Source organism: Simochromis diagramma, unplaced genomic scaffold (genome assembly GCF_900408965.1).
Source record: "Simochromis diagramma unplaced genomic scaffold, fSimDia1.1 OVJJ01000753.1, whole genome shotgun sequence".
NCBI classification, from domain to species: domain Eukaryota; kingdom Metazoa; phylum Chordata; class Actinopteri; order Cichliformes; family Cichlidae; genus Simochromis; species Simochromis diagramma.
In genome coordinates, this window is record NW_024387523.1 from 9,234,933 (window position 1) to 9,454,432 (window position 219,500).

Sequence of the window (219,500 nt, forward strand, 5' to 3'; positions counted from 1 at the left end):
GAGCATTTAGGTTGTCCTACTCTACTTCTAAGATAAAAGACAATGGCTGGTTGTCTTAGAAGCAGTCAGATTGAAACTGTTGCTGCAGTTACATTGACAGCCTTGTTTCTCCTCTAACACGTGGAATATAATGGTGGCCATTCATTTTGCACCTCTTTTTTATTTTCAAAGGAGAGCACATAGTTGGTTGAACAAGTAAGTAATACCAATACCGGTCTTACTACAAGGACAGTAAAGCACTGCCTTAACACTACCATTCAGCTTTTATTTCAGTATAGCAATACTGAAGGGTGAAGCTAAGCCCGCTTTCGGGACTACCGTGCTCTAAATCTTGAACACCGGCCTTTTTTGAAAGGAGGGGTAAAAAGAAAATTCCCAAGAGCTTGCAAGAAGGAGTTTAATTTCTATTCCCAGGCGCTGATTTATGTGATTTTTGAGGAAGTTTTGCTAAGCAGGCTAATGAGAAGCACAGTGCTGTTGAATGATTTAGTAGGGAGATGGAGCACATACTGAGAGAAAGTCTAGAGACGAATTCTCTTTTTATTCCCTAATTGGTGAGAGGAGGAAGGAGGTAGTTTTGCAATAAGAAAATGACAATTAATAGTGTGTTGCTCACTGTACTGGTGCTGCATGCTTCACAATTAGACACAAAACTGCAGCAGGGAATCATAACATGTCTTTTTAATGGTCTCAAGGATAAAATGTTTATTTTTAAAGAGATAAGAAACCTTTATTGTCCTCTTCTGACAGGGGTGTTCTAAATGGGTACAAGAATTTCATGTTTTGAATAAGACTAAATGCACTATAATACTGTTGTTTTGTATCATATCAGCACCAATAAGTGGATGTGCTGCTATCAGTAACGTGGAGCTGAAGACATCTACAGCACTGGAGGGCTGTTGCACTTTACATTTGGTAAAACCTCATATTTACCACTTATAAATTAATATTTAAGGAGAGCTTGTGGATTTTTACGAGTCTATTTGAACATTTTTTGCCATGGTCATCTCGATGAATGTCAGTAAGGCATAGAGGACACTGGTGTTTAATTTAAAAAATGGGATTTTATTGACCCAAAAATATGAAAGATAATTAACAAAGCCAAAAACTTAAATAGGCAGACCATTAAAAGACGTCAACTCAAGTATCAACTAACAAAACCTCAAACAAACAGAAGACAAACTGACCTGCTGAAATGACACATGAGGAAACGTAAATACTGGTTTAGCTAAACCATATGACACACTAGGGGAAAACATAACGGCTGCCATATAAGCAACTAACACAAAACAGTTAACTCCAAACACCCACCCAGGCAATGAAGCATGTGGTTCAGTCCAATGAGGCTGTCAGCAGTACTTCAGATCCACAAGCCCTTTGCCAACCAGGAAGTAGAAGTCAAACCCCAGGTAACTCAAACAAAGAAAGATGTATTTATATAACATAAAACAGGATTTTGGCCTTGCAATGTTGATATGTGTGCACTCCATATAAACACTCTAAAGTGTGATTAGACAATAGGTAAAATATATTTAAAGTAGTGAAGCAAACTAGTGGTGAGGTGTGGAGCTTAGCATGTGTGGCTTGCCATCTCAGTGAAATAGAAACATCATTGCTCTATCAAGAACTAGCTGGTTTGAAAGTAAATGGATTGCAGCTGGTTGAGGATGGATGCACACCGTCACATTTGGCTTTTACCTGTGTTTCAGTTCTTTGTAACGCAGGTTTTTGACTGTGAATAAAAGGGAAGTTTACTTTTTAACCCTGTTGTCTTTAGCCCAGTTGTAACAACCCATATGGAAAAGATATATATAAATCTTATTAAGTTTGTATCTGTCTTCTGTGAAACTTGTATGAAAAGCATATAAGAGTGAAAACAGATATAAGATCCCTTGAAAAATTATATAATGAAACTTGTATGTTTTGGATACTTACTAAAACAATGTATGAAAGTAATGAGAAAGTGGCCACTTTCATGAGTAAATCATGTAAGCCTTATATGATTTACTCATGAAAGTGGCCACTTTCATGAGTAATCACATAAGTTTTTACTATTTCTTTTCCTTATGGGAACTCCTAAAGCTAGATTGTGCTTTTTGAGATGACTCTGTGTTAGTCTCAAAGGGAACAAAGTGATGGTTTTGTGGGAAACTCGCAGTAACACAACAGTTAAAGAAATACTCAGACCAGCCTGTCTGGAACCAAAAGCCATGACACATTTAAAGTAATTTAAATCACCTCTCTGCCCTGTTCTGATGCTTGGCTTAACTTTAGTAGGTCATCTTGACCATGTCTACATACCTAAGTGCACCGAGTTGCTGCCATGTGACTGGTTAAACATTTTAACAAGCATCTGAACAAGTATACCTAATTAAGTGGCCATATTTAGTGTTCTGCTTGTCTTTAATCACTACCGCTGATAGTCTGTTTTTTAGTGGAAATTGGGGAAATTATTTCCCAAATATTACCGAGTAGGGTTTTTTGGGCTTCTTTTCATTTTAAATAAATGTTATTTAAATGTCAACCACAACTAATCAGCAAATGTTAAATCCTAGATCTTAAAGTTTTGTGCGCTCAACTTCTGCATAAAAAATTGATTAGTTACCATCTCAACACGAACAGTTACAAATTCTATTTAGATAAGTCAGTGGGGGTTTTTTGGGGGGGGGTTGATGATGCTAACCAAAAAAGCCACTCATTTGTTACACTGAAGTGCACATTTTAAAACAAACTGAAAATCAGACCACAAACAGTTACGCGTTTGTTTTCCAATGAAACAAGTATTTGTTCAAATATCCAGAGTCCATGAACTCTGAACAGTTTCTTTTTGTTCAGTTTTGTTACTTCTACTCAGTAGATGGGGGGGAAAGTGTGTTTTAGAACACAGCATGACAGAGAACAGGAAATGAAAATATTCTCTGATGGAAAATATTTGATATACATTTTGACAAGCGCACTCAAAGATTAAAGAAATAAAAGGTCCGGTTATTCTGAGGAAAAAATAATAATGAGAAAAAAATGGCAACTGAGGTCTTAATGGAAAAATACTGATTAGTGGGGGGGGATAAGCAGATAACCTGATTTCTGCCATGTGATGCATACATGGGGAAATCTGACTTGTAGGTGCGTAAGAAGGGATACTCCCAAAACAGGTTTTGATTGTAAGTGGATTTGCTGTTCTTGTAAATACGAACTTTGACCCCTTACAAGTGTAGCGGAAGGAGGATTAGCCTCATGTTTATTCAGCAGGTGTAACAGCCTCTGGGACAAATCACGCTCAAGAACGGCTGTCGCCCCTGGAGACTGAGCGAAACACCTAAGGGTGTGGAGCTAAATATGGAAATTGCAAGACATGCTACAATATGCATATTCACTATTGTACAGTTCTTCATAATAAAAGGAGCTCTTTGTCCACATTGCAAACTGTACTGTCCGCTATTTACAAATACAGCTGTGCAGATTTGAAGCTATTGATATCTGAGGAATGAGTATAAAAGAATCTCCAACTCGTGTCTTTGTTAAATTTCATGCTTTTCTGTTTTGCCCATATACCCGCAGAGTGACTGAGAGCCGTGTCTGTGTTTTGTGCCTGCCTACCACAATGCTCTGTTTGCTCAGGTTTGCTTAACTGCGGCTGAAGTTGTCACTGTTAATGTGGGTTTGTATTCAATCATCCTGTCAGCTTCTGAGAGGTGCGTGAGTGACAGATTTAAGAGGAAGACGAACTGGGGGCTAAATTCAAGGAGAGCGATTTCTTTCCAGTCAACGTAAGATCTCAGACAGATGGGTGTTAGCTGCCGAAAGTTAGACAACACCGTCTGGTCCAGTAAACGCATTGACAGTGATCAACAAAGAAGTGTTGTCTTACCTTTTTCTTTTTCTGTTTTTAAAAATCGTCTTCGGTCTCAAAGATCAACTGCTCGCCTCTCTTTTTTTTTACTTGCGTTCGTCAAATGTTCACTGTCTTTTTTGTGTGTGTCTGTGTAAAGCTGCTGAAGTAAATGAGATTTCCCAAAGAGCTATGTTCGCAGAGAAGCACTCAAAGTGATATTGACATGTTGTCAAGCCAGAGCCTCTCTCTAAGGACATCTTGGGTTGTTGACGGCCCTGAGCTGCGATCATGATTTTTTTCCCCTTCTGCTGTTGAGTAATTTCAGCTTGTCTCCTAGAAATGATTTGATTCTCCTATTTTTAGTCCAAACTCCTATCTTCCTCAGTCAACTCAGTCAGAAGTTGTCTAGAAACACCTGCTATGAGCATCCTTGGAGATCACCTGTCTGCAATCTGGTCAATCGAGGGTTTCTTTATTGAGCTAGAAATGAGAATTATGATATTGGGGTAAAGAGGAAAGTAAGGTGAGACTTGTTGTTGTTTTAAAATCTGACTGGAAGATTGTTGAAAGATTTTGTGCTGTTCAGTGATCTATAAGTGGAGTCCTTGTCTTTCTCCTGTAGGTGGATATCAAGTATCCTCCGTGGATCTGTCTTGGAGAATAGCAAAGCAGACTGAACATGTCCGACAAGGCTTTGAAATGCTAGGCCCAGAAATTAGGTTATCAGTCAAAATACAGGCAGCAGTTCCTCGAGGAACTCAAGCTGCTATTTAGAATACCTTTGTCATTCAGTCATTCAATGATGTTCTGGAACATCAGTGGTTGGGATTGCACATTTAATACTACATCTGTCTACTTCTAGTTCTGCTTTTTTCCTTGATGCCTCATGTCAAACACTGGCTGTACCAATATCTAGATGGCATATACTGTACTTCTGTTAATTATTATATTCTATTGATCTTTCAACTCGATTGGAGCTGTTGGGCACATTTTGGCTTGTTGTTCAAGCAAGGTTAAGTTTTTACACACAGTATCTCAATAATTTCACATTTAAACCTGTGCTACGTGGCAGTATTACAGATTAAATCCTTTCCTATGTATTTATCAAGATTGTTCAACCTGAAGGGAAACATGTCTCGTTACAAGCTGTCAGCTTCTCAGCTCGTGTAAGTGATTCAACCTAACTTTGTCACCGAAAGTTAGGCTGGCAAGGTTGGTAGGACTGATCTGAACCAAAACAATGGACTGACAGATGCTAACGTGCACCACAGAGCCAAAGGAACAAGTCAGAGTTAAGTGATATCTCCCAGAGGTTTCACCACCACGATAGTCATTTAACAAATTTCCTTTCTTTGTTCATGTAAGGATATGACTAGTGGTGATTTTAATCTAAAAGTGATTGTATGTGAAAAAGAGAACATGTTGTTAATTCGTTTTAAATGTATTTTTACGTTATCTCATCTACAAAAATCTACAACCCTTTCGATAGAAGAACGTGGCTTCATGGTGTGTCAATCGTCTGATAATGAAATGGGACATTTGTGCAGTATGAAAAAGACATATTGCCATCATGTCGCAGTTACCCTCAGGATGAAGATGCACAGTCAGAGCCCTGCAAGGTTGAATGGTCGAGGTCATCAGGCAGCTGGGTGACATATTGGTCTGATATTTGGCTCTTTGGGCACCTCGTGGGCCTTCACCCCTACATCTACTCATCCCTTCCGGAAGCACATGAGGCCAGACAAGCTCAGATGAGGAGCTCATGGCTGTTGACCATAAAAAGAACATCAGGGCAATGAGGCACAAAGAAAAGAAGGGAAAGTGTAGAATACAGAGGTGGATGAAGGTGGGGGAAAAGAGAGGGAATCAAGGGTAAATTGGCTACACCTAAAGATGAAAATGCGAGAGCCTGATGAGAGCAAAGGATAGAATAAGAAGAAGGAAGATAAGTATATGGCACAGGGAGACAGGAGGAGAGAAAGAGAGATTGTGCACTTGGGCCAAATGGGAGCTGCACTGCTCCAGCTGTGACCATAAAACAGCAGGTGGATGCCATCATTAGGTGTCGCAGATAAAGCTGTGTGGCTCTGTTGTTGCCAGGCACTCATCCACTCTAGAATCAAGCGTTTGTGCCATGACATAAAACATGACATTGGAAAGAAGAAGAAAAGCCAATTACACAACTTAAAAACAAAAAGTGCAGTGGAGTACAGGCTATGTATATGCCTTTAGAGCTGAAGACTTTGAGAAATAATTGACTTATTTTTGGCCGCTGTGTCAAAACGGAGCTTGATCTTGCTTCTTCATTGGAAATTACGTTTTATATTAAAGTAGACTGAACATTTTGGGAGTTTTGTTATAAAACTACATGAATTAAACGGTGTATGTTGACACCCTGTATCAGTTGCATTGTTTGTGCTTTAATCAAATGGATGAAATTATATTATTTCTTGAAACACCCTTCAGTCGTGTTCCAACTTATCAGCATTTTACAAAACCACTTGATCCTATTTTAATTAGGACTGCTGTAATCTAATTATGTGAAATGTTTGCAAGATGGTGCACCCCACCCACCTTCGTCTGCTCTTGTTTTTTCTTCCATGTAAGATGGTGCAAGAGATTGGAATTTCGCTGGAAGTGTACCTAAGAGCTGTCATCTGGGATGATAGTTTGATGGCAGATGAGAGGTGCCATTGCAGCACCCTCCAGGTGCCCTCAGGGCTAAATGGATGGCTGCAACATGGCACTTTCAGAGGGTGCTTCTTCACTCTGATTTGTCTTCACTAGCTGTGTTTTCCCCGGCATTAGCAGACATGTCTATTTGGAATGCATCATTCTTTTAAACTTTGTGTGTCCCCGCTTTGCACTAACCTCAAAGATACGGCATAGTATTCATAGTCTAACTACAGCAAACTGACATTAAGGGTAATCATTGACCGTAGTTACTGTGTTCAGTATTAGCGGTTTGAAAGTTAGTACAATAGCTCCTCATTCTTATTTAGATCGATAACTGACATGCTTGAAATCACTGAACTCTTAAATCCTTAACGAGAGATGGTTCCCAACTCAGCTTCTTTGCTCTTGTTTTTGTTTTTGCTCGCTTTTATGAATACAATATATTCATTCAATTAACTGTTGTAGACAGAAGAAACTTGTTAAATTGAAATATAGTCAATCAGTGCTAACAACCACTCACTGAGAATCGCTGTGATGTGGATGATCTTCCTGATTCTGTTGTTTTGACTGCAGCAGCTCACGATGCATCTTTTGAGTTTTTGATTGGTCTTTCACTGGAGTTCAGTCTTTTTCCCTCAGTGGCCTCAGCGGGGAGCGAAGTGGTGTGTGGAAGCATGTCATCCCCTGATTTCCTTTTAAAAAGCCGACCCTGATGCTTTTAAATACATCATCAAGGCAATGGGCTGTCCAAGTCGGTTACAAGTTAACCAAATAAACACTGACAATGAAATTAATAATGCATATTGTTTGCGAATGCCTCAGCTGGATGATTTGACTGATGTATGCAAAGATGGTAATTTATTGAAAGTAAATTCATGTAATTGTGCAGCGGAACTTGATGAAGCAAAAGAAGGTGTCAGCACGGCTTCCATCATCATCAGAAGAAAGAAATCATTAAAGAGCAAAAACAAATCCAACTTCAAAGGACGGTGCAGAACAAACACTTATTTTATGGATGTGTTTCATTTAGACCAAAGTTCAGAACGGCTGTTATGGTAAATATGTCAGATTTGTTGTTAGTTGTTTGTGGATGTGATAGTTTTGGTTTATTTATTTTTCTCACAGTCCACAGGGATATAAATGCTCACTCTGCACATATCAAAGAAGTCAGTGTAAATTTGATTTGAAGATCAGGGGAAACAAGAGCTAAAATGTAGTTGTCATTGTCGAGACACATTTCCACAACGAGAAGCTCCAGTGGCAAGACAATCACAGCGCCCGACTTGGTTAAGATAGTTTACATCTTCGCTAGTCTCTTTAATAATCATCATGTCAGCAAAATGTGTAAGAATTATGCATTTTGCTTGCTACATTTAAGTAGAACAACTGCCAAACAAATTTTCCTACTGTTATGAGTTATTTAAAAGAATAGTTGTAGTGCATTTTAGTGGAGCTTTGGTAATATAATCTGGACCAGATTTGTTGACCCGAGTGACCCGTGCTTGCTAGATTTCATAAGACCGTCTTGATTCCATGAAGATATCCTCAGTATGTGAGCCCGCAGCAGGAGAACAGGCAGACAGTCATGAGTTTACCGGATCCGTATTCTCTTCTAAAGCTTTGGAGCTGTGTTGCAATATGAGAAGGAAAATACATTTAAGTTGTGTCTAGGTCCTGTAATTTAATACACTACCTTTCAAGACAGAATCAGTATGATGGATGAGTTATAACAAGTAGAAGACCAACATTTTTCTCTTCAAAACTGAAACACTGAACTGGGTCCCAAATGGCCAAGCCCAGAGCTTTTGTACATCTAATCCATCCCACTGCCATGTTCTTAGGATTTCCTGCTTTATGTACACTATTTTTCAGAATGCTGCAAGCACTATAACAAAATATAGTAAACCGAACATTTTAAAGCCTCAGTCACAGAAACCTAGTTGGTGACAACCTGGCAGGCTCCAGTCACTAGGGAAAAATGCAGATTCACTGACTGGTTGCCGAGCGGTTGCTGGACCCCAACCGGTCTCCACTCCTTGAGCCTGGTTCTGCCGGCAGTTTCTTCCTGTTTAAAGTGAGTTTTTCCTTCCAATATAAATAAATAATAATAATAAATAATAAATATAAAGCACCTTATGGCGGCTGTTGTTGTGATTTGGCGCTGTATAAATAAAACTGAATTGAATTGGACGTTTTTTCACTGTTGCTAGGTGAAATTAGTCATTAAGAGGGTGTTGCACTAAAAGATTTGCATGGAAGATGGCAATTTGTCTGCAAATATTTGCCAACTACTTGCTGAGTGGTAAACGTGCCAGCATGAGTAATGTTTGGCTTCATTGTAAAGGTTTTGCTACTGCAACTATTTCTGTGATGGTGATTGCTTAATTTCCGGTTTGTCACAACTCCTCAGTGACAAGTGTGTAGACAAGTCAGCATTTTGCATGCCAATTAATGAAATTGTAGCAATCTCACACCAGTTTTACAACTGCCAGCAACCTCTTGGCAGCAAGTGTAACAGTCTTTCCCTTGGTAGTAGCCACAGACGTTTCAATGTTAGTCAGTTAGCAAAATAACCTCAAATTATGAAAATACAGAGTCTTTAGGTTCGGGACAAGATTTTTGGTTATAGAAAGCAACCAGTGTAAATAGCAAAAGAGGACACATTCGATGTGTTTCGATGAAACAGGAATTTTTATCTGGCAACAGGTAACTGGACAAGTATATTCTTCATGCTATGCTATTTAATTATTTTGTAGTTTTTATTAATATAAGTACAGAAAAGCCATCTATAACCTGACTCGCATCCGCCTGTGGTAATAGGCCTTTCTGAGAGCACGTGTTATTCCCTTGAAAGTTATAAATGAGTCTTTAAATATTTGACAGAAATTCAAAAAGAACTTTGTTCGTCTTTGCTTCTACATCAGAATGGCCTACTTCTGCAAGGGTCTGTCAGACAGAATTTGACAATTTATGTTGAATATGAATAAAGTATCCCATATGTTCTGGACACATATTATCCGTGCATTATTAAAAGCGATTTTCTGTCAGCCATTAATTAAAGCTTGTTAAAACACAATAAAACAATGAGATGTTGGACATGATTAAAGAAACTGTAGTTTGCTGAAATCATATAAAGAGTAATGAGATAAGAGAATAAATTATTGTCAGTCAGTGTCTTTTACATTCTTTGTTGGCACTGGCGAGCGAGCTACTTCTGATTGAAGGAGTCTTTGTTGTAACTAATTTGAATATTTGAATAGTTTGTATATTAAACCTTCTGGCATGTAAAAGCTCATGATGGTGCTGTATGACTATGATGTCTGTGTCTGAATGTTGAGGGCACCCTTAACAGACGTATGCTGACGTCTCTCTTTGTTATGCACTATCTCATCATATTCTCCAAGTTACCGTGTTGCAGAATGAAGGGGAACAGGATCAAGGGCCCAAATGCAGAAACACACCTAGCAGGCAGTAGCCGTTGACTGATTTTAATTATGACCAAATGCAGCTTATAAGTAGACATGCACAGGATAGGTGGAATACAAAGACAGGAAGAGAGAAAGGTGGGAAACTGAGTTCATTAATAAGTGACCTGAGAAGGCATTAAAATCTGAGGGCGTCTGGTGGGCAGAAAGGGAAAATTACTCACTATGTTTATAGTGCAGCGTAATTTACTAATTAGAACAAAAATAAAGGTTCGGGAGACCACGACATCATAGATTTTGCACCAATACCGGTAAAGTTACACAATTTACAATAACAATTTAATGCCATGATAAAAATAATTTTAAAAAAAATAGCAACAAAAACAACCCACTCATATACAAAATTATTAACCTATATACATTTAAACTCCATTATTACAAGCATCTAATTACATTTAATGTTGAATCATTGGTGGTAAAAGTCTGTTTCATGTAAAATATTAACACAGGACAAACTTAAGTGGCCTACAAAACTTACTATGAGGTATGACATCTGTTACATTATGCTAGCTTAAGCATTGTCGCAATGTTAGCCAATTTTAAAGTATGGACCTGGCTCTCTCACAAAAAAATCAAAAGGTCATGTGTATTAATGGATAACAGCGCAAAGCACTTCCATACTACCTTTCTTATCTAGAAGTTACTGCAGAGCTAACACACCTGCTGCACTAGTCACCATCTTCCAAGTGTAGTTTCTCCTTTGCTTGTGGGTTTTCTTCTTTTTCTTTAGCGTCTAAGGACAGAGTAGAACACTTGTAGCCATATGGATACATATATGCATATTCCCTACTGTATGGTACTTTAAAAAAACAAGGTTTTCCCCTTACATGTATCTTCTCCACAGATGTCAACACGTAGTGCATGTAGGAACACAACTTTTGAATTTAACTGTGCATTTTCTTACTCCAAAAGATTTAAACTGCTCCACTTGCTCCTCTAAACTTGAGCTGATATAGCTTTAAAAAAAAACTGCTTTTTGAGCAGTTTGTTTTACAGCTACAAAACAACAAAACAAAAAAAGCACTGACAAAAATTTTGAGTGTACCTAATAACACACTGTGGAATTACTTGGTTGGATGCGTGGAATTTTCTTGCTTGGAATTTGGATGAATGAATGGTGATGAAGAATTGGAAAAGGTAGAGTGAAATCTCTCATCAGTTATTCTTCTCTGTCTTTTGGCATATTAATTTGATTTCAAACCGCCAAACATGGTGTCATGGTTTTCTGACAGGGCCTTGGGAGAGAGTTTATCTCATCATTAATTAAGTATCATATTTCCCTACATGCTGCCTGTGCTTAATTAGGAAGAGGGGGTCATTTGGGAGGGCTTATTAACTGGAACAAATTTGTTAAAGGAAGGAGACCGAGACAGATAAAGAGAGGGAGAGAGAGTGAGGGGAGAGGGGCGCCTCTGGGTTCAGTCGTCGCTGACAAGGCTTGGCTTCCGTGATTGATAACTGCACCAGTCACCGCTCGAGTCAAACTGGGAGAGATGAAGGAGTAACTGGGGAAGAAACGGAGGGGAAGAGAGGAAATCTAGGGGGAAGGCAGAGGCAAAGGGGTGGGGGGCTGGGAGGAAATGATTGGAGACATATGCTAGCTCTCAAGCAAGATAGAGTTAGACAGAGAGGAGGGAGATGTAGGACGAAGAGGGAGGGACACTGAGATATGAAAACAAAGAGAGAAACGGAGAGAAGGGGATGCTGGGAGATGAGATTGATTGCAGCGCTGGGCCACGTCACAGAAGCTTTATTTATCGTATCCCAACCTCCCCGCTATTCACCTGGTATTTTTAGAATGCTAGTTGTGATGGAAATTGGAAAAAATGTTAAGTGCACTGTTTGAGCGTGTCGTATTCTCAACTCCAATCGAGTCTATTCTGCATGCGTGCTAAAAGCCAATACGGCAATGGTGTCAGATTCATGGGTGACACTGTTTCCCATTTCCCTAATTCGCTCCGACAGAATGGGTTTGGCCAGGCCAGTAAAACAACAGATGTTTTGCTCAAATGTGACAAGCGGATTGCCAGAAATTCCCAGTGGCGGTGCATGTGTTTGGAGCTGACCTAGCACAAGTTTTAGCAAACTGGGAACAGCGGGGGATGATGAGACTTTTGGGCACAACAGTGGCAGGACATCAAAAATTTAAGCCAAACCAAAAATAGCCGAAGCTTTATTTTATATGGTGTCTTATTGTTGAGTTTCAACAACATACACCTAATTCATGACTCATCCCAGAGTATTCTGTCTCTTAGCTGCTTAATTAGAAACTGTAGGTGGTGCAGTCTACCAGTCTTGGTTTGACGGGAGATGTACGTCGTGCTGAGGGATTGATGCATGGAATATATAAAAGACACAGTAGTTAATGACTGAGCCATGATGATGATGATGGAGTAAAAAAATATTAGTAAGAACGAATCATTGCAATCATTAAAGTGAAACATCTTTGCATTGCACTTTCAGAGACTGGTAGGGCCTTTTTTTTTTTTTTTTCTCGCCGACCTATCGTCCCACAGTTGAGTTGTGGTTGAGCCCGTTTTTACTGTGATCCCACCTTCTTGCATATCTGTGGAGAGTGGTGTGTATGTTTAGCATCACGGTGTCTCATTTGATTCATATTCTATACATGCATAGGAAAATACAACACAGACACCAGAAAATTGTTAGTTGCTCAAATCATGACAAAATGTTTCATATGTAATTCATTATTAGAAGAGAGCAAGCATCCAGTTTCATGTAATTATTCCACGTAGCCCACTTGAATGTCTCTGTTAAATGTTTACAGCATAATTCTTTTTTTTTGTGACAAAAATTTCACTTTAATCCAGTTTGTAGTTAAAAATGCTACCTTGTGAAAAAGGTCTATTTAGTCCTGTGAAAAACAAAGTACAAGTAAGAAGGTAAGTAACAGCCAAGTGCTGGGTATCAAATGCACTTGATTAACTGAACCACCTCTATAAACGCCAAAGTTTATCCACCTTTTCTTGTGTACAATATTACGTTTGTTAACATAATGTCCACACGATTGAAAGGCTAGAACGTCCTCATACGAAGGTGAGACTAATGCTCAGAGTCTTTTTGTAACAGTTACCATAAGAAACTCTTATCTCTAAAAAACATGGCAGCAAATATGCATCTGAAAAAGACACAAGACAAGTGGAGTCGTTTTGCCAGAATGTGCAGTGCCATGTTTGGTGAAAACCAAACGTAGCATATCAGCACGGTCACAGTAATGATGGGATGATGCTTTAGGCTTGCCACAGGGCACTTTTCAGTCCGTAAGTTCAGTTGAAACTATTCAAAAGTCACATGTGAGGCGATCTGCCCGACAGCTAAAGCTTGGCTTAAACTGAAATTTAACAGGACTTTGATCCCCAGCGAATAAAAACCAGGATGGCTGAAAAAGAAAAGAATAACTTTGCTACAAGGTCTAGACCTCAACGTCACTGAAAGCTCTTATAAGAGCGGTGCATAAAGAAGTGCCCAGAATTCCCCCACAGTGCTGTGGAAACTTGGTAAAGTCATACATAGCAATTACTATTGATCATTAATTGCTATTGTTATTGATTTTTAATGTTATGGTTGCTAAAGATGGTTCTATAAGCGAATGAATCATGGGACGCACTTTGTTTTTCACAGGACAAAGAAACCTATGTAAACTGTCATTTTCACATGACTGTTAATGTTTGCGTTCTTAGTGTACATTATGTGGCAAAGGGGTTTTTTTCCACAAAGGGCTTTTTTTCATTTCATTCATAGGCATGTGTATGAATAGAAACCAGTTGTTCAATGCACTTTTGTCTCCTTTTCAAAAGAAAATAAAGCAAGAAAATCTATGCCAATAACCAGAGCAACACATTCTGGCCTGTTGGAGAAAAACAAACTTTATTGGTCTGAGCAACATTTTCATGTAGCTGCACTGCAAACTTCTGAGAGCCATTAAATGTTGAGTGGACTGTCTTTGAAGGCAGGGGCAAATGCTGCTTCATTGATTGACAGGGTTGGCCTTGCCTTAATAGAACATAATTGGGCAATTTTGAAGGGTCTCTGAGAAATGACCAAATAATAACACATGACTTGTCTTGAGACTTGTTTTCTCAGATAATTGTGCAAAAAGCATCTGGCACACCATTAGTTCCATTTTCACATTAGAATAATAATCCTTTTGAACTAATAAACTCACTCAAATGTCTGTACTTGGGTGGCGAGGGCTGCAAAAAAAAGTAAATACTGTATGCTCCACAAAGAAAGTGGGGAGAAAAGGGATTTTAGGGAGGTAGAAGCAAGATAACAAGATGTAGACTTCTTCATTGTGACAAAAATTACATTTTCACCCTTCACACTTCACAAGCGTTTTACCCATCAATTCAAACACGGTTTTTCAAATCACAATAGCAGAATATGCACAAAAAACCTCGTTGAAAACACTTGTCATCGTGACTCCTCTCCTTTGGTGTTTCTAAATGTCACAGCATTAATGAAAGTCAATTCTAAGAGATTACACTAAATTAAAATATAGCGCGAGACCTAAAAAATCCATCATCATGATGAAACAGTCTTTTCCAGTGTTTTTTCAATTACCAATGCTAATTGAGCTGCAGATGAATTTTCCTGCAAGTGCTGAAGAATGTTCGCTTAAAAAAAAAAAAAAAAAGTAAAAGGGGAAAAAAAAGGGTCTTGTGCTTTGCCCTGCCTTCATACCTTTAATGTGTAGAACAATAATGTTTCCCCTGGGGGTTGTTATTGTTTTGGTCTTTGTAGCAATGAGAAATTGCACCAATATCATGTCTCAAATTAAAGGATAATTAAAAAAATGTTCTTTCAAAGTTATTGCCGTCCATAAAACTTTGATTAGGCAAACATTAGCCACATTAGGGCTTAATGGCCATTGCCCCTGTGATTACCATCAACAATTTTATGTACTGCACAAAGCATATGAGCAAATGAATAATTAAGGATGGAGGGTGGGGGGGGGAGAGTTTGAAAGAAGCAATAACACAGATAATATTGGGTTGTTTTTTAAGAACAGTGTGTGTGGTAGGTAAAGTGAAGCGGTGTACTTCAGACAGCCTTGTTCCCAGTAACCGCATGACGGTATCTTATATATATATATGACTCAAGAAATTGGAAATTTTTCAGCTGTGATCACACACCTAACATTTAACTTAAACATATAACTGCTGTATAATCATATGGGTTATATTTAAAATCACTCAATTTTTTTTAAAGTGTAATTTTGCTCCTTTTATTGGCGAGGCGAATCCTAGATTTAAAAAGGAAAACTTATTAGAGCTGAAACGTTACTGTTGCACAAGCTAGAATCCAGTCTGGATTTGTTCAAACAGTAGTGCAGAATTCTAGGATATTCATTCAACGGCACTATCAGCAAGCATTCAGTCCCACTTTTGTCCTATAGTTAACTTAAATTATGTTTTTGAAATATTGTCCAGGTGCACTCTAACGCTGCAGACAGGTTTTCCTTCCACATCCCATTGACTTCAAGTCAATTTAAGTCGAGGTGCTGAGGGACAAATCCACAGTCCTTCTCTCCAAAGTGTTTGTCTTGCAGAGTTCTAGTAATCTGTTGGCAAATTTCCCTTTTTTCACTCCGGAAAGGTAATGAACTGCTAACTGGGGAAACAAATTAGCTGAATTTCAATAAAACATTGTTCCTCTGTAGGAGGTACGTATGACTTAAATATTCGGTATTAACATAATTTTTAGGCTTTATATTAGTTAAAGGATTTTCTGCAGTTGAACTGATCTATTAACGCTTTCAGAAATAAATGCTACTTGAATCTCTTGAATGTCATTGAATCTCAACATATATCCACCGACCTCTACCAAGGTTTCACTGTTCAAAACAGGTAGAGGCTTAAGTTATCCTGTGTGCCATGCTGTTTATGTTTCCAGAAGTATTTATGAGCATTTTCATGGATACAGTGTTCATGCTGACAGTAGATCTGAGTGAGATGAAGATCAATTACATTTGCTAATTGATCAGTTCTTTTTTTTTTTTTAACCTTTTTTTTTTAACCTGTCCATAAGAAAAGAAAAATCTTTTTCTTTAAATTTGTCTTATTTGACGCAACGCTTTAGTCCCTACAATGCTCAGTTTCCACACGATATTAAATCCAAACTGGAGGGAGATAATCGAGATTTTCTTTGTGCCCACTTCGGAATCCATAAATGATTATGCTTTCATGTTTCTTCGTGATCCTAATAAAGCAACAATGGCCTTCCATATCACCTGAAAAATAAGTCCAAGGACAATGGGCATTGCTTAGGAAAGGCGTGGCTGTCCACTTTGAGAAACGACGGGACCGAACAACCAAGATTAATGGAACTCAGATGGCTTTTAATTAGAGCAGCTGTGGTCATTAATTATCTGCCCACAGCACAAATATTTTTATATTTGGGCAAAGTGTTGATTTATTTGATTTTGTTTGCTGCTGGATCTAGATGAATGACTCTTCATTTCAAATTTTGCTAGCGCTAATAGAAAAGGAGAGGGGAAGATGTGTTCCCTAGTTGGTCAGTCTATTTCAAACATAATGTTGATGATGATATGACAGCAGACATGACATAAAGCACAGTAGTCTGAAATTCAGTTAATAAATCGTGTGACACGTTGTGAAGTACGCTTCATGTAAATACTGCATCATGGTTTCCACTGTGTCTACTACTTTAGAAGTACTGGTTTGTTAGAATGTTTATATAATTAACAAGGACACTTTTATTAACAGAGATCATAGGTAGAAATTCCTGATCCAACTTACTTACATTATCCAACAAATGTAAGCCAACTGTAGTGGCAAAGACAAGATTTAACACAACACTTGAATATCTACATTAGTCATCTGGTTAGACGAGGAGGTGTTGATGACAGATCCCATCTGTAATAAAATGAAGCCTAACAACTAATGAAAATATGATTGATGAAAGAAATGTCATTTTCACCATCATGTGGAAAGGTTTATATTTACTCAGTGAGTCCAAGTTTTTTCTTTGTAAAAATCCAAACGTTGCTTTACTATAGATAATAACAATGTGAAAATTCATACGGTGCATCATGGTACTGTTTAAAGTATTGTAACGCTGAAAGAATTTCACCAGGGTTTATGTTAAATCATAAAACACCTTAAATTTAGCCTTAGCGCTTGGCAACCCAACGCTTTAACTTTGCAGGGTGGCTGTAGCTCAGGAGGTAGAGCAGGTCACCGACTGAATGGAAGGTTGGTGGTTTGATTCCTGGCTCCTCCAGTCTGCATGCCAAGTGTCTTTTGGCAAGATACTAACGCCAAGTTGCTTTCCTCTCCATCAGAGTATGAATGTGTGTGTGAATGTGGTTAGATAGTGCTAAGTTTAGAGAAAGTGCTTGTGAGAATGGGTGTGACTGGGTGAATGTGGCATGTTGTATAGTGCGCCTTGAGTACTCTGGGAGAGTAGCGCTATATAAGAATCAGTCCATTTAACTTTATGTGGTCGACCACTTTGTAGCTGAGATACTGTTATTGTCATTCGCAGTTAACCATGGAGTGTCCAGTAGGGAAGATTTCGCAACGTTTCACAAACTGTCTTGTTGCAAAAGTGAAATCCTGTTACAATAACAAGCTTGAATTCAGTCAGCTCTTAAAGACGGCCCATTCTTTCACAAATATTTGTAAAGGCAGACTGCATGGCTAGGTGCTTGATGTTATACACCTGTGGCACTGGGACTGAAAACACCTCAATTCAAAGAGTTGTGGCCACAATACATAGAGTGAGGTTGATTCAGATCCACAGAGCGTGTGTCTGTTACTTCATTTTATATTATTGCCAAGCTGTTAACAAGACAAATGAACACATCTGATGAGCCAGTTGATGAATTAGGTACAAGTTAAGGTCCATTCATAATAAAGCGTTCAGTAGTGGTCGTAAAATGATTTTCTCTCTGCTTGTACTGGAGACAGGGTGCACATCTTTGATACAGGCTCTCTTACAAAAAGCAAAATGCATCCACATTTCAAACTTCAAATGTCAAGCTATCATAAAAAAGACACATCTGAAACCTCATATTAAACCTGAACAAAATAACAAATGACATTTAACGACAGCTATCGTATGCATTCATAAAACTGCCTCGGTGCATACGACAGGTTTCATAACCTGGTAATGATAGTCCACGTCACTCCTGTGCACACATCATTAAATATGGGTAACACGAGAGGTCGCAGTTTATGGATTTATGTAAAATTAGTAAATTTTATGTATCTGTTTCATTTGGTGACATGATTTGAGATCTTGCTCGGAGGTATTTGTGACGATGACAGATCTGGTTTGCACCTTCAACATAATTGCAAACCTCTGAGACAATAAGTGATTATAATGAACAAATAATCCAAATATTCACCTGAACACGAGCTAGGGAAATACAATGGCGAGAGCAGAAATTAAAATTTAATTATTTACTGCACTCGAGCTTGGGAAGGCAATTAAGTATCTGAACTATGTGGCCGAGGGATATTTACTATTTCTTCATTTTAGTGTTTTTTTTTAAGTGTGGCAAGCTTTGATGCTATCACCTCCTTATTACCACTAGCAGTTTCCCACACAGCCTTTCCTGAAGTTAAACATGTGCATTTGTGTGAACACAGAAATGATACATCGTGCAGTGACTGCACTTAATGACAGACCGAAAGGCTGTCATTTTCACTCCTGAATTGTGATTTTTAAATAATGGTATAACCTTTTTGGAAACATATATTTTTATGGTCAATAGGCAAAAGTTGTTTATGAGCAAAATTTGAGGGGATCTGTTATAAAAGATTACAAAAGGAAATCTCCCGTTCCACCACATCCCAAAGGCGTTCTGTTGGGTTGAGATCTGGTGACTGTGGAGGCCACCCTTTGTCATTTGTGACATGGTGTGTGCGTAGCCGGAATCAGCCTGAACCATGGAGCCGTGCTTTCATATTGTTCACAGCAATTGAATATTGCAGGGGCAGCACAGCGGTGAGGTTCTACCTCACTCTGAGAAGCTCGTGAGTTGGACTCCACCATCTGGCTGGGTCCTTTCCATGTTTGCATGATATGCAGTTAGTGGGGTTAGGTTAATTCAAAATCAAATTACATTTTATTTATATAGCACCAAATCACAACAACAGTCAACTCAAGGCACTTTAAGGTGGTATGATAAAGACCCTACAATAATAACTTGCCCACAGGTGTGAATGTGAGTGTGTCTGTCTCTCTGTGTTAGACCTGCATCAGATTGGTGATTGACCTGGTGCCCCTAATAAAGTGGCTGTGAATGTACGTTCCAGTTCATCGCCGTGAATAAATTCTGATCTGTGTGCAGAGTTGCTGGTAACGCTGAACTAGAACAGACACACAAGACTGGAGACATGTAGTTCTGTTGGTGTGGTAAATGGACTGGTTCTTATATAGTACTTTTGTACTCTGTCTGAGCACTCAAAGCACTCGGCTTATTCACACAAGCACTAACATATAGTCACATTTGTGGGGTTGCTCAAAGATATATGGAATGCAAACTGGAGCAGACAGGAATTGAACCACCAACCTTCCAATTAGTAGTTGACCTGCTCTACCACCTGAGCTACAGTCACCCCGATGCATCATTAGGAGTTGATTTTTGGGGGGGGCTGTGGTAACATTTGTTAGTCGCTACAGTATGCAGCACATATCCTGGGATACTGATTTCTGTACTGGATTGTATTGGGATTAATGGCTTAAATGAGCCGTTTCATGTGGTTTAAAGAGCTTTTTTGAATATGCTATTAGGACCTTGAGCTGTAGTATGTGTACTAGGACTCGTAGTATAATTCACATTAGGTTCAGGTTAGACATCCCTAGTTTAATGGATACACACAAAGCCATTATCAGTGCTGTGGATCTGTGTGTTTTAATTGTATCTTGCAAAATGTGAACAATGCTGTTCATCAAATAATTCAATTAAACGTAGTCATTGATCTTTTGTTTATAAAGTTTCCTTGTGAAGTATGAGTGCTGGTCAGGTTTTAATGTCCTATTATACACTGAATACCCAAAATTATTAAATACAGGAACTAAGTGGTTTTGTTGTTGTTGTTTTGTTTTATTTTTTACTTCTTTTTTGATGAAACACCAGCAGCAAACAAAACAAAATAAAACCTTATTTACATACAACATTCCCTAAGCCACTGCTTTTCTCATATGTGCAATTAAGGACAAAGCTGCAAGTGTTAATTTGCTTGATGTGCACTTCTCACAAGCAGCAGTGCCAGCTAAAACAAAACACCAGCACCAACCAACAACAACAATAACACCTGGAGGTTTTTATATTAATTCTGGTTAACAAACACATCCTTGAAGAGGGACAGTGTTGTTTTTCCTATCACATATTTCTTCTCCATTCCCCGTGTTCCTAGATGTAATATGCATATGAACACTGGAGCCTGTCGGATATAGGAGATCAGACGAATCGTGGCGGGGATCAAAGGGAGCTATCTGATCTCATAAAATCATATTAAAACCGGTTGCCTCATTCCAAGACACCACGTATTGATCACAAAGGAGACAAGTCGGGAGTATTTTTTGGTTCTAAATAAAAATCGGGGGCCGATGAGAAGTGAATCAGGAAATATCCGCGCGCTGGGGGTCATTAAAATTGCATGGCAGTCTATGTATTCCACAAACAATTGGGTGCTTAACTCGAGGGCAGAGAAATAAAAACACAAGGAACGCATGTTCATAATTGCTTCTTGTATCCCTCCTTCCCAGCGACACCCGCCTGGACGCATTCATCCTTCATTGTATTTATTTCCTTTTGTTGACGGCGCCATTTTCAATACATGCACAAGACAATAGGCAGGCAACATATCAGTAAAAATAACCCTCCTGTCAAGGTTGCAGAGCCGGTTGCATCTCAGATGCTATGTTGGAACTAGGTGTATAGACTGATTTGATTATACTTTGCAGGCGGCGGCGTTACCCAGTTTGACTAATAAGTACTTTTCAAATCTGCCCCTCTCCTTCCCATTCAGCGGGAGCGCTTCGGTTTCTCTTGGAGTTAACCTTCACACACTATCATTACTGTCACTCTCTGCTGAAACTTCACAGAGCAGCTGATGTGTGCGTGCGGGCCTACACGAGAGTTAAAACTCACTGTTTGTCTTTAATTCCTCTCAATTACAGGTTCCCGTGATGTTGAAGCTGCCTGTTTCCACTAACGCAAAAACGAATGCAGGACTTTTTATGAGTTTTTGTTATAAATGTGAAACTATGCCGACAGGTACATTTTGAAAAGCCTGAATGAGTCAAAGGAATTTGTTTCAATTCAAGCGGCGATCCCAATGATAGCACGTACTTTGCATCACGATTCAATTTTGAGGAAAACATGATAGCTTTTCATATAACAAAACGTAATGTTTTAAAGCTGTTATCACTTCCTCCTGCCTCAGCATGTTCTTCCTGGTGTAATATTTAGCTTCCTTCTTCTTTTGTTGGTTTATTCTTCAGTTTTGTGCAGATAACAGTACAGATGTAGCAGCAATTGGAGAGCAGAGGTATACGGTGCTGTCCGACATCAAAACAAGTTAATCAATCGGACAATGGTGAAAGGAGAGAGTTACAACAAAATCAATTCACTCTTGTCAATAGTACTTTATCAAGCTTAAATCCTAATTGAAAATATACTGCATTGCAACCTGCTAATATGAGTCAAAGGCCAGGAATATTGGCATAACACATGACAGATGTCCTCTCACACAAAACGCATAAACGTGAACTGAGAGAACAACGAAAACAATCAGGAATGCAAGACCTGTATATATTGTACCCAACATGTATCCATTTATCCATATAAGACAGTCTGATGTATTTAGTCAAAATAACCCCATGAAACTGAGGTCAATCCATGTATTTGACTGTGTTAGTCATTTTTGGAAAATAAAATCTGTATTAAATCACTTAACATCTAAAGTTACAAAGTAAGTGACCTTTTTCCTAAATGTAGCAAACTCAGTGTCCTGGATTTTTGCTCTTTCTTGACTTCTGCAGAACTGCCAGCTATACAAAAGTACTTTCATTTTTCTTATGTGGCTCCCTTACTGCTATGCACTGCCTAACAAGTTTGCACCACAATTCCCACATGCACTCCAAGTTGGAAAAAAGGCAGAACACATAAAATAAATTCAGCGTCCCAGCTCGTGTAAGTTGGACTCTCTGAGCAGGTGGTAAATCAAAAGGTGGATGAAATAAATGTGTTAAGTCAACGCGGTTTCTTTCAATGAATGTAGAGGACTGGGTTGTAATGTTTGGGGGATGTATGCAATCAGGGTATGATGCTGTATCTAGGGCTGCAGTTTTTCAAAGTGAATTGGACTGGGTAGTAAAAACTCAAAAAAACATTGTGAAATTCATCTATAGCCCAATGAATGTCAACATTCCAGTAAGTTACAAAAAGAAACTAACAAAGACGTCTTCTTTATTGTTGAATATCACCCCTAAAAAGAAAATAAAAGTCAGCACTAATAACAACCTTTACATTGAGAGATGATTGTTTTTTTTGTGAGCTGCAGCTATAAATAGAACTGAATTGGTCTGGATAGTAGAGAAAGAGCCAGAAGCAAGTATTACCATACTATACAAATGAAACAATATATTTAATAATGAGATAGAATAATTAAAAAACAATATTATGAAAACTGAATCTTTTCTTTCCATGTTTATTTCTCGCCTCTCGACTGATGACAGCACAGACTGGACTGGCCTTGACTTCTGACCGTGACTTGAGTTTGTGCAGTTTGTCGCCGAGGGCTGGAGCTCCTGGTTAGCTAAAGTCTAAGATGGAGCTACTAATTGTGCTGACTTGGATAACAAGCGTCTTATTCCCTCACTGAAGTATTATTGAGAACTGCACCCTGCAGGATAGAGATGGCTTTTATTTATCATGTTACGTGGAAAATTTGATGTAAAATCATGTTTGTCCTTTGTAAATATCTTCACTTATTTATCCTTTTCTTTCTCTTCTTCTATAAAAACACCTTTTCCTCTTTCTTCGTCTTCAGCAGTATCAATCACGTCCTTCTTTCTGCTTTCTTTTTGCCTTTCATTCTCGCTGTCTCTCTGCAGCATTATCCACCCAGTGTGACTTCACCCATCCTGCCCTCTGGTGACACAAGCTGCCCTTGTTAAGTGGCTCCAGTCCCTCTCCTCGTTTACAGGTGAAATCTATTCTCACACACAGGCCTCAAGGGCCCAACTGGACTGTAACAGAATTTCTCCACCCCCGCTGGGCCCCAGCCACAAAGCTGAGAATAAATGGCTAAGGTGCCAGGGCTGGACAGAAAAATCAATGCCTGTTTATACAGACATGACAGTCCCGGCGCCCAAGCAATTCTCATGCTTGCTCCTCTAGACGCTGTGTTATACTGTTTTTTTTTTTTTTTTACCTTCTCCTCTCTCTCTCATGTGTCGTGCTCTTTCCTCTGCTGAGGACAAAATGTGTGCACTCCTGAGAGGACGGAACAGTAGGTGATGCCGCTCTGCTCATTTTGTCCTCAAATTGTTCTCTCCGCATGCTGATGTATTGAATGAGATCAGCTGAATGTTTTTGATAGACTGACTGTCACAAAAACAGTTTCATTGATGTTTCGCTGATTAAATACAGAGCACACCGTGGGGCCACGTGCTACAGCAGGATACTGTTTCTCAACTGGAGGGTCACAACCCCAAAAGCGTTTTACAGACATGTGGAGACAGGGTTGCACAGCGGACTCGAAAATGTTTAAATGCTTCAGATATTCTTCTTTATTCCTTTTATTTACCCTAATGAGCAAAGGTTTCATGACCTTGATCTACCTTAAAAATATTCCTTACTACCTGCTTTTATGCTCTTTTCTCTTTTAGGACAAAGCACAGAGCTGAGGCATTAGGAATGGTGTGCATGTGACTCTCTGTATTCAGATGATGGACACATGAACCACGTGCTTTCACCATTTGTCTTAATTAATGAAGAAAATAAGAATTAATTGTAGCCTAGACCGAGTGCCAATAATGCATCTGTTTTCAAAGAAGAATAATTGTGGCAGGGTTGTCCATTGATCCAAACATATTGATCTTAGAGTATTTGAAACTTTTTAACTTGCATCATTACTGTGACAAGCCGTGCTTTCTGTCAAGTTGACTCGAACAACGCACTGCCCAGAGAGTCCGGCCTCCTCTCATTCAGTGGGTCACTCACGCAGTGTGCCTGCTTCTCATCACATGTCATGTTACAGCACTGTCTTTATCTTATATCGAGGACAATTCATACCCCCGGGTGTTGTGGCAATTCTTTTTTTTCTTTTTTTTTAACCCAATGGCATCAATATTTTTTTAAGTTAAAAATTCCAGAGTGGCGACAACGCTAATAGCAGCCATTCTTTATTCTTCATTCCAAAATGTTCCCTAATACACATTTTTTCATCCTTCACTAGTATTTGTTTTTGCTGCTGTTGATCTATTCAGCATTCTTTGCCTTATTCTTTCTTATTGATTTTTTTTCTGTTGTTTTTTGTGGATGTCTTTGATTTTATCTTTGTTCGCTCTCGTGTCGGTGTCTGCGTCTCAACTTTCTATGTGCTGCATGTGCTTTGTGCAGCGGGTTGTGCGATTCTCAGGGGGAGGTAGCACATACTTGTAACTCATTCTGATTTATGCCCCCTGTCTAAATAAAAACATAAATCACCGCACCTGCCACAGAAGTCACTCTCACAGTGGTCTAGCTGGTCCAGCTCTGCTCTGGGTTGTGCTGTTTTACCCCGATGACAGAAACACAATTGATTCCCTCATTGCATCAATTTGTCGCCTAATCTGGTGATATGTTGATAAATTTTACTGCTTCGTCAATTAATTTTCCTGAAAAATGGCTCCGGCCGCGGTGGACACATCAGTACTAAGGCGGTGGAAATAACGGTGACAAAATTAAGTGATAAAATTAATTGCCCCCTATCCCGTCTTGTGAAAACATAACTAATGAGGGAGGCAATTATAGTTGCATGTGGTCTCCTTCGGGAAAGATGGAGGGGGTGTTTGAAAAAATACTTCTATGGTAATTAGACAAGTGGGAGCAGAAGGATCTGGGGAAATGGTCATCTGAAATAGAGGGTGACTACAGAAACAGCGCAGTGGATAGATGTTTGTTTCAGCTCTCTGTCACTGTTGCGAAGGACAAACAAGTGGAAGAATCCTTTCAAATAGGAACATTAGTCAAATCAAGTGATAGTATTAGTAATCCCCCTCCTCTGTGACTAATGACTGTAGAGGCATGCTGGCTTCTCATTGCTTACTATATAAAGCAGAGACTAAAATTATCTCCAGTGTTTCCTCGTCTAATGATTTCTGCTACTGTATGACTTTGATGCGTATAGTTTCTGGTTACTTGACTCTCGTAGAAGTGGCATAAATTAGAGATAGATGTTGTTGTGATTGTTGTCTACAGGAGAAAGGGAGGTTTATTAGGAGGTTACTTCCTCGCTGTTATTCCCAGAAGCTGGAGAGATGTGTTCCATGAAAGGTTCGACATTCACGTCAAGCCTTGTTATTGTACCATCAACGTTGTGCTTGTTATCAGCAACAGACGCTGTATATGACTGAGATAGGCGGTATATTTACACTGGGTTTACATTTAAATGTTCTCTTTCTCTCTCTTTTTATTTTTAAAGTTTAGATTTAATATATTTCATTGTCCCAAAGAGAATGCAAATCGTAATCTCTGGGGCCCCTCGGTCAGTGAAGAAGATCCTGTAGAGTATAAATAACTGGGCACCTGCAATTATCATGAGCCAGTTTTGTACTCTGAAAACTGTTTCCACGTATGATAACCTTTTCTATGGGCTTTATGCAAAGTAAGCAGGGTAGTGCATAATACTAAAAGCACTACTACATATATAGCATTATTGCACAGTTTAGGGGGGACATTCTTCTGCAACTTTACAGTTCAAAAAAGTCATATTTATCTAGCACTAGTCATTGATGTATCTCCTCAGTTCAAGACTGAAACGTGAACAAACCCCCAGTCAATCCCCGGGAAAAACCCCATCCATGTCGTTGTTTTGGTTGCTAGCAGGTTGCTATGGTGTCCAACAGTTTGCATGGTAGATACTGACATGCCTGCAAACATTTGCGTACTGCTCACCAAGCAGTGGTCGAATTGTGAAAAGTGTGGTACAAACAGAAAAATGCACTGGACTGCATTGCATTAAGGAACAGCTTTTACTTTGCAAGCAAATATTCTTCAGTTTCAGTTTGATCCACACTGTACTCAAGTACAATGGCTGCTGTTTGCAGAGCAGTTGGCATCTATCATGCAAACTACAAAGAACTATGAGAATCTGGAAGTTTCCAAAGGTGTTTTTTTTTTTTTTTTTTTTTTTTTTTTTTTTTTTTGGTGCAGCGCTCTCTTTACCCAGTTTTACCCAAGTTTGCCCAGCATTATCCAGCAACTACTAGCCAACCAGTCTGCCAATACACTTTATTCCCTAATGACCAGAGGTTGCCAGGGGGTCTCCAGCCAGTCTCTAGGCTTGTGTGACCGAGGCCTTAGCTCCGTTCCCCTCCCTTTAGCCAACACTCTTATTGGCTATTCCTCTTTAATAAATTAGTTAGGATATCCTTACAAAAATGATATTTTAAAAAATTGTAAAAGACCCTTGTGTCCAGACGAGACAAAAACTGAAACTCTTCAGGGATCCTAAAGCCACATACACATGACTTCAATATTAATGTCTGATCTGATGGGCGATCGTGGCTCAAGAGTTGGCAGTTCGTCTTGTAATCGGAAGGTTGCCGGTTCGAGCCTCGGCTCCGACAGTCTCGGTCGTTGTGTCCTTGGGCAAGTCACTTCACCCGTTGCCTACTGGTTGTGGTCAGAGGTGGCGCCAGTGTCCAGCAGCCTCGCCTCTGTCGGTGCGCCCCAGGGTAGCTGTGGCTACAATGTAGCTTGCCATCACCAGTGTGTGAATGTGTGGATGACTGAATGTAGTGTAAAGCGCTTTGGGGTCCTTAGGAACGAAGTAAAAGCGCTATACAAATACAGGCCATTTACCATCTCATTGTTAAAGTGCTGCTAAGAAGCTTTTTGTCGCCAGGTTAGATTAACCAGCTTCTTCAGAGTTTGGTTCTCCTTCATTATTGATACCATTGATATGGTAACGCCCACATTTTGAGGAAGAGACACTGACAAGTGATGCAGTATTTTAAAGTTGATTATTTTCAGTTTTCAGATTGTTGGGGGACCACTAAGCAAAAAAACCAAAAATGCTCTACACTCAGGGTTAGGGTGTTTTTGTGCAAAGGATCGTGATCACTGATATTTATTGGACATGTAAGAAAAATACAGGCTGAGAGCAATAAAACAACAGTAACCCCATTAATAAAAATGACTTTATTAATCATGTAATTGTGATCATCAGCTGTAATACATTAGTTTGCATGCCTAATTTAGATGTGTAATTTAGATGTGACTAGAGCTTTTTCGAAAACCTAAATATATTAAGTAGGCTGATCATAAAAGTCTGAGCATTTATATTACCATTAGATTCTTAAACTTAAAGCCTGACCTTTAAATGTCGCACTTCCTGTGAAAGTTCTGCTACATTACTTGTAGCAATTTGAGAGGCTTTAAAGAAGTTATCACAGCACACAGGAGAGGCATTAACAAAAGTATATTAGAATGGAGAATTCATTTTAAAACACTCTTGTGTCTGCAAACAACCTGGAAAGTCACTCTCAAGAGCACAAACATCATTAATACATTCATTAGGACGAGGTTAAGCTATTGAATTTTGAATGCCAGGGATACGCAACCAGGGAGACGCATTAACGTCTAATAATCACTATTTCTAGGTTGCTGGGCTTTTTTCTATCTTTTAAAAAGGTAATGAGATACCTCCATCAAACGAATTCCCCGTGCAAAGGCGCTATTTCTCAAAGGAGCTCGACATAAGGGTGATTTCCTTAACAGTTGTATCAGCACTTGGGCCACTTAATATCTCAGAGAGGTGATATTCTGATGGGGTTGTTTTTAGCAGCGAAACATGCACAAACAAGACAAGTGTGTCTTGTGTTTGTATGTAAGCTGTATGCATCTTTGCGCTTCGGAGAAGTTAAGAAAAAGGAAGCTGTAATTCAACCAAGTAGTAAGTACCTATAGGATGTACACGGTTGCTCCTTATTTGAGCTTAAACACAACTTTGCATGCTTTATTTTATAATATTTACATATTTATATAACATTTTATATGTTTTTTATGAACATGTTGGGTGAAGATTGAACATTATTAAAATAGAAATTGTTAGAAATGGATGAAAAGTATGTTCACCTGTCCAGATTCATCACCAGCAACTCATGTATTTATAGTCCTTTCTTTCTCCAGTGTCAGTTGTCAGTCACTCTGTCATCCTACCTGTTCACCAACACTTGCTCCATCTTCCTTCACAGCTTGCCTCCTCATGTGTCTGTATTTGTTTGTATATTTTTGCTACCTTTTGGGGTTTTTTGCTTTGTTTGCTTGTTGGATTTTCTTCTGTTGGTTTACCAGCTAGTGTTCAATTGTTCTTTATCTCACTAGCTTGTTTTCTGTGTCTTGCTTTTGGGTCTGAAATCCGAAACATAACATTTTTCCCTGTTTGCTTTTAAAATTCTGACACTGGACTTACAATTACATGAAAACATGAAGCCTTACCAGACGCATGCACTCAGTGATTGCTTTATTCGTACACTTTTCTGTTAAGAGATTGGAGCCCCTTTTTACCTCCAGAACGGTCTTAATTCTTCATGGCACAGATAAAGCATGATTGATATGTGTTGATATGTTAGCATCACACAGTTGCTGCAGATTTTTTTGGCTGTGAATCACCTGTTAAAACATCCCAAATCCCCTTAACTGAGTATATTAAACTCATGGTCATGTTCAAGAAACCAGCTCAGGAAGATTTGAGCGACATGATGCACTAGGCTGTTGGTTGTATTGAGTGGTTTTTTGAGTTACTGTTGCCTTCCCATTAGCCCGTACCACATCCATACCACGTTCAGAGTCGCTTAAATTAACTTTATTCCCCATTCTGATGCTCCATTTGGTCTCAAATTAAACAGGTGTACCTAGCAACATAGCCAGTGAGTATAGGTTTACCCTACTTTGCACGAAACACTCTTTCTCTAAATGACAATGACTCACTTGGTGTGGACAAGTTCTGTCCTTTGATTTGCTACAATATGTGTAAATAAATAGGAAACCTTTTTAAAAAGGCTTTGTATATTTGACCTCGATGAGTAGCTGTGTGTGTGTCTTCTGACTAAATGGCAAATGGTTCGCTCTCTGAGAGAGAGAAAAAATGTGCATGTCGAGAGAGACAAAATTGCAGCAAGTCAACTCTACTAAAGGATTAAACAGAAGCTGCCATTAAGAATAGGTGTCTGTTTAAAATATAAATCACCCGCTTCTAGTTCAAGTTGTTAACTAAATAATTTAGCAAGAGGGATGCATTATCGACTTGATGTAAATGTGATATGAGTGGAAATCGGGATGTGTGACTGAGATGATAATTGATATGATAATGGAGTTAGGAGAAGACGGGACAATGGCAACAAATAATAATGAAAAGCTAAATAAAAGATGGGGTTAAAATTGTTAGTGGAGCCGACTGACACGCTAGAGAAACTTTACTGAGCCAGCCGTGGGGGTGCAAGAAGTAAAACGCAGGAGAAACAGACTGCCCGAGACACTCGGAGTACCAGTGCAATTCACAAGTTGCACAATGGTGAGCAAATGAGAGAATATGTTGAAATACTCCCTCTTGTTGAAGGCCTTCATCTCTCAAATGGAATGAAAGAGACGCCCTTTTACCCTCAGCATCTTAAACATCAGTAATTTTTTGATTTGCGTGCGATTAGGTTCAGAATGGAGGCCAGTATCATTAATGAGATCAAAAACTTGTGCTATCAAACACAGCTGATGTGGCCTTCAACTCTGCCTCAGACATTAGCTCCTCTTTCACTTCCTTTTTTTTTCCCCCATTCCTTCGGCATGGGAATAAAAGGATGAAAAAGACGATGGCGTGAGCGAGTGTGTGTGGGACTGTGTGTCTGTGTGTGTGAGTGGGGTGCATTAAAACTGCTGAAGTGCAGAGAGCAGCCCCATCTGGAAGATATCGGACCTAAATGAAGTTGTACAAAACCATTCCATTGATAATAAAGCTAATTTTTATGGCTCTGACAAGTATGTAATTATGTGCAGTGGTGCTTTTCAGATTTTATCACAGTCAATAAACTACCACGCTAATTTCATTCCTGTTTTGACATATTTACATGGAAATATTCGATTTGGGGGAATTAGGGGCCTTGAAAGCCGCTGATAGATGGCTTTTAATGATCTGTGACCCTCGGCCTGTGGGCTCATCTGTTTGTCGGCCCGTCGATCTCGCGGGAGATGTGCTTGGTGTTCTGATCTCCTTAGACGGAGTGCCATCTAGACAGTGCCGGCCAATAAGCCCTCAGTGCTGGCCCCCTTTTCTTGTTGGCTGATTTGTCAAGCTTGCTGATCTGGAAAGATTAAGAGGAAATAGTCGTTTAAGTGCTCCTTTTTATCTGTTATTTATACATCATAGATATTATCAGTGGACTTTCTTTTTCTGTTTTTTTACTGACCAGCCGTACAGTTTGGAACACTTTAACATTTAGTTCACATAAGACTGCTGTGTGAGTTCCCAAACTTAGCCCTTGCACTGAAAAACGCACAGCAACACACAACAACGCATGCACACCGAGGTCAACCCGGTCGACCCCGTGCTCAGCCTAGTGGTGCAGATAAAGTGCAGCTGGCATCACTGGCCAGATTCATTCTGCTGCTACAGGGGTCATCAGGGGTGACGAGGTCCACTTATGGGAGGTGGAAATTGGTGTCAAAAGTGGGAAATTTCTCCCCCCCTCTTCCTGTTGCGGCTGAGCACGTACAGCGTCTCGCAGGAGGGGAGCCGGTGTCATAAAAAGTCCATCAAAAGCACCAGTAATTACCCAGGAAATTGACAGTGAAATTGAAAAAGTTTGTGACCACGAAGGCAACCCATTCCCCACCACCTCCACCCCAAGATTCCTGTGGTGTGACAGCGGCGCTTTCGGTATGGTGATGTGTTGTTTCCGGTACCGACACTGTTCACTACGATAACCTTTATTGTCGCACATCTGATTCATCAGTCACTTCATTCAAAGTTCAAGTGCGGATCCAGCTGTTTGTGAACAGCTGTAACATGGCAAAGAGTTTAAATGACGTCTTTGGAGCGACGCTGAATGTCTTTTTTACAAACAACAATTAAAGCACCTAGGAAATGCACCAATCTGAAGAAGGAGACGATAACTTAGATGGTTGTTTCTAAGACCTTAGTCACACAGTCACAGTAGATACAGAGTGCTATATAGCCTATATAGTTTTCATCTTTTTTTTACCGAGCAACCCAAGCAACAGTGTTGGTTCTCCCTATAGAAGACCTCAAAGAACCTGACGAATCCGGACCTGAAGAACTGTCATATTCATATTAATTCTCTGTTACTGTTCTCACTTTTCATCCACATTCAAGGGTATAAATGGTGGCATTATAAAAAAAAAAAAAAAAAAAAAAAAAAAAGGAAAATCATATTTTAAATTGTTCCTCCAAGGGTTAAATTAATACATTTTTTTATTATCTTTGTCTATTGCCAGTTATTTTTGCATGTTTTTGAAAGCCACTGAAGAATCTTCAGCATTCATGATAAGGTGACATATGAGAAGACTCAAAGTGCCTCGAGCATTTGACTCAAACCCGATAAAGATGCACAAGACACATAAGTACATTATAATGCAGCTTGTCAATAGTAATGAAATTGTGACATGTTCAAGAACGGCCATGCGCGAGGAGGCCGCATTGTTCCTCTGATTTTAATGCCAATCTCCATAATCAAGATGAAACCACACACTGCCAAAACTGGCATAATACGGGCGCTCGCCGATGAGTGATTGATTGAATATGAAATAATGAGGGTTTTCTGGTGCTCTACTGGTCATCTAAAATTCTGAATACAAATCAAATGGAAATTTTATGCAATGAGATGTATTAATGGGATTCTGGAAGTGTTTTAAGGTCCTAATGTACAGCAATAAGCCGCATAGGTTGTCTCCGGGAGATGAACAGTTGTTGCTGTTGATAGGCCATTTTAGTGCATTACTGTCAAAATAATGCATGTCTGTCTGCATATATTCCAAGGCTCTATTACCCTTAACTTTGGATAATTACAAGAAGACTGTTTTTTGTGTGCATGGATTTTCCTTTTAAACTAATAAATAATGATTATTGAGTGTACCATTAATGTCACTTAAGCGACTGTGAAAAGCTGTAGGTTTCCCAAACATTGGTTTGATTTGTCTGGGTTTTCTTTAGTGTATTTGCAATCAGGTTAAAACAGTTTGTATGTTTTTTAGAAGTTAAATACATGTAGTTATTATAGTTGCATTGTGAATATTATTTATTGGTTTAGGAAAAAACTGTTTTTATGATTTGATAATAACAGAAGTTTTTATTCCTTTTTTTAGCAAATGTGCACAAGGAGCAACCAGTACTATGTCTATTAAGGACAACTGGGGCAGAGAGGTTGTAGATGTCATTCTGCTTGATTTATTTATTTCACTGATGTTAAGCGATATTTACAGATTATGGCCTGCAAAATTGCACATTAGAAGCCCAATTAACATTTTTGTAGCCCAGGGCACTGTGGAGTAGATCGCAGCTGGTACCAGAGAGTACTGTCAGTTTCCCATGTTGCAACTGTGCATCGTGCTTCCCATGCAAGGAAAAATTTAACATGGGTAGAAAGGACAAAAGCCCTCATCACATCATTAGCGTCCTTGTTAATCTGTCTGCGTTTATTTAAATCTCGTTTAAGTACCCGTCCAGCAATTAAACTGAGTTTAAGTGGAATGACGCTGTTGTGATTTTTAAATGTAGCGTCATCTTTTAGCCGACATATACCTTTTAGAGGTGTGGCCACTGCTTGGTCTGTAACCTGGGATTAAGATGCAACCTTGGCAACACACAAAGGATTGGCAATAGATGATGCATTGCATTGTAGAGAAGAATAAAAGAATATAAAGAAATGACTGAAATAAAAATGACAAATTGTTACAAGATGTCCTTGCTGAAGAGCTAAACAGCTGTTCTGAATTAGCTAATGTAGTGCTACCATGGGTAGTTTAGAACGAAAAAAGTCCAGGAAGATTTATAATTATTTCAATGTAATGTTCCATAGCAAGTCCTGTTTGCTTTATTATTTTTTTTCTCTTTTAAATCAATGTTAATCTACTGAATTTTTAATGTAAATAGATGAGCGTGAAAAATGCATCCATGAGTTTGGACACTGCTTCTGTGAAGTAAAGACTGTGTATACTGCAAAGACAGGCAGACAGGTATTGTGATTTCTTAAAAGGTAGAAATTCTGTAAACAGTACGTTGTTCAGCCTTACAGGTTGTGTGCAGGGTGTGATTTCTGAAAAGAATAGCAGGGATATTATATGATAATTATGAACTATTATTGAAAAATTAGGAATATTATTAACTAACCGCAGCTTTTACAAGACTACTATAGCATATTTTTAATTAAATTAATATGCTTAATATTTCCAATCAGAAGTCTGCAGGGGAGCTAATCAAACATAAGAATACAAAAGGTTTAACGGACACGGTTTAACTCTTTCTTCTACTCAGTGCTATTTGACTAACTGTGTCGTGCCTTCAATATTTAATATGAAAATGAGCTCAAAATATTTTTCCTCTACTCTTTTGTGAAGCTGGTTTAGATATAAAACAAAGTCTGTCTACAAGCCTGAGTCATGCTGCTTCACTTGACTGCGACATATGTCAAGGAACATTTAAGGGGAAAGACAGTCTCTTGTTTGTTCATGCGACAGACGTTAGTGAACGTTCACTGGTATAGACTTAACAATCTAATCCGAATAATTAATTTGAGCCATACATCATTCCCAATCATGCAGGCGCCTGTTAGTTCATATGAGAGCTCTAAATGTGCTCGAGCATTGTAGTATACAATAATTACAAGTACAATTTGCTCATCCTTTCTCTGTACATATATTATGCTCTGCAAGTGAAAAACTTTTCCTGTGCAAATACTGGATTTAAAACTGTCTTTTTTGGGGGGGGGGGGGATCGCAATTTGTGCTCAAATGATTTCCTATCCTCTTCTTGGTTGTAGATGTAGTGCACTTACTTGACCAAAGTAATATTTCAAAGTGGATTTGCTCTTTATGATACTGACGTAGGCTGACTCTTAAATACTCTTTAATGCATGTTTTATGTGGATGACGATTATGGCAATTCCATTTCTGAGGCAGTTGTGTGCTAGTGATCTCAAAGGATGTGTACTTCTTCCCATCTTTTCAGACTTGACCTCAGCATGACACTTAAGTACAGATGAACATTTAAAATATTTGACTGTTTTCGATGTGGGTTTTTTTCACCACTACAGATGAGCTATGTAGATTCAGAGCAGGGTGAATATTTTTATTTTACATTTATAATGACATATAGCAGTTACTTGAGTTTTCATTTGACTTATATGGCCTCACATGACCCATTTCCCTGAAGTGGGTAAATGGTTAAGAAAATGGAAGAATGGACGGATGTCACAGGATGACTTGTAAAGACAAACGATCCTAACAACAGGGTTTGAAGACTGGCTTTTAAGACAAATTTAAAGTCATTTTTATTTTAAAATGCCAGGACTGGAAAAAAAAATCAAGTACATTGTATTTGTATCATGAAACCAAATTTAATATTTGACCCTTGGAGAACTGTGGAAACGATATCATGCTAGAAACACAATGAAGTAAAAGTCACTTTCTCTAGCTCAGCCCCCAGAGCCTGTCCTTAGTGGTGTGTCCAATATTGAGTGTGTCAAGGTGGCATGCTTTGGGATAAGACAAGCTTGAATAACACGGCTGCATACCTATAAGCCAGGCATAAAGTGGGATTTGGCAGGGTTCTGGTATTTGGCAGGTGGGGGAACCCAAGATCTGGTGTAACGGTGGAGTGTGAGGTGATGAATCACTTAAAATGAAGTCACATAAAAACCAGTATGAGCTCCAGTAGATTTTTCTTTGTGTACAAGCTGTGATCAGCTGACCTGTAATGCTGCTGCTCTAATGTTCACTGCTCTTTGTGAATTTAGCCAATTGAATTCAAGCTGATATTACAGCAGCTGGTCTACAATCCCTTGACAATATAGTGCTAGTATAAAAGCTAGATTTACTTTTCTACAATCACCTTGAATATACATTGATATCCACTACTCCTGATATACCCTAACAGCACCAACGTTTTGTAAACTTTAGGACAGTATTGCAAACTCACCAGTTTTACCTGTATTAAATTGAACCCTTTGAACAACACAAAATGATTACACTTCAGTTTATTTTTGCAAGATGTTTCACTACTTGGAAAGAAGCTTAAGCAGTCATTACGCTTAAATATAATCTCTCATCTTCCTTGTCTGTCCTGTCTTTCTTTCAATTATATTATATATAATTGAAAGAACATTTTTTTCTTCTCCTGAAAACTGCAACAGTAGATTTAGCGACCAACACACAACAAAATACTTTGTCTTTGTTGATACTTTAGATACTTGAATAGTTGTATTTGAAATTGTTTTCCATTTTAATAACAATTTCAGGCAAGTTGTTTATGTAAAAAAAAATTTCAGTAGCTAGCTAGCTAGCTAGCTAGCAAGATGCTAGCAAGATGCTAGCAAGATGCTAACTAGCTAGCACTCCAGCCTGAGCTTTACATTCGTTCAAAAGGATTTGAATGGGAAAAAAGGGATGTGTTGAGGATGTAAGAGGGTCCAGGATGTCATTTACTTTTCGCTGACCAAGTATCTCCATGCAGTGAGCTAGAAGCAGAGCCAGTCTGTAGCACATGAAAAATTAGCTGATTTTAAAGTATTAATCTGCCTGTTGGATTTAATTACTCCTTTTTTGAAAGTGCTGAAACATCATTCTGGTTTGCTTTAACCTATGCCTATAAGTGTATCTTCAATGCATTTAGGCTGATTGAATGAATATAAAACTGCTATAACTTTAATTATGTCGCACATTTAAGTTTGGCTACTACTAGAGTCTTAAACTTCTCTCATTTAAGCAAAAACTTAAAGCTCTTTAACAAGTTTTGATTGAAAAAAATCTGAAATCAAAAATGAGTTATAATGGTAAAAAGATTAACAAGATAGATGCTGCATTAAGCCAAGTATGATTGTGTCCTGTCAAGATAGCACTCGAACGTCCCGCTGAGAAGCAAATGATTTCTGATGGCTATCCGGGCTTTTTCCTCTCTTTAAAGCCCAGATCAAATAGGCTCACTCTTGTCAGCGCCTAAGCGAAAGAGCTTCCCATATGAAATAACGATTGATTGACAGGCAGACATAAGCTGGCTTTTTAATTTCCATGCCTCACTTCAAATTAAACCTCCACCTGGGATAAAAGCATAGGCTATCCTACATCAAGAACTCCCAAATGATAGGAAATGGAAATTCTGATTAGCAAAGGACTCAGGATTTTCACTCTGCTTGCTTTCCCAATAGTGCTGATGTTTGACATTTTTTTTCCAGGCAGATAAAATAGTGATGACAATTGTCTTTTTAGGGATTTTGTGAGCATTAGTTGAACTGATAAAACACATATGGATTTGAGTGAGGTATTCTATTTGGCGAAGCTGCGATCCTACAATTATGTATCAAAGTATTTCAACTAAAACTAAAGAACGGCAAAACAAAAAAATGCATGCAGTTTTCTAAAATTGCTCAGGTTGTTGTAAGTCCTTCTTTATTTTGATTTCAAAGCGCACAAAATTGTACAAAAACCCCATTTGCATCGCTCTGGTGCAGTGAAGAATAAATTCACATATCACCGCTAAACACACATTGCCTTAATATAAACAGCTCTTTGTTGTGTGGGCTTCTGTATGTGTGACAAGACTGAGTAGTCACCAGAGAGTAATAGTAAATGTGCTGCTACTTTTATTGTGTGTTTTTTATGAGACAACATACATTAAACCCGCTGTAGCTGCAGTAAATAAAGTGTGTTGTAAAACTGTGTTCGTGAAAAAGCTTGTAAACATAAACAGCTGCAATGAGGTCAACATCAAAGTAATTGTAATGCTGTATGAGCAATGAAATACAGCTTAATGCTTCAGGACAAAATAGCTTTGCATTGCACCTGCTGCTGTACAGTACCACTTAAAGATGTGTGGTGGCAGTACAACAGAGGAATTACACAGAACCTTAGCAGGCCTTTGGTATTCAGTTCATTACTTAAATCCCTGTTTTCATGATTTAATAGTTACGCAAACATTTACTGTTGAAAGTGGCCCACAAGTTGTGCCTGATGCTTCATATTACTGCAAAGATCACTCACAAAGCAGCACAGAAGAGTGGAGTAAGCAATGAATCATTGTTTCCTCAAACAGTTGAACACTAAAGAAAAGCCAGACAAAATATTAATGTCATTGCTTGGCCCTCCAAAAACAGCCCAGTAATGGCACGATCAGGAGCGACCACTTTCCAATGTTTCCAGTGTTTGTTATCTTAACTTCACTCTATGTAAGTATCTCTCAAAACCTTGTCAGAAAAATGTATTGAACAGTTTTTGACCTCTCAGCTATGAGGGCAAAGCAGCAGCCACACACAGGGATGTGACCTGGTTAGTCTTGGTGATGCTGGCAACTTATCTGCTTTTAACCTGTGGCGATAACTTACAGAGGTTTACTCATTTACAAATGCGCTACAAGTGAGTATTTATCATTAATAAACAACAGTAATTCAAGCAATGGCAACAGTTTGACACATTTAAGTACAATTTATTGGAAAATACATTTTTAATAGATACAATCTCAACAGAAAATTAAAATGTTGGACATTTCTACTTGCTGCGAGAGATGCTTGTTTTTATTTTGCCGATCAAGTCTACAGTGGAGAGTTTCCACATATATTCGGTGTCATCGTAAGAAGTAGTGGCCAAAGCAAAAAAATGTAAATAAAAAGTACATTTGCATTTTTTGTACAGTGTACAGCATGATCAAACTGCAGGTGACCCTGCATTTCCATTTGTCCTCATAGTGTAAAGTTGATCATATAGATAAAGATGTACAATTTTAAAAAAAAAAAAAGTAACATATCTGTGTGGCTATTAAGACGTCTGTCTCACTATTATGTCTTTTTTTTACAATATATATCAATTTCCCCTCCTTAAATGGCTCGAACGCATCACTTTAACTGGCTGTATTTTTGGTGTTGATTTATGCGCAACAACACGAGGAGAGAAACTTATCGGAAGAGGCTTTATTTACCAAGCTGTTACCCGACAGTCTGCCCTCTGCAAAGTAGCAGATACTGTAATGTTCAGCTGATGCTAATTGAAGTTTATTGATTAATGTTTTAAAGCTAGATTCCACTTAGCCGTTTGGAAATTTGCCTCAGAAAAAGTTACACATTTGCAGTAAGATCAAGGAATTTAAGCATCTGATTTCCTGCAACTTCCTTAAATTTATTTACAGAGACAGAAACGACAGCCAACTTTGAGGTTCTTTTTACTGATCACGTTTCATTATGTTTGGCAAAGGGGCCTGCGCCATTACCAAGAGTAATATCATAAGTTATAAATGAAGCAAACGGCAAATGGCATAACACATCAACACTCAAGGCTTCACTGCTCATTTAAAGCTGTTTGAGTGTCACTGCACACTACATAGGCCCAGACAGCATTAGACGGAGAGCAAAATGAGCTTGACGTGCACTTCTCTTCCTTCAGCATGACTTCATTTTATACTGTGACTCCAGCTTCGCTGCAACCCAGCTCGTGTCAAGCTGTTACAGACCAACTCCGCACACATCCTTGCCCGGATAATCAGTGGAAAAGTTGACTCGGCCCCATCATCAGATGTTTTGTTTCTTTCAAGCATGTTTTAAGGATTAGCACATAAAAGCAAGTGAAGGCCGTGGTCTGTCACGATCACTGTGGGGGGATTTGTGGATCATTATACGAGCTGCTTGCTAACATGAGGTTTCAGGGAAAAAGCTGAGCCCCCCTACCAGGGAACTTCATCAGGGGGCTGAAAAAGTTTTGTCATCTGATGTTTAACATTTTATCGTTAGCAGCCGTCTTTTATCATTAACAGTGTGACTCTTTGATTCACCCCATTTTGCCTGCCTTGTTTAACTCTTTAGCCTCCCTGCATTGGGGCACACTACTTAACAGTCCCACTTAACTGTTAAGTGGGACAGTTATTTAAACTTATTTAAAGTGAAAATGCAGCAAAAAGGAGGACAGAACAGCAATGTTGTTTTGTTTTTTAAATTCTTTGCAAAATTTTTTATTTCTATATAAAATTGCCCATGAGCCTGCTGATGTCTATAATAGGAATGTTTGGAAAATATTTGATTTCTAGTCCAAATCTGTACCCACATTAAAATAGACAGTGCATGTGATGCCACAGCATCTCTGCAGGGTTAAGGTTAGGACTCTTCAATTCCAAAAGATGAATTTTCTTCTTTTTCAGCCATCCATTTGTTGAATTAGTGAGTTTTGGGTCATCATCTCTCTGCCTCACCCAGCCCTTCCTATGCTTCAAGTCACGAACTGCAGCCCTGACATCATCCTCTAAAATTCCTTGATACAAGTTTGAATTCATTTTTCATTGCCATGCGTCCTGGAGACCAGATCATGACACTCCCTCCTGCACGTTTCACAGTTTAGATGAGGTTTCAGTGTTGGTACGAGGTGCCTTTTATTCCTAGAAACGTAATGTTCTGGATTTCTGCCAGAGTTCAAATTTTGTGTCATTTATCTGTAAAACATATCTCGAAACATGGATAACACATTTCATTAGTCGCAGATATTTTTGCATGGCCATGCATTTTCCTATATTTGAAGAAGTTTTACTTCCTGTGGACTGATAAATTCCCAGGTCTTTTGCAGTATATCTGATACCTCAAAAGCTGTGTGACCTTTTCTTTCAAATGTGTACCTCAAGCAGCTCACTTTAGTTACTTGTGTCTAGCCTGAAAAGATAGGTTTGTGTTTAGAAACACTACTATTATGAAAGCAATGTTTTAATTGGGTAATCTACAATATTTCTGCTCTGCAGTGAGGCTGGGTTTTAGGTTGTAATAACATAACTTTAATTACGTCACATATTTTTCATCATAGAGACACAGAAGCATGGAACCACATTCAGAAACATACCTAGTATCTCTGCACTCCTATTAGATATCCTTCGGCACGTCCTACAAGTTGTTAGGGATCAAAGTGCAGAAAGAAATTAGTCCGGGCAGTTTAAAGAAGTATGTTTAAGCAGTATGTACAAAGAGATCTACATTTAACTCCCAGTGATCTAATTAATATGCCATGTAAGCCACTCGGATGTTATTACAGAGAGAAAGCGTCACGAAGGCCATAGCTCATTCACACTTCTGTAAGGTGTAAGAATTGAACTTCAGGTGAGCTTTTAATTTGGAAACTAATGTTATCTTCTTTTGACTAGCAGTTCAACATTTTCACAGTGGATTATGTTGGCTCACTGCCCATAGGGCTAACTCCTTAGTTCCCTTCACATCTTAAGTGCTTTTATCTACATAGTTTTTTTTAGAGTGAAGACGCAGTGGTTGCATTAATTAAGGTGATTATGCACGTGATTTTATTCATGACCACAGTAGGGTCCGCAAATTTAAATTTTGACTGCTGCACATCTTAAACTTTTAACTGAAAATGAGTCATTAAAAAAATCAGAAGAGAAAACCAGTTGCTTTTTCTTTCTCAGGAATTATGATCTGAAGCAGACATTCCTTTTGCTGGCTGGCAAGGAGTCACCTGTAAAGCTTGCCAATCACTGTGACTGACAGTTCTCAAGTTGAAGAGTCTAATTTCTGTATGTTTTTGATTGGTTTGTCAGCTTTTATCTGGGGACCCTATTTGGTATTTTTTTTTCCCACAATGAAAGGACATGTCTGTCAAGATGACTGACAGGCCTCAGGCCCTGTGTGGAAAAGCAGTCATTCCCAGAAGCTCACTCCGCAACTTTCCACTAGAATAGAGTGAAAATCAAACCCAACCGTATGTCAAATGATGCACAGTTGTTTGGCAAAAGGGGCTGTATGTGAATTTAGGAAAATATTTCCATAAAGTGTGTGCTCTGAGTAAATCAGAAGGAACAACAGTTGCATTTTGTTTTTGCTTATACTGTGTTAACATATAGCATCCCGGTATTTTGTAGTTTTATATTTTTTTAAAGAAGAATTTTTCTGCAGCAACAAAGCAGAGCAACATGTAACATGTAAAAGCTTAGAGAATGAGTCACATGCCTCTTATTCCTTGATCATCTTCTTTAGGGACCCATAACAGTGTTACATTAATTAAATAATATTTCAGGACAATGTTAAAATCATTTAATCATCTCTAAATTCATTACTCCATAGCACCATATGAGAAAATGTGTCCTGCTTAATACAAGAAGAGACACCTGCGAATGTGCTGCACATAATATCGGTATGATTTCCCTCACTGTGTATCCAATATTGAAGATGGGGAAAAAATTAATGTGGCAGCACATCGTTTAGCTTCCTACATGGTCAATATGAATTACATTGTCGATGGATTTCCCCACCGTTTTGACTTTTCAGAAAAAGAGTAAATGAGAGATCTAATTAACTGCATTGACATGTTAATAATATTGAATTAATTAATGAATTAACACACACACACGTACACACACTCGCTGACACCAAAGTGCAATAAACAAATATATAATGCCTGCTTTATTGCCTTTCTTGGTTAATGTTACCTCAGTTATAAAGATGTGATGGTTCATTATGTTGAAAGAATCACAGCATTGTGATGTAGTTGTTACCGAGGGCAACATATTGTGATATTGCAGCATCACCAGTTAACTCTGTGATTTCTACACCGATTTATTATTCCTGCTAACGTTTTGGCGGTAAACAAAAACATTTGGATCTCCCACCGTTTCCTGTTTTACTCCCTTAAGCCTGTTCCCTGTTCTACCAAGCTCAGCAAAGCTGTTCATTAGTGATCTAGTAGTATCATTAACATAGTGACACTATTGGACCTTGCTGTTAACATAAAGCGTCCAAGGTGAAATGGTACACAGTGTTCGATTTCAATTAATACGCTGCTCAACTTGAATTGGGAATGCAATTGGAGCGTGCATTAGCGGGTGAATTTACTTGGACACCTTGAGACAGATGAGGTTGTCAATGCATTGAATTCCATTGTGTTCTTGGCAAATGTGGCTCTTTGCAGCTCTGCCAGCTGCCATTATTTGTGTAACTTTTGAACTAAGGCTAATATTCTTGCACACGCTGGATCTAAATAGTTAGTTTTACCTTGTTAAGATTAGTCCACATGTGATTAATTATTATGGTTGTTATAAGCCCTGTGGTCACATTTACAAGGGATAGGGAAGGATTTATCTTTGCGATTGCAGGAAATGCTATGACTACACCCGACTGTATGAAAAGTAAAAGATGCTCCAAAGTTTAAATTATTGTCTGTTGTCAGTAAATAAAAATAAAAAAACATTTTATTCAGAGCATACTGACAGAGAGTTAAACAAAGTTTTAAAATGCTGCAGTGATGTTAGTTTAGTCTGCACCATGGTTGTTATAGTTAACTAAAACTAAACTAACAACTAAAACTAGATATTAAAAAAAAAAAAACGCCAACTAAAGTAAAAATGAAAACTAAAAACTTATTAGATTTAGTATTTGTTAGACTGGTAAAATCTTCATTACAACTGTTTTGATGAGGCATTGATGAGCATATTTATTGAGACTCTGAATGTCTACAGGACTGTGAGTAAACTGCTTTTAAAATGTTCTGTGTTTTTTTGCAATAGCTGTACTGATTTTACTTATTCTTTCATATGCCCTCCATACAATATTAATAAAAAAGGACTAAAACTAACAGTGAAAGTAGTAAAAATTAAACTAAAACTAAATGTTTTCAAATGATAAATGCTAAAGTGAAACAAGAAATTCTACAGAAAGGTATTAGAAAATACAAAACTACAATAAAATGTTCTTTAAATTAATTAAAAACATATTTTTATATAACTTCTAGATGAAGTAATGTAGTGTAAGCAATATAATTATGTTGAGTTTTTTTTTTTTTTTTTTGCTTTTCTATACGTACACATTACATCATTAATGATAAATCTCGCTTTCGAAGTTTATAATCTACCTGTTTTAAATCCTTGGTCCAGTCTGCTGTCAAATCCAAAGTCTGGAGAATTATTGCTCTCATTTGTGATTCAAACCTGCTCACTAATCGTGTTTAGCGTGCTGACTTTAACCTTTAATCCATTAATTACACCGAATCAGATTATCTCACTTTTATAGTTTTTTGGTTTCAGTTGGTAACATCATAGCAGTCAGTGTGTGCAGTTCACATGCTCTGTATGAGTGAATTTAGCACGTTCAAAGAAATCTGCCATCTTCGTGCGACTTTGCCACAACACGTGCATGTGTGTGTTCCTTAAGCAGCAGGGGAGGATGTTCTTCCATCTGACCCGCAGCTCCATGGGGCTTTATCTCTGCCGGTGTTCCACATTATTGATAGCTGCAGTGATATTGACAGGCGTTGTGGTGGTAGGAAAGGGAAAATAGGAGTTTGATATGACATATTGTGCCTCTCAGCAGGTCCCATAAATAACTTTGACACATTTTTGTATGCATGGGAAGGCCTCTGATTCAGCCTCCCATAAAAAATAAACTTCTATTATGGAATGTATTTGTCAAGTGGTGCAGTGATGGATGGACTAGTGTTTAGCCCTTGGCAGGTGGATGGGACCCACTACAGCAAGCAACAGCAGAGGTTTGTGGGGAGGATTTGCTGAGGAACTAGTGGTGGGAGGTGGATGGGTGTTGGTGTAATTATTCAGCATGAAAGGGGATCATTTCAACACCTGCTTTCTCTTTCCCATCAGGTTTTATTGTGACAGGATCTTGTCCTCTTGTACAGTGAGAGGCGAGCGAGAGCAGAAATAGAACTAAGACGACATGTGCAAGATAGTCTTTGGCCCGGAAGAAGTCAGTCTGCGTTATTCAAAATTTAAATCTGTGTTTTTGGACACCGAGTAAGGACTACATAAAGGTCACAGAAATAATTTGAGGTCACGGGACAACTGATAGGAGATGGTAATCATTCACAGTTATTGCAAAAGCCCTAATCGCAATAATACAGTTATATAACATGATTACTCGTTAACTTCGGAGACATCATGTATTCGTTGGATGTATGTGAATTACTGAACTCTTCAATATGGTGGGAAATAAAGGGTCAAGCCACAGAACGGGTTTATTTCACTATGAATTCACCATCTTACAAGGATAAGCAACAGCCCCAAACACGGAAGGTCTGTGGGTGCAGACAGGGGTGGCAAGAGGTGTTGTAGATGGCAGTGAAGTGAAGTGCCTCGGATAAACCATCATGAAAGCCATGGGGAGAACGACGGAGGGCAAACTCCCTGTAGGTACATCTAAAGAAGCCTTTTTAGAACTTTTACTTCCTCTAACTGGATCTTTTTGACCACAGGCTCTCTTTTAATTATTGACATAAATATGGAGTGAGTTTGAGCTCGAAAGGGATGAAAATCCACTGCAGTAAAGAAAACAGGAGCATTATGAAAAAATACTAAACTAAATATATATATATATATATATATATATATATATATATATATATATATGTCCTATAACATTAATCAGAAATTTAACAGTTGATTAATATAAATCATATTAATCTAATGACTAATGTTTAATACTAGATACCGCTTTGTTTTTAAGATACACGAAGCAGAAAAGTTATGACCCAATGTTGTTAATAAATAAAAATGTCACCTACCTACCAAAAATGTTACTCCCAAAATAAAAGCATGTTTTCTTTTTTTCCTAATTTCACAATGTTAAATTATTATATCAAACTCCCCATATTTTTTGCGTATTACTGCAATTAAACTATGCGAATGCATATTATGCGAATCTGCTCGTGTTTTTGCTGCACATTGTAGCAATGTGTTCTTGTTGTCTTCAACAAGACAGTGAAAGGAGAACAACATCCCACATGCCCCCTTAAGCGTTGTTGCTTAGCGTCATTGATTCATTTTTCTGCCTCAGGGCCCCACTGGGCATGTTGGATTTCATTTCATGTCTTCATCTTCCATGGTCGTAAAGACGTCTTGACACAAATGGAAAAAACAGACACGCAGGCACATACACACAAAAATGGGTGTAGCAAATAGGAATCTAATCTCACCAACTAAGAGTTTATTCAAGGCTCCGCAGCCGAGCATTCGTGTAGGGTAGCTCTGCTATTCCTGCTGAAAGTATTTATGCATTAACACCTCTAAATAAGGGGGAGTAACCCTTTTTTAATTGCCATCCATCCATCCGCTTGTGCAACTCAGGGTTTGCGGGCGCTGGAGCCTATCTCAGCTATCATAGGGCGAGACTGTCGAGGGACAGATTGTTGATATATCACATGGCTAACAGAAAGAGACAGACGACCATTCACATCTATGGCCATAAATCACCAATTTTAACCTAATCTTTGAACTGCTGGAGGAAACAGGAGTACTTTGAAAGCACACCCACATGGGGAGAACATGCAAACTCCATACAGAGAAGCCCCAGCTGGACTGGTGCTTTCAAACCCAGGACATTCTTGCTGGGATGCCACAGTGCTAACCACCTATGATTGCATAGTACCCTAAAATAGCATCAGGATGCTACTGATTATACAAAACATTAGCAAGGTTATTCTTGCTAATTGCGTTCTCTGTTTTCCAGAAACAATAAAAGAAATAAGATGAGTCATTTGCATATTTTAAGGTGATTTTATTGCTTCAAAGGTGCACAGAGTCAATTGTAGCTGATAAGGTATGTGGGGATGTGGGAGAGTAGCCTACGACAAGCTTGTGAAAATGAGAGCCTTAATGTCTAGTCTAGCGCTACAATAATAGACTGTTTTATTGTCTCTGTATTGATGACATTTGACTTCAGTGCCTACAGCATTACTCGCGTACATCAGGGCAAACTGTCTTTTGAAAGCCTTTATTAAGCAAAGGACTCGTTGCTGCTACCTCCACTTACATGCTGAATCAGATCATAAAAAAATCAAAAAGGAAAAAAAAAATCAGGTAAATCTGTGCAGTGGGACTCCTTTTTAAGCAGTCGCCTGTGAACTCGCTGAACCAGAAAGCATGTGATGGAGAACACTTAGACCCTCTCATCCATTTCACATTTGTTCCAATCAATTATTGAAGTAGACAGCCAATTACAAATGAGAGGATTTGAGTGCCCGGCTTTCGTTTCTCCAAAGGCTTGCATTAAATGTCTCCTCGTGGTGAATAATTAGTGCGATTAATTTACTGTTGGGCGCAAGAGGTGTTTTCATCCGTCCGTCGGCAAACGACCGTCCCTTATATGATTTAAAGTATTAAGATGAGCAAAGGGGGGGGGGGTGCTCGTCAGCGTGCTATAACAGGTTGAGATGAAGTTTTAATTGTGTTTTGATCCATGTGATTACATATAGCATTCTAGTTTTTAATCTGCAATTACTCCCTTTTTTGTCCCTCTAATTGGGATGGTTGAGTACCATTGCATGCAAATGAGGGCAGTTATAAAGGAGCTGAGTGTTAAAAAAAAATGCATCAAACATCTGATGTTCTCAGACCCTGGCAAAAAAAAATCAAAGACTTTTTATTATTTTTATTTATTTATTTATTTACCATCTTCCGGTTTGCGATTGATTAAACTTACAGTTTGTTTAATTTGATGGCCAGATTGACAGCAAAGTAATTTATCTGTCTGCACTGAGTGACAGGCCATAATGGACTGACATTTCATGGTGATGCTCCGACTCTGGATAATTTCCAGTTTGCAACTCATCAAGAACACCCACACTATAATGAAAGCTTGAAAAAGGATGTGATGAAACACTAGATTTATTCGCAGTCACAATGAAGCTTAAGAAAGACGCGTCAGCTTTTTAACGTGCCTGGATTTGCATCCCCCCTGGAAAGCCCCCTCTCTTCATTTCTAAATGTGGAGCGAGCTCTCTATAAAAAACGCTTTGTCCTTGCTCTCAATTACAATCTGAATTAAAAGAAACAAGTAGAGGACAGAAACTGCAAACTCCTGGGTTAGTGAGCCTCCCACAGGATCGAGGAAAGCACAGGTGCACAAGGTCAGCACCCATTTTCTCTGGAGACTCCCTTAAGGTCAAAAGTGCCTATGATGGAATAGAGTGGCAACAGAACAGACAGGACAACTGCTGTAGGCCCGCGGCACTCAATCATTCTCCCGGTCCAACAATAGAGCTCCATATCACGAGCTCCCAACAGACTGCGAGCCACAATACGTCCACCTGGTAACTTTGGGTTTTAGATTCACTTCTACTCCTTCTGTATGTCTCCAGAGATTGAAGTTGTGTACCCACTCAATGCTTAGTGTAAACAACCTCACTATTTTAGTTGTATCATCAGCAAGTCATAGGATTTAAAAATAAGATGCCTTAAAGCTACATTCCTCACTATATCCCCATCAAAAATCTGTAAAACTCAGTGAAGCTCGAATATGATCTCATTGGGATACAACACACAACATAAACTTCATCCCAATGCAATTGTGTACTTATGCTAATCAACATTAAAACCACCTGCCCAATATTGTGCAGGTTGCCCTTGTGCTGCCAAAGCAGCTCACCCTTCAGGCTTGGAAAGAGCAGGCGAACTTTTGGGCTCTCCGGTGATGGTTGGCACCAGACTCCTTTGGATCCTGTGGGTAAAGGCTCTCCTGTGTTTTGCTTATTATAGGGAGAGAATGTGTGTTCGCTCAGTGAGACACAAGATACAGAGTTTAGCTTAGCCATTTACCTCAAAAGCGTTTAAACAAAGGGTGTAATCCTGCAGATTTAAACTTACTGTATCTAAAGCAGCTTGTGGGACTTTATTAAATCAATGGCCCTTAAAAATAATTTATGTATAAATGGTACAATTTGTTTTCCCACCCTTAGGTTGTACCTGGATTTATCACAAAAGTTCGATAAGCCTGCATCCGTTATAAAAGTCAGAACACAGAGCTGATAACTAATAGGAATTTATCTTTTTAAATAATTAGATAAACCTCCTAAATCCTTATTTTTCATTTTAATCCTTTACGATGAGATTTGCTGAATAATAGGAATTCAAAGTGTTTACTCACTGTGAATGCAAACGCCGTAGACGTTACCATTTAGTTACCCTCATGTTTATGCTCACAGGTTAAAGGGATGTGATGTGTGCAGCATATGCAAGGCTTTGCATGCAGATGTGACACCATATGTCTTTATTTGACAGAGGGTTGACACTCTGTCAGAACCATATCATGCTAATTTGAAAATCTGGTCCCTACATATGCACATAAGCCACGAGCAGAATCAGACATCTCTTTGTATTGTGTGTGTGTGTGTAGTAAGATCTATTGTTTGACCCGCACCGCTATCAAGAGAAACAGGCACACACTCTACATCGACCCTCGACTACTTGTTTTATTCACATCCCTGAATCCACCCCACTAGTATTCCATCATTTTGATTAAAAGACTGATTCTGTACTAAAACTATGTAGAAGTTGGGAGCTCTAGCAGCCAGTGACATTTGAGGATTCATATATTTTCATAAACTTTTAACAATGTCAGTGGGACATGTCTTCAATCTTAGCCTCACAATGGCAAAGGCACTCAATCTTTCTTTAGGTCTCGACAGAACATTTGAATACGAGTGCAGGGTTATTAATGTAACAGTTCACAAGGAAGCATCGGAAGAGTTTTCTCATAGGTACGACTTGAAAGACTTCCACACCTGCCAACACTTGGCTTTCAAAATCAGTTTTTTTAAAAAGAATTAATAACTTATTTGTTAATCTATTTACTGGGGGGCGGGATGGGATGTGAGGTGCTTTTTCCCAGTCTAATTATTGTATATTCATCACAATGCTGATGTGTGAAATAAGTTTGATGACAGTAAAGTTATTTTCTTAACTAACCAACATGAAAGCAGTAAAATGTGAAATGATTTTAGTGACACTGCTTTGTGTTTTTACTAGGTTAGTTTTTACATTCTTGCACTCTGTAGATGGTGCATGCACATTTGTTCTCCAGCACCTCTTTCCAATCACAGACCATTTGAAACAACTATCATGTCCACCAAAGACAACAACTCTCCATTATTCACAACTGAAGAGTTTGCGATCTGTTATTTCATCTTGTGTGTTTTTAAGGTTTTGCTCTTTATAGTGTCTTTGCAGAAAGCTGAAGTTAGATCAGCTAATTCAGCATCGAACTAGTGTGTCTGCGCAGAGATTAGCTGCCCACACTGCTTCGGTTTGGCAACTTACATGATATAAACGAGCATACAGCTTAATCATCATCATTTACAGTGCTGCATGGCCAAAATTCAATCAGTATCGAGATCAAAATTTTTTGTCACGATTATTTTTTTCGTTGTACTGATAAAATGTTGTCGGCCCACTTTTACGTATACGTAACACTGGATTCATATCTGTGTTGTGAACCATTCCCACTAATGCACAAATATTTGTAGAGAAATAAAATAGGTGCTCCTTAATAAATTAATTTAGGAAAATCTGAAAAGATTTTTAATTGAAAAGTTGCACCAAAATGTGACACAAAATTTAATTCACAGGGGACTGCTTTCACCTTTGCAATGTGCTTCATTTCTGTTAATTAAAATTCACTTGCAGAAAAATATGTTTTTTCAGCTAAATATAAAGTCTTTCACATTATTCATTGTACCTGCATGATGGATGTGATGAAAACTTTAGCCAAGTACTGAATCACCCCCTACCTTTCCCCTGCAATGTCTTGTGTACAGCTCAGGTTTTGTCACTTTAGATAAAAAGGGTAGACCAGATCTTTTGTCCAGTGTGTTTCTTCAGGCCTTCATTACTCAATGTGTTTATTTTATATTTATCTTTGGCCAAGTGGAATACAATTGTGTTGGCGACTTCAGTGCGTCTTTGTGAACTGCATGCATACAGTGAGCAGCTGTACAGGCTTGTTTTTATGGATATCTAAGTTGTTGTTGGATGATTCAGCTTAGCAACCACTGCACTGTTTTTCCTGGCCTTCATGCAATCATTGTATTGCAGTTTGTGATGTGTTTTCAGATGTCTGTATAAGTACATGTGTTTCCTTCTTAGTGAACATGTATTAAATCCAAAGTCTAAACAGTGAATGATGAGCCACTTCAAGGGCCAAGTTTTTTACTTTCTGCCATGGCAGCCCTTTAATATTTTGTTGTATATCTGTCTTTTAATGTAAGATTACTCATCCAGACTAGTCCAGGAAACTTCAAGCTGCGCAATCCAAAACCCACCCTGAGAGTTTACATCTACTTTAAGTACAACTGAAAATTTGATGCTCTATTTTTTGTTTTGTTTTAACTTTATTCAGACAAAGTGAATGTTTCCCCAACTATTTAATGGTTTTAAAATATGTCCGCTGCCTGTGGTGTAAAACAACGTATTCAGAAACATTCAAATTCTTGAGAGCTTATGTCTTGATGCATGCTCAATTGTCCAGGTAAGTAAATCCTAAGAGGTTGATTCTGTTCATCTGGTCACAGCATTTTCAATGGGAGAAATGTTTCGTCACTCATCCAAGTCACTTCTACAGCCTCAGCGGACTGCAGGTTTCCCCAACCTTATAAACAATACAGTTGCACAATAACTGAAACCAGCCCACTGAATGAACAATAGCTGTGAGGGGACTTGGATGAGTGACAAAACGTTTCTCCCATTGAAAACGCTACGTCCGGATGAACAGATTCGACTTTTTGAGGTATTGAGAGCTTAGTTAGCAGTTGGCAGAGCTAGCTAGTGCTAGCTACAGATATAAACATTACTTTGAAAGCAACTGCTGCCTTTTGAGGCAAGATTGTAGACAAAAGCAATAACAAGAAATTAATCTCGTGAAAATATTTAAGTTTGTAGTAGAAACTATTCAATTAGATTAGAAAAGGTTCTATATAAGTATCACATTTAACAATTGTCAGGGCAAATTTAGATTTCTGTGCTTTGAAGTCAGTCGTAGCAGTAAAGTCTATGCTCGATTGCTAGAAATTGCGGGAGAGGTTGACAATCAAGTTTAATCTAAATGGTGGTATTGATTGTTGAAAGTTTAAATCAGAAAGGCAGAAAAAAAGCAGATGCACCATTTTTTCACATCACATCTCACAAGTACAACTGCTCAACTATTGTGCTCTACTTTGTTTTGCTGGAAATATTTGTGTTTTTCCCCATTTTCTTTTTTTTGTTTCCACCTGGACAGTCACATCTTCCTACCTTTACCCCCCTTCCTTCTCTTTATCCTTGTGTATCACAACGTTCTTGTCATAAGAATGAATTGAATTTGTCCCCTTCACTACAAACAACAATAGACAGAGTAGGGACCTTCAGGAAAACAAATCACCACCTCCTCTTCCCGTTGGGGATTGAATGTTTGTGAGTCTACTGTCTATGCACGTGCGCATGTGTATCGCTGATGAGGCTGAAGGGGCAGGTGAGGAACAGACCTATGCCAAAGAGGTACCCAGGGTCATTTATTAACATGTCATCCTCACAGTGTCTGTTGAACCAGCAAGAGATCGAGACAAATGATGTTAATAATAATAAGTAGCCCTGTGGTGAAACTAGGAGGTCTGCACTGCTGTCCACGTAGGGCACCTGATGCTTATTATTAAAATTAAAAGGTGATAAGTTAGCGTCTGCACTGCTCTATCTAGAAATGCAAAAGGCATCAAAAGCTTAACAATGGGACTCGGGTTCCTGCATAAGATGAATGCTCTTTTTTTTAATGTTTCTACTTCATTTCAAGGCATTATGCTATTACTGTTATAACTAAGTACCACTGTAGGTTATATGAGTTGTGTCAGATGTTTAAATTAAAGATGGGTACAATTTCAAAAGACAGACTTTGTGACAAAAGCCAAAAATATCACCGATCCATCAGTAGATGCTCTGGCTCATTGGGCGGGATGACTAACTCAGCCCTTAGTGTGACACATCCACATTCAAGGACACTTCTTATATCCTCAATCATGAAAAATGCATTACTCGGGTATCCTGAAATCTCATGTGGGCTTGCCATTAGTTAAACCCATGTCATAGTGTTAAACAATGAGCTATACTAAATAGGTGGCACCTAAAAAGTTCAGAGTTTCCATCTAGTTTTGTTGTAGATCCCAAATATTGGATTTACACACGCACACAGTACCACTTAATTGTGCATCTTTAGGAGTTTTTGATAAGATTGCTCACATTCAGAGTAGTTTAAGTGATATATCACAATAATACTTTACAGGGCTATGTTCTGTCATGTAGTTTATAACAAAGCTCATCCTATTTTATTGGCACATTCAGAATATTGTAATGTAGTTTCAGCGTAAATAATCTAGAAATAATGGTATTAGTTAAATGCTGTTATTTGACGTGGGAGATAAATTTTTGTATTTTAACCTCCTTTTCTTGTGGCAATTAAAAAAGTAAACTATAATATGCTATCCCACATTACCTGCACAGTCCAGTAACAACAAAATACAACAGAATAAAAGAACAAAAAGTTAAACAGAAATATGTGATTAATGAATGAGACGGAGAAAAAAGGCACATCTCTGTTAGAATGTGAAGCAAGATCCGATTATTAAAATGGGAAAACACTGAAAAGGTTTCAGTACTATTCATATCCACATCTTGTAACATTCACTGGAGTCAGTCATTTTCATGCAGCATTCATAATTTTATCGCACAAAGACATTTGCAAAAGGGAACAAGCTCAAACCTTATTCTCACATAATAGGCCCATTGACAACATAGTAATTCAACCTTAGTGCATGACCACTGGAGGCCTGTTTCAGCTATTCAGACCACGAGAATATTCCTTTTATGACCATGTTTAATTAATTGTGGAGGAAGGGAAGACACAAAGACAAAATGGCTTGGCTTTAATTGGCTTGACCGAACATTTTCATTACAGAGAGGGTATATCTATCTCAGACAGTTTCAAAGACAAAACTTGGTCTTTTCAGGAAATATTGTGCTTTATGGGAGTATGGCAGCGTGGGTGATTTGTAGCTACTTTATGCATAAAAAACAGAAAGATATGAATGGATAAATGCAATATCTTTCATTACCAAGATTTGCAGTAATGGAGGCGATTCTAGTCAGTTAATTTAGCTGTCTGATGTCATATAGTAAAAAAAAAAAAGTTTTAATTTCAATGTAATCTAGCCTGACAACACAGACACACACATATGGAGAGAGAGCACCTTCTCCTCATGTTTGTCACCATCTTGGCCGTAGACTGTTGTGGGATGGAATCCTATTCTTCAAACAGTATTCGTCACAACCCATATGGAAAAGATATATATAAATCTTATAAAATTTGTATCTGTCTTGTGTGAAACTTGTATGAAAAGCATATAAGAGTGAAAACAGATATAAGATCCCTTGAAAAATTATATAATGAAACTTGTATGTTTTGGATACTTACTAAAACAATGTATGAAAGTAATGAGAAAGTGGCCACTTTCATGAGTAAATCATGTAAGCCTTATATGATTTACTCATGAAAGTGGCCACTTTCATGAGTAATCACATATAAGTTTTTACTATTTCTTTTCCATATGGGAAGTCAGCCAATGTGGATGTGTGGGTCATCTGGCAAACTGATCCCACAATGTTCAGCGATGTTGAAGTTTTGCAGATAGTCTCTGTGAAACCAGACTCTGTGTGGCGAGCATTGTCATCTTGGACGATAGTTTTCAGTTCCAGACCAGATTTGTCAAGGTTTTCATTGCTCCAGCCCATATACAAGGAGTGCAGAATTATTAGGCAAATGAGTATTTTGTCCACATCATCCTCTTCATGCATGTTGTCTTACTCCAAGCTGTATAGGCTCGAAAGCCTACTACCAATTAAGCATATTAGGTGATGTGCATCTCTGTAATGAGAAGGGGTGTGGTCTAATGACATCAACACCCTATATCAGGTGTGCATAATTATTAGGCAACTTCCTTTCCTTTGGCAAAATGGGTCAAAAGAAGGACTTGACAGGCTCAGAAAAGTCAAAAACAGTGAGATATCTTGCAGAGGGATGCCAGCAGTCTCAAAATTGCAAAGCTTCTGAAGCGTGATCATCGAACAATCAAGCGTTTCATTCAAAATAGTCAACAGGGTCGCAAGAAGCGTGTGGAAAAACCAAGGCGCAAAATAACTGCCCATGAACTGAGAAAAGTCAAGCGTGCAGCTGCCATGATGCCACTTGCCACCAGTTTGGCCATATTTCAGAGCTGCAACATCACTGGAGTGCCCAACAGCACAAGGTGTGCAATACTCAGAGACATGGCCAAGGTAAGAAAGGCTGAAAGACGACCACCACTGAACAAGACACACAAGCTGAAACGTCAAGACTGGGCCAAGAAATATCTCAAGACTGGTTTTTCTAAGGTTTTATGGACTGATGAAATGAGAGTGAGTCTTGATGGGCCAGATGGATGGGCCCGTGGCTGGATTGGTAAAGGGCAGAGAGCTCCAGTCCGACTCAGACGCCAGCAAGGTGGAGGTGGAGTACTGGTTTGGGCTGGTATCATCAAAGATGAGCTTGTGGGGCCTTTTCGGGTTGAGGATGGAGTCAAGCTCAACTCCCAGTCCTACTGCCAGTTTCTGGAAGACACCTTCTTCAAGCAGTGGTACAGGAAGAAGTCTGCATCCTTCAAGAAAAACATGATTTTCATGCAGGACAATGCTCCATCACACGCGTCCAAGTACTCCACAGCGTGGCTGGCAAGAAAGGGTATAAAAGAAGAAAAACTAATGACATGGCCACCTTGTTCACCTGATCTGAACCCCATTGAGAACCTGTGGTCCATCATCAAATGTGAGATTTACAAGGAGGGAAAACAGTACACCTCTCTGAACAGTGTCTGGGAGGCTGTGGTTGCTGCTGCACGCAATGTTGATGGTGAACAGATCAAAACACTGACAGAATCCATGGATGGCAGGCTTTTGAGTGTCCTTGCAAAGAAAGGTGGCTATATTGGTCGTTGATTTGTTTTTGTTTTGTTTTTGTATGTCAGAAATGTATATTTGTGAATGTGGAGATGTTATATTGGTTTCACTGGTAAAAATAAATAATTGAAATGGGTATATATTGTTTTTGTTAAGTTGCCTCAAATTTGCACAGTACTGTCCCTGCAACACTATCCCCAAATACCTAAAACTAAAACAATAAAACCTCCAAAACATTCAGCTTTGATATTTTTCTGTGTTCATTGAGAACCATGGTGGGTTCAAAATAAAGTAGTCCTCAAAAACAAGCCGCTTCTGCCACGCCCTTATTCAACTCTGACTGCCTACTCAACCTACAAATGCGTTTTCCTTTCTAATGTGGAACCATTTAGGGGGAAATAAACAGGCTTTCCAACAGTTTAAGATTTATTACAAGAGGCACTGTTACAACTTCTCACTTTTTCTACGAAGTTTATATACACAGAAACTGCTTTAATTTTTTATCACACATTCATAAATGAGCTGAGGTTTTGGTAGCATCACAGCTGCAGATTGGCTGAGCAGGACTGAACATAAAGGTGCACTAAAGGTCTCCTCTTAATGAGCTTTGTGACATAGTGTGTTATTCTGCTGGGATCAACCATCATAAGATGGGCACACTGTGGTCATGAGCAGGATGGACATGGTCAGCAACTAGAGGTAGGAACAACAGCCACACCATTACACCACCAGCAGCAACTTGAGCCATTGATGCAAGTCATGATGGAGTTAGTTTTCATGTTGTTTATGCCAAATTCTGTTTCCAACTCCTGAATGTTCCAGTAGGAACTTTACACAGCAACCTCTGTAAATCCTTGAGATGGTTATGAGAGAAAATCCCAGTAGATCAGCAGTTTGGGAAATACTCAGACCACTCTGTCTGTCCCAAACAGCCACGTCACAATCAAAATCACTTAAATAACCTTTCTTCTCCATTTCTGTAGGTTATCTTGAGTATGTCCATCCATCCATTTTCATCTGCTTATCCAATTCAGGGTCTCAAGTTCTCCACCCTGTACAGGCCAACAGTCTATCACAGGACTGTGTGTGTATGTAAATGTAGTACATCCATATTAGCGATCACCTTGTTCCATTATGGTCCATATGAATGTAGGTGCTTTAATGTTGTTTTTTGTGCATGTGCTCTAAGCCTTATCAGATATCCGTTTAATTTATTAACTAAAGAAGCTTGGTGAATCTGCATTTCCTGAGGCATTGTGAGTGAATTTAGCATTCCATTAACTGCTACATTTTACAGCTGTCATTCAGATTTACCTGTGGTTATGAACAAATATGCTGCTGCTATTGTAAGCCTTATCCCAAAGCAATAAACTGTATGTTCATGCAAATTCAGAGGCGTTCAGTGGTGATTATGATAAGTGCAGTAATCTCCTTATCTCATCACAGTCTCTTTGGTTACTGAAATGTGCTATGAAATGCATCAATACACACAGAAATTGAGCAAAACTGCAACTAATGCCACAGTCTTTCTTCCTTATGTTCTCCTTACAGCGTTATGCTGATGGTGTGGAACTACACCAACTACATCAATCACAAAGTTGGAAATCTGCTAAAAGTGCAGTTACCGGTGCAGTTATTTTTCGCAGATGCAAAAGAAATGTGGAAGCCTTGTTTCACACTTGTTTTACCAGCTGGCTGCCGTACCTTTCCATACGGCATCAGATTTGACAAAGACTTGCAGGTCACGTTTCACCAACCGAAGGAGCCCTTTGTTCAGAGTCGGTCATTCCCGGTATTGCGTGATGAAGACAACAACAGCAGATCTGCCCGGCAACAAACAGGTCAACATCAATATTTCACAGCATTTCAGTCACAAACTTCATATTTAATAGCCTGTCAGTCAGTGCTAATTACATGGTGAAGTAACTCTGCCCTGTTGTTCCAACAAAAGGTTGTGATACATTCTGTTGTTTGCTAGTAAAGCACAGCAGTGACCCTGATGACCTTGCAATAAATTACACCTTTACTTCAATATGAGCAGATATCTGTTATATCATCTGCGCAAGGACACGGGCTACAATAGCAGCAGAGTGACAGACACAATAAATAACATTTAAGGACTCAACATGTCACCTGTAAATACCCATAAATGCCATTACCTCACTTCATAGCATGTAGCCATAAACGGGTGATGAATAGAGTCTTCCAGTGCATCAGTACAACAGGTTTCTAAGAGCCCATTGATTTTGGATTTGAAAGTGAGCGTTAACGCTGAGCACTTACACCAACTTGCTGACAGTACAGCAAACACTCCCACAAAAGCTATTAGCACCTTGTTAATGCTTTCAGCGCCTTTTCACATAAGCCAAGGTCACATAGCCTTTTCAGTTTTGTCACGCGTCACAAACAGTCTGAGATTATATAAATAAAAGCATATGGAGATGGGTGGGGGAAAAAAAAGAAAAGTTTTGTGGTTAATTATGCCACATAATTCAATTTTGATTAATAATTAATGTCTCCTTTCCTAACTAAATATCTATAATTAATCAACAAGTCATAGCAAGAGAGTAGGCTAATTGGTTTGAAAACACAAACCTGAATACTTAATTCATAGAGGAGGCTGACATCGCTAATTGCTGAAGTAATCAAAGCTCCACCCTTTGGGATTTGACGAAGAGATTGGTAAATGGGGGTTAGCGTGATCCTTCATAGCATTATCATGACAGCTCCATTTATAACCAGATGAATATCATAGATGACAAATACAGTAAATGGCGAAAGGCTTGCTGCATTAGGCTGTCTGAATGATAAACTCGACTGATTGAACCATTCGAGGGGTTTCACTTAAGACTGACTTGTAGCTGTTTCACACACGCCTCCTAAGTAGCTCGCGGTGTAATAACTCAGTCAACGCGAGAGGACCTGTGTCTCGCTGTTAGTAAAAGGGCAAAAAGATGGCTTTGGAGTTCAAAGCGACACCGGGACGAGACAAACATGTTTGCTGGAAACTCATCTGCACATAAGGTAAAAATGTAAAGGCATCATTTCAAACGTATAAAAATCAATTCCATGAAAAGCCTGAAATAAGAACTTCACTATCAGATCGTTATCAGAAACTATAAACGAGACAACATAACATGTCAGTTGAAGATCAATTAAAAGAAGCCAAAGGACTGAGATAACATGTTGGCCTTGAATAAGTTCAGAATTTCCTCCACATGTATATAAATGTGTCATACAATCTGGCAACTCAACTGTTAGGACCACTGAGGTATAATCATAAATAATAAATAAATCAATAAAGGAGCGGTTTCCTTCCAGGATTTCCTTTTAACGGACAAATTGTTTATATTAAGTTTTATATTTGTACCAGCTGTAAAAATTTGGGATTGGGCTCAGACCACAGATGGCAAAAATTACAGATGATACAGAATAAAATACAGTATAATGAGTGAATGATGAATAGTTGCAAGTCCAGTAGAAATGGTAAGAGGTAAGAAGAAAGCCCAACAAGGAGTCTTTGATGATGAAACAAACTAGGAATATCTGCTAAACACATTTTTTTTTATCCAAGTGAAACGTGGTGTAAAACAAGAACTAGATTTGTCTTGAAAACTTAGAGTTGAAATAACACATCACTCCTGCTAAAGGCTCATTTGCATGGAGTGTTTCTCGCAAAGTTTGAAGATGGGACTGTCAGACTCCATTTATGTATTGTTATCACACTAAAACGCTGCTATCCGTTGCACATGACCTCCAATAAGGATACACATGAATGATAACAAAGCTTCAAACAAAGAAATGTTGCAGAGTTGAGACTTTTGGTGTGATCTCAGTTTGAGGTGAAAGCTGATTTAGAGCTGCGGCGTGACCTGCTGGATCGCAGATTACCGGTTTGGAAAGTAATGTGTCAAACTTTGCCGACAATCTCAGGACCGTTACTTCACAGGAGACCGCTCGTGCCTCGGTTTATTTTTATTGAGCCTGATTTTCTAAGGGCATTGGCGCAGAGACTTTGTGCAAATTCCTGCCACCTCCAACCACCTCTGGCACTGTTAAAATCATCAAACCTAAAAGGCACTATTGCCTCCTTAACGACTTGTGGCACACCTTTTCTTGTGATCCTGATTTGCTTAATTCTAATTTTCAACATCTCACACTATTCTTTTTTAGAAAAGGTATTCTTTCTTCATCTGCTGATTTTGTTTAATGTCAATTTCTACTTAAAATGGGCATCTATTTTTGTCACCAGACAAGATTTATTACCACCACACAGGTGACAGCGAACTTGGCTGAAATTAGAATACGTTTTGTCCATGACATGGGCACATCCATGGAGGGGCTGCAACCTTGTAGGCTGTTTCCTGCTCAAGGGAAAGGCAGTGTGTGAGTGTGTGTGCGTGCTCTGAAGGATACTGTATGCAGACATATATAGTATATAGAAGAAGCGAAAACCCGTAAGAGAAAAAGTCAGAATGTGGAAATGCAGGTGAGCTGGGGAATTAGGGATATTCTTGGGCAGAGTTTAGGGGACACTTCACTGATGTATCTCCACTGGCCTGAATTCACAGTTGGGGTGTTTTATCTGCTTAACGGTGTCACCTTCAGAACCTGGCAAACTAAATTTCCAGTGCAATGTAGCAGTAACATTAATACGCTAGCCTTGCTTGATTTAATGTTCCTGGGTTAGACATACAAATCAGTCCAAAGCAATCTTAAGAATTTCACTACTAAAGTGTCTTTTTGTCCTTTGATTAGTAAGTGCTGAAAGGGCTAAAGTGGTAGCATTGCTGAGCTACTAATGCACAAAAACTGGCTGAGAGTTGTCCATCATTGGTCATGATGCCCATAGGTTGCACTTAACATATCATACTAATAGAAGACAAAGTAGAGTTGCTGCAAATTGTTTACGAGGTAGTAAAATCTTTCCCTTGAGAAGTGATCTGTAAGAGATAACGGCGATATATTTTGAGGTGACATGCTTTGCGTACCTACTCTTTTGCAGCCGAGCCAGGAAATCTTTTCACACTCTTTCACGTTTCCACTCTTTTTACTCCCTCGCAGGTTTCTACAAAATAAAAGCGACAATCTTTGGAGATGTTTCCTCTCTCACCTCCTCCGCAGGGGTCAGATTGCTTTCCTTCACACTGCTCGCGGAGCGCTTCCTGGGGGTCAAGAGGCTTATTTTGTTAATTGATTGTAAGCGTTGTATGACAGCTCCCTTGATACTGGTGAACAAGTCTGACAAAGAGCCTGGTCACCAGCAGCAGTGATTGATCTGTGGGATCGATAGCTAGCGGTTAGTGCAAATACAGAAAAGGTTCACGTTGGCTGCTAATGGTGATGTTTGCGGGTTTCCACCTGGTCTAATTATTTTTCGAAGGCACTGACAGCTGGTAATCCTTCGCTGTTTGTCTTTTTTTGTCGCTTATGGGTAAAAAATGGCACTTGGACTCATCAGAGAGATAAAATTTCCCCTAAATTACATAAAAAAAAGGTTGTTTGTTCTGGGGAATTGGTTTTGTTAATGCAACTTTTGTCCCCTTCGCAAACCGGTCTGTTTTCAGCTATGCTGTTTACAACCTGTAACCTTCCATCAGGGCTGTGAGAGGAAGTTGATAAAAGGACAATGAAGGAGGATGGTATTACGATGGAATGTAACAACGCCATAGAGTAACCATTAATCCGCTCCCCTTTTTCCCCCTTCACACTCTACTCATTTGACCATTTCCCCATCACTGCCAACTTCAGGAGCATCAAATTACAAACAAAAAAATCAGCCTTCGTCACAGCTGAGGCTCACACGCGCCAAGTTGGCAGGCTTTGGCGGCGGGCATCATTCGAATGTGTCTGCTCTGATATTTCCCCTTTATCTCCCATGACCTGATAATGTGAACCCTCTAATGAAGCTATTGTGTGCCTGTCCAAAGCCATTGTCTTCCAGAGGGAACTTTCTTTTCTCTATTCGACATGTGCTACCCTCACTGATGAGCACACCTGTAATGGCCACATCTCTCGCTTCTGACTTTGTATGCCTTATCATTGTTCTCAGTTTTGGTCAGTCTCCTACTATCTGCACAGGCAATTTATTCTTCTCTTCCGCCGCATTTTCTCAGTTTATCTTTGTAATTGTGGTTGTTTGATGCCCAAACCTGCTAGGACAAAAAGGTTACAAATGCTGATTGAAGTGTTAATAGTCAATGTTTACCTAAAAACAGGAAGTTTATGCATCTATTAACACCTTCATTGTGCAGTAGTTTTGTTGTGTACACACTTGGGATAAGAAATTATCACGAGATAGAGCTCACTCTGAAAAATCGTACATACAGTACAGCATATTTACAAGGTGATCAATTCTAGCATGTTGGTTAGAATTAATTGAAATAGATGTCCTGCCTCTTGCATGCTCTGCACATATCTACACAAAACTGATTATTTTCAGCAGTATGACTGAACCAGACTACTCCCTATGGTTTGCAGTATGTTACAAAGGTTAATTTCAGACAATGGCTGATTGTTCTGACATTATCCAGAGTGTGAAAATGGTGAAACAAAGCTTGCATATAATATATTTGGTTGAGATGTCTGTTGTGCTTTAGCCACTCAAAATGCAGGCTGACTGTGACATACTTTAAACTGGACAGTGTTTTGATCATTGTGATGAAACCAGCTGATTTATTTTTGTCTCCAGAATGTAAAAGAATGTACTTTACCTCCACCGGCGCTCATCTGAGGTGGTGTCTGCGATGTTGTTATCGCACTGCGTACTTTTTGTTACCCTGTTATTGCATGCACAAGGAAAACGTATGTGAAGGTGATTTACATTCATGTCTAACACACTTGTCAGAGACTGAACTGACTGCTCACGTTCATGTTTAAATGTCATATTCCACTGCATTCCCCCTGACAAAGTCAGAGATATTTCTTCTTTATCCATAAGAAAAATAAAACACAGGAGCGTGGATGAGTATGTGACTGCCTTCTTTCATTTTTCATTTCCTTATGTAAACATTGTTGTGTTAGAGGAATATCATTTTTCTAAGATGCAAGAGTAAATTTTTCTTTCATGCCAAGATTTCCTGAAACTCATACCAAGAGTGACACACTCAGTGTGCTCGCAGACAGTGAGAGCCAAGCAACGAAGACACCTTTGATGAAGCAAGCAGAAAAGCCTTTGATGTAGTGTGAGTTTATGAGGCTGATTCCAGCTGCTTTGTGCTCCTCAAGGCCGTCCTCCTACGACTTCTCCCACCAAATTAGAAATGGCACCTGTACACCTCCCTTATTCTTAAACAATCAGCGTTCGCTGTTTTCCTCTTGTTTGTCTGCTGCATTGCCACATAACATATTTGTTCTATTATGTACTGCTCACCGTGGAGGTTGTACAGAATTAAGCAGTGGCAAAAAGAGAACCACGTTAAAAGCAAGTATGGGACAAACATTCGTCTGTCTCTTTTCTTCTCTTTTCTTTTCATATTTAGCTTCTGGCTAAATATAAATAATAGTGGGAAATATTCTGGGTCAAATTTGACCTTTATCTTAGCTCAGGAATTCTAGCCCCCCAAAAATCCCTTATAATAAGTTTCACTATCAAATTTGGTACCACTGATCTATTCAGAATGCATAAACAGCCTGTCTGACTTTGATAACGGGATGATTAATCCTCAAGTAATGCTTCAGAGATCTATAGTGATCAATATTCATTAATATTAGCTGGCACTCAGAACACAAAACATAAAAATGGGTTATTGCTAAACACTCTGTCTATTAAAAGCAGTGGTGGGCAACCTTGCAACATAGGGCAGCGTCAATATTTTTATTTATGTGTGTTTTGGGTCGCTTTAAGGAAACATTCTAAGTATATAAGAGTCAACCACTTACCCACCTCTGGGTGCTGGGTGGATGTGTCGATGACCAGCTGTCACAGTGTGAGAGGCGGGCACACTGTAGACAGACCACTGTCCATCACACGGCCAGTTTAATTATGATATAATTGACCAAGTGGATACATTTAAATGACAGTGATGATACCAAAGTTTAACTAATATGTGTCAACTTAAGCCCTTTTCAGTATTTCATATAGATATGAACTATAATGTTTAGCCATTATGGAATGAGAAACTTTAATTTTTTCATAACATGACATAATTATCATATTTATATTCAGTGAAATGCATATGATAGTCTTTTTTTGTATTCTAAGTCTTGTCAAAACAATATTAAACAATAAAAGGTTTAATATTGGCCCCTAGATATATAAGACTAAATGCATATAGAACATAAATTTGGCATTCAGTACTTACATAAATGTAGTTTGCATTTGCCACTGATTATATTTTACATCCTAATTAAATGACAGAACTCTGTGTATTTAATACTGTAATTTTCAAGCATGACAGTGCTGGTAAATGTTTCTTAAAAGTATAATTGATATTTCAAAAATGTTCCGTCTTACTTAGTCTATGCTGCTGTTTGTTTGCACAGCAGAACAACATAGTGCATACAGCGTTGGAGCATTTTATATTTTTCAGGTGTGCCTGCTTATGATGAAGCCACTACAGAAGTCTCATACTATCAGGAAACAGCTGTCCAGCTCTAATCTTTTTATGAGCGATATGCTGTTTTTAATGAAAGCCCTCGCAGCTCTCCACAATCAGCTGGCCATATCAGAGCTTATATTTCATCCTGCTATTGTGATGTCATCACCAGGCGCAGGCATAATACATAATTCCCTGTGTTATGACAAACTGTGGCCTCAGGCCAGAGAGGTATATGAACGCTTTTGGGCCCATGTCAAGTCCATGCCATTTGTGCTGGAACAATCGCTCTCGGCTTGTTGGTTGATCATATGAAATAAGGGCTGGCATCAAACAACAAATAGGTCAGGGCCATTTGAATAAAAAAGTGAGGAAGTCAAACGAATGGCTTTGCAGCTTGAGATGCCAGTGGTTCTCTGTCTCACTCCTTTCCTGCGTAAATGCAGTAGGCTTCATTCTCAAAATAGTAAAAAGCAGTGGCATAGTTTTTCTTTCACAGATACCCTGAACAGCTTCAGTCAAAATATAAATATATATTGATATATTACTGGTATATGTAAGTTATATTTTAATTAAACATTATTTGTGTCCTTTAATTGGTCAACATATAAACTGCTACCATTTTTTGTATTTCTATATTCAAGCCTTTCAGAAACCTTGCATCAAAGCATCAGTGGAGCTTTGTCTGGAACAGCAATATGCTTTTTATTCAGCAGTTATAGTATTTATTTTACTGTATATATCTTTGTTACTGTCAAGGCTTAAGAGACTGGAGGGAAAGTACTTAATTTTGACAATATGTACAAAAAAACCAAAGTGAAAATGTGATTAATGCTTTCACTGTAATTACTGAAGTCATTTGGGGAACATAAATGTACCGAATGGGGTTCATTCCTTGGGCACCGTGAATGCCCAGGGAAACCATCAAATAGAAATACGGTTGTTATTTTTTTTGTACTTGTGAAGAACGACTGATCCACTAGCTAAAACAAGTGGCTAACTCGTTTCTCTATCTTATCTCAGGTTCTTCCCGTGGATAGAACTCAGCTTCCCCATCTCAGGCTACAGCTGGAGGATCCCCGTACAGCACCTACAACCAGAACCTGCACACAGACAGCTGGGTTGTGTACCACTGCTGAGCTCACAGAGACTACAGAGCTGAAGAAAACAGTGAAGCTGGAGTCCATCCATGAGAGGAGAGACAGGTGAATGATACCCAGGACCTCAACAAGTCTTGGACATATGTCCATACACTACTTTCATATGAAGCACTTTAAATAGATATTTCAGTTTGGTCCAGGATAGCCAAGTGACTGCAAGGCAAACACTGGATTTAAATAGAGCTATAGTGCTACCATGTCTAAAATAAAATATAATATTATATCATATCGTTTTAAAAAAGGCTGATTAAATTATAGAACATGATTTGACTGCAATCCTAATGCAGAAGATTTGGGGTTCCGCCTTGTTTGCTAAAGCTCTTTTCACAAGCGGGCGAGTTAATGCTGCATATGAGATTCTCACAATTGTGATAAAATAACAAAAATTCCTATTTTAAAAAATGAAATCTATCAAACTCTCAAATTACTGTTTGGAAACCTGAGCATAAACACAGGCTGGTAGTGAATTCAGGGAAGCAGAGTGTTTGCTGTTGTTTGCAGTGAGCCGGCCCCACCCTCCACTGGCTCGCTCTCAGCCCCCAAAATCTTTATCTGCTACATGATGCATGAAAGCGCAGTGCCTTCTCAAACAACTTTACATGACCCCTGACCCCATCTGCACAGATGCAATATGGCCTCGCTGCCACCATCCATTTCGGCCTGTGGAGTAGATTCAATGAATTTTTATTATGCCGCACGTGTATGTCACTCGGTTCGACTCTTTCTTTTGATCCTCATCGCCACCAATGTGTCTTGGAAATACATCACTTGAAGATGTTAGATGTTTGTGGCTTTTGTGGAAAAAAAAAAAAAAAGAAGAAGAAGAAAAAAAGAGCTCCAGTTTCACGTTCCATCTTTTCATTTGCTGAAATCTAAAGTAAAATCTGCACAGTAGGTAGTACATATTGGTTTTTTTATTTGTTTTCTTACTTCAGATGACAATTCCAGCAGGATTGTGACAGGCAGATTTCCAACCAGGCTTTCTGGCAAACACCAAACTGAAGATAGATTTGAAATTCTGTCCTTTATAAATTTTGGCTATCTCCGTTGAAAATCTGGCATTGTCATTTATTAAAAGCTTACATGTGTTCAAATTGGTCCTGTCCAACAATTTTTGCCTGTTCTGCTGCTTTTGGGTGCCCGGCGTTGGTTTTTGAGTTGGACCGATATTTCTCTGTGTTGAGAAACTTTTTTTTTTTTCCATGTGAATATTTGCGAATTTAATATATTTCAGGACTGCAACAGTTTGCTTTCTGCATCAGCAGCCTGCAAACTGAAAATGGTGATTTTATGGGATCGTGTTTAAATGATGGTTTTTAGGGCTGTCACTCAGTCTGCACAGAGAAAAGCCTGTATGTTCATCTACCTTATTCAGTGTCTTTTTTTGTTTCCTTCTGAAGCCTCTCAAATTGTCAGTGCCAGGCAACAACTCTATGTTCCCCAGAGGGAGCCCAAATATCCAGGGAATCAGGCGTCATTTAGCCTGTAAGAGCCTTTTTCTTTCCCTGACACTCTGTATTGCCTTTTATTTCCCCCCCTCTCTTCTACTCTCGCTATCCTCTCTGCCTCCCAGCTGTACAAACATTCAATCTCATTAGGTGGTCTCATTCATTCTTCCCTCAGCCTCCTCACTTTCCAGCCCACTGTTTTTGATGAGTTTTTAATCTTTTGCGCTTTACTGGACGCTGATGTACAGTATACAGCTCTGTCTGTGTTTATTTTCACTGTTTTTTTTAATTTTATAAAATCGGCTCGCAATGCATCTATTTTATGAGAAGGCAGAAATCTGAATATAATCTCTGTCCGCTTCTTCACGCCGCGTCTTTAATCGTCTTCCCTCTAATTGCACCATATAACACTTCCTACCTTCCTGACTGTCCTCATCCTCTTCAGCCTTCTCACTAAACTCATGTCCATCTCTCTTACTACACTGTCCTCATTTACAGGGATCGAAATCAAAAAAAGACCAACTTTAAGTGTCACCCTGCTTTCTAGCCAGATTTCATAATAAGATTTCAGATTAAGTGCTATAGTAATGGAACACTAGCCCATTTATTTTACAGTGATACTATTTTTTAAGAATTAGAAGTGATGGAGTTGTTGAGTTCGATTTTAGCGGTGTAATGAAACGCTTCTGAGTGAGTGCACTTTCATTTCGAGATCATATTGGACCATTTGCTCCCTTTACAATTCACAGCCCTGTGTTTTGGGAATGAAACCATTTATATCCTTGCTGGTGGGCCCCAAGCAGATACATTGTTTAACTGTCACAGATGACAGGGATAAAGCAGGGATAAGGACATAGTACTGTAACATGGTGCCGCTGTGCGTATGTGTGTCATTGTAAGCGTTTATACGCCTCTACTTATGAGAGTGACTGCATAGAGTACCGCAGATAAGACTGTCTTTTTACTGCACAGTCCCAGAGTTGTACAATAATGCGCACAGGGACAATAAAGATTTAAACAAGCACACTTGCTGTTTGTGCTTCTGTACTCACAGAACACTATGTGCACAAAGACTGAGTGAATTGAATTGGGGGATTTTTCTTTTAATATATGAACAATAATCTTTCTCAACTGTCCAATACATTGTTTTTTACAAGAAAAAGGGAGAAAAAAGGATTATTATTGTCTGGTAAGTTAAGAGTGAGCAGAGCACAAATAAATGCCATTGCATTGATGTGTGGCGGTAGTTTGAAGAGGATTTAGAGACATTTTAATCGAGAATTCACATCAAATTTACCTTAACTTTCAACGTTTGAAGGGCATAAATGATAGAGTGAGTCATAAGCTACTTGTTTAATTTTCAGGGGGAACTTTGTGGGCTCTTCTGAGCAGATGCCTATGTCTTCATTAGACTTTGTGTCTAATGATGTGCTTTGTCTCTGGGTCTGTGTTTCTACAACACTGTTCCATTATCACTAAAAATAAACTGCTAACATCCAGAAAGGACTATTTGTTTATCATACTATAAAAATGGCGTACTTTATGTCCCTGTACATCTTGTTTTATATCAGTGCTTATGTAATACATTCATACATGTCCTTTGTATAAGCGAGTGTGCGAGAGGAAAGCAGCAGCTGCCAGGATGTGATGACTCAATTTCTTGACAACCCTGGCACTGAGCAGCTATTTGGAAAAACTGAAGGAGATACTGGCTGATGAGGAACTGCAACTGCCTATTAATTTGAGCGAGGGGAGGGCGTGTGGGAAGAAGAGGTCGCACAAAAAAAGTCTTTGCTAGCTTGAATGTAGAAATCTAACAGAGATAATATTCTATTGCTCCATTGTTTCTTTGTTTTGCTATGGTGTTTTTTGGGGTAATTAAATAAAAGCACCATTTGTTTGTCAGTTTTCCCACAGCAGTATTTTCACCTACAGCCTTCCTTGATTATCTTAAACTTTGGGCGGCGGAACAAATTCTGTTAGCTAAAATGTGACGTGTAAAACAAATGACTAGCTCCTTAGATTGTTCTTCTCCAGAAATGGTGTACCCACTGTCATGTATATCACTGTCTTTCAGCTGTTTGTTAACACAGATATCTACTTAGCCAATCACATGGCAGCACCTCAATGCATTTAGTTATGTAAACACGGTCAAGGCAACCTGCTTAGAATAAGGAAATAAGTACTCTGAGCATGGCATGATTGAGAATGGTCTGGGTGGAAATTCTTTGTTTGAGGTCAGAGGAGAATGGTCTGACTGCTTTCAGCTGATAGGAAGACAACAGTATCTCAAATAACTACCTGTTACAACCACAGTATGCAGAAAAGCGTCTATGAATGTACAACACTTCGATCCATATGGGCTTCAGCAGCAGACTCACATCTGCCAAGAATTGGAAACAATTTGCATGGGTTCACCGAAACTGGACAACAGAAGATTTGAAAAATATCGCCTGGTTCAATGAGTCTGTTTCCGCTGTGACTTTCAGCGTCAGAACTTGGTGTAAAGAACGAGCAAGCATGGAGCTGCTGCTTTTGTGACATGTGGGGGTGTTTTCATGGCACTCTTTGGGCTTCTTTGAAACAACCAAGCATTGTTTAAATGCCATGGCCTGGTTGAATATTGTTGCTGACCATGACCATGCTTTTTTATACCGATCTTCTGATGGCTGGATAACACATCACTGGCACAAATGATCTCAAACTGGTTCCATAAACATGTCAATGAGTTCCCGGTACTCAAATGGTCTCCACGGTTACCAGACCTCAATCCAATGGAGCACCTTTGCGATGTGGTGAAACGGGGGATTCATATCATGGATTTTCATCCAAGGAATCTGTATCAACTGGGTGATGCTATCATGTCAACATGGACCAAAATCTCTGAGGAATATTTCAGGTACCTTGTCGAATCTATGCCACAAAGAATCAAAGCACTTCTGAAGGCAGAGTCCAACCCAGCACCTGCTAAATATAACTGATAAGGTGAGTGTATGTACATCTACATTATTGACTCCAAGCAAAAAACACTAAAGTATGTAAACCTATCATAGACTCCACTGAGAACTGTTTCAAGGTCATTCAGTGGACATAACAGCTTCCTCCATATGTAGCTTATCTTCATCCAATCCCTTTATCACATCTGACAGAGAGAAAATAGCCACGTTCTATGTACAGTACAACACACACTCGGTAATCTAGTCGCTATGAGATATAGATAACCCCAGAAACCACAGGTAACACACAAACAAATCACGAGAAGTTCACTTTATCAGCAGCCGAAGGAGACCTGGCAACCTGTCTCCGTGCTATTGTTAATCGTTCTTTCTCTCTCTCTCCAGCCTCCATCTGTCTTTCCCCCTTTTCTTCCTCCCATGATCTCTCTCGCTCTCCTCCTTCTCCTTCCCACTTACTCCTTCCCTCTCTCACTCCTTCGTTGAAGCCCACAATTTAATAACCTCAAGTGCTGTCAGAGGAGGCATTGAAAAATGGCTTCTATAAAACATAACGGCCTTAATCAGAGTGCGCCGAGGATTCTCCCTGCTGCTGCTGATTCCACCCCCTCCTCCCTCCCTCCCCCCCAATCCCCGCCTCTAATGAATTAATGTTGAAATATGCAGGGGCTCAGTAGTCATTAGATGTGCGCCGTGAGACGTGATTTAAGATGGCTGCCTTTATGTGTCTGCCAGGCAAGATGGAGCGGGACGGGCCCGGCTGGACAGTGATTGTCTTGACTGACTGAGCCAAAAATGCTTAAGATCACCCTTTGTTGAGGGTGATAAGTTACCGCGTATGTTTTTCTCCCAGCCTTTTGTGGGCCCAAATTGTAGGCCCAAATTATGTGATCAAGAAAAAAAAATGCCGTGTTCTTTTTGTGTGAATATGACCGTATATCAAGTGGGAAACAGCGATGTGGGCTGATATGTTGAGGAGATTCATTTTCTTTATCCAGCAGCCAGCCAGATAAAGTATCCTTTATCCAGTTAGTCAGGTCTCTCTTGAAGGAGAGACTTTTAATCTCGGTGAGATTTCTTTTTCTTTTTTTTTTTTACTTGGATAAATAAAGTAGCACAGTGTGACATGCTTTAGCTATAGCATACAATCCAGTAATTATATGGATTTCCACTCCTCCCTCAAAGCATAGATTAACCCCTTGGATCTGCAATCTTATGGTCTGGTAGTAGCCAGACTGTGATGTTCCTGCTCATAGCTGGGCTAGGTCAACACATTGATTAGCTCAGTTTGTGAGGTCATGCAGGCATTACATTCACTGCCATTTCTCTTAGCAGAAAAAGCAGGGATGCTACTAAAACAGCTCATCTGTTGACGTGTCCCCAAAAGTCGCAGCCGAATGGAAATCTCGTGACCCTGAAACTGAGAAGGCGACGTGGAATTTCAGCCATCATTAAGGTTTTAAGCTACATCTGTGATTTTCCTTCAGTCAAAATCTTTTCCGCGTTTGCAAACTACTTTCAACTTGAAGCTCATGTGTATCAAACTGTAAAGTGAGTGATTTTGTGCTGTTTTGCTTACAAAATCTTAATCAGTGTCATCTGATGCTGTAGGATGAGCTATTTTGGTTGAACACTTGATGCATCAACTTAACAGCTGTCAACTGTGTAGAAAAAACGACGTTTTGAAGGAGGATCAGTAATAAAATCCAGAAGCAATACCAAAGGAAATTGCTGCCACAGGAAACTGATTTGATGAAGAGAGAAAACCAAAATAAAACACTTTTGCCACGTTGCCGTTGAAGATTCGGGTCATGAGTGACCACAAGTGACAACTTATGATGATTTTTTTTTTTTTTCAATAAAATAATCTAAACATAGCAACAGAACACCAAACCTTGTGAGGGAGAAACATTTCCAGGAGCCACCTCATAATCCCAACACTGATTCAGCAGGTTAAGGCTCAGTGTCGCTCACTGATGTGGACTGAATGTTTTGTCCTTCTCACCAGTTAACCAGCTACAAAGCCAACCCCGGGCCTCGGACCGGTACCGGTCCGTGAGTCGTTTGGTACCGGGCCGCGAGAATTGAGGCTCAGGTGTGAAATGTATGGTTTTCAGGGGTTTTATCGGTTTTCAGCGTTATTTTGTTATCGTTTTGATCGTTAACTCGGTTTTCCTGGGTCTTTTCACGTGTGTTATGAATAAATCTTCTTTTTTTTTCAGTACCGGTACTAGTTTTATTTTGTTGTATTTATCCGCGACACATTAAAGGCCGATCCGTGAAAATATTGTCGGGCATAAACCGGTCCGTGGCGCAAAAAAGGTTGGAGACTGCTGCTCTACAACCATCAGAGAGTAGTGAGAAAAGAGAAAATGTGAGTGACCTGCAGTTCTGTGAGTAAAAATGCCTCGTTAATGTCGGAGGGTAAGAGGAGAATACCCAGACTGCTTCAAGCTTATAGGAAGACAACAGTAAGTCAAAAAAACCACTTATTACAACGAAAATATGCAGAAGAGCATCTCTGAATGCCCAACACGTCTAACCAGAAGGCCTACAGCAGCAGAGGACCACACTGGGTGCCACTCAGCTGTCAGCTATGAACAGGAAACTGAGGCTACAACTCACCAAAGTTGGACAACAGACAAATCTTACCTGGTGTGATGCGTCAAGATTTCTACTGCGACATTCAGTTGATTTATTTCAGGCAGAAAGGGCGTAGGCAGCTTATACACCCCTACCTCTCATACTAATAATATATTTTTAGCCAACCACAAATTGACAATACAACAGAACATAGTATTTCATAATTACTTTCATTTCAAATAAGTGAAATATCAATAAACTTCTTAATTAACATTTGAACATGATGAAAGTTCCATTTAACTTCAAAACATTACTGTTGTTATTCCATAAATTTACTCGCGTAACAGGAAGCAATGCCAAAGTCTACCTGAGTATAGTTGCTGACTGTGTCCATCCTCTTATGACCACAGTGTACCCATCTTCTGATGATTGCTTCCAGCAAATCTGCAGCAACTGCGTTATGCCATCATGACATTGTTTTCAGCACCCTGTTGAATCTGTGCCACATAAAATTAAAGCAGTTCTGAAGGTTAAATGGTGTCTGACTAGCAAGGTGTGTCTAACAGAATATCAGTGGAATGTATTTGCACTTAATGCAGTTTTAGGATTCATTTCTGTTCTGTTGACCCTTAAGAGTCACTGCACCACAGGCTGCCTGGACCTTGATTTGAGAATAAAAGTAGAAATACTTTGTGATGTGATTAATTTGATTAATGTAATTAGCATTCTTTTGCAAGTCTTATGCACTTTGCACACCGTGAAAGCATGTGTAATTTTACGACTACGTCGCCTAACGAGGTAATGGTAACATACTGATACCGTAACATGTTCTCGAGGAGAAAACTAAAGATGTTATAGCTGTTAGTCATACACCTCACCGCTGTGCTCCACAGAATTCATGAGAGCCACGATACGTCAAGACAAGCCTTACCATCAAACGCTCTTCAGACAGATATTAAAAAAGGAACATCAAAGTGAAGATGCTGTAACTTTTCTGAGCATTTTTTTTGACAATGTTTCATTACTGCTGGGCAGGTCTATAATCTATTTCCTTTGAGACTTCCTTCTTAAGTCAAGATCACACAATTATGAGAGCTCTCATTCTGACGGCGGGGCGGAAATTAATTAATAAATAAACACTGCATTTTTACATTCATCAACATGCGGTAAGAATAGCTCTAATTATCACAGGTGAATTAACACTTTCATATTTGTGTCAAAAAATTAATTGTATCCCTTAACAGCAGTTCCCAGGGGAAGTTAAAGAAGAGAATGGGTAAGGTAAGAAGGGGAAAAAAGAAAAACAGTGCGGACCACCAAGAGTGCTAATTGCTGCTTTCAAAGCCTTGCATCAGTGTTACCGTCTTTCTACGAGAGTGTACAGTGTCCCACAGAGAGATGATGTAGGTAGAACCTTGTTACAAATACATAGATGTCAAGTCTTGATCTGCAGTACCTGGCAGGGAAGTTCTCTTCATCTTCACTTAACCAGGCAAGCTGACCGAGAGCGAGCTGTATTTAGAGCAGCAGCAGCGACAGGTAACTGTTAAATGGCAGAACTTACGACTGAGTCGTCTGCATGTGTGGCAGGCTTCCCCTAATTTTGGGCAAGTTATAAATCTTAGCTTTGAATGTGATTTTGAGTGTGTGTTTATTCACGGGTATATGTATCAGTTATAGCAGAGGCTTCCTGTCCCTGCTCCTTTCACTCGTAATGTAGGGCTAACAAGCATGACAGGGAATACAGAGTCTCTCAGTAACGAGCTTCCTATGGGGAAGCAGAGAACAGATAAGGGTCAGAGACATTGTAAGGGAAAGATTCATCATTTGAATTCTGCAACACCAAAGATAGTGGCTATATAACACGTGCCCCACCTCTGTCCACCAAAAACCAGTTATCTCCAATGTAATAGCCAAACCAGGAAACCTGTTCAGTCAGTTGTGCTGTTGCACTGCCATAACAACAGGGTACGATTTGACCTTACTCTTCTGTGTCCAAAGAGTTACACAGAAGAGTCTGGGAGATTTTGTGTATATTAATTCCTCCACTGAACTAGTTGAAGTTCACTAACATTACAGTGGCAGCAGGACTAAAAGACAGATTTCAGACCATCTGCTTTAGGATCACTCTGGTTCCTGAATTGTTTTTGTTGGGAGGGGAAAAAAAGCTGTATGTAAACTTAAACCTTAATCTTTAACACGACGCTAAAATGATGTGTCACACATTTAGAAAAGTTCATTGTAAACAATACTTCAGTAACTACAGTCCCAATCATTTGTTTCCTCATTAGTCTTTTGATTTTTGCTTTCATGTTTTCTGAAAATCAGTTTCCAAATCAAAGTGAGATCTGAGTAAGCGTGTAAACAGCAGGTACACAGCTCCAGCTTCACATACTGTAAGTGGGCAGCTCCTCTCTCTCTCTCCTTTAAATCTTTCAGAACATAAAAGACGACTACAGAAGAAGCCTGAATAACTATTTGACAAAATGCTGCAGACTCACTCACCTCTTAATGTCCCACCTTATACTGTTTTTTGTGAGTGACAGAATTGCTGAGAGGACATGCCCTATGTGGGTGCTTTTGACCGTTTTCCTTTTTGAGTGTTAATGTCTGAGTGAATATCCGTGTACCTGCGCTTTGACTGAATGACAGAAGGGGTGAGAGTGAGTGAGGGATCACTTCATGCATATAGTCTGCTTGTGTATATGCATGAAGTGTGTACGTGGTCAACCCGCTGGTGAATACCACTGCATTAGCTAGGCCATTAGCGCATTTAGCTGTCTGTAATGCCCGAGTGTTAGTGACACGTTTGGGTCCCCCTTCCACTTAGGCACTACTTTTGACAGACAGGACTGACATGCCAGATGACAGTAATACTACTGTGTGGTAGCGAGCATTTTTCTTGTTGACATAAAATCCCATGAAAAGACCAAAGCCTGTGTAGTGTATTTATACTGACCGAGAACTGTTAAAAATGAACAAATGAGCCACACAGATTACAAAGCACATTGGTTCTAGAGCATATTTTAAGCTAATTCCTTATACACCGTTCTGTTGCTATAAAAATATTCACTAAAGTGCAACGTTAGCCACTAAAAATAGTTCCTAAAAAAACACTACTGGCTGCTGTTTAGTAAAAAATCTTTTAAGTAAAAAACATATTTGTGAGTTATGTTTCCAACAAGAGCAAATGGGAAGTTAAAATGCATTCATACAGTATAGCACTGAGAAACGTAAGTAGGCACGATGTGTGAGAAATTACATGCACAAGACTATTAAAAAGTAATAGCTGTCTTCCTGATTTTATATCTTTTGCATATTTGTCACATTCACGTGTTTCAGATTTTCACTAATATTATAATTACACAAAGATAACCCGAGCATGTACAAAATTCAGTTTTTCATTCAGTTAGTCTATCCAAACCTGCCTGGCCCTGTGTGAAAAAGTAATTGTCCTTAAACCAAACTGGTTGTGCCACCTTTGGCAACAAGAGGCGCAATCAAGCTTTTGTGATATTTGGCCCACTCTTCTTTGCAAAATTGTCCACACTAACATTTTCAGTCGTTTTCACAGAGTTGCGCGTCCACGTTGAAACAGCCGAAACGCTTTCGTTCCAGTCCTGTGAATGTGTGAAACGCAAGAAGATTTGACCTGCCTCATTTCTGTTTGCCGCTTATTTACTTTCCGGCTCTTTGAAACATTGCGGCAAAATGTTGAGGAAAAGGACCGAGTTTTATAAATGGACTAACAATGAGGTGGAGTTGTTGTTGCGAGTAACACAAAAGTACAAAGTTGCAAAAGCGAGTGAGAATTAAAGAATTTGAAGAAAAGCTATCTGGAGCATGTACTGATATTAATCTTTAATATGGCTGTCAAAATTCAAAGCAAACAAAACAACTGCTGTATAATGCCCTCTGCTATCTTAGTTTAATTGGTCACATGACTGCATCATATGACTAAACACGTATCATCTTTTTAGAAAGTCTCCGTTTTCGCTGTCCACACTGCGACGCGAAAGCACCGTTTTGAAATGTAGCCGTTTTCGAGAGCGTTTCCAAAACGCTGCGTTTTCCCTCAGCGAAAACTCCGTCTCAGTGTGGGTGGGAGGCCAAAACGGAGAGAAAACAATGCATTTTTAAATACCGGTAAAAACGCACTAGTGTGCACGTAGTCTGAGTCTAAACTTTAACTGTATCCTGCTGCTGTAATGAATCAGTAAATGCCCAAATGTTAGACATCTGTGTGAAGTACCATACATTGACCTGTGAACAAACAATTTCTTCCTTTTTTTGTTTATTAAGCTACCAACTCCAAGGACACACTTTATTTAAGCACGTGTTAAGTTAAACTGTAGCTAGATTTAATGCTGCAATCTGATATTCTTAAAGGAAACAGTGGAAACGCACACAACATGGTATAATTAAATGCAGAGGACGTCACCATTAAATGTAATGTTGATAATGGTCATGATAAATGCATGTAGGCCATTTGTGCATATAAGTATGATAAATTAATTCCCTGGCAAGAGCCAAAGCCTGTGCCACACCACGACACCGACAGATCTTGCAACGTCCCCCTTCCCAAGCTGCTCGATTGTTGTTATAACTTCGGGTATAAGGTAAAAAGAAATCTACACCAATGCCTTACTTCATAACACAGAATAGTGAAAAAATGAAAAAGAAAACTTAATGGAATTAAAAAAAGAAGAGGGGACAGAAGACACTGGGCCCAAACTGCAGTCTGCTGTCTAGCCTTTGAGCAGCAATGGTGACGTGCATGTACATCCCATCCCGGAAACCCAGCTGGATGTTTCTGGGATCTCTGACGTCAAGTTTAGTCAAATCTTGGGCAATGCGGTTAAAAGAAATATCCACACCAAAAGAAGAAAAAGGTGCCTTACTTCACAACAGAATACTTTTTTTTAAAGAGAGATAAAAGAGAAAGTGAGGGCAGGTGTGCACAAGTCTACACAAAGGGGATGCAAGCAAATACTAAAAGTTGAGAAAACAGAGGAAGCTCTAAGCAATCGAGGAGGACACAAACAATAGATTCCTGCAAAAGAACATAAGGAACCCCGCTTTGAAGTAACATCTGAAATCTATCCCATAAACCCATCCACTCCAAAACAATGATATTCAGCTCTTGTTGACACAGAAAGGTGCAATAAACTGAGAGCAGTTAAAGTTTTAGATAAATAATTAAATTACATAATATAATCTTACAATCACACTGCTGGTCGTCTCATGGCTTGAGTGACTCTGCAGGAACAAAACTAAATTAATGAATGAAATTAAATATTCGAACTAGTACAGAATACTTAATAGAGAAAGCAATGTGTAAATGGATAATTGAGATGTTCACTATTAACATGTGACAAAGCCTTAAACAGTAGCTAAAGATGTCATTTAAAATCGGTTATCTGCTGAATTGTCTTTTATCTGTAGACACAACACTGGTTCATCCGATGAGTTCTGTTTTTTTTATGCTTGAATAATGTCTGTGGTTTAACAAAAATGAATAAATTCTTTGTTAATGGTCAGGTATAAGAATAGGACTAAAAAAATCCAAAGAAAAACATTTTTTAAGACCTTCAGAAAGCTTGGAGAACTTTTGCTCAAGCGTTCTCTGGACTCCTTTCTCTGGACCAATTGCTGCCATTGCTACACCTCAGCATCTAGATGTATCTAGGGGATAAATTTGAAAATCCCTACTTCCTTCTTAAGTTATTAAAGTCACAAGATGTTTATAGACAGGGGTGCACATAAGTGGTCCGCAGGTGCGCATTCGCTGTCAAAATAAAAGACGCGCACCAGATAAGAAGTTGCAACACGCGTTTGCGTATATATAAAAGGCACTGGTTTTGTCCGCTAAAGTGGGATTTTCATGGCATATTCTGCACCACATCTCTGTGCGTTCATCATTTGTTTGAAGCCAGCTCACCTCCTGCAACCACTTTTCCGAGAATACGCGCTTCTTTTGCGGTTCGGACTCCTCTGACAATTCTTTGGAGGTGGAGGAACACCTAAGTAATTGCTTAAAGGAGCTTGCTTCTTCGACATCTTTAAGAGTTCTAAACAAATGTCTGTCCTCCTGAAAATCTTATGTACGCAAACGTGCGTTGCAACTTCTTATCTGGTGCGCGTCTTTTATTTTGACAGCGAATGCGCTCCTGCAGACCACTTATGTGCACCCCTTTTCATAGAGCTTCACATCAAGAGTTCTCCAGTTATCATGTTCATAAAATCAGGTGTCCACACCACTCACCCAGCCAGGCTTCCAACTCCTTGGAAGCACAATATAAAGAAATCTGGGGTGACTAGATTTTTGCACAGTACTATTTAGTACTGGACTGTTTTTGTTTACTTGCACTCAGAAATGAAGTGATGAGAATATAGGGGTTAAAGACTTCGTAAAGCAGCTGTTTGTGGCCATTACTCAAGACAAAATTTACACAGGTCTGATGGCATTTTAAGTCTAGACCCGGCTGCGTTTGGGCCATCATTTTATTTGGTCTATTTTAGCGACTTTCACACAGCTGCAAGCTTCATTTGGCCCATTCCAAACAGGCACATTTTGATCAGGCACTGCAGCAGTTTGTTCCCCTCTAATGAGGGAGTCTGAACATCAAACAGGCAATATGTGAAGGTTTCATCTGATCACAACCTGATGATCCATCACTCAAAACAGGATTCATCCCAAGAATCGTGCAGAGAGTAGTGAGAGTGCTGCACGAGAAAACCAGAGCAGATCAGGAGCAAAAAACCTCAAATCACCCTCAGTGGGAACTAAACAGTACACTTGGCACATAAACCATGGAAACTGTTTTCTGTGCTTATTGTTATTATTAGCACAGGTTATAGGCATAATAAATTAAATGCTAAATCTAGTTATTTTTAACACATTCATGGCAAGAAGTGGAAAAGTCAGAAGATGCCAAATATGAATACCAGCAACAGATAACAACATGCTAGGAGAGTATATACAGTATCTGTGATGTAAAAAATTAAGTCTAAGTTCAGGTGTTACACAAAAATATATGATCCTTGTAATTCTCCAGCATCTGACTGCATGTTCGCAGTGTCACTGTCAGATTAATTCTAAAGTGTAAAGTAAAACCATGTGTAGATGATGTCAAGTGCTCCTCAGTCTTGGTTCAATATACTGCACACTGTCAGTTCACCATAAATGAGGCCATTTGATGAGCTAAGTTTGGACACAAGGGCGTAATGGCTGCATTAAAGAGGAGACTTGGGAGAATGGATGGCCAGACATCAGTCACTTTAATCACCTTTTTCATTATTCAGTGGATGGGTGCCACCTGGTCATACATGAAGGGTGTCAATGGGATCTGGAGTCTGAAGAAGGGTGAGACATACCTAACAGGGAGCCGTGGAGAGTTTGGTACACTGAAACCTTTTTATTTTCAGCAGAAGCAGGAATACGTTTGTTTTGCTGGGCGACTATGTGTGCCTTTTTTTTTTTTTTTTTTTTTTTTTTTTTAAAGATAATAAATACAAGAAAAGCATTGGATCTGTGTCAGTGTAACATCATTATGATCAAAATCCAAAGAACCTGAAGTAGAAATCTGTACCTTCAGTTTCTTTGCTTTGTGTTTTGTTGACCTGGGTCAACCGTACAAATTTAAGCCCTAGTTTCTGCAGAAGACATCTAAATACCCTGGATTTTGTTAAAAATGACCAGCTATGATGTTAAGAGATCATCTGCTTTGTTTTTTTGAAAGGCGGCGCAAGTAAAACTCACTTACGCCCCAGTTTAAACATTTGAATTCTGGCTAAATGTCAGTATGCAAGAAAGGTAACTCATGCCTACAGGATGATCCACACCCTCACATTTCAATGCAGTCCTACCGTCCACTTTTCACAGACACACACCGCAGAGGAGATAAGAGAGAGAATAAGCTGTCAGCAGGCCGAGTTCACCAGTCCCCTCTATATTCTTCACATTACTACAGAGGGAACAATGTGTCTGCGGTGGCAGGTGGCCATAGTTCATAATGTGCTGATGCTGACCAAGTGTCAGTTTGATCCATGGGATCGGTGAGTGGGACGGGGCTGTGGCTCCTGAATCCTTAAGCAAGCAACTGTGTGGTACTCCTATGGGGACGGTCGGAGACATGATACAGATGAGACCGGCAACTATCTGCCTAATGGCAGACAGATACAAGGCGGAGAGAGAGGGAAGGAGGGATGAAGAAGGAGGAAGACAGCATGCAGGACAGATGAAAGGTTGAGTATCACATTTGAAAAAGGCACAAAGGCAGATACTGCACTTGTCGTTCTGTGTTATTTGTCTTCATAGGCTAGTAACCCTTAAACTAATGTACTGTATCCGTCCCACAAACAGCAAATGTCTGCAGACCATTCTGTTTAAGAACAGCCGTAGCAGTTGATGTTGTATGTTCGAGTGCACGGTTGAGGCTGATGCTTTACCTCAATTACCTGCAAGTAATTTTTTGCAAAATCCGGCACACCAACATAAGCTAGCAATGGATGGCTAATTTTTCTTAGAGCACTTTACGTCATGTCAACTTTGAGGATGTTACTACACACAGGTTGCTAGTTTCCAAAAAGGAAAATAAATGAATTTTTTTAGTGATTCTGAATGGTCTAGTGGTTTAAAATGTTGACCATTCACCCCACGCCTGTCATATAGCAAACAACCACAGATCGTTGCTAAGTCCGCTACTTAGTAGCTACCTATGCTATCAGACTAATAATACTTGAATTTCTTTCACAAAAACTGAAGCACAAACCTCGTGGGTTGTCTGTACCACACAACAAATCACATTATTTGTCAGATAATTCAATTAAAAGACTCCAAAAGGAACCAGCAAGCACAGTCGAGAGATTCATTTTAGTTGCTTGAATTTCAGGAGGCGGGGCCTGGCAGACAGCTATCAGCTACAACTCCTTGGTTCAGCATATCAGGCCTGAACATTACCCAAATATATGAGTCATAATACATCTACACATATACCAGTTCTGAGAGGGAGGGGTGTGGACTTATCCCTAGAGAGACAAAGAAACATTTTGTTGCTGTTAAATTCAAAATGTGAATATGTGTGAAGTGGTTTGCTTTTAATGTGAGTTTCAAGTTGAAACTCTAGCATAGAGCATTTTTGCTGGCTTAATTTTTTGCCCCAGAGGTTGCTGCTAGGTTAAAGCATTGTGTCCAATCTTAAACCATTAAAAGTGATGCAAACAGCTCACACTAGTGCTGAGCAGTGAAAATGAGATCGCTGTTCCCTGGCGGCAAAATATTAATGCCACAAGATTTACACAGTTCATACCAATGAGATAAATGATCGCTTTGTTTGTTTGTTTTTTGTATGCAATTCTTAATGGTCATGTCTAAAGAGCTATAATTTGGATAATAACAATTTATCAACTGGCAATTTGAAGGCAACAAATGACAGTATTGCCACCAGAATATGTGGTTCCCCCGTGACTCACTGACAGAAATGTACTCAGTTTCAACTCATTGCTTAGCTGTCCATCCTGCACCTTTAGTGTTTTCTGAAGACTTAACATAGACAACAAAAATTGGCTAAAATATATTTAATATCTATAAATAAGTAAATTAACTATAAAGTCATCAGTCAGTCATCAGCTTTATTTGCCACGTGCAGGTTGCCCTGCAGTGGAATGGACCCGCTACTGCTAACTGCTTGTTTCCCATACCAGCCATAGCCAAGATCCGAATGAATGGTTGCGTCAGGAAGGGAATCCTGTGTTCTTTGCCAAATATAATATTATCAACAAAGAGATTTCCATACCAGACCAATCGGGGCCCAGGTTGACAATGACTAACATGTCATTGTCAACCTGGGCCTCGATTGATCCGGTTTGAGTGGAAACTGAAGCAGCAGAAAAAGAAGCTATAACAACATGAATTAAAATCATTTATTTTAATTAAGGTCTGTTGACTGGGCAGTTTGACTGATTAGTGTCTGCAAAAATGACATCCATCATAATACATTTTTTTAATACGTTTGTATTCTTTTGAATCTATGTGCACAAATCAAATGATATACATGAACACTGTCACAGTCTTGTAGAGACCGCAGCAGGTTAGGTAGGGAGATGTACTTTTTAGCGCTGACACAAATAAGCTGAACTTGGAAAGGGGGAGAGGACGTAGTTAGGACACAGTTGTTTACACAAACACACACACCTTAAGGCAACGTCTGCTGTGAGCAATGAGCTGAGTGAGCATGATCAAAGCAACAAAGTACAGCAGAAGAGACACACACATCCACATATCTTGAGCAAAAAAAAAAAAAAGTGTAACTCACACACACATTGACAGAGCTACTTTATCAGTCCCAGGATCTGACTCAACAGCATTTACATATTCAACAAACTGTCACATCCACAAATGCACACAGGAGCCCTGGGCATTTATTTGAAATAGATTAATATATTAAGTGATGCATGAAGTATGTGCAGAGTGACAATAAATTCATCGTTGAGATGATTCATTGTCATCTAAACAACGCACGTGATAAGCTGTTACTGTGTTTGACTGTGGATCTTATAAAATATGCATGTAAAGCTTGCTTGTGTGATTTATTTATTTATTTTTTCATTCCAATCTCAATTGCTGGTCAATGAACCAGTAATGAACATCAGTGTCTTTAGTTAGTCAGCGCCGGGAAGGTCAGACGATGACGTTGATGGCGATAGATAACGGGAAAGGAGGAGGAAAATCCCACAAACATTTAATTTTTAAAGAATGTCTCTGTACTGTTGCCGTTTACCCTCCGCAACATCCCTGACCCAGCTCATCGCCTCTCATTGTCGCCACCCTCCACACCCCTCCCGCGCTCTTCTTTCATTTCCAAATGCGCTCTCCCTCGCTCTCCCTCTTTTGGTCCCGCCATGCGATTTATTGCGCAGGGCAGGCAGACAGCAGAGAAACCTCCCTGTATGGAACGATCTGTCATCTCAACATTATCAGCCAAACACACCGCCTTCCATATTGTGCTACAAGGGCTTGGGCAAATTGCTATTTTTATGGGACATGATAAAGGAAATGCTACCTTATGTTCACATTTTTTACTGCCCCGATGTTAGAGCAGGACATGCAATGATTCACTATATTGGAAAGTAGTTTGTGTACTTTGTAAGCTGTGTGTGTGTCGCTGCGTTGGTGGATTGGTGGGTGGGTAGAAAGAGAGAAAATGAGCATTAATATGGCTGTAAAATTGTCAGCCATTAGGCAGTTCTATAGTTTGATTGTCGTGTCAGTCATAACAGCAAAGAGGCGCACGAGTCTTGCACGGCTGGTTTTAATTAAAGGAAAAATCAAGAGTGATAGATTAATCTCATTTACAAATGGCAGCACTACTGTATTCGGATTGTTTAATCTCAGTTTCAAATAGATCACACGTTTGTATGTGTTTCTTTTTTTGTCTCATCTATTTTGGTCAAGTTCTGGTTGTCATATATCAGCAAGTCCAAAAGTCAGGATAGGCAAGATAAAGAGAGGGGGAAAAAGCAAATCTGAAGGCAACAAGCAAACCTATTACCATGTTCTGTGGGCAAGATGAGTGCATGTTGACTTCATCTGTCTGCTCTTTTTCTCCTCTCTCTTCTCCTTCCCTGTCTTTTCCTCTCCTTCAATCCTTCTCTCCCCGAGCCCTCGGCATGCCTGACAGCCAGCGCTGCACCAAACTGACAGGCCCTCAAACCGTGGCCAAGAAAGCGAGCGTTAATTAAGTCATTGCCGGACTGTAATTTCCTTGAGAAGTAAAAAAATTTCTTCACACGCGAAAAGGTTACCAAGACCTTTTCTGTGTCAAAATTACCATGCGTCATGAATATTAATGTGCTTAATGAAGACAACCTTTGGTTCATCAAGAATGTTCCAGTAGCAGGTGCCAAGCTGATAAACTCACTTGGTGAAGGCTGCCCCCCCCCCCATCTTTTTCACTTTTTTTCCCCATTGCTTTCTTCTTTTTGCAGTTTTATGTCAGATCCTTAGAGAGTCAGTTATTTAAATCAACATCTTCCTATCAGAATTTTCTGGCTCACATGAAAACACATACACATTAACACACATATCTTTCTTTTTATTCACTTTCAGGTGTCCTTGGGCTCGTCTCTCTGGCCTGCTGACTTTGGTTGTCAGATTTCCAATACAAAGATCGGTCTCAAAATGTTTATTTCTCAGTCTCAGTTGATTTCACACATCCTCTTCTTTAGTCAAATGTCTGAGAGTTCAAATAAATTTGATGTTTTCTTTAGCTGCTCAAGTTCAGTCGGGCCTTGTAGCAAGATAATTATACTCCGTCCTTGACATGTTTCAGACTGGCTTTTGCTTTCATCACTAAAGAATGTTAAAATAGTTTAAAACACAAATGAAAATTATTATGAACCCAAATTTCAGTGTAATAAAGGTTCTGTTTTTAGTTTTGCTGATTTTTTAAGATTGAGTCAGACAAGCTCATGGACGCTTTTTGTCATTAGTATTTTGCTGATGTTCAGTTGTGATCTTACTAAATATTAGATACAAAAAGTATTTAATACTCAAAACTGATGGGACTATAACACACTTGCTTTGGTAAAAAAAAGAAAAGAAATAGATGTACACACTGAGCTAAGCCAAAACGCTAAAAAAAAACATTAAAAACCTATTATTACTTAGCAACTTAGCATTAACTTAGCATATGCTAATGGACCAAGTTACAGACTGGCCAAACAAATATTTCTTTTGCGTTTTTAAGGAGTTATATAAAACTGTTAAACATGTTACTTGCTGAAATGTGCGCTACTTTGTATCATGCGTAACACTGCAAACATGCTGACGTCACATTAGCTTTCATTCTGGCTAACCTTAGCAGTGCTAGCAACAGCAGCCATTGTAGAACGTGATTTCATCTAGCTTTGGTATAAAAATTCAGTTTATTCTGACACTATATACAAAAATGTTACCATACACTTTCATAAGACCAGGAGTTTTTTTTTTTTTTTTCCAACCACAGCTATTGCCATCTGGCGGCCTTTACAGAAAGACTGCAGGTTTAAGGCTCTTCTGCATTGACTTTATTCTTTCTGACCTACTAAAAGATGTCGATGTTTTATTTGTCTGTGGTCCAGACCTTAACCCCTCTGAGCATCTTTAGGATGTGCTGGAGAAGCAGTCCAAAATGAACACTGGGAGATTTTGGCGAAACTTAAAGTTTGTGACGCTGCATAAGCTTATCAAAATGATGCCACAGCAAATGCATGGCATCACCACAGCTAAATTGACTCTAATGAAATATTACCTGTGTGTGATGTTTTTCCCCATCCAGATATATACACATATGAAAAAAGAAACAGTTTATGTGTTATTTTACTCTTGTGTGCTACGAATGAAACTTAAAGGCTATTTGCCAACCAAATTTAAAGTTTAAAAAGAAAAAAACTTCTAAAAGGTAAAACAAGCTATTGCAAGCAGCTTTCGAGAGTAGTTTGTGGGCTGTGATCAAATAGTCTACACTGAGTGTAAAACTGCATTTTTGCTATACTTACCATTACCGCCTCATGTTCTGATTTAAAATGGTTATTTGACTCAAATACAGTGATTTGCATCGGTTGTTGATTTTTAATCAAGATACATTCAAGATACATCTTAACACATAACCAGACACATGCACTAGCTCGTGGACAGTGACTTATCACTGGCTTTCAGCATCTGTCATTGCCCACTTTATCACTGAGTTGTGCCTAGTCGCTGTATCAACACACATTTATTCTCTGTGATTTTAAAAATACCAGTGATTTATAAATAGTAATGGCCATGTTGCATCTTGCTAAGCAAGAGGAAGTCACCAAGTGTCATCAAGAGAGCGTTTGATCTCTCAGCTCTGTGGATGAGCTGCCCCTGCACTCCTCCTCCTCCTTAGCCACGCCGCTGCCTATTATTTCAGTTGTGTAATTGAGATGCAGAAACATTGACAGAACTCATTTACTGCGATGGAGAACTGTGTAATGTGGAAAGGAACACAGATTATTACATCAACCCGCACACACACAACAGCAGACAGATACACATGGTTGTAAAAGTGAATGTAATTTGGCACCACGTTTGAAGAGCTTCTTAAATTGTTCTGCGAGGATGTGAACTTGTAGTCGTACGTGTAGCCGTGGAGGCAGAAGTGACCAAAGGTGCCAACGTGCTGGGCCACTCCTTCCATGCACAGTTTGAACTTGTACACAGGTGTTTATTGTGAGACTCCCGCATCAGTATGTGTGTTAGCGAGCGGCTATTGAAACGGGATTACATGTTTATCCATCTGGAAATATCAACAGCATCTTTTGAATCTTCTTTTTGTCTCTCTTGAACATCCTCTCTCCCCTCTTTCTCTATCAGGATGACAAAGACGGTGGTTCATCCTCTTGAGACAAAGGACCTCAGTCACACACATGTGGACAGACACACACATACACCAGAGCACCGAGGTCTGCTGTCATACACCTCTCATTAATTCCTACCTGTCAGCCGGCTCCCCCTACCGTATCGGCCCCCCGAAAGGTGACAGCTTTCCAATGACTGACAAAGGCTCTTTAGGTGATACAGAAGATCCCTAGCAACCGCTGGCTTCTGTAAAGTGCCCCTCAAATGTCACTTTTGCTGCTCAGAGACGTGCACACTCACACACCCACACACAGTATTTTTAAAAAAGAGGCCTGCTCTCAAGTCTTCAACCATCTTTGACATCCCGAGGCTATGGATGTCACAGAGGCCTCAGCTCTTAAAGCTTTTAACATCCGAGAGAGATGGCGTTGTTTGACAGCGCTATTGGTGGATGCCATTGTTGCGTGTCGTTTTCTCCCCAAGTGCATGGGATTTGCTTGTTTTTTCTGTTGTAAGAGGCAGATAAGGAAGAGCGAGAAACAGAACCAAACTTTCCCTCTGTGTCCATTCAGCTGTCATGAGTTGAGTGGCAACAGCGAGCAATATTGGTGTCGGCTCACACTAGCTGGTAAGGGGTCAAGTACAGAGAAATGCTGGCTTCTCGTATTGACGTCATTCAGCTGTCGAGGCTGATTCCATAGAGCAGCAGTGCCTGTTTCCAGCATTGTCTGTATTGCAGAGCTGATGATAGTAGGCTGAGGCATTTGAAATATACGACTATTGTAAAACTTCACACCTGAGACACTCGGAGGTGGGTGAGAATAACTAGGTTTCTCAATGCCCAGCGAGTGAAAACGTGTCATTGTAACAAACAGGGATTACTTATTTGTCCAACATAATATTAAAAACAGTTTTTGCCTGTTATAGTGATTGTAGTTGAATGGAGATTAATGTACAATACACATGAATGGCTTGTTATGGCTTTCAGAGCGGACAGTGTGTGCAGACTTTCTCTGTGGTCGAGCTTTCTGAAATAAATGTTCTTCTGTAAGACGCTCGAGTAAACCTGGACCCATAAGATTTCCATTATGATTACAGTCTTGTCCACACAGTCATATCTGATATTTGATACCTTAGACAGTTTTAGGTGATCAGTAGCCGGTGTGCTTGCAGTTCTTCCATGGAAGCATCAAATGCTGCCATTTTCTCTGTCATCACAGAGCTGCACACAGGGTGTCCTTTGGAAAAGGTGTCTTCATGAACTAGCTGCTGCAATATTTAGTGATGAGAGGCACCAGTTCTCTTTTAAAGAGCGACTAAGTCTGTGAAGAACATGGAATTCTGAAAGGAAATGGCATTAATGGCAAGAAACCGTTCTTCTTTTTCCAGTTTGTCCCAACCATTCAGTCCTAAGTCCATTTTGGATGGTGCTTTTGATGTTGAGAAACAGAATTGTATAAGTAACATAAAAGCTCTTTTTGTGAATAAAATATTTCCTTTACTATAAAATAAAGGGAATTTGCCACAGTCACATTTTTCCCCTGATTTTTCCAGGTTAGTAGCTTTGTTAAAACTAATGGGTAAAATAACATAGTAAAAATAGCATTTTTGCATTCAGCAAACAATTGCAAATAGTTGCCCTGAGGTTGATCATGCAACACTCTCTTTGTGAGCACACAGGTTGCCTGGTGGGAGGCAACCCGTCTCCAAACAAACAGATTCAACGAATCATCCCATATGGAAAAGATATATATAAATCTTATAAAGTTTGTATCTGTCTTGTGTGAAACTTGTATGAAAAGCATACAAGAGTAAAAACAGATATAAGATCCTTGAAAAGTTATATAAATGAAACTTGTATGTTTTGGATACTTTACTAAAACAATAAATGAAAGTAATGAGAAAGTGGCCACTTTCATGAGTAAATCATATAAGCCTTATATGATTCACTATATGAAGTAGGCCACATCTTATGCAAGTCTTTGATAAGTTTTTACTATTTCTTTTCCATATGGGATGATCCAATTAAGACTGACTGCAGTCATGTTGTCTTTCTCCATTGCCAACATTTTGCAATCACTTTGAGTCAGCATGCGCCAATAAGCTGAACTTGTCTAGGACACCTCTTTCCAAAAGGGGACTGAACTCAACTGGTTGTATTGTGGTTATTTTCCTATATAAATGTAAGGTTGCTGAGCTCTTATTGCGGTTTACTGTCCTGTAGCAACTGTGTCATTCTTTTAGAAGAATTTTGTAGACCTGTTCTCCATCTTTAAAGCAGTGAGAATTCAATGCACAGGGTCACAATAATTTCGGTTAGGCCGATGTCTCCAACCACTTCTCTAGTGTGACTTTAGCACAACACACCCTCCTTTAAAATTTACCTGAAGAGTCACCTTTCTTTACAAAGTATGTTTCATGCTAAGCCTTTGAGAATCTCCTTAATCTCCTTTTTTTTAATAATCAGTTACTTAGTAAGCAGAATCAATCTGTTTCTAAAATCTACTCAGGAAAGGGATTTGGAAATGACCGTTGCAACAAAGCAATGGAAAGAATCTCTGGAAGCTTCTCACGTTTTCCAACAGTAAAGTCTCTAAAAGGTGAAGATCCAGTGTGTGATACATAGAAACTGACTCCAGCCTCATTCTTTCTGACATTGCCCTGATTTGCCAGTTTTACTGGGATTCAGTATAACCGTCAACTGACTTCTTACAACACCTACCTCATGATAAGGATCACCGTGTATGTATGCATGTATATCTATAGGTATGTTTTCTCCTCCAGGCGGGTCAGTCTGCATGAAACTGTGCAGGAACGTCATCATCCATCCAGCAATTATTAGCATCTTTTTAAAAAAGAATTTAAATCCTAGTTCTTTTGATTTTTTTAAAACGTTTTTTTACGGTTTCCATTTCCATTGTATCACACTTAATGTATGTCACCCATACATCACTTAACAGTCACTGCAGCAGAATTTTGTTTGACTCCTCACTAAATACAGAAAGAATAATTTGGAAAAATAAACAAAATTATAATATCACTGGAATTAAGCTGAAAATAACACATTTTTAGCGCAGGGATTGAGTCTCCTAAATTGGCAGATCTCACCATGTTGGACTCGAGTGGTCGAGGGAGTTGGTGAGACATCTTAAATTTAAGAAATGAAGATTCACTGTATGTGGATCCTCTGATAAATTTGAGAAATCCTGACTATATAAAAATCAAACTTTAATGACAACTATCCTGTTTATATGTAAAAGCAAGCTTTTTCGTGACAACACTTTAAGCCTGCCTCTTTGCAAAATCAAAAGTTGCTGTGTTTGTGCAACCTGACTGTATAGAAGGCAGCCTGCAACAGTTCTCCTGTGGACTGATGGTTACTTAAAGATGGTTTTTTGGAGCTTGTGCAGGTGGTTTGTTCCCAGGACCAATGACAGAGTGTATGAATTTGCTTTGATTTGCTACTATGACAGGTGTCTCGGGCATATAGAAGTGCCTGCAGAGGCTCATGGGTATAGCAGTATGTAGAACAGTTTGTCACAACAGCTGGCAATAAAAAGTATGAGAAATTAAAAAAAAGAAAAAAGAAATAAGGGTGCAATAATTAAAAGCAATGACCTGGAGATGAACCTACAGTGCTGTTACATGATCAAGTGGACCAGGAGTTTAGAGAAAGTATTTTGGAACCAGTGGTTAAGAGTCAAAGAGTGAAAGGCCTGAAAAATACCTGCGTCTCATTTTAGCAATATGGTTCAATAAAGCAAACAACCGAAAACATCTGAACTTTACTTTTAAATAAATAATAAATTGCACTTTTGAATTATACTGATCAATTTATAAACGGCAAGATTAAAAAAGTCGAACACAAGCAGTCACAAAACAGCTGGATCTAAAAGAATTTACTAATGATGTAGATAAGACAAGCATCAGTGTGGCATTCATTGATGAAGTTTAAAACGGGAAATATATGCGAGAGAGTGATTGAGGGAGCGAGCGTGAGCTTATCAAATTAACCAATCTGCCACACTGTGACTCAAATGAAAATCACAACAGGATGCCGGTGCTTAGAGCACCAAAGCCTCGGCTCTGTACGCTGTTCAGTGAAACTAAACTGGACGCTTTTGTGTGATTCAGTGTGGAAACCATGATGGTTACGAACTGTGAGAATGGTATTGTTTGAAATATGCAAGTAACAAGTATACTGGACCAAAGCGTTGACTTATTATTGTGATTTTTTTCAGGTTGAAGTTCTTGAATAAATTACTTTGCTCTCATAAAAGTCTTTACTGGTCTAAAGCAGTTTCTCATCTGCTGCGAACCTCAAATTGAACCGATATAAAACTGATTACTTAGGCTTTCCTAGTTCAGTGAAATTTAGCCAATAAAAGGTCGTATTTATGGCCTTTGTTGCACTGTGCGTTTGGCCACATCATCAAAGGCTTTTTCTGAGTGTATATATTATAGTAGCACCAAACTAATCTAGAACGATAGTCATATTCAGCATTTCATATGTTAACTGATATTTAGAGTTTGTTAAACACCTCGCATGGCTCTTAAAGCCTGACATTGTCATTCCTCAAGTGGAAATCTTAGCGAAGAATAAATGAGTAAAAGCAGGTGCTGCTAATAAGAAAAAGTGCACCACAAAGCAATTATCACGAGAAATGAAGCAAAATGATTTCAGCGGATGTCACGAAGGTGGAAATTTACCCCATCAGTAAACCAGATGATTGCATTAGTACAACCGCACAACCACAAAGTGACAAGCGCTCAGAGCCAACAATCACCTTCTGCACCGACTGAGGTGGATTCATCATGTGGTTGTACGGTTTACAACTGAGTACAAATAGTGTGTGCAGGTGCGCATTTGTAAGGATGGTGAGTGTAACTTGATGTTTATGAATGCGTTAAAAATCTCTCATGGTGAAAACAAGCTCTTGATATGAAAAGAAATGAAAACTTTAGCACCATTTGTTTTTCACAGCGTCTTTAAATACTTTATCGTAAACTTATTCATCTTATATCTGTTCGTTTATCTTTTTCTGTGGTAATTCTCTGCATAGGAGTCAGCAAAACTGAACTTTGAACCTCGATACACGACGACCACGGTGATTCTCCCAGTTTTACAGTATCCCCCGTCTGTGGCAGCATCACCCTTTAAGCATAAGGGGGAAAAAATGTTGAAATATATGGCTCAAGCTTTCCTGCAGAAATTAATTATGTAACCTATTGTAGCATACCTCCAAAGTTCACGGTGCATGAAAAACTTAATATGCATGGCCTTCACCTTTACAGGCTCATAAAACTGTAGAGTTGTGCTTAATTTTTTTTTTTTTTTTACTTATTTTACAGTGTGACAGAAATAATTTATTAAGACCGGCATATGATAATAACACTCTGCTTGGGAGAGATGTTAAAAAGTTGGGTTTGATGTCCACTCGCACAGCCACAGAAAGGTCAATAATATTTTTTAATACGCCTCTAATGATATTCATGTTCTTAGTCATCACCTTTAAATTAGATTTTGTGAGGAGCAATGGAATTAATTCCACCGTCTAAAAAAAATCTGAAGTTATGTGTGTCTGTGTAAAATACGTTGCCATTATCAAGATATAACTGTCTGAGTAGACATTTATTTATATGTGTGTGTGTATGTATATATATATAGATAGATAGATAGATAGATAGATAGATAGATAAAGGCTTATGGGTTAAAAAATACTGCATGCACTTTTGTGTTAGAGAGAGTTTGATTTCGCTCAGCCCTGCAGTTTTTTTTCTCAGTTGGAGTGAAATGTAGCAAAAACAGTATAACACAATCTGTAAAGGCAAAACTCTTTATTTATCAAGTGGCTCTCTGGCACATCAAGTATTGTATTTAATACTCTGTAGTACTTTACTGTCACTCTGGATGTGTATGCTGTTGCTGTTTGACCTACATCTCAGCTGTGATGTTTGTGTGAAAATGAAAAAAGGTAAAAATGCCACTTTTAAATGCTCCCTCACGCATGTATCACAGACTGGACTCATCAAGTCAGGGTTGTGCGTGTTCTCCGACCAGGGCAGGTCTGGCGGCCCTGCCTACTACTTGATTAGGCCACTCTGACAACCCAGCAGCCTGGTAAGGTCAAGCCCTACAGAGTGTCAGAGAGGTGGGATGATGATGTATCTCTCTGATGTCTCCGTTTTTACCCTCTTGACTTTGTTGTTTTTCTCTTTACTCTTTTTGCCCATCTGTTGGGGACGCGTCTCCCATCAGAGCTGGACATCTAGAACGTTAACCGTCTGCGTGCCTGCAACAGAGCATTGCTTTGTATCGTCTGCAAGTAACAAACCGAAAAGAGACTTGGTGGATTCAACGCCTGCTTCACCCTACTACACCTGTTGGTTTGTCTGACACACAATAGTTCTTGTAGCATTTTTTTTTCATATGTTTCAGAGGCTAGTTGTACAAAAACAAAGTAGTCACTTAACCGTTGCTATGTGGTTAATGTCTTACTAGATGTCTCACGTGTTTCATGTGAAAATAGAGATATAATTTTTCACATATCTTAGACAGACTTTTCTTTGCATATTGTCAAAAAATGTTTTAGCAAAATGTTAAAATAACCTAATTGCATTTTTTCTAACATGTAACATCCTTTGTATTAGTTTTCTACCGGAGAAAACTTGGTCTACACATGGTAATGAAAGGCTGTTTGGGATGCTAGCCCAGTGGTTGGGCTTGCACAGGTATTTTGTCTCTTTTCATTCACGTTATTTATTCACTGAATTAGAAACAGGCTGCGTTTTTAGAATTTTTAAACATTAGAATTATATGAATATATACATGTAGGTCTATAATTTAATGGTCAAGGACACAGTTCAAATCTCACTCACCTCCACACAGCAGACCAAATACTGTGTCACGTAGGCGTTAGTGTTGGATTGCTGCTTACCCCCAAATGACAGATGTGTAATCCACAATCGGAAAGGGATTTTTTTGATTTTCACAGGGTAGAGAATTAAAATTTTGATTGCTATATTAAATTTTTTATTGAATAGACTGGATACTGAATAGACTGAATACAGCAGCGCAAAGATTTGCGTCTTTTAATGCCAGGTTTGGAGCTAGGTATGTGGTTATAATTTATCCATTATGCCAGACCTTCCCAAAGTGTGGGGCCCGCCTAGGGGGGGCACAGAGCCATTGCAGGGGGGGGGGGGTATGAAAAGGGGGAAGAAAAAAAAACAACGCTTGGACACTGCTAGCATAATGGACAGGTTTTTGACAGGGTGCCCACACAAACGCAAAGCATGAGATGAAGCATCGCTGAATATGTTTCCAAACCAACTTCATTCTAAGCCAAAGACTAGAAAATGTGGTGAAGCATAAATTCCCTTTGGCTTCACCTGCACAAGTGCCAAGTTAGGTCTCCCCTGCAGAATTGGTTTTTCCTTCGTCGGGAGCAGCGCTGGGCTGTTCAAATCACAGACAAACAGTGTCCCACATTCTTGATTTTTAGTTCACAAACACTTGTTGTAATGACTAACTACTCCTGACATTTTGGAGATGTTAGCTCTTTATACAGTAAAGTTACAGCGGGATACAAATAACATCAGGCTGATCCTGCCACGATTTGTTCCCTCGGTTCAAATCCCGGACAAACAGTATCCCACAGCTGTTTATGTTTTTGAACCCATTTTGCACAGAGAGGCATTTTTTAAGAAATGTATTGATAGCAATGTTGAATATTATTACACAGGAAAAGAACAACTACACGTAAAATAATTACACCGTGACTTCTCTGCCTTTCTAAATAGTAACTGAGTGCGTGTAAAACTTGTTGATAGAGACAAAATACTGTCACTGTTAATCTGAATATCTGCCATTCTGCAATTCATCTCATGTAAACAATAACGTGGCGCACAGCGTGACGTACCTTTGACGTTGCGTGCGTTTACGTGTGGACGAAACAGCTGCGTTTTCAAAAACACCCGTGTAGGTGCGGACGTAGCGTAAAAGAGTTAGTAGTTTATTTTCTTACTACTTGTAATTTATTGCAGATTACTTCTATTTACTTATTTACTTAATTGTTTACTAAATGTTTGAGGTGTGAAATAAACTGCAGTGGAGCAAAATATGGGTGTGTGTGGTTGGAGGATGTGTTTGCGCGTGCGCGGGGGGAGGCGCGAACATTTTTCTTGTAAAACAAAGGGGGGCCTAGCAAAAAAAGTTTGGGAACCACTGCATTATGCCATGCACAGGCTTAGTAGTTTACATGCCCACAGGATGCTCACACCGTGTATTTATGAACTTACATGAACTGCATTTTATCCCCAAAACAAAGAGGTGTTCTTTTCTCCCGGGTGACTGCAAGCGGTTTGTAGGTGACAACAGCTGCTGTGATCCAGATGTTTCGCCCTAAGCCATTCATCCTACACGCTGCTTCTTCTGTATGAGCATCTCTTCCTGTTAGAATGTAAGCGGGCGTTTCACCTGCTAATTTTGCTGATGGCGCTAGTTGAGCAAGTGGTCGGGGGATTGGCTATTGTCAGTGTGACCTCAGCAATAGTTTCCATCACGTCTGAAAGCAAATGGGTGTAAATCACTAAATAAGAATTCAAACTGCATCTTAACATATCCACACGCCTCAGATATTCAGTGAGTAAGGATACAAAAGGATGCCGCTGTGCCAGATTTCTCTCGTTTCCCCTCTTGGTTTTGGTTTGCGCCTTTGCGTCAGCATCTTTTTTTGATATGACAGCTGTCTTAATCTGTGTTCAAAATGAGTTCGTTTGCGTGTGTCGTTTGCACGGTGACAGTCAGTTGTGACAGTTGTAAAGTGTTCTTGAAAAAGCGCCCGACGTGGACACTCAAGGCAGCCAGACGAAAGATTTGCGGGCTGTGATGTCTGTGTGTCAAATTACTTATCTCGCTAAGCATATGCTGGCACTTCAGAATCATATACTTCAAACCGGGATCCTTCAAAAGCATCAAAACGGACTGTCTTATTCAACACATCAGTCATGTAGCCAACAGCAAAATGAGCGAGATGTCATTTGCACTCGACAAAAAAAAAGAAAAAGAAAGCTTCCGGAGACATTTTAAAGACGCTCTCGATGACTGTTTCAATTTGGAAAGAGCGGTAATGATATCGTCTCAGCTGCCTTTTGTGCTTTTTTTTTTCTTTTTCTGAAGATACAAGTCCACGACAAAGACTACTTAGATGTGCACTTCAGCTAAAGCTTTGCCAATTATTAATCTGAGTCCGGAAGACAATTAGTAAATCACTGCAGCACCCATTATCCAGCTGTTGCCCTAGATTTCAGGATTTTGTTGGGTTTTTTTGAAGAGTGAGGCAATCTCAGGGTCAATTTAGCCTGCCGCTAATGACAAAACACGAAATAATGATCCACGCTTTCAAACTTTGCACGCGCTTTGTGCCAATAACAAAGTCGTCTTTTGTTTTGAAAGTCTGAAATAAAATTATACAAACAATAATGACCCTCCTGCTAGATTATAAAAAGAAAAACAACAAAAATGTCTTTGCCAAATGCTACTGTAGCGATCCCACTCCTTACACCTCAGCTCTCACAGCGCACCGGTCCTTGAGCTCGGTGCAAATATCTCACTTGGTTTGTACTGTTCCAAGTGTTGCAGAGGGCTAAACTATTTCATACTGCGTTAATTGGCCAGTGTCATTCCTGACGTTTGAATAAACAGAGAAAAAGAGGGAAAGCTGAGACAAATGGTGGCTAATTAAAGTGGTGTGTGTGTGTGAGAGAGAGAGAGAGTATTACAGAGTGAGAAACCAGCTGACAAAAAAAAAAGGAGTGACGAAACACCCCGTCTGACAAAAGCAACTACTTTTTTTTGTGATGGAAACTTAAGATGAATAGAGTAAAAAAAAAAAGAAATCATTCTGCTTTCTTTGAAATCCTCTGCCTCTCTAATTGGGTTTTATTTAACGCTGACTGAGGGAGAAAGGAAAGTAATGATTTGCCACGTATTAAGAACAGGCGATTTTTAAGCCTTTGGCTGGAAGTATTTTTGAGAATTGTCATTAAAGAAAACAAAAAAACGTGTATAGTAGAGCCATCTCTCTTCTCCTGACCCTCACCGCTGCAAGCAATCTGATAAAACTCCCAGGAAAACTAATCTTAAAGAAGAGAGAAGAAAAATAAAGAGAAAGTAGGAAGTAGGTAGAGAAATGTTTGAACTCCCACCCAAGGGGGGACTCTTGTTTTCAGAGGTAGTGGGTTGGTCCGCCACATCATCCCCTGGGGGAATTCTCCTCCTCACCATTTCTCTGCTACTCTACAGTAGCCTCACCTTATGTTACAGTCCCTCTCCATCTCTCCTTGTCTGTGTGTGTGTGTCTGAAAGACTCACATGTGTGGGTGCGCACACATATACAAACCTTCAAACACTCGCCCAGCCCCCCCATCTCGCTTTTCTCACATTTGACCACTTGTCAGTTGACGTTTATGGGCCATTGTTTGCAGTGCTGATGATCATTGTCACCGGTTGATTCCATTACACGTAGCTCTCTGATGGATGGGGCCTACCCTGGCGTCCACTGATACGGGTGTCCTTGACCACCGGGGCAGACGCAATGAAGAAAGTAGGCATAGAAGAGGAGACTTGATCCTTTATTTTATTTTTTATTCACTAGGAAGTGTATCTCACAATCCGATTTTATGAGTGATTTCCAGGTGGGAGAAAACATTAAATGATTTCAAAAACTGTGGGCAAAACACAAAACGTGACAAAGTTCAACGCTTTAATGGCTGATTGGTAAACATACCAAAGAGGAAATGGTTGAAAACACACAGAAAATACAGAACAAATCACACATCAAAGCATTTTCTGATCTGATGACAGCCCTTTTCCTTTGGCAGTGCAGTAGCTGAGGTTTGGTTACAGTTTGTACACAAAAACAACCTGGAATTCGGGGTTTGGGTTAAAACAAAACAAAAAGAGCATGTAGTGAAACGGGAAAAGCGCTGTTTTGGATTAGCATGAGTACTTCAGTAAGCATTCACAGACATTGTTATTTTAATCAGAAACACAAATGCTAATGGTAGCGAGCAAAGCCTTTGATTGTATTTGCAGTTTTTACAGTTTTAGGAAAAGATGGTGAAACGGATTGCCGCACACCTTTTCTATAACATAAACCAGGTTTATGCTTTGCTCAGAAAAGGAATATATTATTATATAATATATTAATGTATATATTTAATAAAGTTTGGGCCCATGCCAACATCACAGGATCCTGCTATTTGTCTTGGGAGACCTGCATACTGCATGCATGAAGTGCCAGTGCCGGCACGTACGACGTCACACCACACGAGCACATGTGAAACCAGTATACAGTATACTCCAGCACACAATGAGTCAAAGCACCAGCCAATCAAGATCTTAGAACAGTGGCCACGGACAGGTACTGATCTGTGATTCGTTTGGTACTGGGCCGCGAGAGTTGAGGCTCGGGTGTGAAATTTATGGTTTTCGGGATTTCTATCAGTTTTTATCTTTATTTATTTATTATTTTTATCATTAACTCAGTTTCCCTGGATCTTTTCCCGTTTTATGAATAAATCTTCTTTTTTTTGGTACCGGTACTGGTTTTATTTTTTTGTATTTATCCGCAACACCTTAAATGCTTAAATGACATAAACCAGTCCGTGGCGCAAAACAGATTGGGGACCGCTGTCTTAGAAATCTCAAATTTGACCAAAAAAAGGTATTTGTAAATGAAAACAAAGCTTGTTATATATTAATTTCTCAAACTGTTTGTTTTAAGTGAAAAAAAATACCACCATGGCAACTAGAGCAGGGCGATATGACCAAAAATATTTATCACGATATACATTTGAAAATTTGCGATAACGATATAACTGACGATATAATTGACACTAGACAAAATACTTTACAACTCCTCAACTTTATTAGTGCAAAAAAACCATCAATGTATTTTCACTTAAACAAGCAGCTGTTTTTATGTGCATTAAAGTTATATAAAAATTTAACAGTGCAAATGCAAATTCCTTGCTGACAGTTTAACCAAAAGGCATTTCCAGTGGAAATTGGCCGACATATCCTCAGCATAACCATGTATAATATCCACAAAACTTAAAAAGAGGTTATACACACACAATACAGTAATATTATGTTGAAGCACTGTATGTATCACTCAGCGAGGCTCCTGCCTACGATAGCTGTAATGCACCGACAATCCATCAAGCGGTGCGGGTTCGTAGCTTAGCAAAGTCGTACTGAAACATTTGACAGATTTTTGAGCGCCGTGTACCACATAAAATCGTTTCGAGGTCAGTAAACACAACCAGAATTCCTACATAAGCAACATGGGATTATAAGCAGGGGTGCACATAAGCGGTCCGCAGGTGCGCATTCGCTGTCAAAATAAAAGACGCGCACCAGATAAGAAGTTGCAATGCGCGTTTCCGTACATATAAAAGGCACTGTTGTTGTCCGCTAGAGTGGGATTTTCACAGCATATTCTGCACCACATCTCTGTGCGTTCATCATTTGTTTGAAGCCAGCTCACATGCTGCAACCACTTTTCTGAGAATACGCACTTCTTTCGCGGTTCGGACTCCTTCTGGCATTTCTTTGGAGGTGGAGGAACACCAAAGTAATTGCTTAAAGGAGCTTGCTTCGACATCTTTAAGAGTTCTAAACAAATGTCTGTCCTCCTCCAGAAAATCTTATGTATGCAAACGCGCATTGCACCTTCTTATCTGGTGCGCGTCTTTTTTTTTTGACAGCGACCACTTATGTGCACCCCTGATTATAAGGGGCATTGTTGATTTTCAGAAAAATCAAAAGATTGATTTTAAGTGTGCCGTATTTTCCAAAAAACACGGTAATAACGACGGCCCGCTAGCATGCTCTACCAAAAATAGTGCTTTATTGTGTATCATACGGACGATAGCTAAACCAGTTCCACACCACTGAAGTTGCAGCATTTTTACAAACCAATTCTGGTTCATCCATTTCATTCAACGATCCGCTTTCGCCCTTCTCATTCTCCGTCACCACCATGCTTTTTCCGCCATGTGCGTATGAAAACAAAGGCACTGCGCATGCGTGTTTTACCCATATTCTATCGCGATATTTCATTTTCTTACCGTTGCCCAACATTATACCGGTATTACCGTGAACGGTATGATATGGCCCAGCCCTAATGGCATGTTTGGGGATTTCTGCTTGAGTGGAAGATGCATGAACTGCATGGACATGAACAGCATTAAGGTTTTGCATGCAGAAAAATTGTATTCAATCATTTAATTGTATAAAAGACACATTGTATTTGTTTTCTTGGTGTGCATTTGTGGCATTTCCATTCTTTTGGGGTTAAATGCACATTAAAGAGCTGGGTGTGCTTAATGGTACCCACCTGGTTGTGCCTACAGTAGCTGCAGTTTTAAACAAGCAGTATATTTACACATATATCGGTGACTAATGCACGGCCACTGTACGTCTCTGCAGAACAATATGGCTAGTCTGTGAATTGTCAGATTGCTAAGCTCAAGAAGCAAAATGTTGGCTCTTTCCTCAAGAATCCTTGCATCGCTTTAAACAAACTGCTTTCCTTGGCTTAATAAAGACTTAAACTGACATGAGTGATGGAAGAGACTGACATGCAATCAAGCTCTCTTAATTGAGTTTGATGCTCCCTGATTATGACTTTAATTCATATAATTAAAAAAAGTTCACATGGTAGTTGTAGTAATTTGTGTTGCTTTACTCTGGTCTTAATTACATTATCGAAGTGAGTGTAAACAAACTGTCTGTGGTCTGGCCTCTTGCGGTGCTCCAGTGTCACAAAATTATTAGAAAATTTCTCCGCCACCTCGCTGAATTAGCGCTCGCAACTCACCGAAACCGATGAGCCAGAAGCGACGCGATCGCTCAGGAGCCACACATCACCGGCTGACAACTGCAATCACTGATGGGAGAAGACGGGCTTGGATTCAACCAGGCTGCCGCCAGGATGTAGTGTCAGTGAGGGATTGGCCATGAAGGAGTGTTGATAGCTAAAACATTTACCGTGAATCCAGCTATAGTCATTTTTCACACGGGCGAGGCATCATTGATCAGGACGATATCTCGCGCAGGGGAAAGTGTAGTTAAAGGCACATGTTTAACAAGCTTCACCGGCATTTTCCAAAAACGGTCACAGAAAGACTTACCATTAATATTCCGAGCAAAGACAGAGCCCCTTTCCATTTCTCAGATCTGTCTTTTGTCAGAGCGCTTTTCTTATAAAACACCTTCCTCGTATCGGACGACGTTATCATGCGAGATTCTGCTCTTTGATGTAGAAATTAGCTCCGCTTTGAGTCCTAATGATTCTTATCTTTTACTATCATCCTGCCCGTGTCCCTTTAAGACAATGCCACTGTGCAATAAGAAGGAAAAGCCCAAGCCTCCAATAACACTACCACTAATGGAATTGCAATATGCAAAGCTATGCTAATTTTATGCATACTGTCAACCTACATAGTGGCCGTTCTTCATCCGTTTCAAAAGATGCGACTGCAATTAGACGACAGCTGATTGAAATCATTTGCCTTTTTATGATTCCGTTACTTTTGAGAGCTGACAGTGTGTTGTACAATTCACTGACAGTATGTTTTCACCGCACGCACAGATTAACTGCTAATATTGACCCTGACGCAAACCAACGGGTTGTACATTTCAAACGAGATGCTCGCTATCATGCCGGTTTGCGTGCGGTGTGTCATTTACCGTAGTCCCTGATTACCTGATGATTTATGCTTTATATAAGGCTCGGGGAGCTTTCAAAGACACACGTGTACCATACCTTTACAGTGACTTAACATGTCTGAGACAGAGGAATTGAAATGATAGTTTAAGGGCTGCAGGGAAAAGAGAAGACTTATCAGTTAAGACTTGCTTTGTATGTAGGATATTTTTTCCCCTTCTCTCCTTGGAAGGCAGGGTGCAGTTGATGAATTCTTAAGCAGATCTTGCTGATAATTGTATTTCATAACTGTCATGCGGAGAGGGACTGTCCGCTGAGAAGCTATTTGTGTCACTGCATCTCTCTCTCGCTCTGTCTCTCCCCCTCTCTCTCTCTGCAGCCTCTTCAATAAAACTCAAATCACGACAGAGATTGTTAAGTCTACCTCCAAGATTATTAAATCCAAATGGAGAATTTATGGGTGACACTTCATAACAATTAATCTGAGATGCTTGATTAATAAAGTTTGCCCACCCCAGCCCCCCCTCTCATTCTCTTCTTCTTCTACTTCTTCTTTCTCGCCCTCCCCATCACTAAAGTTGTCCTGTTTGAGTGGGATGGAGGAGGAGGGGAAGAGACGTACGGGTGGCAGGATGGTTGTCACGGACGACATGAGTGTCATTCTTTTTGATTAATGGAGCATTGTGACCCCGCCCCTAACCCCCCACCACCACCAACACACACACACTCACACACGCCTCTTTCCCGAGCATGCCCACTCTCACCTCTGCTAGGGCCCCCCACACATCCACCTTCAATAACAGGTAAAAATAGATGTGGGCCAAGTTATGCTCTCCCATTTACTCCTTTACTAGACATGATTTGATGGTGAGGGGGGGGGCAGAGATAGGAAGGACAGAAAGAGACAAAAGCTACACAAAGGGCAGGAAGATGGAAAGAAGGATAGAAGTGAAAAGGACAAAAAAATTTAAAAAGATGGACCTGTTTTAAAAAAATCTGAGAGAAGGGGTGAAATGGTTAATAAATAAGGGTAAAAAGGAAAAAAGCAACAGAGGAGACAGAAAGACAGGATTTTTTGGAGAATGTCACCTACCTAACCTTGTCACCATGTTAAGTCAGCTGTGATTAATTAGTTGAATGAGACTGAGCAATTAGGTCAGGAGTTTGGGTGTGTATGAGTATGCGTGTGTGTGTGTGTGTGTGTGTTCATGCATAACTTTTATTTATTTATTTATATCAAGACCATTTTATTGCCAAACGACAGAATCTGGGAACAGAAACACTTTTTCTCCTTTATTTGCCTCCCTGACAGCCTGTTTCCACTGCTCACACGCTCCGCTTGAATCGCAGACACGTTTAAGTAGCGAAAGCCCATGTACAATTTCAGGCACTTTCAAAAACACAACGTAGATGTTTTTGCATTAATCATCTTTGAGATTTGTACGTCTCCACGTGCAGGTTTGCCGAGATTTCAGGTTTTGCTGTAGATTTATTTACAGCTGGTGCTTTGTTTGCGATACATAAAACCGAGGCAAACATCTCGATGCGCGAAGGTTCTGTGACGTATTACGGCTAAACTGTGGCCCTAGATTCGTTTAAACGAATGTGAGGATAAGAAAACCCTGGGACAAATCCTTGAACCAGTAAAGGCTTACAAAAGATCATATTTAACAATGATGGCTATATATTTTCCTTTTTGCAATTAAAGAGTCCCTCTGTGTAATTTAATGCTTCTTTTCAAGTGTCGGCTCCCCTGAGACTTGGCCTGTAGCTATGCCATCGCTCTTGGTGATTATCATTAATGAATGTCGGCGAGGACCATCCCTCAATGTGACTAGGGAGGAAACACAAGCCCTAATTAAAGGTTCCTATTCATAAATATATGCCTCAAACTACACAGATCGACCGGCGCTATGCACACAAGTCATGTTAATGTCAGAAAAGCACCTTTTTAAGAGCATTTTCTCCCTTAATGTACGACACACCAGCTGCGGTGACAGATTTTAGCAACCGAAAGCCCCGCAGCGAGGGATGTGTGCAATATGAGATTTGCAGATTTAAATTCAAGAGTAAAAGGAAAAGATTAGGACGCCCTAATTTGACACACGAGAGGACCTGATGACAAAAAGGCTCGATTTCTATCTATCTATCTATCTATCTATCGTCTTACTGCCCGAGTTAGCATTAAGATGTAGTTCTTGCAGACTGCTTTACGTTTTACCGCACGCGGTTGAAAGGAGCTCATTGTGCTCAGAAGTCAAAATATAAAAAAATTCACAAAACGAAATGTTATACAGGTTTACATGACGTCACTGGAGATGAAAGTAATCCCGACTGCTTGTGTACTCTCGCTGAAAATCATTTTAAATTGCTCTAAATGTGGACTGACGACTGCTCTCGTAAACCCAATTGGTTGCGTTGTCACACCAGTTTCCCAGACAAAGCTACTGGTAATTGTTATGTGAAGAAGATAATGTTAACACTGAGGATAATATTCCACATTCTGTCTGAATGTTCTTTTTTCTCCCCCCTCCCTCACTGACATTCGAAAACTCTTGTCGGAAAAAGAGCTGGGAGAGACAAACATTTGGCTGCTTCTCTTTCCTCCTTAATGGCTGAAAAATGCTAATTGGCGCGCACGTGTCAAGGAAAACAAAAGGCAAGGGAGGAGGAGAGGGAAGGAATGTGCGTGTCAGAGAGGCTGGTATTTTGAAATGTGAAATATGTCACTTTATTCAGCCAAGTTGGGACGGATTTTTAGCAAGGTTGTTTGAGGAAGCGGGAAATCTCGTCGTTTACACCGTTTGCCTGAGTAACGTTTGACCCGTGGTGGTGTGTAGCGTTTAAATAGGGTTTTTTTTTTCTTTTTTTGGGGGGGGGGCATCCTGATGCTCTGCATTTACTTTGCTCATACTTGGTTTCCGCCACAGCTAATGTAAACAAGCTGAAGCGGCTCAGTTCAGGTTCTGCGTGCTGTAAAATAACACCTCGAATCCCTCCGAGACTCCAATCCTTTAATAAACTTGCATCTGTCACCGCTGCACCGCACTTCATCACGTTCTTCGTCCAAACTGACAGAATCAAAAAAAAAAAAAAGCCCAGGTGGGGATTACAAACCTTTAATTGCATTGTCAAAACTACAGCAACACATTTTTTTAAACTCTTCACTTTAAACAAGTCATGGAAAAAGTAAATCTCTATATCAAAAATATAAAAAAAAAAAAAAAAACCTCTCCTTCACTCCATACTCACACTTGGCATTTTAATTATGCAGTCTTATCTGATAGATGTGGAGATATATCTCGTGTCAAAGTTAGAGCCTGTTCTTTATTAATTTTTTATTATATATTCTTATATTCGGGCTGTCAATGATTGTCGGGAATCTGATAGGACCCTTCATTGATTGAAGATTATTCAAGATTATGAGGAGAGGTATTATCATAAGCCGTGAGCTTTCAACATTCGAAATCTTAACTTATTTGAACGATTCTAAAAGCAAAGATTACACCCTATTTCAGTCCACTATAAATGCGTTTATGAGTCCAGCAGTGTGCCCTGCAGACGGTAACAACACCCCCAACAGCAAATCTGCACTGCACTTATCATACTTGTATGCCAGCAGAGCCCAAACCTTTTGACATCAGAGGTCTTTGGCTGCAAAAAGCTTGAACGGTTAGCCACAGGCCAAAAATATGCAACGCCGCATTAATCATTTATAAATATTAAGAGGAAGGCATTAAATTCATGCTTTTTTCCAGCAGGATTTTTTTTTTTCAATAATCTTTGCCATTAGCATGATTACATAAAATAGATCCTTAAACTGAAATGATAAGCATAGATTTTTCAGAATAAAAGCACAAATGAATGCCTAAGGGTAACAGATTTGTTTCTAAAATGTGAATAAAGCAATCCTGCAGATTATGTTAGTCTCAAAACCTTTTTAGTATTAATAATTTATCCGCTGATATACATTTATAGTTCTGGCGTGTTAACTATCATTTAGCTTATTATTAAACTAACTGTTGGTGTGGTCCATTGTGTAATTCATCAAATGGGAAAAAATTACAACAATTCCTTCTTAAAGTACTAAAGACATTTACAATTTTTTTTTTATCTCTCAGATATATAAAAGTTATACTTTTTGTATAAAGTTTTTTTTTTGTATAAAGTTTCCCATTTAAAACAAAAATCAAACAAACTGTAAACTAAAGTGGTAGAATTAACAGAACGTCACAGTTTGTGTAGCCTCAATACAAACTGACACTGCCCACCCTCCCCAAAGTAAAAGTAAACAAACCGTGTGTGGCCTAAACACATATTTTTATTTATTTATTTTATTTCGATTTTTTCCCCCCAACAATGCTCTCTAAGATGCTGACTACAATGACAAAGATGATAACAAATGGAGCACAAGAGTTGAAATAGCACTGAAGGAAAAGATAAAAGAGGAAGAAACTAAAAGAGGATAAGTGGAAGACAATGGATGGATGAATGGATGTTTACTGTGTTGTGTGTTTGAGTGCCAAGTACGAGGGTACTGTGCACAAATTTGATCAAAATGTGAAAGAACAAACCTCGAGGTGTAAGTGGATTTATTCACTTTTTTAACAACTTTAGATTCTACAAAAATTTATTAGACGGCGTACAAAACTAGGTCTAAATAGTAACAGAGCCCTGCTGTTGAGCTCTCTTATCATTAGTATAAACTGAATTTAAAAATGACCATTACACTGCCTGGAAACAGTAAACAAATACACATATAATTTCCTACTTTTTCCTCAGTGTTCTTTATGTATACGCCAGTCCGGCATATAATTCACAGAGTACTTATGACTGCAGCTAGAGCAACAACACAGTCGTTATTAAAAGTAACAGCATTCGCTCGGCAAAATAATTGCGTTTGGCATTATTTGGTCATCTGAGACTATCAGTGTTTTCAAAGTGCCTCACCTGATTTGACAACCCGCAGGACTTGTTTGCATTATGATCCGCTAGACTGTATAAACAGCTTTGCTTTGCATCATCATGTCAGACCTAGAAAGAGGAAAAGGAAGGAGACAAAAGGAAGCAAAAACTATAACGTATGTAGATATACACAGAGGCTGCATGGATGTTCTCACAGCTCTGAGAGGCTATCTCCATGCAGAAAACGCGTGACATGTCATCGTGCTGTCAGTGAGCTGTAGTTAAGTGGAGGAAGGTGCTTTGTGTGTACAAGTTGGGGGTGGGAGGCGGGAAACAACTGTTTCTGTGTTTGACAATTCTCGTTCGCACACATAGACACGAGTGGCTGAATCACAGTGGATCTACTATAGAGAGCAGTTTGGATCACAATCTCCAAATCGCAAGACACCGACTTTCACTTGTACACCTAACACCCTATATGTTAGGTGAGAGGTTACACGGAGAGGGGCATTTATTAAAACGTGTGTGTGTGTGTGTGTGTGTGTGTGTGTGTGTGTGTGTTTCAACAGGCTGTTGAAATTCAGCTCCAAGGTCACTAACGTATACGCGTCCTCAAACAAGATGAGGGAATAAGAGAAAAAGATGGGAAAAGAAACAATACTGCAGCGTCTCAGTGCATGTGCAGGGATGTTTTAAGTGCTGAGATGGCTCTCTGCCCTTTTCCCTGAACCACACGTCCCCACCCCGGCCTCAGATCAGCTCTTGCACGGCCGTCTCCTCTCTAAGCCTTTTGCTGCCCCTCTGCAAAATTCTTACAGATGCAAAAGATCAAAAGTTAATGTCAATTAATCTATTAAAAAAAATAATTTAAACAACTATTACATTCTTTCTATTTCATATTTCATCATTATTGACTCAATTCAGATTAGATTTCCGTGACCTCTTTGTAGCATTTTAAAGTTCAGCATATATCTGAAAATGTAAAACTGATCAAACTTTTGTTTTTCATTATACTGGTATTGATGCTTATTACTGTTTTTTAGCAGTGGATTAGTTTGTGGCGGTGGCTATGCAGCCAAACTGGTTCTATATTACTGCATTAATAGCTTCATCACAAAACACAGCAATGCAGCATAAACATATATAAGAATAAGCAAAGGTAAGATGTTTACTAGTTAGTTAATGGCAACAATCAGAATTATTATAATGAGGATAACATATACTACAAAACAATAGATATTAAATCATTACATTTGTTTTCCAGTAAATGTGTGTTCACGTTCAAAAATGTAGGAAATGAAACCTACTAATCAGTCTAAATAAACAGAAATGTGTGTGTGTGTGTGTGTGTGTGTATTTATATTCCACAGCTGTGTTAGCTTTATATGAAAAGCACCATAAGATGGAGAAACGCAGCTCTCCTGTCTGTCCGCAGACTCTGAGATGGAAATATTAGTGACGTAAGTCCGTTCCATCAATCAGCAGCCAGGCAGGGACAGACAGATGTTGGGGCGGTACTTGGTATTTCTTTTACCATATAATAAGCCACCTCAGACGTGTTCCCTGCGCAGATTAGGAGTTCTGCAGACAGATAGGAGGCTTGCTCCAAAATAAACTCGTCAGTCGAGAAGCAGAAAACTTATCTGCTGTTCGTGATCCATACTTACTACCCGGTCACTGTGAAAACGCCAAATTACCTGAAGGATAAATTAGGAAACTCACCCGGAATTAGTCAAAGCGGGAGTGGAACGGCTGGGAGATTTGTTTTGGGGTTTTTTTTAAATCCAGTTTCTTCCTTGATCCGGTCCAAACCCTCTGCTTTACAGCCTGAACTGAAGCCGGTGTAGCTGGATGAATAATAAGTCCGACGCCTGGCTGCAGACGGAGCGCACACAGTCTGTGCCAGATTTCATGGCATCCAAGTTATGCTGTGATTATCACCGCACCCTCTATCGGGCTCAGTGTAAAGCAAATTTCAGACTTTTCCTCCTCTCCTTCACCGTGCTCCTCGGCGCTTGCCGCATCAGTCGGCTATACCATGATGCCTCATTAGAAATAACACTAGCCGAGATTGTGTGCTCTTTATAAACACTTTATGGTGGATAATAGTTAGGATGGAGTGTAGGCTATTAATGGAGCCTCTTGCGGATTCAGAGCCCCTCCCCTTCCCTCACCAGAAGCCCCACTTTAAAAAGGTGTAACGAATCGATCTTCAGCCTTCTTTGTCCCCCTAAAGAGGTCACCAAAAATATCCACATTTTTTGGTTTTGTTTTTGCAAAACTTTGAGACCAAAAACTGACAAAGGAAATGCTGCAGCAGCATCTTATCTAGCTGAAAACTCAAGTGCAAACATTATTTTTTCCTGTTCTCCAAGTAAAACGTTGAAAGAAATTTATATTCTTATACATTATTAGAAAAAAAAAACCCTCCAGATTCCAAGCAGCTTGTAGTTGAATTATTGTGTGTTTGATGCTTGAAGTTGCAAATCTAACAGTTAGCCTGGCCTGGCAAATATCTTCTTTATTATGTAGGATCAATAACATCTGCCTGGTGCTTCAAAAATAATCAACAAATGTATTTTCTGTAGGTAAAAGATATGCCCCGAGTCCTCATTTCACTTAAAACTTTATTTGGCTGTAAGTTTGTGTAGCAGTGACTGTTACATCAAATATCTCTCACACACAAACATACACACACACACACACACACTTTTCTTACTTTTCCAGGCACCTCTCATTTCTATTGTCTGGAAACGAGGTTGCACATCGCCTCCTCGTGTGTCCAGGAACAGGACGCACCTTTCTTGGGGACAGCAGGGCGTTGAAATGAAAGCCGTCCCAGTGAACAATTAACAGCCGCAGATTGACAGGTGGGCTCTGACTGTCAGGGTGACGCTTGTGGAGGGGTGGAGTAAAGGAGAGGCCGGAAAGGCAGCTGGATGTGTCTGTCTATCAGTGGGAGCTGTCGGAACGCACCACGCATCACCAATGTGCGCACATTTCACTGCGGAGAAATATCCGGGGACGCTCCTCCTTGCGCCTTTAAAATAAATAATAACAATAAATAAAAATCAGGGAATAATAACAGCTGAGACCCGGAATCTGCTCGCTTTTTTTCCTCTTTCTATCTTTTTTTTTCTGTGATGACTTTGTGACAAATTCGTCAAGTGTCCGTGTTGACAGTCGGGCGGTAAGCGTATGTGAGTAGCCTGTTTCTTTATCCAGTGGGTGCTTTCAGGGAGATGGGATGTGAGTTGATTGCTCCGGGGTTTCCACACGCTCACACTTGACTGATTGACATACACCCAGCCCGCCTAACGTGTCACTCTTTCCTCTCCTTTTTTCTCCCCTCCTGATTTCCTCCTGTAGCTGGAGGAGACCGGAGCTGTGGCACCTGGACGGAGGGAGAGATCGCAGTTTTGGACTCATCTTCACCGCGGAGTGTGAGTTAATACGCACGAGCCGGATCTCCGTTTTCTTCACTCTTGCTGTTTACGGGGGGATGAAATTGTCCAGCCAGCAGGGCGAACGTATTTTTGATGGAAACGAGGCGACGGGCTTCAGGCAGCTCTCTCATATAATCCCTGCCCGACAGACTGAGATCCGCACGGAGCTTTCTGCTAGTTTTCAGCACGCCAGCCTGCGATGAGTTCTTCTGGCAGAAGTTAAAGGACGAGCCCCCATTTTTTCCTTTTGATTTTCTTTCTTTTTTCTTTTTTCTTCTCTAAACGATCCGCATCGTTTTCCTCGCCGGACAGCCCGATAATAACAACGATCAAAATAAATCTCAGAAACATTTCTTCAGCATCGTCCCCAGCCGAAGAGCCCAATGAACCGCTGCTGGCTCTGATTTCGTCGCCTTGCGCCGGTTTCCTCTTCAGCTCGTCCGCTATTTTGATCTCTGCATGAAAAGTCCAGCGGAAAGTCTCGCAGCAGCATGCCGAGGAGAAAGCAGCAAGCACCGCGGCGGTCAGCAGGTAAGCCCCGGCTCTGCAACCGAACACTCCCACCCCCCACATCAGAAAGGCTCCAGCACGCACACTTCGCTCCCTCCCCGGGTAGGATACAAAGCCAGGGATCGGCACAGATGTGTGTACCCCGGACAAGTTCACGCAGTAGCTCCAAAGGCCTGATGCAGGACACGATATAAGCGCTCAAAGACCTGACGTCCGTGGCTTATCGGTGAATTGTAGCTCAGAGTGAAGCAAAACAAATGTGAAGTTTAATCTGCGCAGTTTTCAACACTCAACCCAAAATAAAGTTTATTTAAATAACCTAGAGCGTAATCTCCGATCTCTATTGGGAACGGTAGCGTGTCCTTAGTTTAAGCAGCCATTATTCAGTGCCAACTTTTCCCGTTAGAAGCAAATGCGCTGAGCTGCACTTTAGTTTCAAGCTTTAAATCTGATCCTCCACTAGGTTGCCAGCATCCAAGTTCTCCAAACAAAAGCTCATCTTATCTCATTTTTACAGGCTTACGTGCTTGATGCGTTAGTGTCAGAAAAAAAAAAACAAGAAAGAAAAGAAAAAGAAAGAAAGAGGGGGGAAAGGGAAAGTAGCGTATTTTCAGCTTGTGTTCCGCTCTGGGATTGCCATCCTTGATTTGATGCTTGATTGATCGCCTGTCATGCGACTGCCTTTGATCTATTCATTCCTGATAAACATCAGTAAATCATTCACCATAGAGACACGCATGCGCCCGGCAGCTGGACTCCCTCAAAGGATAACTTTTTGGCCCCCGCAGAGGAGCAAAGAAAAGACAAATTGAAAGAAAAGTTCTCAAGCGGGATAAATACTTTGCGTTTAATACCCCAAGGGGGAGGGAACAAGGGAGGAGGGGTGCTGGGGCGTAGCAAGATCACAGGGTGAACTCCTATGGTCACTTCAGACCTGACCTCGGTGTTCATCCTGCAGAAACAGGAAATGCTGTTTAACTTGAGTGCATCTGATATTAAGCATGGATAGAAAAGTGAGGAGAAGTTGTTCTGGAAGTCATTAGAGGAATCTGATTGATTCAGTGTGGTATAAAAATGCAAGTTTAGTATAATCAAACTAACAATTGCTAATTAACTTTTCCAGTTTTGGCAGGCTGTTTATTAGCTTCCTAAATATGAGATGGAAAACTGTAATCGCACTCTATAAACATAGCTTAATGTGATTTAGAGGAAGGTGTACTGTGAAGTGCCAAAAGTCCTGTTTTCATTTGAGAAAAGGGAAAGATCAGTGAAGTAAATTCCACTTTAACAGCCTGACTTTTGACAGTCCGGCCTACGTGTTGTCATTAAGTTGACCAGACGTGAGCTGCTCTGCGAGAGAGTCGCATGTTTGCCTGATTCCATTTGATGTCCCTGCGAGAGACGGCTGTGATTGACATGCATTTCCAAATGACGGGGGAAAGAGGAGCCTTTGAAGTTCATGCAGTAATGACCAAAGCCGAATAAAACAGCTGTAGAATGTTAAGCAGGCAGTGGAAATGTGAGGTTAAGCAGACTTAATCAAGGTTGTGACGGGAAGACTTTGAACTCGGTGGGGCTGTAATTTCTAATTGACGCGAGGCTTTAGTGATGATAGAGAGAAATGTGTTTGAAGAACAAGCCTGCATGGTGAAAATGAATAGTGGCGGTTTATATACCTCTGCCACAGCTTTGCTAGCGAAAACCCCCCATAGGAGAGCAGAAAACATGGGGGGGGGTTATGTTTTGTCTTTTCCAGACTCTTCTGGTCATTTGGCTGAGCTCTGAAGTGGCCCCATTCCTGCTCAGCTTTTGAATATTGATTCGATTGTCTGCTTTTTCTGACAGACACATACATCACAGGCAGTAATGGTCAATCCTAACTTGGCAGGCTTTGTCTCGACATTATTTCCAGTACTTGACATATGGTCAATCCAGAAACTTTTAACACCTCCGCTGATGTGCGTGTGCCTGCATGAGACTGTTTCCTCAGTAAAACGGTGTACACACCTATAAACACAGGCTATTTTTATAATGCATTACCAGATATTTCCACAACCCAGATTTGTCACTTTGGAGTTGCACTGAAACAAAATGTTGCATATGCTCCTCAGAGAGAGAGAGCGGGAGACAGGGTTTCAATAGCTCTTTGTATGCCATTTCAAATGGGCTCTGTTTCATCAGTCACAGTGATGATTTTAGACCCTGTAATGGCGCTGTACCCTATCTAGTTTATGACCAGTGACAATACATCAGTGTTCTTTCATTTGGAACCGCATTACTGCATCTGTTAGTTTTGGCAGTTGAGTTCAGTGCAGAGCAATTTGAGCAGTAGAGACTTTTGCTGCAGTCATTTGTCGTCATTTTCATTCTTTCTTTCTTTCTTTTTCCCTTTTCTTTTTTCCGTCTCCCTTCACCAAAGTGCAGCTATGTACATGCATTCCTCGAGTAATTAATGGAAGTTAAACAATGCAGCGATGTGAAGTAACAATAATCAAGGATGAGAATAAACAAGTGTGGTGAGAGATTGATTTGTAAAAATAAACCACACTAAAAGAGCAACCTGTGTGGTTTTTCTTTTTAAATCTTTATACGAACAGTTTGCTGACTGAGCCCATGCTAGCTTAAGGTAAAACAGCTGCAAAGAGTGCATGTGTTGCCATTGTGCCAGTGTTGCTTTAATTTAAGTGCAATTAAAGTCGGGCCTGAAACCATTACCCAACAATTTAAACGTCCCCAGCGAGTTTAGTTGCTTATCAAACAAGAAAAATATCCAACACTGACCAGATCTTGACTCTTGTTTATCACAGGAAATCCAACATCTTTGTGTTTTGCCTCGTTTGGTTGCATTTTCCTTTGTATTTTTGGACATTTTGCAGATTAACCGATGAGTCGAGATGGTTAGCTAAACCATAAAAGGTTTAAAAGCACACAATCAATGCTACAGACTCTGACATTAACTTAAGCTCGTGCCACTTTTTAAAGAAAAGGACCTCTTAGACTGTTTAGTAACAAGGTTGTCTTCAAAAATGACAGCACGTTCTATATACTAGACTAAGATAACCAGCGTTTAGTTTAATTAGCAGATAGGCGATACTTTATATAACATTTACAGAGAAGCCATAACTCCAGATTTGCCTCGATGCAGAGGTCACAGGTTTGATTGCTGCTTGAAAATTAATGGTATTGCCACATGTCTCATCCTGCTTCTAGTTTGCCAACCGCGATATCTTAAATCAAACACTGTCACTCTAAGTAATGAATCTGTCAACTAATCATTCAACACGTGAGCGTGATTACAGTGTGACACCGTGTTAGACGTATTCCTCGGGATTTAAAAAGGTCTAGCTTCAAGAAAAGAAAAAAATAAGGACGGAAGGATCGTCTTGATTACGTACCCCGCACCACGCTCACTTTTACTGGCTGAAGTAAAAGAGAAAGAGCAAGAGGGAGCACACTGTGAAGTGACCAATCCACTGTGAGCTGAGCAGGATGCAGCTCCATAAATGTCTATATACTCACGCGTGCCCTGTTTTCAGTTCCTGTTCGCAGTTAAAAGCCCAAGTTTCGAAAGATTTGATCCTGATCCTGATCCTCATCTCCTCTGACAGCCGAGCGATCAGTTCCTGTGCTGACAGAATTAGTGCAGGTCACGATGAGAGAGAAAGATGCTGCTACGCTGTTAAACATGGCTGCGTGGCCCTTTCAGAAGACAGTAATTGGTTTTCCTTTCCTGCTCTCCTGATAAATTTGTAAGGTAACTGAGTAGGTTTGACTGTGTAGCTAATTAGAAGTTTAGCACTCTAAACATAAATCACTCAGGTTATAATCACAGACTGTGGATGCTGTTCTTTTTTTTTTTCTTTCCTTTTTTGAAATATGCATCATTCGACGTGCGCTGTAAACTAACTTCACTGCTACATTTTAATGATTTCTTTGTAGCTTAGCTCTACACATGTTTAATTAAAGCACCGTGCAGCATTCGGCTACACCGAAGCCACAACAAGCCAGGATGCACACACATTGCCTAGCCCTGTGAGCGTCTTCACTGACATCAGCGGCTGCCTTCTTCTCTCCTAAATAGATTGCCCTATGCTGCCACTATCTCTGCCTCAAAAGGAGTCTCTTAATTATGACTCGGGGGGTGGGGGGTGGGGCTTCCCTTCTCCTTGACGGCATCGTTAGCTGTGGTCCCTAATTATCCAGGTAGCTGACAGATCAGTGACAGGTCCACCGATTACTGCTGACAAATTCAGCAAGGTGTCAAGTCTGCAAGCTGCCTTGATAAAAATCAACTCGGTATCACCCGCTTCTCATGTGCCCACCTCAGTTGTTCAAGTGTAAACTCAACAACAGCTGAGGTGGCTCCGAGTTTGCCTGCAGCATCACGTGACAATCAAAAACGCGCCGGTGACAAAGAAGCCGTTGCTCTGATCGTGGGTAACTCGACTCAAGTAGCCATGCGGTAGGCGTTAGAGGCCTTTTAATAGTTTAATGTGAATGCGGCTTTCTGCGGTATGAGAAGATTTTCTTAATGCTCTGCCTTTCCCTCTGATCTTTCTGCTAACAGCTTTTTAGTTTGTTTGACAGAGCAGGAACAAAGTTCCTAGCCGAGCAGCGTTAATACATTTTGTTGTTGCTACTTGGCATTGAATTCCTCTGCAGGAATTTAGCTCGTGGCGTCTGTCAGCTGAGAAACAAGCACAAAATGATGACTATTAGAACCTTATGTTAGTTTTATCGGGATGCTTCTGATAATGGATTTAATGACATTTGTCAGGGTTTGAAGCAGTGCTGAGAGGGGGAAAAACATATGTGGAGTGAAAAGTGTGTTTCTTGCTGTGAATGTGTGTGTGAACCAATCTGCATCACTGGGCAAGATGAGGAGTTTGCTCAGCCCTGTGTGTGTGTGTGTGTGTGTGTGTGTGTGTGTGTGTGTGTGTGTGTGAAATATTCAGATCCTGTGATAATGCAGTGTAGGTAAAGTGTCATTAACAGGTGACATTGACTGAAGGAGTCGGTGGATATATTTGCTATCCCGCACTCTAGTTTCATTTGCATGTGGTGTCAGGAAATCAAAGACACACACTAATACGCACACTCACACAACTCCGCTCTCTGTCCTCATCTTCGTGGAGGTTAAGTGACAAATGAAGATCGATGACTGCTCTTATGGAAAAGAGGGTTGAATTGAAAATATGTGGGAATTAGCCTCGCCAACCGAGTGAAGACGTAAAAGCATTCAGAGCCGCGGGCGCGAGGTAAAACTATCCCCGAGCTTAATGAGGTTCAGAGGAAGCAGGAAAACCTGGGTTCTCGCTCAAGCGCAAACACGAGGAGCCGTGACAAAGAAATAAAAGGAAAACAAGGTCGTCTTTACAAGAATGAAACCCCCTCTGCCTCGCCGAAACACATCCTGCGCTTATTTGTTGTTTCGGCGCCTGTTTTGGATTCGTAAAGATACCTTGGCTACGATTCAAAACAGCTGCAAAACAAAAAGCCACAATTTACAGTGGGGATATAAAACATTAGGAAGAGGAATAATAAGAAGGAATCCATTCACATGACTGGACCCGAGGGGGTTTTAGGGCACCGGTTGCTAATTATTGTGAAGCATACATATGAAGGAAGCGTTTTCCTGCTAACTGAGAAAAAGGGAAAAAAGCTGAGCGAGTGGACAAGCAGAGATAACGTCTGTGTATATCCTCAGAAGCAACCAGTGAATCCAAAAACAGCTGATGCAAGATGGGAGTCCTGGAGGCACAGATCAAACATATGACTTTCACACAAGAGAATAGGTGTGACTATTAATATTTTTCTTCCTTTGGTCGTTTGGTTTAGGAAATCAAACCTATCCAGATGAATCTAGCCTTTTACCAAGTTAACTCTTGTTTATCAGGGTGTCATTCCCATCCCGTCTATACATGATTGGCTGCTAAATATTACAGTGATGACACCGCCATCTTTCAGTTCAGAGACTTCACGGCCGCTTTTTCAAACCATTGCAAGAAATCTCCAGGCCGTTCAAAACCTCTGCTTCACTGTGACAATCAGGATTTATGGACAGAGCTGCAACGTACTTGAATTGCTCTTATTGCCCACTATTTTCTTTCCCCTGTTACTAATTTTCTCTCAGAAAATAGTCAGTATAATTTCAAGATTACATCTTCTGGTACATTTATTCAATCAGCAATGCAGAACATTCAGTGAACTCTCGTGTATCAGAAAGAAAATCCACCACCAGTGACTGAAAACAACTTTTTTATTTTGCATTTGTTTGAAATTAAAATCATTCCCTAATTTATTCATTTGACACAATCAGTTCTTTTATTTGCACATTTACTTTAAGAAACTAGGAGATCCAGGTAGTAAATGTAACTGAGGCCAACTGAAAATAACCACAGCACAGCACTGAAGAACTGGTGGGTTGTCAAACCCCCAGAGAGAGGCCAGCTGCACTTACTTTGTTCTACACAAACACCAAACTCAGTTGTGCTCTGTCACTACCTCCGATAACGCTGATAATTAAAGAAGCAGGCAAAAAGAATTATTAGGCCGAGCGTAGACGACGCAAAATGATGCGAAACAAAAAAACTGAAAGAAAAATGGCCAGTCGTGACTAAATACAGGACGATGGGAGGTCCAGGGTACACTCAGAGGTCAGTGTGTACTCTGGGGAGCACCTGTCTGCCTCCACTATAGTATACACATTGTGATTTGTGTGCTTTGTGTGTCTGTTTCTCTGTTTCCTCATATTTTCTAGCTCACAGCAGAACTGCTTTAGCATGAACGCATGTTGCATCAGTGATTGATTGATAATGCTTTCTGGAACACTGGAGTGACGAGGCTTTATAGATCTGTTTCGTCTTTTGCATTTTGCTACGGCGATCTTGGAAATTGCTTTGCAACAACGTTTTCCTTTCATCTCTCCTTAATATACTGGAAATTGCCACGATGGCGGTGCCTGTTGCTGTAATTAGGCGATCGCGCGAGAGATAAAACTGGAGATACATGACCGCAGTGAAAACTATTCTTAGTACTCAGTCAGCTGTGGTAAGAGTGAAAAACTGATGTGATCCAGAGATCTTATAAGAGAATTTGACAATAGCACAGTACAAGGTGTTTTGGGGGTGATTCTATGCAGGCAGTTTTGTCTCTGTAACCACTAAAATGAAAGGTAATCAAAATAACTGTCCCAAAGAGTTTCAATATGGCTGCCAAGGCTAGCTTCTGTAAGGGCTTTGTCTGAGTCGCAACATTCAAAAAAAACAACAGTGTTTAGGTGAGAGAGCGACCACCGGACGGCTGTGCTGTGTGGCCTTGAAGTAGAGTTGCTTCTGTTAAGCAGCCTTGAACATCTGGGTTTAAGAGAGGCGGGTGGGAGAGGGGAAGAAGACAACAGAGGGTCTGAAGAAAAGGTATTAAAAGTGACAGATGAACAAGACTTGGGGAGACGCTCTCCTGCAGCAGCAGCTGTGACTGCTGCCATCGCTCTGACAGGTGTCAATTAAGAATTACTGCAGAGGCCCTGTAGTCATTTTTTTTCCTGCCCGGCTGTCCGTCTGTGCGCCTTTTTGAGAAATGGCGCTTTACCCTTGTCACTGCGTTAGCGCTTAGCCACAGTCGCCCCAGAAAATGAATGCATTGGCTGGCACTCTAATCAATACCCAGTGTATTAGCAATTATTTTGCCCATTGATTTATGTTGGGGCAGCGACTCCCAATGTGTTGTTATTAGCTGCTGATTATATGTGCCTCCACTATACTGCAAGACATGCACGTCAGCACATACGCGTTCTCTGCTGCTGTTAGGCAGATGCATTTTAACCTTAGAGGCAAGTACGCGTTTAAGAATAAAGTAGACAAACGAATGCTTTTAATCCTTTCACGTATTTCAAGATATTTAGCAGGTCAGTATAACTGTGCTTGCGTTGCCTTCTTATGGATGGGCAATAAGCACGGTTTTGGTTTATGGCTGATAGAGCGATGACACCATCGGCACTTTGGTTGGTTACTCATCAGTCTCAATGTCTTTCACTGCATATGAAACAACTTGGGGGCTTGACTCTACAGCTAAAATGGGAAAAAGAGTCTCTTTGGCAGGGAAGTGACGGAGGTGAAAGGGGACAGGGACAATAAGCAGAAGCTAAAAAACACAGAAAAGACTGAACCTCAGACGGGCATTTACTAACTAAAGAGAGCTCTGGGACATGAGAAGGTTCAAAAGCAACATTCAGTTGGAAATAACAAAATATATCAATTTATTAGCGTAATGCAAGTTGGCTGCATGGCTTTTCCATCATTCTAGCTCAGTTTGGAAAGAAAACACATGAATAAAACCTTACTGCAAACGTAATTCACTGTTCTTTTCATAAATGACTTTCTCTCTGGTGAAGCTGTTTTTAGTCTAAAAGTATTTCAAGAGTCCTAATATGAGAATGATAGAAAACTGCTTTGTTCTCAGATACCCCAGGGTGTAGTAAAAATACTAAACATATCCTGCTCCGGCACAGTGGGAGCACTTGTGCCTCCTCTCTTTGATATATAACTGTAAAGTAAATACATTGTGGTATTTACAGACATTTGAAGCCAACAAAATAATAATAGTGAGTTATATTTCCATCTTGCTGTTTAGCTTTGGCACACAGCAGTGTGCTGCTGTTTTAGAGGGTGCTGTTAGCACCGGCTATATCAGTATGTTTCAAGGTGTTAGCCATTCCAGGAAAGGCAAAGAAAACTCCATGTGAGTCTGTAAAGCAAAAATGCAACCACAGCTGCAAAGCGTAGTGGAATCAGTTCTTCAAAGTGAACAATAAAGGCCGGCAGAAGATTGGTCAGGAGTGGGAGCATAATCAGACCCCCCTGTAAAAATCACTACATCAAATAAACATATGCGCACAAGCTTGTGGTTAGGTTTCTCGTTTCCTCTGTCAGGTAGAGTAAAGCTGGCAAGACCCAGTGCTGTATATCACCAGAAGGCAGGTTACTTGTTTTTATAGCAGTTGATAAACGCTGGCCTCAGCATGTCCAAGCGGCAGCCAGTGCAAGTGGACAACAGTCAGGGGGCGGAAATTTCTATCCCCCCAAGGAGAGTTTATGTAACTGATAACGTGGGTTGAGAAGCAATGAATATGATTTTTTTGGACACTAGTTTACTGCAGATAAGCCATCTGGGTAAGGATGCAGTTAACAGATGACACTTTGTCCTTGAGAGCGGGCGCTGAGGAAGGTCACGCCGTAGCCTTGTGTGGTGTCACTGCCATCCCTCTTTCCTCCCCTTTACCTCTTCATCTTTATCTCAGCTACTCCCTCCGTCTTTCCGTCTATCTGCTGTGTGGGACTTTTTTGGGGTTGGGGGGTTGGGGGGGGGAGGGAGGGGGGGAGGTTACTGGCCCTCTTCTCTCTCTCCCTATAAGCCTTTTCTCATCTTCCTATCTGTCATCAATCTCTATCTTACTGACTCAATTCTCCTCTACCCCGCTCATATTTTCTTTCATCTTCCTCCCTGTCTCTCGCCCTCATCTTTCGCTCTCTCTCACCGGATGCTCGAGAGTCAGTGAACTGGTTACAAGAACATGAACTCGACATCTGAAAAGGAGAGTGTAATACTTTCCTCTTTCAGGCCCGCTGGCCTTGTTCTCATATTTCAAGAGGCTGTTTTTTTTTTTTATACGTCTTCTTCTCAATATTCTAATTTCAGCAACATCCTGCAGTCACACTTGTGAGTTACAAAAATCCAAAAGTCACAGGGCAGTGAAGACTTGTGTCATGTTCTTTGAAGTCTAAACACATGACTATCACATATTTTCCAAGAGCAGTTCCTATTAAGCAGACAGTCTTTCCATAAAGCATGTTGTTCAGGGAAGAAGGGGGAAAAAAATCAAAGCGTATTTTGTTGGTTTGGTACGATTCGTTTTTGTCTGCTCCTTTCATTTAAAATGATCCCAGTGACCACAAATTGCTTGGGGTCACGCAAAGTAATCGCTTAACAGTCATCAGCTTCAGCGCAACACTTGACGGGCAGTTGAAAGGGGATATAATGTTTCAGTATCCCGGTCGATTCAACAACACCACATGTTACCTCCAGAAAATTCCTCCCAAATCTTCCCAGTGCCGCTGTGCTGTCTCAGACGGTGACAGTCGCAGGGGGTATAAGCTGTCCCTCTAAGTCGTCTGTCTCAAAAAGAACAGCGGGAGGCCTCTCGCACAGCCTCCCGTGTCACTGTGTCTCTTTCGTCAGTCACTCCCTCACGCGCCAGACCGACTGTCTGTCTAGCTCACTGGCTGGATGTCCACCCGAGCATCTGTTTCTGATCACCCGTCTCCGCGCGCGAGCCTGCTCGAGCGATGATCCCAGCGTTGACCTGTTTACCTGTCTGCCTCTGGTCCATCTGCCTCTCGTCTCTCTCGTCACGATGGTGCACGATGACAGGACTTGCCGCTATGTCAGAGTAACAAGCCAGAGAACATGTTGACATTGAGCAACGCTTGCGTGGTGCGTCTGCACCGACACTGAACTTTGGCATAAACACAGAAAAATGACCGACGTGCTGTCTGCTGGAGTCGCTTCTGAAACTTATTTATGAAGTACTAACCCGAGGCGCCGAACATGAGGATTATATAATGTTACTTTATTGAATGTTATGGGAAGATGTTTCCATTTTTTTTATCAGGTACACCAGGCTGACTTCCCCTTTACCCCATTTTGTTGTTGTTTTTTAATATATATCTATAAATATATATTTTCTTGACTGGGGAATAAATAAATCTCACACCAGGAGTGCATAAATATAAAAACTGTGAATTTTATGAGAAAATAAAAAATAACAGAGACTACTGGATTCCATCAACAAAAGTTTCAATTAATTTTTTTTTTTTGCCTCTTAAATTTTTGCATGACTCTGATTTTACTCTTATTTTAATATCATTGCTGTTATTTTTGCTTCCACTGTTACATGCTGTGTATTCCTTCTGTGAAGCTCTTTCTGGCATTAACCTGTAAATCGTGTTGTATAAATAAATATTGCGTGTTTATTTGCTAGTGCATTTGTTGCAGACACACAGACTGAATTATAAGTGAGGTTAGTTTCGTTCCCAATTTTTAAAATAAGTCAAAGTCTTTCTCTCAACCACAAAATGTCCCCTCACACACATTTGGGCTAACTCTTCAGAACTTTCAGGCTGGAACGATGTCGCGACTAACTTTTTTTTTTTTACCCTCAAGTAACACATCTGGTTAGCTGTGTGTGTGTGTGGCATGCTGGATGTTTTTTCCTCAGTGTTTTGTGGGTTTACTGATGTGTTACAAAGTTACCTGTGAGTACAGAGGGGGGCTAACTTAATGTTTGAACATAACATTTTAGCTAATATCCATAAGCCTGGGTGCAAACTCAAAACTCCTGGATGTCTGCACATTATTCACCTTGTAACTGACTGAAAGTTTTTTATTTGCTGGAATTTGGTAACATAATAAATTTATCTGGGATTTTTCCTGAGTATTTCAAATTTTCATAAAAGCATATTTAGGCTTTTTGGACGTAGTAGCTGCTTACACAAGTGTAATATCTTTGCCACATGGCAATTTAAAGTTTGTTCTTTGCCTTTTAATTGATATCTAAGTTAATTTGATTTAACAGAATCAAATCCTGTCTTCCGTCTTACCGTATGATTTGGCTGCTGCCTGCTGTTTCACCTTTGTGAAGGTCTGTGTAATATAGCTGTCATCTTCCTGAATAATTACAGTATTTTTGGCGCTCGAATCCAAAAGTCCAAGAATGGCCACATTCCCAGTTTTATAGTGTCTGTGAGTGTGAGTCATTTCTAGGTAAATGTGACACACTTTTTTCCTCTCCATCTTCTAAGTCTATCACTCCATTCCTCATATTTTGCACCTTCCATTTTTTTCTGAACTGAGCTGAAAATAGACCGAGCGCTGTAAGAAAATACCGTCGTATTAACTGGGATCAAAGTCCCAACAATAAGACATCTGAGTGGACGGCAGCCATCAGCTTAAATATATTTCACAAACCAGAATACTTGATTGCTGAAAATGTAGCACATTGTAAATCTAATACTAGAAGCTAAATTGAATTTGGGTTGAGAAATGGAAAATTTGGATTCAGTACGCTGCACACTCAGATTTTCAGTATTGATTAATTTGGCCTCTAGTTTCTTTGTCAGTCGGCGCAAAAATGTCCTTTCCAAGTCCAAAAAGGAAAAAGGGATGAATTTTTAAAATCTCTTATCACTGCATGAAAAGCACTAAAACAGCAATGCTGGAGCAAATGTGTGCTTCTTTTGGCTGTATGAGTCTGAAATACGTTACTCAAGACTGCAAAGGTGAAATGACCACAGTGCAGTTGGTGTAAAACTTAAACATTAGATGCTTTTTTTTTGTGCCAGTCGAGAGAATAGAAACATCTCTTCTTAGTAGAGTGTGGTACTGTGCGTGTCCGGGATGTTTAATTAAACTTCCTCAAACTAAACAGGATCATGGAGCAGAATGGCCTGAGCTGATTAACATCACGTACATCAAGGTCAGTCAATTACCCCGTTACCTCATTAGACTCTCCCCTCCCCTCAGTATTTATATAGTCAGCCAGCCAGACAGACAGACGTGATTAGCTGGCTGTTGGGGAAACCACTGAATTTCAGTTAAGGAGATTTGTACTTGGATACTGACTCCCTGTTTTTTTTTTTTTTTAAAGAGAAAATAGTGCATTTGTGAAACCCATTTTCACTGATCTTCAGTGAGCTCAGACTTTTACTGAGCAACACACCAGTCTCTGCTGATTTCATAAAAACAAAATAAAAAGGTGAAAGTCATGTCAAGGTAGCATGTGTCCATGTCTATTTCGGAGTGAAATCTACTGTTAAAACATCACAGCAGTTACAGGAGCGCATTTAATGCTACAATACATGACGTGACGCTCGTGCTGGTTATCGTATGTCTAAACTTTCACTTTGAGAGGGAAGCCTGTCTTTGGAGAAGTTAGCTTAAAACGATATTTGTATTCATGCTTTAAACTGTGCTTTAAAAAGATAGCATTAGCTTTACAATGCCACACAGTAGACCTACTTTTGAAGCACTTCTGATGGCACAATCCTGAGCGGGTGGAAATGTGCACCCCTCCTCTGGATATTTGGGATCTATTATGTATGGAGGAGCTGAGTGTCTACAAGACCATGGCCAGAGAGCTAGACAGGACAGAGCGAGGCACTATTGTGCATGTGCTTGTGTGTCTGTGTGTGTGTGAGGGGAAAGGGAGGGGGGACAGAAAAAGAAGCAATAGCAGGAGGGGCATAAAGGGGTGAAAAAAAAAGAGGAGAAAAGGAGACTGACAGTAGACAAAAAAGAACCAGAGAGGAAAGAGGGGGGAGGGATATGAGGGAGTGGAAAAAGAGGAGGCAAAGCAACAGAGGAGTGAAAGAGAAATGACTTGAGGGGTTGAGGGATGGAGAGAGGTGAATAAAGCGAGAGAGAAAAGTATCAAGGCAATGAAGAAGAAAAAACAGAGTCGGAGAGACAGTGAAAGCAGTTGGGTAGCGGAGGGGAGAGAAAGAGGGGAGGATGTCACCCATGGCTGCCACTCATCACTCACTGCTTAATGACGCAGTTTTTTTTCTCTTCTCCTTCTTCTTCTCCTCCCGCTTCTTTTCTGTGGGAGAGAGGGGGAGGACAGAGTTTGGCCCGCACCCTATCAAACAGGGTCATACAGAGTTCACAACCTCCAGGTGGGACCGTCCTCCTCCTCCTCCAGGGAAATGTTTGCGTGCCTGTGTGACCGCCTAGTGCGTAGTTTCGAAGATTATCTCTGGATCCGAAGACATTTTGAGGATAAAATCTAGACGGACGGGGAATTACAGTGAAAGTTAAGGATGCTTTACATTAAAAACAGAGAACTGGAGTGAAATTCCGATTTTTTGCTTGCCTGACAGTCGTAAATGCCTTGTGCAAAGTTTGTCTTCGTGTGTTTATATGTGTGTATATGGGCATGTTTGTTTGCACCAGAAGCCTCTCTTGACTGTCTGCCGCTTCCTGCTGGGACCGGCTTGAGTTTTGATTCAGTTTGTGTGTTGGGCGTGTGTGTGTGTGTGTATGTGCGCTTAGCTCCACTTGTCCTCTCACTCATTCCCGTTTCTGGGAAGCATCAGCCGTTTAAAACTCAAATGGCAGGATTTTTTTCCCCCTCTCCCCTCGCTCTCCTCCTCACACCAAATTTGGGGAACAGCTGGGGCGGCCATGCCGATGATTTGTCTCCTTCTACCCGTCCTCCTGACAGGTTGAGAGCATGCACACACTATTAGGCGCGCACACACACACATACAATTAAACATGCTTTCAGTATCACAGACAGACAGGCACAAACACACATAAACACACTCGCACAGACACAAAAGTAGACTCAGTATAAGAGGCCGTGTTCTCAGGGTGCTGCCAAAACACTCTGATTTCCTTTAGCCTAGGCGGCCATACATCAGCTTGGGGCCTCCCAGCCCGGATGGCAGGGGCTGACAGAATGACATGTGTCATTTATCAAACGAGGGGCGCCAGACCTCAGGAAAAGAACAGACCGCCTCATGACAAAGCCCCCCCAAGAGCTCTCCTCCACTCGCAACGAGGGGAGTGTGTCATGGGGTAGACACTGACAAATCTACGGAGATAGAACACACATGGATGCATGCTGACACCAACACGCAAGCGGAGGAAACGCACACTGAGAGGCACTTCCAGCTCAGATGCAAACCCACTGATCGCATATTATACTCAAGCTGCTTTGTGGATTTTAAACACATTGTTTGGTCGTGTTTAAAGAACGACAAGACTTTGAAAACACAACTAAAAGAGGGGGGGGGGGGAATCTATATTTTATAACGTGTTTGGAAGCGAATGTACAAACACACATACCCACACATACACCCACATATATGTTTTCCTCGCAGCCAAAGAAGCCCCAGCCAAAGCTTCTCCTGTTGCCAGCAGCAGACCCGTTCTTCTTAATGAACGCTCATTGGCTGCCGAAAGGAACTCTCTTAGCTGGCAATGCAGCTTCATCTCCTTCCTTTCATATCTGTGCCACCGCATACACACAATAACCCATTTTTTCTCCTTCATTATGTCTCCCTCTCCACTCCTTCCCTTTTCCCTTCCCTCTCTCTCTCTCTCTATCTGTCCTGATCCCCCCTCCACCTCCTTTTACTCTTTCCATAGCCTGTTCATTTGTCTTCATAAGCCTAATTTATTTTCTCTGCCAGATGCAAGCTGACAGCCATCAGTCACTCTCCCACACATACTGACGCACACACCTGACCTCCTGACACGCAGACAAATACACTATGCGCAAATGCACAGCTCTTTTCTCACTTTTTTTTCATTTGCCCTGTCTCTATTACACACACACACACACACACACATACAGACACACAAACACAGGCCATATTACCTCACGCTGCTCTGAGGTAAGCTCTGCAGTCACATACCCTCTGTTTTACCCCTGTCCTCCACCCCCTCCAACCCCCAAAACCCTCCCATTAACATTACTGAAGATGGATGCGTCTTCATAGCGGAGATTGATTGCGGATATAGAGTTATGGTGCCATTTATGTGTGTGTGTATGAGTGTGTTAGTGTTAGATGGAGGGCACTTTGGGAGGCGGCGCTGGGAGCTGAAATGCGAGGGAGGCAGGCTTTTCTCTCCTTTCCAGAACCTTCCAGCCGTTCGTTGTCTGTCCGCAGTCTGATATTGTGCTCTGTTGAAGGATTGCTTCCTCTCTTCCTGCTTCTCTCTCTCTCTGACTGTGAAGCCGTTCATAACCATTGTACACACACACACAGACACACACACACACACACACACAGACACGGGCATGCATGCATACTCGCACAGGCACAATTAGGGTGAGATGGCTACTAATACTAGTCCACTTTGAAAGCCCACTACATAATTTACTGACTTTCTCCAGGGACCCTTTCTCTACCCCTAATGCCCCCCCCCCATATCATTTTGTCTTTTGTCGCTTTATTGCTATGGTCATCAGGAAGTGGGGGGGAGTCCACACATACACCCTGTAAACTGCTGTGTGCTTCAGCTTTTTCTTTTGTTATATATTTTTTGTTATGCGTCTATGCTATTCATCATGCTTAAGTCCTAAACTAGTGTTGAAATGAAACAGTGGAACTTTGTTTAATGGAGCGCCAGACTTCAGCACTAACTCGTCACTCGAGCAGACAGAACGAAGAAAAAAATGTGGCGATGCATAAAGGATAACGGTTTTGATGGTGCACAATTGCTGGAATTTCCCTGGTGACACATGCAGTTAAAAGCACTAAAATGTTTGGGGACATTTGGCTGTCCTGAGCAGCCTCCTGCCCTGAGGGTTTGCCGTCCTAATTAAATTCCCTAAAGTGACTTTAGGGGTTTTTAAAGTTATAATTTCTTTGTCTGTCTGTTCGCATGTTGGGAAGGGATATGTAAGTCAGGTCTCTGAGGTCTGGTTCTTACAAAGCCCTCTGCATTATTGTGTTCTGAGCGCGTTGCAGAGACGTAGACAAGGGCAGAAAAGAGCTGATGAAATATTGTGATGCAGGCAGACAAAATAAAATCTGTGTGAGTCGCCTCACTGTCTTATACTAGACTGTTAAAAAGTTTCAAGCTCAGCTCACACAGCACTATAAAAGACAAATTGAGTTATTTTCAATATATTGGTCACAATTAGGGGGGTTTGCTTTCTACTATTTCCGTGTCCAATTTTACTTTATGCATCAAACACAATGAGAATTTTAGATTTTAGAGATGTACAGATTCTATTTTTTCTGAATTGCCATTATTGATTTTTGCTCAACTAGATTTTCTTTCTCAGATATAAACAGCATGCACAATCAAAAATCAGCTAAATTAATCAACTTTACAAATCGCCCTAAACTTCAGTAAGGTGCAGGATCTCCTGTTAGGGAAACTGGGGGAAAAAAGCTGCTGGAAAGAGGTACAGACGATTAACTGAAAATTAGTCGCTGTGCGCCACCTTTATCTGACACATTTCACCTTATCAAACAAAAGCAGGTGCAACACATTTATAGAACAAAACCCATGTCAAACAGTTGAGCAGACCAGCTCATAATCGGACATATGAAAGGTTATCACCGGTCCTGGCTGAGAAGTCACTGACCAATCAAGTGGTGCATCTTTAAATGCATTCATTTGGCATTCAAATAATGCTAAAAAGTTCCCAATTAGGAAATTTCATGTGAATTCTCTGTTAAGTCATGTAGTAAAACAAATAAAAATTTGGTGCATGACTTGCTAGGATCTCACTTATAAATTACAAGCTTTAGATTAATGGTGCAAATTCACATACAGCACGTGCGTTCTTTTGCTAACATTTAATTTCTAATCAATTCTAATCTACCGGCCTTAGCTTAGCCCCTTTTCTGCTGTTCACGCACCTTTACATAGATTATACAAAATATGTTTGTTTATCATGTACCTATTATAGCTTTTATGTGTTGATCTTCTTTCTTGAATCCATAACATCCCAACTCAGAACCATCCAAAGAGTAAATGAATGCACTGTTAGACACCCGTCAATGGTACAGATACTTTATATTTCAAATAAACTGCTTGGGCATTTTGTCTCTTTAGCAAGAGTGTCTTGTTTTAATGAAATTGCGAACATTTTAGCAAATAAAATGCAAGGGATGCAGTAAAGTAGCCCAGTACAGAGGCTAGAGTAATTGTGAAATAAGTGCTAGCATGTTAGCAGTGTGCTACCTGTATAAGGTTAGCTTATTGGCTACATTAAATCACCAACTACCCCTGCAGGTTTGTCACTTCCCCACATATCTTTGAGAACATGTTTTGTGTTACAGAGCCATTAGGGTGCTTCTTCTCCTTTATTCTCTGCAGAGACTGAAAGATCAGATTCATGGACGTGTGTGTGCATTTTTTTCCTCTGTGTTTCTGTTCCTTCTTCGTGTTTTGTTTCTTAGCAGTGTACAAAGTGGATGGCCTCTGTAAATTGAGGGGAGGGCTGACAGCACAGCGAAGGTTGATTGATGGCATATTGTGCAACCGGACTCAGCTAGACCAAACTGGTTAGGTGGTGACCCTGTTTTGGCCCTGTGCCCTTTTGGTTTCTTTCATTTTTTTTTAATTCTAGCTGTTTTTCTCCCTCTCCCTGTGCCTCACTGTCTACCTCTGTCACTTGCACACACTCAGATATACAGAATACATAAATAAAGACTTCCTCCTCTTGCTTCTTCTCCTCGAGCTCCCCTCATCTTCATTGTTGCACTTAAACTCGCCGTTGCTATCATTCTTTGTCCGCTGTTTCCTTTCTTCCTTCCTCAGCCCACTTTGTTTGTCAGCGCTCTTTCAGGACAGGTTTTGTCCCGTGAGTCATATCGTCAGGGTTCATTTTACAGCCCTTATTCATATATTCTCTGTCAAAAAAAAAAAACTTTTAAGAAGCACACCTCTGATTTGGTGAAACTTCCCAGTCGCCAACCAGTTCTTGCCCACAGAAGAGCTCAACAACCTTGTTTGACAAATTTAGGAGAGTTAACCTAAACACTGGGCACACTACTTTAAACTGTGTTTCATCCTGTTTTTTTCCTGCAGTGATTTTCTGCCTCTGTTCTCCACACAACCATAGTGATTTATGGTAATTATCCATCTTTGGGGTCATCCATCAACTGGTTGTTGCTAGGCAATGGTAGCAGCTGTTGTTTAGTCGGGGGAAGCTTTGCTGTCAGGGGCAATGCAGGTGAATTCAAAAGACGGCATCTATGAGGAAAAGACGGAGCTCTGTTATTTCACGAGCCTGTTGGTTTTGTGCTTCATTCCTTCGTTTTAGATTTAAACAGAACACCTCTTTGTCAAAGCAGCGGCCACCCCCGATTAAACAAAAATTGAACAACTGCAGGAGATTAAAGATATTGCGCGTTCCCCAGAGGTGTGCACTGCAACAGAAGATTAAGACAATACAGGTATTTTCATTTTCACGAGGTTACAATTTAAAATGAAGCTTGTTTATGTGAAGAGAATAAAAATGGCAGAGGGGAAAAAAACGGTAGAGGAATTGATAATGTTTTCTCAAAAAGAGTCTGTTTAGCAAACGGCATCTGTCTGATACAGCCTACATTAAAACAGTTCTTGGCATACGTGGAGTAAATCTCACTCACATCATCTTTAATTAGCATTAGTAATGCTTTATCCGTACTTTGCCTGAAAACAAACCAGATGGTTCGAAATGTGTATGTAGCACCGGAGCAGTGTTCGATGGTTAGGTGTGTGTAGGGTTTGGAGGGAGGGGGTTGGCAGAAAACTTGAGCACACAGGGCTTTAATCTGTGGCGGCAATGATCTAATGGCTGTTGTTTCCTCTTAGAACAAGCAGGCACTGACAGTCTGAGGAAAAGGTGATTTATAGACCACAGTCGGTGTCGCGGCGCATCAAAAAACTGGCTCTCGGAAAAGCTGAACAAATAAGGAGCACAAAATTAAAACAAGGACGGGTGTAGAAATTCAAGAAAACTGGCAATGTTGTTCTTCACATTTGTTTCTTTTCTTTTTTTTCTTTTAATCCATCACTGATCTATTATGTCAAATGAGTAAAACTCTAGTTAAAAGTCACTGGCTGTGATTTAAAAAGGCTTTTAGCATCGTGAGTAACTGCAAACTGTTTGGAAAGGGTTAGGTTCATCATGCAGGGTCAGGCAGCCGTCTTATCAGTCGACTAGTCATGCTGCAGAAGTGGCGACCCCCCCCAAAAACATCCATAACTGCAAGAAGAGCACAGACACCTGCAACAGATGGTCTGGCCCCTGTAGAAGCTGATCTCAACATCACTGTGTTGGTCTCAGATTACATTAAGAGAAACAGAAGACAGAAGCTCGCCTGTATCTACAGAAGCAAAGTGGCAAGTTCTTTGTGATCCTGGGTTCAGCATACCCTGAAAACCAAGCACTGATTTAATTTAGTTATTACCTTTTTTGGGAAAGTTAGTGGCCAAGAAAAATACGCGGGGCATCATTTTTGAAAGCATCCATTCAGGCTTAAATCTTTTGAGACATGTGAAAGCCAAGCCAGAAGTGTTCATTTATTTTTTCAGGACTGTAGCTCATCTGATATTGCTGTGGCTGACAACAACAATTGCCGTTTGCCCATACGGCCATCAGCGTGAAGAGCAGACCGGATGGGTTGCTTTGTTTTCCCCAACCAGCAGAGCTGTGGAAGCTGAGAAGGTGGATTTGTACAACACATGAGCTATTAGAAGCCCCTGAGCTATTGTGCCATATGGTGGACTATTCTATGTGGGTTAGGGGAGGGTGGAACCGAGGGGGTGCTGTTAGGTAAGCTTTTTACGTGCCTGGCCGAGGAAGCTGTGGGTTATATTACGGCTCGCGCCTGGACCTGGTGTCACGAACTGGCTGTAATGTCAAACATGTCCTTGAGTTTAACCCGGTGAAGTTTCCTTTATCACATGTACAAAGGAGATATAATCATCAGAGAGAAACAGGTTACTACGCAGAAAGTTAATGCAGTGACGATCAACTCGTTTTTGGGTTCCACCTTTTTGTGAAAATTATATAAAGAAATTTAAGTACGTTGACAGAAACCAAGTTGGGCTGAGAGAGACTTTTGGTCTGTGCGAGTTTACCACAGCATTGTCCGCAGGCTAGTCCACAGAGAGTGTCAGGTCCTATGAAACCACAGCGGCAGCTACCCCAGACAGAAAAAAAATCTCAGGAATGAACAAGGATGGGAGAGAGCCGAGAGAGAGACAGAGATTGCCTGACATACTAAGCATTACCATAATTGGCTTTTCTACATGATAGGACAGAGGAAATAATAATGTCATTTTATTTACAGCCTTCTCTCTGCTGAAACACGCACACACTCATGCACACCGTACAGGTCAATGACACACACTGATCAGGCCTGTCCAAAGCCATCAGAGGTGAGTGGCAGGGAATGGAGGGGCCGGTGACAAAGCGAAACGGGAGAGAGAAATAAGACTGCCACGCCAGAGCTCCTGTTTTGAAGGGCCGCTAGACGCTGTGAGGGAGCCTCGGCGGCCGCCCTGCTGCGGGTGCAGCACTCCGCCACGTAGGGTAAATCAGGAGGCTGAAAGCTGGCGGAATTGGACATTAGCACTGCAAATGAGAGCCGGGATTGCCCTCTTCTCTGAGACAACATGAATAAATGAAGAAGGTTTAAAGGGAAAGTGTGTGCAGCGTGTGTTGTGTGTATGTACAAGTGACTGAGGAGGGAAAGAAGAGCTACGCTGGCTGTGGCAGTGTTGTGTCGCACTCAAGTTACTTAACAGCCGGTTAGGGAGTTAGTTTTATTATAGACTGATAAAAAGATTAAAAGATGTTTTTTAAACTATGAGGTTAAGTTAAAGAAGAGTAAAAAGTAAGACTGCGTTAAGTTTAATATCAAAATTGTTTAACTTTTAGCATGAAGCTTCTTTAGCCATAGCTGTAATGCTTATGTGTGCACAGTCTTGGATTTTAGATATATTTGAGTGATGTATCCAAACATGGCAACGATCACCAAAACTATACTTAAGTGTTTATTCAGCCTTATTATAACTTTGTGTTTCAAACTTGCATTAAAAAATATGAGGTTTTTCAATTGTGGACCTCACACGAGCTTATTGGCTTTAGGGAGGCATGTAGTTTTGGCAGAGGAGTGCAGGTTTGCATTGTGTGTGTGTGTGTGTGTGTGTGTGTGTGTGTGTGTGTGTGTGTGTGTGTGTGTGTTTGTGAGACTGGGGGATGTCCTACTGTGGTGTCACCTGTCTACAGCAGGAAATCCTGGACTTCGGGCACAACAATAGTGACAGGCTCCTCTCCAGACACAGATGGCTTCGCTTTCCCCCCACTAGCCACATTGCATCTCTGCTTGCACCTGACACACTGTGACACTTGTGACACACACAAACACGCGCGCACACATAAAACTGATCAGCCACACCTAGCTTAGGCAAACACGCACACGCAATGACAGAAATGGCAGAAGCTGATTTCTCACACCTCTCTCACCTATCTGCTTTGCTGTTAACTTGTTTCGCTGTCATTTTTTTCCCCTGTCAGATATGCACACGCATAAATGCACGTACACACACACACAAACACACACACCTCTTGTTCGCTGGCCTAAACACATCTTTTTTTTTTCTCCTCTCTTTTCAAAACTTCCCCTCTTTTCCCTATCCTCACTGACAGCACAAAGTGGGCTTACGTTTTTGACTGACAACCACAACAGACACTCTCCCCTCCCCCCCCCCCCCCCCCCCCCCCCCCGTTTTAATCCCCTCCCTATCCCTCTCTCCCTCCCTCCCTCCCTGTTTCCTCTTTTGTTCTGAGTGACGCTCGAAAGCCGCCATGTCAGCATCTTTTCCATCTCTGATTGCCTTATTAGCCGGCGGTGGCACCCGCAGCTTTACTGACACAGATGGTGAAGGAGCAGGCTTGAGCAAAGGGGGGGGGGGGAGAAAAAAAATGGCTGACTTGTGTTTGTTGTTGTTACTTTCCCCTCCCACCTCTTCTCAGGCTTGTTTGTGTGGACATTGACACCTCAGGCTGACACTGACACACTCCTGACACTGATGCCTGTCAAGGCAACATACGGAGGATAGCAGGGAAAGGGAAGAATTTAGTGGTGTGCCCTCTATGTATGTGTGTGTGTGTGTGTACTGCTGTCAGGTTTCTCTCACTTGGTCTGCTGATTTGTCTTTAACTACTTTCACAACTTTGAATGGGTTCACTTTTGCATTTATTTCAATGCAGCAGGCTGCAGCTTGTTAGGGAGAAAAGGAAGAGTTCAAAGAAGTCCGTGCAGCTGCTTTGGGAAAATGTTTAATTCTTCTTTTAGTGATTAAATTAAAAAAAATACTTCAGTATATCCTGTGGACAATTAAGAGCACACAGTTGGGAGCAAGAGGAAGAATGTATTTTGATCATGCACTGTTTCTCACACACACACCGGGCAGCTGTAGGACCTCCAGCTTTTCCCAGGCAGCAGTAACTGGCACCTCACAAACATCAGGTATTATGTCCATTCCGATTATGGGATAGAGAGCTACACGCTGTTTGAAGCTGACAGCACATCTGCCTCCTCACTGGAGACTGATTCTGGCATCTCAGACAAGCATCTTACGAGGGATGGATTGGAAAAGGTGCCTTAGCATATTTAACCCTAGATTCCTCCCTGCCTCGGTGTAATGTTCCCCTTTTAATCTACCTCCCTGTTCACATTTAAACCTTTTTTTCCTTATTATTTTTTTAGACAAAGACAATAAAAAGTGAATTTTAATTCACATATCACTTTTTTTCCCTCCAAGCTGAGTTATGGGCAGTTATTTGGCGGGAGAAGGCAGCCATTTCCATTGATACTATAATTTTTTCTTTCCTCTTTTAAAATGGCACACTTGATGCTGTGAGTACTCAGGGAGCACAGGCAGTAACAACACGGCTTGTCATGTCCACTGGCCATTTCCTAGCATCACGCTGTGAGGACTTCCACAGCCGATGCCAAGTTGACTTCAGCCAACCATGGCTTGGCAAGGCTGATGCAGCTGGCATTTTACTCCACTATCTCTTACTTGTGAATCCATAGTATGTGCGGCATGTTGGAAGAACTGAACAAATTAAAGTCAGGAATAGATCTGTGGTTGCTGAACAGCAACAAAATAGACAATGAAGACTATGTTGCTGTGGGCTTTGTGCTGTTTGGCATCTAAATTAAGTGGATAAGCTGTAATATTTGCACGAATGCTGTAATGTTTCTTAAAAAGAACTTCTAAATGAACATTCACTAAAAAGTCATTTATCTATCTTAGTTTATTTTCCCTGTTTTGTTTTGTTTTAAACTTGAATATGTCAGACTCTCTCCATTCATTGGATTACTGTGGTTTTGTAATTATGGAAATAGATCATTTCCATAATTCATTGTCATTGTAGCAAATAAATGATGGACCAGGTTGTTCCCCTACTCGTGTGACTGCACTGACCTGGGGTATTCCCCTCTCAAACGGAGAGGTTTACTGGAAAAGGATCAAAAATAATTTGTTGTGGACTTTTATAAATAAAAATCAGATCAAACATTGGAAATAGTGGAATTTCTGATTGTTCTTGATTGCATCGTTGCTTGGCTGTTTTTATGCACAGTCAAAATTCTCCGCCTCTTTGCTCAGTTTTTCCCTCACATATTTTCTTTTAACGTGCTAGACTAACTTTGGTGCGCACCCTGTTTTGATTCGCTCTCTAAAATAAGTGATATTGGCTCCTTTCCCCACCCTCTTTAAGCAAGCTTTCTTATTATTGGCTGCCACTCACAAACAGAAGTGTGTATATATATGTATTTATATAGTGCCAAATCATAAGAGTCACCTCAAGGTTCTATGTTACTATGACTCAGTACTATTACTCAAAATCAACTGTGTGGCTGAGATGACCTTATTAGGGATACACCCCCTTTTTGATGTCATGCAGAGCTAGGAGTATAAAAGCTGTCTGCAGCAGAGCATTTAAAGCCCTCTGAAGCTTCAGCTCTCAGGTGTTACTTCTTATTATATGCACCTCGTCATTGTAAACTTTGTTCATGTTTGGTATGATTAGCCACCATTGTACCAGTGTGTGTTTATGTAAGACATATAATAAAGAAAAGAACAGAATACTTTAAATCTTAAACTGTGAGGCCTTGCACACTTTTTCCTTTCGTTTGTTATATGATTAGCAAAAGCGTGTCTTTTCCATTGTGGAGTACTACCACAGAATATATATAATCTTCTCTGCCTAATTCAATTTCTTTTCTATGTTTTTGCCATTTTTAAACTTGGTGGATACATTTCTTGAGTCATGTCTGCTCCTTGCCCAAGATCAGTTGTAGTGTTCAACAGTTCCATTTGGCAGTGCAGTGAAGAGGACTATCTGTCATTGTCAAGACATGGATGTTTGCCACTTTATTATATCTTTGTCCTCTACAGGGACTATTGACAAAAATCTCTTAAGGATTATTGCATTCACCACCTGCATATAGGGAGGGCCAGAGGTGTATTCTTGTGTTCAAGTGTATTGATTTGCTAAGACATTTGTATCTAATCTCAGTTTTCCTCCTTGCCTTGTTTTCCAGCTTATGGACCTGAAGATGAATTCAAGGGTGGCAAAGCTGATGAAGAGGAACATCTTCTGGATGATGGCCTTTCCCTGGATGGTCAAGATGCAGACTATTTTTTCAATGATGAGGAAGACGCAAGAGATCGTTATAGCTGCCAGAACTCTCCACTCAGCAATGGCACTAACCCAGATGCTGGGTATGCTTCTCCCCTCAGCACTACCAGTGATCAGCTGGTGGACCTTAAGACTACCCCCTCCTTAAGTGATCCGGACAGGGTGGAGGAGAAGCTGGGGGAAGGTAGTGAATCCATCAATGGCCTTTCACTACAGGACAGTCTGGAAAAGATGAAAGCCGTCTATGCAAACCTGATCTCGGATGCCTCTTGGTCCAATGTTGCTCTGGACATGCTTAAAAATAAACAAGGAAACAATATTTCAGCAAGCAATGGCAGTGGGAGCAATCACAAAGGGAGCAATGGATTCCTGAACAGTCATAGCCCGGGAAATGTCCATGTAAAGAACAGATGTAGCAGTAACAACACTTCAGTAACAACAAATATTACCACCAGCAGCACCAGTGCAAGAACAGTGTCGAGTAACGGCAACAGTGGCATCAGTGTAAGCTCTGGCAGTACAGGAGTAGCATATGATTGGCATCAAGCAGCCTTGGCTAAAACTTTGCAGTATAATCCGTATCAACTCCTTCCTGAGCCCAGCCTTTTCAGCACCGTGCAGCTTTATAGGCAAAACAACAAGCTGTATGGCCCAGTGTTTACTGGAGCTAGCAAGTTTAGGTGTAAGGACTGTAGTGCTGCCTATGATACTTTGGTAGGCCTAACTGTACATATGAACGAGACTGGCCACTACCGAGATGACAACAAAGATGCAGAGGATGATCGAAGCAAGAAGTGGTCCAAGCCACGAAAACGTTCCTTGCTGGAGATGGAAGGCAAAGAAGATGCCCAGAAAGTTCTGAAATGCATGTACTGTGGCCACTCTTTTGAATCACTGCAAGACCTTAGTGTTCACATGATCAAAACAAAACACTATCAAAAAGTGCCTCTAAAAGAACCAATGCCAGCCCTCACCTCAAAACTGGTCCCCCCAACCAAAAAAAGAGCGTTTCAAGACTTGATGTCGCCGAGCTCACCAGAGTCCGTCTCATCTGGCATACACCTGGGAGAATCTCCAAAAGACCAAAAACTGGCCAATCCTTATGTCACTCCTAATAATCGATACGGTTACCAAAATGGTGCTAGTTATACTTGGCAGTTTGAGGCACGAAAGGCACAAATTCTCAAATGCATGGAATGTGGCAGTTCGCATGACACCTTGCAACAACTGACAGCCCACATGATGGTCACGGGACACTTTCTTAAAGTCACAAATACAGCATCTAAAAAGGGGAAGCAGCTAGTTTTTGATCCTGTGATTGAAGAGAAAATACAGTCGATTCCCTTGCCTCCCACTACCACACGGCTCCCGCCGCCCAATGGTAAGCCACACCCTGACTCCCCATTGCAGCCCTCCAGCCCTGAGGAGAAACACGAAGAAAAGAAAGATGAAGATACAGAGGACGAGAAAACTGAAGTTAGGGAACCAGAGAGACAAATAAAAGAAGAAAAAGAAGACCTACCTGAAAAAACAGACAAACCTGAAAGGGCCAGGTCATACCAGTACCTTACAGAAGAAGATTTAGAAGAAACACCTAAAGGTGGGCTGGACATCCTGAAGTCTTTAGAGAACACAGTTTCAAGTGCTATCAGTAAGGCCCAAACAGGAACACCAACCTGGGGTGGATACCCCAGCATTCACGCTGCCTATCAGCTCCATGGATCTCTGAAGCCTTTGCCCTCATGTGCACAGGTTCAACCTTTGTTCAGTAGCACTAGTTTGAAGGTAATGTCCTCTGAGTTAGGCTCTCTGATCCATTCCCCAAATAGCCCCTCTCCACCCCCAAGTCACAAGAGCAATGTGCTGGCCATGGAAGAGCTAGTGGAAAAAGTTACAGGGAAAAGCTTAGTGAAGAATGAGAAAGAGGAAAAACCTGTAGAAAATAAGTGTAGATCTGCAAAGTCACCAGTGCTAAATCCTAAGGACAAACAGGCTTCACCTTATCCTGAAAACCTCTCAAAGATACTGAAGGACAGTGAATTGGAGGATCGGAATGAGCTAAAGGGCAAAGAAAGAGAGCAAACAGAGAGTAAAATAAATATAAAAATAAAAACTGAAGCGGATTCGCCCAAAAAGACAGTAAGCAATGGCTGCAGTAACCTGAGCATCATCACTGATCATTCACCAGAACAATCCCTTGTTAACCCTCTTAGTGCTTTGCAGTCCGTCATGAACAACCACTTGGGGAAAGCGGCAAAAGTGTCCACACCCTTTGTAGACCCATTTGCAATGCTTTATAAGATCAACAACTCTGCCCAGATTAAGCAAACAGATCCTATGAGTCACTATCACAATGATGACGACGTCAATGATGATCAGCCCATCGACTTGACAAAATCCAAAAACAGCAATGGAAGCACAGCTAAGGGGACTCTTGCGACACCAAACAGCAATGTAAACAACACCAAGCCGGTCTTCAAAGATTTCTCTCAGACATCATCGCCACCTCTAAGAGAAAATGCTTTGATGGACATTTCAGACATGGTGAAAAATCTGACGGGTCGTTTAACACCAAAGTCTACAACCCCATCTTCCATCTCAGAGAAATCCGATATCGATGGCTGTACTTTGGAGGATGGCATGGAAGAGCTATCTCCCATTCAAAGACGGAAAGGCAGACAGTCAAACTGGAATCCCCAACACCTCCTGATTCTTCAGGCCCAGTTTGCCTCCAGTCTTAGAGAAACCCCAGAAGGAAAGTTTGTAATTAGTGACTTAGGACCCCAGGAACGGGTCCACATCTGTAAATTCACTGGTCTCTCAATGACTACTATCTCACATTGGCTGGCCAATGTAAAATACCAGTTAAAGCGGACAGGGGGAACAAAGTTCCTAAAAAACATGGACTCTGGCCAGCCTCTGTTTTTGTGCAGTGACTGTGCTTCCCAATTCAGGACTCCTTCGTCCTATATTCACCATTTGGAGTCCCACCTTGGTTTTACCCTAAAAGACCTTTCGAAGCTCTCCATAGACTTAATAGAGCAGCAGGCCGTCAGCAGAATAGAGGACAAGACTTTTAGTTCACCTGGACTCACAGAAGAGGACACTGGCTCAATATATCAGTGCAAACTTTGCAATCGGACATTTGTGAGCAAACATGCAATCAAATTGCATCTTTGCAAAACACACGGAAAATCACCAGAGGCTCATCTCATCTTCGTGAAAGAGCTGGAAAAGTTCGATAAACAATGAAGTCAAATAAAGCCGATAGCATGACAGATAACTGTTGCACTATGACTCTAAGCTACAATCTGTTGTAACAGATAGTGCCAAAGCTGTATTTTTACAACACATGAAAATCGCAGGAGCTTTAATACCGTACACGGTAATTTTTCAGCTAATAAAACATGGCAGGAGCCTGCACTACAGAGGCTCTAGGCCATACAGTAAACAGTGAATTTTTTGGGTGACAAATTAAAGTAGCCATGGCACTACATAGTCACTGACAGATTGTTGCTTTCCTAATGCACTGCATCTTATCTGAGCCTTTAAAAATGGTCCACCTGTTGTTTTACAACTAAACCATGCTCTTATTTCGATCACTGTTTCAGAATCATTTTCTAAGATAAATATATTTCAACACGACTTGCATATTATTTATGAGACAGTTTGTGCATGTTTTCATGTAAACCAGTGAGTGTATTATGTCTTATGAAAATTTCAGTCATGACAACAAAACTGAAATACCATTTAGCAAATTTTGGATACAGCTGTTTATGTAAAGGTATATTGGGAAAGAATAAGAGTGTTTTAAAATGTTAAGGTGATTTCAGCACTTTAAGTGTCAACTGATGAAGAATTGTACGAGTAAAAAGGACAACACATTACTCTTTTTAGTTTTTATGTCCTCGACAAACATTTTGGGGAGCTGATCATAAAATTGTTCGGTTTGCCATCAAATCACAGTAAGTTTTGCAAAATATTTAGGATATTTGTTTATCTAGTAAAATATAATTTCCTGGTTGTTTCAACGTGTACAGTATTTGCTTTTGAAGGCTACCAATTTTATCATTGTGAAGCTACAGTTGTAAAGTTAATGAAGTTTAAAACTTACTGTATAAATAATCAGCAAGTATGTATACATGTATGTCAGCATATCTTGCTCTTTAAAGTTCTGCATTATTTGTACTGTGTGCATTTTTACAATGTTATTTTCTACACAAATGTGAGGCAGGGAGGCTGTATAAAGCTACAGGATCGTGTTGGACCACGACGTCCTTTTTTCAGTAACCAGTAGGTCCCTAGGTGTGGTCTACATAACGTGACAGAACTTACTGGCATCTGTTCTGATGCTTGGAACTGTATATAACATTAAAAAAAAACATTCTTCAGTGACTAATTTCTAGGTTTTGTCATCAACCCAGTTATTCAGAATGGCATTCTTTTATTCTCAGTTGTAAAATAAATTCCATGTCCTGGAATAAGATGCAGTGTTGTCTGAGTGATTTTCAGAAGAGTATAACACAGATAAACATGACTCTACAAACATTTTTTCACTATTTTTGCTGAACTTATATATTGAAGTTCCATCAATTTAATTTTTTAAACCTAATATACTCATCAAAACACATCAGTGTTTGTCCAGGGAATTTCGAGCAGGACAAAATCCAAATAAGACCTTTGTTATCCCATATGGAAAAGAAATAGTAAAAACTTATATGATTTACTCATGAAAGTCGCCACTTTCTCATTACTTTCATATATTGTTTTAGTAAGTATCCAAAACAAACAAGTTTCATTATATAATTTTTCAAGGGATCTTATATGTGTTTTCACTCTTGTATGCTTTTCATACAAATTTCACACAAGACAGATACAAACTTTATAAGATTTATATATATCCTTTCCATATGGGATGGCTTCAAAATAATAGCTCTTTGATGAGAGAGGTTGACAGTTGGCTTTTGTAACAGACTTGCAACCAAAGATAGCCAGGAACAAAATTCTAACCGCGGTGTCTAAAAGAAGTACGACTGGTGTTATGGCTTACATATTCTCACCAACCAATACAAATGCAGCAAAGCAGCTCAAAAACAGCAATTGTTTAAAATCAAAATAGATGAATAGATGGAAATTAAAAAAATATTGGCGATTCCAACAAAAATGAAAATCTAGTTGTGGTGAGTTAGCAAAAGCTAAAGTAAAGTCCAGGGACTGGAAATGGGTCATTTTTAGTATTTAGGCCGGACCATGTCCTGTTACAAGCTGGAAACAGTGGCGAAAGCTAATAATTATGTTAACAAATAGTTCATCAATGTAAACTGTAGGGAATATTTGTAACAACAGACCTACTCATATACTTAACTAAGCTAAACGTGGACATTTTAAAGATGCTAACCAAGGCTAAAGCTGTACAGAGCTCAGAGCCAGCTGTTTGGAATGAGCCACTGATCAAACCAGTAGTTTTGTTATATAAATATTTTCCATCTGGTTTTTGTTTGTAAGGGTAAAATATGTCACCTATAGTAAAGGCGGGTGTACAGCAACTCATTTTCATTTAATTATTTATACTTCTTTCCAGTAGCACAGAATTGCATTTTCATTTTTTTTCAGTGAAAGAAGCTCAGTGAAATGAACCAAATGAACCAAACTACAGTGTCCTGTAGTTTGGTTCATTTCTTTTATTGAAAAAACTAATAAAAACCCACCATTTTTTTCACATTGACACTTAAACGTGATCCCCGGGGAATGAAAATGAGAATTGAAAAAAGTGGAATTTATAATAAATCTGTTTTATACATGCACTGTCACACATACAGGAATTATTAACATCTATATGCCTATACGTTTTATTCAGATTGGCTCTCCTGTTAAGGAGGAGATAAGTTAGACATGTTTATTAGGGCTGTGTTGCACAGTGTGGCTTACAATAAACTTATAAGACTTCTGAAATCTTGCTCCAGACATCTTAAGCTCTCTACAACAGGTTTCAAGGATGCAGTGTTATCAGTCATGTTGCAGGGTCAATATTTTTTTATGCTCAGTTCCTGATTTTTAAAGATGGGGCCAGACTGAATTGGGTAAGCAGTGTAGATTTTGTCCGCTGCTGATTCAAACTGAAGAAAGTGAGCCACATTTTTTTTTTCCCAGTGATACATTTTTTGACAAATCTTCAAAAGTGTGTTTAAGTTAGTTTTTTGTAACCTTTGGACATTGTTTCGTTTAACTTAGAACTACTATAACAACAAAAACAGGTTTCTAACATTCTGTGTCAATAATGACCGAACTTCTCCTTTAACGTAACGTTTCATATTCTTATTGAGCCCATCCATTACAGTATATACAAGCAGCTGTTCAGAGAATTAAACCAAATGTAAATGAAAATCTTGTTTGTCACTGAAGAAAAATATATTGTTTACCACTTTACACACTGTTGGTCCAAAAAGCCACTGAATAAAAACTTGCATACAAATTTAATACATGCCTTGTTACGATGGTATACTTCATATAGGATTAAATTGATGTAAGGTTTTTCAATTCTAGTCAGTAAATGTCTATGAGCAATTTCAAACAGAATAATCCTTTTCACAAGCAAGTGAACAAAACATTGTCATAGAAAACAGGATTTAACTTAATGGTTTAACACAGAGCCGAGCTTTATAGTTCAGCTAGTGAGACACCTGATAAAAGAGGCCATGACATGTCTTCACTGAAGGTATTTAAGTCGACACGCTCCCACCCTGCGCTGCTCTTGAACACTAGCCCGAGGCATTTCTCCCAAGAAACAATAGCGTTCCAGTGCCTTGCAGCGTGTTCTGTGTGGCAAGGAAACATAAGACGCAGCAGTGATAAATACGGAGCAGAGTCACAAGCAATAAAGTCTCACGTAACAGCAATGTGCTGAAGTACAATTCTCAAAAGATCAGCTAATGTGCGTAGATACGACTGACTCGACAGAAATGTCCAGGAAACTTTATGCACTGAAGTTTCCTCTGGGTTTAAAAAAAAAAAAAAAGTAAATATTTCAAAAAAGAGAAAAAATTACTTGTTAAATATTTCACTGTTACTATTTGACAAATCCTGCAACACAAGAAACAATCCCATGTGTCATTTGTTCAAGCAGTTTATATCAAATAATAGCTTAATGTTTAATTGTAACGTGAACTGTTACCAGTGACAAAGATGTCTTCTGTTTGTAGTGACGACATTTAAAGCAAAAAAAGTCTGCATAACAGTGAATTTATGCTTCTGTGTTCAATCTGTGCCATAGTTGCATCATAAACACAAACACTGAAATGCTATTACCTGACATGTCCTACCCTTGAAATGTCATTACAGCTTGCACAGGTTTAAATGCTGGCAACAGTGTCGACCACTTGCATAAGCTACATTGTGAACTCTAGATTCAACAGGGAAGTCTAAATTAAGTTTAAGAAGAGGAGGAGGTTGGGGTGGATGGATGAGTCAATCAAACACTGCATTTTTTTTAAAGGGAGATCACCGTGTCAGAATGATTAGTTATATCTGTATATCTGTACATAATACATTTGATAGTTTACAACAGATGGACCTACAGAGAGCTGATGTGATGCCTGATGAACTTCAATCACAAATATTGTATTATTGAACGCTACAGAATAATTATAATAAATAAAAGTAGATGAATAGGTGTAAAAAAAAAATCTGTCTCTTCTTTTATGTAACTCAGAGAATGAAATCCTTTTAAAGCTACATATGCACATATAACTCATTAAGAGATTTGTGAAATGATAGTTACATTGTATAATTATAAATAAAATACACACTATGCTTCCATAATTTTAATCTAAACTTCCTTAGGAGATCAGTAGTAGAGCAACTTGTGAAAACTGTCCTCTCCAGCATCACTCACTCGGTACATTCATTATTATGTTGTCAACATACAGCTCTGACATGTCGCTTCGTATATGTCCTCTCACACAAACCGTCTTTCTCTTGTCACAACTTATACAAAAGCTCCACGTATGACTTTGTCAGGCAGTCAGTGTTCTGTTTGTTCTTGCATGACTCTTGTTTGCTTAAAAAAAAAAAAAGACACAAAATAAATTGGCTCCGTGTCATCACCATTATCAGACGAACAGAGGCTCACAAGACAGCAGCGCAAATCTGATGTTAAACAAAAGGCTGTTTATGACAACAGGCGTCATGATGCAGGCTGTTATCCATTTATAATAATCGAAACAGAACGCTTCAAGTCGCAGTAAGCTGTTCTGGTACTGAGTAGCAACATCTGTACATCCATGAAGAATTACATGTCAGGGAGCGACGGCGCGGGCGGCCTTTGAATCCTTGTGACACGCATACATGTGTACTCGTGCCGACAGCGAGGGTTTGGCGAATTAACCTCGTCCTCTTCCATCCCCTCTCGGTGCTCCCTGAGCAACCTGTACAGCAGCACCTTGCTTTCAAAATGCACGCTCGCTATAATGAAACATAGGGGTGAAAATCTCTCTGCTACAGCACCGTGGAAAAGCGGACAATGTGCTTTCATGTAAGCAGTTTCTGCTGTGAGGCTACAGTTAGTAAAACCACATGAATTTTTATTTTCTTTAATTTTAGGATTATAAACAGCAGTAGTTTTGTTTTATTTCACATATATATATATATATATATATTCATTCATTACATATATATATAACAACTTATAATATCTTAATTAAAAGCACACAAAGAGGAGAGAAAATCCATCAAGTTTATTCTGCCTGTGCTCCTAAATGCTGTAAGAATTATAATAATTAAAGGAGACCTATATTAGCATGTCCCATTTTTGGATAACATTTGAAGGTGACCGTGTTTAAAGAGGTTTTAATGAGAAGTTGAAACAGTTCATGTAACTTTTTATAATTCATTACTAATAAATTTATTAAATACAGAAAACAATTTGGTTACCTTGCAGCTAAGTATGTTTTTTTCTTATAGTTTTTCCTTCTCGTTGGTAAAAATGATAAATATTGGTAATGGATCAATAAGTATTTGATCATTCCTGTCAATCCAGCCCCTAAAAAACTGTACTCATAAATACACACTGAGCCACCCTTTAAATTGCAGAGTGTCCCTTAAAAATATTGTTTGTTAAAGTCGTTTCAGGTGTTGCACTCTATCTTAGTAGCCTAAAAATGTATTACTTACAGCCTAAGTGATGAACCAAACTCAACTTGAAAGTTGTAAGATGTCAATCAAAACCAAACTATTTTTCTCAAGTAACAAATACATACACCTGAGGTGTCAGACTTATTTCTTTCCGCCGCAGCTATCCTGACAGCAGAACAATATAGCACCTTAAATTTTTGTAAAAACATTAAGTCTCGATGCCAAATTTGAAGTGAAGCTGAAGGTTTAAAATCACCAGAGACATCTCATCATGGACAGAGAGTTGAATCTTGATTGCTTGTTGACAAGTTTGTCCCCGCTGAGATCTGCAGGCAGTCAAAAGCATCTTGTAAAGTGTTGTGTACCTGTCAGGAATGAGCCTTGTTTTGGAAGATACAGACGACATAATTCATCAGGCCGAGCGAGAGGCTCTTGAAGAATGGAGAAGTGACAAAGTCGATTCTTTTGAGAATAATGACGGCTGCCAGCGTTCTGAATGGATGGAGTGTCTTTTAGGATCTATCAAAGCTTTTTTTCCAGTGATGTAAAGCCCACAGGTGTGATGCACTGCACCATCGCTAAAGATATTTATATATAGGTGTGTCACTAAGGGGGAATCCTATCATTTCTCCACTCCATAGTTTAATTTTTGAGCGAGTGCTCCACAGGAACTTTCCAGTTTTTGAGATGTCTTTGTGACCAGAGATAGTGCGCGTCTACCTGCTTTATATTTATTACAGTGTCAGTTTTTTCAGCATATTAAAAATTACTTTATATTATGTAATTAAAGACCTGAGTCTGTGCCAACGTATGTGAATAAAGGGTGAATCTGTGTAAGTGTTTTTCTCAGAGAAATCTCGAGGCAGCAGATTGTGCGCGTGTTTGTGCTGGAATTTAAATATGTGCCATTTAGCACCTCAGAAAAAGTAAATAGGTTACACTCGCGGTGCTGTGGTTGCTCTCACAAATTCCTCATTATTTTGAACTATTCCTGGGTTGGGTTGCCAGGTTTGAATGTCAAATGTCGTATTTATTTCATCTTGAGTTGAGCGGGAAACCACTGTCATGCGGTTGGGTTTAGACCCTTGGACAGTGTGACGAGTCTCATTCACATTCTGTCCAAACCTGACATCATTTGCATGAGAATAAGAGCAAACTCTGCAAACGTGACATGTCCCAGACAAGGGATCACAACTTGGCTGTCATATTAGGCCGGTAAATTCAGGTGACACGGATCCTGTGTCCTCATCTGGGCCAACCTGACAGTGGTTCATGTTCCCTGCTGTCTTTTTCTGAGGAGCTTTGTGAGGGGGGGGGTTGCTTTTAATCAGCATGACGAACCCTGCCACCCCCTGCGCGCACGCACACTCAAACACACAAGTGAGAGTGGGCATATGCTGAGGGGCAGTGGGCTGGCCGTTGTGCCATCATTAGTCCAAGCGTACACGGTAAGCTTCTGACACATGTCGAAGGAGCTTCATTCGACCTACAGACGATGCATCCACATTATGCAAAGGCAGCAGTGTCTATATGTGCAGCGCTACTGTCAGAGGCTTGAAGAACTGAGGGAGGAAGTGCAGGAAACTGGGGGAAGAGAGAGGGGAGGCGCAGATCTGGGGAGAGAGAAGCCACAAATCAATAAGAGAAGTGCAAGAATCAGCTTCAAGTAATGACTATGAGCAACAAAGTCATCGTTCTCAGGCTAAAAAAGATAATCTTTCATGTTTTGCATGCAAATTAAATATTCTTTTTGCATAAAATTACAAAGCGAAGGATATTTGTGTTTCGGGAATGTTCAAAAACATACATGTAAATGAAAAAGAGGTTCCCTTGCTTTAAGTAAGTAAGATTATGATTCGACTGCAGCCTTTTTTTGTCATCATGTGAGATTTGTTTGAGCATTTTTATCAAAAATAACAGTGTTTTTTTCACCTGTGCCCTCTGGCATTTTAATGACTCACTCTGAGCTGGACTGCTTTCAAGTTAGAGACACAGTAGGGCGTGTGTCAGCACTGATCACGTTCTGGAGTGCTGGAGTGCTATTGTCACTGACTCAGTGACGCCTGCTCTGCTCAGTCACTGGAAAACCTCGAAGTTGTTGTTATTGGTATATTTAGGGGAGTTAGTTTGATGTATCTACAATCGTTTTATGTGTCAGAACATAAGAAGAAAAATCATCCAGTCCATGCCAGGTCTTAAAATGATGTAAATATAAGATCAGATAAACAATGTTATATTGGACACGTTATACCATGACACTATTTAATTAACAAAAATTAAGTCAAAATGCAGAAGTAATTTGTGAAACATTAGGATAGTAGCAAGGTCCTGCTATCAAATGCACTTGAAGAGTGTGCATCTCTATAAAAGTAGATTATTTTATCTGTATTATATCTTTTAACACAATGCCAAGGAGAAAAGAACTTCTCAGTGATTGCAGAAAAGCAATTGTTACTACCCATCTATCTGGGAGTCATTATTTACAAACAATTTAAAGTCCATCATTCATCACTGCAAAAAATTATGGTGGAAAACATTCAGGACAGCTGTCAATTATCCCAGTAGCTGTCGCAGCAAAGTCACCTCAGGGTCAGAATGTCCAATGCTCAGAAAAACTGCAAAAAACCCAAGACATACATCTCAGACTCTACAGGCCTCAGTTAGCATGTCAGCTGTTAAAGTTCATGAAAGTACAATTAGAAAGAGACTGAACAAGCAGAGCTTCTTTTGAAAGGTTGTTAAGAGGAAGCCTCTTCTCACTAAAAAGAACATGGCAGCACAGTTTGGGTTTGCAAAGCTTCATCGATACAAACTACAAGACTTCGGGAACAAGGTCCTTTGGACGGATGGGACCAAAGTGGGGATGTTTGGTGATAATGCACACGGTAACGTCTGCAGAAAACCAAACAGTCAACTGTCAAGCATGGTGGTGGAGTGGTGATGATTTGGGCATTTTATGTTGGTTTTTTTCTTGGGTTTTTTTGTTGCCACCCGACCTGGGCACCCTCCCATCATTGAGTCTGGAGTCAAATGTGAGGCATTCTTTCTGAGGGCTAAAGCAAAGTCGTGACACACGACAGTGATCCCAAGAACAGCAGCAAATCTACAACAGAAACGCTGAAAAAAAGCGATTTGAGGTTTTCCAGTGACCCAAAGTCCAGACCTCAACCTGATTGAAAGTCAGATACGCATTAACGAATCCCCACAAACCTGAATGAACCAAAGCAAAGTTGCAAAGAAGAGTTGGTCAACATTTCATTCAAGTCATACAGAAAACTTTAGTTCAAGTTATTGCTGCTAAAGGTGAATTATGGGGTGACCAGAGGATTTTTATTTATTACGTCTTGACACATAAACCTTATAACACTGAGCTGAATATACATATATATTTATTTTTTGTATTTTTCAAATGTTACTGCAGTCTTTTTCTCCTAATAGTCCTTTCTATTTTAAAAGCAACAACTATATTTAGTTTTTTTTTTTCTTCCTATCTTCCCCTTGACTGGGTACAGCTGAGTTGGTGCTTCAAACGCAGCTTTAGCATTTCCTCTGTGTTACAGATGTCAGGCTGCCTTTTATTCCAGCAGACACTGATAATTTGGAAGTCTTAGTTTTGCTGTGTTTTAAAATTATTGGCTGACTTAAAGGTTAACAGTCATCTCATCAGATGAATATGCACTCTGTTCTCAAGACAGACTGCTCCTGTCTGTAGCGACACAGAGGTAAAAGTTTGAAAGAGTCTTGAAGCACAGGGGTCATAATAAATTATCATGTCATCTGTGTTCCTCTCCCCTGTCTTCAAAACGCTGCCCAAAGACTTACAAGTCTTTAGAAGATGTGTTAATAGAATAAGTAACAATCCACTTAATGCCCAAAGTGATATTGAGGCATTTTTGCAAGTCCACAGTTGAGATTCTGCTTTCATTGCCCACGTCAATATCATGATTTAGTACCAGGCCCTGCCAGTCCTTTGTCACTTGGGCACTGCAATCTTTCTCTGTCAGTTGCCAGGGGGAAGGACTGAGATTCAGTTTTTCCAATAAAGCTAAATGCATCGCCAACAGCGCATGGTCCAATAGCTCATGAATATGAATATACATATAAATAGACAAGTTGAGGAGGCGGATGGATGTTGGCCTGTCACTTTTGCCTTGCCTAACATCTCCACCGAGGGTAACTCATGTCCTGGATCCGCAACACAACCGACTTCCTGCAAAGTCACAGCAGGCCTCCCCCATTCTCTCTTTTACTCTTTTAAAAGCACTACATATGTTATATCTCTGTTTTTATTTTCTAGCCCCAAATTAAGTTGCTATCACTGGCAAGTGTTTGACATCTCTTTAATTAACAGTTATCCAACAACCATGATCGCAGCAGAAATGAGAGTGACAGGGAACTGAAGGGAGGGGGTGGGCGGTGGAAGAGCGGTGACGAGCGTGGACATTGCACTAAACTGAATTATACGATGAGCTAGTTTGGGGAGCTGAGCACACCCACATAGCTGTTTTAGCAAAGAGGACTGGCTGCATAAGGGCAGATTTAATCTGAGGCCATTACAAGTCAAACGAGAGATCGAATTTGAGATGTCTATCATGTGATATGAACTCTATAAACAGCACTGCTGCAATCTGGGGACACTGTGACTGTAAACATATCAGTGTGGTTTCCATTTTTAAGCGAGTTTGCAGTCTCATGGCTTGCTTTTACCTCGTTTAAATCAAATTAAGTGATTAGCTTAACTGTTGATGTGTTTGACTCTCACACCACTTATTTTTGCTTCTTATTTTTTAGTGGTTTCTATGCAACAATAGCCTCCACAAGATGTAACCATTGTAACATCACCTATTGGTTTGTGGACTAAAGATGTGTGTTTGGCATTTCAGCCGTCACCACCTTGTTTTTTCTATTTTTTGTGAGTGGGTGAATTTGGCCTGGAGAGGGAAGCACTTTAAGTAGCTAGTAGAGAAGGGCAATATAAATGCCTCGCTATTTCATTCTACATTTGGTTTAATTCTGCTTTATTTATATAGCACCTAATCACAACAGCAGTCACCTCAAGGCCTTTATAACTTAAGGTAAATGTCCTACAACACTACAGAGAAAACCCCAACAATGAAACAGACCCCTTTGAGCAAGCACTTGGCAACAGTGGGAAGGAAAAACTTTCTTATAACAGGAAGAAACCAGGCTTAGGGAGGGGCAGCCATCTGCTGCGGCCAGTTGGGTGTGAGAGAAGGAAGACAGAACGAAAGACACGCTGTAGAAGAGAGACAGAGATAAATAATATAATAAGATCTGTGGAGTTGTCACAATAGAAAATGAACAGGATGGCAACCTCCTCACAGCTATTACAAATCAGTGATTGCGCTGCGATTTTATTCAATTTCTTGCATTCAGGGACCAGCTACAAGTGGTCGAGGTGACTAACTAGTTGGTTGAGGTTGAGCTTGCCTCACCCTCAACCTTTTTGTGACCACTATTTACAAGGTGCTTGCACTGGTCATCTGGCGGGATGTCTCCACACAATCGTGCTCCGATTGACTGTAATCACAATCAGACAGATTGGCGAAGGTTTGCAAATTATTGCAAAAACTTCCAATTATAAATGGAGACAGACAGCCAACACATCACATTCAGAGCACCAATCTTCTACAGTGCGTGTCTTTGCAATAGCGGACTCCTCTCAACTTGTTGTTTTCTGCTTTATTTGGGGAAGATGTGGCTCAGGCGGTAGAGTGGGTCATCCACCAATCGGAAGGTCAGATACTGAACGGGGGTAAGATACTGAACCCCGAGTTCCTCCCAAAGCATCCATCAGAGTGCAAGCGAGCGAATGTTAGTCAAAGTGTTTATATGTAGAATAAAGTGCTCGCACAAAAGTGTGTGTGAATGAGGAATGAGGCTTGTAGTTAAAAAGTCCCCTGAGTGGTCAGTTATAGTAGAAAAGTCGTAGTCAGTGCCATTTTGCAGCAACTACGTCACTATTTGTGGAGTAATTTCTATGAGGTTCTGGCCGGACTCTGAATGTAAGTATAAATGTGAATTTGTGTGCACGTACACATCAGCACATTTGCAATTTTTTCATCACAAATAATTGCCAAATTACTACAGATTTTATGTAATGATGCATAACATAATACAGTTTTGTGGATCAGATCTCTTTTTTTATTAATGCTCCAGAGTTAGCCACATTAACAGAGGACTGTGGAACCTTAAGAGGCATTTGCAGTAAGTGGAAGATCCACATTTCCTTCAACCACTCCTGATCAGAGATGGGCCGATTACTTTTGTCAAGTAAAGAGTAAAGTAAGGGAGTACTATTGCAAAAAAGGTAATTAGATTACTGTTACTTTACCGTAAGCACGCTGCGTTACTGCGTTACTGTGACGTAAGCGAGTGCGACGTTCATGGCAACAGCTGTGTGCAGATTAACAATGGATAATATATCGAGTGCGGGAGAGCATATGACTGTGCAGCGTTTAATGCCTGGAAGTACCTGACCTTACTTTGAGTTTGATTCCGTAAAAAGTGACAAAAACATTAGCGTCCGCTGTACACTGCGTGGGAAGAAAACTTCTTTTTACAGCGAAAAAACCCCCAAAACTTCCGAGCAAGCACCGAGTGCGCTGCCACATAATGGGAAAAATTCACAGAGAAACTCGCAGATTCTTCCACTGACCACGGCACACCTGCACCAGGGTACACCTCCGCCTGCCACACTCCTGCTATACAGGTGAAAATAGAGCAACAGGACCGCTGAATCTTTGATTTTATTTATTTTCTGCTGTGTTTCACTTGCATTTATTTGAAAGACTGAGTGGAAACACAAAAAGCTGTTTTATTTTATGTGCTGGAATGTGCAGAAAATAGGTTTAAATGTTAAACAAATTTAGGGGATAAATCATGTTTTAAAAAGTAACTAAGTAACTAATTACTTCTGAAAATAAGTCATCAGTAAAGTAACGGGATTACTTTTGGGGGGGAGGTAATCAGTAATTAGTTACTGATTACTTTTTTCAAGTAACTTGACCAACACTGCTCCTGATACAGAATATATATATATATATTTAATTATAATTTTAACACATTTAATGATCAGTGCTCAGTTAATACAATAAAAAGTGAATCTTGCACTTTTATCAAAATGAATGCAGGTGATACGCTATCTGTATACTTACCTGTGAATAAATCTTTTTTTTAAATTTTATTTTAATAATTTGTTGGTATAATAGGACTATTGTGTGTTGTTGCTTCCAGTCAAGTCAGCTGCAGTCATGAGCCGTTCTTTTTTATTTCACTCAGCTTCTCAAACATGACTCCTGCTCAGCCTCGTGCGCTGTGGAAAATGTCATTTTGATGAATGAAAATTAGTAACCTTAGATTTACCAAAAAGCTTAATTCAAAGCTTTTTGATCTAATACGAGACCCACACTGTTTTGAAACTGATCGATTCTCACTTGAACTTTGCCTTTATGCATAATGCAAACATTATTTCAATTCAGTGTTCAGGAATTACGCTCTGTGTAACACAGACAAACACATTCTTGTTCTTAAAACTAAACCAAAGTCTTGCTGCATGCAAGATAAAGTCCTGTTACTTTTGTGGGTTTTCATTTTGGAGATTCATCTTGTCTTATCTTCTAACTAAAATATGAAGGTTATTAAAAATTGTATCTGCTGGTGCATAATTTGAAGAGTGCGGTTTCAAGCATTCTTCTTGGGGAAACTACAGTTATTGCTCTTGTCACACCTGTCCAAGACACAATGCACGGAGCAGCTCTGCTTTGTTTGTCAAGATACTCACCAAACTCTGCTCTCCAACTCCTGGTTTAACTCCCACACTGTCAGGTATCTGGCTTCCTTCTCCACCGCCGTGGGAGTATTAACGTATGACATCTACAATGGCCCTAACACAACACGCAGAGATTGAGTTCCTCATGCTGCCTGTACGCAACTCTTCTTACCTTCACTCTGAGTTAAGCCAACCCCAGTGCTGGGAAAGAGATGTGACAAAACCAGGGGGAAGGGAAGTGGGAAATAAGGCAGAGCCAAAGCCGATCTGCCACTCAGCGACAGGCGTTTTGACAATCATAGGCTGTCATCACGTTCTGATCAGACCTGTCAGCAAGAAATGCGGCAACAAGACAGCACTGCAGAAGGAACATCCACATGCCCCCCACCACCCCACCTCCTCCCCACAGCCCTCCTTACTGCACACAGATATTCAGAGTTGTGTTATTTATGTACACACACATCATACAGAGACATGCAAACACATCAAATGTGTCAGAAAGTGCTAGGTACCCTAAGAATAAAACAGGTTTGGTTACCGAGCGTAGAGTGAAGTGGCTGCGCTCTGCCAGTGCCGCAGGGATGTCCAGAAAACCCAACGTGATGCCACACTGTGTCTTTCCACAGTGACAGCTGGGGAAGGAAAAGTTTTTTTTGTTGCCTTTTTTTTCCTTCCTCAGCTAGTTAAATAATTTCAGCACTGAACGGCGCACAGGTAAAATTCTGACAAACACTCGGGCCCTATCCATCTTTTTAGCTGTGTCGTCCTGCTGTAGAAATATTAAAGTGAGAGTAAATTACATTGAAACATTTAAGTCGCTTGTTAAAGTAGTCCGCCTCCTGCCAGCGGCGTAGTGTTTACTGCTAAAAAGCAAGAAATCGGCAGCAGTTTGAAAACAAAATGGAGCTATAACGGAGAAAAATTGAGAGAGTGCCATTAAACAGATCCAATTATTATTCTCTGTCCAAACAGAAACAGAGAAATGAAATAACATCTGTCATGTCATCTGCCAGTCAGGGAAGCCAGGCTGCCATCTGTGTGAGTGATGGGAAAGGAAAGTGATCTCAAATCGTTTTTCATTTTTCATTTTGAATTATTTAAAGACACAAAGTGGGAGGACAATGTCTCACTTGTTTTAAGGAAATGTGATTTTGGATTTCTGTTCACTGTTGTCCCAGATATATTTTTAAGTTTTAGTCAGAGATCGTTTTATCTAAGATTTCAAATATTTAATATGAATGTTATGTGTTTTTGTTTGTAAAGAATTAAATATGGACCAAAAGACAATCTAACTGGATTCTTACTTATTTGTTCCTAAACCTCTCTGAAAAATGCAGAACGCAGACTGAAATATGAGCTAACCACAATCATGCTAAGAGGTGTAATAGTGCATATACAGCATGGGAGCTACTCTTGATTATATGTTGTTTCTTAAAGATCAAAAAGGTTTTTTGCCTTTGGGAGGAAAGTTTGCCGCAACTGAGAATGAAGGAAGTGCCTTAAAGATTCGTTTTGAACACAGTCGCTGCCCAGCTGCATTTGGCTGTAAGCCTGCCTAACTTGCCTTTCTTTGCCAGTTTAGCGGCAGGTATCAATTTGCAACGAGTCCGGCATCACATTACAGAGCTTTGTTTAACATCAAGAGAGAGTCTGTCCGAACACCCCATTCATTAGCTGTACATCTGTTACTGCTTATGATCAGCAGAACGCCAACAGCCACTAAAGCTGCAGTACTGAGAGACATCAGAGAGGCTTGACTGGCAGCTGTCAGCTTCACAATGACTGAAAGTAAATGTTAACGCCAGCTTCTTCTACAGTGCAGTGGATTCACTGATGATGATGATGATGATGCACTAGATTTAGTGTGTAAATCTTTTACCTTTATAGTTTTATTTATTCATTGATTGAGCCAACAGTCAAAATGATTATGTTGCTAAATTACGTGTGTATTCACCTGGATATCAGCTGTTGTTTTTCACTTTTTTTTACTCACACATGACCGTATTTGGACACAAGGGGAGAGCAGATAAGTTAGTTTATCTTATCTCCAAAGTGCATCTATTACTGATGCTACTTCTGACTGGTTAAAAACAGACTCAAAACGAAATGTGGCAGGTCCTGAGACTTGTCAGCCACCCTCCTGGAGGCTCTATTCTGCTCCAGAAACCTCTGTGATTGTTTAGGTCACCACCAGTTTGGTGTGGCCGCCTGCAGTTTGTATGGACGACACCAACTTGTCTGCCGCATTAACCAACTGCTCACAGAGTGATGGTGAAATGTGAAAAAATGCAAACAAGAAACATCGAGTGTTCATCTTCAGCGTAAAAGTTGTGACTTACTCCCACGACAAACACAATTTACATTACACGGCTTTTACATTCTCTGGTTTGTCTCATTTTTCTCAAAGCTATTTGGTCTTTTGTGCAAACTAAAGGCTAAGGCCTTAGCAGAAACACTGAACAGCTGTCGCCTTTAAGTACAACAGAATTTTGAACAAGTGAGGACACTGTGTGGTCATAAGCTTGCTGAGTAAGCACTTAGGGTTTGGGTAAATGTGGAAAAAAAACCCAATAAATATTATAATATCCCACTATATATCCCACTATAAATAGTGGGATATTAGAAAGAACACCCTCCGGTCCCTCTTCTTGAAGATGGGAACCACCACCACGGTCTGCCAGTCCAGAGGTCCTGATATCCATGCAACAATGTCCAAGTTTCCTTCGAAATGCTGTTGAAACTCTGCTGACGGTAGGAGCTGAAGATCTTGCGGACTGGGGCCTCTGCCAGGCGTTCCACCAGGTGGTGATCAGTTGACAGCTCAGTACCTCTTTTCACCCAACTGTCCAGAAGACGGATCTGATGATACGATTACAACATCGATCATCGTCTTCCACTTATCCAATTCATTGGGGTTGAAGCCTACCCCAACAGTCATCGGGTGAGAGGAAGGATACCTGGACAGATCACCAATCTGTTGCTAACACATTGAGACAAACAACCATTTATGCTCACATTCTCAGCTGATCTTTGTTGCTAATAAAGTTCAATAACTATGAAGGCTTCAATAATCTCACAGTTTTTGATCTTTTTATAGATTTAAATGTTATTATAGTATCTCTTTTGACCTCTGCCTCTTCTTCCAAGTCTTCATTCAATGAAGGATAAAAGTGAGATTAAATAGAGAGTAAATTTTACGCAGAGGTTAACAGTTTTAAAAGTAAATGAGAACAAATGGAAGCAAATAGCAATAATGAGTTTGCTATTCAAGTTTTTTTTTTAATGTAAGTAGATTTGTTTAAGTGTTTGCGTTGGGCTTTTGCATAAAAATCAAAGTGCGACTGAATTTTCTATAAGAAGAACAGGTGCAGAGTGAAGAGTTAATGTGTCTGCTTTAATCCAACAGACACATTCAAGAAGCAAGGGGAAGAATACATGAATGCATGCAGACATTAATATGCTTCTTAAAGGGAAACTTGACCCTCTCATACCTCTTAGCATTACTTAAGAGATATTTGAAAGCTCAGATCTTTAAAAAACTAACTTCTTTTACATTTTCACTTTGCCATTTGAAGGCATCATACGATTGTTCAGTCTCACGCATTTTTCTTGCTTGTTTTTTCCTTTAGCTGTGATCGAGCATCGTGATGGAAAAAAATAAAATAAAAAATTCTTCATGTCATCTTCACATAATTAGAAATATCTGCACACAATGGTCAGTTCTCAGAGTCGCACCCTCATTGTTCTCCAGGTAATTATGACAAGAGGGAACCAAAGACAGCAGCGGTGTGGCAGGCGCACGCATAAGAAGGTCCTCTGTGTCATCCTCTGAAGACCCTGCCTGCTGGAAAACCAACAAAAATAACAACCAACAAGACAACACACTCGGCTGATTTGACTCGGCGCTCTCGGTACAACTTTCTGTTCAGAAGCTTTTTCTCTCACTCCTTCTTCTTCTTTTTGTTTTTAAGTTAAACAGCAAAACAAACAAGCACAGCTCCCACAACCTTGAGAGTGACTGTTAGCCTTCATCTCATTGACTTTTATTTTTTCCTCTCTTTTTCATTTCTTTTCCTCCCACTCAGGCATCACTCGAACAGACACCAGCCCGCTGTTTGATGATCCCGCGTTAAGCGCTCGGCAGCTGAGGACGTTGTTTGCGGTGGCTCTCCGTGTCAAGGTGTTTGCAGATATTAAGTGATTGTTACACACAGACTAATTAAAAAGGTGAATTTCAAAAGCAGTAAATGAATATGCAAATGGTCTGTGTCTGCGCCTCGTTTTCTGAAGTGGTGATAACAATGTGGCTCTAAGCTCTTCTCTTAACTCTAATTTTCCTGATCCACCGTGACAAACAAACAGAAACGATAATCCTATTATATTTTTAATGGCACAGTTTTGTTTTCTCAAGGCAGTTGGTGAGAGATGTTGTTTTTTCCGCGCGCGGTTTTCTTCGCCGTCACTGACAGAACTTGAAATCAATTTTCAGCCATTTCTCTTTCAGTCTTCACAGTTTTTCATACTAATTCTGCCTTTCTCTTTGTCTTCATTGTGATGCGTGTACGTACGTCCTTGCAGCGGTCAACTAGAGAGAGCACTGTTTCCTTCTCCAGGGCAGAATTTACATTAAGTAGCTTAGCTTTACTCTGGGTTATTATATGCTGCCATTTTTCATTACTGTAGGAGAGATATGTCCATTTGTTCTGGAAGGTTTTTCCAAAACCTTGACATTTGGAATATTCTGTTGTCTTTCGTATTAAAGCATTTAAATTAATGTCTCCCGTGAATTGTTTTGGGGCTTTATTCGCATAGAGCACTCTGTTTTATTAACCTCAAACACAACAGGAGTGTGTTTGTACTTGTGGCTGACAAGAAAGTCAAAGCAAATATAATTCAACGGCTTCTCACAGCTAGGCATTGCAGGCAGCAATGTGCCATCTGCATTAGAGGTTGAGTAATTGTTTTTAAACCTGCATGGGCTGTGAGTGATCTGCCGAGGCCACATAGCAGCTCTGTTCCAGATGTGTCAGAAGAATTTGAATTATAGTATTGGAAGCGTAAGATTACAACAAATTATTGTGTGCAAGAAAGTTACATGAAAGAGGAGACTTTGTGTTGAGGCAGGCAGTGGTAAAAGCTGCCCAATATGCACTTTATGATTGCCATAGCAACAATCTAGGCAGTGGATATTTGCTCAAAGAAAGAGGAACGTGTTTTCGAAATCAGATGTAAGTCACTGCAAGTCAGAACTGTATTCTTTTAAGTCTGGCTTTCCAAATAAATACTGAACTAACATTCGTAAGAATTTATTTTCCTACCAGTTTTTTCTTAATCGACGCCACTGTCTGCAAAGGCTGTGCGTTGGCTATGTTGCATGTTTTGCTTTTTGGGTGATGTTTGGTAGCTTACAAGACTTCAGCTTTTTTCCTGTGAAACCAGCTCCCAGTTTAGATTGGGAGACAGTCTCTGCTTTTAAGAAGCTTTCCTTTTTGATAAGACTTGTAGTTACAGCTGGATCAGATGGCCCTGAATAAGCTCAGTCTGCTGCAGGACTTCCTATGAAATGTTCTTTTCTTCCCCTATGTGTTTATAATGACAACAGCAAATTTTCCCTTTATCTCACATAGTTTGTGTTTGCTCCTCTGTCTTGTTTTCTCTTTCCCATTTCCAGAGAGCTGCTGGAGGCCACCTCCTGGTAAAAGGGAGTTTTTCTTCACTACCATCGCCAACTACTTGCTCAAAGGGGATCTGGAGATTTTCTTTTTTTTTTCTTTTAATATTGCAGAGATTATACCTTGCAATGTTTAGCGCCTTGAGCTAGTTGTTGTTATGAATGGGTGCTAGATAAATAAAATGGATTCAAACTGAACTGAATGGTTGGAGGGGGAGTATCGTGCAGTTTAGTCGGACACAGTCCACAATGCATGAACTTAATACTCAATACCAACTCAAAGCCAGGTTTCTTGAACCTTTCCTAAAGTGCTGTTACAGTCACAGATTCTGGATGTAAACCTTGCTCTGTGCTTTTACTGACTGTCATAAATGTGACACTCTAAAATCGGTTAAAAAAATCCAGCAAGTCTGTATTTTACTATGGAATCATAGCTGAGAAAGAATTTAGCTGTGCATAACAACACTACAAATGTACTTTCGAGAGAGGCTCGCCTCAGAAACAAACATCTGCTCATTAACGTGTTTCGAAGCTTCAGTGGCGTCGCATAGTTGTATTCAGTTTGCTCAGGATGTAATGTGGTTGAAGGCTCTAGATCAAGCGAGCAAATGGACACCGGGTTCATACCGCTTTGTCAAACTCCCATTTCGAGGGTCGAGACTCTGTCAAAATATTTTGACATTCAATCAGGATTTCTTAGCATTTCTTTACAAAGAACTTTCCTCCACTGGTAAGACAGGTACCACATGTGTCTACACACAGTTTTGACAGTCACATCTCAGCCTGCCAAATTCATACAAATGGCCACTCATGTTTGCATTCAGCAGCACCGGTCACAGCTGCTTGAATGTCTGACAGGCACATCTAGAGTTCAGCCACCCTGTCTGTGTTGACAGCTACTGCTATTAAGAACACCAGCAGTCCACGGCTTCCAGCCGGGCTCCTCGCTGGTTTAGAGAACACAGGGTGAATGTGTTTTGCTTTAAAATGCCACAGATTTTAAAGTGTTCGTTTACTAATTTCCAGCTGAATGTCGGAGGTAATGGCCAGATGAAGGCTTTGGTTTGAGACAAGAGGCAAGAAACAGCAGCGTGACAGCTTCTTCGGGTGTATAGTTCAGTATAAGTAACTTCTAGGACATTTGTGCATGTATTAAACCATAAAAGAGCTAAAAAAAAAATGCAATATGAGCGCAAAATGTCAACCCTCGAGGATACCGTCAAGAAAGAGTTTTGGCATGGCTGCCTGTTTCCTGATGACAACCAATGGCACATTCATTTCCTAACTAATACCTGAACTAAATGACTTATTCCTCCTGAACTCTCAGAAGGCTTCTAACTGTGATGGCATTATTTTACGATTTTCTCTGCCATGTGCCCTAATCAGTGAATAATAGCGTTAAAAATTCTCAGCTTGAATAAACACCAGCGAGTGCTTATGCTGACAATGTAGGAGTTTCATTTTAAAATGTTTTACCTTCTCTGCTGGAAACGAAGAAAAGTCAACATGTAATTATTGTGGAAGTGTTTGTTTGAATCTTAGTCGACAGAGGTATTTAAGAGTCTGAGCCAAATCCTTATGCAGTCTCCCTTGAACCCGACAGAAGACACCGAGACCCCTTTAATCTTGGAGGTAATGCACTGACAAGCTCTTCTGACGCACCTTTCATTTGAAATGTTTTAATGTCTCTTCACATTCTGCTCCTGTCGTCTCCTTCTCCTTTGCTTCTCCGGGCTCCTCACCCCTCTTTCAGGAGGTAGGCGTTGTCAAACGTATTTAAAAAAAAAAAAAAGAAAAAAAGAGGGAGCTTGAACTAACTTCTGAGGAACATCAGTCCAACCTTAATCAGAATGTTAGTGCGGCTTTTTAGAGAAGTTCATTTAATAAAGTGATGGCATTTGGAGGAAAGTGCTCAATACCTGCATTCCCGGGGGGGGGACAGACCCAGTCACTTCTCGTCCATTAGTGGATGGTGTGTACAGTATTGCATGAACCCCACTAACATCCCCTAAACTAGGCAAGATGCTGTGCACGACTCATACTGGTGTCAAACCGATGCAAAGATGTGGCTTTTTTGTGTCCTCTCTGGCTTTATTGCCTTCCTATTGCTACCATTTATCTTTTTCTTGTCCATGGATGGATGGATCTATGTCTTACATTTCTTTATGGTAATTTTGTTTGCAGTCTCTTACCGTGTGATTTTGCAAACGGGTTTTGACTACTTGGGTCCTTTGGCCTTTCCCAGTGGTCCCGCTTAGCAGTTCATCAATCTGGCTGAAAGTTCTAAATGAAGCCTAAACAGCCACATTCGTTTTCTCTTTTCAGGTATCTTCTCTTGCATTAATAAGCTAAAATAAATAAACCTATGATGTTATTTATCCATGTCTCTTTCATCACTGAGTCTGTATAACAGACTTTACCAAGAGCGATCCTTAATCTCATGCACTTTGTTAATTGGAACCTCTTAACTGTCTGTTTCTTTTCAGACATCAGACTAGTGTAAGAGGATTGAAATGCTTCACATACTCTTCCTTTGAGACTGATTTGTCTTAATACCAAATGAGACATGAGAAAGATTTTTAGGCTTGTTTAGTACAGTGGGAACGAGGCTTGATGTTGACGAAACCGCTCTGCTTCCCACTGTGTCCACCACAGGGGTTTGCAACTTACCATATGGTCCTGAGACATTCAGGTTTGGCTCTGATCCAAAGCACGGTACATTTTTTATATCGTAATATATGTTGTAATAAAAGAATCCATAGCCGCAAGCAGTAGATCGTGTTTTTTTTTCACCAATTACTCTGAGCTGTGTGTGAGTTTTAATTTTATGCTGACCATAAAGCGCTCCTCTTCTAAGCGTCAGTAATTTAAAGGCCCTTAATTTTAAAATACCTCGAAAATTAGGCAACGCAGAAATCATAAACAAGGCCATAAACCCTCTTTCAATTATACGTAAGGTTTAACATATTAGAAAAGAATCATCTGGTTCTTACATGGACAAAAATTAAGTCAAAACGTGGAAGCATTGTGTAAAAAACGCCCTTACTGCTTCCACAGGAGTTGAGATGGTAAGTAGCTGCTAATCAAATGTACTCGATAACCTGATCGTCAGTGTTGTTTCTTTCCTGGTCTGGAGTATTCATGTGTGTGTTAAGAAAATGCCAAGCAGGAACATTTGGAATAATCTGAGAAAAGAAATCATTGCTGTCTGTCAGTCAAAGAAGGGCTATCTGGTCATTTCCAAATCATTTGAAGTCCATTATTCTACAGTGAGAAAGATTATTCACAAGTGGGACATTCAAGTCAGTTACCGATCTTCCCAGGAGTGGACGTCCCAGCAAATCCAACCCAAGGTCAGACGGTGCAATGAAATATTGCGAAAATCAGCCCAAGAGCTACTTCTCAGACTCCACAGACCTGAGTTATCATGTTAAATGTTCCAGTTCATGACAGAACAATTAGAAAAAGACTGAACAAGTATGGCTTGTTTGAAAGGATTACCAGGAGGAGTGATGATTTGGCCTGGGTTTTTTTTTTACCTGGGCACCTTGTAGTCACCGTGTCAACCATTAACTCCTCTGTATGCCAGAGTAGAGTCACATATGGGGCCATTGTAAAGAATAGTGTCCAAAATTCCTCCGTAATGGTGTGAGAGACTGACAAAGATATAGAGAAAACCATTACAGAAGTTATTGCTCCTGAAGATGGTTCTACATGCTATCAAATCATAGGGTGTACTTAATTTTTTACACACTCCTCCTTTGGTTTAGGTTTTGTTCCTCATAAGATTTTTTTATTACCTTAGAATTCAAAGAGTCTGTAGTTTCCCTTTATCATGACTGTACATCACTATTGAGTGGTTTTCTTAATTATTTTTTAATGAGGAACATAATCTGTGCCTCCCACAGTCCAAAGACATGCATGGGTTTAGGTTAAGTGGTGATTCACAGTTGACCATAGGTGTGACTGTGAGAGTGGATGGTTGTCTGGCTTGTTATGTTAGCCCTCAGGTTAAGCCTAAGGTGTACCCTGCCTGTTGCCCTATGACAGCTGGGATAGCCTTTAGTCCTCCAGAGACCCTGGACTGGATAAGATGGCTTGGATGGATGGCTAAACAATACCTGTGTTATGTTCACGGCCTTTTTTTCCTTTTTTTAAAGTGGAAAAGTAAAATTTTCTACGTGAGACAGAGTCTGTGGATTTAGTCAGATTCAGGGGAAATATTATTGCTTCATGTACAAATATTATACAGTTCAGTGGCCATACAGGCCTAAACCCGTGACCCTCTTCTGTAAATGCATACAGATACAAATGCACATCACGGAAACACACACACACACACACAGATCATTAATGTATTTCACTTCAAAGTCTTGGCAATTTTTTGATGACATTCACACTCCTCCAGGGTCAAACAGCATCTCACTGCCTCCGTATCAATTATTAAATATTTTAAGAAGCATCCCACCTCCACCTCCGTCACCCCCTCGAGACCAATGCTGTTATCATTTTTGTCAGAGTCAGTTTCCATCTGCATTTGTCATCCCCACACACATTTACGAGTTATCAATCGCTGTGTCAGGATGCAAAATAACTGATGTTCTTTGGGGCAGGATTGGATGGGACTATCTCGGGCTTTCAATCAATGCATATTCTCTCTCCTCCTCCTTTCTCTTTCTCTATCTCCCTCTCTCTCGCTCCTGTGCCACAACTCCCTCATAAATCTCAAAGCATTGTGGGGCTGTAATATATTTGTGGGGGGTGGAGGCTCTGCTGTGGGTGTGGATGGGGTTGGGGGGTTCTGGGTGACAGAAGCAGTAGTTATATTATCAAACATTACACCTTAGGGCGAACACGGTATCAAGGGCTTTCAGACTGTGTAAGCTCAGCGCAGAGGCAAAGAAGGAGGCACGACTATAGCGCGCAGGACGAGAAGGGATTACTTTCTGTCGTCCATAAATCAACTCTCCAGCTAAACTAATCTTTCTGGCTGGATGGCAGAGTAAATACACAGGGTACAGGGATGTAATGTGTGCTTGATGCATCTGGTTATTGCTGCCTGGCTGCTCACAAGAAGGGTGAGAGGCACTCTGCCAGCAGTTACGAGTTTGTTACTGTATGCTCCTCTGCCTGCTATATCCTTCTTTATCTTGTTTCAGATGGCTGTGATGGGTCAGCCAGCTGCACAGCTCTTCATCATATGTGTGTACAGGTGTGCGGATATTATCACAGGCACACAAAAAGAATTTAAGCTCTATAATAGGAGCAGTGGTCATTCTTTTCACAGACAAATGAGAGGCAGAGAATCAAGTCCAGAGAAAAGTTAACATGCATGCATTAAATGATTTCCCTTGGATACCTACTTACTTTCTTTTTTCCTTCCCCAAGGCACGAACCAAGGTGGAGATATGTGATAGGTGCTGTTTGTCTGTCAGCAAGACTAAAGAGGAAATAGCAGGCTGGGTTTTATGAAACTTGGCAGAGCCTAAGCAAAGAAAAAACAACATTAAATGTAACCGCGGGTGTGGTTAATGGGCAGAGGATGCACTCCCAGAGCTCCATTACATTTTATTAAATACAATATTTAACATAGTGGTTTATGTGCTTTTCAGGTGGACCAACTTCCGTTTCTATCCAAGGAAAAGTCCAGCACGTGGAAAATGTGTTCGTTTAAAAGTTTTCAGAGTCAGATTCAGAGTACATTATTAATACAAAAATACTAAAAAGTATAAATATGACTTTTAAAAAGCAATACAGTATGAATGTGAAATTTAGAAAAATATGAACTGTAATAAGGTAAAATAAATATTCCAAAGTTTAACAAAGTTAAACAATGTAATGTAAAATGATTATGTAACTTAATTGCTACTTGTGTCAACACAAGTAGCAATTAAGCAGTTACATGTTTGTGTTCACTTATATATGGGTAATGCTGATAGAAGCTCGCTGGTTTCATTTCCAATGAGCATTGAGATTGGCGTTTGGACGGGTCTGAAGGTGAAAACCTGTGCTCATTGGCTAACCACCTTGTCAATTACACGATGACTGGAGAATTTTATTACATAGTAGGACCAAGATTTCCACAGCATGTCTTTTATCCGTGTCTCTCACCCCAACCGGTCGCAGCAGATGGCCGCCCCTCCCTGAGCCTGGTTCTGCTGGAGGTTTCTTCCTGTTAAAAGGGAGTTTCTCCTTCCCACTATCGCCAAAGTACTTGCTCATAGGGGGTCATTTGATTTTGGGGGGTTTTTCTCTGTATGTATTTTTGTAAGGTCTATCTTATACTATAAAGCGCCTTGAGATGACTGTTGTTGTGATTTGGCGCTATATAAATATTGAATTGAAGATTTACAACATATACTTAATTTTGTTGTTGTTGTTTATGACCCCAAATAAGTGACTGAACACATAAATTCAGCACGAAAGTGTTTGTAGAAGTCTACACAGGAGTGTAAGTCATTTTGCAACTATAGCTATCGACGTCTGTTGGACTTCAGACAGAATGCAAATTTAAGGTGCTTCCATATTGGCTCAGTTTTTCCAACCCAGAAACCACATCCATGTTTTATGCTATGATATTGCATAGTGTGCACTGCTGCTCCAGCCGGGCAGCAACTTGTTTATTTGTGCAAGCTTCCTAGCTGTTCAAATTTCGGAAAACCAACGAATTTTAGAGCGTCCATTGACTTTCATCAGTCATGCCTACAGCAGCTGAAAAACACCATATTACCGCAATTTTCATCCAAAATTATTTTATTAGCCTGTGTCACTTGGGTCAGTAGCATCATTCTGAGGAATCGTTTGCAGAAAACACAAAAATTATATAATATAATTATAATCTTTTCAGTATTAATTTCTGGTAGGTGATTTTATTAGCTTTGGACAGAGTCAGGGTGTTTATCAGTTTTCTCCAGATGTTGATTTTTAATTAATCAACATATTAAGCAGACAGATATGAATGATATTGATCTGATCGAATTCATGGGAAGAAACTGTAAATGGTATAAGCATATTTATCAAAATGTTATATATTAAATTAAAGGTTTTAATATTTTTAAATATAATATTAATATAGGCATCATATTTAATATTTGACATTTAAACTGTAATGTTTAATTATTAAAAATCTAAATATATTTTTTTTATCCTAAGAGGCAGCGTTCGACAGTGTCTGTGGATAGGTCCTTATTATAGGGTGGGAAAAATGACCTACATTACATTTAGCTTATTCTTATTTTTAATTGTGTAAAATGTTTCTAACATATGCAATAACATGCTTTCAGTTATAAAGAATTGAGTTTCTCTCTTCTTTCTTGTGTGTTTGGTACTTGGAAAATAAGACTTTAAAAACCCTCCACAGCAGTTTGACAGATGGTTATACAGTAGTAATGGCGGTAAAGAATGAGGGCATTACCATTTGAGAACACAGTACACCGCAGCACATGGGGCTCCCTAATGTTAGAGCAGTAGGAGGGGCAATGTAATGAGAAGCCAAGCCAGGTCTTCACAGAAGCAATTTAAGTTCAAATCAGACCTCAGGGAAACAAAGAAAGCCCTGGTGACATGTAGCCTGCTCAGACTAAATCACCTCTTACATTGTGTCTGGGTTCACCTGATAAGTTGTTGGGTTTTTACATTTCCTTGTGAAAAGGATTTTGTCACTGCGGTTGAGAACACCACGAGGGACTCGGGACCTAAATGACTATCTGGAATAGCAGCACGGACAATCCTGCATCCCTATGGAAAACAATAATTGACCCAGAAGATGCATAAATGGCTGTGGAAATTCTAACAAGGCGTATTTCTGTTAAAAATGATCTCAGCAGAGTACTATTTCATTGTACGGTTAGGCTGGAAGTGCTCACTGAAAAAGAAAATCTGCAAAATCGCAGTTACCGCCTGTGCCAAAGTGCCGTGGCTGTACTAATCATTATTTAACATTTTAAATCAAAAATTATAAAATATGCGACACTGACAACCTCTGAGTTCTCAGGACTTGTCAAATATCAGTAAACTGAGCATCCTTTAATATAATCTCCCCCATTTTTCACTATTTTCTCAAATCTGACACATTAAATAATTATTTTTGATTGACTTAAAAATATCTAGGTTGCAAATTTCAACTGATCTTAATCAGATTTAATACATTTCTTAAATTGTTATTGTTTTTTCCACAGGTTCCTTTTCCTGTCTCGTTGTGTGAATAAGTCTGAGGAGTTTCTGGTGATGAGTGAAGAACAGATTATTGACAAAGGTGGAGATCAGCCATCGTGCACGTCAAGCTAAATGACAAATCAGTAGCTGTGGGAAGGAAAAAACATGAAGGAAGGAAATGTTTACAGCTCTATGCTTCAGTCTTGATCCTTTCAATCTTCAGATCACGTAATGTTTTTGTTTTTTTTACTTAAATCCACAAAATTACAGATAAATAAAGCTGTTACAATACAAGTAGCTAACAGCAACCTTTTCACTGCAGTAAAACTGAATCTTTAAAGGTAAAGGTGCTGCTCGAAAACTGGTGAAATACTGGAAGCCTTTTGTTCAGATTACCTCAAAAACTGTAAGTGTGAATTTTAACTGTTAGCTTAAAGCTTTCGCTCTACTTGACTTGAACTCCTGCAGGCCAGGAAGATGGTATGATGGAAAAAAGTGACATAGCAAAGCTTGAGTTACACTGGAAAAACCTACATGATCTAAAGGACAGCAGCAGCATTTAAAAGCACGCGACGACTCTTGAGTCATGATTTTTTCTCAACTAGCACATTAACTGTTTTTCTCATTGACTGATTCTTTGTTCCTTTCATCTTGATTTCTCGTTTAAAGTTTAGTGTTCATTATTATTATGTTTATGCATGTATGTACATTTAAGAAAAATATGATGAAAATGCTAAAGTCTGCTTTAAAAGATGTGATGTGGCTTGTAGACAAACCTTTTGGATTTAATTTAACACCTAAAGGCAGTTATAAGCTGAAATTCTCCGACGTTTATAAATCCCATAATTTTAACTGATTTAAAACTTACTGGACATGCCCATCCTGGGAATGTTAACGTTAAGGCTCTCAGCCAGGTACTTCTGATCCACAATCCTCACTTATTCTCATCAAACTCTTTAGTCGTTTTCCTGCAGTGCTGGTATAGTGGAGTCTCTTTGGAGGAAGATACTGAGAATTGCAAGCTGTTTACTTCAAGTTCAACAGTGCCTTCATATATGAAAACCACCAAAAGAACAAAAAAGTGGGGAAATAAACTAGAAAAAGATTAAAAACGTAACAAAACAAATTAGATGGAAGTAGACGCGGATAGAATGGGCAGGCTGGTTGTAACTATATCTCCAGGAGACGTGGATCATGTATCACACAGAGTAAAACCCCAACAGGATCTGTTGACCTTCCTCCTGAATGCTAACGTGCACTCACCTCCTTTTCATTCCAGCAAACAGAGCTGTTTGCCTCCACGTCGACTTCTATGTGTCTGAACGTCATTGCCTAGATCCAACTGGCCAGCTGCAATATTGCATTATTCATAAAACATAAACACGCAAAATGGATTCCTCTGGTCCACTCCCCACCAAAGTCAGAAGATTAATGAGTCACTCTTTAGGTTATAATTCAAAGTTCATCCTCACATACATCATATTTTGAAGCACATAGATTATAAGAGAGAGAACATTTATCATGCGACAGGGCATACACAAGCTCCCCTGCACACATAACACACACACACGCACACATGAGTCCCGTCTACAGTCACACACACACACACACGCAATTTGTTTTAAGCAGCAGGCCTCACCAGAGTGAACCTCCTCTTTCACATCCAGTTATTCTAATTTTATTCAGACACGTCTCTGAAGCATTAAAGGGCCATTTGCACAAACAGATGAAAGATAATAGTCTAAGAAACTGGTCATTCCTATACTCTGCTGCCCTGTGAGAACAAGACAGATGATAATCATTCATCACAATAATCAAACCGTGAGGCACGCGCAGGATCTTCAGCGGCTTCCTAAAATATCTGAGTCGTAAAACTGGTGCTTTGAAACAGGAGAAGGTTCAGGCAAACAGCAGATGGCCGGTTAGAGAATTCGAAATGATGTGATTTATACGATTTTAACTCATTCCCCTAATTAGAAAATGCTTTCGAATAGACGATATCGCCTGTGAGGTTTTTCTTCTTTTGAGCATATTGAGCACCATTTATGTATTAATGAGAGAAGGCTAAATAATAGAAACACCTCACATTATAATGCAATAAACCTTAATAGCACCACACAGATTTTTAATTATAGTTCTAAAGAAATATTACTTATTATGTTTTCTGTTTTTTGTTTAGCTGATATTATTCTTTTTTGAGAGGTGCCTTTAAGAACCAGCGTGAAGCCGTATTTGTTGAAGGAGCAGTCTGACCTTCTGGGAAGTAGACTTATTTACTTTCTTGCTTAAAATTAGGGGATGCTGAAGATCTGTCTCATAAAAGACTGTCATTTTGCTTTTTGAAATACTGGGTAAAAACTGGTAAAGGTGACTAAAAATGTGCATATGATTTCTAAGGCATAAGCAGAAACCGTCCAAGAGCTTCCAATAGTCTTGAACATCTTGTAAAACCCAAGTATGTGGTTAAATTCTATTTATGCAGATCACATAAAGACTATAGTTAGAAATAATGGGAAACACATTTTGTTACCTCTATGCCAGTGGAGGCAGTTGTTTTATTGCTTACTCAGTTGAACCCTGTGAATTCCTCTGAGATTTTGGTGCATATTGGCACGATAGCATCACACCGTTGCTGCAGATTTGTCGGCTACACATTCATGATTTGAATCTTCCGTTTCACCACATCCCAAAGGTGGAAATTTGTGCCAAGTGAATATGGCCACACTATTCCACCCCCAGCAGCAACCAGAAGTATTGATATAAGGCAGGATGGATCCATATATTCATGTTCTCCACAGCAAATTCTGACTACCATTGTAATCAGATCAGACCAGGTAAAATGAATCAAGTCTTCTCTTGTCCAACTTTGTGAATTTTAGCCTCAGCTTCCTGTTCTTAGCCGATGGCAGCGGTGTGGTCCTGGTGTGGTCTTCTGCTGCTGGAGACCATCTGTTTCAAAGTCATGGTTATTAGAGTTACTGTTACTCCTTTGAGCATGAAGCAGTCTGACCATTCACCCATGACCTCTGAGATCAACAAGGCCCTTTGCCGCTCACTGGATATTTTCTGTTTGTCAGTTTTGGAAAAACCTCAAGAGGGCAGGAAAATTCCAGAACATCATCAGTTTCTGAAATATTGGCACCATCCAGAAACCGCAGCCACTTAAATCACCTTTCTTCCCCATTCATTTTGACCATTAATGGGAAGGATGATGCTATATTTCATCATAGTTTGGTTAAATCTACATACTTAAATGAGTTGCTATTAAACGATCAACCGATTAGAAATTTGCATTAAACGTGCAGTTACTGTAAACAGGTGTACCTAATAAATTGTAAATATAAATTTATTTAAACAAACTCCTGGCAAGAAAAAGGAGATTACCAAATCAAATGTGTAACAAAATTACGATGGTGTTTAGCATCAATGATGAGGATAACGTGCTGTAAACGTTTGGAAGAAAACTCTCAAGCAGAACCCTTCAGGACAAGTCGGAAAAACTTGCGCAGTGACAGTTACATTATGGACTGTATAAACATGCATGAAATTGACAAAAAAAAGGAATGGCAGCCTCATCAAAAATAATTCATCCCAGAATACAAGTCTGGTACATTGGATTAGCTGCTGGTCACAAATGAAACACAGACTTCATCAACTTTCTAGCAATTTGTACTGACAGCTGATAACCTCTCAAATATCCCGGCAAACATTAACCCTGCCTCTCAAAATGATAGACTGTATTATGTTCTAATCTTCCCTCAAATACTTGATAAGAAAGGCTAATTTGAGTGCTGATGGAGTTGAGAATACAGCTGAAGCTCAAGAATAGATACAGATATGGTATCGTAATCACAAAGAGGCCTGACTGCACATATTTAGAAACAAATTGGGCTCTTCACAAGTCCAATCACACTTTTGGAGAGTTGATGCCAGAAGATTGAATTCTCTCTAAATTGGCATGCCAATGTCACAGATGCCACTTCAAATGAGGTTTGAACATATATTCATTCTGTAGCTCATTGGCTTATGTTAATCCTCTCCATTTGCCACTTGTCAGAGGCAAGTGTCTTTTAGCGTCGCCATCCTCTCCCAGTCTTTCTGTAACTCACACAAGATGTGTCAGTCTCTCAATCAAGCAAAGGGCTTTGAGATCAGCTTAAACTTTTCTAGCCACTGATTAGATAATAAATTATGCCAGAAATGTATCCAATTTAGCAAAATTTAAGCGCTTTGTAGAATGATTTATAGACCAGGGGCTATGTGGAAGCAGCGGATGTGTCCACCCAGCATTAAGTATAGAACCAAGACCAAACATCATAAGCAGCTACAGGCTACGAGGCAGATGGAGCCATGAAACTCTACACCCTGCTTCCTATACCTCATGACTGCTGTAGAGTTGCATTACTGTTAGTTTGGTATCTAAAACTGCAAGCAATGCGGCGTGGATTTGTAACACAACCACGGATACTGCTTTTTAAAATTGCATTGTGTGGTTTTCAGATATTTCACTTATTTTTTTTAAAAAAACCTTAAAACTGAAAAATATCTTTATACCTTTTTAATGTATTTTTTTAAAGGTTCAGTCAAACTGTTGTAAAAATTGCACAGCAACGTACTTGCAAGCAGTAAAAATCTGTGGTTTTCCAGTGATTGCAGTGAATTTTTTGCTGCCATAGGCCAACTGCAAGTAGTCATGGCAACCAATTGCCCACACGCAACCTCTGAGCACCACTTTTGATCACTGGTTGCCTGGGTGGAGGCGACCAGAAATTGGCAAAAGTGAATAATTACTGTCTAATTTATAAACGCATTGCAGTACATCTATTTTCAGAAGACTCAACTCTCCTGGTTGCCGACTGGTTATACTCTGGTTATATTCCTGTGTTAAAGCAAGGTTTGCAGTTAAATTCCGATCCTGCAGCAACTACGTCAATTTTTGTGGAGGAATTTCTAAATTTCTGTTTCAAATCTACAACGATCAAGCTGGACTGTGAATGTAAGCTGTAAATAGGAATTTCTGTGCATGTAGACAGTGACAGATTTGCACAAAGATTTATTATAGTTCCTGTCACACCTCAGATAGATTTAATTTATTCAACCATACAAACTGTTAGCAGACTGACTTCATCCAGCTGCCATTTTTTCACCATGCACTAAAGAAGGCGATATCTGACGACGCATGGTTGTAAACTTTATCCCAGCAACAGGATTACAACTTCATTGCGCATCGTTGCAATAATTTTGGTTGTGCCACAGTCTCCAACCACTATGTGGCCATCATAATCCGATTACTTTTTTTAAGTCACGAGTAAAGTAAGGGATTACTATTGCAAAAAAGTAAGTAGATTACCCTTGCTTTTCCGTAAGCATGCTGCATTACTAAACTGTGATTTTGTTTGTGAGAGTGTCTCATGACAATGACTTAAGCGCATGCATGTCCGTGGCAGCAACAAACGTGTGCAGATCAACAATGGATAATATGGAGTTCGGGAGAGAGTACGACTATACAGCGTTTAAAGCTTGGAAGTGCTGACGTTACTTTGAGTTTGATTCTGTAAAAGTGACAAAAACATTAGCGTCCGCTGTACACTCTGCGTGGGAAGAAAACTTCTTTCTACAGTGAAAAATTACGCTTCAAATCTGAGCAAGCGCCAAGCACGCTGCCACAGGACTGTGAAATTCACAGAGAAACCCCCGGATCCCCCCACTGACATGACCGCTGCGGCACCGAGCGAACCTCCACCGGCCCCACTTCTGCTAAACGGGTGAAAATAGACTTAAGAGCGACAGGACTGCTGAATCTTATAAATTTTATTTATTTTTTGCTGTGTTTTACTTGCATCTATTTGTTAAAGTGAGTGTAAACACAAAAAATTATTTTTATTTTATGTGTTGGAATATGCAGAAAATAGGTTTAAATGTTAAATAAATTTCTTCAAGTTAAAGACAGTTGCATATAATTTAATTTTTGCTTGATGCAATGTGAATAAAGTTAAAAGATTCAAACTAATAAAACAATTTTTAAAAAGAGACTTTTCCATTTGATTCAGTTTTATATGATGGATTATGCAGAAAAATAGAATTGGGCTGAAAGGTCTGTTACTTTATTACGTATTCAGGTTGTGTACCATGTTTTTTAAAAGAAACTAAGTAATAAAGTAACTAATTACTTTTGAAAATAAGTAATCAGTAAAGTAACGGGATTACTTTCTTGGAGTAGTAATCAGTAATTAGTAACTAATAACTTCCTTGAAGTAACTTGACCAACACTGGTGGCCATCGCATAATCAACCCTGTGCTGCTCACTCACGTCACATTCAAGCTGAAATGTTGGTGATAAAGATTCAAACCAGAACAAAGATGCAGTTGAGAATTCGTTGTCACTTTACACCCGACCACATTTGAACATTTCTGCTCAAATTGAAGCATCAACAAGAATTTAGTTGAAACGTGAAAAAATTAGCATATCAATGCTACGGTGCAGTTAGGTAGACAACTAGATTGATCACCTGACAATGTCTCCAGGCTGTAACATATATTGAACGCACCTTTGGCTGCCATGTCAAAGCTCCGCCCACTCCTTTGCCTTGTGCACTTTCTAAACTGCTGTGTGTGCTGAATGTGAAATGTAGCACTCTTAAACAAATCTACCACCAAACAGAATGACATCCCTTAAGGTTTATTCTGGGTTTCTATTTATGAAATCACCCAATGGCCTCAGTGAGCACTTCATGCCGGATGTAGAGTTTTACTGCAAATTGGGATATCTCATCTTGTCAGATCACCTTGCAGGATTTACTGCACTGCTTCTCCTCATCAAGGTACGTGTTTGTTGCTTGGTGACGTCATGTCTAGGCCTCGGTCACATAGCGCTTGTTTGCAGTAACATAAAGCTTTGGGGCTGGTGACAAAGGTACGGTACACTCTTTAAGATCTGCACATGGGATGTGTTTGTCTTTGATGTCTGCGCGCTGTGTGTAATATTTGCGTTTGTATTATGTTCTTGTGGCGCACACAGCTATCTGTCCCTGCTGTTTGGAACTTTTTCTTTATTTTATGTGGCTTTTTAGTGCATACTAGCTTTGGGGATGTGAACATGAATATTGCAGACAACTGTATGTGATCATGTTCCATTAGTATTTGTTTCCTGGGAAGTTAGCAAAGTATTCTCAAAACACAGGTCATGAGTCAGTTTGTTTATTATTCATAATAACTAACAGACAAGCTGTTTTATCCTTCAGACTGCTGCTGCAGCTGTCTTCAGTTTTATAAGTACTTATGGTCATCTGCTGCTTATTTAGAGCTCATCAAGCTTTTAGTCATCTTCTGCATACTAATGTGTCTGACTTTCTGATGTGTACTATATCAATTACAATTATCAATAATGATTTCCCTTCATTTGTATGTATGGTAATTATAGTGGGGCTATGTCCAAGGACCAGACCATATTTGTTAGAAACACACAACTGTTGCCGATTGTTTATAGTAGTACTACAGGTACTAATAGATGTACAGTAGGGTCCATAGTTTGTTGGACAATTACACAACTTTGTACTTTTTTTTTCTTTTTTGTTTGTTTGTTTTGTACACCATTACAGTAGATTTTCAATCAAACAATCAACATGCGATCCAAGTGCAGACTTTCAGCTTAGTTTTCAGTTTCAAGGGTTTTAACAAAATCTTACAGTCATTTTTATACAGACTCCTTTTTACGAGGCTCAATTAGTGGACAAGCCATCATAATTCTAATGATCAGGACTGTTTTTAATTCTTCAGTAAAAACTGTTTGCAGTCAGTGACTGCCTGAAGTCTGGAACCCAGAGACATCACCAGATGCTGCGTTTCCTCCCGTGAGAGGCTCTGCTAGCCTTTACTGCCACCACCTTCAGTTGTTGCTTGTTTGTGGGTTTCTCTGCTTTCAGTTTTATCATCATTAACTGAAAAGCTGAGGTACTGAGGTGAGATCACGTGACTGACTTGGTCATTAAGTCCCATTTCTTTGCTTTGAGAAACTTTTGCATGCTTTGGGTCATTATCCATTTGCACTGAAGTGCCATCTGATCTGATTTAGCCGATTTCTGTCTGAACAGAGAGTATAGCCCTGTACACTTCATAATTGATCGTCCCACTTTAATCATCATAACACTGATAAACAGTCGTGGCTTTGTTCCACTGACAGTCATACATGCCCATGCCATACTTCAATTCAATTCACTTTTATTCGTACAGCGCCAAATCCCAACAGCAGTCGCCTCAAGGTGCTTTATATTTTAATGTAGACCCTACAGTAATATATACAGAGAAAAACCAGCAATCATATGACCCCCTATGAGCTTTGGCAGCGGTGGGAAGGAAAAACTCCCTTTTAACAGGAAGACTGGCCATTACCTTACCTCCACTATGTTAATGCACTCTGCTTTAGATCATGAGCTGTTTGTCCTTCTCCATACTTTTTTCTTTCATTTCATTTGGCCACACGTTCACCTTGGTTTCATCTGTCCAATCTGTTCTTGATTATACACCTTGACATTGTCAATGACACACCTACCTCCTTGAAAGTGTTCTTGACTTGGTTAGGTGCTGTTAAGTTTTTTTGTTACCAGAGAAATAATTCTGTCCGGTACTTAAGTCGTCTTCTCTGGTCTTTCAGTCCTTTTTATGTTGCTGAGCCGGCCCGTGCTTTCCTTCTTTATAAGATTGTTGATTGGGCCATTCTTAAAGTTCTGCCACCCCGATGTTCTCCCTCAATTTCACTTGTCTTTGGGTTTCATATTTAAAATTACAGTTAAATTAAAGCTACAAAATACCAGTTCAACACTTTGAGTAAGCTTGAGATATTTTGCTTTCTTCATTAATCATGAAATATTACCTGGCCATGAAACTGCTTGTCTGTCTGTGATGTAAATGTATATTATTTTTGAGCCTGTGAGCATCACGACTGTTCGATTTCAAATCCACTGTGGTGTTGTGGCAAAACTAAACTAACTGAACTGTTTGATTTTAATCAAATTTGTTGGAACTTCAGTTGAATTTCTTTAGAAAAGGGTTGTTGTTGTTTTTTTGCTAGCCTTACATTTGTAGGTTTGTTTACCAAATTTGGGGTATTAAAGAAAGAAAATACATGCCGGGGCTTGATGTTTCATCTAGTGCTTTGTTATGGCTAGTCTTCAGTCTGCACCAACTCTACTTTACTGTGCTTATGCTGAGCTGTACCAGGAAACAATCATAGAGAACTGCTCTCAAAAACGGAAATCCTCATTTATTCCAACATGTTATGTAGGCATCATTATGTAGGCCCTTTCAAGTACAATTTATATTGTTATCTGTATTTTTAAAACAAACACTGACAGCCGCCCGTTAAACTTGCACAAAGGTTGTTACAGCACTAATAAATCCCTAATTAGATTACAAGATTAAACAGTTTTTACAACACAAAAATTCCGTAAGGCTTCAATTACAGCTCTGATTTTCCCATTTTAAGTTTAGACAATACTCACAAAGCCACAGATCATATTCTCTGCTACTGCAAACAATTCCTTGTTATTATAAGGCTGATTGCTAAATGTTTCCCTTGCTTTCCTTTTTCCCCGTGTTTTCACTGGCTCACACACTGCATCTGCCGCCCGCTTCCCTTGAGGAGCATTGTGGGTAGGTCATATGATCTCACACTACTCATCATCTTCCCTTTGATGAACAAATGAGAAGTCCTGTGCCCTTTGAAGCATTTTTGTGTGGCACATTCAGGCAATTAATGCGTGCGTAAAAAGCCAAAGCGAGGATAGATGAGAGCTGATGACAAGGATGGCGGCAGGAAACGAGAGGAGTCAGAGTGGAGGGACAAGGCAGCGAGAGAGGCTGGTTTCAAGCTTCATCACCTCTTTCCAGGTGTCTCTGCCCGCATGATTTCTTCTGTGCACTGCAATCAACTTCCTTAATGAAATAAGTAATTAACATATTATAATTGTGCTGCAGTTTTATTTGCCGGAAATCATTTTCCACATCTAACACTATGCTAATTTAATCTGTTTCTCATTCAACAACATGACCTTTTGTGATTAAGTTAATGGCAGATTTTTTTTTTTTCATTGTTCTCACACGTATGCGTGAATGTATGGGAGAGACTAAAAATGTCAAGATTTTAATGTTTTTGCTGCGGATACTTGTATTATTTTTTCTTAATGGAGACAAATAAAGTAGGGTTTGCATTATTATTTTTTTCTGACTCACCGAGTGTACATAAATCAAAAAGCAGACTCGCCGCGCAATCTTGTACACCTTTATTTCGATTCCTTTGTTTCTATGCATGCATAATCTTCTTGAAAAACTTACAGGCTTGATGCAATAACTCTTGCAAGGACGTGGCCATTTTTATTAGGCAGCACTGGGCGACTACGGCCACTGGCCACTTTCTTAGGTACATCTGTTCAACTGCTTCTTAAGCAAATATCTAATTAGCCGATCAATCTGATTGGCTAATTTCAACTCTTAGACAGGGTCATGGTGAGCTGCTGATTTACTGAGATTTTCTCACACAACCATCTCCTCTAGGGTTTACTGACAATGTCTGAAAAAGAGAAAATATCCCATGAGTAGCTACAAGTTGGAAGGCAAATACAGATGTGGTTGCAGCTTTAACACAATTTAGCATAGCTCCACCTCTATTCTGGAAAAAAAGAATCTTTCTGGCAGCAGTTGCATTTGGTCTTGTGATATCTACTGGAGGGGTTGATTTCTTTTTATTCTGATTGGGATTATTCTGATGCTGCCACTAAATAACGTTTAACCAGGAAAAGCGTGACACACGAGTGTTTAAAAGCTAGCTGCTTAATATCGTATTGATGCCTCCGCGCAGCCAGAACAGCTCTGCCTCTATTGCTGCATTAACACAGGACCTCTTGGGTTGCTTGTAGTGTCTGGCACAGAGACGTGGGCATCCAAGGCCATAGGGGATGCGCCTTAGTGTGCAACATGTCAAAGGAACGTCCGCATGAAAGCCAAGACCCAAAGGGTTCCCTGCAAGAACTGAATTCTTGAAGACGATCGGCATTATCCGCTTCTCCTGTTGGTGGTTTTAATGCTGTGACAACACAACCTCCTGCTGTATTGTCAAATAATTAAAAGAGAAGAAAAACTGTGGTTTCAAAGTTGCTGGATTGATGCATTATTCTGACACAATACGGTGTTTCACAAGCTGCTGTTGGCTACAGAGCATCCATGTGTTCACGTTATTATTCCAGTTCTTGTACATCGTGCTTTGCTTTTAAAGTTTTTTTTGGCTGTTATTTGTGGCGCTCTCCACTTTACAATGTGGCAGGCAGGATGTAAAAAGTATTCTCTGAAAGAGCACAATTCTGTCATCGACACAAGAGCAAAAAGACTCAAGCAGTAATCTGACTGCATATTGTTTGAATGTTTTTGGGGTTTCCAGACAGCCAAAGAGTCCCCTGGCTCTTAAGTCCTTCTACTGGCTGAGAATCAAACTCATCAGGCCTCGCTCTTTCCAAGAAAACAAGCTGCCTTCAGCTATCAACAGACTAGCAATCATGCTCATGGGAGACTGCAGTTACGGTGATCACATGAGACTCAAGCTATCATGATCACAAGCTTTCGTGTACGGGAGATTTTACCCTCCAGAAGAAGCAAAATAAATATCATTTTACGTAATTACAAAAGGTCAAGCAGCCTGCAAGAGATGTAGGAAGTGGAGAGGAAGTAATCAGAGCAGCAGTCTGGCGTTAGGAAGACTGACAGAATATGTGCCAGCCAGTAACGAGACAGCGTATCGCTGAGGTTCTTGTTTTGCTCCGTGATGGCTCTGAAGCCTCGGGGTGCACTGACAACATTACCATACTCTTCACCTCCTATACACAATGCTCGTGTCATCATCGCCTTGGTGTGGCGTCGCCCGTTTGAGACTTTGACACTGTTGCTATTTTAGAGTGTCACTTAAGGTTTCAGGCACAAGCTTATTAGTTCAATCAGACTCAGAGCAGATGCTTAGTATGTGCCAACTTAAAATCAAATCTGGGCACGCTGAATCCCAACTTCGCCAAATCTCCCCGTGTGGCTCTTATAGTCAAGTGTAAAATTTGATTTTAGAGAAGAAGGTGATTTACGGCAGTGACACGTCTGAGAGGAGGCCTCTCTGGTGTTTGAGGAAACGTGCTGGATTTTTAAGGTAAACCGTGTCGCCGAGAGCAGACACGGGAAATACAGCCGAGCAGCTCTCTACGTGTTGTTATTTTCTAGTTTCATTGTCCATTTTGATGCGTGCCTACTTAGCTTAATTCCCCTGGGATTTCCTTTCCTGCAACATATCCTTTTCTCACTCTCTACTTTTCTGCACAGTGGAGTCAGTCACGAGCATGGCGACTTCCTGGCTATTGATTCTCCTGTGAATAGGACCAAGCCCAACAGCTGAGGTGAAAATAGATTTGTTTTGCAACTTTTGCTAGCACGCGGCCTTTTTTCATGAAAACTGTGAAAAGGATTGTTTGTTTACGTCCCAGCAGTGGACATACCACTTTCACATTTTCATACTGAACACATGCAGCATTATTTACAGCAGATATCCTGTTTATACTCGACTGTATGACTTCTTTTAAAACAATTCAGCCGCTAATCAGACACGTAGGTACAACTGCCCTTAAAATCACTAAAATCCTTTTTTAAGGGAAGGAAATTCACTAACATATTTTTTTAAAATTCAACTGTTGATCAATTTCCTTTTTAATTTTGCGAGTTATCGAGCGACAATCAGGTCAGAAAGTAGTTCAAACAGGCCCTTTCAGACCCAGAGGCTTTCTCCATCTTTTATGTACAGTCTACTCTCCGTCTTTAAACCCACAGTGAAAAATTTAAAAGAGATTTGTAAAAAGTAAGGCAGAGAAGGTCAGCAAATAGTCACAGATGAGCATCCATCCACCCGTCCTCTGATGCTTATCCCAGTCTGGGTCGAGGGGGCAGCAATCTAAGCACACCGAGGGTGTTCCCAAGCGAGCCAAGAGCTGTAATCTCTCCTGAGTGTCCGGGATTTATCCCGGGGCCTCCTCCCAGTTGGACATGCTGGGAAAGCTGAATCCCCCTCAGCTAGCTCCTTTCTGTTTGGAGGAGTAGCAGCTCTTCTTTAAGCCTCTCCTGAATGAGCTCCTCACTCTACCTCTAAAGCTGCTGAAGCTCATTTTGTCTTCACAGTCATATAGTATACATAAAAAATAACCCTTGGTATAGTGTGGAAACATTTAGTGTAAAAATGATATGAAAACTATGGAATACTCAACACATTTCTCACTGATACTACACATAACACATAAAATATTAAATTCCTTGTATTTAAATATGTAAAGGACATTATCCATGCAGTATGCACAGAAGCTGATTCTGCTAATTTACAGTGTCTTACATTCTGGCACATAATAATTCACACAAATTTCTAACACTTTTTTTCTGTACTCTTGTTTGTAATTGAAGAAACATCAATGCAGAGGATAAAAATTCTGTCTGGGTTTTGTGTCAAACAGCTCAACATCTCATCATGCAACTTGTTTTTGTTTGTGGCATCAGATACGTACGACGCTGTGATGGATGCATACAGTTCCCTCAGCGTGTCAGGAAGGGAAACTGTATATATTCACATTCACAATGTGTTGGCGTCAATCAAGCAACATGTTAAACATCTGGTATGCGAGCGATCGAGAAAACAAAGGGTTTCTTTTTTTTTTTTTCTTCTTCTTCTTTTAACTGAAGCAAACAGAATAAATATAAAATAGCAGGACTGCACCGCAGGAACGCCTCCATTTAGTAGCATTCTCATGATTTTCAAATCGTAAATCAATGTTGTTGTTTTTTTTTAAGTACAGTAGAAGTAAATTGTCTATTTAGTTTTATTCTAATGATTTCACTGCATGTGTGAGAATGCATGTGGACATGTTTATGTTTGTGCCCGGAAGGGGAAAAGAGCTTCAGGTTGGCATGGCACAAGCTTGTTATTCTACCCAGCACTCAATCACACAGCAGCTCCATGAAAAGAGAATAATGTTGGAGAATCATCCTTCTTGGTGCTTTCCTCTTCCTCGACCTCTGTGTTCTCTCTCCCTCTCTCTGTCTTTCTCTTTCTTTTCCCCTGCAGTGTGTGTGAGTGGTATCCATCTGTCAGTTGTCAGTGCCAGGGAGTGATACAGAGAGCTGTCACTTCTCATCAGCCTGCATTGGTGAGGCCTTTTGCAGCTGCCCTGCCTGACTCGGGGCCAGAGGAAATGCGTATGGGGAAGAAGGCGGGGTAGGGGGGTTGAGAAGAAAAAGAAAAGAGAGACAGGCCAGAGAGGCAGACTAGAGAGAAGGGTATTCAGGGGGCAGGAAAGCAATTAATTTGGAAACAATTGAAGGAAAGATGAAGAGAGACTGGAACCAGCACAGGACACACAACAGACTGTAAATATCACATTACCTTAATATGCTCAACAGTATCAGTATGTGCTCTGAAGGGCATTCAGCCACCCGTGACCTTTACCAGCCTCTGTTGGTGACCAGCAGGAACTGCAACGATGTGAGAACACATTTCCTTCGGTGTTAGATCCATGTGAATTATTCCAAAGAGAGATGAGCATATCTAAATGTAATTATCACACAGAAGGAAAACACAAAACACTAAAGGGTGTTCAGTGTGGTCAACTTAAAGTTGACCACACTGAACACCCTTTAGTGTAACTGTACCTTTAATGTTTTGATGTTTTCTTGACTGAATAAATGTGCTAATTGGTATTTGTTGCTTCTGTACTGAGCCATAGAGCTCTGTAGGGTACATTTTTTTTAATGTATTATTTGCAATGTGTGCATATAGTCTGATTGTGTGCAAATTGTTTCGATGTACGGTGGCCCTGAGAGGTCAAATGCGCAATTATGAAGGCTCTAGCTTACAGCGAGGGCTCCACATGTGAATATTTCTTCACCTCAGTCCCTCCCAGCCTTTTAGATGAAGCGACCTTCAGGAACATTGACATGACAAGCATGACGAGTCCTGTGTAGCGGTGAGGGATCCGAGTGCTGAGCCTCAGGGGCCCTCACTGGGAGAAACACTTCTTTTCACTTTATCTTTCATCTCTCCGTTGAGTCTTTTCAAATAACTCAATAAAGAAACAAAGATCATCTACACCTGCTGCAGCTTTGGTACTGATTGAAATGCAGTTTTACTCCAAAGATATAGATTTTTTTGTTGCAGTCAGGGAGAGTTTACTTTTTATGAGACAAGCAGAAAAATGTGTTTTATTTGCTTAAAGTGCAAGTGTATTTGTAAAGAAGTTTGCAGGAACTACAATACAATTTTTCTTCATGTTTGTAAGAGACTTGTGTCGTCATTCTCTGTCCTTTCTCCTTTTCCCCCCCACTTTTTTCTTTTTTTTTTTTTTTGTGGTCAAATTAGGATGACTAATGTCACAACATGATTGCCACCTTCAGGAATGCTATAATTCAGAACGGAGCTATGATGTTGAACATTTCAGCAGGAAAAATGTTCACATTTCAGCAAATTGCAGGCTCAGCACAGTTTATGAATCATTTGGCAACACGACATGAACGGAGTCAGAGCACCAGTTTTACAGCCAGAAATCACCTCGGTGATGAATAACGCACATCGGCGGGAAAAATGTCATTTTATTGTGCAATACTCTGAAAAGGTAAGTTCAGCACCATTTTTATAGCAAAGTCAAGAGGCTGCCTTTGCGGGCGACGTAGTAAACACACACAATATGTGGACTCTTTTTTTTTTTTAACAGTCATATTTATCATTTAATTCCCAAACAAGCTTGTTTTTCTGTATTATGGACATTACAAATTGCTTCTAGGGTTTTTTTTTAATAGAATAATTTAGAGTTATATAATGATTTGTCTTTGTCTATATATTTTTTTTATCTGTTTAACTTGTGTGATGCATTAATAAATGATTGCACCACTTTTTATACCACAACAAATATTAATGATTAAGACTTTCCTCAGTTCACTTGTATTTTTAATCCACACCCTGTATATCAAAGATGTCAGTGCGGCCAGTGCAGAAATAGCTTAAACCTGCATTCTTTTTCTTGCCACCAGGGGGCTGCCACAAGACTTCCAGTTCTTAAAGTCAGAGGGGAAAAGACCTCATTAATCACTTTCCTAATGCTTTACGGGCTCAATCACTTGTTTAAAGTCACACTAAACAAAATATTTCGGTCAGAAAAGGTTCTAAGATGGCAAGAGTAAAAACTCAAAGTTAAAGGCTTCATAATCAACACATCGCAGGGGCTACGTACACCTAAATGACTGACTGTGGCTCTGGCAAAACTAGGTCTGTATCAGAAGTAAAATCAAGTTTGTCACAAACTAAGCTGTACCATCATGGCAAACAGGAAACGCACACAACTAACACTTAACAAACTGAATTTAACCGACCAAAGACCATTTGCCCTATAGTTTGTTCGTGTAGGTGTGGGTCGTTATAAGCATAATATTGCAGTACAGTTTAAAAATATCTGGTTGTAATGTCACGAGTGCCAACTCTGCTTGGGTCAGCTGATTGCTGTGTTTGTGCCACTCCAAGTTCCTAACTGGCTTCTTGTAGACAAACGATGCAGCATCAACACTCATATCATGGTTGAAGGGCGATCCTCCCATCTCTACTTCTTAAAAGTTTCCATTTATCAGCCCGTTTTTAATCTCAGATATCGATAAATAGCTAATATTGGCTAATATACCCGGCCTTCTGATATATGGGATGGGTGTTAATGCGTTTCAGCAAACTCTTCACTAGCTCCATTTCTAAAAAGCTCCTGATTCGGTCCAGTCAATCAGAAAATGATCTTAAATCAGAATTTACTTAATGAGTTTTCATTAAGTAAAAATGAGTCTCTTGGTTGTGGTCAGTGGAAAGTTTGCTAGATGCTCATCCTCTGAGGAAAATTATATAATTAAAATCAGCCCGGACGACTAAATAAATCTGAATATTATAATCCAGCTGGTATACACAGCATTTTTTAATTCTCTTGGGCATTTCCTTTTATTCCACAACTGACAGCAGAGAAATGAGACCACACTCAAACCAAGGATGTCTCTGTTCGTGATCACCATTAAAATCGGTGTACCAGGTTTTTTTTGAGATATTGACGCCTATGAAAGGATAAACACATACACCAAAGAGCAGTTTTAGTCGACTTTTCCATCTGTTTTATATGAATATACGAACATTTATAAATCCCACAGCCTGGCCCAGTAAACGTAATATTTCTCTGATGTCTAACTATGTCTGTGAGTGTGTGCGGTAAATTTTGTGTGTGTGTGTCTTGGATACGTGACATTAGCAGGATAAATAAAAATCAAATGCTGTTTGGAGACAAGAAAAACATTGCACACCTTTAAGAAAACTCTTCTTCAAAGCTTCACCACCAAAGCTAGAAATTCCTTCCTGAGGCATCAGTGAAATCAAAAACAACAAACACCGCACTTATGCTCCTGTTTAGTTACTCAAATGTTGTTTCTTCTGCTAAACTGGAGTTGTGCTACAGCAGGAGAGAGAACAAACCATCAAGAAAGTTTCAAAGTTCAAACACACGTATGCTCACTGTATCAGTTTTTGTCTTTCTTATCTCAGCATGTTCACCGCAGACACGAGCAGACTGTGTTTTTTCTTTTTTTTTCCCTTTTTTTTTTTTTGTCTAATGTGGGTTTGTGACAAAGGGTTGGCAAATTGTGACAAATTGCTTTTACCTCTTCTTTGGTGGTTGGCACCATCGTGACTGAGTTTGAATTACGATCTGAGCTATTTGCATAGTTTAGTTAAAGTGAGATTAAAGGGAGTTATTATTATAACTGCATTTAAAAGGACAGAATTTTAAGGTAATATTACAAAAAAGCTCATTTCCACAAACTAAACAGACTCCTGCTGAATGAGCTTTTGTAAAATGTTGTTTTCTCACACGCGTTGTTACAAATGCGAATGTTGGTTGTCGACGGGAGAGGGTTTTTTTTGTGCGTTTCCGAAGATGCCTACGCGTGAGCGAGAGAGGCAAACTGAAAGAGATGCGTGGAGCTCTTGCCCTATATACATGGTCCCCAAGGGAAGGGTGGAAAATCTTTGATAGTCTTTGAGTAGGCATTTTGTCATGTTTTATATCATTCAACTAATAAAACACAAGTCCTTGACTAAAGACTCGGGCTCCCTCTGGACGTCTGCTCTACATGGGGAGCAATTGTTTGCCTTGACTCACTCCTCCATCTCTTCCCACATCTGCAATTACCTAATGCATTGTTTACTGCTTAAACATGTTCGTTTACCATACATTAGAGATTCTTGCCTGGATGATTTTTCTTTTTTTAATCCTACCATAAGAGAACTGTAGCGATACTTATTTAAAGCTCCACTTGGCACAGTATCAGGGTCCATTACTTCCTCTTTTTTTCTGAATATTTATAACAAGGAGGCAACTGTAAGCTCAGACAAAACATGCTAGATGGTGCTAAATAAAGAGTTAATGCTGTTTGGAAAATGAAATGTCTGCTTTTGAACCCATGACCATCATCACCTTGGTTTGTTGGAGGTAGAGTATTAGTAGTTTTCACAAAGTAAAACGGATGCACAAATTCCTCGAACAGGTTGTCAATGCAATCTTGAGTTACTTTGTTGCATTAGAAACGCTCCAAAAGGCACCAGCACCTCATAAAACGGTCCAGTTAGGTCAGTCAAATTAACCAAAGGGAGGCATAGAAGACAGCTAGCAGCTAAACCTCTATTAATGCAGAATGTTAAGCTTTAATAAAATTTAAAGAGTGAATATTAGCATTGTCAAAAAAACTAAAATTGATGACAAGAGTCTAAGATCTTATGAGACCTACTTGCAATAATAAAACAGTGTGCTATTTTGCCTCCTCCTCTTGCCACAAAACTTCAGTGTCACTGCAGACATTCGACCCCTCCCCTCACTAGCAGCTGAACGCATAAATGGTAGCACAGCAGACCTAGAAGAGCATCTTAACGACTGTCACCGTGGTCTGTAGGGCTCTGTCGTATCATATTGTCCACAATATAATTTTTTATGTGATATAAAAGTGTAATATCACATTGCTATAGCAACGCCATGTGTTTCTGTTTTTTTGTTTGTTTGTTTGTTTGTTTGTTTTTCCTTCCCCCTGTGGACAACAACAAGGCAAGCCTGGGCATCTTTCAGAGCCACGTGTCAGATTTAGTATTTAAAAAGGGAGCTATCGCCAACAAAGCACAGTGCTGTGCAAAAATGTGGACTTCTGGAGTCAGTCTCAAGTAACCAAATGAAGAAATCAAGAAATTTAAATTAGGTGTCAGAGAGTCAGTAAAGGCATTAAGATATATAGTTTTCAGTCTAATTTTCAGTCTGGATTAAAGTGGATGAGCAACCAACCATCTCACGACCTGACATTGTCAATCCACTGTTGTGCTGCCTATTTGCCTTTCAGTTCTGAGTACTATGGTCAGCGTCTTAACTGTTTGATTGACACATCAGCTCTTTATTCCTTGATCTGTATCATGCAGATTAATTTAAAAATAAAAATAAAAAGGAGGTTTTTCTGCATCTAATCCAACAGTTCTGCCCCCCAGCTGTTTCTCTGCCTTTGAGGAATTTTAAAAGGAGAAGGGGAATTTCATTGTTAAGTGGGCTTGGACACAGTAAAGAGCCGAGAGCTGGTGTTTAACAGGACTATTAACAGCAAGATGGGAGATCGATACAGCAAGGTAGAGAGGAGGCGCATCTCTGTCATCGTGATGTGTTATTAGTGCCCGACAGTGGAGGGGTCTGGCTTCTTTCCAGTTCCTGGGCCTTGTCATGTACTCCGCTCCACAGCAATTAAACCAAAACCCCTCTTTTCACTCTGCTCTACAGATTCAAAGCCTGTAAATAACCATTTCATAAATTACAAAGCATTAACAAGTGTCGCCGCACGGCGAGCTCTTTGACATAACAAATAATACCTTTAGCTCAGAGATTTATTTTGGCACCGTGGAGATAATATCCTCTCAGTCTTTTTAACAACTGCAGTATATGGCTGTGATATCTTCAAGGTCTTGCATAATGCAGCTCTCATATTCATAACACAGTCAGGTTACTCTTTATTTGGCGACAGATGCTATTGCTCCTCCTACTGTTCCTTTAAGGGGCCAAATGATGCACAGCCAATGCAGCACTGTTCCAGGATTTCTTGAGGTGACAGAGATGGCAGAGCAGCTTTACTAGGCATTTTCAAAAAGAAACCTCAGATGTAGTAAATATTATCCATAAAAGAGAAAAACCAAAGAAAGCCTGACAATATCTTCACATCCAAGTTGTATGAGAAATCCATAGTCTGCTGTTCTGAAACATTAAAGGATGTGACCAGTGAAAGTTTGTGTGCGCGCTCTGAATTGTAATCATGACCTTTTTAATTTTCTGGTATTTCTGCTAATGCTGTGCAATACTGCAAATTTGTAAATACTGTAAATACAACACAATACCAGTACCGATACCTTTAACTCATAAAGGCAGCTTATGTAGGGGATAGCAGTGTGTCATTATTTATCATCATCAATTTGCCAAATTCTGTCTACATTTTGATGACCACTAACTCACTGTGATTTTTTTTCTTTCCAAATTTCTTAGTCGACACAACAAAACACACGTGTCAGCTTCTCATGCATTTTCAAACAGGGGAGCTGGAATGTAACTATGCCTTTATCTAAAGCATTTTGGGTCTGCTTCTGTTGTTTAAATGTGCTGTATGCTATAAATAAAGTGGATGTGACAGTCAACACAAAAAAAAAAAATCCAGACATTTTTTATGTTTATTATGTTGTGCATGTTTGGGTGGATGCTATCGAGCGGGGATTGAATCGATACCAATACCAGCATTGTTATCGATACTGTCGATAATTTGGATCGATATGCCCACCACTAAGTCCTGCTATTAAACCTAGCTCTTTATGCAAAATATGAAAAGAAGCTTACAGACATTTTGCCCTAAAATAACAAACATATTGTCACAAACCTAAATTCCTATTTATTTATTTGTATCTCTGGTATGTGTGGACGAAGATGTGAAATCTTCCTTTCTTTCAGTATCTCACATAACTCTCAACTCTGCCTTAATTTTCTTTTGGCCCTGACTTTAAAGTGCATCTTACCCTCATACTTTTGCACTTACTGCTGAAGAAAGCACATTCATAAATGTACTGCGAGATGCTGGATTACATGGCACTGCGGTTCAAGAACACGATGGAATTAATTTCCAAAGCAGTTTCACGGCACACGAATGCACCACTTACATTTACGACATGGTTGTGGACAGGGTGAAGAGAAAAATGCATATTTGTTTCCTTTTCTCAGATTCTTTTTCGTTCCCGTCTTTAGAATAAATACATTGCCGGGTTTCATCTTTAGCCGCGCTTTCTCTGCAGCTAAATGCTTGCAGACGAATGACTGGAGCTCTGATGGGTAAAACCCAAAAGCGCTGCCACAGGTTAGATAATGTTTCTCTTTATTTTTCCCGTGTTGACACAGAGAAATAAAAACGAAAAGAGAAGCTGGAGGGCAAAAACCAGAAACTCAGGGATGTTTTTCGTTTAAGAGAATCGTTTAAAGATCTGCAAAACAACAGATGACGTACCTGCTTACAAATGATTTCCCATCAGACAACACGAAAAAAGAGTTAAACACTAAACTCCCTGACAAAGGCTTGTACACCGGACCACATAAGAGTTAGGTTTATTTTTTCAAAGTAAAACAGGACCATGTAAGGAGGTACTGCTCTGTGTTGGGGGTCTGGAACTGACAGCCATATGCCAGTGGTCTACTTTCTCCAGTGGCAAATATGCGAGGGTCCGAGACATTTGTGTACACTCTGAGGCGTTGTGTGTGCATGCATAGGGGGTGCCCTTTATAGTGGGCACCTCCTATGCATGCGTGTACCCTCCAAACAGTTCTAGAATAGCTATTTATATTTTGTGTCTGTTGATGTTTGGGTCTTTCTTTCTTTTTTGCTTTTTTTTTTTTTTTTTTTTTTTTTTAATGAAATTAGGTGACAATGTGAAAAAGTGTATTTCCAGTAATCGTAAGTTAAAGGTGCTGGGATGCTCTTTACCCTCTGAGATGGTAACTGCAGTGCTCACTTTGTATTCCAGATGCAAATCGAACCTGATTAGTGGAAACGAGCAGAAACAATTTTAAGCAATTAATGAGGTTAGTGAAACAGTGGTCTTAAAGATGTGACGTCCTTGTGTCAGAGTGACTGAAAGGATTAAGCTGATTCATTTTATGCATCTTTGTTACCAAATTGCATCATATTGACTTTTGCCAGCACACCCCCATTTGCCAGGAGTGATGGATGTAGGAGGTCCGAGATGATTGTGTTGGTTTGATTTCAGTATTTTTAATGGATGGTTCAGACTGCAGCTTGTGGGTGTATGTGTGGGGATGAGGCGGGGATCTGTTTGATGAAATGTAAGGTGGTGACTCTGTTTTAACCTTGCGGTAGCATTTTGCAACAAATCATTGGATTTTTCCCTGTTTGTTGTTAGTGTTTTACTACATTAAAGGCACATACATTCATTTTTTTTCACCCCCTACCCTTTGGAAGTGTGTCATAACTAAGTGTGCAGTTACTGCTCGAGTTTGTCCTCCAGATGTCTCTGTGAACTCCAGATGCTCTCAAACGCCATCTCCTGCAATCATCCTTCTTCATTCCCACTAACAATTAGATAATGAAATATTGATTTTTAGTTAGATTCATATTGATGCTATTAGCTTTGCATTGATAAATCACTGATGCTGGGAGCCAGACCAGGAAGACATTACTGTGTGTTAATCTGATGGATATGCCTTCTTCTGTCCTGTGTGTCTCTACCTGGCCCGTCACACTCTGTCTTTACTACATATAGAATAGCTTCATATCATGGCCCAAATAACTTGTATTTCACTGTATTTGAGGTCTTGTGTTTGCAGACAGTTGAGGATTTCCTTGTTGATTAAGAACACTGTAAACTTAAAGTTCATACTCCTGTAAAAACCTCCTGATGTAAACAAACCACTTAAAATCACCAGGATTCCTGCATGAAACGGTCATAACATATGACCTAATCTTTGTCAGTGTCATGAAGAAAGAAACACAACAGAATTAAGCTAATAACAAGCCAAAAATTATAGTAATATGTATTTATTTAAAAGCTTATGTGGCAAAAAAAACACCAACCCTCCGATTTAGACCCTCCTTTACCAAACTGCTCGAGCCATAATTTTAGGACTTCCAGGGGAAACAGCTACATCTTGAGGTCACTGCACAGCATCATTATTGGGTTAAAGTGCTTAGCTCTGACTGGGCCACACTGAAAGGCAGATTTTCTTTGTTTGAAGTCATTCTGTAGTGGATTTACCTCCAATACCAGGGTCATTACTGAGTCTCCTCTGTATTATCCTGTAAGATACCAACTTGGGAGGCACAAAGAAAGCAGCCAGCCCCAACACAGCTTTCTTCTTGGTGTGTCCTGCCATCCTTTGCATCGATGCATCACAACTTTCTTATGCTAGGCTGAGATATTAACTGCTTCATTGATTTCTTTTGGTTTAGCTATTACGCTTCACTTTAAAAAAAATAAAATAAAATAAAATAAAATATATATATATATATATATATATACACACACACACACACACACACACACACACACACACACACACACACACACACACACATATACATATATATAACTGAGCAGCTTCTACACTCCTCACTTCAAGCTTACATCTTATAAGCAGTTTTTCTCATATGCATATCTGCAAATCTAAACTCATAAAGGTGTAGATTACCTTAAAACACTTTCCAGCTTAATGGAAATTGATGCACCTTTTTTCCCTATTTAACTTTTTTTTTTTTTTCATTGACTGAACTGGATTCTCTCTGAATATTTGGGACATGTTTAATATGTGAAAGAAGTTTACAAAGAACTGTGTTATTAATTTCTTTTTTTCTTATTACAATTTAGTGGCTGCTTCTCGTCAACCGAGTAGGACTGCACGCATTCAGGTAGGAATCACATATCTGACCCGGGTCACATGATCTAACAATCAGGGTGTACAGAACAACATTTACAACCACCTGCTGAGGCTGCTGGGAAATCTCCTTATCGGTAGTGTCCACCTGTCTGAGGCAGCGCTCAGTATTTTAGCCCGCTGCCTAGTCATTACTGTCACAGTGGGGTCTCAGTATGTAAAACTGAGGCACAGCAATGCACTGTAAGGCCAAATTAAAACCTGCTTTTATATGGAAATATGGCGACATCCACAACCAGAAAGCCAACGCAGAGCTTCATGAAGCGCATGCAAAGGTTTCAAAATCAAATAGATGGAAGAAGATGTGACAAAAACGGTGTAAAATGCGTTGAAATATTAATGCAACATGTCTGTCGTTTGCGACATAAGGCCGAGATCAGCGGTTGTAAATGTTATTTATTTTTTTGCTCATTCATTTATTTCTTTTCCGTGGCATGAATAGAAAACTGTGGCTGTTTAATTTTAGTGATTTAAGAGGCCTGAACAGGTAAAACTGTGGTTGGGTTTTGTTAAATACAAAATAAAGTTGAAATAACAGTTTTAAAAATGCTTGCTAAATTTCTGTGTAACACTTTATAATTACTACTGTTAAAGGAAAAGGTGAATCTTCTCTGTGATCTTCCTCCTGCCTCACAGCTCCATCCCTCCTCTTGCACATCACACCACACCATCTTAGCTTTACATCTCTAACTTTCTTTCCTAATTTTCTCTTTCAGGAGATTTTGGGACCAAGGATTAGTCCTAAAGTCCTACATTATCTTGTGACCCCCTTATATTACGTTTGTAATTTCTGTTTAGCGACCTAAAGTCCAATCACTGAAAATAGCCGGTTATGGCTTTGTGTGTATAGGGTTGAGATTTTCTAACCACAAAAAGCAGCATGTTTAAGAAACATCTTGCTTCTGTGCTTACACTGATTGCACTTAATTTAAACCCTAAAATCAAACTTTGATTGTTTAAATAATCACACCCAGCTGTCACCTTTCACACACTAATTAAATCTTACCTTTTATTATCCTTAAGCAGAGCATTTGCCAGCGGAGTTCACGACAGTATTTATTAGCTGCTTACCAATTTTACAATTTTATAGAAGAGGAATCTTTTCTCTAATCTCCCAGTGGCTTATCATTGTTTTAATTATTTTCATGTATTATAATGTGTGAGACTTTTCTTCATGAAATCAGAGAACTCAAAGCCTCATAACTTTCGTATGATATCAAGATTGTGATGTTTTTCTACAGAGCTGACGTCAAGTCTGATTTCAAGCTTTAATTTCAAACTAACCAAATTCAAGTGAGCCCTAAACTCAAATTCTGACCTTTAATCCACCCAAAAGAGCATTTTTAGGCACTTCCTATAATGAAAACACTCAGTTAGAAGGACTAAAGCTCTTAGGTTCTCTTAGCAGTAGCTCTCACACACACAGAAAGCACTTCCTGACAGCTGTCACTCCCATTGGCCACCAAACCGTCTCCCCCTCTCTGCCCGACAACATCCAGGCGTTTCCCTGTCAGACAACATATGCCACTGCATTTCTCCTGCTCCGAGCTGCCTGACATTATCTACTCCCAGTCCCTGTGGCCAGCACCAGCTCTCAGCCCCCTTGCTGGTGGCTCTGCGAACATGATCTCTGATGTCTCTCAGGCAGCAAACTGATGCTGTCACTGCACCAAGATTCAACACGACCCGCTGACAAACACATTGTGACAAGGACACACAGGCACACACAGTGTACACGCAGACGCACAGTTGTGCTCATGTCTCGTCAATATGCTGCACAAGAGTCAGTGCAAGTAATGCCTTTTATTCAGTTGTTATTTTCTCCTCTGTCAGATCAGGTCAGCGGCACACACGCCCCGACTTAAAAATTATGCTTTGATGTACGTTTGTGGATTTTTATAATTGACACACAAAAAAGGAAGAGCTGCTGAAAGTTGCACGAGGAGTTTGAGGTTAAATCTACAAGATCTGCTGTAACTGTGTTTTTATAAGACCACAAAGGTGGATGATGGGGAGAAAGGTTTAATTCATCAGCAGTCGTCGTGATTTCTTTGCTGTGAGTTGACACACAGAGAGCATATAAAGGAAGTCTCACTGCAAATAGGAGAGAGAGTTACTTGTTAAACAGTGTAGAAGAAATAAGGTATAAAAACACTTATCCAAGAGCCATGAGTAAACAAAAGCGGCTTTCAACTCCTTCATTTGTTGACGTTGTCTGCCACCTGCTGGTAGAAGTGATACACTGCAGCAAGAATGACCCCAATTTTTATTTAGTTTTGTCATTTTGTTTATTAGAGCAGAAGAAATGCTTTGTACTTTATTCGAATATATATTGTGCAAACTAGAAGAAGAGAGCTGAGTCTGTTAAACTGCTGAGAAGGAACGTGAGACAGTGACGTGAGGCTTCTGAATGAAGATGATGTGTGATGGAGAAAAAAAATCCAACACCATCGCAGATCGGCATCAACCAACTTTATTTGAATTTTACAGTCAGACAAAAATTGTTGATCTGTCGAAAATATAAATTCTGAACCAACATAATAACTATGAAACATGTTTACATAGTCACAAAAATGAACCCAGCGAGAGCTCAACTGTAAGCTGGAGGTTTGCATAAGAGTTCAGACTTGCGTAAATATCCCTCTCTCAGTGCTTCCTGCCTCTTTATGCCAAACAGGAGTTACAGTTACAGGGTCGTTGCAAAACACAGGCTCAGTGATACCTGCTGTGGGAGCATCACACCCCGCTGACCCTGACCTCAAAGGTGACGAAAATTCAACATGTTTTTAACATGTTCTGCTACTACAAATATCAAATACTTTTAATTGTTGAAATCCGACTCATAGCAAACAAACAAAGACCATTAAATAAAACTATCATTTACAATATTTATCAAAAAGAAGAAAAATCTCTCCACACAGTCAGTGCTTTCATAATTATGGATTCTTAAGATCGCCCAAGAATCCATAAGTTGATGGCTTTTAGTTAAATGCATAGACTACGTCTCTATGGGATATGAATACACTGAGAAGGAGGAATTGAAATGTAAACATACTAAAATCTGCAAACAATGAAACACATGAAAACAACTGGAGACTGAGGTGAGTTTTGGATCAGTAGAAATGCTCATTGCTAAAAGTTCTACTTCTAAAAGAAATAAATCACAGCATTAAATGGCTACATCACTAGAATAATGCCAAAAGAAGTGCAGATGTCTGCGCTCTAATTGAAAACATAAGGGCAAATTGTTGCATTTAAATTTTAAACTTGGATTTAAAATAAAAATAAAAACATGGCAGCACTTTTCATTGTTCACTGGTTGTTCTGAGACCCTTTTTGAAGACTGGCTTCAATGACGAGCCTGAGTCTAGATTCATTTTTCACATCAATCCTGGACCTAAAGTTTGGAAAATGGCCAACGACTTTTCATTAACAAAATACAAGATAAACACTAGGGCACCGTTTCTGGTTGTGCTGTTTCACTGGTCTGCTGAAGTTACTGTAAACTACAACGGAGCAGTTTGTTAACCTGAAGCAGAGCTAGAGGACTCGATGGCATTGCTGTGCTTGAAGCAACTGAATTACATATCTGACCTTAGGAGAAATACTGATTCCAAACTGACAGGGAAAAAAGCACTATTTCTGTCTTAGGCCCTGATCACACAGGGATAGCGACCGTTTGGCAACCACCTTTCAACCATCAGTTGCTAGGGAAAAATGGGTTGCTTGTTGTTCTCTGAAAACATCTGCTAAAACCTTAGAGCAGGGATGTCAAAGTCTTTTTACACTGTGGGCCACATACAGCCCACTTTGATTTTAAGTGGACTGGACTGATGAAACTACATGAGGAATGTGTAAAACTGGAGAAAAGGTTTGGGTAGGGTTCAAAATATAAAGTTTTGAACACTGTAAAAAAAACAAAAACATATATATTAAAATAGCAGAGCCTTAAAGACCAGGCAGTGATTAACCCTGTCGGAGATTTTTAGTAGAGACACCTGTGTGTTATTAATTTGAAGCTCCTACGTCTCCTCATTCTCGAGGTATCGCATTTACTGGTGTCCACGTCACCAGGCGGGTGGCTGCTTGTTGATATTGGTCATCAAAAAGGTGCCGCAACAAAAACCTTGTTATTGCTTTGGTCTCTCGATTGCTGTGATCCCCTGCAGTTTATACAGAAGATGTTGCAAACAGTCGCCAACTACTTGTCGAGTGTCAGTCAAACAATGAAAAGTGGGAGTAGTGAGGTGCCCATATGCCGCATGGCTGAGAGCAGCCAGCCTGGGTTTGAGTCTGACCTGTGGCCTGTGCCTTCCCTGCTCTCGCTCCTCTGCTTTCCTGTCATTCTTCACTGTACCCTTTCAAAGAAAGCTGTAAAAAGGCCAAAAATATTTAAAAAAGAGAAGTGGAAAAAGTGCAAACTGGACAATGTAGAACATTTACCTTTAAAGTAAGAGTTGTGCCTTCTGAAATGTCTTGGTTAAAGTGACAAGTTGACAAGTGCTAGCATACAAATCAACATTTCCAGTGTAAACAATGAGTGATAGCATTAATATGCTAATGACCAAAGCAATGACAAGAAGATTTTTGGTGCAGCACCCTCCTCGCGACACATCTCACTCAGCAACCTCCAGGAACGACTCACCAGCTGTTAGGGTACCAAAAGTCTGCCAGGGGTTTGCAAAAGGGTCTCTAGGCCTGTGTGACTAAGGCCTTGGGTCAACACTTGCATTTTAAAGGAGAGTCCTCTGAATTTGCCCAGACTACTCTTGAGATGGTGCATAGTGACAAATAACTTTTGACCAAATGAAAACTGGCAAACTCAAAACGTTGACTCAAAAGCTGTTTGCGGTTTTTAAATTATTATTATTATTATTTAAATTGTGGGCTGAAAACACAAGTGACACCATGTTATCTGCAACAAAAATCACATACTCAACCAAGGAAATTAAAAACTTAAAAAAGAAGACATTTGTACATGAAACAAAACAACAAACTTAAACTCGACACTGATATACAGCAGTTAAAAACATGTATTTGCATCACAGCTGTTTTAGTGGAATTATGAGTTGTAAGATTTGGTATGTTGTATTGCTCTGCAAGGATCTACTTTTTGTAACCAAAAACAAGCAGATATCTGGGCCTAAAGCCAAGAGAACATCTGTTTAGCCACATAGTTGTGGCTCTACATTTAATTTCCACCTGGCTGTGGTACTTCTACAATGCTTTCCTGTTGTTTTGTACAATAATCCTGAACATTTGCCTCATTTTCACCAAATAAAATAATCAAAAACACATCATGTGTGTTTATTTAACTATCATATCTACACTCGTAACATGCTTAACACTTCAAATCAAACAGTCATAATACAAAATCAAACAAGTCCACCGCATTGCTTTGCATATATTGTGCAGATTCCAGAGCCTCTGTGCTCTCCAGGAGTTATGGCTAGTTCCTTTGAAGAACAGCAGGCCTCTCTTTTTTCAGCAGTTAGAACTTTGCAACCAAGAGAAGCACAATGTTTCGTTACGTTCCTTTATGCACAGACCCTGAGGATGAAGTGGAGTGGCTGTTCATCTGCAGAAGACAAGTGTGAGTAACACTAGTTAGCACTGGCACAGGTTTTCAACTGGTTCGTTTTTGAGGGTGGCTGTAGCTCAGGAGGTAGAGCAGGTCAACTACTGATCAGAAGGTTGGTGGTGCGACTGGTCCAAGTTACTCTGATGCCTCCAATGGAGTATGAATGTGTGTGAATGTTAGTAAAAAAGCACTTAAGCATGGAAAAAAGTGCCTGAATGAATGAAGCAAGTTGTATAAAGCACTTTAAATGCTCAGGTAGAGTAGAAAAGCTTTATATAGGAACCAGTCCATATCTCAACTTCATTTTCATTAAATTCTGCCCACACCCCTCACCCCTGCAGTAGCTTTACCCACAGTTTGAGAACCGGTGGGTCGGCTTTAGCCCTTTAGTTAAGACAAAGGTCTATGAGTGTCCTCACAAAGATGGAAATAGCGATGCACAAATGCTGTATAAGATATGGAGAAATAGAAATTTTTAAAAATCTTTCACAAAGTCATGTTTCTCCAGTATTGTTTTACACCTCACATACAACTGTTGTCTGGCTTAGAAATCCTCAACCCTGAAGACAGACAGTGCCCATCACTCGTGTTCAAAAAGTTGCCCACACATTACTCTAGGGGGAATAGGAGAAAGCAAGAACAGTTGTAGGTAGCATCAGGGTAGGCCTGACTGACAGGCTGATGACACACCATATGGAGATGCTGTGCGAATTTTACCCTGAGGGGGACAACAATGTTTTTTTATTATTTGTTTGCCTCATCCCTGTCAGCTTCTGTTACGGAAACGAGAAGGAAGAGACAGCCAGGTTGTGGGAGCTGACAACCACGCACGTAGATACAAGACAATACGCAGACGCACGTGTGCGCAGAAATGACAGACTGTGCTCAGACACAGACGAGGTACAGACACAGAGCAGGAACACGCAGTTGGTAAAGACATACTGTACACGGGGTGAGCAGGGACTTTATGCTGTACTTCACTCTGGAAAGTGAAATAACTGATCTACGGTTAACTGGCTTGAGTTACCTTTAAGATGAAACTGTAGTTAAGGTTTGAACTGTGATATGCAAATATAAAGAGAAACACTGCCCTGCACCAGATAACTGACAGGATTTTAAAAACATAAACACAAAGTTAATCAATAATGATGTAAAGGTAGGCTTTCAGATATAATTGGTTTGGAGCACAAAATGCTATTTTTTTCCATTTTTAAACCATATTTATATACTTTATAAGTATATATTCACCAACCTAGTCGTATAACCGATTATGATCATCAATGTTTCGAAAAGTCTTAAAGATTTTAAAATGAAAGATGCAAAGATTATTTTAATTCACAATTCTTTTTGCCTGAAATACAAATCTAGAAATTATCAGTAAAATCAAAAACATACCTGTTTGGAAGCTTCAGACGAGGAATGGACTTCATTTCCAAAGTTTCCATTTAACTGCATCGTTGCTGTGAAAGTAGAAAGTAGTGAAAGAGCATTGAAAACATCTGTTTCTCATTCTGAAAGCAGTAGATTTTTATAATAGAAATCCTATTTCCTAAAACGTTAGGCCTCCATCCAAACCAGGGGTGGGGGAACTCCAGGCCTCAAGGGCCAGTGTCCTGCAGGTTTTAGATATCACCTGAATCAAATCATTAGTTCATTACCAGGCCTCTGGAGAACATGAAGACATACTGAGGAGGTAATTTAACCATTTAAATTATCTCTGTTGGATCAAGGACACATCTAAAACCTGCAGGACACCGGCCCTTGAGGCCTGGAGCTCCCCACCCCTGATCTAAACAGTACTCAGTTCTTTGATCATTTACAGCAAATAAAGCAGAAAGCAAAGCTTCCTCCTTACCCTGTGAAACAAGCCTGGGATCAACAAAGCCCCAGTGCTGATAGAGAGCTGCCAGATCATGTGGACTGTAGTTTTTCAGGATACTTAAAATATCGATGTCCGTTGGCGTTTCTCCTGTTGATTCACTCTTTCCCTGAGATATTCGGAGTGTATCTAAATATGCTTTGCTTCCGTGTAGCCCCCACATATTCATGGCAGCCCAGAGATCAGAACCTTTGGGACCTGAAGAAAAGTCACTTGAATGCCTGCGAGAGTGGAGCTTATCTGTGTTAGAGGAAGAAGAAGAATTCCCACTGCGATTTCTTGCCAGCATAAAACCCAAACCCTCCTGTGGGAAGTTCCCCTCCACAGTGACTCTGTTGCCTTTTTGTTTTGGGCTACTGGTAGGCTGCAAGCTCTGGAGACTCTTGCTGTTCACAATGCTGTTCACAATGCTGTTTGACGAAGTAGCTTGGGTGCTGGAGCCTTTAGATCCACCCCCCACTGTTCGGTTATGCTCCTTCTTTTGATTTTGGAGTCCAACCTTGCCACTAGACTGTGTCGCATCTGAAGGTCGTGAGTCCTTTGACTGATGCTTGGACTTCAGGGTGCTTGATTGATTCTTGTGGGACGACTGCTTATTGCTGCTGCTGCTGCTGCCATGGTTTGTGACCCCGGGAGGCTGTGTGCGCTGCGTTCTTGGAGTAGGCAAAGCTGGACAGTCCTTGCCTTCGAGGAAGGGTGGCGGCCCTGTGCGTCTCCACTGAGAAGCACCTGCCTTTAAACTCTTGAGACTATTAATGCTAGGTGCCCACTTGGGTGCCATGGTGCTGCTGCCATCCACCCTGTGGGCAACACGCTGATGGATCCACAGTACTTCTGGGTAGTTGGTGGTGTGGGAGCAGTATGGGCACTGATGTCTCACCAGGCCCTGTGTTTTTACTGAAAAACTAACATCAGTTATGGGTAAAGAAGAAAGATTGAGGAGGCTGCTAGCATCGCCAGTAGCATGTCCCTGCTCTTTCACCTCTGAGCCATTTGTCTTTTCCATTTTAATGTTTGACTCTACTAACTCCTGGCTTGGAGAACATGAATATGGATTCCAATATGGCTGACTGAGCAGGATGCTCCTGCTTCTGAGGTAGTCCATGTATCTTGAGGCTTTGGAACCACTTCTGCTTATGTCCAAATTGGTGCTCTGTTTGCTGTAGGAACTCAGGAAGTCCTGGTGCTGCGTGTGCAGGTGAGACCTGAGTAGCGCGGTGTCAACAGTGTGGAAATCACAGTGCTCGCAGAAATATTTTTTTTTATCTGCAGGTAAAAACAGAAGGGGACATTCATAACAGATGAGGTCAGTTTTTTTACATATACAAAAAGACTGTATAATAAAGATAGAAGGATCACACATCTAGCTAAGGAAGGAAAAAACACCCCTAATTAGACAAAAAGATAGAATTATGTATTGTCCTATTATTAAATGTAAATTGTGTTTATTTATTGGCCATTATAAATGCAGATGCCAAAATATTAGCAAACAGCTAATATTGGCCCTATTAGCTTTATTTCATGATTACTGGTGCTGCCATGATGAGTATTGACAGTCATTGTGGTAAGTCAGACTGGTAGAACATAGCATCAGCACGTTTTAATAGTAATAAAAAAATTTGTCATCAGTCTAAAGATATTGTACACAAATAGAAGCTGTTACATAAAATTTTCCATATTGATATTTTTTCCCACCCCTGACACACAATTAATAAATCTAAATCTGAATCTACAAATCCAACCAAAACAGTTTTTTTTAAGATTTGTTAAGTCAATAAAACAATTATTAATGCTGAGATTTATATATTAGGAGTCCCTTAAAAATATTAGGTAAGGTAACCTTACTGCGTTTGTATGTTTACAGACATTCTTGTGTAAAAAAGGGCAATTACTGCTGCTGTAATTCATTTAGAAATTCGCTAGTGATCTCTCCTTTACACAATATATTGCCAATTTAACTCATTTTTGTACTAGAGTTGTAGTTTCATTTACCTTTCAGAAATCAATTTCTATAAAATACAGCCCTTAATTGATGCTTTGATGCTTATAAATGGTAAAAGTACAAAACTGTTCTAAGTCTGATCAACGAATATAAACTCTTGTCTAAGCTCTGTCGTGGGTAATGTATTATGGTGTGTTGTGGTGTATTCGGCTCACCTTCCTGGTCTAGGCTCTTGATGTTCTTCGTCTGTTTAGATGAGGAGTGAACATCTTTAACGTTTTTAGTCTGTAGTGCTTCATAAAATGCTTGACCAAGTCCATTCAGCAGAATAGAGTCCTTCTGGCTAATCTTTTTGTCACCACCTTTGTGATCAAGGCCCTGCGTCACCCTTCCTCTTCTTAAGATTGGAGCCGGCTGTGTCATTTGGCTTTCTCTTCTTCTCTTGCTTCAAGGGGACGTACTCGCCTTTTTCTATGTCATATGCCACTTCCGCATCAGCTAATCTCTCCTCCCATCCCAGACATTTTTCTGTAGCCTCCACTAGCCGTCCTCTTGTAGCTAACTGCCATGACTGGTAACTACAAATTGGATCCAGCTCAGGAATTCGACTGCCCGGCTTCACTTCCGCAGGGCTTTCCCTGGGTCCAGCAGAAATGAGGTTCAGGCTTTCCAAAAACTGCCTCTTAGCATCTTGCACCTCGGAGGACTCCACATTTCCTTGTGTTGGGTTCTGCATCTGAGTGCGGGTGTGGTTCAGTTTATGCAACTTTTCATGTATCTGCAGTGTCCTGCGGTCATTGAAGAAGTTACCGCAGCCTGCACAGAGCTCATAGAGGCACTCTTCATTCGTCAGTAATGCTGGGTCCTGAGGAACCCCGTTGATGGTGGCAGGCGGTTCGTTGCTTTTGCTGCCCCTTAGCTGGGCTTTCACTCGGTGAATGCGCATGTGGCTTTGGAGGAACCACGCTTGGCGAAAGCGTCGTCCACATATCCGGCAACCGTGATCCTGAGAGCCACGGTGCCTTTTCATGTGGGACTTGAGGAGTAATACCTGAGGGAAAACCTGGCCACAAATGGTGCAGGAAAAAGGTCCGTCATCACCTCCATCGCTAACCTCGACACCATCTTTACCCTTAACCTTTTTCTTGGTTGTTTTCTTCTTGACCTTTCCATTAATGTTATGAGCTTTATCAGGTGGGCTGCTGAGCTCAGGAGGGTCAGTTATATCAGCATCCTCTTTCTGCCCTTCATCTCCATCCCCCTCCCTGTCACTGAGGTTTTGGCTCAAAAGGCCCAATTTATGGCTTCTAATATGGGCCTTTAGGCTGCCCTTCTGAGCTGTCCTGTGCTCACAGTAGGGACACTTGTAAGGCTTCTCCCGAGTGTGTCTTCTCATGTGCTGAGATAGAGAGCTTAGAAGTGGAAAACTGCGGCCACACACCCCGCAGGTGTGGCATGGGGTTACCTCATCCTCTGCCTCCACTTTAGCTGTGTGTTTTTGTGAAACATCCTCCCTTTCTTCTGTCTCCATCACTTTTCCAAGACCACCGGTCATCAAGAATCACCACAGCTGTTTAATAAATCCTCTGTGAAACTCTAGAAAAGTTATTCTTCCAAAACTTATTGAGTTCTCAGCACAGGTAACAAAAACTTGCCAAACATCACAGCTTTAGTATCCAATCCCGATCTCTGAAGAGAAGTTCCTTCATCAAGTGGCATGCTGTTTTTATGATACCTGGAAAAAAAGAAACTGAAATGAGTCCCATGATAATTAAATTAACTACCAAAATTCAGAAAAAAAGCCAGTTAAAAAAAGTCTGTCCAAATGGCTTTAAAATAATATGAAAACATAAATGAAAATACAGTATTTAAGGAAAAAACAGAGATTGCACAAAGACAACGAGCTTGAAAGTTAATCCTTGGTATGACCACCTTAATTCTTTAGTATTCTTCTGCTGTAGATAGTTTTCGAGGTCTGCACTGCACAGCATGCTGAGACATGCCAGGTTTTCGGGTAATAGCCGTTCCAAAATCACCAAAATGGTGCAAAAATAGCGTTTTATGTATTTTTTTCATAAATTCAACTAAAGAAGTAGGAACACTTCATATGATTCCATGACAGGCTGCTGGTAACAAAGTGTCTAAAGATACAATTTAATGCAATAGTTGCTTTTTTGTCCGAGTTGACACAACATTGGTTTTTATGTGAGCTCAGTGTTAAGTGGCCTAACAGATGAATAAACATGGTCAGGTCCAAGGACTGAAAATGAGTGAAAAAGCAGCTGATGTCCAAAAAGAAAAAAAGGAAAACTTTAATTCTTCAGAACTGAGAAGCCACACAGAAAAACTATTAAAGCTTAAAAGTGAATGTGACAGTGGCCACAGCATTTGTGACTCACTATCTTATAAACCAGATTGTATAACAATCTATACCAACAAGAGATTTGCAACCTATAAAAAAGCACTGCAGTGAGAGTAGACACCCCTGGTTTAATTTCATCTCTTTAAATAGAATAAACTGATGACTGAATAATTGAATAATATTTTGGTTCAAAAACTGTTTAAGATCAAGCAGTTGTTGATTCACATTAAGGTTGTTTTACTCTGTGCTAAGAGAGGGTGAGAGCTCACTGAGGCAATTTGCATCACGGAGATTTTGGAATAACCTTTGTCCTTTACTGGATGAACGACGGCTGTCTGTACCTATTAGACCACGGGTCAGTGTCTCAACATGCGTGTGTCTGTCAGACCTTTGGTTGCTTATGCCGAAATTGAGTGTGTGAGGTGAAGCATGAAGAGATGTATTCATTCCTGGCCGGCCAGGATGAGCCCCCAGGGGCCATCCACTCTAATTCACGATCAATAATCCATTATCAACAAACTTCATTTTAGAAACTCACTTACTAGCACATACAGAGCACGGATTCTGGGCTGAGTGCTGATGCAAGATTGTAAGTAAAAAGGTAAGAATGTATATTTGTAACTTTTAGTATCAAAATAATCTAAATCTTTAAGGTTTTACACACAAATCATTGTTGAGACTGCAGGTATAGTGATGTAGCATTTGTCCAGATCCCTGACCTGGTTTATACCTACATTTTTGGCTTTTTTTTTTTTTTTTCAAGGATGATGATTTATTTTTTTTTTAAATCTTAAAATAGCTTTCCTCAGGACAGTAATGTTTTATCAAAACTCCAAAAAACTTTGGCAACATGAACACAAGGCTAATCAGCACATACTGGGTCATTTTTGCATGGCCTGCGATGCTGATTCATAATCACATATTTAGTGGTGAATCAAACAAGATTCAGTAGCAGATAAAAATGTTGGTGACCGTGAAGTTATAGGAAATGGTATTTAAAAGGGTTAATTTAACACATTAGCTAAATATTATCATATAATACATAAAATAACCATAAAATTGAACTTTTTATGTTTTCAGCACATTTTTTTGGAACAGCCTGTCCAATATATGCTTTGAGACTCATCTTGAACAGGTCAGCTGCTCATGTTCGCAACATGTTTCTTTTTCTACTCATATAGGGAACTTTTTTTTTTTTCTTTTTTTATCGGAACGACCGACTCAGGAGATACAAAATTCTCCCCTTTTTTAAAAAACAAAAACAAAACAAAACATGATCACTTCCAGGGAAACACTGGAAAAAAAATAAGTTTGTTGTTCTATGAATTGACCTCATAAACTTTAGAACAACTTCAGTGTTTTTTTTCCATAATGCACATGTAGGCAAATATATTTCATCATAGTCATCAAGTTCACCAAAGCAAGGATCAAAGTAGTTACCAGGAAAATTATGGAGATGGGTAAAAAAACAGGACATCTGCCCTTTTGTGTCATCTGGTGAAGTTATAAAGACACTGGGAAATGATGTACCTGATATTTGTTTTGTTGTGTATATATATCTGCTGCACCTGCTTTGGCTGGTGGGGTAAAACATGTCAGGTAAAGGTGCCTGTAAAGCCACTCATTCTCATTTAATTATTTGTATCTCTTTCTGTTGTTTATTGGAGAGGTTTGGGGATGCCCAAGTTCAAACCATCTCAACCTTTCCTCTCTAACTTTGCCTATAAAAGCAATTTGTGCATCTTTAACTCTGCTAGCTCCCTCTCAGCCTTATTCAGTCTTATTTTACTACAAAAATGATATTCTGCATTGAAGAAAACCAGGTTTTTGCTTGTATATGCTGACAGTTCTTAGAAAGAAACACCAAATTGACAAAAGTCTCTATCAGCAGGTCAAGCTTAGAGAAAAATCAGAATTGGTTAAAGAAAATTGGAATCTAGCGATAAATCTTTCATCATTTTAGAGATAAATGATCTTGTCTGCCAGGAAAATGAGTTTGATGTGAGAAGCTCCTTTAGAGACTTCTTATCAAGACCTCAAAAAATGACAAACATACAAGCAGCTGTGGTGCTCTACATAACGAACAGTGCATGGCAGAGGCAGCCTGATGTAGCTAAACATGTTCCTCAGGCAAGGACGACCATTTGTTTGGCTGTTTTTAGTGAAAGAAGGTACTCTAGCTCAGCCAGGCAGTCAAAAGAAAAACCTGCTATTGTGTCAGCCGCACCAGAACTGTCACATCGCCTCATGTCTGGCCCTCCACCCCTCATTAGGGGGTCGAGAGAGTTATTGTTAAACCGAAGAGGCCTGGGCCTACCCATCACTGTCTTCAAATGGGCGAAGAGGCGAGACAAAAGACAACGTTTGTTTGTCTCGTCTTTCTTTGAATGCAAGGGGGAAAAAATAGGTACACATACTCATAAAGGCTAAAGCAAAAACACTGACTCCAGCATGATTTTCAGGAGGTGAGGTTGTTCGTCTAATTATCTGCTGTATGTGCATCTGCATCTGTCTAAATGCGTGCCTGCCTGCTTGCTATCATGTGTGCTGATCCGCTCACGCTACAATGGGTGCTGAACCCAGAATCTGGAGGAGTTTAGGAGGGTTTTTTATGGACATGGCAGGTGTTTGGTAGGCAGACGCTATCAGATTAACGCACGGGCAATGTGGCACACTGTCTCCAAGAGGGGGGAGGATATGGGAGAGAAACTGGAAGGTGGCAATTAAGGGGTTATGGTTAAGGCGAATGTAATGAGTTAACACAATGGGGATAAAGTCAGAGAGCTGAGGGCAACAGATGGGAATAAACGGGCTATCAGAAAGGAGGTAGCCGCCTCTACAGTATGAGCTTATGCCTTTGTCAAAGCAGCCTATCTGCTTAGTGAGTGCTAATATTTGCATCTGCAGTGTCCTACTACTGCATGTGTACACAACAAAAATAATCGTGAAAACTCCCCTTGTCTTACCCCCTCCTCTCCTTCCTGTACTCGGCTATCTTTTCCACCTCTTCAGCCTTTATCCCATACAACAGTCAAAGCCCATTGGAGGATCTGTAAAGTAATGCAGATAGCCAAACATGTTGCTCTGGGGCTTAACTCATTTCTTTTAGAATCCCTCGCTCCATTTTTCACTCTCTTTTCTCTGGCTGATGAATAGGCACGTCCAGTCAGCTGTCCGCACACTGATTCATCCTGACGTCCCAACCAGCTCAGCACAAACTCCCTATGGTCAGGGCACTGATGCTGAGAGCCTGCGTTCTGCGATGTGCGTGTGTACTCGCATGAAAATATCCACAGCGTTGCATGTTTGCGCACTGATTGTGTGCCCGGTTGCTGCTGTGGACTGGAAGTCTCCCATCTAATCTTTAAAAACACCTAAAAAAAAGCCTCAAATACCAATTTTTCCTTTTGCAATAAAGAAGTGTCCACAACAGCTGACGTCTGCGCATTTCTGTATTTGCAAACTAGTGAGAGATGTGAAAAATCATTGCTGTGTGTATACCCCATGACTGTGTGCATGCATATGTGCACACAGTGCAAGTGTGTGTGTGCATGTGCTGAAGTCATCCAAATATTCACATCCACAAACCTGTGCCAACATACCCCTGACTGGAGATGGCATGTGACTGTCCTTATGCTAGTGTTCAAAGCCACAGTGACTCGCTAAGCCTCACCTCGCATCTACCGTTTTGTGTCCAGTAATCCTGTCCACCAACTGCAAACACAAATGAAAATATTACACGTTATCTTTGCTGCAAATATAGTCTGAGTCTATATTCAGGATATTTTCTATCATATTGTTCCCATCTTTAACTTATCCAGATGGACAGTACAATAAATTTAAGAAAAACCTTTCTGCCCATCAGTCATTCCTGACAGTATGATTAATCTTGTGTCAGTTGTTAGCGGATTACAGGAAATACAGTGTTGCACAAGGGATATTTCACAACAAATTAAAAGCAAAGTCGAGCTTGCCACATCAAGTCCTAGTGGACCAGAGATATCCTCAGAACTGATAATTATCACATCTTTCATTACGAAAATTCTGAAAGTGTGGGGCGGTTTAAACCTACAAAATGTTCTATTCTTACATGCTGAAGAAGAAGGAGGACGCCCACAAGCATAGCAAACACTACATGTGGAAGATGTGTTGGGGTGCAGCTGCTGCAATAGCTGCACCCCAACCCGATGATAAGAAAGGCAAAGAAAGGCAGCAAGAGTCAGATATGGAAATACTTTACATTTGCAAGGAGGATGATCGGGGAGTGATTATTGATTCACAAAAGCCAATGTTCAATGATGCTACTGTGATTTTTAGAACAAGCAAGAAAATAGTTAAGAGAAGAACCTAAAAGCCCGACATCTAGACCAGTTCACAGAATGAAAGGCGACCGAGTTTCAGTTCAGCATTTAAATATGCAAAGTATCATGTTCTCCTGAAATACATATTACCATTTTGTTTTTAAAAGCAAGAACTGCTGTTGTGAAGTTAACTATAATGGCTAATGATTTAACTAATTTTACCTTTTAAAGTTAAGCTACTCACATTTCAGTCCATTTCCTGTTATCAAAGTAAAATCTTAACATTTCTTGTTCTGTACTGCTTTTATTTACAGATAATGTAATTTTGTAATGTTCAAGTGTTTTTTTTAATAAAGGAGTTGGGTATCGGGAATCATGTAATTCTACTGATATTGCTACTGACTTCTACATTTCTGGCATAGATATATCTATAGTAGGCACAACTGAAACTCAATGATCTGTAAAGATTAATTACTTTACTCACTTTACTTTTAATTAATGGCCTTCAATCCCATAGAAATCTACGTGAAAGGGGATTTCTTACTTGACCTCTGTAGACACTTTCCTGCCCTTTTTATGCACTCAAGTCATTCACTGTCGGATATACTGAATAATCAAATTCACAAAATTTGTAGATCTTGATCATACGATGGTTCAAAATGGAAGTATGAAACCACACACTCGCAGCTGTCAATCACAAGTCATTGAGCATGTGGTCTCACAGTCAGACCCGCCCCTTCTCGAGCCATCTTAGTTTCTGCAACCAAGAAGGCGACAGCAGAAACACTCAAGGCTTTAGATCAGGACAACAGGTGATGTCACAGCAGCTACGCCCATCTTTTATCGATCTTTTATGATTACCTACTCTTCAACGCAAAAATGGCCAGCTTCTGGTTAATTGATATAATAATTTTTTACTTTTAATGTCAATGTTAAAAAACAATAAATAGTTGAGTATACATTTAAATATTGCTGCCCTTCCAAGTTAATGCCAGAAATACTAGTGGATTAAATGTATTATTTATTTTATTAATGTTCAACAGCAGGTCCCAGTTTCTTCTCTCTCTCTCTCTCTCTCTCTCTCTCTGTCTCTCTCTCTCTCTCTCTCTCTGAGAAGGGGAACAAGTAAACAGATGATAGCCATGCTAACCGGCGCTGTTGTGCAGTACTCTGATGTATGAAACAAGCAGGTGTATGTCAGTTTTGTGTCAGGGTGTCTTCTGTCTTTTAGACTCGTCAATTCACCATTTTTTTTCTCTGGTTAGTTTAAGATAATTTCTTACAGGTTTTGTGGGCTCAACACAAACTCCAGGTGCAAGCATGACTTCATGTGTAGCAACTATCCAATACAAGTCAGCAACTGGACATCAGATATATTGCCTTGAATACAAACTCGTCCAGTTAACAAAAGAAATATCAGTGTGTTTAAAAAAAAAAAAGCCTTCCTTCTATCCTTCAGTCAAATACCTTCTATAAAAAATATAAAGAAATATGTGTCATCATAAAAATGTTAAATGTCAAGATATTTTTCCACTTGCGTGGTGTGACTGCAGAGCTAACAATGACTTTCTCAGAGTAATACAGGCATGCTTCTTCCCATCCTGCCAGCGTGGCCTGAATGCAGCAGTAGAGGTCTTAGAATAACCTAGTGACCACAGAACAACCTCATTAGAGTGAAGTCTTGAAAAAACTGGCAAAACAAGATCAACACACAGTGATAAAAGTACACAGCTCAGTCCTTCCAGACAACTCTCCATCCCACCACAGCTGGATTATCCTTTTACAGCTCACAAGCAACTCCTGTTATTATTCAGGGCCTATGGCGTTCCTAGAATGACTTAATTGCACAAAAACAGTGAGGCCGCAAGGCGCTGTGGGCGACCAGCCTAATGTACCTAAAAGATTAGACAGCCATGAGCTCAACAGTCACAAGCACGGACAAACTTGCGCACATTCGTGCCCATCCCCCTCCTTGGGCAACTCTCCACTTGGTTACACAACATATACAGGGATTACTCTTCATTGCATGAGATGAGCTGCTCAATGAGTGGCTTTTATCATGGATGCCCCTTTGTGCACAAAAGGGGGCATCCGTGGCATGACAGAGAAAAGACGGCAGCGGTTTTACCTGCTGCAGAAATACACAGTGGTCTCATGCAGACATCAGAAACTACCTGAGCAGCTCCACTAAAGAGCAGAAAAGCAAAGATGAAGAGTTGTCATTTTTAGGGCTATTTTCAATTACTATAGGTTATTATTACTGTTGATTTATCCTCCATGGTAGGCCTGAGGATCCACTGTGTACCCACTCTCTTTTCGGTTCGGATTGGCTAGTGTGGGAGACACTGGAGTATAATCTGCTGGCATTAACTTGCTCTCTAAAAAAAGCACTCTCGACAGGGATTAGATTATCATGGCAAGGTCAACTCAAACTCACTCCGACTGTCTCCCTTTATGTCTCTATCACTCTGGTTTTACTTTATCAGCCTTCCTCTCATCGTTCGGCCTCCTGTCCATAGGTGTAAATTCGAAGACACTGATTTCATTGTCACCTAAATACGAGTCAAGCCACTAAGTAAAAGAAATGACAGCAGATTAAAGGAGATTAAGCCTACAGAATAAGGCCAAGAAAAGCAGTAAATCAGAACACTTATTAGAAAATGTTTTGTTGATTTAAATTATGTAAAAGTATTATTGTTTTGTTAAGCCTAATTATGATTATCATCATTTTCTAGTTATTTTTCTGGTGACTGACTAATAGTTTCATCAAAAAGGAGGCTGTCACTGTAATCTTATGCATGTTAAATTGGAGATAAACTTTAGCTTGAGTTGATCCTCAGACTAATGAAGATTGAGCCCAAATAATGGACACAGCCACTTTAACTGTACAGTAAATATTATTTTTATGACAGGTTTGCAGTCAGAATTAATGTCTGCATGCAAAAAGTGCATCAGAGGCTGAGGAGGCTGAATCACTCCCCTGCAAATCAGAAAGAAATTTGACATAATTTTAACTAAAATAAATACAAAATGCTAAAGCTGATATTTCTAATCAAATGTACTTTAAGTTGCTTTGGTTTTGCTTTTTCCTGACATCTAATGTTGATCTCTATCTGCGTAAAAGATCATAATTCTCAAGTTACGTAGTAGATAATGATTTGTAACGACATGTGTGTGTAATTTCCCGTTTCCTGATGATTAAGGTAAGGATTGAAAAAGCGTAAGGGGATACCTGCTTAGCGATTTTACCCTGGAGCAAAAGAATGACAGCTGGCAGGAGGGTCTGGATTAGGTTTCCCATAGGGGTATTGCATCTTTTACACCACCACTTCTTTGGAATAGAATGAGCCGATAGTAACCTGATTCCTCCAGACCCATCCAATCTCGTCTCATTGGTCTCAATGGGACCAAACAGAAGGGATCTGTGAACGCCTTACTCATCCCTCCCATCTTCCATCTGCCAGTGTCTGCACTCCAGTTCCTCCACCGGAGACTTAAGGGCCATGTTCTTCTTTCTTTTCTTTATTGAGGAACCTATATGAATCATCAAAAACTATAAATGTTCTCCGCCCATTCAATTCTTAATTGTGCTAAAATAAAGAAACGCTGCTTTGTGGTTTTGTAAAAAATGACGCAGTAGCTAGATTAGTGTTGCCCAAAGAACAATACTGATCACAATAAGCTCCTAAAGAAAATTCAATTTGTTTTACATTTACATTTTCAGAATTTTTTTAACATAAATATGAATATTTTTCATTTGTAATTAGAAGACAAATTTCCTGATTAATTAATTTGGTGTCGAAAAATTAGCAAACACGTTATAAAAGTTAAAACTTTGAACTTTAGAAAAGAAAAAAAAAAAGCATGTTTAAATATTTTACATTTATAATTCTCTTTTTTTGTTTAGGAAAAAATAGCAATTTGAGTAGATTTACTTGCTTAAATTTTAAATGCTTAAGCTTGTCCCTAAAGATTTTCTGTAGGATGATGTTTCTCATCTGTTTACATAAGGCCCAGGTAATGTGACCACCACCACATGCTCTGAATGCAGCATGTGATCCATCTGTATGATGTGCTGTTAGGTAATCACATCAAAAGAGAGGATGCACACTCAGCAAGAACGCGTACGCCTTTTAGCCACAGATTCACCCGCTGCAGACATTTGGCCCACTGAACAGTGCAGATGTTTTTACGTCTAAGTGTAAAGCTCAGTTTTCTGTGTTTAACCCACTCAGAACTTGTTTTCTTTTTTAGGGGTTTTTAGTTGTTTCATTCTGAAAAAACTAACTCCACTGTGATTTGCATGTATGTTAAACATAACTGAAAGATTGTTACACCTACTATAGATGTTACACTGAGAAATAAATTGACTAAAGCCACTTTTCCCTCAGGGACGAGGAAATCTTTCAAAGATGGTTTAAAGTTACATGATTGCATGATCTGGATTGCTTAAAACATTTGGGGCGGAGAGTGTCTGTATGAAAACAGTAAGTGATAACAGAAGTTGTGATCAACAGCAGCACTGCAGCTCATGTTTGGCCATTTGTGTTAATATGACTTTTTTTTTAACAACGCTACAGGAAACTGGTTGAAGTGTTTGCCGCACGACCAAAAGTACTGAGACCAGGTGCAGTGAACTTGGAATTTTACTGCCTTTGAAATGGCTGTTTCAAAGACTGGGTTAGGTAGGCAGTTTGTGATCAATCTGAAAAATTACAATTATAACCTGAATACAACTAGTTGCATCGGGTTCCCTGTTGCAAAGACACGTGTTGAATGGGAGTTTCCCTCATCAGTGTTGGCAATTAGACGGCAAATTATTGGAGACGGGTTGCCTGTCTCCAGGAATAGCCTTATGATCGAAAGTGGCCACCCAGAGGTTGAGGATGTTGCACACTCAGCCTGTGGGCGACCAACTGGTAACGCAGCCACTTCAATCAGTCGCTGAATGCAACAAAAAAAAAAACAATCAAACAAAAACTACAACTGAAGTTTGTTGTTTGTTTTTTTTGTAGGTTCGAGGAGGTTGTCATCTTATTTCTCTTTTGGTGTCACTGAGACACAAAGCAGAAACATGAAAGCATGCTGAGTATTTACTGCTTCATGCTGGATTCACAGGGAACAACAGTTTAATGGTTTCAGGGATTTTTTTATTGTAAACTGAGGTTTGTAAAAATAATTTGAAGACTAAGAAGCTTCATTTTCATTTGATGAGGTCATTGACATTCACCCCAGATTAAAGTGCTGCCCACTAAAAAGAAAGGAAATTGAAATGATTATTACCACCCATTTTAAAACTTGTGTTTGTGCTTATTTTCACTTACAATAACAATTGCCTTTGTTTTGCAACCACAAAACAGGTTATTACATAAAAACATTAGCATGGGCACTGCTTATTTAACAAGTGTCTTATTTTCAACACAATTTCCACACAGAATTTCCCAATCACTGCATCCCTACTTTCAGCCCACTGTCACAATGGGTGCTGCCCAAAGTGGAGATGGCCTGACCCCTCACATCCTCCTGCCTGCGCTGTCTGCACCCCTCCCCCTTCCAGCAACAAGCCTCTGTCCAGACCCCCGGCCTCCTGACCTAATCTAGATGATTAAATCATTTTTCTTCAGCACAAATTTTGTCCCCCCACTAGTCTTGTCTGGTAGTTGTCGCACACCCTCCCCTATTGATCGCCATGCTGAGGAGATTACCCTAATAGCTGGGATTACCTCCCCACATGTTGGTTGGTTACTCTAGGGGAGGAGGGGAGGGCTGGAGATGGTGCATGATGTGCAAGTGCAAAGAGGGAGGGGGGGAGTAAAACATATTAAAAAATTTAAATTAAAATCTAGACCTGGATTTGTTTGTTGCCTTTGAGTACTATAAAAGACAAACCAATATTACTCTCTGTGGGATGTAATTAAGACTTTTAAGCACCCACATAACAATCTTTATCATTCAGTGCTATGCTGTGCATGATCAGTCATAAGACAAGAGCTTTTTGAGGCAGGGGTAGACAAACAACACCCCCCCCCCCCCCAAGGCCCTTTCTGACAAAAATTGGGACCGCTCCTCCTGCTTAGCCCAGCTGAAATCCAGTTTGAGTGCTAAATCAGCCTCAATCTTTATAAAAGGTTAAAAGTTTCAATTATATTTTGTTATAGATTATTATGCGCTATTTTTTGTTTCTTTTGCTTTGTTTGGTACTACTGGTCAGACAAAAGAAGCAAAACACACACCATTTTTTGACTTTTGGACCCTACTCATCAGTCCTCTCCTGATAACAATACAGTTTAAGTGGCCCATCCACATGTTTCACTGAGGCCTCTGTGGTGTGGAGGCTCGGTGGGTGTTTTAGCTCACTGTTTCTAACAAGTGCAAGGGGTGAGAGTGGTTAGAAATCAAGATGTTAGACCCACTGTGACACGAAGGCAGGCGGGCAGGCTGAGAGAGAGGCTGGAGGCCATTCAGACAGTGCAGAGCAGAGAAAAGGAATTCCGTTAATCCGCCGCTGATCCGGTACAATGGCAGCCTTGTTGTCTGTCCCGTTTGCGCTCACTTACTCACCACAAGTTTGCGTGCGTCGACCGCCTTCACAGCTGTGCCCGAACAGCACCGGAGATGATGGTAATGGTTAAAGAAGCGATAATGTGTGGAGCTGGCAGGGAGGGGGCTGTCAAGTCGCTACATGTAGGAAACAGCCTCGCTTCACGGGACACACGACTTCTCCCGAGTGCCTTACAAATAACTGACATCCATATTTAGTTGCCAACTAACCGACGGGGATGTTGTAGTCAACTTTCGCCAGCACAAACTCAAAACGGAGCACTTCTCGTATAAGCTGCTCCCGTCCGACACCCCACCGGGTCTCTTTTGTTAGTTAGCCGTCGTTTGGCTTCACTCCTTACCTCCAGAGGGGTTAACGATAGGCGGCAGGTCGCTCCTGAAGGAATCCCATCACGGACCGAGCTCTCGCCTCGCAGCGGATAAACACTTGTCCACAAACCGAAGGGAGGGGAGCGGAGGAGGAGGGAGGCGGAGGGGGGCTATCCTTTGAGCGGTGTGCTCATCTCCTTTCTGCTCGGTGGCGTCAAAACTTCCGCGTATTTCAATCACAGCGGTGCACCTGAACCGCGGTTCCCGTTCCGCTCCTCGGCTGCTGCGGCGACCGTCGTCGTCGCCGGGGACATGAGTGACGCGAGAGATAACGTTATTAACGTTAATAACAAGCAAGGGCGAGTGATCTCTGCGTGCGCGCGCCTCGCTTCCATTCACTGCAGCTGAGCCTGACTGCTGAGAGGTGACCGGTGCGCGCGCGTGCGGAACATTGAGTGAGGTCGAGCTCGTGTTTGCGGCCCAAATGGAGGTAAAAGTGTGCCCACACCGCCACTTCACTAATGCCACCTTGAGTAGAAACGAGGAGTTTACGGTTTGGATTATTGTTTTGCGATGTTTTGCAACAATAATAATAATAATAAATAATAATAAATAAATAATATATAGACTTTTCATATAAGCAAAAAACTTTAAATCCTACTTTAATGTCTTATTAATTCACACGTTATATGATTTAAAGCAGAGACGATTCTAGGATTAGAGCTTTGGGGGGTGCTGAGCACCCAGAGAGCTGCCCAGCCAGGCAAGATAAATCATATAATTCTTAAATTCATCAAGTCTCCCTGTCCCTGGGTCCTCGTCTCAAAACATGACATCACTGTTTTGTACATTTTAACACAATTTAATCCCCACATTTGTGAAAGAAAAGCAAAACACTTTTTTTGAAAAGTCTGTAACAAAACCATCAAATCTGATAAAGGTTATTTAAATGCTGCAAAAGAAGAATGGATTGGAATAAAAAAAAAATACATATCCTAACCTTAATTACTGGGGGAGAATAATGAATTATGCTCATAGTGAGTAAAAAGCAAACTGAGTGCATTTTTTGGACAGAGATTCATTTTTAATGTGTATGTATAATATAATACAGATACATAAAAAAAAACACTCCCAAAACAGAATAAATTATTACAAATAAAAATCTTTACTGCAGACACTAATTTTACTAATTTAATAATACTAATTTTGTGTCATGAGATTTATGGGTTTCATTCTTTCATAGTGGTACTAGGGAGAGCTTGACATTTTTATCAGGTGGTACACGCTGTAAAAAGTTTGAGAAACACTGATAAGTGTATGTGTGCTTTTGGAAAACATTTAAAGTTGCTGTACAGAATCTTTGAAACAAGCTGGCTTGAAACATTTTTAGAATATAAACAGAGCACTCTGCTTCTCTTTACAGCTCCTCACACCACCAGGGCACCGTTTGGCACTTTCTGATAGTGTGCAAATGTGGCGCACGTACTGCGGCAGTCATACAGACAACTGGACGGTCCAAAAGTTGGTCTACCTATTACTGGCTGAGGTTTTAGTAGAGTTGTGGCTGAACCACATAAAAATATATTATTAATTTTAATCTCCCCGATCAATTATAATGTTATGTTGGAGTGTTGTTAAAGAGGGTCAAAAATGTTTCAAACCAGTTTGTTTTGCAGATTCTGTATAGCAGCTTTAATATAGGGAGAACACAACTTCCAGACTGTATGAGTAAAATAAGGTTTTTTCTCTTTGTCAGTTTGCAATGGCAGATCGTGGCTCAAGAGTTGGGCAGTTCGCCTTGTAATCGGAAGGTTGCCGGTTCGAGCCCCGGCTTGGACAGTCTCGGTCATTGTGTCCTTGGGCAAGACACTTCACCCGTTGCCTACTGGTGGTGGTCAGAGGGCCCGGTGACGCCAGTGTCCGGCAGCCTCGCCTCTGTCAGTGCGCCCCAGGGTGGCTGTGGCTACAATGTAGCTTGCCATCACCAGTGTGTGAATGTGTGGATGACTGAATATGTAAAGCGCTTTGGGGTCCTTAGGGACTAGTAAAGCGCTATATAAATACAGGCCATTTTAATAGTTTCTGTTTTGCCTGTCACTGTTCCCTGTCTGTTTTCTTACCTGGTTCTTCCTGACCTTGTACTTTCTCCTCACGTTCCCCTCTTTCCTCTCTCCCTCTTTGGACTGAAAATCATACACAAATAGATTGTATTCAATTAGATGAAAAATTACATTAATATGAAAAAATACTATTAAGATCACTAACAAAAAGTCCTCTCTCAGTTTACTTTCAACCAAAAGGAAAATAACCAAACCACATGAACATCTAATAAAAGATATAAATACACATCCAGTCATCCACCCATTCACACACACACATTCACACACAACAGGAGTTCTAAGGTTAATGGGCATTCGGTCAGTTAGCTAGTTAGTATCCATTTAAAACAAGACAGTGGTAACAACAGTAGGCTACGGACAATTTTAAGTTTTAGGTTTTAAATAGGCTGCATACATTTCAATGGGAGCAACAGGACGGTCAAATGTCGCTGATTTTACTACAGTGTAGGACTTGTTGTAGGGTAGCAAACATCGCCTGAAAACAAGTTTTTTTACACCCAGGTTACCTGGGTGTAATGTTTTTCAGCTAAAAAGAAACATGTTCTGACTTCTACCTAACTATATAAAGAGTAACTGAAGGTTAAATGCAGCTAATATGTCCTGTTTTAAGCCAGGCACTAACACCTCCGCTCCGCAGCGTCTCAGCCACCATTGCTCTGGCAGCAAGGGTGCTAGAGCCAGAGTAGGGGAGAGGCGAGCTGGAACAAACCATTTTGGGAGGGGGGGTTCTATACTTTTGTTGTTAAAACGTTATGTCTCAACCAAGTACTGTATGCTTTTTATATTTTTAGCAGTGTGTCACACAAACAACAAATATTGTCAAAAAAAGTAAGAAATCTTTGGGGTGCTTTGATTCATTTTGGGGATGCTGAAGCACCCCCAAAAATGGGCTAAAATCGCCCCTGATTTAAAGTATATTAGAAGCATATAAATTAAAACCTTCCTCAAATAAATGGTATAGATTTTAAATGCTAATATTTGCATATACAGTCGTTCTATTACATTTTATTTACATAGCACCAATTTAGAACAATAGCCACCTTAATGTACTTTATATTGTAAGGTAAAGACCCTACAACACCAGAAAGAAACCCCAACAATTACACGAACCCCTATGAGCAAGCACTTGGCAACTGTGGGAAGGAAAAACTCACTTTTAACAGGAACCAGGCTCAGAGAGGAGGAGCCATCTGTGAACAACTGGAGATTTTAGCAGCTAGCAGGCTTTTTGAGTTTGATTAAATACAGCAATGGTGTATAGACTCACAGAGTGAAAAGACGTGAGAGAAACATCAATCGGAAATCATCAATCTGTTTCTAATGATAGAGTTAGTGCAAATGTCAGTGGGGAAGCAGAGAGAAGCACAACATAAAAGTAATTTGAACCTCTACTTTAGTGAAGGACTTGAGTAAACATACCATGTTACTTTCCTACTACTTATCCAGGTGTTTTGATCACTGTAAAATTAAGAGTACTAATTAATAGAGGCAGACAGTTGATGCAGGTGCTACTTTGGGGGCAAAAACTTTATTATTACATGTTTTTCTTCTTTATTCTGCTAGAAGAATGTGACAAATCCATAAGCTGAACAGTAATGTGTTTATTTAGACATACTGTTTAGTGAAAGTCTGCTAAATTTTTTACCATGCCTTGACTGTACAGCACAGCAGCTTGTTTAGAACATGTGGGCCAAATGTCAGAGATTTTCACAAATGAGTTACCTTTTGAAATCCTTTAAATAGATGACGTAAGAAACAAACTCTCTGTCATGCCAGTTCCAGCAGTATTGGGATCTATGGCAGTGAAGCATATTTTCAGAGGCCATATTCTGCAGCATATCTGTCATACTGAAACTGAGGACATATTTCAGTAACTCCTTGATGTTTTCATCCTAACCTTATTTCATTTGGCCACTTGGGGGTGCAAAGAGACTGCTTTTATTTCCAGTCATCAAGTTGCTTAAAGTACTACTACTGCTACTTATTTCATATTGTGTAAATCTACTATACAGTATATGTACATCTATATATGTTAACATAGGCATTGATTATTAATGGATGGCTCATATGAGTGACTGACAGACATGAAAAATGAAAACTTAAGCTAGGTGTAAAATATTCAGTTTGTTTTTTATGCTATAATGTGTCTTTCCACAACTTTGTTCACACTATATCAGAGGCATTTCTCATAGTCTAGGCTCCCCAGTGATAGGCTAGACTATCTGAGTTATAGTCACCACGACATACAACTGCAAACATTACTATAAAGGTGAATCGATTTCTCTTTTTCTAACAGTTTTAACAGAAACATAACTTTACAAGCAGTAGCGGTGTTTGATACGGGCGACACGGGCGGTTGCCCGGGGCGGCATCGTGGTGGGGGGCGGAATCACGTGCATCGGCAAAAAATAAAAATAAAAAAATTGCTCGGACCCATGCTGCCCCGATGTCCTGCCAGCGCATATTGGGAATGGTATAGGCACCAATCGGTTTTCTGCCGCCCATTTGCTGGGAGTAAGGGTGCCTCGTTGCGGGCCCTGCTTGGCACAGGAGGAGAGGGCGGGGCGGGGGTAATCTGGCTGGCTGGAGCAGCATCTAATAACCAACCAAAATAAAACTAAATAAAAACAAACTAACAAACACGAAAACACCAGACATTATGATACAGACGTATAATTTGCACCGATGTTTTTTCGAAATTCTATACACGAAAAGTGAGCGCGAGAGCCCTCGGTGCGCCTGCTCGCTGCTGAAGTCAAAGTAAACTTCATTGTCATCTCCGCTACATACAGTCCAGTATATAGAGACGAGACGACGAGGCTCCAGTTACAGCAGTGCAAGTAAACAAACAATATATATAAGAAGTTTGATGATTTAAAGACTCACACACAACCCGTGGAAAGGGGAGTGTTCGCCCAGGACGCCAAATAGGCTAGGACCGCCACTGTTTACAAGCAGTTATTTTGGGGCTGTTTTGTAGGTTTTAGCCACATGCACTGGTCCCAGTAGAACAGCAGCAATTTAGTGAATACCGTGTGCATTTCATTTTAATTATGTAAGAATCTCCAAGCTGCCCATTGCTTTCATTTTCAAACATATTGATTTAGTATCACTGAATTATAACTGAATGTTAATAAACCGCACTTACCTTACATGGTGCTTTTTATTCCTTTTTTTCTCCTACTATCTGATCACTAAAACAACTTTTTATGGTCACTACAATACCTCAAGTTTAGTTTTTAATTTGATTTTTTTTTTCTTGGTATACTTTGCATTTATTGCCATCAATAGGATTACTATATCTCATTAAATACTAAAGAAATAGAAAAACAACCTCAAGTAAAAGTAATAATCTGCAAAATCTGCAGGCTATTGAAGCCTCAAAGTAAATGTGGTCAGGCTGCATGTTGCTGGCTCAGGCATTTGACACTAGGGGACTCACTCAATCACGCTCTCATTTACATTTAGACTCAAGTTATCTGCTGTTTTCTCATTTTTACACAGGGTGGCGACAAAGCCATGTCTCATTCTGCCCACAGACCTTTGTGCTCCCTGAGGCAACTCAGCTGGCACGCTCAGAGATGGACACACCATTGTGGTGTAGGTGGGATCCATACACTTAAATAGTCCTAGATTTATGGCACCACTGAGGCAACTGTGGGAATTAATAAGCAAATCCCATTGAACTACATTTAAGTGTATTTATCACATCTGGGTATCTGTTTTGTTTGTTTGACACTGGGAAGAGTGATTTATTACCATGTTTAGTTACTGCTTTGGAGGCCCGCCTGAAACACTCAGTTAGATAAATATTTTCAGATTTGGAAATACTCACATTCTTCCGATGATACAAGATCTGCAGGAAATTATCCGGAAATTTCAGGGGATTGCTTAAGCTTAGCTTAGTGCAATGTCTGCAAACAGGATGAAACTTTTAGCCTGGCTCTGGTAAATGTTAACAAAGACCATCTAACAGCTAAAGCTCAAATGATAGCACAGCATATAATCTTTCACAAAACCATAACCCAATGTTTTCAACATTTGTGTTTCATGCAGTTTAATAAGAACACAGAACATAATAACTGCACAGCTTTGGAGATTATTATAGACAAGCCCTGGACAATAACTAATCTGCTATTTCAGTTTTTTCAAAATATTGTTTGCAAGGTTCTCACACAGCTCAGAATCCTCTTCTTTTGTCGCACTATTAAGATAAAGACCGGTCACTGAGGAAAGTACACAGGCTGGAACTAGCATGCAGTTCCTGAAAACCTGTTGCTGGCAGTAAAAACAGGAACACTGAGAGCTGCTTGTTTTGTTCAGCCAGTTTATGGCGATGCCTCAGCTTAGACAGAGCAGCATAAATCAATTTCCCCACTCTTCCGCTTTTTCCCACCTAATCTCATTTCGTAGGTCACTGCTGATGTCCCTTCCACTATCAACAATTTGTAACAAAGAGTCATCTCGGCTGCTCAATCTAATCTCCAAGCAATGACTCGGATATAAATAGAAGAAAAAACAAGAATACAAATTGGTGCTGTTGTACTTTTGTGTTCATAAT

General features: G+C 40.0%; 1 protein-coding gene, 1 long non-coding RNA gene and 1 pseudogene across 5 annotated transcripts; 1 reads left to right on the forward strand and 2 right to left on the reverse strand.

The window, feature by feature from the left end:
• Nucleotides 1-1,302: 1,302 nt before the first annotated feature.
• On the forward strand, nt 1,303-139,434 carry LOC120726763 (teashirt homolog 1-like). Of its 4 annotated transcripts, XM_040020674.1 has the most exons (4): nt 1,303-1,409; nt 64,745-64,926; nt 109,244-109,317; nt 134,964-139,434. In XM_040020674.1, the coding sequence occupies exons 1-4, from the start codon at nt 1,326-1,328 to the stop codon at nt 138,311-138,313; spliced, it is 3,690 nt and encodes a 1,229-aa protein (XP_039876608.1). In that variant the 5' UTR covers nt 1,303-1,325; the 3' UTR covers nt 138,314-139,434. The 4 variants fall into 4 exon arrangements, with proteins under 4 accessions (XP_039876608.1, XP_039876611.1, XP_039876609.1 ...); XM_040020675.1 differs by lacking the exons at nt 1,303-1,409; nt 64,745-64,926 and adding an exon at nt 92,893-92,963; XM_040020676.1 differs by lacking the exons at nt 1,303-1,409; nt 64,745-64,926 and adding an exon at nt 108,471-109,074 and having other exon boundaries at nt 109,244-109,851.
• On the reverse strand, nt 103,842-108,463 carry LOC120726764. Its single transcript, XR_005694380.1, has 2 exons — nt 107,597-108,463; nt 103,842-106,003 (listed from the first exon to the last, which is right to left on the reverse strand). It is a non-coding gene; the product is annotated as an uncharacterized LOC120726764 (long non-coding RNA).
• Nucleotides 139,435-192,336: 52,902 nt separating the features above from the next.
• Nucleotides 192,337-209,686, reverse strand: LOC120726976 (annotated as a pseudogene).
• Nucleotides 209,687-219,500: the final 9,814 nt, after the last annotated feature.

Excerpts from the sequence above, each read along its gene's own strand:
- LOC120726763 (XM_040020674.1), top strand. The coding sequence starts at position 1,326 with ATGTGGTTCAGTCCAATGAGGCTGTCAGCAGTACTTCAGATCCACAAG. Across the intron at positions 1,410-64,744 it reads AAGTAGAAGTCAAACCCCAG|GTTCTTCCCGTGGATAGAAC; the intron begins GTAACTCAAACA and ends ATCTTATCTCAG. Across the intron at positions 64,927-109,243 it reads ATCCATGAGAGGAGAGACAG|CTGGAGGAGACCGGAGCTGT; the intron begins GTGAATGATACC and ends TTCCTCCTGTAG.